At 39.0% G+C, this 288,358-nt stretch overlaps 1 protein-coding gene across 1 annotated transcript; it reads left to right on the forward strand.

Moving 5' to 3' along the window:
• Nucleotides 1–17,438: 17,438 nt before the first annotated feature.
• Nucleotides 17,439–159,476, forward strand: LOC136864055 (ceramide-1-phosphate transfer protein). Its single transcript, XM_067140585.2, has 4 exons — nucleotides 17,439–17,739; nucleotides 87,176–87,387; nucleotides 141,898–142,073; nucleotides 159,071–159,476. Exons 1-4 carry the CDS (start codon nucleotides 17,597–17,599, stop codon nucleotides 159,197–159,199), a joined length of 660 nt encoding a protein of 219 aa, XP_066996686.1. The 5' UTR covers nucleotides 17,439–17,596; the 3' UTR covers nucleotides 159,200–159,476.
• The last annotated feature ends 128,882 nt before the right edge of the window (nucleotides 159,477–288,358 follow it).

A 288,358-nucleotide genomic window follows, 5' to 3' on the forward strand; every position in this document is an offset into this window, starting at 1 on the left:
AAAATTACCCAGGTCCTACCCTGAGGACTCCTGCAACTATTGTTTCCATCCTAGAATTATTACAATCCACTACAAGAGTTTGCAGTTGAAGAAAACTGCCTAAATCCAAATTGTTTATCGTATGATAAATTATTAAAAGAAAAGTACTCTGAAAGTTGTTTATACAAGTTTCAGTTATCTTACTTAAAATAGGTACAATAGTTATAGGACGATCATTAGCTGGATCTGATCGATTACCATTTTCTAAAATATGCACAACGTTATAAATGTTTAGACATTCTGGAAAGATCCCCTCGTCGATTAATATTTGATTAATGAGAAACGTTATTGGTATGACTATTGAGTTGATTATTCTTTACAAACGAGTGTTCGAAAATCCATAAATACCCTGACTGTTTGAAGGAATCAACTTATCTATAATATTCATCACCATATCAGGAAGTATCTCATGCCAGCTGAAACTGGAACTACTCAAGTGAGAGGGTAGTGTGAAATTATTAAATAAGTCGGAGAAGTCATTGTTCTTGTTAATACATGGATCACATCAGTTACTTTAGAAATATTAATGAAATAATTATTTAAGTTATTTGGGTCAATAATGATTGGGTGCTTGACCCTAGTCACAGTTATGCTTCTAATAACTGTCCATTATTGGAGGTAGAAATAAACCTATCATTTATAGCTAATTCTATTCTCTAATTTTATTCCTGTATTGTCTTTTGGAGTCCTTATATCTATTCTCGTCATCTATCTCATTGCTAGTCAATCACTCACTACTGATCTGTATTTAGGGCAGTCGCCCAAGTGGCAGAGTCTCTATTTGTTGTTTTCCTAGCTTTTCCTTAAATGATTGCAAAGCACTTTAAAATTTATTGGACATCCGCTTGGTAAGTTATTCCAATCCCTAATTCCCCTTCCTATAAACGAATACTTGCCCCAATTTGTCCTCTTGAGTTCCAAATTTATCTTCATATCGATATTTTTCCTACTTTTAAAGACACTACTCAAACGTCTACTAATGCCATTCCACGTTATATCTCCACTGACAGCTCGAAACATACCACTTAGTCGAACAGCTCGTCTCCTTTCTCCCAAGTCTTATCTATCATAAAGTATTAACAGCATGTTACGCATCACAACAAGTTCTGAAGTAAACCAGTTTCCTGGAACATATTTTGTCCCATGGTTCTAATTCTTAGACCTATAAACAACTCTTTCTGGGCAGTACACAGTAAGGTATGTTGTAAGTATTTTATTGAAATATTTAAATGCATAGTCTACATTAACACTTGCATGCAAATAGAACCAATCAATCGTATTTAAATTGTGGTAATGTAAACTTACTCTTTTCTCTGTTATTAGGCGTTTTGTGAATTTTATGTTTCATAGTATCATTGTATGTTGATTCAAGGTTTCATTCCACCCAAAATCCTGACTGATCAGAAAGTATATCCTGTTAAAGAAATCAAGAGTTGTAATAAGATTTATGTATATTTGTAAAAATGTTATCTAGGCAAGTCTTAATTCTTGTAGGCCTACAATGAACACTAATTATATTAATTAATATAATTACAACATTATAATTAATATAATTATAAACAATCTAATGCCATTGAGCGATGATTATTATGGTCATCGATTTATACGAACAATTAATCACTACATATTATTGTAACATCTTAATGTAATTCATTGCACTTACATTTTAAGCAATTTTAATGGTCAATATTTGTTTCAATAGACATAATATAATCTTATTGATTATTTTTAAATTGTTAAGGTTCGTATTTTATCAATGTCATATTAGACGTTTTTTCGCTATATATACCGGGATCAGGGCCCTGACCCACCATGGAGTAAGTCATTTCTAGCTGATGATGCTCACTAAGCATGAGCGAAACATGACCTAACTGTAATATCTATTAATGGTTTTATCCTAAATATAAAGGACTGTTGTGTATTGGAAAGGTGGTTTTTATTAATATAATAATTTCTTATTCTTATAATGAACACTATGTAAATTCTGTGACCTTAGCATATTAAGAAAGTCAGAGGATTCTCTTATATCCAGTAAATCAATTTACCAGGCGAGTTGGCCGTACGGTTAGGAGCGCGCATCTGTGAGCTCGCATCAGGGAGATAATGGGTTCGAACCCCACTGTCGGCAGCCCTGTAGATTGTTTTCCGTGGTTTCGCATTTTCACACCAGGCAAATGCTTGAGCTGTACCTTAATTCAGGCCACGGCCGCTTCCTTCCCATTCCTAGGCCTTTCCTGTCCCATCGCCGCCATAAGACCTATCTGTGTCGGTGCGACGTAAAGCAACTAGCAAAAAAAATCAATTTTCAATTCCCCAGCAATAGCTATATTATACTTAAACTTATCTTCTATAAGTTCTACTTACAATACCGTTTATGTTATTACCCCAATGACCGTCATTCCTTATATTAACAACTAAGTAGGCACTTACAGTGATCGCCATAAGGAATTTTCACCTTGTCAACACACAATCTGACTTTTAACCCAGTTTTTCATCATTCCATTGCCTGCTGTCCATTTCAGAACTTTGTCGGTGTGCTTTTGCAGTTGCTCACAATCTTGTAACTTATTTACTACTCTGTCATAAGCAGTCAATGATTTTGTTATTGATTCTGAGATCTCATATTTATCGGCAATTACGTGTTCTGTCTTAAATGCTAAAATTGTTAGCGCAAACTTAGAAACGGGTCAAAGTTTAATTGCATTCCATTAAGCCTGCATGTTTTATTAAACACTCAGGATCGATTGCAGAAACGATGACTAGTTTTAAGCCTTAGACAACGTCTACCTAAACATCGTCTAAGTTCCGCACGGTCTTCCATTGTATAAACAATGTTCAGCCGATGTTTTAATTAGACATCCTTTAAAGTTAAAATATTGGTTCGAAAATGGAATAGAAGTATATTGCATGTTACTCTTTGTTTGTCGCAACCAATGAAACTCGTCGATGCGTGCGCCAAACGCTAGTCAGCTGTTATCTAATCGTGGCTAAGCATGAGCATGAATTGCACACCGATAAGAATATCGCTTTCGGTGGAAATTAAACCTTATAATAATACCGACAGTAAAGCGACACGCCACCGTACGAGGAAGTGTAGCTTTGATTATAATGTTGTTACGGTGAGTGTAATCTAAATTTGAATATGCAAACAGTGTTTGGGATCCTCACCAAGAATACCTAATAAAAGAAATAGATAGTGTGCAGAAGAAAGCAGCAAGATTTGTAACAGGGGATTTCAGGAGAAAGAGAATTGTATCAGAAATGTTAACGGAACTTGGATGGGAAACTTTAAGTAAGAGAAGGGAACTAGACTTATAGGATTATATAGAGCCTATACAGGAAAAGAAGCATGGGGAGATATCCGTGGGAGGCTTCAGTTGGAAAATAATTATATCGGCAGGACTGACCACAAATATAAAATAAGAAAGAATTTTAGCAGAAGCGATTGGGATCAATTTTCATTCATTGGAAAGGGTGCGAATGAGTGGAACAGTTTACCAGGGGTAGTGTTTGATCCTTTTCAAAAATCTGTACAGATATTCAAGAAGAGAATAAACAGGAACAGAGAAAATAAATGAACTGTTAGAGGGCATTTGACCAGTGCAGGTTAATGTAAATAAAAAATGTGTGAATAAATTAATTCTATCCCCTGGTCTAAGGAGTTTGGACAGCCAAAGTGGGGGACTATCTGTAGGGGTAAAGTACAGTGGGGACTTAGAGGGCCCTGGGACCGCTACGGTAGCTGTGAAGGCCCTTCAGGAACTCTGAAAAGTGGTGGCAAAAGGGGCTCTGGTTAAGACGCAGCAGATCGTTATGCTACTTAGGTTCCAGAATGAGTAAAAAAAGTAAACAAATGCAATGTAAATTTTAATCTTATACCAGTTGTATAGTATCATTTAAAGTAATTCAACATACTGCATATCAGTTGACTATATTTGTAAGTAGTACAGGAGATATTATAAGTATAATTTTGTAAACAATATAAATTTATTAAGGATGAGCTGTGTGTTTAATAGAAAAAATTGTTAGCGTAAATTGTATAATATTGTATTATAGGAAAATTTTTTTCTTGTTAATTTAATATTTAGTCCTTGACAATAATCTGTTTTAGTACACTATTTGCCACCGAGGTAGACACCTCATTTGCAAATAAAGAGATTTTGATTTTGATTTGATTTTGGAATAACTTCGGCGAAGGGAAGATGAATCAAGAGTACCGTGCAACCGAATGAGTTGTACGGGCCATATAGATGTAGCTTGCATTCTGGAGATCATAGGTTCGAAACTCATCAGCAGCAGCCCTGGAGATTCTTTTCCGTACTTAACCTATTTTTATACCAGGAAAATACTAGTGTGTTAGTATGGGCACGGCTCTTCTTCTCCACTCTTTGCCATTTCCTATCTCATAGGTGCCGAAAACTTATCTAAATTACGGAGCGGTTATATAAACAAAAGAAACAATTTAGTTGTCACTATTATATATGCTCACTTGGCGGTAAATATAATATACTATCCCTCCCGCTTGATGTCTTTGACAACCCTCTGAAGATGGGAACAGGTAATTGTGATATGTAGCCGAAGTGACTGATATTTCCATGGGAATTATCCCATGTATAATAAAATATTGAAACGGGAATGACCTGCGAGCATTCGCGTTCATGTATTTCTTCAGAGGAACTCGCTAACATCCGGCTTTATGCATTCAAAACGAGCGCCGAGTGTGCAGGCATTGTGGGAGACAGCGTGCAAACAAGCACTGCTCCAGACTGCCAGCCAAGGCCAAGTGACGCCACACCGAAGGTTCTCTCCTGTTCTATGGCATTTCATCACGAACAGAAAGTTAAATCATAATTTCGAGAACGTCACCTTGTAGGCCTGGACAATAAATGCTGCTAACCAAAATTTCATTAGAATTGGCGGAAGAATGGCCGAGATATAAATTTTTTAAGATGCCCACATTTACAGTCACGCCGTCCAACCTTCGGCAATAAAAGGGAGTCGGTAGCCTTGAGTGAATCCGTGTGTCACTGGATGTGTTAGTGTGTGTGTGCGAGCAAGCACATCGTCGTGAACCAGTCGCCACGCTATGTGATACGGTTCGTTACTCTATCCGGCTGAGGACCGGGGCTCGAAAGTACGTAATACTAGTGTTGAAAGTCTTCTCTGTGGACTCTAACTTCGCGTGTAAGCGAAAGCTTATTCTCGTTAATATCAATCTGTCGAGCAGTGTAACTTCATGTCATTTGTGAATTGTGTAATTGAAGAGACTGTACATTTTGAAGCTGTGCTTAAAGGACTTAGGACATAAAGACTGTGCTTTAGTTGTTTCCTCTATAAGAGACTGTGTTAGGCTGTTTCGTAAGAATTGTGCCCTAGTGACAGAACAATTCTTTTATGGACAGTGTCACTTTATATCGTAAAGAACAGTGCCTAATTTTCTTTCAAAGACTGTGTCAATCACTCCGCGTGAAAACAGTGTTAACATTGGATAAAACTGTGCCAATCTTCATTTCATTCAAAGACTGTGTCAATCCATTTACTTTCATAAAACTGTGCCGATATTTCCTTTCAAGGACAGTGCTGATACGTGGAATACGGTACCTTTATTTCTTTTCGAGGGACTATGTCAATTCCCCTCATAAAGACTGTCTAAATTTACGTATAATATTGTGCCTCAGTTATAACCTTACCTCTGAGAAGTTACGTAATTTTGTTAAGACTGAGTCGTAACAGAACTTGGTTCCCTTTCACAAGACTATCATAAACTGTTTCTTTCTGTTTTCGCAGAAGCTTTAATTTATTTCTACGTGTGTGTGTGTGCTAGGACATTGCATGTACTCATTGCAAACAGTGCAGAGACTGTGTCCAAAGAACTTAGTTTCTTTTGAGATTGAGTGAAGCGCTAAAATATCGCATCTCAGAAAGTTCCAGATGATTTTCATTACTTATTATTTCAAGTTCGATAGTGCCTATTGCATTATTCTCACAGAACTGTGACTCTGAAATCATCTTTTTTTCAAAAGTGCATCCAACACCATTTACAGTGGAACCTATTCGACCATTAAAAGTGTCTCGCCTTAATTCGCTGTGCAGTGCGGTAGAGAAGTGTCGTATCAGATTCCATTGACATTCTGTGGGAAAGTTCTACATTTCTCTGTTCCTTTCATAGGACTTTGTGGAATTTAAAACTTAACAACTATTCCACGCCGCACTATCATCAGACGACCGCCCCAGGTTCGAGTCTCCGTCAACATCAAGAGCTGACAACAGCCGTGGGTCAACTCCGACAACGTGGGACGACTTCGACGACGCGGGAAGACGCCGACGACGGGAGACGACGCCTCCTCCACATCTTCAAGGGCATTCTAACTATTCGTCTGTAAAAGGTGATATGATTTCTATGCATTTTGTGAATAAACTGAAAGTTCCACTTTAAATATGAACTTATTTCACTACCCTTCTCTCATACTCTCTAAAGCATGAACTGTACACACCTTGGCGTTATTCATGCTCTCCGCAAAACTGAAGTACGGGCGTTCCCGTTTCAATATATCGGTTGCCAAGAATGGTAATCAAGTTGAGAGTTACCGGACTGTCCCTTTGTCAGTCTCAAGATACAAGATTCTTAAAAAGCGAAATTGAATTTTAAGCTTTACCTCCCCGCAGATTTCAAATGAATTGCTGTGATTTCGCAGCAGACGACCCACAGAGAGGCCGTCGGATTAACATTTATACCTGGAATCGTCTCAACAAGATAATAACGTACAAATTATATGTTTCATGGTACATAAACTCTGATTGTGATTCACTCCCCACATTTGAGGTTAAACAGTATTCTTGGGAGTTTTTAAACATGGCCACTTGAACATCGGTTTTAGACAGTGTCTGAGACATAAACAACGTCTCTGCAATGCGGCAACCTTACTTAGACACTGTTTAGCCGTAGACATCGTCTAAACAGAGTTTCTGCAATCGGCAGTCTGTCTTTATAATAAAGATTGATACATCGCAGGTGGAGGTAAATCTGGCAATGCAGCGTACCTCGCAGTTTCTGCTTTCGCCACACAAAAGTCTGACTCAACCTCTCAGGGGTCCAACTATAGCAACTTGTACCGGTACCTTCGTTTGTAATTCAAAGAACTAAGATCCCTTGCAATACTGCCCTGGTAAGCACAGAAGTGATACCTACATTTGGGTTGGACTGGAGTAAATCAAGGTTATATTTTCAATCATTGTCGTAGATTATGTATTTGTTAAAATAAACCAAAGTAGCATCTCTCTAATGGTATGATTCGCGATGAATTACTTTTTAAAGCTTAACATGGGGTAAGAGAAAATTTTCCTGCAAATATCAGATAAATCTTAATAGTTATGAAAACCGCTTAAGTTTGCTAAGCTGTTTTACTGTATCTGCACTCAACTAGGCTTCAATCAATCAATCAATCAATCAGTCAATCAATCAATCAATCAATCAATCAATCAATCAATACTGTATCAATCAAATATTGTATCTGCTCAGATACCATGAACCTGCTTACTAATTTGTAGATATTTGCTTTACGGCTTAGTAAACTATGAAAAGTTCAGTCGTTCTTATTGTACCTTTTTAATGTATCAACAATGTTGTTTGGTTAATCCAAGTTGTATGGAGTTAAAAACGAAATGAATATTAACCAACTGTGACTTACCTCGCAAATTAATTCATGAAATCTTACAGAAAATAATCAGAATTACAGAATATGAAGGATTTTGTAACATATGACTAAAATTGCATTTTAATAAGGATTTGTTGAAATTATAGGCCGATCTTGGACGATCGATACAATTAAAAGACAAAAACTAAAAATTATATATTTTCATATCACATTTTAGCAGTAGTACAGTAGCTCATATTGAAGGAAATGACAGTTTAAATCATGTAGTAGGCCAAGTTTTGATCTTGGTAAGAAAAAATATAAAAAACGCACTGATTTGTTACAAATTTGCATCATAACGTTACGAACTTCCTTTAAACAAATAAATGTGAAGTGTTTCTCTGACACTTATTCGTCATTGTCATCACTCGCATCACCTTTGTTTTCATTAGCACTTAAAGGATGTAAATGCCAAAACTCTAATCTATTAGCAGGAACAACAGATGATTTTCCGTTCAATAACTGAAGTAAAGATCCTTTCCTCTGAGTAAAAATTCCTCTGGGTGGTTCTTGCTTTCCGGGTACAGGAATCTTCCCAGTTTTAATTATTTTCAGTTGGAGAAAATCTAATGTCTTCCAAACCTCATGTTAGTCCTTTTTTATAAAAGATGTAGATTGCCACGTTCTGCTTGGATTGCAACAAAGTTGTGGAGATATGGTCGTTCAGATGAACTGTTTTTATCTTCTTCAGCGATATGAGACTTTTCTATTTATAAAAGTCCACAAGCTGCATCGGGAGCACTGTAACCCTTGTAGAAGCCATTGAGGTGGCTTCTTGAAAGTCAGTGAAATCGTAGGCTTTGGACTGTTTGTTCGTTTTCATCGACTTTTGAACACTATGGTGGAATGAATCTGCCGACATAAATGTATGCCCAGGCTCAAAATATCTTACCTCAATCACATCGGCATGATGAGGCTTGAGTTTATGATATAAATAAAAATGTGAATAATGTCCAGTTTTCATTTTGTCCTGCACAATTTTTCATCCACAACACAATTTTTTAACATCGCGTGCTTCACTAGAAGGCAGGAATTTGAAAAATGAACTCACGACGTCTTCTTGTTTCCTGCCCCTTATACCTTCATACCAGACGACAGCGACGACTCTAGATTTACTTTTTGTACCCACAAGTACGAACGTCTCATTATATACAGATAAACGTGTTGGAAAAACAACATTTTAAAACATTTCCAACCTTGGGAGCATTATTACCTTTTGCATATCAACGCTGTACACAATTTCATCATTTGAAGGTTCTCTGTTCTTATTTTCTTGGTATAGCTCTCTTGCCATGGATGCCCTATGAATGTGTGTTTTCCATGCCTGACTGATTTGGCAGTTGTCATCAGGTTCTTCAGAAGAGTGCGGGTGCTGTTTACAACGTTCACAGAATTCGCACTCCTCATGAGCCAGATTAACAAATGAAATATTCATTTTATCTACTTCTCGTCTGTATACATCATACGAGCACACAAATTCAAGGTTCCGTTCTGTTTTTTGAAATCACCATACATTGAGGTAATAGTCAAGTCACCGGGCAAATACAATCTATTAGGTGCATTCTCTAGACGATAATGCGATAATGAATGTTTGAATTTGATGTGTTTCTATCAAATATTATTATGAGCAGTTTTTTTCCATATCTTCCATTAAATTCATTCATCATTACTGTTCAAGTGAACACTAGGTCTATGAAGATAATCTGAACAAGAAAAATTACTAAAGGTATTGAACCCAAGCCAGAGTAATGGTGCAGGTTTAATCCATAAAAGCAAACTTTTTGACGTTATTATATCGTAAATATTTCAGAGGAATTGTGTGAATTTTCTGGATAGATCTATTCTACACTCAAACCCTCACTATATGTGCTCAACCAACAGACATCACTAATATCTAATATATATATATATAAAATATATTCCCATTGAGCCTTACCTGTAATGATGATCTGAGATATATTCAGGTGTCTCCTCTGCCCCATGTCCCTCCTTAGCAAGAACTTGGTCTTTATGAAGAGGGGTATTGGCAGGTACTGATGATACGGTTTCAGCAGTAAGCTGACACTCCGTAAATAGAGGAAACATTTGTATTAGTAACATGTAATATGTATGCTAATGTACATTACACAGATACGAGATAATCTCTTGATTCACAAGCAATTTTTATTTTGATGGTATTCAATCAACTAATTTAAAGGTACAGTTCCTAAGTTCCCAAGACCAATTATGGTAAATATATAGAATATTTCTGTGACGTTATATACAAGTAATAAAGTTTTTACTTACACACTACTTCTTTGAACAAAGCTATGTGATGATTTATTTTATGCAAAATAAGATTCATTAATTTTAAGTAAATATACCGAACTGTACACTCAGAATGCAGCAGTAGGCCAATCAACCATGTCATTATTAAAATCAGTGAATATACTACAGTATTAGTAATATCATGTGTTCCAGTTCATTAGATAGTAGTGAGTGGCATATCGAATGTTTTAAACTATCGGTAGACTACCGATTGTGAAGCGTGATCGATAGTTTTCATTCGGTTTGAAATCTGTTATAAAGTAGTAATATACGTTTTGTACTGCGGTAGTACCAAATAAAGCAGAGACAATACGCGACACTCAGCGAGATATCGACGGACAGCTATTAGAGCTCTCTCTAGCGGGTAGACCTGAGAACTACTGATTCTGTCGTAAGAGCACGTGTATTTGTGTGTGACGTTTTTGGTGTTATTTATGCGTTTTCGGTGAGCTGACATAATTAAATAAAAGCGTGTGTCATTCCTTGATATCTCCTCTCAACATGCGGGAAAGGTATGTGCTGTGTTTAGTTGCAGTAACTATGAAGCAGAGAAGAATGCGCGGTCTTTCTTTCGCTTCCCTCGTCACAAGAAAATGTAAGTAATATTGTGTTTGCATGTATATTCTTCCAGTGACAAAGAGATTTTTATAGTACTTCGTAATCTTCTGACCCGCTCGACCCATATTTTAACTGGCTTAAAGTATAATACGCATATTTTATTGTATAGTGCAGCAGTTAAACTTCAATACCGATGTGTTGTTGTAGGTGTGATCTGTGGGTTTTGAAATGTCACAGATGTGATTTGGATAAGGTGTAGAAGAAAGAAGAGACGTTACGCTTGTATAAGAATTATAAGATCTGTTCAGATCATTTCCAGGCCAGCGACTTTAGAAATCCTCGACTATACAGCCAAGGGTATGTTACATTTTTACTCTAAGTGGACGTAAATATTCCTCAAAGCATCACTATCGACAACATTTTCATACTTTTCTTTCTTTTATCCCTCTTCTCAGATTAAAGCCGGGATTTTATAGATTTTCTTTCTGTTAGTAGGCTTCATGTTAAGAGTAAAATTGTCCAGCTTTTAAATGTTAATTCATTGCATCATGTGTGTAAGGAATGTGCCGATATTTTTATTGACAAGTGTCTTAAGGTGATGATACAATGTTTTTTAAATGAGAAAAAAGACAAATCTAACCGTAAAAGTTCAGGCAGGAATGCTAAAGCAAAAAAGTAATGCATAAATGAAAGATCAACCCATTTCACAGCAGTCCATTTCACATCTTGTTTATATGTCTAATTTCAGTCTTTAAATAATAACCTTTTAAATAATTTTTCATTTATCCAGAATTGCTTTAGAAACTTCGAAGTCAATATCTCAATAATACTTTCTTTCTAGACGTAATTTATTTATCCATTTTCGTATATGCATTTCCATTGATATTTGAATTTAGAACAACTTTTTAGGTCAAGTCACTAGGACCGCCGCCGTCGAATTGTCTCCCATTGAAACAAGGCTAAATCCGTAAGTGTCGCGTATTGCCTCTACTGTATTTGGTAGTACTAGTATCTAGTAATGAGCCATTTTCGAGTAACTAACGAAATGTGGATAGTTGTATTATATTGCCGCTTTTTATAGAGTGTTTGTTTTGTTGATAGTGATATAAGCGGAAATACTGAGACTAGTAACAACCGTTACACAATCTTCGTGTGAAGTAATTTGAAACCGGAATGCGTTGGGTCTATGAAATAAGATAAAATATCCCGATTAAAGTAATTGTGATCATTGTTTCATTTTATAAAACGCATTTGTGTGTCCCTAACTACAAGTTAATGTAAGATCGTCTGTTCATAAAATAACATATGTTAGGTAAAATCAGACGAAGTTTAGGCCTACATCTTATCGTAACGACAACCCACATTCAGGTAATGTGAATACAGCAAACTAAACTAAATGAAAGACAACATATTTTCATAGGACCAAGTAATAGTGCATATATTCATTTAAAATAATTCCATTCATTTATAATGTTCAATCATTCGGGGTGCACAATAATAAAATTGCATTTATCATTATACAAACTTGGTAATGAAATGAAATGGCGTACCGGTATGACTTTTAGTGCCGGGAGTGTCCGAGGAAAAGTTCGGCTCGCCGGATGCAGGTCTTTTAATTTGACACCTGTAGGCGACCTGCGCGTCATGATGAGGATAGAATGATGATGAAGATGACACATACACCCAGCCCCCGTGCCAGGGAAATTAACCAATTATGGCTAAAATTTCCAACCCTGTCGGGAATCGAACCCGGGACCCCTGTGACAAAAGACCAACACGCTAACCATTTAGCCATGGAGCCGGACATACAACTTTTCATTCATTTACAATTAATGACTGACTTCACTCCATAACGAAGGAGGGGGCCGATTTCAGAGCCCACTAGTGGAAACAATTGGAATTTTTGATCCGAATGCAAACGGAAACAATCGGTTGTGACGGTAGTTGTCGACTATCGAATAATTCGGTAGTTTTCATTCGATATTCCCATCACTATTAGATAGTAGTCTAAACTAGGTTATGTTATGACCACCGCCGTCTCAATTTCTATATACTGCCTGCTCTATGCTATGCGGTTAACATGCTTCTGAGCGTGAGCTCTTAGTATCACGAACCTCCGCTAGGGGCGCCAGCTAACGCACCCAACTTATCTCCGTACCCACGTTCTTGTGTTCTAGTGCGTTTACATCGAGCATTTATGTGTGTGTCTGTGGTTGTAAAATGATTAATTGTTGTGTTCCTCTCTGTATATCAAAGCAGGAAATCCAAATTCTTCAGGTGTGAGGATTCCTGTTATCCCTCCAAGTAAAGAACTTTGGGAAAATTGGCTTAAGTCTATATCAAGGCAAGGATCAATCAAGGGTAAGCAATGAATTCCATCCGACTATTCTCGTGTTTGTAGCCTGAATTTTAGAGATGGAGCTAAAAGATAAAACTAAAAGAAAATATATTGAAGACAGAGAGCGTGCCTAGACGGTCTTCGAATTATCCCCATTACCTTCAAACCAGAAAAATAGCTCCACGAAAGACCAGACAACGACAAGATATTTCTTCGGAAGAAATCTGTGATAAAACAAGCTCTTCAACCGCAGGAAATACATTGGATGACGGGTACGAAATTCATTTGAACAACGATGTATTAATCCAACTCAATAGTCCAACGAGTAAGAATGACAGCAGTGATCAGAAAATTAGACATTAGAGGCTCCGATCAAGAATTCTGAGACTGCGATAACAGCTGATGAGTAACCATAATGAAGTTAAAAGACTACAGAGACAATTCGAAGACAGCCCAGAAATTGATCGTCTGAATAAAGCAAAGGAAGCAGCCAAATGTAAAGGAGAAACGACCGTTTTTAAAAATTAAATTAATAATTTTCGCAAGACAAAACCCGGGCAATCAGAACAAATCAGGCGGTACTATGTGGCGTAGGGAATAGTATCCCAAACTGTTACGAATATGGCAGGACTCCTGGTCTAGTATCAGCTCCGTCACGATGTACTCTGGACAGTTTGCCTAAATGGAAAATGTTGATAGTGTTTGTCAGGATTTCCCAGTTAGTGAAGGAAAGACTTAGAGCTGAATATAAAACTCTCAGACCAACAGAGAGGAGTGTAACAGTGATCGCCGATTAAATGGCTGATTAGGTACGGCTCCTCTACGACCGAACCAGCGACAAGTTCGTTTGCTTGGTCAATGTTGAAGGTGTATGCGGTACATATATTGTAAAATCTCCTGCTCTCACGAATAAACTGTTGTGTTTTCTTGTGTAATCCGACTTCTCTAGTCCTGCTGCCTACTTCATCGTTAAAGGTTTAGAAGTCTCCGATCTATCCCTTTTAGTTCAGAAATGATTACTGTAATCAGGGGCGTATATAAGGGGGGGGGCCAGGGGGCTTGGACCCCCCGAAAAAATGTATAAGTCTTGAAGAACCGGACCAAAATGATGGGAATTTTCGATCGTTGTTGAGATACCGAGCCAACAGTGGAGATAATATTCTTAAAGACCAATTAACGACTAGTGGTGGGAAGACAATGTACACAAGTTCTTTCATTCAAAACGAACTTATTAACACATTCGGTCACTTAATGCAATCAAAATGTTAGAAAGTCTGTTTTTATTCGATTTTAGGAGATGAAACCACTGACATCAGCCAAATCAAACAGATTTCTCTCTGTGTGCGTTATGTAGAGGAACAAACTTTCAAAATCAGAGAAGATTTTCTGTCATTCGTCCCCGTTTATGACATCACTGGAGCTGGTTTGGCCGACACAATATTGGAGACCTTGTCAACATTAAGGCTTGACCTAAACAAAATGAGAGACCAAGGGTACGATGGTGCTGCCACGATGAGCGGGCAATTCGGGCTACCGTTGGCCCTGTATACACATTGTTCTTCACACACTCTAAATGTATGTTTGTCAGATGCGAAAAAAGTACCGTCTGTAAGAAACTGTATGGGTGTCATAAAAGAAGTCTGTGGATTCTTTCATACATCAGCCAAAAGAAACGAAATATTAAAATCAATGATTTCTGAATGTTGTCCAGAACAAAAGAAACAGAAACTTATTTCATTATGCGAAACCCGATGGGTAGAAAGGCACGACTCTGTTTTGAACTGGATGCTATCAACCATGCATAACTTATCTGAGCAGTTTCAAAACAACAATATAGATCTTCCACAGGCCTTGACTAACGTCATGAGTGTCTTCCACATTCGCTGCTAAACTTGACATTAAAGAAGAGATTCCAAGAATTTGCTGCCTTCAAACAGCAAGTAGCAACGTCCCTTACACCACAGAAGAAGAATACTATTGAGTAGCTGTTTATGTGCCGTACCTGGACGATTTTTGTAACTCACTAAAAGAACGCTTTGAATCTCACAAAGGAAATAGTTGCATCCTTACAAAACATCCTTCCACAATTGTGTATCGTAACAGATTTCGGTTCACTGGAGGCTGCTTTTAGTTTCTACGAAGAAGATCTGTCACATAAAGAGATTGTGCAAAGTGAGTTTATGTTGTGGAAAGAAAGGTGGAGTCAGGAAAATCCTTCAAATCTTCCCAAAATGGCTGTAAGTTCTCTAGAAAAATGTGATAAGACTTTCTTCCCCAACATTTATACCCTTCTCAAATTACTCTGCGTTCTTCCTGTTTCTATCGCAACCGTAGAAAGAACTTTCTCTAGCCTAAGGAAACTGAAGACTTACTTAAGGAACAGAACATCTGAAAGTAGGCTTAACGGGCTTGCTTTACTCTCTATCCACAGAGACATTATAGTTAGTGACGAAGACGTTCTTGAAAAGTTTGCAAGTGTACCAAGAAACCTGGACTTCGTTTTTTTTTTGTTTTTTGTTTTGCTAGGGGCTTTACGTCGCACCGACACGGATAGGTCTTATGGCGACGATAGTACTTCGTTTTGTAACCATTGGTGTACTGTATGTATGTATGTATGTATGTATGTATGTATGTATGTATGTATGTATGTATGTATGTATGTATGTATGTATGTATGTATGTATGTATGTATGTATGTATGTATGTATGTATGTATGTATGTATGTATGTATGTATCAGCCCAAATCAATGTTTCCTTTTTCCTTTCTAAAGTGTTTGAAATCGTCTGACCTCTTAAAATTACTTAACCTAACCTTACATCAATCTTAGCCCCCCCCCAAATATATTCTATATTCGCCACTGACTGTAATGCTTTTCGGCAAAACAATCCAGATTGTGTGCATTTCTATTCACCAGCAGATAAAATATTTACAATGGTTGAATGATGATTTCATCGAGTACCTACGTTAAAATAATTCGGATGGAATCAAAACGTGAAAAACTGAAGTGTCTGACTAATGAGACGGCAGATGCTGTCTCGCTAACTGTGAAATCTATAGTGGAATGTGTGTCTTATCTGTTACAAAAACGGTTATTTTGATGTTCTGACTAGATGATTTTCTGGAGACGCAATAGAAGCTCTATTTATTTCAGTGAGATTGGGTGGTGGATTTAATGACATGACGAACGCATTATGTGCCGTAAAACGCATCCTGAAATCTGGTTATGAACAAATGGTCAGCGAATTAGTGATGGAAATTTTTTGCGTCCACTGATGGTAAATAACAGTAAGAAAAGGACTGAAAAGGTGCTCCGTTGCTCGTGTCGAGAAAATTCTGAAATGTTTATGTACCATGCAGCAGTGGGCAGCGGTGGGATGATCCTAATATATTTACTGTAACTGGTAAGATTTTATATATTTTACGTTTCTATATCTTAAGCCAAGCTCAAATGTGAAATGTATGTTTCTGTATGTGCATTATCTTTTCAGTTAGTAACATGTTAAGGATTATTTTTCATTTTATATTGGCTTTACGGACGAACTCTCATTTAACCAACGTGTGCCCTGGGTGCGGTAAGTGCTGCCATCTGCAATGTCGCTGTAAACGCATTTCTCGCGGCACAGAGCAGACAGTATATAGAGATTGAGACGGCGGAGGTTATGACCGATATTATTTGGCTCTGGAAGTATTCACTTACCCTGGTCTCCTGAACCATGTGCATTATATTTTTCATCACATAGCTTCTGTATGAGTTGACTTCCACATGTACTTTTCTGTTTGAGTTTCGCAATCACCGACAACTTAATATGTTTCGAATTCACAAGCATAACCGAAGAAACATACTGTTTGCCGTCAATAAATAGTATGCCAAGGCATTTTAGCTATCTACACTTTACTAGACCGAAACAAAAGACACGCCTTTTTTTTTTTTTTTTTTTTTTTTTTGTATCTCCACATTGCTAAGCCATTGTATGCTATCTACACTTCACTAAATCAAAACAACGTATCTACTATAAATACAATGAAATCGTTTAGTAAACTGCACATACAATGAAATGGCCTAGCAATTCAAGTCCGAGACGTAGTTACGGTAGACAAATAAGCATTTTGTTTTTCAAATAAACACTTATATACGGTATTTTGAACTGGTAACAGACTCAGGTGCAGAGGAATAAATAAAACATGTATCTCATTTTCGACAAAAATGTCAGTTACCCTTTCAGTGGTTAGCAGAGCAGTGTAAGTCATGTTTTAGCAAAAATAATCTGGAACTGTTGTAAAAGATGGACTTTATGTCTCAAAGAAGAAAGGAATTGAGAGTATATAGTCAATTAAATCTGAAGTAAATATTTTAAATACAATTCTCAAATACTGGATTGAAAAGAGACAGTGAATTTCGTTCAACAAAATAGTGACCGAGGTTACCAGATTATCTTTATCGTTGTTAGGCTGTTATCGTGGTTATCGTTATCAGAGAGAAAGAGAGAAAACCTCAAGGAGTGTATATTAACTCAGACTTTGTTGACGTTTTGTCTAGTGTGTTGGTGTGGAACGGTGGAAGAGGTTATGACATTTGAGCATATGGAAAGCTAGTTTACGTGTTGGATCTGTTTCGTGTTATCTGTACCCATAATACTAAAAATACAGTTTGTTTTAGCATGGCTGGTTCATCTTTGGAAGAAAGACCAACTGATGGTTTCTTTAATTTGGAAGTGGTCCATGATGCGTTTGTCAAGTCACTATCTGTTGATGGAGATGTGGATATGGATAATTATTTGGTAGCTTACAGAGAGTTGTATAAGTAAGTACAGCAAACAGTTATCATGCAGTTTCTTATTGTCATATGTGTTTAATTGATAATTGAATTAATCACGGTCAGTGAACTTGGAGGTGGGGAGGGAGGGATCATATTTATTCCTATTAATGATCAACGACACTCAATTTTCCTCCTTAGTTTTTGCTTAATATATGACTTAACATTTATACTCTAATGAACTGTTACAATCATTCTTCACTTATCACTCTGTTGGGTTGTTGCTATTTTTGTAGGCCATATAAGTCTATGCTTAATTTGGACAGTGACCAGGTTCATCTTTTGTTTCCTTTCTTCTGCGAAGTTTTAGAGAGTAATTTGGAACAAAAGAGCAGGAATGTTACACCCTACTCCGACTAATTACACACCAGGATTGTACAGACTTGGCCATCTGGATTAAAAGCTTCTCGCGGTAATCAGTAATGCTGGCAACAGAAATGTACTCTCTGGCTCACAATCTGGCCTATCTATAATGGGCATGTCACACTGGAAATACATATTTATGCCTATGTGCCACTTCGCTCATTGAAGTCAGTTTTTCTCATCTCAGTGCATATTGAATACCCAGTATTTCCTTCATATTCTACTCTTGTCTTTGATACCTTATTAAGACCACAATATTTGCAACTTACTAGTAAATTATATTTAGCAAAAAAAGTTAGCTAAGGATAACATGCTAACAAACATAATTCGCAGACAGAAATTTAGGGAAATTGGAAGGGTATGTATAGGTACTTTCAACGAGAAAGAGGTTCCAGGAAGGACATTCCAGGGATCATTAATGAACAAGGGGAGTGTATCTTATATATTTATTTATTTTTCTTCTTTCAAGTGGCAAAGTTAGGGCACATGGCCCTCTCTTACACTTAACCACATTTACAGTACTTTTCTGGAGATATATTACCTTATAATTTAGTTGAATTATGTTTTGCCTAACGAGCTCGGCAGCTGCAGTCGCTTAAGTTCGGCCACTATCCAATGCTCGGGAGATAGTGGGTTCGAACCCCACTGTTGGCAGCCCTAAAGATGGTTTTCCATAGTTTCCTTTTTTTTTTTTTTTTTTTTTTTTTGCTAGTTGCCTTACGTCGCACCGACACAGGTCTTATGGCGACGATGGGACAGGGAAGGGCTAGGAGTGGGAAGGAAGTGGCCGCAGCCTTAATTAAGGTACCGCCCCAGCATTTGCCTGGTGTGAAAATGGGAAACCACAGAAAACCATCTTCAGGGCTGCCGACAGTGGAGTTTGAACCTGCTATCTCCCGATTACTGGATACTGGCTGCATTTAAGCGACTGCAGCTATCGAGCTCGGTGGTTTCCCATTTTCACACCAGGTAAATGGTGGGGCTGTACCTTAATTATTAAGGCCATGGCCACTTCCTTCCCACTCTGAGCCCTTCCCCATCCCATCGTTGCTATAAGACCCATCTGTGTCGGTGCAACATACAGCAACTTGTAAAAACAATATATGTTGACACCCATGCTATCACTCTCACTCACATTTGAAAAGGAACCAGTTTGAAATAACATTGCTCAAACACACACACACGTTACACACTCAAAATAAATGCACGTATTACACAACTATCAACTAGGTCTACATATACCAGCGAAACACAGTCTCACCATTCACACACTCAGCTGTACAGGGCACACCTTGGCCGGAAGCTTTCCACAGGTAATCTTGGCAAGATTTCTTGAATTCAGTTAATGAGTCACTTAACTTACTTCCTTAACTTAAAGAAGGTAAAGTATTCAGTCAGCAGTATGTAAACATAGTTGGTTAATGTGCAGGTAGAAGAGGTTACTACTACTTGGAAAGTACTGAAATTTACTGTTGAATGTAAAGACATTTACAAAAAAGTACAAAATTTGAAGGACCGGGTGAGTTGCCTGTGTGGTTAGGGTGGCGCAGCTGTGAGCTTGCATTTGGGAGGTAGTGGGTTCGAACCCCACTGTCGGCAGCCCTGAAGATGGTTTTCCGTGGTTTCTCATTGTCACACCAGGCAAATGGTGGGGCAGTACCTTAATTAAGCCTCTTCGTTCCCACTCCTAGCCCCTTCCTATCGCATAATCGTCATAAGACCTATCTGTATCAGTGCGTCGTAAAGCAAACTAAAAAAAAAAAAAAAAAAAAAAAAAAAGCTGAAGGCTAGAAAGGCAGCTGGGATTGATAAGATTTCTGGGGATGTACTAAAGACGACATGTTTGCGAAATTACTAACGGGTTTGATGGCAGTTCGACATTCAGAAAGCTTATTCCAGTGAGACTCCAGCAAGGTATAAATTAGCAGATATTTTAGAATTAGGAGGTCAAATGGACTGTGTCACTATTAACCTATCGAAGGTTTTTGATAGGGTAGCTCATGGGAGACTAATAACGAAAATAAGGGATGTTATACTAGACAAAATAGTGGTTGAATGGGTGGCTAAATTTCTAAATTATCTGATCCTGTTACAATTAAGAGGGGGTTCCTGCAAGCGAGTATTGTTGGACCTTTATCAATCAATCACTACTGATCTGCATTTAGGGCAGTCGCCCAGGTGGCAGATTCCCTATCTGTTGTTTTCCTAGCCTTTTCTTAAATGATTGCAAAGAAATTGAAAATTTATTGAACATCTCGCTTTATAAGTTATTCCAACCCCTAACTCCCCTTCCTATAAACAAAATTTGCTCCAATTTGTCCTCTTGAATTCCAACTTTATCCTCATATTGTGGTCTGTCCTACTGTAAAAGATACCACTCAAACTTATTCGTCTACTAATGTGATGGACAGTTTTCTGGAAAAATAGTTTGTATTGTTTTTAGTGCATTTTCAGACATTTTGTAAAGGACATGGGTTCATCCATTTTACATTATTAGACAGTAATAATGATGTATCTTAATCAGTTACAAGACGTTATGGCTGAAGAAGTCTTAAATTAGACTAAACATGTACCGAAGAATGTATAATATATTTTAATATTGAATGTGTTGTCACTTGTAAAGTGGGTGGACCATTAAACCTAATACTAGTTCTTAATCAAGCTGTATCAGTATGGATCTATATGATGGAGTTTGTAAATTGCAATACTAATATCATTCCATGCCATCTCTCCACTGACAGCTCGAAAAATAACACTTATTACAAGTTATTACAAGTTATAAATCTCAATCCACCAATATCAACCATTAAAAAGATGCAATAGGAAACAGCATATGTCACAACTACCTTGAGAAGTCCCCTCTTCAAACCCACACAGCAACAGGCAGCAGGATTTTACATAATTTAATCACCATAAAGCAACATTTAGACAATGGATCATGCAATATCTTATAAAAACGCTATTAAATTTTATTCCCAAGGTAACATTCAGGTCCATGAAGATTCCAGTGAGACCACGCACATTGGATATTACAGATTAAATAACCTAAACCAACCAATGTCATTACAAGTTTTTTAAAGCACATCATTATTTTTTTATTGTCAGATGTATAATAATTTTAAACTCCTTTTTAGACATAGCAAATGTATATCAAGCTAAATGTTTTTATGTATGGTACTTGTTAACATAATTCACTAGTCATAATTATCCACATCAGCCAGATGATTCTACAGAAAAAACACACACACACACAAAATTGTTAAAACAATTCATGTCACTTAAACCATTTTAAGTATTTTATTATTAAGCAAAATCCAGTATCCTGGCTATTTTGATCTTAGGTAGTAGGTACAGCGGTTGAAGATGCCTAAACAATTAGGCGAAACATGTCCCACTTATGACAGTAATAAAATTGATAAAGATTGTTGATTGTGACAATCGCAAACAGTCCACCAGCATGAATTTGCAAATGTCAAAACCTGGAGTTCTGCACAGTTTCGTATGCAGTCCATTTGTCCACATGTTTTCAACACATTACCATTGCCTTTGTAACGGGTATTACCACCTCTAGCCGCAGTTCCAGTTGTGATTCGATCACGCGTGCTCAGGATGCAATCTTGAAAGTTATCTTGTCTTATGAGCTCTCATTCTGCCTGGAGCGCTGCGTGAAGTTGAGGCAGTGTGTCAGGGGATCGACTCCTAGCATGTCTCCCAACTATATCCCAGACATGCTCTTATTGGGTTTAGGTCAGGACTACGAGCAGGCCATACCATGTGCTCAATTCCGAGTTCATCCAGGTACTCACATACACATATGGCAACATGTGAGTGAGCATTATCATGCATCACGATAAAGTTCTCCTCGATGACAGGTGAAAAAGGCACCACATGATCCACTAAAATCTCCTCGATGTATCGCTGGGCTGTCAGACTTCAGTTCTCAATGAACACAAGTTCCGTGCATGCATAAGTTGTAATCCAAGCCCAGGTCATCACAGAGCCTCCATTGAACGGTGTCCTTGCAGAGAAAGTACAGGGTGAATAACGTTCCCTGGACCCTCTCCATACTCTGTCCCTTCCATCCAGTGTCCTCAAGCAGAATGTGGACTCAGCCGTGAAAAGTACTGAGCTCCACTGCTCAACAGTCCAGTTTCGATGGGCATTCGTGAATTGCATCTGAGAGGCACGATGCTCATGTGTAAGCAGAGGTCCTGTGGCGGGCCTCTTGGACTTTAAATCTGCTTCATACAACCTCCTCCTTACTATCCTTTCGCTGATGTCAGTGTCCTGTACTTGCTGCAAACGATTTCTGGCCTCCACAGCTGTGATGTGTCGATCACGAAGAACTTACATTATTGCGCTCAGTAGTGCTTCTCCTATGACCAGTACTGGGCCTCCTGGTGTAGATATTGTCCTCTCTGTACCTTTTATCAGTTCTGTGCATGTTAGAACAAGACATGCCTATAACGTCTGCTACATAGAGTATACTGTACTGTACCCATCCTCCACTAATGCTACGGGCCTTGTTGCATTTTCAGGTGAAAGAGCCATTATGATCTGACTTGGAAGCGAGACTAACTGTTGTAGACAAGCCGTAATGTCCACAAAAATAAGTGGCATGAGAATTCACGGCAGTAAACCTTAAGACAGCGGTTTGTGGTTATTCTCAGTGTCAAAAGGTGGGACACAGCAGTATTGGTTTTGTGATTGTCTCAATCAGTAATGTTTATCTATCATTGGGCTGAAACTTCTCAGAAGGGCTAATTAACTTACGATACATTGCCTTAACATTTAATTTATACAAGGTTTCAAATGGACTAACATTAAATTTTGTCTGAAATCTGTAGTGTTTTGCTTTTTTTTTTTTTTTTGCTGGTGAGTGTATATAAATGATATGAGTAAGAAACTGGAATCATGGGTAAGGCTTTTTGCAGATGATGTTATACTGTGTAGGGTAGTAAGTTAAATAAGTTAACGGGATTATGAGTGATTACAAGGAATTTTCATTTCTATTTGTGCTTAGTAGGGCTAATAACCTATTGTAATCAGGATACATCAGAACGTAATTTAAGAATTATTGTAGTGTATTATAGTAACTTATTAGAAATTAGAGTGCTTATTCTATTATTTTGAGTAGTCTCGCTAATTTCAAACTTTAATTGTAATTTCCTTTTCTGTTTGTGCTTAGTAATGACGAGTTGTAATTAGAATACCTTTGATCGTAGTTAAAAATTATTGTAGTGTATTTAGTATCTGAACGTATTTAAAAATTATTGTAGTGTATTATAGTATCTTATTAGAAAATAGTGTGTTTATTCTATTACTGTGAAATATTTGTGTAGTAAAGTATCTGTGGTATCTGTAGTAAATCTCTTACTAGAATTCAGTTTTAGTAATTAGGGTAGACTTAACTGCAGTTTAGAATTGCGTAATTATTGTGTATTATTCTCTGTTTCCAGCAATTACCATAACAGCAATTTTCATCCTGTTAGGGTGTTGTAGGAATAAAAATCATACAACTAAGTAGTATTGTAGTGTAGTAGTAGCCTATATAAATTACCTTATTGTCGTGTGATCTTTGTGAACTATCCTAGACAATATTTCTTTCCCTTCATTTTTATTTGCACAGAATAAGCTATCTTATTTTTCGTTTTTTTTTTTTTTTTCATTATTCAGTAAAGAATGGCTAAGGAGTGCAAGTGTAGAAACTGTGGGTGTGGCCAGGCATTAAGGAGTATGAGGGAGGAGTTTGAGGGAGATAATTAGGATTCTCTCAGAGGGCAGGACGGAAAGTAGGCCTCCCTCAAACAATGTACCGGTACAGGATACAGTAGGTGTAAAAGAGGGATGGGAAGGAAAGGGGAATTGTAGAAGACAGGTGGTCTAATGTTTTAAGGGGAAGGAGATTGCAGGCTAAGGGCTCCATTCAGGATCAGAATTCAGGACAGGTGTCTGTGACAAATCGGTATGAGTCACTGCAGGTAGAACAACTGAGGGAAGATAAGGAACAGGGAATAGTTGCTGAGAAGTGTGGAAGTTTTTTTGCTATCTGTTTTACATCGCACTGACACAGATACGTCTTATGGCGACGATGGGAGAGGAAAGGCCTAGGAATGGGAAGGAAGCGGCCGTGTCCTTAATTAAGGTACAGCCCCAGCATTTGCCTGATGTGAAAATATGAAACCACGGAAAACCATCTTCAGGGCTGCCGACAGTGGGGTTAAACCCACTACCTCCTGGATGCGACTCACAGTTGCGCGCTCCTAACCTCACGGCCACCTCGCCCGGTAAGTGTGGAAGTACAAGAAAGGGAAAAGGTAGGAAAGGGAAATATGGAGTAGTGGGTAGGAAAAGACAGGTGGAACAGAGTGATGGGATGGAGGAAAGGGAGGAGGAAGTAGCTTCTGCAGCTGTCAGGAAAGATAGGACTGACCAGGAGGGGAGGGGATTAAATGAGGTGGGTAAGTTTGAGGCTCTGGTCATGGGGGATTCTATTGTTTGACATGTCGGGAAAGTGTGTGGAGGACAGAGTACCAGGGTAGAGTGTTATCCAGGAATTAGCTTAAGGCAGATGTTCAGGAAAGTAGAAGAGAAGGAGGAGGGAAAGGAGAAGGTGGTAGTGTTTCACGTTGGTACTAACAACGTAAGACAAGCAGGTATAAGTACCAACATAGTTGGGGATGTGTGGGACCTGGTAAATGCAGCACGGGTGAAGTTGAAGGAAGCGGAGATTGTTATTAGTGGAATACTGTCTAGGAGGGATACTGTCTGGAAGGTGATTGGGGATTTAAATGAGACTATGGAGTGGGTATGTGGAAAACTGGAAGTGAGAATTCTAGATCCTAATGGGTGGGTAGGAGATACGGATCTGTGCTCAGATGACCTTCACTTAAACCGCAGTGGTACATATAAGTTAGGAAATTTGTTTAGAAGGGTTATAGAAAGGTACATTCAGGAAAACGGGGTGGCCTAGGGAGCGGTGATAAAGGAACAGGGAACTGGAAATTAAGTAGGGATGACATAAAAATGTTAGTGCTCAACTGTAGAAGTATTGTAAAGAAAGGAATAGAATTAAGTAATTTAATAGATATATACTCACCAGATATTGTAATAGGAGTTGAATCATGGCTGAGAAATGATATAATGGATGCAGAAATTTTCTCACGGAATTGGAGTGTGTATCGTAGAGATAGGATAGGAATGGTAGGAGGGGGAGTATTCATTCTGGTGAAAGAAGAATTTGTAAGCTACGAAAAAGTTAAAGGCGACAAACATGAAATTCTAGGTGTAAGGCTCATTTCTAAAGATAATAGACAACATAATGTCTTTGGAGTGTACAGACCGGGAAAGGGTAGCACAGACACTGACTCAGAATTATTTGATAAGATAATCAGCTATGTGGGAAATGATAAGGAAAAGAACGTGATTGTAGTGGGTGAACTCAGTTTACCAAATATCGGTTGGGAAGGTCATGCGAATGACAGGAAGCATGACCAACAAATGGAAAATAAGTTAATATGGGAAGGATAGCTGCTTCAGAAAGTGATGGAACCAACTAGAGGGGAAAATATTCCGGATGTGGTGCTGGTAAAACCAGATGAGGTCTATAGAGAAATCGAAGTAATAGGTGGTATTAGTGATCACAAAGCTGTTTTTGTGGTAGTTAAAAATAAATGTGAAAAAGGGAAGGTATTAAAATTAGGACTATTAGGCAGTACCATATGGCTGATAAAACAGGCATGAGGGAGTTCTTGAAAAGTAACTATGATCGGTGGAAAATGGTAAAAAAAATGTAAACAAACTCTGTGATGGGTTTAAAGCAATTGTTGAGGAATGTAAAAATAGGTTTGTACCTTTTAAGGTGGTAAGGAATGGTGAAGACCCACCTTATTATAACAGAGAAGTAAGGGGACTAAGAAGGATGTGCAGGTTGGAAAGAAATACAGTTAGAAATGGCTGTGGAAGTAAAGAAAAATTGAAAAAACTTACTAGGAAACTGAATCTAGCAAAGAAGTCAGCGAAGGACATGATGGCAAGCATAATTGGCGGTCGTACAAATTTTAGTGAAAAATTGAAGAGTATATATAGGTATTTTAAGGCAGAAACAGGTTCCAAGAAGGATATTCCAGGAATAATTAATGAACAAGGGGAGTGTGTTTGCGAGGATCTTCAAAAGGCAGAAGTATTCAGTCAGCAGTATGTAAAGATTGTGGGTTACAAGGATAATGTCCAGATAGAGGAGGTGACTAATACTAAAGAAGTATTAACATTTACCTATGACAACAATGACATTTACAGTAAGCTACAAAAGTTGAAAACTAGAAAAGCAGCTGGAAGTGATAAGGTTTCGGGGGATATGCTGAAGACAATGGGTGGAAAGTATGAGAGACATAAAGCTGAAAATTACAGGCCAGTCAGTTTGACATGCATTGAATGTAAGCTTTGGGAAAGTATTCTTTCTGATTATATTAGGCATGTTTGCAAAATTAATAACTGGTTTGATAGAAGGCAGTTTGGGTTTAGGAAAGGTTATTCTGCTGAAGCTTGACTTGTAGGATTCCAACAAGGTATAGCAGATATCCTGGATTCGGGAGATCAATTGGACTGTATTGCGATTGACCTATCTAAGGCATTTGATAGGGTAGATCATGGGAGACTACTGGCAAAAATGAGTGCAATTGGACTTGACAAAAGAGTGACTGAATAGAAAATAGAACTCAGAGAAGTAGAGTAGGCAAAGCTTTATCTGTCCCTGTAATAATTAAGAGGGGAATTTCTCAAGGCAGTATTATTGGACCGTTATATTTTCTTATACAATCAATGATATGTGTAAAAAGGTGGAACCAGAGATAAGGATTTTTGCAGATGTTATTCTGTACAGAGTAATAAATAAGTTACAAGATTGTGAGCAACTGCAAAATGACCTTGATAATGTTGTGAGATGGACAGTAGGCAATGGTATGATGATAAACAAGGTTAAAACTCAGGTTGTGAGTTTCACCAATAGGAAAAGTCCTCTCAGTTTTAATTACTGTGTTGATGAGTTGAAAGTTCCCTTTGTGGATCATTGTAAGTATCTAGGTGTTAATATAAGGAAAGATATTCATTGGGGTAATCACATAAATATGAATAAACATAAGTTTGAATAAACGAAATGTGATGGTTTAACAGATATGTAGAGTCTATAACCTAATTTTTAGTATTGAATAGGTGGATCTTATTGCTTCCTTTTGTTATTATGTCAATTGTATGATGGTAAATGGAATTAAAAGTCAGAGTGCAATTTTCACCCAAGTGGAAATGTCCTCTCTGTTTAAATTACTGTGTTGATGGGGTGAAACTTCCTCACGGAGATTACTGGAAGTATCTAGGTGTTGAAAGGAAAGGAAAGGTTTTCATTGGCATAATCACATTAACAAGGTTATAAATAGAAGGTTACAGATCTCTTTGTACGGTTACAAAGGTATTTAGGGTTTGTATTAAAGACATAGGTATACAACTTAAAACTTAATTATGACCCTAATTAGAGTATGGTTGTGGTGTATGGAACTCTCTCCAGGATTACTTGATACGAGATGAGATACAAAGGAAAGCAGCATGATTTGTTCTGGGTGATTTCCGACAAAAGAGTAGTGTTACGAAAATGTTACAAAGTTTGGACTGGGAAGACTTGAGAGAAAGGAGACAAGCTGCTCAACTGAGGGGTATGTTCCGAGTTGTCAGTGGAGAGATGGCGTAGAATGGCATTAGTAAACCAGTAAGCTCAGTGGAGTTTTTAAAGGTAGGAAAGTTCATAATATGAAGCTAAAGTTGGTATTCATGAGGACAAATTGGGGCAAATATTAATTTGTGGGAAGAGAAATTAGGGATTGGAATAATATATCAAGGAAAAATTTCAATAAATTTCCAACTTCTTTGAAATAATTTAGGTAAACAATTGATAGGGATGCTGCCATATTGGCAACAGCCCTACATACAAATAATTGATTGATTGTCTGCTATTAAGAAGACAGGAAGCTTAGAGTGAAAATCAAGTGTTACGATGGCCTCTGCTGTTAATTTTTAGAAGAAAATATAAAATACTTTGTGGTTACAATGAACACTGGTAATGAAGTTCTGCAAACGTAGAAGAAAGACACTGTAAAAGAAAATCTCTCCTCCACATCAAGAGAATTACTGCACATTAAATTATGGTAGCATTTTGAATGGTCACAAGGTGCTTATTATTGTCAGAAACTTGGATTTCAATTTGTAAAATAAATCTAAGCGTATAAAATGGCACAGTTTAGACTGTCACTAACCAATTATTTTAACTAGTACACAAAATTCAACACATGCACATTCCACTGCATCATCTAATTCAAGGCTGTAAGTTAGACCTATGTATTGTATTGCTGATAATTGTGATCAGAGTCTTCCTTAGCTTTATTATTGATAAATAATTGTAATTATAATTTGATCCTATCCCAATCTGTTCCTGACCAAATATTTTTAATTGACATTTTCATTTTTTGTGTGGTATGGAATGAGTGAGTTTACAGCTTTGCATGAATTGTGGAGAGGAAAATAGCTAAGAAAGACATCTCTATATTTTCACACTAAATTACTCTTTCCTTGTAAAATTGAAAAACTTTAATTTGTGATTACATTCATACTGTAGTGTGATTGGCATGTGATCAGTACGTACTTACATAATATTTTCACACTTGTTTTAGTCCATGTAATATAGTTTTTTCTTATTTTAGAATAAGAAGAACAAATTCAAGGACATGACGGGATGATTGATCTGCTCTGTTTAAAATCCAGTCCAACAACAACAACAAAGCCCGACTTCATCTGGCCTGATGTAATCAATTACACAGTTAGATCCTGAGGAGTCATATAATTGAATGATAAATCAGTTTATCCTAGAAAGGGTTTTAACAATAACAAGACAAAGATTTTAAATCTGGTAGTGGGATAGTTAATTGTTTAATGAGCATACACTTAAGTGGAATACAACAGAACAAACAGTAACAAGAAACATTTTAACTTTGGCCGACTCTTCTAAGAAATCCATCTGAAGTTTTAATACATATTTTAAAGTGTTGTACGGCATAAGAAAAACCAGTTAAATTTTTATCAGTGTTTTATAGTGTTCCATTATGTTTTAATGTGTTCCATTACAACAAACATTATCAAGAAATGGTCACACTTGTTTTAGTCCATGTAATATAGTTTTTTCTTATTTTAGAATAAGAAGAACAAATTCAAGGACATGACGGGTTGAAGATGGTGTTATATATGATGATGTTTTATGTGAAACATGATAATGTTAGATCTTGGAAAATGTTGATGGAGAAATTACTGGTGAAGGGGATTTAGGCTCCCGAAACATGTATGAGTGTAACATTGTGAATTGTTGATATATTGACAGGGCGGACCAAACAATCGCATGTTGTATATTATATGAAACTAGTCAATGCGGACCAAATAAGGGACCGAAAATGGTCAAATTTGTCGAACCTAGATGTGATCAGTTGGCAAATTACAGTAGTATGAAAGCTTTCATTTCATTTCATTTCTGTGTGATCAAAGTGCCTTCCATTTTGGAATTTGAATTCTGACCCCTCTATCACAGTATATGTTGTGATACCTGATTATTTACAGTATGTTATAATGATTGTGGTTTAGCATTGTTGCCACTGTAAGGTAAAGCGTCCAGTTTTCACATAGCCTACATGCCAATTTCAGTTTTTAAACTCTTCTTTACTCATTTGCATTTGCATTCATTTTCTGTGCGTACATATGTATGTACACATATTTAGTGAGGTCCTGTATTTCCACATATTTAATTGCACATGCCACAATAACTATACAGCCAGCCCTATGGTGTAGGGGTAGCATGCCTAGCTCTTATCTGGAGGCCTCGAATTCAGTTCCCAGCCTGGTCAGGGCTTTTACCTTGATCTGTAGGCTGGTCTGAGGTCCATCCAGCCTACATGATTATAATTGTGGAAATATCTGATGGTGAGATGGTGGCCTTGATGTAGAAAGCCAAGAATAACAGCCGAGAGGATTTGTCATGCTGACTATGCACTACTATGCAATCTGAAGTCTTTTGGGCTGAGCAGCAATCATAGGTAAGGCTGAGGCTTTCAGGGCTGTAGTGCTATGGGTTTTTTAATATCACAATTGTACAATGAGGGAGACAAAACAGAGAAAGTATGGAGCCACTTCAAGAACATCATCCTCACAGCAGCAAAAATTCCTTAATGTACTAGAAGGCAATGGCATGGAGTTGCCTTAATCATCCTCAAATGCCATTAACCTCAGCTGGAATTGAAGACCAGAAGGACATTGACTGTCCAACCACTGAGGTCTAGGCATTTATTAATGAAATGATTGGATTGTAACTCAGAATGTGAATTTAAAATATCAGAATTTTTCAGACTATTACGAAAATCAACATTTTTCAAAACCAAATTAATTTTGGTAGGAAAAGACCCCAGAAGACTGAATGCATAGCATTTATCAAAACAAAATTAATTTTGGTAAAAAGAAGACCCCAGAAGACAGAATGCATAGCAGATGAATTCATGTTGATAGAGGTGGAACATTTCAAGCATTTTTGTCTGTGTAGCAAAGCTAATGCGATGAATTCTCATTTGTGATTTACTTTATTTTACATGAAGATAGTCTCTGCAGACGAGATTCTTATCATTGTTTAGGACTCAGATATACAGAAGGTGTTTTAAGGTGTTTAGGCCATGAAATAATTGATCTTGACTGAACTTGTACATATGGTTTGGTTTAGATTCTGATGTGTTATAGTTGAAGAGAAAATAATCTAAAAAATGACTCTGCTCTAGAGAGTTAGAGAAGCAGTGTAAGACCAAGTAGCCAACCATTAGATTTTGTACTTAACCGTGGGGATATTTACAGAAGAAGTAATGTTTTTATCTGTGAATAGAAGATGGCAGAGGTCTTTCATTCCCTTGCAGGGGTTTGCAGTTTAACACTGAAAGGCAGCACTAACAAAACTCTAAAAATTATAGCCTCATTAACACAGTCAGTTAGTTGTCATCCTTCTTTCCTCAAAGTTCAATTGTGGCTGAGCTCAATGACATGTGAGGTTGTTTAAATATGACAGCTCCACATCTTTGGGTTCAGGCACATTAAGGAACTCCAGAAGTACAAAAATCCAACAACCCAGTCTTTTAAAATCTATAGCAATTAAAGGGTTGTTAGATGACATCACAGGTACATAATAATTCATAGTGATATTCATGCAACATTTGGGGAACATCAGACAACATTTTGAACAATAGTCCAGAAAGACTGGGGGTCCTGGCTAATAGTTATTCAATTGAGGAAGCCAGATCATTGAGAGAGACTTTACTCATTGCAGCGTATCATATTTAAAAGCTATTTGACGTTAAACGTTAAATATTTGGGTGCTGTGTTAGACATCCTTAATGTACTGTCAACATCTTTCCCACGCTGCAGCTAAGATCAGAGCACAAAACATCGTTCTACAAATGGCTGCACTTGGCCTATTATACTCTATAGCTGAATATTGTGCACCAATTTGGCTTAACAGCAGTCATTTAAAGAAGATAGGCAGATGTCCACCTAAACCAGATAATGTGGCTCAAATAAAGAACCATTCAATCTACCCCCCGTCTACTAGCTACCTACACTGTGTGGTATCCCCCTCCACATCTCAGTAGGCAAAATGCTCCAGGTCAAGAATATAGAAAGACTAGCAAGATACCCGTGCTTCGCTACGGTATTATACTGAAATTTACAATTGAATGCTTATTGTTTTAGATATATAATCCGCTCAAATTCGCGATCTGACTCGTTTTCTGCGAGAATCCGCCAAGATTCGCGATCTGACTTGTTTTCTAATAGATTACGGCAAGTTTCCCCCCATTTTTCAATATTTCTTTCTAGCAATCGATTTTGTACTTCCCGAGCTAGGTCCAGGTATTCCACCTGGTCAGTTGGGTCCCTAAATCTTTGCCATATTTTCCTATAAGCATTTTTAATACGGATCAAATCGTTCAGGAGATCCGGCGTGGTGTCGTCTTGGGTGCCGTGGCAGTACTGAACCCGCGGCCGGACTGCATTCTTAGTCATTACCCGTCCAAGACCCGTTTCCAGTGCAGTCCGCACATTTGATGACGTTCCAGGACGTTATTATTATTATTATTATTATTATTATTATTATTATTATTATTATTATTATTATATATGTTCTGGACCCCACAGCAAGATGTAAGACCGCTACTTGGCGGTAAATTACATCTGCTGCCATTGTCGTTGAGAATGTGACCAGCACCATTGTCGCGCGTAGGCAAGTGTGCGGGATTTCTGGCGATACGAATGACATACTTCCGTGCATTATTGACCTTATTATAGAGGTGAACAATTGGACGGTCAGTCTCATTCCTATCGTTTATTTCAAATGTGCTTAAATTTTTATTTATATGCTAGGAGAATCTACTGTAATCTAAGAATGTTCTCCAAAGGAAAAGATGGCTCTTGAAAACAAACTCAGGAAGGATTAAAAATGATCGGTTTATGATCAGAATAAGTACATCGAAAATCTACAGTCTGTTTCCTGTCATTCGACTGGGTCAGGAATGGAATGAATAAAGCCCCCATCTACCGGCGACAATAGGAATTGTGCCGGCTGCCGAAACCTGTCGCACCACTCTTGGGGCAATGATTAATGAATGACAAATGAAATGAAATTATATTGGACAGTGTTGCTGGAATGAATGATGACAGGGAAAACCGGAGTATCCGGAGAAAAACCTGTCCTGCCTCCATTTTGTCCAGCACGAATGTCACATGGATAGACTGGGATTTGAACCACGGAACCCAGCTGTGAGAGGCCGGCGTGCTGCCGCCTGAGCAACGGAGGCTCCTTATAAATACATTATGAACAGTAAAATCATTTGTTCTCACCTCCATTTACACCGCGCCGCCGTTAAGATTTACCCCGCCCCCCAAAATAACTAAAAGAAGGCGTGTTTATTTATGATTAAAGGAGATTCCAAATACCAATGTTCACGTCTATTACCTTCAGTTTTGAGATAAGAATAATTCACATATTTTTTCACTTTCACACTCCTCCCCTCCCCCCTAAGTGAATTTTCCAGCAAAAAATACCTGTTTCCTTAATAGTAAAGGATCTTCTAAATACCAATTATCATGACTCTAACTTCTTCAATTTTGATTTATGTGTCCTCATGAAAAGAATTCAATTCCTTTTCACTCCCGCCCCCCAAGATGATCCCCTCCCTAAGAACGGGTTTTTCTTTGTTTTTAACGGAGAACCAAATACCAATTTTCACGTCTGTAGGCCCTAACAACTTCAGTTTTTATTAGATGTAAGTATTCTTATACAATTAAGTCAATTTTAAATTCTTTAGCTTCCCCACCCCCATTCATTGGATTTTCCGAGAATAGGTGTTTCTTAACTTTTAAAGCAGATTCCAAATATAAAATTTCACGTCTGTAACATCTTCATTTTTGAGATAACAGTAGCCTAATTAAAAGAATTCACCATTTTCCCCCCGTCCACCCAAGTGGTATTTCCGAAAACTAAAAGTAAATTAAAATTAAATTAAAAATAAAGAGATAAAAATACCATTTTTTCACTTCTGTAACATGTTAAGTTTTTTGAGATATACTGCATAAATTCTCATTTTAAAATTTCATCCCCTTTTTAGTTCCTCTTAAGAGGAGTTTCCAAAAACAAATCACCTATGTTTCTTTATATTTACAGGAGATTCCAAATACCACTTTTTACGTCTGCAACATTCTACATTTCTCAGATATTCTGTAGATGTAGTCTTTCAAAAAATTCACCCCATTTTGTCACCCCTGTTTAACCGCCATTAATTGGATTTTCTAAAAACAAAAAAATACGTGTTTCCTTATTTTTAAAGGAGATCCCGTGTACAAATTTTCAGTTCTGTAATATCTTCAGTTTCTGAGATATATGCATCCTCATTAAAGGCATTCAACCCATTATTCACCCTTTTAACCCCTCCTATTGGGATTTACAGAAAACAAAAAGGAAATAAGTGTTCCTTTATTTTTAAAGCAGATTCTAAATATCAATTTTTACATGTGCAAACTTTTAAAGTTTTGAGATGTAGATACACTCATTTTAAAAATCCAACCCCTTTTCAAACCCCCCCCCCCTCCCCCACTATTTGGATTTTCCAAAAGAAAAAACTGTTTCTTTATTTTTAAAGGAGATCCCAAATACCAATTTTCAGGTCTGTACTACCTTCAGTTTCTGAGATTTAAGTATCCTCATTAAAGGCATTCAACCCCTGTTTCACCCCTCATATTGGAATTTTCCAAAAACAAAAAATACATCTTTATTTTTAAAGGAGATTCTCAATACCAAATTTTACATCTGTAAACTTTTAAAGTTTTAAGATGTAGATACACTTATTTTAAAAATTCACGCCCCTTTTCACCCCTCATTATTTGGATTTTCCAAAAACGAAAAAATACCTGTTTCTTTATTTTTAAAGTATATTCCAAGTACCAATTTTCAGGTCTGTAATATCTTCAGGTTCTGAAATATAAGTAGCCTCATTAAAGGCATTCAACCGTTTTTCACCCTTTTCCACCCTTCCTACTGGGATTTTCAGAAAACAAAAAAATATGTGTTTCTTTATTTTTAAAGAGATTCTAAATACCAATTTTTACATCTATAAACTCTAAAACTTTTGAGATATAGATACACTCATTTTCAAAATTTACCCCCTTTTCACCCCCCTCCCCCATTAATTGGATTTTCCAAAAACAAAAAAAATACGTGTTTTTTTTATTTTTAAAGGAGATCTCAAACACCAATTTTCAGGTCTGTAATATCTTCAGTTTCTGAGATACAAGTACCGGTATCCTGATTAAAGGCATTCAACCCCTTTTTCACCCCTCCTATTGGGATTTTCTGAAAACAAAAAGTACGTATTTCCTTATTTTTAAAGAAGATTCTAAATACCAATTTTTACATCTGTACACTTTTAAAGTTTTGAGATATAGATACATTCATTTTAAAATTTCACCCCCCTTAGTGACGGAATATCCAAAAATCCTCTCTTAGCGAGCACCTACATCTTAATATGAATGTATCCCCAAAATTTCATTTCTTTATGTCCAGTAGTCTTGGCTCGCCGATGATAAATCAGTCAGTCAGGACAAGTTATTTTATTTATATATATATATATATATATATATATATATATATTGTCCAACCTCCAGTTGCCACCCTGTGCTGATTTTTTGAACCAGAAGATCTTAAAAGCATTTGTTAACTTTAAAAAACCTATATCCGAAGGACTCATTCAGTCAGTGAATGCCTTTAACTTCAAACAAAAATGGGAAAAGGAATGATCCAGCAAGGCACCTCTACAATGGCATCCTGTAGTATTCATGTAACAGTGAAAAACAGAATTATTCCAAATAATTTTAGCAAATTACGTTTAAAATAATTTTTCCTTATAATGAAGAATGTAGGCTATTCCAAATAATTTGAACTAAAAGTGTTTGATTCCCAGGACAATTCTATTATTTTTTACGAATAGCTCATTACTGTGGCAACTCATGGCTACAATACACTGCATGCTCTAACATGTAACATTTAAAAAAAAACGAAAAAAACAAAACAGAAGTTAAAGAAAAATTGATGCTCACCCTGTTGATGAAATTCATTCACTGATCTTTTGGCTTGGTTGATCACTCTGCTCTTGAAGTTGTCCGTACATCGAATCATTTTATTTTTGATAGGCAGCATAGTCTGTGCAGAAAAATGTTCTTCAGTCATGGTATTCCTTAAGAAGGATCCATTGAAGAGATGAATATCTCAGGTTCTGTAATTGTCACGGAAGTGGTTACAAAAATTCTTATGAATTTGTTAGTTTCCGCCTAAATTCTTGTACAAAGCAAATTTGTTTCAAATGTACAGCTCTTTCAAGTATTGAACATTTTGCCTACTGTACAAGACACCAAGCTCAGTTTTCAATCTGTTTCCATATAATAAACTGTAGTGTTGAACTACTGAATCAAGCACTTTGTCAGGAAATTTCTTTGAATGCAAAGCGTTCTCAATATGATTGAGTTGTTCTACCCTGTAGTGATCAAAATTCTGAAAGCAGTAGTGAGCCTCGTGTTTAATCTGCAATTATTTTCACAAGTTTGCATGTTTCATGCTAGTACCCAACCCAAGTTCTCTCTGACCCTAATTATTGCAGTAACAAGGTGCTGCACATTATTTTTTGCTTTCAGTGGATCGATCTGTCTGTAATTGCATTATTCTATTATACCCTGAAGGAAAGCCAAAAATAAAATCACCTTGCATATTTAGTCTTAGTCCTCTTGCTTCCTGAATGCTGATCTTTATTTGCAAGAAACTTTGAGTTAACGAGTCTTTCTGCATATACACAACATGGACTGTTCTCATTTTAAAATTCCAGTGGGTTGGTGCATCAGTAGGAACTCTCCTATTGACAGTTTCTTCTAGTGGTGCCACTTGCTGCAAATATCTGTTGAAAAACATACGAATACATGACAGAGTACCAAAAGACACTGTGGCGTTTGAATTTTGCAGTGTCGCATGTTCCATGACCAAATTTAATTGGTGAATGTAATAGTATACATACAACACATTTTTGCTAGGTGCTTTACCTCACACTGACACAGATAGGTCTTATGGCGACAGTGGGATAGGGAATGCCTAGGAATGGGAAGAAAGCTGCCTTAGCCTTAATTAAGGTACAACCCCTAGCATTTGCCTGGTGTGAAAATGGGAAACCACGGAAAACCATCTTCAGGGCTGCCGACAGTGGGATTCGAACCCACTATCTCTCGGATGCAAGCTCAAAGCTTCACAACTCTAACCACATGGCCAACTCGCCCGGTACGACACAATTGGGTGAGGCTTTATCTTTCCTTGAACCCTGCCCATCTGAACACTTATAATGGCTGCTCCATTATATGTTAATGGAATTAATTTATATGGGGTTTCTTTTACAATAGAAGCAGCCGGCCACATGGTGTAGGGGTAGCGTGCCTGCCTCATACCTGGAAGTCCCTGGTTCGATTCCTGGCCAGGTCAGGGATTTTTGCCTGGATCTGAGGGCTGGTTCGAGGTCTACTCAGTCTACATGATTACAGTCGAGAAACTGTCTGATGGTGAGATGGCAGCCCTGGTCTAGAAAGCCAAGAATAATGGCTGAGAGAACTCATCATGCTGACCACATGACACCTTGTAATATGCAGGCCTTTGGGCTGAGCAGCAGTCTCTTATTAGACCATTGCACTTTGGAGCTGTTGCGCCATGGGTTTGGTTTTACAATAGTATTTAATTCTTTAATGATGTGTGCTGGTATTGCATCAGAGGTGGGTCCATGTGAATTGAAAATTCCCATAAATCTTTCACACGGTTTATCCTCTTTTTCTTATGTGAAAACCATGACTACGTGAGCATGTTGTTCTATCGGCCATTGCTGTAACATATTTTGCTTTCGTCATTTAACAAATTCCTTCACGACTAACTTCTAACATACACTCTAGAAGTTCATTCTGTATAACCAATGCCTGTATTTTTTGGGCCTGTAGACCAGTTGACCATTGTCCAGGAGCATTTGATAGTCCTGACGTTTCACCGAAAACTTTGTTCGCCATTATCCAGGGTTCCGCTGTCTCCAACTGCTACGAAGCTCTTAATGGAATGGAGTGCCATCCTCTCTTCACTGCAGGCTTCTACAAGATCCCATGCAGCTGCGGCCAGGTGTACATAGAAACTACAAAACGCAGCATCGCCACCCAACTGAAGGAGCACAACAGACAAAGCCAGCTGGAACAAGCAAAGTGGTCATCAGTCGCTGAACACTCATTGCTAGCAGGCCATGACTTACAGTTCAGCAACACCGAAGTACTTTCAACTACTGTGTCTTATCATGCCTGGCTACAAAGGGAAGCCATTGAAATCATGAAGCACGCCAGTAGCTTCAAACGTAAGGAAGAATCTGAACGTGTTATATAAGTCTGGTTTCCAGTCCTGAAAACCTTAAATCCTAGAGGACACTGTGGCCACAGCAGGCCAGAAAATGCAATGGGCAATCAATTGCCTGTTTCTGCCAAGGTAGGTCGACCAAAACCAAGCTCCACATTGCTTCAATCCTGGCCAAAGAACAACCTATCAGCGACCGAACCCCCACCACGGTAGACCAATTAGCGACCCACCATAGCCTGCACTATCATTGGCCAAAGAACAGCCAGTCAGCCCCCCTCCCACCCACTATGGCAGACTAATAGGCGAGTTGCGCACCACAGCCTGCACTATATATTGAAGTGGAATTGTGACACCGTTCCAATCCTTTGAGAGCTTCGTAGCAGTCGAAGACAGCAAAATCCTCGATAATACCAAGCGCAATTTTCAGTGAAACGTCAGGACTATCGAATGCTCCTGGACAATGGCCTCTAAGCTTGAAAAGTACAGACATCGGTTATCAGGCTGGCCATGAAAGCCTCAACTGCTATATTCATTCTGTGTGTTTTCTGAAGTTCCTTTAAACATGTTGCTTTTTCACAGCACTGTCCATTTCACTCACACAGCCAACTAGTCCATGAAAAACTTGGGGATTTTCAGATTGGTCACTTTCTTTATGGCCTCATAATGCCTGTTCAAATACAATCTAGAATTCTTGAAAGAATGTATCTATTCTATTCCAGTTGTTGTTGTTTTTTTCTAGGTTTGCTTGGCAGGCATGACTTAACATAGTTGAAATGTTTGTTCTCCATGAAGTACCGTACTATGATTTATCACATTATAGATATGTTTTCTGTTACCCTCATGTTTTCTTATATATTCAGTCAAATGACCAGTGTAAGTGTACATGTCTGCATTTCCAAACTGTAAAAATGGAAAAAAAATGAGGCATTTCTAATGCTACAGTCACATGCCCAGCTATAATCATAGTAAAACTTTAATATTGAATGTTAGTGTATACCATATTGAATTTTAGTGTATACCATATTCACATTTCTCTTCATTATACAAATAATATTAGCATAATAACTCTGCAGCATATGAATAAATAAGAGTTAATGAGAGAAAACATACAAGAAAAGTAGGCAAGGCAATACAGGTAGTTATTGTCACTGAATTTGAAATATTACATGTCACTGCTTTACAAACAGCCTGTTTCATTGTTAAAACAAGTGTGTCAGCCTGTTGCTTCTGAGTGGAACCAGGGAGGGAAAGGAGGCTGCGATACGGGCTGTATAGTCATTGGCCCAGGCTTTGTATTTCTCAACATGGTATGTAAGACAGAAATAGGAAAGGACTGTCACATACACAAAAGACATTTCTAGCTGTGTGAGGGCAGAGCCTGGAGAAATAGAGGTTACTAACTCTGGTGTTTTCAGGTGATGTGAATTGCGATGTGACAAGAGAAGAATTCCAAAGTCCATAATATATAAAGACGTGGTATTCATACCCCTCAACCAGAAAAGTTTCTTGGCGGGTTGTAGTTCCGGAGCTCTTAACGAAACCTGTGGCTTTTTAACATGTGGAACATTAATGATTATTCATTTACATTTATTATTTGTTTGTTAAGTCAGCCTAAAGGCTGATTGGATTATCAACAGATCCACCTTCATCTACCATAGATAACATAGGTGTCATTGTGGAGGTGTACTGAGGAAATGAGTAGTGAAGTAGATTCCTGTTGCTACAACACTGTGCCAGATGGAGGTGTTACATATGACTTTGCCAAGCCCACTGAATTACATACACCAAACAACCACGTGAGCAACACTTTCACACACTTTGTAACAGGGACTGACTCTATAAGGAATGGCACTACATTGGAACCTCGATTCTCCGCTTTCGGAGGGACCACGAAAAAAAACGTACAACACGGGAAAACGACAATTTCGGGAATGAATGAACCATCAACAATTTGGCTGAACATTACAAAAATGAAATATGTATACTTATAATATTACAGACGCCCCTAAACTTAACCAAACTACAGCCCCAATGGGCCTTCCGCCTACCAAGCGACCGCCCTAGGTGCGAAGGCCTGCAGATTACGAGGTGATGCATGGTCAGTGTGACGAATCCTCTCGGTCGTTACTCCTGTCTGTCTCTAGACCGGGGTCGCCATATCACCATTGAGTAACTTTTCAATTAAAGATAAGCATAGAATGACTGAACCTGGAACCAGCCCTCATATCCAGGTAAAAATGCCTGACCTGGCCAGTAATCGAACCCGGGCCCTCCGCGTGAGAGGCAGGCAAGTTAGACGGTAGGGCTGGGTTCAGACGTTAATACCGGTACGCGACTTTAAAATCTCGAAACTTTACATTCAGTTTTACCGGGGAAACTTCGTCAGTTTCCTCTGAAAACTTCGTCAGATTCCTTTGAAAACTTCTTTCAGTTCAGCAACTTTGATCAGCCAAACTCTTCGAAAAATCTAATACCCATAACGCCAAACCAAACAACAATCGACCACAAGTAGTTTTTCATTCTCTAATCTCAGTAGCATAGCCAGGATTTCAGTTGGGGGGGGGGGGGGCGGCATTCATCCAGAATTTTATTTTGATAGGTGTCCAAACTTCCAGAATTTAGGTGGTGTAGAATACCTAAACAGGAAATGGGTGTCCATGGATCCAAGTAAGAGTGGCGGACTCCGGAAACTAATAGCATAGCGTATCGAAGAGGAAGTGCGACATCATCTCCGTTCGCCCGTAAAGGGCCCCATACACGCGCAGACTTCTGGAATACTTACCTGTACGGACTTGTCTCCAGGAGGTAAGTCGAAAGTACGCAGTTGCCCACACACGCTCAGACTATTTTACCGAGGAAGTTGAATACGACGCGCTCAGCTGTTTTCTGTTTAAGATTATGCGCTTCGGATGGTTGGAAAATGTAGGCGGATTGATATTAATTAGATAGTCGGTCTAGAAGATGAGTTGTTACTTGGACATAATGTAGCGCTCTGCACGAAGAAGACGCGCAAACAAGATGGCAGTTTCATATTTGTAGGTTACCATGTTTACATTTTCTGCCGCAACTCTGAGATAGCGCTTTCGTCGCAAAGTCTCCGGCTGAATTCAAGCAGCGCCAGAATGTCGGAGACTTGCCTGCAGACTTTTTGTCGGCAGACTTATCGGCCATACACACAGAGAAATGTCTGAAGAGACTGGTTTGCGCAGACTTATCTCCGACTAAGTCTGCGCGTGTATGGGGTCCTTAAGAGAGCTCAAGACGTTGGTGGGACACCCGCTTGGTGGCAGCACAGGCGATTGCGATGTCAACAGAGACCCTTGACCATTAGCCCGCGTTGTATTTGCCTTCAGATGTAGTAATTGTTATTGCTCATTATTGTCGCTGTCAGAGATGTTTCGACAGTTTGCATTATTAGTGTATTCACGATTGAGTTGTGTGAGAAGTGTTACGTTTTAAATACCTCGGTCTTTGTCGCAATTGTGCTATAAGGCAACGTATATCTACCCAAGTATATTTCTAAGGCAGTTAAGAAACGCAACTCCCCTACAAATAGGCAATCCACACGGAGATTTCTCTAATAAAAGCCCTGAACAGATCGTAAATATCAGTGATAGTGATCAACCTGTATGCTCAGTAGTTGAAGATAGCTCTAATGTCGCAGATGCTAGGAAAACAACTGCGCTATTAAAGAGGAGATTGAAGAATCAGAAACGTAATTTCATTAGAACGCAAAATCAACTCAATGTCGCTAAAGCTAAGATACATTTGCTTGAAAAATACATTTCTGATATAAAATCAAAGAGAAATTTCACTGAGTCAAAACAATTCGGTTCTCTCAGCAAAAAAACAGAAAATTATAGTCGATCAAGCGAAAAGTAAAAAAGGAATGAGATATAGTGATGAATTTCTTCTTGATGCACTTCTTTTAAAAATAAAGTCTCCCAAGGGTTATCGGCACTGTTTAAATCATGACTTGCTGCCGTTGCTTTCTGAATCCCACTTGAGAAATTTGGTGAAGGGCCTAAAATGTTCGCACGGCATAAATATGCATGCTACCGCTGCCATAGCAGATTTTTTAAATGGAAAGGGAGAACATGAACGCTTAGGGATGTTCATATTTGACGAGGTGAAGTTACGAGAAGAAATTCGCTTTAACTCGGAATCGTTGCAAGTGAATGGTTTTGTTGATTTGGGGAAATTTACTGAAGATAAAAGCAAGGGTCAGTTGGCAAATCATGCTCTAGTTTTTATGTTTGTTCCTTTTCTATATAACTGGATACAACCCATAGCGATATATGCTAGCCGGAACGCCACCCCTGGTGATATAATTGCAAACATTCTCATTCAAGTCATCATACAATTAAAGCAAGTAGGAGTCCGAATCATTGGTTTCACATCGGATGGTAAAGTTGTGGAAATGCTTAGGAATATCTGGTAACATAAAGAATCTGAAGTGTTATATTTCCAATCCAGCTGACTCCAACAGAAAATTATGGGCATTTTCAGACGCGCCACATATATTTAAATGCGTAAGAAATCATTTTCATGACAAAGGACAGGTTAGTTATAATGGCAATATTATTGATTATTCATTCTACAGAAAAGTTTACGAATGTGACTCGTCTCCTGAATTTTCCGGATTGAAAGTTTGCTACAAACTGACCTCTGCCCACTTGGATCCTAATTCGTTTCAGCGAATGAATGTAAGACTGGCATTTCAACTATTCAGTAGATGAGTCGCTAATGGTATAGCATTCTATCGGGGTATTAAAACACAGGGTTTAGAAGTCAGTAAACAAACGGAAATTTTCACAAGCGATTTAAACTGTCTGATTGACGCATTAAATTCGTCTATTCCCACTCAAGCACTGTATAAGGGATCACAGGCACATGAAACATTAATTAAATGGCAGAATGTTCTCAGAGATACTCAAAATTCATTCGCTTTACAAAGGACACTGGAGTCCTTAAGAGCTACCGTGGAAAGTACCTTAAAAGTGTCCACTATTATAGACTTTCTACATTTACACACGTTGCAGTCTATTTACGTACCGTACCGTCTAAACTTGCCTTATCGTCTGGCGGAAACTGTGAGTACAGAGCTGAATCCCCATTGACGTCTCTTGTTAATCAAATGCGCATTCTTGCAAGAGAAAAATCGAACCCGGGACCCTCTGAACCGAAGGCCTCAACACTGATCATTCAGCCAATGAGTCGGACTCTGGAAGCTAATATTAATATAGGCCTACATTATACATAAATTTCTTAATAAAAGTACGTTCGTTAAAACTCCTGGGGTGTCTGGACTCCTTGGACGACCCCCCCCTCTCCCCCATGGCTACCTCTGTTACTCCCATCCCAACATAACTGCAGCATTTTATATATTCTGAGTACAAGTGAAATGAATGCAAGAATAAACAGTTTCAGTAAAAGTGCAGTATTCGGGTTTAGAATAAATACGGTGATGTTATAATAATGGTCAAGTGATGAGCAATTAAGAAGTTACATTTTATACAAATAATGCGGCAAAGAAATACACACACACACACTTCAAATACAGGTTTCTCGCCCTTTTTGTCCATGGCTAGATGATGAAGCCAAGAGAATGATGGCTCACCGTGACTCGTTATTTCGACATTATAAACAAACCGTAGATGACACAAACTTCGAATCTTACCGCATCTTAAGAAATCGCACAAAACAGCTAATCAGAAATCTTAAAAATGTATATATTTCCGGAATTTAGCCAACAACTTAAATTCTAATCGCGCATGAGATCAACTTAGACCTCTGGGAATAGGAAAACATCAACAGGTCAAACAACTCCTGACAATCCACTTGACGAAATAAACGATTACTTTAATAGAATAAATATTCAGCCTACCCCAATTAACTTCACCGACTCACCGCCCTCCCCTCCAGCCAATCCACTAATCACATTTCACAGTGTAACAGAAAATCAGGTTAAAAAAGGCTTTGTAGTCAATTAAATCAAAGACTAAAGGAGTAGATGATATTCATATTACTTTTATACATAACATAATGGGTGCTCTCCTGTCTATACTTACGCACATACTGAACTACTGTTTACTAAACGGAACTTTCCCTCCTGTCTGTAAAACAGCCAATATTATACCGGTACCTAAGAGTTTACACACCGGGCGAGTTGGCCGTGCAGTTAGGAGCGCGCAGCTGTGAGCTCGCATCCGGGAGATAGTGGGTTCGAATCCCACTGTCGGCAGCCCTGAAGATGGTTTTCCGTGGTTTCCCATTCTCACACCAGGCAAATGCTGGGGCTGTACCTTAATTAAGGCCACGGCCGCTTCCTTCCCATTCCTAGGCCTTTCCTGTCCCATCGTCACCATATGACCTATCTGTGTCGGTGCGACGTAAAGCAAAAAAAAAGTTTACACCCACAATCACCCTCTGACTATCGTCCTATGTTCATACTCCCTGCGCTTTCTAAATTCTTTGAACGTTTAGTATACGAGCAATTTTTGAGATACGGTACCTAAATAAAAATGCTCTTTTAGTCCCTCTGCAATCAGGATTTAAGAAGGGTCAAAGTACCGCGACAGCACTTTTCAAGGTTACTAAAGACATTAGAAACGCTTTGGACAAACGACTGCTCACTATACTTATCCTTTTTGACTTCAGTAGCGCCTCTGACACTATAGTCAATCAATCAATACTGATCTGCATTTAGGGCAGTCGCCCAGGTGGCAGATTTCCTATCTGTTACTTTCCTAGCCTTTTCCTAAATGATTCCAAAGAAATTGGAAATTTATTGAATGTCTCCCTTGGTAAGTTATTCCAATCCCTAACTCCCCTTCCTATAAAAGAATATTTGCCCCAGTTTGTCCTCTTGAATTCCAACTTTATTGTGATCTTTCCTAATTTTATAAACGCCATTCAAACTTATTCGTCTACTAATGTCATCCCACGCCATCTCTCCGCTGACAGCTCGGAACATACCACTCATGATGTACATGTTGATTTCCATAGGGAATCTGAAATATTTGTTCCGAATGAGTAAATTTATAATACCAATAGAAATGGTCCGTTATTGGACATTATAAATTTTCCAGCTAACTCATTCGAGGTTGCCAGCGTTTCGCCCCTGTGTGATAATGGACCATTTATATTGGTATTACATACCACTTAGTCGAGCAGCTCTTCTTCTTTCTCTCAATTCTTCCCAACCCAAACTTTGCAACATTTTTGTAACGCTAGGGCCTACTCTTTTGTCGGAAATCACCCAGAACAAATCGAGCTGCTTTTCTTTGGATTTCTTCCAGTTCTTGAATCAGGTAATCCTGGTGAGGGTCCCATACACTGGAACCATACTCTAGTTGGAGTCTTACCAGAGACTTATATGCCATCTCCTTTACATCCTTACTACAACCCCTAAACACCCTCATAACCATGTGCAGAGATCTGTACCCTTTATTTACAATCCCATTTATGTGATTACCCCAATGAAGATCTTTCCTTATATTAACACCTAGATACTTACACTGATCCCCAAAAGAAACTTTCACCCCATCAACACAGTAATTAATACTGAGAGGACTTTTCCTATTTGGGAAACTCACAACCTGATTTTTAACCCCGTTTATCAACATACCATTGCCTGCTGTCCATCTCACAACATTTTCGAGGTTACGTTGCAGTTGCTCACAATCTTGTAACTTATTTATCACTCTATAGAGAATAACATCATCCGCAAAAAGCCTTACCTCCGATTCCACTCCTTTACTCATATCATTTATATATATAAGAAAACATAAAGGTCCGATAATACTGCCTTGAGAAATTCCCCTCTTAATTATTACAGGGTCAGATAAAGCTTCACCTACTCTAATTCTCTGAGATCTGTTTTCTAGAAATATAGCAACCCATTCAGTCACTCTTTTGTCTAGTCCAATTGCACTAATTTTTGGCAGTAGTCTCCCATGATCCACCCTATCAAATGCTTTAGACAGGTCAATCGCGATACAGTCCATTTGACCTCCAGAATCTAAGATATCTGCTATATCTTGCTGGAATCCTACAAGTTGAGCTTCAGTGGAATAACCTTTCCTAAAACCGAATTGCCTTCTATCGAACCAGTTATTAATTTCACAAACATGTCTAATATAATCACAAAGAATGCCTTCCCAAAGCTTACATACAATGCATGTCAAACTTACTGGCCTGTAATTTTCAGCTTTATGTCTATCACCCTTTCCTTTATACACAGGGGCTACTATAGCAACTCTCCATTCATCTGGTATAGCTCCTCTGACCAAACAATAATCAAATAAATACTTCAGATATGGTATTATATCCCAACCCATTGTCCTTGGTATATCCCCAGAAATCTGATCAATTCCAGCCGCTTTTCTAGTTTTCAACTTTTGTAACTTATTGTAAATGTCATTGTTATCATATGTAAATTTTATTACTTCTTTGGCCTTTGTCTCCTCTATCTCGACATTATCCTTGTAACCAACAATCTTTACATACTGCTGACTGAATACTTCTGCCTTTTGAAGATCCTCACATACACACTCCCCTTGTTCATTAATTATTTCTGGAAGGTCCTTCTTGGAACCTGTTTCTGCCTTAAAATACCTATACATACCCTTCCATTTTTCACTAAAATTTGAATGACTGCCAATTATGCTTGCCATCATGTTATCCTTAGCTGCCTTCTTTGCTAGATTCGATTTTCTAGTAAGTTCCTTCAATTTCTCCTTACTTCCACAGCCATTTCTAACTCTATTTCTTTCCAGTCTGCACCTCCTTCTTAGTCTCTTTATTTCTCTATTATAATAAGGTGGGTTTTCACCATTCCTTACCACCCTTAAAGGCACAAACCTGTTTTCGCATTCCTCTACAATTTCTTTAAACCCATCCCAGAGTCTGTTGACATTTTTATTTACCGTTTTCCACCGATCATAGTTACTTTTTAGAAACTGCCTCATGCCTACTTTATCAGCCACATGGTACTGCCTAATAGTCCTACTTTTAAGATCTTCCTTTCTATCACATTTATTTTTAACTACCACAAAAACAGCTTCATGATCACTAATACCATCTATTACTTCAGTTTCCCTATAGAGCTCATCTGGTTTTATCAGCACCACATCCAGGATATATTTCCCTCTAGTTGGTTCCATCACTTTCTGAATCAGCTGTCCTTCCCATATTAACTTATTTGCCATTTGTTGGTCATGCTTCCTGTCATTCGCATTTCCTTCCCAATTGACATCTGGCAAATTCAGATCTCCCGCTACAATCACATTTCTTTCCATGTCGTTTCCCACATAGCCGACTATCCTATCAAATAATTCCGAATCCGCGTCAGTGCTACCCTTTCCCGATCTGTACACTCCAAATATATCAAGTTGCGTGTTATCTTTATAAATGAGCCTTATACCTAGAATTTCATGTGTCTCATCTTTAACTTTTCATAGCTTACACATTCTTCTTTCACCAGAATGAACACTCCCCCTCCCACCATTCCTATCCTATCTCTACGATACACACTCCAGTGCCGTGAGAAAATTTCTGCATCCATTATATCATTTCTCAGCCATGATTCAACTCCTATTATAATATCTGGTAAATATATATCTATTAAATTACTTAGTTCTATTCCTTTCTTTACAATACTTCTACAGTTCAACATTAACAATTTTATGTCACCCCTACTTGATTTCCAGTTCCCTGTTCCCTTATCACCGCTCCCTAGGCCATCCCATTTCCCTGAATGTACCTCCCTATTACCCTTCCAAACAAATTTCCTAACTTATACGTACCACTGCGGTTTAAATGAAGGCCATCCAAGCGCAGATCCCTATCTCCTACCCACCCATTAGGATCTAGAAATTTCACTCCCAGTTTCCCACATACCCACTCCATAGTCTCATTTAAATCCCCAATCACCCTTAAGTCAGTATCCCTCCTACACAGTATTCCACTAATAACAATCTCCGCTTTCTTAAACTTCACCCGTGCTGCATTTACCAGATCCCACACATCTCCAACTATGCTGGTACTTATATCAGCTTGCCTTACGTTCGTACCAACGTGAAACACTACCACCTTCTCCTTCCCCTCCTCCCTCTCTTCTACTTTCCTCAACATCTGCCTCAACCTAATTTCTGGATAACATTCTACTCTAGTTCCCTTTCCTCCACACACTTTCCCCACGTGTCTAACAATGGAATCCCCCATGACCAGAGCCTCAACCCAACCCACCTCATTTGATACCCTCCCCTCCTGATCAGCCCTATCTTTCCTGATAGCTGCAGAAGATACTTCCTCCTTCCTTTTCTCCTTCCCATGACCCTGTCCACCTGTCTTTTCCTATCCTCTACTCTACATTTCCCTTTCCTACCTTTTCCCTTCCTCCTACTTCCACACATCTCAGCAACTGTTCCCTGTCCCTCATCTTCCCTAGTAATTCCGACTATGATAGGGTTAAGGTTTTTAGTTCTTATTTGAGTAACCGTCAACAGCGTTTGACAGTAAACGACAAGGCCTGTCAATGGAAAATGAAACTTAGTGTTGCCCCACAGGGCAGTATTTCAGGGCCCCTAAGTTTCTGTATTTGTATCAATGACATACCATCTGTGACAGGAAATAATACACACCACATTTATGCTGACGGTCTGCAAATATATCGACACTGCAAGACAAGATATTAACAATGACCTCCGACGTCTCAGTGTACATGCACAACAAAACGCTCTTATAAACTGCACAAAATCTCAAGGCAATCATAATTGGATCACGAAAATGACTGAGCTGCTCAAACAATGTCCCACCGAGCTCGATAGCTGCAGTCGCTTAAGTGCGGCCAGTATCCAGTATTCGGGAGATAATAGGTCCGAACCCCACTTTCGGCACCCCTGAAAATGGTTTTCCGTGGTTTCCCATTTTCACACCAGGCAAATGCTGGGGCTGTACCTTAATTGAGGCCACGTCCACTTCCTTCCCACTCCCAGCCCTTTCCTGTCCCATCGTCGCCATAAGACCTATCTGTGTCGGTGTGACGTAAAGCAACTAGCAAAAAAAACAATGTCGCAATCCCGCCCATCCTACTGAATGGTAACATTATTCCCTAAAGTAAAACGGGTAAAAATCTCGGCGTAATGCTGAATGAAACAGTTGATTGGTCTGATCACACGAAATAAATACGTAAAAAGATTTTTGGAGTTCTTCACCCTCTTAAACGGCAGAGGGATGCATTTCCATGTGAGCTACAGGCCAAACTAATACAGACACTCATTCTCCCTATTCTTGATTATTGTGACGTTGTTTTAGTTGACATGACGGGAGAAGAAACACTTAAAGTTCAAGGAGCACTGGATTCCCGCCTGCGATTTATTTACAATATCGGGTACGATGTTCATCACCTCATACTATCAGGCTTTCTCATGGCTGATGTCTGATAAACGTCGGCAGCTACACACTTTAACGATGGTGTTGAGAGTGGTAGCTGAAAGCCACCGCCGTCTCGATCCTCTTATACTGCCTGCTCTATGCCACTAGTTTAAACACAGGAAGGCGCGACTACCAATAGTTCTCCAAATCGCCGTAAGAGTGCAGCAGTAGACGCACAATCTTCGCTGTCAGTGTGGGTGTAGCACTGTATTATTGGTGCATGAATGTGTGTGAAAACCTGAGTTATTTTGTACAATGAGTAAACGTGTCTGGTCGCTTTCGTTCGTACAAGATGTATTTTGAATAGAACTGTGAAATGAATTAATTATGTTAGGTTTATAAATATTTCGAAAGTGATTTTAAGGTGTTGGTACTTGATTCTTTCCGTTCGTGCAAGGTATATTTTTCGTAGAACTGAAACTTCATATTCTTTCCCCGAAATATTCAACTGTTGTATACCATTTTGCCAATCTCGGCAAGGTTGTTCGCAGCCTGAAAATATACGACTCCATGAAATACCGTCTAGAAGAGAATTGAGAGAAAATCTGCTGTCGGCTTTATCTAGGCAAGGACCTAATGAAGGAAGTAATTGGATATCCTCAGATTACTCTCGCATCTGTGCCTTTACACCTTATTTCAGAATTTGATGGAGCCTCCGCGGCTCAGGCGGAAGACGCCGGCCTCTCACCGCTGGGTTCTATGGTTCAAATCCCGGTCACTCCATGTGAGATTTGTGCTGGACAAAGCGGAGACGGGACAGGTTTTTCTCCGGATACTCCGATTTTCCCTGTCATATTTAATTCCAGAAACACACTCGAATATCATTTCACTTCATCTGTCACTCATTAATCATTGCCCCGGAGGGGTGCGACAGGCTTCGCCAGCCGGCACAATTCCTATCCTCCCTGCTAGATGGGGGCTTCATCCATTCCATTCCTGGCCCGGTCGAATGACTGGAAAAAGGCTGCGGATTTTTTTCCAGAGGGTGATTAAAGCCGTGGAGGATAGTGGATTCCTTGTGATAAAAATTGTGACGGACAATCACAAAATGCCTTCATGTTTAGACATTTTGGACAACCTCAGATATCCAGACGATAATATTCCAATCAAACTAGAAACAGGAAATCAAATCCTAACTTTCGGGTACTAGGTTCGTGTTGTTGAAGAGAGGATGGAGTGTGACATTTGTGTCAGCAACATCTCACTGCCTAGAGCTTCGACACCTCTAAATGGAACTGATTACCGGTATGCATCAGGACAGAGGAGGAGTTTGATACCCAAAACCTAGTTTTGTTGCTCTGGTGAAGCATCTCCAGGAGTTCGTTTAAACTGATGTGCCCTATTGTCGAAGTCTTTCAAGCGTATGAGCGTAATACGAAGACTTGCGACGTCTTCCCTTTCAGAATACCGGGCGAGTTGGCCGTGCGGTTAGGAGCGAGCAGCTATGAGCTTGCATCCGAGAGATAGTGGTTTCGAACCCCACGGTCGGCAAGCCCGAAGTTGGTTTTCCGTGGTTTCCCATTTTCACACCAGGCAAATTCTGGGCTGTACCTTAATTAAGGCCACGGCCGCTTCCTTCCCATTCCTAGGCCTTTCCTATCCCATCATCGCCATTAGACCCACTTGTATCGGTGCGACGTAAAACAAATATTTTAAAAAACTTTGTTTTGTTACAGTGTGAGGTCAAAGAACATCAGCAAAATGTTAGTGATATTATCCTAGCCAAGTTCGTAAGACCTCTATTATTTCATATTGCGTTGGCAAGAACACAAAAAGTACGGTACCACTCCAAGCCTTCGTCCAGAAAAATCTTCAAATTGTGCATGAAGAGGCCAACTGCGACATCGTGCAGGTAATATTGCCGATATTTAATATTACTGATGTAATTTACAAGCTTCAGTGAACATATGACCATACTGCATAGTGTTTTGTAGGCTGTCGTCATTAGAATAAGTTTAGACCATTGTGCGTCCATGTCTGCCATCTAGCGGAGAAATTTTGTCGCAGCGTAGTTGCAAAAAGGCTCGCATAGAGCAGGCAGTATAGGAGGATCGAGACGGCGGTGCTGAAAGCAAATAGCTTAATATGATAATAGTGGAAACTCTCCTCACTTAGCACGCAGAGCAGCGGCGACAGCACTAACGCGCTATTCAAACACTACACATTTCGACTTCCAACCCAACGAAATACAGATTTTAAGACGTTTGCGTCGTTCTTGTAACATAATATAGGGAAGGAAAAAGGTTGATGTTGATCTGAATGAATCAGTGATAAGAATAAAACAAATGTATTATCAAATTAAAACATTAGATCGTCATGTTATGACTAGGACCTACAGTCTTCAAGAGCAAATTACATATGCAATATCTTTTTAAACTTGGTATTTTTACAGGCAATATTTTTCACTGTTGAGTCATTGGTTCTATTCACATATGCCTTTATAAGGAAATACTTGTCAGTCAGTAATTTTGCACAGCCGTTACATATGCCTACACTACATTCATTCAATGACAAAAATCTGTCAGTTAATTTTGTAGGGGTAGACCAAGGTATGAATATGACAAACAGATTAGAGCAGATGTAGGATGCAATAGCTACGTAGAAATGAAAAGGTTAGCACAGGATAGGGTGGCATGGAGAGCTGCATCAAACCAGTCTATGGACTGATGACTCAAACAACAACAATTTTCTTCTAATCCATCTGTGCTTTCTAACAAAAACTTACAAAAACTATCTTCAAATGCTCTTGATATTTTAGCACCTAACTTTCCCCCACAAATATTCGGAAACATCATTGTAAAATTGTCATACTTTTTCATTTCTATGTGCAAGTTGCCCATGCTATAATCATTATCATAAGATGACAATACATCCCTACACTCAGCATGGGGAAATTTGCTAGATGCCCAGCCCATGACATAAATGGTCTGCATTTTCCTGTATTATATCATGGTCATAATCAGTTACCTGATCGCTTAACTCACACTGTTGAGTGACATTAGCATCAAAATTGCACTTCATCACATCATTATGAGTCAGTAGAAAGTCTGCACCATCAGATTCACAATTGCTGTCATCAGAAGCACAGAGCAATTGATTTATCATAACACTCCTTATGGCACTGCGAAATTTTGTTGCATCTGGGGTTACATTGTTACCTCCTCTTGCTCTGATGATGGAAAAAATATTTTCAATGCAGTCCTGTGTGAGCCTCCTTGCTAGCAAATAATGAAAACCATGATCACTATATAATTCAGACCACAATAGTTTCAGTGCAGAATTATTGTCTATCCAACCCTGAATACAGAGAGGGTTGCTTTTGCGGTTATTCAAAACTTGGAGTTGTTTTAGACAATCACAAATTTCATCCAGCTTTTTCATATGCCCCGAGTCATTGCTTAAGGGTCTTCTGTACTCTTTAGGGCTACTGAGACTTTCAGACAAAGTATCACACATTTCTATAAACTCTGCAGTGTTTGCAGCACTTGATTGCAAAAAAATTGAATGACACATGAACTAGCATTCCAGAAGCTACAGAATGGCTGAGGACCGTGGTGGCTTAACATACCCTCATATTTGAAAGGGGGGGGGGGGGGAAGTGTGATACATTTCTTTGTTAACTTTGGGGCTAACCTTGGAATCATTTTTGAGTCCTTGTTGTAAAATTCTCTTATGTGAGACCAACTACATATTTTACCACTAGAAACAAAGTCATACTTTTTTCAGATTGTTTCTCACTGACTTAAGTGAGGTGGATCATGAAAAAAATTAATTTTCTCATCATTTACCTCAATGAATGGCTTCTCTGCAGTAACACCTAACAGTTTCCACACATTCTTATTATTACTTCCTTGAACACAACACAACTGCTTTAGGGACCAACCCTATTGCCTGAAGCACCAGCTCTTTGATGTAGTGTCCTGCCATAGCAGTGTTTGTTAGGAAGTACCGGTACCCAATTATTTGCTTATAATTGAGGTACAAACCTTTAATCATGAATACCATAGCCTGGTTACATTGTTGGCGCATGGGAGCAGTGATTGGCTGTACAGGAGTATCAACACCAAAATCTTCATAGCCCTCCAGCTGATCCTTCTGAGGATCATATAACAGTGACAACTTGATGGAAAGGCAAAACTTTTGTCAGTACTCGAATATCTTTGACCCTGAGCATTACGGTTCCCTTGATTTAGTTGAACATTTATAAAGTTCTGAGCAACACTGTTATCCACAACACTTTTCTCACAGTTACACTTTGACTGATTTTTCTGCATCACACACAATTTTCTTCTCAAACTTGCATTCACTGATCTGTACTTGGATAGCAACTTCTGAGAATTCCTATATTTTAACATTAAGTTTGAACAGCGTTTACCCAGTCTCTCTTCTGCAGGCATTTTATCATCTTCCTGGACTGCACTTTCTGTTGGTACCGGTAACTCATCTGAAATGTCTGGGTTAGATTCAAGCTCTTGTTTCCTTTTCTTCAGGCTACTCCTAAAGGTTTGTCTGTTTGACATTGTGGCATAACAGTGATAGCACTGCACCTGGCCAGATTGTGTAACAAACATAAAGATTTAATAATCAGGCATTCACTAGTGATAAAAGTTATAATGATGGAAAAATGCAATGTTTGTACTTCAAGCAAGTTCATACGCAAAACCAGAAGAAAATATTATATACCTACCCTTGGCTTAAGAGATTTTTGTTTCTGAAATACTTTTCTGAGAAGTGGTCCGAGCACACTACATAGCTTTTATTTAAATGTTCTGGTCCTTTGGTCCTCAGAATTTCGTCTAAATCTGCTCTTCTGCTCTTCACAACCCACTGAGTGCACCTAAAAATCGATTAAATGTATAGATTTAATCATAAATATACTTTAAAGAAAGTATGTTCTCAGAAATAGAAAAAAAATACAGACACGTAAAAACATTAACAGGTAGGCCTATACTCGCAGCAATTTGTTGTTAGGAAATCTGTAAAATGACTTGCGATCACTTTGTCTTCTGTAATTAAAACACCCATACATAGCACAAATAACTCCTCTTCCTGCCATTTCCAAAATCGTGATTGTACCGTGAATTATCACTGGCGAAACCTACAGAAGGTGCGGCCTCCATAGGGTCTGGACTTCCCGAGAATATAGCACAACCCAGAGGGCAAGAACACAGATAGCCGAGGAAATCAGGTTAACAAAGTTTATTAAACAAATAGGTAAACACCGAGAAAAGTAAAACAAAATTAAAATATTTAAACACCAACATCACTCAGGTTCCTCCGACACGTGCCCTATTGTAATTTACAGGGATCCAGCCCCTGTTCACAGTTCATGACTACAGAACAGTATAAAAGATAATTCTGGATAAGACTTATCGGTAAAGCGCCACCTCAGGTGGCTCAAGGAGGAGCGCAATTTCCCCTTAACATGACATACCATGATACATATATATATACCACTAAGGGCACCAGCGCCCAATAAGTTAAGTTGCAGTAAGACTGCAATAAACGATCCCAAGAGGTTCACACATACCTTACGATTTAGAGGCAACTCTGCTTTTATAACAACTTGAAACAACTCTAGCGCCTATTCAGTGGTTTACAATCAAATAATGTCCTCCCATCGTCTGTGATGAAGAGCGAGTTTTAAGTGCTTACCTCCCATACCCCCCAGCGGTCCGGGGTTCGAAGGCGGTGCGTGAGATGCTCAAGTCAGAGAGCGAGGCAAGAATGACACTTGCTCCCAGCCAGGCCGCACGGCCTGGCCAAGAGCAGCCGTGACGCGAGGCGACACGGTGTGTCTGCGTAAAGAGCTTGGCGCATCCGCAGGGGTACGGGAGGGAAGGCAGAGGGGAGGCAGCACAGGCCGGGCCGTTCCCAGGGCGGAAATACTTCCTTTACTCTGGGAGCATCTTTTAGGAATAATTTTATTATTATTATTTGCCCAAAGGGACAACAACGGGCGAAAAACACAATAATACACAAAAATTGAAAAGCATTAAAACAGGCACAATAAATAGTATAAGAGGGGAGAGAATATCAAATACATGGCTCAGATCTCCCCCCCTAAAGCACCAACCAGGGTGAGTAATAAATTTTCATCAATAAAATACTCTTGCAGTATAGTCCATTCCCTTGCTCATAGGCTAATAACTTAATAAAAATCTTGCCTTACAATTAATAAGCTATATAAATTACTTGGAGTACAATAGAAGAAATTCTTGTAGTATAATAGACGACAGTTCTTGTAGTATAATAGACGAAAGTTCTTGTCATATAATAGACGGAAGTTCTTGTCATGATATCCCGGGATGTAGACAAGTAACAGCTTCAGCTTAATTAGTTAATTAATAGCTTCACCAAGTGACATCTCAGTAAATTTCGAGACCAGACCGGCCTCACACACCATCACCAATACAACCAAAAATATCTTCTCAAACAGCTGGACAGTTCTCGTGGCAGACACACGCCACGTGACGAAAGGCAGTAGCGACCTGCACAAACTAGGTCAGCAGTAGGCTGGCAGTAGATAGTCCAACAAGAGCAAAGGTCGTAGGGCTCGGGAACTGGAGACGAGGCACACCAAGGCAGCCCACCCTGGGGCCCCTTCCCATGCAGGCACGGGCGAAGATAGTCACTCCAGTACACTGTAAAACAAATCAAGCGCCAGCAATTGTGTCGAATAGATGTCCAGCACATCGGGGAGATGCAAGTAAGAGATGGTTCGAAGAACCGGACCGGGGTATGGGAGTGATAAGGGAGAAACGGGACTCCGGGAGGACTCACATAATCATTAAACATACCACTAAAATTTTAAATCCAAAGAAAATAGCTCCTCTTTAGGCAGAACACGTGTCAAAGGAACCGGAGGGAAGGAAAACACAAGAATAGAATGAGCGCAAAAAAAAAAAAACAATACACATAGCAAAAAAATGCCACAAAACCTAGATAGCACTAGGCAGCCTTAACCTGGGACAAATGGACTCGGAACACTCTCTCCGTGTCCGGATCTTTCACCAACAGGGTCACTGGTGTCAAGAAATCAATAATTTCGCAGGGCCCGCGAAACCGAGGAGCGAGTTTCCCAGAAGGAACGAAATTCTTAACAAAGACCCTGTCACCGACGGCAAGATCGGTAGGACGGCGCCCCTTATCATAGCGCTCCCGTTTCTTCTCATATGAGACCTTCAGATTTTGCTTGGCCTTTCTCCAAACGGCCCTGATGTTAGGGGGATCGATCTTTTCAGGCAACAACTCATTTATATTCCACAAGTTGGTGAGCGGAGAGTTAGGAACAAAAGAAAACATGAGAGAATTAGGGGAAAATTTATGAGCCTCGTGTACCGCAGAATTGAAAGCAAATGCAAGCCAAGGCAACGACGTGTCCCACCTCAAAACATCGTCGTGGTGAAATGCAATGAGAGCAGACCGCAAATTTCGGTTAACCCTCTCGGCGTAAGAAGGTTGTGGGTAATAGGGGGATGTGGTAACATGAGAAATGGACAAGCTGAAACAAAATTTCTTAAACAGGTTCGATGTAAAGGCCTTGGCGTTGTCAGAGACCAAGTACTGGCAAGGACCAAAGGACGAAAATATAGACTTCAAACATCTAATAGTAGTCTCAGAAGTAGCTAGCCTCGTTGGAATCAACCAGGAAAAACGGGTAAACCCATCCACACAGACGAAGACAAACCTATTACCATCAGTCCTAGTTTTCGGCAAGGGACCTACATAATCGATATAGAGCCGCTGCATAGGGAGGGTAGCTTGGCTAGAAGACAGTAAGCCGACACGGGTGTTAGGAGAAGGCTTACTGAACGCACAAACCTTACATGCCTTAACAAGTTCCCGTACTTCAGCGTCCAACCCTTTCCAAATAAAATTTTCCCTAATCTTCTCCCTGGTCTTAAATACTCCTAGGTGGCCACCGAGAGGAGTTTCGTGAAAGTATTTAAAAATCATAGGCACCAGGACTGAGGGAATAACGACCTTCATTTTATGATCGTGACGGGCGGGACAACACAGTACGCCATTCCTTAACACATAAGGATCAATAATTTTCCCTTCCTTAAGATCTTGAACAATCGGTCCCAAAATAGGGTCCTCCACTTGAAACTTAGCAACGTCATGATACAGTAATGGGGTATCAGACAAGATAGCCCCCGCTAAGGGTAAGGACAAGGGAAGCTCAGAACTTGACGATTCGCCCTCCTGAGAAGGCTGATCCGAAAACATGCGACTAAGAGAGTAGGCGACTACGTTGTCCGAACCACGGATATGACGTACGCTGAACTGAAAAGCTGAAATCCTAATGGCCCAACGGGCCAGACGGCCGGTTTTCCTAGGTTTCCCTAAAACCCAACTCAAAGCCTGATTGTCGGTCTCGAGTTCGAACCTTTCATGCTCTAGGTAAATACGGAACTTTTCCAAAGCGAACAATACCGCCAATCCTTCTAGCTCGTATACAGAATACTTGGCTTCGACAGAAGACAAGGTCCTAGAAGCATATGCAATGGGACGTCTCCCCAATTCCGACTCCTGCAACAGGACGGCCGCAACGGCAGACGCCGACGCATCAGTCTGAACAATGAAAGGCTTGGAAAAGTCAGGCATAGCCAACACCGGAGCGTTAGATATGGCCAACTTTAAATCATCAAAGGCAGCTTGTTGGGAGGGCCCCCATTCAAATTTAACCCCTTTACGTCGGAGGGCGTTAAGAGGCCCTGCTCGATTGGCAAAATTTGGAATGAATTTTCGAAAAAAACTCACCATCCCAACGAAGCGAGCAACACCCTTAACATCCAGAGGAGGTTTGAACTGGCGAATGGCCTCGGTACGAGAATGATCAACAGAGACGCCATTGGATGACACGATATGTCCCAAGAAGGACATTTGGGGCTTGGCAAAGGATACCTTAGAAAGTTTGACCGTGAGACCAGCCTTGCGAAGACGGGACAACACTTCCCTCAAATGGCGGAGATGATCCTCAAAGGTTTCGGAAAAAATTACGACATCATCCAGGTAGTGATAAAGATAGTTGAACTTGATGTCAGAAAACAGTTGATCGAGCAGCCTAGTGAGGACAGCAGCGCCAGTGGAAATACCGAAAGGCAAACGGCAAAATTCGTAAAGATTCCAGTCCGTAGCGAAGGCTGTCAAGTGACGAGACTCTTCAGCTAACGGAATCTGGTAATACGCCTGATTTAAATCTAAAACTGTAAAATATCTAGCCTTCTTGAACCATGAGAAGCAAGAATGCAGATCAGGGAGAGGAACTGACTGCAAAACGACTTTCTTATTCAAAGCCCTATAGTCCAAAACAGGTCGATAACCACCTTGAGGCTTCGGGACTAGGAAGATGGGGGAGGAGTAGGCAGAAGTAGACGGGCGAATAATGCCCTGATCCAACATTTTATTGACTATCTCCTTTAACGCTTGCATTTTGGGAGGAGCCAAGCGATAGGGCGGTGACCTAACCGGAACCGAGTCCGTGACCTCGATCTTGTACTCTAAAAGATTCGTCATCCCCAATTCTTCGGTGAAAACGTCCGGGAAGTCATCACATATTTCCCTAATACTTTCAGCTTGATTCTCGGGCAAATGACTAAGGTCTAATGCCATTTGGTCCTGAGGAGGTGAGGCAACACATGAAGAAAAATAATTACACATAAATAAGGGTATCTTAGTAGCCTTGCAGAATTTAAACCAGCAGGAGCCCTCCTGCATATCCAACAGGAGCCCAGTATGGGCAATAAAATTAGAACCGAGGATTATAGGATATGGCAAATTTTTAGTTACATAAAAGGGAAATTTACAGGAAAAATTAGCCAGTCGAACTTCACACTTTACCACGCCGGAAACTTCCACTCTGGAAGAATTTGCAGCAACAAACGACAGAGATACAGGCAGTACATCAGAAAATTTACAAACAGAACTATTGAGAGCAAACCACTTCTCACTGACAAACGAGACTACGCTTCCGGAGTCCAAAAGGGCCGATACCGGTTCATTATTTATCTCTACCTTGACGAAAGGGGCTAATCCCTTTACCTCGGTGGATATGGCTAAACACTGATCAGGACACCCAAGAGAATATTCGCGGGAAGAAGGGCGAGCATAACCTGGTTCTACCGGCGCTAGATCTGGGAGGCCAACACTTCCCGCTTCCCGATCTAGTCAGCTAACATTTGGCTTACGCGAACACTGCCGCGCCACGTGGCCAGGAACCCCACACCTGAAACATACAACGCTAGAAGGCCTAGACTGAACCCTGGTGCCCGAACTGGCACCCGACCCCTGTGCGCCAGTAGAACGAGCAGGGCACTGATTTCGAAGATGATCGGAAGCCCCGCAACCAAAACATCTTTTTAATGGGGCAGGTTTATTAACCAACGAAGAACCAGAATTATCACAGGACAAGGAAGAAGTATTCTCAACTCGAAGTGAATCAGCATGCCGAAAACCCTCCGCAGACACAACCATCGCTTCCAACTCTTCAAAATTACGAGGCTGGGACGCGAAGCATAAACATGAACGGTATAAGGGAGAAATGCCCTCCACGATTGTAGCTACAATTTGCTCTTCAGTGAAATTCAGCGCAGAAACCTTGGCATAAAACTTGATATCCGAAATAAACTCCGATAGAGACTCATCCAGGCGCTGCACCCTGAAATAAAATTTCTGAACTAACGAATGAAGAGCCCTAGTAGGAATGAACTGAGCCAATAAGTGAGCATGAAACTGATGTAGTGAGGATTGACTCGAAATAGCATTTACTATTTTATTTGACAAAACCCCAACCGTATATGGATAAATAATCTGTAGAATTTGAGCATGCGTTAACCCAAAGACTAAGGCATGATCCAAAAATTCAACCAGAAACCGAAGAAAAGAAACCACATCGCTTGCCGAGTTTACTGAGTAACGAGGGACACCTTTCAACATCATATTAAAAGGATGAGGCATATTCGAAAAAGGTGAGCTCAAAGGTGGCACAGTTGATTGTTGATTCAACGGGCGACAATCAGCAGGAGCATTTAAATGAACAGACTGCCGCGGTGGAAGCGAAGCTCTCTCCTCGTCAAGCTCACAGCTACGAGACTGTTGATTCAACTCGCCATCCGCCTGGGCAGGTGGGGGAAGAACGAGCTTTGATTTAATGGAAAGCCCTGCTAACCAGGCCTCCACCTTCTCTAAAAGGTCAGCTGATGTTTCCTTTAATTCGAGAACCTGACCCGATATCTCTTCCTTCAATTCCAGGGAAAGGATATCTTCCACTCGTTGACAATAGTGATTTAATCTACCCTGTAGTCTCTTGAGTTGATGAGGAGAAGCCACGTCATTCTCCAGAAAATCCATGACAGATGCAATATTAGATAGGTTAGCCTGAATAAGGGACAGCGCGCTAGCGACCTCACCTTCAGTATAATGGGGTACCGTAATCGGTCTATTTAAGTTATTCCGTAACAAAATTTCATCGGCCTTGACGGTGCCTTTAGACTCTAAGTTACGTATCCCAAGTTCATACAGAAGCTCCTCCTTCCGCAGGGAACCCGGATAAGGTATGTCTCGAATGGACATGGTTGAATTGATATAAACCACACAACGACTAGAGAAATCCCGGAAACGGAAAGAATGTTACGGGCTCAAATTCCTCGGCTAATCGAAAACAAGTCCAGATCCAACGAACGCTCTGCTACCAGTTTTGTACCGTGAATTATCACTGGCGAAACCTACAGAAGGTGCGGCCTCCATAGGGTCTGGACTTCCCGAGAATATAGCACAACCCAGAGGGCAAGAACACAGATAGCCGAGGAAATCAGGTTAACAAAGTTTATTAAACAAATAGGTAAACACCGAGAAAAGTAAAACAAAATTAAAATATTTAAACACCAACATCACTCAGGTTCCTCCGACACGTGCCCTATTGTAATTTACAGGGATCCAGCCCCTGTTCACAGTTCATGACTACAGAACAGTATAAAAGATAATTCTGGATAAGACTTATCGGTAAAGCGCCACCTCAGGTGGCTCAAGGAGGAGCGCAATTTCCCCTTAACATGACATACCATGATACATATATATACCACTAAGGGCACCAGCGCCCAATAAGTTAAGTTGCAGTAAGACTGCAATAAACGATCCCAAGAGGTTCACACATACCTTACGATTTAGAGGCAACTCTGCTTTTATAACAACTTGAAACAACTCTAGCGCCTATTCAGTGGTTTACAATCAAATAATGTCCTCCCATCGTCTGTGATGAAGAGCGAGTTTTAAGTGCTTACCTCCCATACCCCCCAGCGGTCCGGGGTTCGAAGGCGGTGCGTGAGATGCTCAAGTCAGAGAGCGAGGCAAGAATGACACTTGCTCCCAGCCAGGCCGCACGGCCTGGCCAAGAGCAGCCGTGACGCGAGGCGACACGGTGTGTCTGCGTAAAGAGCTTGGCGCATCCGCAGGGGTACGGGAGGGAAGGCAGAGGGGAGGCAGCACAGGCCGGGCCGTTCCCAGGGCGGAAATACTTCCTTTACCCTGGGAGCATCTTTTAGGAATAATTTTATTATTATTATTTGCCCAAAGGGACAACAACGGGCGAAAAACACAATAATACACAAAAATTGAAAAGCATTAAAACAGGCACAATAAATAGTATAAGAGGGGAGAGAATATCAAATACATGGCTCAGTGATACATAACAAGCACAAAACTATCTGAAGTACGAATAAGACACTTCTGGCATACACAGCTGACAGCAGTAGCAAGAGTAGTTAGCCTCTCGAACCGCTAGATGGCACGCAGAAGCGGTGTCGCCAGTTTCTCGCGGGAGTTTCCACTATTATCATATTAAGCTATTTGCTGAAAGTCAGTCTAGATTCATCTTTTTATCATCATTTCACAACTTAAATACACGTCCTACACTCATTCTTTCTATTCCACTGCACCACACAAATAAAATTAATAGATCATTTGTGGTGACTGTCGCCTGCTCAGGTCAGGGAAACTAGCTTATTAAAAAAAATCTCGATTTAATGTCACCTGCTGAGGACAGCTGACTGATTGGTTGAAGAATGAATGTGTGCGTGCCTGAGGGTTAGTCATTTTAAGAGTTTTTATTATTGATTATTTTTAATATTAATTTAGTTAGTAATTCATTTAAATCTATTTTCAATTCTATTAACTAATGTAGTTTTAACTATTTTAAGTATGTCAGTATTTTATTTAAGATTCTGATTAGTGTGTGGTTAAGTGTACGAGGAGGCCTGGAGCCCTGACTTCGCCACTGTACAGAAGGCACTAATAAATAAATAAATAAATAAATAAATACATAAATGTAGAATGTAAAGCGTGTGGGTATTGATTTGTTAGTTGGTAAAGAAAAATACACGTCACAACATATGCTAGGTAGGGTTTACCTTGCCCTATTAGTTTTCCTCGCGGTTAGGGCCACGCAGCTGTCAGCTTGCATCCGGGAGATAGTGGATTCGAATCCCACTGTAGGCAGCCCCGATAATGGTTTCCCGTGGTTTCCCATTTTCACACCAAGCAAATGCTGGGGCTGTACCTTAATTAAGGCCACGGCCGCTTCATTCCCACTCCTAGGCTTTTCCTATCCCACCGTCGCCATAAGCCCTATCTGTGTCGGTGCGACGTAAAGCAAATTGTTAAATACTTTCCCTCACAAGCCTGGGTTCAGAATATAGTACCGTAGTATAAGGTTACAGTTTTGTGACGCTAATATTCGTATGTATAATTTTTATTAACGTGCCAGAAACCAACGACACGGAGCTGTTGCCATTTCAACACCGTTTTAAGGGCCACCGACCCAAACCGGGATTTGAATCTGCGAACTCCGACTCGGAAGGACAGCGACTCAACCAACTGAGCCACATGAAAAGGAGGCGTTTTTGATTGTTGTTAAAATAGATGCAGTTAGTATTTTTACAAAGGTTTTATGAGGAGCCTTTATTGCGTACGTTTTCCAACTGTCCTAAATGCACGAGACCGGACAGAAGAACTAGCTGGAAGCTAAAGCGCCTTGCAGGGGTGTCGCTTCCTTCTCTGTTCACTTTTCGAAACCGAACTGCATGGCGTAACAGCCCCGAAGGGCCATCGCCTACCAAGCGACCGCTGTTCAGCCCAGAGGCCTGCAGATTATGAGGTGTCGTGTGGTCAGCACGGCGAATCCTCTCCGCAGTTATTCTTGGCGTTCTAGACTGGGGCCGCCATCTCACCGTCAGGCTTCAGATAGCTCCTCAATTATAAACACGTGGGCTGAGTGTACCTTGAAACAGCCCTCAGAACCAGGTAAAAATCCCTGACCTGGTCGGGAATCGAACCCGGGGCCTCCGGTAAGAGGTAGGCACGCTACCCCTACACCGTGCGGCCGGCTGGTTACTTTTAGGTCTCCTTATTTTAGAATTTGACTTAAGGTATCCTGCATTCGATTCCCGGCACTGACAGAGTTAAGGAAGGCATGGGATGGGGAAGATACAGCCTTGTTTTTGGGTGCAGTAGAGTTGGCCTTGAGTCTCCCGTAATCGAAATATCTACGACCTGGAAGGTAGTCAGTCACCTTTACGGGGCGTAGTACCAAAGTGGTTCCTCTTTTTTTATATAAGAGGACAAATTAAATGAAGATTAACTTCCTCACAAACGAAGAACGATATTACCAATTTTACGAACAGTTTCAATAATGCAGCCAGTTTATGTTAAGAGTAGAGAAGCTATGATTGTACATGGTAACAATCAAAACCATCAATATCTACTGAAGATCCGTCACCGCACTCGGTAGGACCGGCTTTATTTTCATATCCACCGGGCGAGTTGGCCGTGTGGTTAGGGGCGCACAGCTGTTTGCTCGCATCCGGGAGATAGTGGGTTCAAACTCCACTGTCGGCAGCCCTAAAGATGGTTTTCCGTGGTTTCCACTTTTCACACCAGGCAAATGCTGTGGCTGTACCTTAATTAAGGCCACGGCCGCTTCCTTCCCACTCTTAGCCCTTTCCTTTCCTATCGTCGCCATACGTACCAACAACCCCTTCCAAGGAAAAGTTGTATCCACGCTACTGGCCTGGACTTATTTTGTGGGTACGCCACTGCATCCACTTACGATTTAAGGTACAAGGTAAGTCCGAAAGATGGTTGGATACTCAAAATGCGCCACCATAAATGATGCGGCCATGGCTAAAAAGTACAAAGAAAGGTAAGGAACGGGATCTAATGTTTTAAGTAGAATACATATCAATAGAACGTGGTTTCCCATTTTAAAAATGTTTCATGCATCGACTGCGATTCAAGCCTGGGCCGTCCTGATGAGAAGATAGAACCATTGGAACTGAGTTATCACGCCCGCCAATTACAAAATAGTTTTGATTGTGCCATTTGAGGTTCCAATCAGTTCCCCGGCATTTGACAAAATATATAGGCTTACCTATCGAACTTAGGCATGTATCCGCGATTGTCTTGCTACTGTTAGAATTTTAAAAAAACTTTTTCATAACTTACCGAGGATGCACAAGCTTTTGGCTTCTCAGTGACAAAACGGTCCCTCTTCACAAAAAAAAAAAAAAAAGTTACTTTACATATGCACAAAATGAGGAACTAAGTGCAGCTCACAATCCTGTCACAGTCTTCCCAACGCTGCAACTTGAACACAGCACATCTCTCAACCACGGTACAACCCGAGGATCCCTAGGACATTGTTGTTTCCGGGAACCGGTGTGCAAAAGCTGACACGATGTTGTAAGCTTGCAATTGTTTCTGGCCGTGGCCTCCGTTATCTCGGTGATCACGTTCCGGCCCCCTACTGAGTAATCCCTTGCTAATTGCCCCTTTCCTCATGTCTTGACATTCGTCAACACACGGTTACATTCCCAATACTGAGGCCTCTACAGGGAAATATCCCCGCGCATCACAATCCTAAGTGTTTTCCTTTCATTCAAGCAGTACAAATATGGATAATTATATATGGCCATATTGAGCCTTGCTAGTAGATTCTTTGTCGCTACGTTAATTTAACATTTCGGCGTAAGTTTTTAAGTTGTTCGTACCGTACGTAAAACAACGGCTGATCCTCTCTCTAGTTTCAGGAAACATTTTGGGGACCCGCTCCCCCCTGGCCCCCCTTCCCTTGGCTACGCCTGTGTCTAATCTAATAAAATAAAGCACATTAGATACAAAAGCGTCCAACATGATGGCAAAATCCTTTTTTTTTCTTCCATTGTAATTTGGTCACCGGTATACTGTTCCCAGTCAGTTTATGGAAATCTTGTACCGCGTAAATTAGGCCTACATCGACTTTTATAGGTTATGTTGAACTCGAGAATATGGTTTCAAAGTATCAATCCTCAAGTTCTCGAATGCATTATATTTAGTTCTGTCCGTCACTAGTCACTATCAAGTTGGAAAGAGAAAAAATATTATCACTTCCGAAATTACGATTATTCGCGACCTTGAGCTCAGCTAGAAAGCACACTCGCTGTACAAGTCGGTACGAGTGCGAAATGATACTAAGTTTTTAAATGTAACGTGCGCAAATAAAACGACTGTGGTTTTTATAACATTTTTTACACAAAAAACGTGAAATTCTCAGTCTTATATTAGGACGAAAACAGTAATAGGCAATCCCAAAACCTCCCATGGCTTTATGTATGTAAAGCGCAACATCTGTTCTGGTCTCGATAACGTAATCGTATACGATAATATTAAATACTAAATTTGTGTTACTTAAGAGGGAGCAGTTTCGATTCCTGCTTGAAAGCCCAGTGACTATACAGTGCCCTGAGGGAAACGTCGAAAACCTGTTGGGCGATAGACTCGGAAAAAGTAAAAAAATAAACATCTAAGCCCGGACATAATGTAGACGTTTTGCAAGTACGAACATTTGCCGAAACTCGTTCCGTCTTCAAATAGAGCTGTCGAAATGCGCTGTATCTCCTTTCAATTGTTGTTGGCACTCTCTGCTTTATGATTTCTGAGGATTCTCTAAATAATACTAGCCGAATGCGATGCTAAGATGACCCCTTATGCAAGTTCACCGCCGATCGCTTTTCCAGTACAGTATTTACTCAAATTACCGCAATGACAGGACGTCAACACCAAGACCCGTAAGTATGCCGTAGCCGTCCTTTCGTAAGATACATTTTCTTGAAAAACCCGTGATCGAGGTTTTAGCGTTGATGGGACTGAAATTTCTGGACGGTTGATCCGGGAAATCGTTTCTTTGAGGAACGGATAATGCGGGATTTTTACAACGTGATTTAATTAGGATGCTCGCGGGACCACGTAATTTGAAAGCATGATCCGAGAAAACGTAGTTTCCGGGAATGTATAATCGAGGTTATACTGTATTAGCATTGTTCATGCCTCAGTCACTTTCATATTTTCAGAGCCAAGGACGAGACAGAGACAGACAGACAGAAACATGAAAGTAAACAAACTTGTTCTAGCCCATATCAGAAGGCACAGTGCATTGTGCATAATCTTATCTCACCAACGATAGGTTAGTGTTGAACATTGTATGATATAGTATGCAATTTCTAAGTCCCAAAGTGTAAGCATGACTGAAAGGGAAAGAACTCTTTATTACAGAAATTTCTTGGTTAGTTAATAAATGGAGTCTTATCTGTACCTTGCCAATGAAAGTACGCACTTATTTATTATTTAGCATATGACAATGCAAAGCACATAAACATCGGAAATGAGCATTACTGTTAACATGGCTACCATAGAAAAACTGTTCATGATGGTCCAGCAGTCCTTACTGTTGATTGTCAAGGTTCTTCAGCCAGGCAGCTACATCATAGGTAAGATTAATAAAGTCTTGCCAGTTGTTTGGATGACATCTGTTAGGACACTCAAAGCTGGATAACTTATCGTTTCCACATTCATAGGCAGCATGTTGTTTCATACCTCATATACAGGTACTTGTTGACAGTAAATCAAGGATTCGTCTAACTCAGTATCCAAATATTTAGGATATTTTTTGTAGTCAAGCTATGTGCCATCAAACTGGACTGTAGGTTCCCTGTTTGCAAGCCGTTTACTCTGGTGAAAGCAGTATACTTTGCTTTTGCGAATTGCGTATATATATATATATTTGTAAAGCACAAGGTACAACTATACACTGAGCACATTTCACTTGTGCTGTCAACAGACTAATTAACAGATGTAAACTTTAATAATAAAATATAACATACAAAACAAATGAGTAACAAGATCAGGTACACAGCCTACCAATAACCGTCCATATCGAAAACCATGGCCAAGTTGTGAGCCTAAATGGTGGTATAACTACACGTCAACTTATTCTTAAGACATTATTAACACGCCTCTGCAATATACTTTTACTTGATTGCTATATCAAGCTCGTGTTCCCTATTAATGGTATTAAAGAAAGTCGGCAGGTGGATTGGAAAAGATCGTTGAAATGTTGTGTGCTGAGGGTGGGGAATGTGGAGAAGGTCTTTGACTCTGGTTGAGCGGGAAGGAACACTGAGAGAGAAGAGTGAAAGAAGGTATTCTGAGTGGTACTGCCCATTTAACCCTCTTGGAGCCAGGAGCCAATCTGATCGGCTGCTCACCATCAGCTGGAGGAGGCCAGAGCTCCGCCTCCACTCTACTACTGTAGGCCGTTTTTGGTGAAAATACATGTATTTTAAAATTCGCGTTTATCTACCAGTGTATGGCAAATACCGACAAGAAAGTTTCTACATATCGACTACATAGAATAAACAACTGATTTAAAGTGATATAAAGAATAAAAAAATGTTTTATTGTTGATATTATAGTTGTCGATAACGTTTATTTTTAGGAAGAGGAAAACATTTTTCCACTTTCTCTCTCAATATCTACTTTGAAAAAATCAATTACGATACAAAGGAATATACAAAATGATTAGAGTTCGTGGTTTATAGCATTTAAAAATCAGAGATTTAGCGTTTTGATTTTCAAATTTAGAGTTTTGTAGCAAATTGGTTAAAAATAGGCATAATTTGCTAAATTGCACACACAACAGTTGGGAGTAAAATCATACTGTTTAATCACACATTGCTCGTCATGCAGTATTGAATTCATTATGGAAAATAAGACAAACATCAACATAATACTGCAAGAAGTATTAACGCACACACAGGAATATGCTTATGTTCAAATTTACAAACACAATTTCAAAGTGAAAAATACTATTCTGAACGTATTTATTTATCAATTTAATGATGATTGAAGTACAACATGCCAATTGTTTAAAAGTGTCCTCCTTCATTTGAGACCGCCTATCAGTTACAATTATGTTTTACTTGCTAAAAAAAAACTCTACATCGACATTGTTCGTAGAGGCCCAAATGCACAGAAGTGCTGCCAAGGCAAAGGAAGGACTGCAAAACATTTTTTTCTTTTTCAAGTTTTTTATTGCAGAGTCGGCACATCAATATAGGCCATCTGTATCGCTGACATAAAAATGTCCCGATTTGTGACTTTCGGCATGCTGTTTGATCGCCACTTCGCTTCTGCCCATGGCTACCAGACAATAAAATAAATCGCTACCGAACTTTTAAACAGAACTACTACTTAAGACCAATGTCAAGAATAACCGACTATGATCAAGGGTCAACACACACAGAGAATGAACGTGGTGCTTGAAAGTGTATTTGCTGTTTGATTGATTGTTCTTTGCAGTGCTCTTTAGCCAGTGAAAGAAATTCCACACATTGAATTATTTAACCCTTTGGCCTACCATTACTAATGAAAGGAAATATTCCCTTACATACCATTTATTTTTTCGTCACTTTAACATAAATTTGATTAATCACATAGGCTACATAAGAATACACAAAGCAAAGTGAGCTTTTAGCTCGTCTATAGTAACAGGAAACCAATGTTTTTGTTCGTAAGTATTACTGGTTTCAAGGGAAGCAGATAAATTAGCAAGAAATGTAGAGCCGTAGGCATTGGTTTCCTTAGTAACGTGATCCCAGAACTGTGGGGTTAGAAATTCATTCCCTACGTCCATTTCTTTCGGATTATTACCCAACCCCCTCCTCACTATAGAGTGAATTTCAAAAACTGGTTTACATGTTACAGAAAGAGGCTTATTGTCAACAAGATCATAATTCCAAATATCATTTTACTAGACTTCTCACCGGACGAGTTGGCCGTGCGGTTAGGAGTGCGCAGCTGTGAGCTTGCATCCGGGAGATAGTGGGTTCGAACCCCACTGTCGGCAGCCCTGAAGATCGTTTTCCGTGGTTTCCCATTTTCACACCAGGCAAGTGCTGGGACTGTACTTCAATTAAGGCCACGGCCGCTTCCTTCCCATTCCTAGGCCTTTCCTATCCCATCGTCGCCGTAAGACCTATCTGTGTCGGTGCGACGTAAAGCAAGTAGCAAAAAAAAAAAAAAAATACTAAACTTCTCACTCGCTCTTGTTGCATTCTGGTTTTGTCACGTAGTTTCAATTAGCACTATCATCTCGGAACTGAAATCGGAATCACTTTCATCACTGTCATTTGAAGAAGAAGAAGAAGTAGTAGTATTTTCACTCTCCAGAGAATCATTTCCACTTTCAACATCATTATTTTCAAGCCAGTTACGAATAAATTCATCCATGCCGCGTTTGGATGCCGCCATGATTGTTTACAACGAGCGCCAAATGAGCTGCTTTTTATTTTCCGTATTTCAGCTCAGAGCTTAGCCTACAAGGAATACAAGGCCTGCCCAATAGCCACTCATAGCTGTCCGCCCTGTCGATGCTATATTTGCTGCTAGAGGCGCTGCAATTCAACCTCACATGAACACCTCGGTTGGCGGTATTTCTTCACGTTGTATGCTTACTGGTGACGTAGTAATTTTAAAATACGTCAATTATATTGCATTGGTGTACTGTTGCGTACCGTGTTGTAAACAAGGCTCTAGAAATAAAGTTCCTGGAACTAGTTTCCATGAATTCCCTTGCCACGAGCCAACTAGGGAAGTATGGATTAAAACAATAAGCAGACAAGGTATGTTCCAGTAAATATGTAGACCATGTGACGGCAAAAATTAGGTTACTTATTACTATTGCTCCTGTTCTGATGATAATATTAGACAAAGACAAAGACACCTCCTTACAGGCCACGAAGGCCTTTGGAGGAGTGGAAGGTAAAGGCTTCCACCATTGTTAACCGCGGCACGTGATGGGGTAGAGTGGTTAGCTCTACGCCCGGCCGCCTTTGCCCCCAGGAATTAACCTGGTACTCATTTTTGGTGTAGGCTGAGTGAACCTTAGGGCCATGTGCACCTCCGGAAGTGGAAATCTCGTTTCTTAAATTTTACGACTTCCTGACGGGGAATCGGACCCACGTAATTCCGGGCGAACCGAGCACGCCTTTACCGCCTCGGCCAGGCAGCCCCTGATGATAATATTATCTTCGATATAAAATCAGGCCCGAGAGACGGTGTCACCGTCTAGGAAGCCCGCCCCCCTCTTCAGGAGAGGAATGAAAATATTTAGAAGTTACATGATCTGTCAATATTAGCACATTATTTGGGAAGGTATACCGCTCATTAATTTCAATACACCCTGGTATTTCAGAGTTAAAACACAAATCAAACGTTATTTCTCACAAAAGATAATTATATTAAATTACACAGATATAATACAATCACAAACATCATATTTTACTTTCATCGAAGTCTCCTCCTTTGGATTTAATGACTGCCTCACAAACTCGAGGCATGCGGTCAATCAGTTTTTGTAGGTATCGTGAATCTATATGATTACACACATCGTTAACAATATTCCAGGGATGTTCCTTGCTGGATATATAAATTACCCTGATACGTCTGTCCACTTCATCCCAGACCATTTCAATGGGATTGCAATCGGGCCTTTGGGACGGCCATACCATACCTTTCAGTACTTTCTGTTTTTCCTTTGATGCAGTGTTGTTCGTATAGTATGCTTACCGATGTTTTGGGTCATTATCCTGTTGCAAGGTGAACCCTTTCCCTGTTAAGCGCAATCCACTTGGTACTGCATGATACTGAAGTATGCGGTGGTACTGCTTCTGATCCATACATCCTTCTATTTTCATGATGTCGCCAACTCTATATCCCGCAAAACATCCCCTAACCATAATAGAACCTCCGCCGTGTTTAACTATAGGTAGAACACACTGCTGGGATACCCTTTCCCCTACAAATCGGCGAACAAATATTCTCCTTCTGGTTCCATAAATCTCGAACTTCGATTAATCGTTGAGTAACACCTGCGTCCACTTTCCCGATGTCCAATTACGATGTTTTCTAGCCCATTCAATTCTCTTCTGTTTATTTATGGGCCTTAGAAGGGGTTTTCTTGCTATGACACATCCTTTCAAGCCTGCTTCAATCAGTCTCCTTTTTACTGTTGCAACATATATTTTTGTCGTATTGATTTCTACCAATTCTGCACGGATTTGGGGCGCTGTTTGGAATCTATTTCCCTTACTGTTAATTCTGATATATGTTTCATCACTTTTACTTGTTTTACGAGGTCGTTCTGGTCGTGATATGTCCTTATTGCTACCTGTTGTCTTCTGGCGGTGAAGGGTGTATTGCACTCTCCTATAGACGCACTACACTGTTTCGCGATTTGGCGAATAGATAAACCTGCTTGGCTAAGTGCTACAATTGCAGCACGTTTTTCTATGGATATCTCCACTCGTGGAGCCATACTAGCGATGTGCACACTTCAACTGTCACGAAGGAACTGACATGCAGGAACCACATGTTATGTATCGTAGCAATGTTTGACGTTCGCTGCAGATATCACATCACTACAGGGAACAACACAGGTGCACCAAATGAGGCGTCCGTCGGCAAATAGGTAAACAAACATATCCGATATGTACACAACGTTTATGTACACAACATTGGTGTCAATTATTTGGTGTATTGAAATTAATGAGCGGTGTCCGACTCGTTGGCTGAATGGTCAGCGTACTGGCCTTCGGTTCAGAGGGTCCCGGGTTCGATTCCCGGCCGGGTCGGGGATTTTAACCTTCATTGGTTAATTCCAGTGGCCCGGGGGCTGGGTGTTTGTGATGTCCTCAACATCCCTGCAACTCACACACCACACATAACACTATCCTCCACCACAATAACACGCAGTTTCCTACACATGGCAGATGCCGCCCACCCTCATCGGAGGGTCTGCCTTACAAGGGCTGCACTCGGCTAGAAATAGCCACACGAAATTATAATTATACTGAGCGGTAGTGTATAAACAATGCCAGACTCCTTGGGTGTCATGGCCATTGTATTTGGCACACATATTGGAGTAGGTACCCCAGAACTTGAAGGCTCCCTCATACTTTCATTATTTCCGTGGTATACTCTACATGAAACTCACACTGAGATTTTTTTTTTTTTTTTTTTTTTTTGCTATTTGCTTTACGTCACACCGACACAGATATGTCTTATGGCGACGATGGGAGGAAAGGTCTAGGAACTGGAAGGAAGCGACCGTGGCCTTAATTAAGGTACAGCCCCGGCATTTGCCTGGTGTGAAAATGTGAAACCACAGAAAACCATCTTCAGGGCTGCCGACAGTGGAGCTCGAACCCACTATCTCCCGATTACTGGATACTGGCCGCACTTAACATTGAGAATTGCCAGTGTCGAAAGTGTGATTTGAACCTTGGAATACAAGAAGAGTGCAGCTGCCTATTCTTATCACGGAGCGTAAGTTAATGTGCTCGTCTATGCAGGAGGAAGAGAAGAATAGTTGTGGAACGTAAAGTGACATAATATATAAGTAGTTCCTTTTTACCTTTCAGTTTTTCGCGAAAAATAACCAGAAAAGGAATAAATTGTCTCCTATAAGCTTCTAAATGGTTTTCTTCTTATTTTTCGGAACAAAATAAATGAAATGTATCTTTTCCAACTTTGCAACAGTTAGTTAGTGAACAAATCGCACACGAGGATGAACCGGCAGCAACGAATCCTGAGTTAGCATACAGTTGTTGCTAGTTGCTTTACGTCGCACCGACACAGATAGGTCTTATGGCGACGATGGGATAGGAAAGGGCTGAGAGTGGGAAGGAAGCGGCCGTGGCCTTAAGTAAGGAACAGTCCCAGCATTTGCCTGGTGTGAAAATGGGAAACCACGGAAAACTATCTTCAGGGCTGCCGAGAGTGGGGTTCAAACCCACTCTCCCGGATGCAAGCTAACAGCTACGCGCCCCTAATCGCACGGCCAACTCGCCCGGTAGCAAGAAATTTTCAAATACAACTGAAAAGCATCGAAAAGGAAGCCGAAGGAGCCCCATGCGTTTCTATGTCGAGTGCTGCAATGGCATATATTGGAGGGTATTTGGTAAGAGTTGTCGAAGACCACATGCCATGTCAAGAATTTGTTGATAAAATTAGTAGTAGAGTTCATCTGCACTAACGTCATTAGTAAAAATCAAAGACAGAGGTGGTCTCAGGTATCCAAGAACAAGTTTTGTTCCACTGCTGATGAAACTGGGGCAAGTAACGGACCAAATGATACCGATAACGCTGGGCAGTCCAAAAATAGCACAAACATGAACCGAAATACTGTTGCCACATGTTGCTAAAAATCCTATTCTACGGTGTGGGAAAAGTGATCATCCTGAGGAACTAAGCAGAATAATACTGCAGATGCTTCTGCGTCCCTCTGTCACTAACTACGCTAATAGCATGAGAGGCGAGTATCGCCGAGAATACTTCTTGAGAAGAAAAACAAGTTTTGAGAAGAAAATATGAAGGAAAATTGTTAAAGTCGTTCCTTTTCACTGAAAATCTACGGTGCGGTAGTAAAAATATCTAGTGCAGAACTTATATCCTTTTAAATGCCAGACATAAATTTCGACAGTTTTCTGTGTTATCTGAAATGAAAATCCACAGCTGAATATTGAATTCCCAGGTGTAAAAGGTGAACATTTATTATTTTCTACTTCATTCTGCTCAGTAACGTATATAATATACAGGAAGTATAGTGTAGAGGTAAATTTGTGCTGGTTTTAACCCCCGTTAGCAATGCTAGTGAGTGTTGATGTGAGGTGGTATACTAGCGCTGCAGTGGTCAAAACGCGCACTGCCAGGCGGACACACTTTCTGAAGAGAGCACTGCGAGTGAGCAGGCTTTGTATTCCTTGTAGGCCAAGCTCAGAGTTGCTATTTACACAGAGAAAATAGCTTCAGGTATCATCTGACACAAGACCATCTACAATAATTGTATCAGACCCAACGAGCTAGAATAACGTAGAGAGGCGGAAGCGCTGCCTGGGTGAAGCTAATAGAACGAAAGTCCGCCATGTTTCCTGTTGTCACACAAGCAAGGGGGCATGGCCTTTAAATGACGAAAAGTGTAGAAAATACGCATTTTAGAATCACTGGGGGAGAATTAAAGACCGTTGCCGATAGCTTGAAGCATTAAAGCGAATACCGCCACTTCATCATATTGCGGCACGAGGCCAACATCACGATTAGTTGATTGTAGGGTAGTTCGAAATCATCGCACAGTGACATACGAATAGGCCTCGGAATCGGAACAAAAGCGTTACCCTGCTTGGCTGTTGTGGTTAAGCGAAAATTAGAATAAAAACGATGGACATAAATATTTATGACAGGAAACCTTAAAATCATAGGGACCTATAATAGGTTACAACCTCATTCTGTTCATATTTTTAAAATTATTGCATCCTCATGAGTACTGTGTTCCTTTCTTAATCTGTTTACCCTCCCGGGTTGGTTTTTCCCACGGACTCAGCGACGATTGAATTCCCTGAAGAGGGAAGGAAACGGCCTTGGCGTTAAGTTCTGGAGGGTGAGACATTGGGTCGGGGGATACAAATGTGAGGGAGGGCTGCACCTGCTATGCTGAACAGGGGCCTTGTGGGGGGGGGAAGAAGGAAGCGGCCGTGGCCTTAAGTTAGGTACCATCCCGGCATTTGCCTGGATGAGAAGTGGGAAACCACGGAAAATCACTTCGAGCATGGCTGAGGTGGGAGTCGAGCCCACTCTACTCAGTTGGCCTCCCCAGGCTGATAGAATCCCGTTCCAGCCCTCGTGCCCCTTTTCAAATTTCGTGGCGGAGCCGGGAATCGAACCCGGGCTTCCAGGGGTGGCAGCTGCTCAAACCAGTACACCACAGAGGCGGCCCATGAATACTTTACCACAATAATCGTTTAGTGTAATTATTTATTATAATATAGGGGGGATAACATGTTTCTCCCATTACCATATCATACTGGGATTACTAGCTGAAAGGTAAGCTTGAAAGTTGTCCATTATGAAGTGAGACATAGTTTTAAAAACCAAGGCAACAGACATCTACAATAAAGGCTGTATACATTTCAAAAATAGCAGTAAAATACTGTATTTACCATACTTAGTGTACGTTTGAACGAAATATGTTTGTTTTTTGTGGTTACGTTTTCTCGGTTGTGGGCGCTCCATTTTCTTTATTTGTAAATGTGAATGAAAATTAAATAGGGCTGGAAATGTACAGAGCATAAGCAACTGAATTGAGTGGGATACCATTTATCTCTTTTCGCCCTCACAACGCATTTTTCCGTTAATTCCTTGTTCTTTAAACGAAATCCGAAACAAAATTCGACAAATAATTACCGTGGCTATCCGTACTTTCGCTAAGTAAACAATAAAATGGATTTAATTACAGACAGAAATTACAAAAAGAATCTCGGCTATAATTCAGTAATACTTGCTTAAAGTACCATATATCCTTGGTTTTATTACTCCGATTAGAACAACCATACGCTGAGCTTACGGCTGGCATTCTTGAAAGCGAGAATCGATGTTTTCACTTCTTAAAACTTAGGGAATTAAATTGGCATGCACGATCTCCCTGTCACCTCAACATATGCTCTCGCGCCAATTCGCTTTGTTTTGACAACCGTTAACATGGCAGGGAGCGCTGATGACAGGCTTACAGCCCCTCTATGTTATTCTAGCTCGTTGGCTTTATCACTTTTTATAACCTCACTTTTAAAATCCTCAAAAGGCATAGCAATTGAGAAATGAAGGGGTTAAAGGTATAGTGGTGTAAGTCACTTTATCATCGTTTTTAGGAAATGAGCATAATGCGAAAGGTATTGTAGTTAATTCAGTAGACAAGTTTTTGTGATGGTATTGTTTTAGAGGTACTACGTAGGTCCAAACTTAGGGATTAGGCTTGATTTGAAATTTTTTTTGCTCAAAAGTTGTACCTCACGCACTAACCAAAGTCACTTGCACCACTGTGCCTTACCAAAGCCTGTGACATACACCACTGTATGACCTAAAACCAAAGACTTACACCACTATGGACATCAACAAAATGATGTAAAGTTGACTTGCACTTCTCAAACACATTTTTATTGAACATTACACAAAGTATAAGAATAATACAAACAATTTAATTTTTTATCACGAATGGAGTCTTAATGTTTTTAACATGGCAATACGGATTCAGTCTATTTCATCAGGATATGTGGTTTCCACAATTTCCAGAGGTCCAACATCTACAAGCTCCTCACCTTCTTCAATAGTGGTTCGCAGGGAAACGAAGAATTCATGTTTCACTGGTGGAATGTATGGCAGAAGATCAAGCATATCTTTCTTTTTAGCCTCGGTAACAGGCCTTCCCCTTGGGTACAAAACATCTTGAGAAACGTTGGCCAGAGAATGTCGCCTACCGGGCTTTGCTGCCTTTAGATTTAGTTTAGAAAATGGGATATCCTCATTCACAGTTTCTTTGTAGAAGAGAGTGTAAGGTTGATCTTTCAAAATTCGTATCCATTGAATTTTCAACCAATTAACAGCAATGTTGTTCTCATTTTTCTTTCGTCGCGTGATACAACTTTCCAACTTTGCAACAGATTTGAAATCCTCTCGGCTCATTTTCGTCACCATGAATGGATTGTTCCTTCGGCACTTCATTATGATACTGTACCAGTCGTCTGCAGTATAAATGGACTTGTTCTTTGCGTACGATTCAATTGATCCAAATTCAGCGTCGTTGGGTAGAAAAGAGTGGCCACTTACCATAAATTTGTGATCGATAATTTCTGCATTGCTTTGAGGGCCCTGTATGTACTTCATGAGGTACAAGGAAAACTTAATATTACGGTTTTGGCCCGTGCATGCGTCACTGTACAACACTATGTGCCTAGCAGATGACGCTCTTGCTGCAAGATGTTTGACGATACAGGAACCAATCTCTTGAGACCCACGAGAAGCGATCGTTTCATCCCAGCAGAACATGAAGCCTAAACCTGTTCCAAGTTCATGGCAGCCAAGGTTATAACAATACATATTCCGCTTATAGTAAGCCACGGACGTCGTCAAAACAGGAAATGGCAAAGCCTTTTCGAGGTCGAATGTCAGACCATAGAAAGATTCGTCTTCCCGTGCTTTCACTTTGTCCCGATCTCTAGCCTCTCTCACCTTTTCGGCATTTCTGAGGTGTAATTCTTTTTCAGCCTTCAGCTTTGTAGATTCGTCTTCATCTTCACACACTTCAATCTTCTTGTCAAGCACATCGCATCTGGTGCACGTATCTTTAAGAGGCCGGTGGAAATGCAAGTTGAACTCATTGCTAAAGGTTCGACGGTAGATGGCTTCAGAAACAGGAATATCACCTTTTTCCGTGCACTTTTCTTTGTACAGTTCATACATTGTACGTACATTCATGTCAGGAGGAAGGTATTTCCTGTTAGGGTTCTCTGATCTACTGTAGTGCGATTGATACGATGGGAAAGATGCTATGTGGTCACGCACACCATTCATGGCAGCCTCCGGTGTTTTATTTTTGGGGGGATGGCGTCCTCGGCCATCACTTCCTGGTTGTTGACCCTCTCGTACTTTTTGTATTGCCCTTGTCATTCGCCCATCCGAAACTTGGAGTGTTTGTAAGAAAAAACGCTTGCACACAGTAACGCTATTGCCTCTGACTTGGAATCTGAAGCTGTTTGAAACAGACTTTGCATTTCTCGTTGCATTTCGTGGGCGTCTTACATTAGGTTTCTGTTGCACAATCAAACCACATAAAAATACGTTTTGTTCAGAAAAACTGCTTAGCTTCCAAAAGGTGTCGAAAATTTCTCGCCTCGCCACTTCAGGTACGTTCTCCACACACTTTTTTTTACATTTACAATCAAAGTTCTGATACAGCTTACCGGCCACTTCTTTTCCTCTAGAGGACACGTACGGGAGCCCTGAATACCGTGCTCGCTTTCGCTTTTGAGCTTTACTTTCGTGTTTTTGTCTTTTCCTCGTTCTCGGGTGAGCGTTTTCTCGATTCTCAGAAGTTCCAGCAGTAGGAAATTCGCTGGAATGGTTGCGCTGGCGTCCGCCGTCTACCTCTTCATCTCCTTCTGATTCTGAAACAACAAACATCTTGTTACACTTACTACCGAAATAAAAAACTGCAGGGGAAGCTTCGATTCAGCATTCAAAATTACGTGAAAAACGATACTCAACACGACCATTTTCAATAATCACAGAAAATTCACTAAAAACATCACTCTTCATGCATTTTTCTCCATTTTTCCTTTCTTTTTTTCCGAACCGATTACAAAGGTGTATTATTCAGGGAATAGTAGACCAAAAGGACCTAAGGCATAATCTAATGTAAGTACTTGCTAAAAACGTTGCAACAAAATAGGTTAGTAGGTGAGTAACTGAGAGGTTAGAAGGTGAATAGTACTTACCATCATCTGTTTCTGATGTGTTTTCTCCTTGTTCACGCTCCCATTCATCATTGGACTCCAGCTCATCCAACGGATCACTTAAACTTATTTCAGAATCCATCGTTTCTTTGAGTATTCACGCATGCATTCAACACTCGATGAACATCGCGGAACAATTACAACCACACTGGTGTAAGTCTGACTCACACCACTTCAGTTATCAGCAAAACAGATGATCCATTACCAGTCTAACTTGTGCTGCCATCTAACGACGAAATGAGTGAAGCTCTGACTTACTCCACTTTTTCTATGAACAGTTTTTTATTTCTACATCGCCTTTCTGTGCCTAAGTCAACTTCTACCGAAAATTGACTTACACCACTTTGACTTTAACCCCTTCAAATGTACTAGGATTGGCACCAACACAGAGTTTTAGCCTTATCCGGAAAAAGGAGCTCATCAAGTACACGGAACACATCCTCTCTATTGACAAATTTATCCTCGAATGTTTTAATGCACCGTAATAAATTACTTGTAACTACGAAATCGTCACGATGCATTAAGTACACTTGATCTGAATGCGACTTCATATGAATTACATCCAGGCATACAATACGATCGACACGTCCTAATATATCAAAATAGTTTTAAAACCATATTTCAAAAAACATGACTATACTAACGTTTTCTAATCAATCCAAACCAACAGAAAGAACTAAACAGATGCTTCGCACATGCTCATGTTTACATTTGAACAAACCGATCGGGCCGCCATTTTAGCTAATATCGAAAGCTGCATTAAGTTAAGTAATTTGAACGAGAGAAATAAGAACATAAAAAATAAAAATGTCACTAGTAAAAACAAGACAATTTTACTCACCGATAAAAAATTTGCGTGTGTGTATCGATGTATGGCAAGTATTGACAAGAAACTTTCTACATGCGGACAACATAGTATAAAAATAATTCTGAATTATTAAAAAAATTGTTCATATTATAGTTTTTGTTTCCCGCAAGAAGCTTTTCTCGTTTTCGGTTCTAGTGTCTGTTTGAAAAATATTTTACAATACACCAGAATATACGCAATTAAAAATCTATGGCACTAATGCCCTGATTTGCTTTGGTCTATCAAGAGACCGCTGCTAAGTTCGAAGACCTGCAGTTTACGAGGTGACGCATGGTCAGTGAGACGAATCCTGCCGGTCACTATTCTTGGTTTTCTAGACCGGCGTTTCCCTCTCTCCCTCAGATATCTCCTCAATTGCAATCACTTAGGCTCACTTAGGTTGAGTGCACCTTGAACCAGTCCTCAGGTCCAGGTAAAAATTATTGACCTGGCCAGGAATCGAACCCATGACCTCCGGGTGAGAGGCAGGCACGCTACACTTGGCCTACGGGGACGGGCATTTACGTAATGATAGAGAAAATTAATTGAAGTATGATATGGGTGGAGAATCAGACGGAGGGGCATGTTTAGGTCCTAGAAGTTCCATGAAGGAGACAGGAGATTGAGGAATTGTTGGGTACATTGGGAGAAATGTTCACAAAATGTTCTCCAGAGACATTATCATCATCTTCTTCGTTATCACTAGTTTCATCTACCACCATATTCACAGTAGCTTTAGTGCCATTAGAAACAAATAAATGTCTCTTCTTTGGCTGCGGTGATTCTGGGGACGTGTCCGGAATTTCGTCTATACTCTATGAACTAAATTCACTATCGCTATCTTATAAATCATCCGCGTTAACTTTGCATTGTTCTAAATACTGCATTAATTTATCGTCATCAATACCTGCTGAAAAAATATCACGTGAACCACTTGCCATTTTGCTGTCACAAATCCACTCACTGTAAGGAGCAATCTCGTACTGACCGGTTAGCGGTATTTGTAAACACAGGAAATTACTCTTGTGAAAGCTATAACACCCTCTTGGAACTGCCAAAGCAAAGTCAGGCACACAATAACTTGTAGCCCCTATACTATAGGTTGTCACAGAAGTATGCACGTCACTATAGGTTGCCTCAAAATTATATTACAAAACTTTAAGCCGGCCGATGTAATCGGCTCTGGCAATTTCGGACTGGATTTTTGAAGGTCGACCTGATTGGCTTTGGTAATTTAAAGGTTAGGTGCTCGCACTACCGCCTGGCTCGAAGAGGGCTAAGATTCCATGGAGGAAACTCAGGTCAGCTGCTTGTCCCCTAATGTGTAGTGGTGACACATTTATTGCCCTTACTACCTGTGGCATAGACTGATTTCTGAGCTTGGGGTTCCTGTTCCTTACAATTGCAGCTAAGAAGGACACTGCTCTGTCTAAATTGGTTAATATTGGAGGGAGAGGCTGTTGTCCGAATCAGAGAGTAACGGTAGTAATTCAAGAGAGGTTGAATGATCGTGAGGAAGACGTGGCGAAGAGCAGTGTGATCAGAAATTAGTGTGAAATGGTAGAGAATACCTAGTAATATCATAGTTTTGGTTGTATATGTTTGTATGTGGTCCTTGAATTGTAATTATACTTGTCGCACTGTTGCATAACTACAGTGATTGGCTTGTCGAGTAGGTAATAGGATCTCAGTACAGGAGATTTACGTAGGTTTATGGTCATATGACTGCATTTTTCTGGATTGGGAATAAGTTTCCAAGTACTACACCGCTTTGAGAGAACGTTAAGTGAGGACTATAGAAGAGCTGCATCTGCTGGATTCCTGATCTCGCTGAATATCTTGCATTCATCAGCAAAGATTAGGGTAATATGCTGTTTCATTGAGTTTGGAGGGCAGATCATCCATAAATAAGTAAAACTGCAAAGGATCAAGAGCACTGCCTTGTGGGACACCGGAGGTGACTGGTAACTACGAGGAGGATATGTCTGATATTATCATTCTCTGCCAACATTTATGTAGGAAGCCAGCAAAAAGGGTCAGAATATTGCCATGTATGTTAAATCATTCAGAGAGTTTATGGAGCAACAGAATGGTCAACAGAATCAAAAGCTTTTGAAATATCTATGTAGCAGATATCCAGCTGTGATTTAGCTGCAATGACATGTGATGCAAAACTATGCAGAGTGGCCAGGTTTGTTAGACAAAAGCCACCTGGTAGGAAACCCTGCTGGTTGGTTGAGATGTAGGGAGAGGTGAATGTAAGGGGATGTTGGTGTAAAATTTTTTCGAAGTGTGGGGAGAAAAGAAATTGGTTGGTGAGATGAAGCATTGAATTTGCTGCCTATGGTCTGACACTGTGGTTAGTCGGTTCGACTCCTGTTGGTAATGATGGCGTGTGGCCTCTGGAGAGGCCTGGTGCAGGTCTTTTGATTTGACACCTGTAGGCGACCTGCGCATCGTGATGAGGATGAAATGATGATGAAGACTGAACATACACCCAGTCCCCAAGCCAGGGGAATTAACCGATTATGGTTAAAATTCCCAACCCTGCCGGAAATCAAACCCGGGACCCCTGTGACCAAAGGCTAGTGCGCTAACCATTTAGCCATGGAACCGGACACTCCTGTTGGTGGAAAAATATTTCACCATCAGAATGTTGACTGGCAGGGTAGAAGAGGTGGTGGAATACAATTTCTACTAATCACATTACATGCCAAAAGCCTGGATTCATAAACCTCTCCATCTTGTTCATGTGGAGCGAGAGCATATGATGCTGTTGATGGTGATTTGTTCTTCAGGTGGAGACATTAAATCTTGAGCAGATATAATGATGTTATTGGACAGGAGTAACCTATGTGCCAACACCGGCTTTCACCCTTTCTCAGTCTCCTCCTCCTCCTCCTCCTCCTCACAGACATTTAGGTGACCATCATCATCATCATCCTAAACCATCTCCAGTTTCCCGGGTGTGGTATATGAGCCTCCTCCATCTCATCCTGTCCTTGTACCATTCTTCCTCCACCAACTTGTCCCAATCATGACCTCTCAGCATTACATCGCTCTTAACTAAATCTATCCATTTCCTTCGTGGCCTTCCCACGGGTCGTCTTCCTTCTACCTTTCTGTCAAATTCCTTCCTTGCAGTTCTGTTTACTGGCATCCTCTTCATGTGACCAAACCACTACAGTCTTGATATCTGAATCTTATTTAGGAGAGAATTGTCTATTCCTACTTCTTCTCTAATTTTCTCATTCCTAATCTTGTCTTTCCTGGTTTTCTGGATCATAGTGCGTAGGAATTTCATTTCAGCTGCCTGAAGTTTGGAATTATCTCTATTGGTCAGTGTTGTGGTTTCAAGACTGTATGTAAGAATTGGTGTATAATAGGACTTGTACAATGTCATTTTTGTTTTCATGGGTATTTGCTCATCCCACAGCAGGTGTCTTACCTGGTGGTAAAATTGTGCTGCCTTATTGATTCGATTGTTCACCTCATGTTTTGCTAGGTTGTCATTTGATATAACGCTACCCAAGTATTTGAAAACTGGAACGCTGTCCAGTTGAGCTTCATTTAACATGATTATTGGTTCTGCTCCTTCCCCATACACTTTCATCACCACCGTCTTGGTCTTGCTGATGTTTAAACCATATTTCTTAAACTCCTCATTCCAGCTTTGTATTCTCTCTCCCAATTCATCTTCTGAGTCACTCCAGATCGCAACATCATCTGCAAATGTGAAGGCTTTGATATCTCCGTGTTCTTTCCTTTTAATAGATTTCATTATTACATCCATTACAATAATAAATAGAAGTGGTGACAATGAGCTGCCCTGCTGCACTCCTCTCTTTGTTTCAAACCAGTCCGACAAACCACATCCTACTTGAATACAGCTTCTGTTCCCACTATACAACATTTTCACTTTGTCTATGAGGCTGTCTCGCACTTGAAGTTCTTTCATGCATTGCCAAATTCTTTCCCTTGGTACACTATCGTATGCTTTCTCAATGTCCAAAAATATTAGGAATAAAGGCTTGTTCTTCTCCCACTATTTTTCCATTAGCATCCTAATTGCAAATATAAGGTCTGTAGTTGACCTTCCTGGTCTGAAACCATACTGCTCTTCTTCCAAAATTGGTTCAACAATATCTCTGATTCTGGTCTCTATTATTTTTTCCAATATTTTCAGGACATGAGACAGTAGTGTGATACCACGGTAATTAGTACATTTTCGTCGGCTTCCTTTCTTGAATAGAGGTACAATGATGCCCATCTTCCAGTCCTCAGGAATAGTATTTTCCTCCCATATCTTGTTGAGCAGTCTATAGAGCCATTGGATTCCTGGAACTCCTGCTGCTTTCAGCATATCTGCACTTAGTTCATCTACGCCCACTGCCTTTCCTTTCTTCATGCTCTTGAGCGCATTTTCAACCTCAAGCCATGTAAATGGTGGTTCAGTTGTGGTTCCTCGACTTGGCTCTCCTCTATCCGTTGTTATGTTTTCTGTATCTCCATTCAGCAGCTTTTCGAAATAGATCTTGAGTTCTTGTTTAATTTCTCCCTCTTCTTGTGCCAGAGTTCCATCATCACGTTCTATTGCTTTTATGGTCTCTTGATCCCTTCTCTTGTTTTTCACTACTCTGTATAGCAATTTCATATTTCCTCTACTGTCCTTTTCCAGTTTGTCTGCAAACTCATTCCATTTCTTCTCTTTTTCTTCCCTTACAATGTTCTTTACAGCAAGTTTCTTGTTCCTGTATACTCCTTGAAGTCTTTGTATTTCTTGTTCATTTCGTTCTTGTCCCTGTTTTTGTTTCTCCTTGTCCAGTGCCTTCTTTATTTGGTTTCTTTCTTTCACCGCTGTTTTCACTCTATCATTCCACCATGGTGTCTCCTTTTTTCTTTTGATTGAACTTGTAACTCCACATAGGTTTTTGGCTTCTCCCACAAAGGTGTCCTTGAAGGCCTTCCATTCTTCATTAACGCTGGTTACTTCACACTTCGGCAAACTCTGTTGAATCCTTAGTTTGTATTCTTCCTTTATTTGGACTTCTTGCAACTTCCAAGTTTTAATCCTTGGTTTTTTCGTAATAAGTTTCTGCGTTTCATTTGTCTTATGTTTGAAGTCTACTACCAACAATCTGTGGTCACTGTCCTTGCTTTCACTAGGGATGACCTTTACATCTGTGATGTACCTGCCACCATCTTTATTTGTGATTACGTAGTCAATCAATGTTCTATACTGGCCATCCCAACTGTACCTTGTTATTCTGTGACTGTCTCTTTTTTTGAAGAATGTATTTTTGATTATAAGATCATTTCTTCTGCACAGATCTAATAGTTGTTCTCCTTCTGGGTTCCTTTGTCCAAATCCATGTGGACCAATGATGTTCTCGTACCCAAGTCTGTCTACCCCAACTTGCACATTTAGATCTCCAATAATAATAACATTTTCCTCATTAACTGTATCTTCCAGGTCTTGCCGAAATTTCTCTTTGTCTTCCTCACTGCAGCCTGTCTGTGGGGCATACACTTGTATGATGGTGTACTTAGTGTTCTCCAGTTTCATGGACATTTTAATGATTCTATCACTTTTGCAGATAACTTCAGCTGTAGCATCAGTCCTTTCGTTAATTAAGAATCCAACACCATTTTTCGCTACCTTCTCCTGTCCACTCCAGTATAATTTATAACCTCCACGAAGTGTCTTACTTCCAATTCCTTTCCATTTGGTCTCACTTAATCCAAATATTGATATTTTTCTTCTATCCATCATGTCTAGGAGCTCTTCTAACTTTCCAGTTAATGATAGAATGTTCATAGTTCCAATTCGGTATTTGGGTCTCTTTTTTATTTGGGGTTTCCTTTCAGAACATTGTATATCATCAGCCTTACGGTCATCATATTTTACAATTGTCTGAGAGGACGTGTCAGTCCGGTCTATAATATTCTTTCCGAGGCTCTTTTTCTTATTGAAAGCAACTATACTCAATACTCTCCTGCTGACTTGCTAGGCCTAACGCATAAGAGGATTTTCTTTCAGGGTTTACTCCCTTATCCTTTGAGGATGCCTTCCTCGTCCTACAAGGCAGTAGGTTCCATCTGTACACCCCAGAAGGATGGGTTGCCTCTTCCGCCATCTCCGCCGTACCGAAGTCCATCTTCTCCGCCGTAGATGCCGTTGAGGTCTTCACCCTTAACCCAGGGCAAGGGCCCTCCATATTTATGACCCCTGGAGAGAGGGTGTCCCAGTATTTTAAAACCCCCAGGAATTGGGCTACCTGTTGGTCCGCGGGTTGTATTGGTTATTTCAACCAGCCCTACATACTGTAGGGGCCCCCTATCCGCCACCTGGGGACGCGCTCTGTAGGGGTCAGGTTCCCCTGGTTACTTATTGGAAGTTAACCCCACCCACAAGGAGTAAGGTTATTTGCAGAGACATTTAGGTCACCAATGGGTGTCAAATAGAAAGATCTGCACCAGGCGAGCCAAACCTGTCCCCAGACATGTGCTAAGTAAATAAATAACATTTTGTTGAGAACTCCGTAGGGGTCATATCTTCCAGAAGCTTTCAATTTGCATATCACCACAAACCACCGGCAAAAATTCATTAATGCTTGTGATATTTTTTCTCTCCTTCTATTTTGAAGATTATAGTTAAAATGTTTGGTTACCGGTATATATAATCTAACAATTTAAACAAAAGCTATACCTCGTGACCAGGCAATTGTTCTATATTTTCTGAAAAGCTTCTTAATAATTTGCAGTAAAGTCTCTCCAAATTTCTTTCTATGTTTAGTTTATGTTGACTTGTTGGTTTTGATCTCTGTGGATCTTAATTCTTTACTTCTTAAGTGAAACATCTGTATAATGTATATACGGTACATAAATTATAGCTTGGCACAGAAATGGAAACTTACAGAATTGCTGAACCATAGTTCTTGGATATACTGTACACTAGTGCATTGATTTGTTGTTTAAATTTATCTATTTATAAATGGTCTTATTCAAATTATAATGAAGTATTTATCATTTTAGGTTCTTTCAGTTAATGGGTTCTGTCTTCGGTTTTGTTGGAAGTGATGTGAAAAGCAAAATTGAAATACTTGAAGAGTTCCGTAAAGGGAAAGACCAAGCACACTATGTCACATTCAGGACTATGATTACATATGAGAGGGACGCTGACCTGCTAAGAAAATCTGATTTTACGTCAGGATCTCGCACATTATTGCGACTGCATCGAGGTTTAGGTACATATACTTTATACTAAGTTTTGTAACTCCATTAATTGAATTTGAATTGCATTTTTATTTTGTTTGTACAGCCTGAAAATGTTCTGAATATTTTTATAATTAATTGTTAATTAAATCTGTACATTGAACAAAATACTGGTGCTGTCTCATGGACTATAGGGTAAAAAAAAAAAAAAAAAAAAAAAGCATTTGTGGCTTAAGCTTTTGTTTATGGACTGGACTGCTTCTAGTATTCATTACAGTTTTGTGCTTTTGGAGGCAGTGCATCATTCATTTGATAGGACATAATTACTTCTTTCCAGTTTTGATTGGTAATGTCAAGGATAAGCTATTGATGTGAATACAGTATGGTGTTTGCCAAAAGCGAGTGAGTTGGCCATGCGGTTAGGGGCGTGCAGCTGTGAGCTTGCAGTGGGTTTGAATCCCACTGTCAACAGCCCTGAAGATGGTTTTGTGTGGTTTCCCATTTTCACACCAGGCTGTACCTTAATTAAGGCCACGGCCGTTGTTTTCTCACTCCTAGCCCATTCCTATCCCATCATCACCATAAGACCTGTCCGTGTTGGTGCAACATAAAACAACTTGTGTAAAAAAAAAAAAGTGTTTGCCGCAATATTATCACATACATTCTAAGAGTTTATAAATACCTGAAGGAAACTGATAAAAATGAGAACGCAGGCTTTAGCACAAATATTTATTGACGTATTGTCATTATAGGTGGCAGAAAATCATGTCTGTCATTTTCTGGGTGGTTTAGTTTGTCTCATTTGGACTATTTATTGTTTAAGTTGTACAAAATAATACGACTTTACTGCTCTTCAACCACAAGGACCTCATACAATAATAGTTTATCAGATACTGAATTTTTAAGTCTCTGAATGAGGTTTCCATAAGATTGTAAAACTTCCTTACAAAATTGTGAAATATCTTGAGAATAGAAAGCACTGTGTAGCTCTAGAAATTTAGTAAATATCCTCAGTTACATCTGAAGTCCAGTAAATTTTTTAGTTGGCCACGCGGTTTGTGTCGTGTTTCTGCGAGCTTGGATTCAGGAAATGGCAGGTTCAAACCCCACCATTGGCAGCCTTGAAGATGGTTTTCCGTGATTTTCCATTTTTACATCAGGCGAATGCTGGGGCTGTGCCCTAATTAAGACCACCCAATCCTAGCTCTTTCCTATTCTATCATCATCAGCATAAGACCTGCCTGTATCAGTGTGATGTAAAGCAAATAGCAAGCAGTACTTTATTTATAACTGAAAGGTTTTTCAATGTGTCAAAACTAATGCAGGTTATATCTGAAGGTATAATTTAATTAAAAGAATGACATGTTTCATTGTTGAAATCACATATCAGATTTTATCAGTATTATTGGCATCAACAATTTTCACAGATCCCATGTGAGAAAATGAAATGCATGCTCCTTATAGCCATTTGTATGAACTTATTCCAACAACAAAGATCTATTAACCAGTATGTTTCTATGAATCTAGAAGGAATGAGATATAATCCTGATTATATTTTGAATATGAGAGAAGCATTTAGGTCACTGTACATCAAACATAAGCTATGCAACTCTTCTGATTTTTAAATGAATTATTCTTATGACCTACAGTATGATTAATCATTTAATATTCCAATTATCTTTGACCATCAGGTCCATGTATGTATGTATGTATGGTATTTAGAACTCTTTGACAACCTGAGATACTGTGTGTAATATTAATTATTTTGTATTGAGATTAGGGTTAAGTGTGCAAGAATTGGAGATAAGGTACTCCCCCTCAATTTCCTGTTGTGGGGAAACATTGAGAGGAAAATGCATTAAGGATAGATAAATGTTAAGGTCATTAAGTGATAAAAGATGAAGCGTGTTGGCTGTGTGTTACGGAGTTGTGTAGCTGTAAGCTTGCATTCAGGAGATAGTGGATTTAAACCCCACCATCGGCAGTCTGGAGATGGTTTTCCATGGTTACCCTTTTTCACATCAGGCAAATATTAGGGGTGCTTCTTTCCCAGCCCTAGCATTTTCCTATCTCATAGTTACCAAAACCCTATCCAAGTTAATGCAGCATTTAACCACTAGCAAAAATAAAATTATAAGGGTATGTTTATGCTGCAGCTTCGCTGCTCGCACATCGCCAAGCTTCGCTGCTCGATGTTAGGGGATGATGAAACAAACTAAAGGATCTCAATCGGTGCTTTTACCGTGGAGCTCGGCTCATAGCTGCACTGCTCGCTGCTATCTTCGCCACGTCGATGGTCTCAAACATGTTTGTTTTTCGAGCCTGGCACATCCTGTAACTTAGACTGTGATTGGTACTTTCAAGGTCATCTGCTCTCCCACTCTTCCTCTCTTCACACTCTATACAGATGTTCAGCGATCACTTGCTATCTGAACCTGTCTTCGAACGAAATGCGATTTTGGAACCAGCAGCATGAAGATCATCATAAGAGATTCGAAGGGGATAAATGGAATGACAAGATGAGGAACGGCCAGTGGACCTCGTTCTCCATTTTATGAGGGATAATGACCTGTTTTATCGAGTTTAAAAGTGAAGTTTCTATTTGTTTTTAATTTTTCTTTTATTGTTAGCTACTCTTTTATTCTATCGACTGTGTGTTCATCTGTTTTTGTGTTTTTTTTTTTTAAATTTGAATTAAATGTATGATTTTACTTCTATGTTGGTGCCTTATTCAATTTTATTAAATTTTACACTTTTTAATTTTAGGGGAAAATAAGGCATTAGGAATTAAACCCACTGATTATTTTAAATTCATAATAATTTTCCTCATTATCATTCTTCTAATCCTAGCCAGTGGGTTAATTATAACTTTTAATCCATTTCGTCTCATCTCGTACCATCAGGGGCCGATGGCATAGATGTTAGCCCACTTTAAACAAGCATCATCAAACTATGGAATGAATTGGCTAAAGAATGCGAAACGATTGTGTCAACTTTGTTTTTATTTTTATTCTAGCTATATAGGGGACTTCTATCATTACAAGCAGGTGATTTATACGAAGTACCTTGATTTTCATGGAAAGTTAGACAGTTTTTTTTTAACTGTAAGTACATTTTGTTTAGGAGACCTAACTAAAGTCAAAATGAGGTATGCCATAGTACACTGTTAAATTACAAAATGAAGCATTGGTAACTTTATTTTTCAATCAACTCCCGCAGTAGAAAAGCACTTTAAATCCAGGCGAGGCACTTTACACTTTTTATTACACATTCAATATACAAAATTATTTTAAGATGAACTCGCCAACAAAACTGTGACTCACTCGTTAAAAAACTCTGAATTTATTCCGCACTTCAAAAGCTTCAGCTGGAGCTGCATTGTTCCTCCTTGACGGGGTAGCTCTTGGAAGCACGCCTTTGTAGTCAAAGTGTTCAGCCCCTCTATATCTATAATCACATTACGCAAAATACAAACAGCCTTAACTATCAGTTCCACTGTTATGAAATTTTGACTACAACAGAGAGCTGCCAGCAGCGTGAGCAATGGTACTGTGTAGGGTAAAAGCTTCACGGCGAGCATCTTGGCTATAGTCGGCAGCGAGGTGCTAGGGCGAGCATTCATGTGCCAGGAGCGAAGCTGCAGCACAAACATACCCTAAAGGAAATGAAAAAGGGATTCCTTGTTCAGGTATTGCACGTCCGCAGCAACAGAGGATTTTTTAGAAATTTAGCGTCTGCTGCTAGAGAAGTGGTGAAAAAATGATATGCCTGAAGTTTATGTAGTTAAAACATTCTATCAGAATCAAGTCCTACAGAAAGTCGCAAGGGGAAGGCATTATCTGGGAAATTGACTTTGGGAGCAGACTTCATGTAGTGGTAGTGTACCCTCAGAACTTAAAATATTATGGTGCACTAACCTTTCAGTCTCATAATAGAATAAAATTTCCCAACGTATTTATAGTAGTTTACATACACTGATGGAAAGCAAAATCCCAAAACCAAGAAGACATTAAATTGGAGGAATGCTGTTTAGGCTAAGCAATTGTCTCTGTAACATATTTATTTGGTGAAAGTTTCCAGGATCAAGTATGCACGAGAAGACGTGGCATGCTGGTACATTATAAAACACTATAGTCCCCATGATTTTGAATGCAAGCATGCAAACATGCATGCAATGTGTTGTACAGGTGCCGTATGTCATTTTGTGGGATGGAGTTCCATGCCTGTTGCACTTTGTCAGTCAAATCAGCAACAGTTAATGCTGTTATTGGATGATGCTGGATTTGTCGTCCCATAATGTCCCATCCGTGCTCAGTGGGCGATGGGTCTGGTGATCTCGCATGCCAAGGTTACTGGTTGTCACTCCGTAGAGCACGTTGGGTGTCAGCAGCTGTATGAGGATGAGCGTTATCCTGTTAGACCCCCCACTGTCCCCCCTCCTGCTTGAATACTGGGAATGAATGGCAGCACAACCAGTTCAATCATCAGTCTGACATACAAATCCACTGACAAAGTTCTTGGGATAACAGCGAAAGTGTTTCTGTTGTCTAAAGAAATCGGTCCCCAGATCATAACTTCTAGTGTAGGTCCAGTGTGTCGATGTTGCAGGCAGCTTGATTCCAAGTGCTCACCTGGCCTCCCCCTTACCAGCCTATGGCCATCACTGGCATCAAGACAGATACGGCTGTCATCTGAGAACACTACAGATCTCCACTCCACCCTCCAGTGAACTCTGGCTTGACACTACTGAAGTTGCAGATGGCAGTGATTCAGAGTTAGTGGCATGAACGTTACAAGACAGCTGGCTAGGAGCTGTGTGACTCTGGTGCCAACTGAATCTTTAATGGCTGCTGCAGATGCCGTACGATCTGCCGCAGCCATGCTGCGAATACAGTGGTCTTTCCTCTGCTTAGTGGTCTGTGTGCAGCTGGAACCCAGTCTTCTTGAGACAGTGTTTTCTCATGACCATTGTTGCCAACACAGATGCACTATGGGGTACATTTCTGCCAAGTCTTTCTGCAATATTGCAGAAAGAACATTCACCTTCTTGTAGCCCTGTTACACAGCGCTGTTCAAACTCAGTAAGCTGCTGATACTTCCTTCCACAGGGGTCTCTTCCCGCATCGCGCTCACTTGTTTCTCTCCCTGTCCACCTTCTGCGTTACGTCATGTGGTATGAGACAGCGGTCGCCCGTCCTGCTGACACATATTACCACTACAGTCTAAAATGATCATACCTTCTGAACCATTCATGCAAATAATGTCCTCACAAGCTTATTGTAATCCTTATAAAATACTGGAGGAGGTAAAACAATTTATTTCGATGAGGAGTTCGAGGATAATATCGAAATATTTATTTAATCTTAAGGAGTTATGTAGAGTAGAACATAAAATCGCTTCTAGAGGGCAGCCGGTTGGAAATAGGTATGTGCCATCCTGGACTTTTTTGTAGAGGATTCTATGCTCTACATTTCGTACGCTTACACTTGGGGTCTATCGTTGATGGTTCACGCAGCGTAAGCCAAGAAAGCAAGTGACCGACCGACATTTTTATCTCTTTCTACGTATTTACTGAATATCGGATCACGGATATATAGTAATTTTATAGTGGTTCACTAGGTGAACAGTGTTCATGTTGTCAGTATCCGAAGTAGAACCACTGTACTGATTAAAATGCAGTCAACATATTATGGAAACGTGTGTGGCGCTATAAATTGTCGGCACGTAAAAGAACTCCCGTGGTACAAAATTACGGCACCTTGAGTCTCAGAAAACCGTAATGTTAGTGAGATGTAACACAAATAACATTATTATTATTTCGCATATTATAAAGACAATAACGACAACAACCATCATAGCCAGTTAGTTTGCTACTGTGATGGCATAACAATACTTCCTCATAAGCAATGCTTGGTTATTGAAACACTTTGTAATAAATTCTTGAATACCTCCATTATTACAGCTCGTACGGTAAAAAGGTGTCAGATATAAACGACTGAATGAAAATCATATTTTCTATAATTATTGTTATGTGCTAATAGCCGGGCTGAGTAGCAACTCAAATGGTAGATCGCTGGCCTTCTTAGCCCAACTTGGCAGGTTCAATCCTGTCTCAGTCCGGTAGTGAAGGTGCTTAAAAACATAGTTAGTGGGACGTAAAATCCAATAACATTATGTGCTAATAACTTATATTTCAGATTATATTTCAAAGCTCGTGAAATAATACAGTATCCGTGATCCGATATACAGTAAATACGAAGAAAGAGACAAAAATGTTGTGCGAGAAGAGACCTGTTACTGGATCTCGGTTATTTCAAAAGGGGGCCTCACACATCCCAGTCATGAGTGGTTAAAAAATATAGCCCAGTTCGAAATTTCATTTGGTGTGTTTCACGGTAAGACTGTATCCAGATGCAAAAAAGTGAAAACTCTTACTTCTATTATTAAGTCAAAATTTCCAGTATTCCATGACAAAATAATTTGTCTCTACGTAAGGACCAGGACATTTATTAGGATATGGCATTTAAATGCAAAGAGTAAGGAGCTAGCACTGAGAAAATATGCCAATAAGAAGGCTAAGCTTTGGGCTGGTTCATCATGTAATTAAGTCTCCTGACACGTACGTTTTAATAATTTAATATATTCCATAAAGATGTCGATATGATGCATATTTTCCTATGCCATTTAATCTAAATATTTACTTCATCAGGAAATAAATTAATTATTTTGAGTTGCATGGCAATATTTTATTTCTTATCGTATTATATGTCATGTATTTGATAGTTGATGTTCTACCTGCTCAGCATGTGACGAAATTTAACACATTTTCACGTTTTTAAATCTATTGGAAGTGCCGTTACTTATCGAATCGGACTAAACCAGACTATTATTTGATGAAATATTGAGAAGATGTTTCACAGGCATGAGAATTCACAGGCTTGCTGTACTGCGACTGTGTTCCTTACTCGCTATCGTTCATACCGCGTGACGTCAGAGCGCTCCAGCCAATGGAAGCTTCAACTGCCGGAGTAGTCTACCTTATATTCTAGTTACCTTGACTTCCTTCATTTCCTTAAAGGCATATTTGACTTACACCTAACTCAATCATCAACATCAGGTAATGACTAATGCTTACAAAGTACACAGTTTATATTTAAAGCAAACTTGCTTCGCAAGGTCATAGTAGCGCTGCTAGCATCACTCGTCGACTTCTGCGCAAATTTGATTAAGAGTCATTTTCTAGATGTGCAGACACTCCTCACAAATTTTGTTCATCTAGCACAACTCCTTCTTGGTGTTGGGATTTCATTTTTTTGGCAGAGACATTAGTGTTCTGGCTTCACAAGCATGATGTTTCTGATTTGATTCTCCAACCATGCATTTTTTCCTTTACCCAAATAATAATTTTATTCAGCATCCCCTTTTAAATAATATTTTTACATGTTCTTTTCTGAACTTGATAAATATTTTCCAGATATATTCTTAAATTGATGGTTCATGATGTGGGTTACTGTAGTCACGCCCTAGTTCATGGACCGTGGGTAACGGCTGAGTGGCATAGTAAGTGGTCCTGAGAGTCAGCATACCAGTTGCTGTCAAATGGGAGTGGGCATCTCTGACATATTGTGAGTCATGAGCCTCCTAGGGCTCAGGCGGTTAGGACTATACAATCCACTGGTGGTCCCTAACCCATTAGAGGAGAGATCCTCACTTGGACTATGTGTAAGTATGGTAGCATCCTGCTTCACGAAGTTACCGAGCTCAGTAAATTTTAAGCAAGTCTCGGACCTATGGGAGTAACGGAGTCCCACTCCCATTTCACAGGCAAGAGACTCCTTGGAAACAATTTGGCGAATGAAATGGAATTCTCACAGAGATGCCAACTATTACGATTCAGTCGTAATAATTACGAATTACCCATCACAACTACGCCTTTACGAATCACACACCACGAATTACGATTTTTTGTTGATTTTTAAATCTAAGTGTATGAAGTGTTCAAAAGGACACGCAAGGAATGTAATCACAGCTTGAATTCTCAGAATATTATTTTCAGATTTCTCAGTAATAATTTATTCCTCTTTCCTGTCCCTCGTTTAAGACTATTTCGAGTTTTCACGCGCCGAACGCAGTGTGTGCTTCCGGTACCGGAAAGTGGTATATCTTGCAGAATTGTTGTCTTTGTTCGTCACATGACCAGACTTCCATGCAAGTATGCGAGTTCTTTTGTATTTGTTTTTCTGGCAAAGTGGTAACAAACTCTGTTTCATTGTGGATGCTGTGTGCGTGACTGTTGAAGTATTTATTGCGATTTTGGTTGCCAAATGTACATATATTCCTCTTCTAGGATATATGCTCATCGTGTGTTAAAAAATGCACAAGGTTTGAAATAATGAAGCGATTTCTTGTGCAGGAAAATACATGTGGTGACGTTACCATGATTAGTGATGCTAGTAATAAACCAAAAATAGTTCAAAAATTTACGGAGGAATACTTGAAAGAATGGCCCTGTTTACTGCTTTCCTTAAAATCTCATTCACACGTGTTTTGTAGTGTGTGTTGCCACGATTTTTCAGTTGCAAATGGTGAGGAAGAACAGAGCCTCCGTGGCTCAGACGGCAGCACGCCGGCCTTTCACCACTGGGTTCCGTGGTTCAAATCCCAGTCACTCTATGTGAGATTTGCGCTGGACAAAGCGGAGGCAGGACAGGGTTTTCTCTGGGTACTCTTGTTTTCCCTGTCATATTTAATTTCAGCAACACTCTCTAATATCACTTCATTCCATCTGTCATTCATTAATCATTGCCCCAGAGGAGGGTGCAAGCTTCGGCAGCCGACACAATTCCTATCCTCGCCGCTAGATGGGGCTTAATTCATTCCATCCCTGACCCTTTCAAATGACTGGAAGCAGGCTGTGGATTTTCATTTTCATGGTGAGGAAGAACAAGACTGAGTTCTGTGCTAATATGTACACCGAACTGTAAAGTGCTCTGTTAGTGCAGAGGATGCACATGATATCAAAAGGAAAAGCATGTCACCAGTGCTTGTTTACCAAACAGCAACTACAAGCTGCTAGAGAGCAACGGCAGTACTCAACAAAAGAAATGATTCTTCAACCTCCATTCAGTTATGCACTGCAGATCACCTGTTACTTTAGCAGGTAAGAATCATGCACTCTTTATATGCCAGTCTTTGAATATCTGGTTGAATTGTATGTTGTTCATTGATTTTTCAATGATATGTAAGTTAATAAGATCTCGAAAAAAAAATTCTACGGTCGCCCCTCCCCCCACCCCGTGTCCGAACGGATGCATTACGAATTGCCTTTCTTGAAAGTTGGCATCTCTGGGGTAGCTATCGATATTAATGGGGTTTTTGGAAGAAAGAAAGTAGAACTGGCTGAGTCAGCAAGGAGGATACATCTGGATGTGCTTGGAGTAAAAGCTATTTGGGTAAGGGGAGATAATGAGAAAGAGATAGGAGACAAGTATACTTGATGGGTGTTAAAAAGAGAAGGGCAGAGTTTGGGGTAGGGCTCTTCAGGAATACTATTGCACGCAACATCGTTTCTGTTAGGCACGTAAATGAGCGAATGATGTGGGTAGATTCGGCAGTTGGAGGAATTAGGATGAGAATTGTCTCAGTGTATTCACCATGTGAGGGTGCAGATGAGATCGGTTCTGTTAGGCACGTAAATGAGCGAATGATGTGGGTAGATTTGGCAGTTGGAGGAATTAGGATGAGAATGGTCTCAGTGTATTCACCATGTGAGGGTGCAGATGAGGATGAAGTTGACAAATTTTATGAAGCATTGAATGACATCGTAGTCAGGGTCAACAGCAAGGATAGGATAGGGCTAATGGGTGATTTCAATGCGAAAGTTGGAAATAGACCTGAAGGATACAAAAGGGTGATTGGTAAATGCGGGAAAGATATGGAAGCTAATAGGAATGGGAAGCGTTTGCTGGACTTTTGTGCTAGTATGGGTTTAGCAGTTATGGATACATTTTTCACGTATAAGGCTATTCACCGCTACATATGGGAGGGTAGGGTACCAGATCCATAATAGACTATATCTTCACCAACTTCCAATTCAGAAAATCTGTTAGGAATGTACAGCTTTTCTGGGGATTTTTCAATGAAACAGACCACTATCTGATCTGTAGTGAACTAATTATATCCAGGCGTAGGATAGAGAAAGTAAAATCTGTCTGCATATGAATAAGGATAGAAAATCTCCAGGACGAGGAAATTAGACAGAAGTACATGGATAGGATTAGTGAGAAGTTCTGAACATCAGACAGTAAGCAGGTTCAGGATATAGAAAGAGAATGGCTGGCATATAGGGATGCTGTAGGAGAAACAGCAAGGGAATGCCTAGGAACAACTGTGTGTAAAGATGGGGAAAAGCAAACATCTTGGTGGAATGATGGAAGTGAGAGCAGCTTGTAAATGTAAAAAGAAGGCTTATCAGAAATGGCTCCAAACACGGGCTGATGGAGGCAGGGAATTGTACCTAGATGAAAGAAACAGAGCAAAACAAATAGTTGTTGAATCCAAAAAGAAGTCGTGGGAAGATTTTGGTAATAACCTGGAAAAGCTAGGTCAAGCAGCAGGGAAACCTTTCTGGACAGTAATAAAGAATCATAGGAAGGGAGGGAAGAAGGAAATAAACAGTGTTTTGAGCAATTCAGGTGAACTCATAATAGATCATAGGGAATCACTGGGCAGGTGGGGGGAATATTTTGAAAATCTGCTCAACGTAAAAAGAAATATTCCTGGTGGTTTCGCGAACATCCGAGCTCATGTGGAGGAGGAAAATTATGTTGGTGAAAGTACGCTTGAGAAAGTGGAAAGAATGGTAAATAAACTCTGTTGTCATAAAGTAGTAGGAATAGATGAAATTGGACCTGAAATAGTGAAGTACAGTGGGAAGGTAGGGATGAAATGGCTTCATAGAGTAATAAAATTAGCATGGAGTGTTGGTAAGGTGCCTTCAGATTGTACAAAAGCAGAAATTGCACCTATCTATAAGCAAGGGAACAGGAAGGATTGCAACAACTATCGAGGTATCTCATTGATTAGTATACCAGGCACTGGGCAAGTTGGCCGTGCGGTTAGGGCCGCGCAGCTGTGAGCTTGCATCTGAGAGATAGTGAGTTCACACCAGGCCAATGCTGGGGCTGTACCTTAATTAAGGTCATGGCCGCTTCTTTCCCATTCCTAGACCTTTCCTATCGTATCATTGCCATAAGACCTATCTGTGTCGGTACGATGTAAAGTCAGTTGTAAAAAATAAGTATACCAGGCAAAGTATTCGCTTTCACCTTAGAAGGGAGGGTGCGATCAGTGGTCATGAGGAAGTTGGATGAAAACCAGTGTGCTTTCAGACCACGGAGGGGCTGTCAGGATCACATTTTCAGTATGCGCCTAGTAATTGAAAAATGCTACGAGAGGAATAGACAGCTATGTTTGTGTTTCATAGATCTAGAAAAAGCCCATCACAGGATACTGAGGGAAAAGATGTTCGGCATACTAGGGGTCTATGGAATTAAATGTAGATTATTAAAGTCAACCATAGGCATTTATGTTGACAATTGGGCTGCAGTGAGAATTGATGATAGAATGACTTCTTGGTTCATGGTACTTGCAGGGGTTAGACAAGGCTTTGCATCGGTCTGTTTTCAGACCAACTTTGCTTTACGGGAGTGAAAGCTGGGTGGACTCAGGATATCATATTCATAAGTTAGAAGTAACAGACATGAAAGTAGTGAGAAAGATTGCTGGTACAAACAGGTGGGAACAGTGGTAGGAGGGTACTCGGAATGAGGAGATAAAGGCTACGTTAGGAATGATCTCGATGGATGAAGCTGTATGCATAAACCGGCTTTGGTGGTCGGGTCATGTGAGGCGAATGGAGGAGGATAGGTTGCCTAGGAGAATAATGAACTCTGTTATGGAGGGTAAGATAAGTCGAAGAAGACCAAGACGACGATGTTTAGACTCGGTTTCTTTTTCTTTTAAATCCGTTTATTAGGAAAGGGATATTTTTCTTCGCTTCATATCTCAAGTCGTTCTGTACTTCGGCTGGGAGAATCTGTATGGCTGTTTCGGTTTCTGCTAAAGTAAGGGGCAGATCCTTACTTTTGTTGGAGCTGTGCCAATTATAATTCGGGCCTTTACCTAATATTTGTAATTCTTGATCTGTGAAAACTGTTTCTAATAAGTTTTCGACTGGAGGTGGGTATCTGTTTTGATCAAAGGTTGGTTTAAACTGTAACTTATTCCCTTTTTTCAGATTATCCTCTTTCAGGTTCTCTAGTTTCTTGTTTAGTGTGTCTTATTTCTTTTCCATAAAGTGTCTACTTTATCCCTACTATGTTTAAGGAAGTAATCCCATTCTAGTGGTAAAAGGGTGGCTGAAGCTATGAGGTGTGCTATGTGTAATTCATGATTGAGAAATTGTTTCTTTTTGTACAGGAATTTTATCTCCATTTTTAACCAAGTTCGGTTAACCATTTTCTGTGTTGCTGATTGAAATTCTGAGTGTAATTTTTTCTTTTGAATCCGTTTTAGAAATTTAGGTATTAAGTTGTTTTTTAGACATTCTTTAAGAAATACTATATTTTTGCTTACTGTTGCTATTTTCACCTTTAGTCTTTATAGGTATTCGCGATATTTCCTGCCTGGTTAGTGTTCGTATTACAAACTATCCACTTCATTGCCGTATCGATAATGTAATCTAATCAATATAAGAAAATATTTCCACCTAATCGTTACCTTCCTTTTATTTTGCCTTTGGCAATTTATAAAATTATTAAGAATAAGTGGATACGTTTCAATTGCTTTGCGATCATCATTAGCTGCATACACAAAAGCTAGATAAAACAGCATAAAACAATCACATAGTTAAATCATTGTTGACTTTAAAAACTAATGTTAGTAAAGGACGTATGGGTTGGAGGGGGGTGGGAGTGGTAGTGTGCGCCGGGGGGGAGGGGGTGCTGTTACAAGGACATTAAATTTAAAATGAATTAAAAATACTATCTATGAGTATTTGGCCCCAAAGGCTTAATAAAATCACTTGTTTAAAAAATAAAAAATTGGTGGTGTGATCCTGAAGAATGTTTTTTGCTGAAATATGCTTCTTCTTTACTTGACTTCTAGTTTTCTTCCTCGTCACTTTGTACTGTACTTAAAAGGCTGATCCTCTTGTTTATCCTTTTCTAAGTGGAAGGGGTGTATCCAGTGTCGGTTGAATAAAGAATTGTATTCATAAACATATCAGGTTGGATAGCTTGTTGTACAGTCTGTAACCGGCAGAAAGAAATATGCGTCTATTAGTTAAAAATGCCTGCGGAAGTGGTTGTCTACGGAAATTGTTTAAAATAATGGAAATTGATTGAGAAATTTTGAACTTACCCCTGTCCGATTCACTTCCTTTACTTCCCGTAGTTACGGGTGTGGGTCTGATTCTACTGTCCTCGACCTTGTGTAATAGCAGTGTGATGTGGTCTGTATGCTAGCTTAGTTTGGAGGGGGGAGAGGAGGCGAGGAAGTGTTGTAATTTGTTATTTCTCAGGAGGAGGTGGCTTATGTCTGTGACGTAGGGCCCTCATGCTTGCTTGTTACAATTGCTGGGCGTATTTGATTCCTACCTAATAAATCCATGTATCTCAGTATATGTTCGTATAAGGGATTTCTTTGTTCATTCATCTCATTTAAGTTCTTGTCCTTATATATTAACTTAACCAGGAAAATTTTAATATTTTCTAAACTATTCATCAGTCTTCCTTTATTTATTCTATTAATAATTACAGGGTCTTGTTTGATATCTGTAAAACCGGGCGAGTTGGCCGTGCACGTAGAGGCGCGCGGCTGTGAGCTTGCATCCGGGAGATAGTAGATTCGAATCCCACTATCGGCAGCCCTGAAAATGGTTTTCCGTGGTTTCCCATTTTCACACCAGGCAAATGCTGGGGCTGTACCTTAATTAAGGCCACGGCCGCTTCCTTCCAACTCCTAGGCCTTTCCTATCCCATCGTCGCCATAAGACCTATCTGTGTCGGCACGACAAGATATCTGTAAATTTATGACCCATCTCCTTCATATGTGCTCCCATTGCGGAAATTTTTTTTATAAACAGTGCGGTTTACAATGGGTGGCCCAGTATCGGGCATCCTAGCTGATATTTACATGGACTCAATTGAACACACAAAAATAAAAACTAATATTAAAGGGATTTGCTTATGGTTGTGATACGTGGACGATACATTCGTAGTAATTGATAAGGATGTTACCAATAGTAGCGGGATTTTGGAAAATTAAAATAATATCGACCCTAAACTGAGTTTTACTAAGGAAGATGAAGACAAGGATTCCTTAAATATTTTAGACATAAAAGTTACATGAACCAATAAAACTTTCGAATTTCAAATATATAGAAAGCCTACACATTCTCCGTTAACTATAAATAATTCCTCATTACACCCTGGTTCCCAGAAACAAGCATCTTTTCATAGTTTAATTTACAGAGCACTAAGAATCCCTCTTCCCCTACTAACTTAAGGAATGAGTTAAACTACATAAGAAACCTAGCCAGACTTAATGGGTTTAAGGTCAAGATGGTAAACCGCTTAATTCATTAAATCAAAAACCTAAAAGAACTAAATACGCCACTTTCACATATAGTAGCCCAGTAGTCCACCAAATTGCGAATACTTTCAATAAATATAATATGAACATAGCCTTTAGAATGATTAACACAACTCAAAACATATTTTTTAATTATAATAAGATTAATTACGACAATAATAGATATTCAGGTTCAGGAGTTTACAGATTAACATGTTCTCTGTGTGGAAAATCATATGTTGGACAGACTGGACGAAGCTTTTATATAAGGTACATGGAACGTTTCAATGCAGAAAAACATAATTAATACTCAGCAATGAGCACCCACATGGAGGAAATTAGACACCGTTTCACTTTAATAGAAAAAGATCTCACAATAATCAGGAATACGGGCAAAGGTAAACTTTAGAATGAATTCGTGAGTATATACATTTTCTTGGACAAGACATATAATAAAGGTCGTAATCTTAATGATGACATGGAAGTCAGAAGTCCGCTACATATTTTAACGCTTAAGTTATTAAATACGGTCAATCCAAGCCACAGTAAAGTCCCTCAGATATTTAAATCCTTAGAATTAATAACTCCCTCTGTTTCGCTAAATACCGACGCCACACTTGCTCTTCCAAATAACGCCCCTCCTATACTGACAACAGCACGTGAAGTTCTGCCTACCCCCTCTTCCCCTCAGCATTCCCCAGCATAGTTTAATTTACAGAGCACTAAGAATCCCTCTTCCCCTACTACCTTAAGGAATGAGTTAAACTATGAGTCGAACTATACTGACAACAACACGTGAAGCTCCGCCTACCCCCTCTTCCCCTCAGCATTCCCCAGCACCTCTACTGTATCGATACAACACTAGAAGTAGGAACTTCAAGCAGACTAATGCTGCAGATACATTAGGACATACGTTACATCTGGAGAATGAGTAAGTACCCATTACTCAACAATTAGTTTTCAGTGATATACACTCGACCAAATTACCCGCCGTCAAGTTTGCTTTCTGTTTCGTTCCAGAATGACATCATTGTTTACTACGGATATCCACGTGTACATGAGGCATTTTCTGGTTACATGAAATTGTCATTTAGACCTACCCTCTTTTGTTGAATAATTTCAGCAGCATTTTCGACAAATGCTTCAATGTTTACTAGCACTTCTCAGCATACTACAATTTTTATCCAATATTCCAAGATGTCTTAATCTATACCGACTCCAATTCGACTACATATTTTCATCCTAATTTTAAATATTTGACTTCAACTTCACCAAATACTGTATCTTTTAATTGTACTATTCTTATTCTGTGAAGCCTTGGTTTTGATAATCTGTTCCCCAGGCGTGATATACACTGACTGAGCAAATGTCATAGGATAGCGGAGCACTGATGCGCAGGTGTGTTGTCTGTGCACCACACGCCCCCTGTGCCAGTGGCAGTTGTATAGGAGACTTTGTAAGCAGTGGTTGTGCATGGGACAGGTGTAACATGGAACGTCGTCGTGAGCTGACACCGTTCGAACGGGGTCTGGTGGTCGGTGCCCGACGGATGGTAAGTGCGATTTCGGAAGTGGTGCGGGAATTCGGCTTCACACGATCAACCGTGTCCAAGGTGTATCGTGAATGGTTGAATGTGGGTGTCACCGTCCACAACAGGTGAACGACTGGCCGTCCAGCCACCCTCGATGACCGTGACCGGCGACATCTGAGACGGATTGTCAGTAGTGACAGACGGGCAACCGTGCAACAAATCACGGCTCAGTTCAACACAGGCCATGCTAGACACGTCTCCCAGTGGACAGTTCGTAGGAACATGGGTTCTATGGGGTATGGGAGCCGGCGCCACACACGGGTGCCACTGTTAACCCAACGTCATCGAGCACGACGACGCGCATTTGTGGCCAGTCACCAGGGATGGACACTGGAACAATGGCGTAACGTGATATGGTCGGACGAATCATGATTTCAACTGCACCATGCCGATGGGAGGCACCGTGTATGGCGCAGACCACATGAAGTGATGGATCCCGCCTGCCTCGAAGGTGTGGTCCAGGGCGCTGGTGTCTCTGTTATGGTCTGGGGTGCATTTTCCTGGTATGGAATGGACTCCCTAGTTGTTCTGGAAGAGACTTTGGATGGTACGTGGTATGTTGAGCTGCTCGGAGACCCTCTCCACCCATTTTTGGCCTTCCATCGCCTAGACGGTTCTGCGGTGTTTCAAGATAACACGCCGCCACATCGCTCCCACGTCGCCCGGGAATGGTTCCAGGAACATGCAGTGGAGGTCAAACGACTGCCATGGCCACCCAGGAGCCCCGATATGAACCCTATCGAGCATATCTGGGATGTCCAGGAACGCAGGCTCCGTGCCATGGAGCCTGCACTCACGAACAGACCAGCATTGGCGGCCGCTCTGCAAACGATTTGGCATCAGCTGCGTCCAGAGGACTAAAAGGGACTTGTCGACTCATTTCCACGGCGTCTCAATGCAGTTCGCAGGGCCAGAGGAGGCCCCCCACACGCTATTAGGTGACTAACCCATGACATTTGCTAAGTCAGTGTATATTGTTCAAGTTTTTTATCAAAAAGATCCATTTCAGTGTCAGACATGAATTATTTAATAAATATAACGTGACACAATTACTTTTAGATGGATGTTTTAATTTCTTAAAGTGATTTTAATATGTGTACTTATTTTATTCAATATTCTTTGTGCTGTAATTATTATGCAATCATAGTATCAATACCATTAACTGTTCATCAATACGTTTTATGTAATTTGTTAAGATTCCTCAGACCAGTGTGTGTTATAAGATTGAACGAGGCTGATGATGCCCAATAAAAGTGGTCAAAACATGTACCTTTAAAATTCTGGTAATTTCTATGTGTATTTGACCACACAATAGTGGAATAAATTGTATTGAATAGGTGGTATTAAAACTACTCCTTGTGTAAACTTTGTGATTCATCATCGCCGAGCCAAAACTTCTGGACATAAAGTAATGAAATTTTGGGGATACATTTATATTAGGGTGTAGGTGCTCACTAAGGGAGGATTTTTGGATATTCTATCGCTAAAGGAATGAATGGGGGGGGGGAAAGAATTTTAAAAATGAGGATATTTGTATCTCAAAAACTTAACAGTTTACAGATGTAAAAATTGGTATTTGGAATCTCCTTTAAAAATAAAGAAACACGTATTTTTGTGTTTTTGGATAATCCGATGAATAGGGGGTGAACAGGAGAGAAAAACGGGGTGAATTTTTAAAAAGACTAAAATAATGTAATATTATATGTACTTTTGGGACATGTTTCAATTCTTTCACCTTCCCCCCCCCCCCTTCATTGTATTTTCTGAGATTATGTGTTTCTTTACTTTTAAAGCAGATTCCAAATATCAAATTTCACGTCTGTAACATTTTCATTTTTGAGATGTCAGTAGTCTAATTAAAATAATTCACCACCATTTTCAGTCACTTTTACCCCCTCCGCCCAAGTGGTATTTCGGAAAACTATAAATACACGTTTCTTGATTTTTAATAGAGATAAAAAATACCATTTTTCACTTCTGTAACATGTTAAGTTTTTTGAGATATACTGTAGAAATTCTCATTTTAAAATTTCACCCCCTTTTTAGTTCCCCTTAAGTGGAGTTTCCAAAAACAAATCACCTATGTTTCTTTACATTTACTGGAGATTCCAAACACCACTTATTACGTCTGTAACATTTTACATTTCTTAGGTATTCTGTAGATATAGTCTTTCAAAAAATTCACCCTAAATTTTCACTCCTGTTTAACCGCCATTAATTGGATTTTCCAAAAACAACAAAAACATGTGTTTCTTTATTTTTAAAGGAGATCCCATTACAAATTTTCATTTCTGTAATATCTTCAGTTTCTGAGATATATGTATCCTCATTAAAGGCATTCAACCCATTATTCACCCTATTGGCATTTACAGAAAACAAAAGAGACGTGTTCCTTTATTTTTAAAGGAGATTCTAAATATCAATTTTTACATGTGCAAACTTTTAAAGTTTTGAGATACAGACAGAGTCATTTTAAAAATCCACCCCATTTTCACCCCCCACTATTTGGATTTTCCAAAAGAAAAAAAAAGATTCTTTATTTTTAAAAGAGATCCCAAATACCAATTTTCAGGTCTGTAATATCTTCAGTTTCTGAGATATAAGTATCCTCATTAAAGGGATTCAAACCCTTTTTCACCCCTCCTATTGGGATTTTCCAAAAATAAAAAATACATGTTTCTTTATTTTTAAAGGAGATTCTTTTCAAGTTTTAAGATGTAGGTACACTCATTTTAAAAATTCACCCCCTTTTTCATCCCTCATATTTTGATTTTCCAAAAACAAACAAAATACCTCTTTCATTATTTTTAAAGTAGATCCCAAATGTCAATTTTCAGGTCTATAATATCTTCAGGTTCTGAAATATAAATAGCTTCATTAAAGGCATTCAACCCATTTTTCACCCTTTTCCACCCTTCCTATTGGAATTTTCCGAAAGCAAAAAAATACGCGTGTCTCTATTTTTAAAGGAGATTCTAAATACCAATTTTTACATCCATAAACTTTAATAGTTTTGAGATATAGATACACTCATTTTAAAAATTCACCCCCTTTTCACCCCCGCCCCATTAATTGGTTTTTCCAAAAACAAAAAATATGTATTTCTTTATTTTTAAAGGAGGTCCCAAACACCATTTTTCAGGTCTGTAATATCTTCAGGTTCTGAAATATAAGTATCCTCATTAAAGACATTCAACCCATTTTTCACCCGTTTTCACCCCTTCTATTGAGATTATCCGAAAACAAAAAAATGTGTGTTCCTTTATTTTTAATGAAGATTCTAAATACTAATTTTTACATCTGTAAACTTTCATAGTTTTGAGATGTAGATACACTCATTTTAAAAATTCATTCCCCCCCCCTTTTCACCCTCCCATTAATTGGATTTTCCAAAAAAAAATTGTTTCTTTATTTTTAAAAGAGATCAAAAGTACAAATTTTCAGGTCTGTAATATGTTCAGTTTCTGAGATATAAGTACCGGTATCCTGATTAAAGGCAATCAGCCACTTTTTCACCCTTTTCACCCCTCCTATTGGGATTTTCTGAAAACAAAAAAATACGTGTTTCCTTATTTTTAAAGAAGATTCTAAATACAAAGTTTTTTATCTGTAAACTTTTAAAGTTTTGAGATATAGATACACTTATTTTAAAATTTCACCCCCCTTTTCACCCCCTTAGCGACGGAATATCCAAAAATCCTGTCTTAGCGAGTACCTACATCTTAATATGAATGTATCCCCAAAATTTCATTTCTTTATGTCCAGTAGTTTTGGATCGGCGATGATGAATCAGTCAGTCAGTCAGTCAGTCAGTCAGTCAGTCAGTCAGTCAGGACAAGTTATTTTATATATATAGACTAGCAAGGTACCCATGCTTCGCTACGGTATCGTACTGAAATTTATAATTGAATGCTTAACGTTTTATATATAATCCGCCAAAATTCGTGATCTGACTCTTTTTCTGACAGAATCCGCCAAAATTCGTGATCTGACTCGTTTTCGGAGAGATTACGCCAAAATTCCTCACATTTTTCAATCTTTCTTTCCAGCAATCGATTTTGTACTTCTCGGGCTAGGTCCAGGTATTCCACCCGGTCAGTTGGGTCCCCAAAACCTTTGCCATCTTTTCCTATCAGCATTTTTAATATGGATCAAATCCTTGAGGAGATCCGGCGTGGTGTCGTCTTGGGTGCCTTGGTGGTACTGAACCCGCGGCCGGACTGCATTCGTAGTCATTACCCAGCCAGGACCCGTTTCCAGTGCGGTCCGAACATTTTGACGACGGCCTAGAACATTATTATTATTATTATTATTATTATTATTATTATTATTATTATTATTATTATTATTATTATTATGAGGGTGAGTGATATTATTTAATTTATGTTATTATTATTACTATTATTATTATTATTGCTGCTGTTGTTGGTGTTCTGGACCCCACAGCAAGATTCAAGACCGCTACTTGGAGGTAAATTACATCTGCTGCCATTGTCATTTCTGACAATCTGACCAGGCCCACTGTCGCGCGTAGGCAAGTGCGCATGATTCCTGGCGATACAAATGATATACTGCCATGCATTATTGACCTTATTGTTGAGGTGTAGAATTGCACGGTCAGTATCATTCCTATCGTTTATTTCAAATGCGTTAAATTTTTTTATTTATATGCCAGGAGAATCTACTGTAATCTAACTTTAAGTTCTCCAAAGGAATGGATGGCTCTTGAAAACGAATCCAGGAAAGATTAAAAATGATTGGTTTCAAATAATTACATTATGAACAGTAAAATTATTGGTCCCAACTCCTTTTTCACCCCTTTGCCGTTAACTTGATTTACACCCTCTCCCCCCCATGAAAAGGAAGGCATGTATTTTTATGTTTAAAGGAGATTCCAAATACCAGTGTTCACATCTGTTACATTCAGTTTTGAGATATAAGTATCCCCTTAAATAGAATTCACTTTCTTCACTTCCTTTCACACTCCTCCCCGTCTTAAGTGAATTTTCCAGCAAAGAAATACTTGTTTCCTTTTTTTTTTTTTTTTTTGCAAGTTGCTTTACGTCGCATTGACACAGATGGGTGCGACGATGGGACAGGAAAGCGCCAGGAGGGGGGAAAAAAGCGGCTGTGGCCTTAATTAAGGTACAGCCCCAAAATTTGCCTGGTATGAAAATGGGAAACCGCGGAAAACCATCTTCAGGGCTGCCGACAGTGGGGTTCGAACCTACTATCTCCCAAATACTGGACACTGGTCACACTTAAGTGACTGCAGTTATCGAGCTCGGTACTTGTTTCTTTAATAGTAAAGGATGTCCTAAATACCAGTTATCACGACTCTAACATCTTCAGTTCCGAATAAAAGGAATCCCGCTCCTCTTCAGCCCCACCCCCCAAAGATTTTTTCCCCCAAAAACATGTTTTTCTTTGTTTGTACAGGAGATCCAAGTACCAGTTTTTGCGTCTGTAACAACTTTAGTTTATATTAGCTGTAAGTATTGTCATACAATTAATTCAATTAATTTTTCAATTCTTTCACCCCCTCCCCCATTCATTCGATTTACCGAGAATATGTGTTTCTTTACTTTTAAAGCAGATTCCAAATACCAATTTTCACGTCTGCAAAATCTTTCGTCACCTGGCGAGTTGGCCATGTGTGTAGAGGCGCGCGGCTGTGAGCTTGCATCCGGGAGATAGTAGGTTCGAATCCCACTATCGGCAGCCCTGAAAATGGTTTTCCGTGGTTTCCCATTTTCACACCAGGCAAATGCTGGGGCTGTACCTTAATTAAGGCCATGGCCGCTTCCTTCCAACTCTTAGGCCTTTCCTATCCTATCATCGCCATAAGACCTATCTGTGTCGGTGCGACGTAAAGCCCCTAGCAAAAAAAAAAATCTTTCCTTTTTGAGATAATAGTATCTTCATACAAATAATTAAAATAATTTTTCAATTCCCCCCCTTTTAAGTGGATTTCCGAAAACAAAAATACGTATTTCTTTATTTTTAAAGGAGATTCCAAATACAAAATTTCACGTCTGTAACATCTTCAGTTTTTGAGATATCAGTATCCTAATTTAAATAATTCAACCCCATTTTCAGTCACTTTTACCCCGCCCCCCACCCAAGTGGTTTTACCGAAAACAAAAAAAAACAGGTTTCCTTATTTTCAATAGGGATAAAATATACAATTTTTCTTCTGTAACATGTTGAGTTTTTGATATATACTGCAGAAATGCTCATTTTAAAATTTCACACCCATTTTAGTTCCCTTTAAGTGGAGTTCCCAAAAACAAATCACCTATTTTTTTTACTTTTACAGGAGATTCCAAATACCAAATTTTACGTTTGTAACATTTTATGTTTCTGAGATATACTGTAGATATAGTCTTTCTAAAAATTCACCCCAATTTGTCACTCCTGTTTAACCCCCATTAATTGCATTTTCCAAAAACAAAAAATATATGTTTATTTTTAAAGGAGATCCCAAACACCAATTTTCGGTCTATAATATCTTCATTTTCTGAGATATAAGTGTCCTCATTAAAGGCATTCAACCCATTTTTCACCCTTTATCACCCCTCCTATTGGGATTTTCTGAAAAAAAAAAAAAAAGTGTTTCTTTATTTTTAAAGGAGATTCTAAATACCAGTTTTTACATCTGTAAAGTTTTGAGATATGGATACACTCATTTTAAAAATTCACCCCTCTTTTCATTCCCATTTATTGGATTTTCAAAAATCCAAAAAATATGTGTTTCTTCATGTTTAAAGAAGATCCCAAATACCCATTTTCAGGTCTGTAATAACTTCAGTTTCTGAGATATTTGTATCCTCATTAAAGGCCTTCAACCGCTGTTTCACCCTTTTTCACCCCTCCTATTGGGATTTTCCAAAAACAAAAAAATACGTCTTTCTTTATTTTTAAAGGAGATTGTAAATGTAAATCCCAAGTTTTACAGCGGTAAACTTTTAAAGGTTTGAGATACACGCATTTTAAAAATTCACCCCCCTTTTCACCCCCCTTAGCGACGGGATATCCAAAAATCTTACCTTAGCGAGCACCTACATTGTAATATAAATGTATCCTCAAAATTTCATTTCTTTATGTCCAGTAGTTTTGGCTCGGCGATGATGAGTCAGTTAGTCAGTCAGTCAGGACATTTTCCTTTATATATACAGATATAGATTGAAAGTTTACAACTAATACAGCATTGCAACCAAACAACTTGCCACAATACATAAATTAATAGGCCTATAAATATTACAGTGAAATCCAACCGTAGTTTTAAATCACAAAAATGAACAAACGAACTTACCATCTTCCATCTGTAGTGAAATTGGGATCCCCTGTGATTCACTGCTTCAGCCAGTAGGACTACAACGATTTTTCTTTGGGCATTGCCGCAGAGATTCTTCTTCTTCTTCTTCCTCTTCACCATAAATCACAACACGTTCTGAAGATGAAGAGTACACATACAACAGTTCACTTTGAGAGGGAGGTAGGGGATTTAGGTTGTGCAACATAGTTTGACGTTGATTGATTCCTGCATATGACTAGGAGGTTGGAGGTGTTGAAGGCTTCAAGGTCAAATTATTCCTTGTTTCACCTGATGGAAATTTCCCAAGCACTATTGCTGGTGACTTCTGAGAATTCCCGTTTTTGTTTGTGGGGTAAACAGATAATGAGAATCAAAAATATAATTCTTTCGAGCACACCAGCTACAATATAATGCATTGGAAGAAAATCGGCTTCTTTAAAATGAAGTCAAAAGGCATCAAATAGGCAAATTATACTCCAAATAGGGGAAAACCCCTGAAATAGGTATTTATAGGTACAATAAAACCAACAAAATCTAGCTAAAAAGACTCTAAAACGGATTTCTATCATAAAAGCCTACGTTTCTGAACACAGGAATAAAATAGGCAAATTTCCATCTCTACTTATTACATTTCTTTTCCATTGACCTGGTTTTCTTATATTTCTCACACATTCATTACTCTGAAATTCACTTTCGTCCATACTGCTCAACATACACAAATGTAGAAGATTCAACAATTCAGTACACCATTTATTCAGATAAAAGTTATTACCTGACAGCAAATACTAGTACATGTTTCGTCCACTTAGTGGACATCTTGAGCTAATACCTTCAGTACTAAACCATCTACACTGAATTATTAAAGAGGCCTATGGAATTAAATCTATGGAGAAACTAGTGCATGACTCATTAAAATCTAGAATGAAATGTCAAATTAAAATATGAATAGGAATTGCATCTATCAAGTCGTAAAACATCACACATATTACTCGCAGTCTAATCACTAAAGTCTTAATGTCTTGATGTATGTGAACCAAATTACGTATACATATAACAAAGTGCATAAAACGTTTAAAATTAAACATCCTCGTATGGCGGTTATCAGGCTTATGTTATGGTGAACTTTAACAGGGAACCGTTGAACCTCTGAATATTGAGATCTTGCTAATGACAACCACATGTAACACGTGTAACTTGTGGGGTCAAAATACAAAGAAAATATCTGAATTAAATTGAAGACTGAAGGGAAAGAGCTTAAACAGAAATCTGGAATTTAGGTGACAACTTACTCTCTGCTGGCCCTATTGGAAATTCTCAGGCTGGTCTGCATCCTTGTCATACGGCCAGTATCCAGTAATTGGGAGATAGTGGGTTCGAGCCCCACTGTCGGCAGCCCTGAAGATGGTTTTTGTGGTTTCCCATTTTCACACCAGGCAAATGCCGGGGCTGTACCTTAATTAAGGCCACGGCCTCTTCCTTCCAATTCCTAGGCCATCGTCGCCATAAGACATATCTGTGTCGGTGCGACGTAAAGCAAATAGCATCCTTGTTAGAATGTGACTAAGATTCCCCGTAGAGTTTATCTTTGGTCTAAATGAATAAAAATGTTCTTGAAAATATTGAGTAGTAAGCTTTTACTTCTGATATGTAAGGTCCTGTTCTAAAGATGAAAAGGAATGATTGAAATCCGTCATATGCAAACTGAAAATGAAAATTTATTATATTTTTTTTAGCATTAAGGTTGCTCCTGATATCTGATGCTAAAGCTTCTTCCAGTCTATCCCACGTAGTTTGCTTTGCATTGTGGGCATTCTAGTTCGTAGACTCCCAAGTTTGAAAATTTACTAACACCATTAACAGAATTGTTGTAGAAGATCAGGGAATTAGTGTTATTGGTCTTAAAGGCAATTGTGAAATTTCTTCGTTTGAACAAAATGGAGACTTGATAAATTTTATCATTATTATATGTAAAAGTGATGATTTTTTTCTTTCTCTTTTCATTCATTGAAGTGCTTGGTGAGCATACAGGGAATCTTGTTTTTCATTTTTTTCCCACTATTTTGTCTACCATGTTCTTTTTAAATCCAGTTTGAAGACCAAGTGCGTAAATGGTATTGATCTCATCCTTAATATAAATTTGGGAAAGGGGAATGTTGAAAGCTCTATGTGCCATACTGAACAAAAAAAAATCTTTTTTATGTGCTGCTGGGTGAAGAGAATCTTGTCTTATGGAGTTGGAGGTCTGTTGGAGGTCACTACCGCTCACCATTTTCCCGCTCATATCTAACCTTTACTGACATGACTTGAAAAAGCTTGAATGCTTCAATCAACAAAAACTTTGATCCATCCTTAGGGTTGAAAGGGAAGACCATGTCACCAACATTGCTGTTCTTGAAAAAGCACATGCCAAGGATATAGAATTGTCTGTCATTGGTCATCAGCTTAGATGGATTGGCCATGTCCATCAGATGAGTTATGCCAGATTCCCTCATGGATCCCTTATAAGGCACTACAAGGACCAGCTTAAGCACATTATGAATATGACAGGTCTCAATCCACAAACCTGGAACACGCTTGCTCAAGACTATTCAATTTGGCACCAGACTATTCCTGCTGCTGTCAATCTGTGTGAAGGGGGAACAATGCTGACGTGAAGAGGCCAGGAGACAAGCGTGAAAACTCTGAGCTGTACAACCACGGCCTCCTCCAACAATTCTTTGCAATCTGTGAGGACGCTTGTTCCATGCTAAGATTGGTCTGTTCAGTCTTCGAAAGTACATCCACAGACAGAGGAGAATTTATTGTATGAAGATACTTACTCGGAAACTAGTTAAGCTGCTGCCGCCGATAATGTTGTCTTCTCATTTGATGCCAATAGGAGTGACCTGTACCAGCGTTTATGTTCATCTCCCTTTCTTGCAAGTTATTATTGAATCCATAATTCAGTAAAATTATGTAGCATGCAATGTTCAAAAATATTTAGGGACAAACTTTAATTTGATTTGTTTCCTAACGCCTCTTGGTTTATCTTACGGGCCATGTATTAAAATATGGACTGGAAGTGTGACTCCCACCACATTTATAAATGATCCAGCTGCAGACTAACTTGCATCTCCATCCAGTAATGAATATTTTCTTTGTTAGTAAATCAATACTCTAATTTGGAAGCTCCTAGATATTCATGACAGCTGTACCTCTTCAGGCTGCTCTGATCTGCAGTATCCTACTTGTTTTCCAGACCTTCATTAATGTAATCTTGACATTATATAGGCTTTCATAATTGAGGTTGAAATTTGTATCCCTGATTTCTGAGTTAAACTGTCTGTTGGTGTTTGCTGTTAATATTGTCTACTTTTACAATACATTTGAGATATCCAGAGAGAATCATCAGACCTCTATTTACAGAGATAGGAGGTATACAAAATGTGACTAGAAAGGAACCAGATTGGTGTTCTAGAATTTATGCAAGAAATTTCATGACAGATATGTTATCACCATCAGTATAGTTACTCCATTCTAATTTTCCACACTGGTGCTAGCAGTGCATAAGTTTCACATGAGAGAGATCATTGATGAGGTCCATCTCTTTTACCTCTACTTTTACTGGATCTGCAGACTCAAACTATGATTTCTTTTATTGCAGACTTCATCTTTGGAAATACTGTGAAAGAATAGGTTCTAACATGGTGATCTTGTGCTTGACAGACATTGTGTTGGGTACTGTTGTATGTCTTGTTGAAGAATGCACAAATCCTTTTTTTCACATTTCACATTGTTGTCTTCTCATCCATTCACAAAAGGTTTTCAGAACCTCCTTTTAGTAGCCCTGTTATTGGTCTGATATTGAAGCGTCCCGAACAGTCTCTCAGATGTCAAAAAACAATTATCATTCTTACTTTGAAATTGGACTTGCTCATCTGTGCTTTCTTTTTTTCTTAGTGAACTGGACTCTTCCAATTCATTGATAAGTTTTTAGTTGCAGGATCATACTGAAAGAAAAAAAAACATTATTCATCACAAGTTCTTCAAAATCTTGAAAATTTTGGAATATTTTCAGTGCTTCCAAGCATGTCAGCACAAACAGTCTCTCCTATCTCATTTTAGGTTAGGAGTGAGGAGTCTCAGCACCAGTTTATTGTGCACTTTCTTTATATTAAAATATTCAGGTTAAATTCTGTCAAAAATTTCTTTAGGCTGTTAGATAATTCGTAAACTGCTGGAACACTCAAACAATGACTTTCTTACACACTTTCAACAAATTTTCAGTGTCAGCATATGTTTCTAACAAGGATGACCAGGCCACAAATTCTCTGATATCTTTGCTCCTCTTCTATGTTTTTTAAACTACTCATAAATTTCAGTTCAGAATAGACAATTTCTTAACTTTCATCAACAAATGTATGTTTCTGTTGTAGATTTCCCATTTTTATGGGGAATTTCACATTGTTCTTTTTTAGCATTTCATTTTGGCCGATAGAGACCAGGAACAGAGTCTGCCTAAAACAAAGGTTTCTGACAATCTTTTGGTCACACGTGTTTCACGTGTCCTGCTCACTGTTTCAAGAAAAAAAAAGGAGGATCCAATCTGGTTATTGTTTAGACACACTTTGTACATAGCATGCTTTCATCAGTTAAGAGTATTTTACAGAGGTGTAGACCAGATCAATCCTGAGGAAAAGAAACCTATTAAGTTGCCAGAATCCTAACACAATGAAGCCTATATATCATAGTATGAACTAATCATTGGAATTATCAATAGATAATGTTGCCATTATTTTAAACTGGAAAGCCAGGATATAAACATGCTTTAAATCTCTTAATTTGAAGCATGGTTAACAAGTTGTGGTGTTCAAACAAAACTAATGGCATTATCATAATTGGAGACATGAGGTGTTTAGGTGATGATATAATATAGTTCATTTGATTTTCAGCCTACTTGTTTTGTGTAACATGATGGTGAAGGAGAGGAAGTCATCGTGTGGTGCCTGCTATGGACAGGAATTTCTCAGGCCAGAATTTGTGAGTGGTTTCTTCTTTTTTTTTTTTTTTACTGTCGTTTTCCCTCTCCACTTCAAGTGTATGCTGGGATTGTGTAAGAGGGATGATGTTAGACTTCCAAAACTACTCCCTTTGTTATGGTTTGCCTAGCATAGAATAATTGAAATTATAAGTAGGGTGATGGAAGGGAAGTGTGTATGTAATGGCAAATTACTAATCTCTGCAATTCAACTAATCTGTTTAACTATAGTGTAGAGTTTCGGTACTTATATCTGGCACACAAAGTAAATATCAATAATTGTGGTGTCATCGTGCTTTGGTGTTTCTAGTAGCTTCATTAAAATAGAACTAAGTCTGCTGAATGTGTTATACATTACAGTAGTTACTGAAGCTACATATTTTTGTCTTATGTTCCTCTATGTTTGATGCTCATCTTCCATGTATTTCTCAGGGAAATGGGTGCTTTAGTAATGATTCCAAATACCGGGCAAGTTGGCTGTGCGGCTGTGAGCTTGCACCAGGGAGATAGTGGGCTCGAATCCCACTGTCGGCATCCCTGAAGATGGTTTTCCATTTTCACACCAGGCAAATGCTGGGGCTGTACCTTATTTTATTTTTTTTAATTTTTTTTGCTATTTTGCTTTACGTCGCACCAACACAGATAGGTCTTATGGCGACGATGGGATAGGAAGGGCCTTGGAATGGGAAGGAAGCGGCCACTGGCCGCCAGTGCAATGTAAAGCCAATAGCAAAAAAAAATGTATCCTAATCTTCTGCAGTCCTAATAGTGAGATTTCTTTCTAAGCTTTATGAAAGTACCTGTGTGACAAAGCATTTTTCAGTATATATGTGCTTGAGTTACATAATGTGTACTGATAGTTCAGAAAGGATGGCTTAAGAGTTTAAGATGCAACAGTATCGACTATTATACATTTCAGGTCTTTCAAAGAACTTCAGGTTTTCTCTTGTAATGAATCATTTTGGAATCATTGTATGGGGTATCATAATACCCAGCTCTGTGGCTAACTAATTAACGTTGATTCAAGGGGTCCTAGGTCTGATTACCATTTCCGGCCAGGTTAGGTATTTTAACCTTCATTGGTTAATTCCTCTAACATGAGGACTGGGAGTGTGTCGAAACTAGTTGATGAAGAAGGTTAATGGAATTTTCTGTCTTCCATTTCAGTGCATATATGAATCAATTTGAAGCATGTAGAAGTTTTCTCTGTATGATATGCTTGTAACATTAATATTTGCCATTATTTTTACTGTAAGGAAGCTCTAGAATGTCATGGCATATATAGATAGCAGATGTTCATAGTATTTACATTAGCGATGGCTTAACATGTACTACATATTTACACTTTTCTTATATAGTGGTGAAATAATCAAATAAGTTTGAAGCTCATTGTTTTTCTTATAATGATCCTAACATTGAGATCATCAGCCCCAATAGAAGAATACACTAACATGAGTTAATATCTGATACTTCTCACTAAACATAACTTGTTTACTCGTACAGGTTTTTTTATCACTCTTTCCAAAAACATATTGTTCGTATTGTGACTGATTGCCATTCCATTTACCATATTCTTACATGTTCAAGCGACTGTCAGCCTTGTTGCAGCCCCTTTGGTATTTCTTGAAAGGGATGACTAAGCCAGCTCGGGGAACCTCCCAGCCAGCCCAAAGACATGCCGGAGTCCTTCCTCTATTGTTCCCATTGTTGTCTAGTTTTTCCCTGCGATTTCTGGAAGGTACAATGGCAGTGTTCCATTTCCAGTTGAACCCTGAATATTCTAGTAGGCCATCATCGAGGTATAAATACAAGGCTGATGTGAGTGAGTGGTGGTTATGTCGGTAGTGTCCAGTGAGTAGCTGGACTGAAGACGGCATATGGGACAGAAGACTGTGTGCGTGCGTGCGTGCGTGCGTGCGTGCGTGCGTGCGTGCATGCGTGCATCTGTTGTGTGTTGTTTAATTGTTCACTGTGTTTGACTGTGTGAATTACTGGACTGTCACTAGAGTCAAATCAATGAACAGTCATCGTGTGTTGTGTGGTGAGTAGCCTTGTGTTCAAATGTAGCTGTCTGCATGCAGCTGCTGTGTGGGGTGACACGACGATGGAGAAGTGAAAGTTAAGTCAAGCCTGTGAATAGGATTAGAGCTTACTTCAGGTAAAGACTGTTTGGCTGTAGTCCTGCTCTGAGAGACTTGTAAATAAACAGCAATTAGTGACTGTGGTCATTCATGCTTGAATAGAATTGTGGTCATTCATGCTTGAATAGAATTGTGTGTATTTATTGGGTCATCCTGAAATAAATTGGGAGTAATAAATCAGACGCTATTTTATTTGTAACAAACAGGTGTCAGAAGTTAGAATGACCCCATGTGTGATACATCATTGTAATCAACGTGAATCGGCGGATCAGATACTGCAGGTTTCGACCACTGTCAGGAGCATTCTAAAACATGTGTATAGTTAATACACACACATAAATCTTTACATTTTTGTCTTTTGTTAATTACTGGATGCCAGCTGAGACCAGAGGCCACACGAAAATGGAGGCTCAGTTAAATGTGCTCTTCGATATGATGATGAAGATGGAAGAACATTGGAAGGAGTTGAAAGAAGATAGAAAGGAGATGCAGAAGATGATGGAGAGAAAGATGTAAGATGGCAAAAAGAAGACAGAAGGAGGCCAGAAAATATCTACGGAGAAAATAGAAGAAGGCTAGAAAAAGGTAGATGATGTACAGAGGGAGATCAAGGAGGGTCGCCACGAGATAAGGGATATTCTGCAGGCAGAAATAACAAAAGTAAAAGATGAAATTGTAGGAAAAATTAACACCGTAGAAGAAAAGGTTGACTAGAAAATAAACTCAGTTGACCAAAAGTTTAATGCTGTTTGCCAGGACCTGCAGCAAGAAGTCACCCAGCTATGCGGTAACGTACAAGATGGAACCTATGTGGAGGGACCATCGTCTGCAGCACAAAGTTCGACCAAGGTGACTCCACCAACGTTCGAAGAGAATCCACAAGACCATTACTCCAAGTGTCAAATGTTTGAACTTTTTAAATGTGTATACAGTATATTTGTATTTTGTGTATGTGTTTTGTAATCTTATGGAATTCAGCCCCATTTGATTTTAATGATACTGTGTCCTAATAATTTATGATGAATAGCTGAGGATGACTGCAAAGAACAGCTGAAACTAGTACTATTCAATGATATAAACTATGTATGGATTAGGTGGAAGAATACATTAAAATTTGTTAAAACGTAAGTCATATCCATCAGTACGGGTCTAGCACTGAAATTTATTGCATACATGATGATACTCTGGATATGATATTGGGGCCAAAGTGGTTCTCTATGTTGGATCTGAAGAGTGGCTACTGGCAAGTGGAGATTCATCCAGAAGACTGAGAGAAGACTAAATTTTTGGTTGGGTATGGTCGCTGGCAGTTTAGGGTAATGCCATTTGGGTTGAACAGTGTCCTTGCAACTTTCGAGAGGCTGATGGAGACTGTGCTGAGAGGACTGCACTGGAAGACATACCTGTTGTACCTGGATGATGTCTTTGTTCTGGGAAGCACCTGCAACAATCACCTGAAGAAATTGAGGGAGATTTTTGGAAAATTTAGAGCAGCCCAGCTGAATTTTAGCCCAAAGAAACACCATGTTTTAAGGAAGGAAGTACAGTACCTCGGACATATTATCTCAATGGATCGAGAGAAAATTATGATGGTGAGGGAGTGGCTACTACCTAAGGACAAGTCCCATCTTTGAATATTCCTGGCCCTCTGTACCTACTACCATTGATCGTCAGGGGATTTGCCAACATTGCCAAGCCTTGCCTTATGGATAATGACCAGTTGCTCATCTGGACAGAGGAATGCCAAAAAGCTTTTGACCACCTGAAGCACGCACTCTGTACAGCACCCTTATTGATATATCCCAGAGCTGGGGTGAAATTTGTGCTCAACATTGATGCCAGCGAATTTTGTATTGGGGGTGCCCTGTCTCAGGTTGTGGACAGCGAAGAGAGAGTAGTGGCATACTTCAGTAAGGCCCTCTCTAAACTGGAAGGAAATGACTGCATCACCCTGAAAGTGCTGCTGGGCATTGTGAAGACCATTGAGCATTTTCGTAAGTACCTGTATGGCCATGAGATCCTCATCAGGACTGACAATGCATACCTCAGGTGGCTTCTACATTTCAAGAACCCGGAAGGACAGCTCGCGCAATAGCTGGGGAGACTGGAGCAGTACAGCTGTGTGTTCAAACACTGCAAGGACCACGGACATTCCTACACCGATGTTCTCTCCCGAAGGCCTTGTCCAGAACACTGCAAGTTCTGCTGCAAGAGGGAGGGTGAATACGAAGTTCCCTGACGAAGGATCACTGTGGAATTCGAGGGAAGCTGGAGTCGCAACGCCTGGATTAATGAGCATGGGATGACAAGGACATTGGACTGTTGGCCGAGTAGAAGATTGTCCGTGTTCCGAGGTTTGGATGGGTAAAAGTCAGTAACCCCAGCCCCTAAACTAGGTCATACTGCTCGCGATGGGACCCACTGGTGAATTGCTAAAACGCATCTGTGGAAGTTGCAATGGAAAGACTCTCTGGAAACAGGTGGTTGTCCCACGCAGTATGGTGGCGGAAGTCCTGAAGGAAGTTCATGGTGGAGCTTCCGGAGGGCACCCCGGAATCAAGAAAACCTTGGAAAGAGTCCTAGAGAGGTTCTACTGAGAAGGTGTATATCGGACATGGAAGACTTATAATGGCGGCACACCCCTTGAGAGAGTGGCAATTGATGTGGCCGGACCATTCCCTACCAGTGACGCTGGAAATCGGTATATACTCATTGTTACTGACTAGTTCACAAAGTGGCTGAAGGCAACTACGATGGTTGAAACTCTCTTGAATGAGTTCATCAGCAGATACGTCATCTCATTAGAGCTGCATTCCGATCAGATACAGAACTTTGAGTCAGCAGTCTCCAAAGTCTGCGCCATTTGTTGGGTATCCGGAGACCAGGACCGCGGCTCTACATTCCCAGTGGGACGGAGTGGTGGAACAATTCAATAGGACGATTGAGTATCACCTGTGAATAGTCGTCAGCGAGGGACTGGAATCATCATCTTCCTGTTCCTCTATAGACGTAGCAATCTGCAGTGCATGAGGCCACTGGATGCACACCAGCAAGGACGTTGTTTAGGAGGAACTGCGCCTCCCATTGGATTTAGTGTTTGGCCGACTTGAGGATCATTTTGTCCCTACCGACCAGTACTGTATCGATCTGGCAAGGAAATTAGAGGATGTGCACGCCTCTGTCCGAAAGAGATTGAAAATGAGGAGCAATCGAAAAAAGGCACAATACAACAACTACCGGATATCATTAAGAAGACTTGATATGTCTAACCCCATAAGAAAGAGAGGCTTGTCTCCCAACCTCCAGTCAGCGTGGAAAGGCCTCTACTGTGGTATCGAGGATAAATTATGTCATTTATCACATACAACAGAGCTTGAGAAAGAAGATGAAAGTCGTGCAACTGGACCGATTGGTGCCTTACCGGGGAACAGCTGAAGAAAGTAACTGATTGGGATGATGAGCTCTCAAAGGGGACAGTATTACATGCTCAGGTGACCGTCAGCCTTGTCACAGCCTGTTTAGAATTTCCTGACCGGAATGACTAAGTCAGCTCTGGGAACCTCCCAGTCTGCCCCCAAGGACATGCCGCAGCCCTTTCTCTACCTTTCTCTTCATCTAGTTTCTCCACGCGATTTCTGGAAGGTACAACGGGAATGTTCCATCTCCAGCCGAGTCCTGAATATTCTAGTAGTCCATCACTGAGGTATAAATACAAGGCCGCTGTGTGTGTGAGTGGTGGTTGTGTCGGAGTGTCCAATGAGTAGCTGGACTGATGACGGCATATGGGACAAAAGACTGTGTACTACCTGAGAGTACTCTCTCTCTCTCTCTCTCTCTCTCTCTCTGTGTGTGCATGTGTGGTTTACGTGCGTGCGCACGTGGGGTGACATGACAATGGAGAAGTGAAGATTAAGGCAAGCCTGTGAATAGGATTAGAGCTTCCTTTATCTAAAGGCTGTTCGGCTGGAGTCCTGCTGCGAGAAGCTTGTAAATAGACAGCAATTAGTGAGTGTGGTCATTCATAGTTGAATAGAAGTGAGTGTGTGTGTGTGAGAGAGAGAGAGAGTATGTGTGTTATAAGGAATACATTTTCTACCATATAATTGTTTAGTCAGACATTACCATCAGATGATTGAGATTCGTCCCTTATTTCTTTGTCACTGTCTTCATACAGCGTGTCATCAAGCGCATTTGAGATCAAACATGTTTTTATATGTACGACTGACTATTTTTCAAGTAATGTTTGAAACAATGCTAGAATATCAAAAAAAAGCTTCAGTTAGTAGAATTGTTAGCAGAGTTTCTGCAGCAATAACATCCATGAGAAGATTACTTAGTATTTCCTTCGGTAGAAGAATATTGACACATTATTCACAACTTCTATGAAATATGCTGTTTTGCTGGTATTTTAGGTGCATTAATTAACACACTTGCAAGAATCCAATCTCTTGGAGGCAACAGAGCTGAAAGATGCTGCATTCAGAAGGGATATTTTTTTCTCTTAATGTTAAGTGTTGATCCTACCTTCCAAATCACTGAGTAGTTTTGGCCATGTTCTGTAAACGACAGTATAATATTTAGTAACTCCCGTATCTGAGCACTGTTTGAAGTGGAGACAAGTTACAAAGGGATCCTGAACAGCATGGGAATAATAATAATAATAATAATAATAATAATAATAATAATAATAATAATAATAATAATAATAATATTAATAATAATGGCGTATGGCCTCCAGAGAGGCCTGGTGTAGGTCTTTTTCTAGTAGACGGCCTATTAGGCGGACCTGCATGTCTGTGAAGATGAAGATGAGGGTCCTACCTAGGATGATTTCTAATGTTGAATACGCCACACACACCCAGCCCTCGAGCCATTGGAATTAACCGGTTAAAGTTAAAATCCCCGACCCGGCCGGGAATTGAACCTGGGACCCTCTGAACCAAAGACCAGTACGCTGACCATTCAGCCAACGAGTCGGACAGCATGGGAATGATGATGTCTGTAAAAGATGGTTTCCCATTCTTAGCTGCAGATTGTGATAAAATGTTCAGACAACCTGTTTGTGCTGTTTTCATGCAGTACGTGTTCCAACGTTATTCAAAGTCAAACAAAATTGCATCGGATCATGCTCAAAAACTGCTTGGTTCTGCCATTTCCTTCTAGATTTGCACTGTTCATAACTCTTGCAGGAGTTAATGTGTTAGCTATCATTTCTCAGGAAAAGTTTGAAGAAACTCAAAAATCTTAACATGTAAAATTTTTAATACACTATTAACTAAAAAAATTGTTAGTGTATATTTACGTCCTGAAGCCAGGCCTGAATCTACATAATGGTGAAAATTTATTTATGGTGGCCTTTGGCTTTATTCTTTAGAACTTTTTCCTACTGCATCGATAAAGGGTATTTTCTTCTTTACCAGCTGTGTTAACAATACTGACTCTATGCTGAGGGGCATTTTTGAACCAAGGAAAAATGTTGGCTTATATTCAGGTAAATATGGTAACATTCATCATTTTAAAAATTGGAGATCATTCTCGTCCTGCAAACCAGATATCCCTCATGATTGAAGAAATATGTTTCACAGAAGAATTTGTTTCTTGTAAATACATGGCAGTGGGTAAAATCATTTTAGATGTTGATTTTCTTGAATGTACTAAAAACCAACTCATTCTGTGTCTCAATCTGCCATCTGTTTCACAACATTCGTCGATCAGACTATTCGTTGGTGTTGATAGTGACTTTAACAACTGTGTTAATGACTTCTCTCTAACTCAGACAACTCAAGGCAATGATGCCACTTTGCCTTCAATTTTTGTTCATAGAAGAGGATTGCAGTTCGTCAAATGTTGCTTTTTACACCTGTAAATATTCAGTACTAGTGTCATAAATCTTTACAACACCTTCATGGAATAATTATTCTTTTATGTGACCACTTTCTTTTAAGGTGTTCAACAATTGTTTGGCTGATGATGGTATAATCTCTCACCTTTGCTTTCTCCAAGTTCAGAAAACAGTTCAGAAATAACTGTCATCATTAGCTTTGACCCTTTGGGGTCCAGTGTCGGACTCAGTCTGACATCGTTAATTTTCAGTTCTGGTCCTATGTCGGACCTAGTCCGACACAACTTCACGGTTATATATTTCGTATGCTGGAGCAGAAATGGCGCCGAGCTTTACGCAGTATACAGCCTTGGCATTTCTCTCTTGCCTACTGCCATCTGCTATTCATTCCTTTAAGCTGAATTAAGTTTTCTTTGGAGATAGTTCCTCACTGTCACTGCTGTGTTTACTTTCGTTATCAACATGGTGCCCACCAGCTGCGGCATGGATCCTAATGATATTTACAAACAGTTATGTGACAGTGGCGATATTGATGATGATTTGTTGACGGATTCTGATGGTGACATTAGCATTCCTGAATCTGAGAATGATATTTTGAGTGAGGAGGAGGAAATTGAGGTGGAGGATAGTGGCGAAAGTGGTGATGTAGGTGGTGACGAATGGAAAGTTAATGAAGAAGGTGACCGTGCTTTTTCCAAGTATTACCAGGCGAGTTGGCTGTGCGGTTAGGGTCACGCAGCTGTGAGCTTGCATCCAGGAGATAGTGGGTTCGAACCCCACTGTCGGCAGTCCTGAAGATGGTTTTCTGTGGTTTCCCATTTTCACACCAAGCAAATGATGGGGCTGTACCTTAATTAAGGCCATGGCCGCTTCCTTTCCACTCCTAGGCCTTTCCTGTCCTGTCGTCGCCATAAGACCTATCTGTGTCGGTGCAACGTAAAGCCACTAGCAAAAAAAAATATTTCCAAGTATTCACACAACAGTGCTATGGGATACATGCCTCATACTACAGGAAAGAAGCTGGTAACTCCTTTGGATTTCTTTTTGTTGTTGTTCCCGGTTTCATTGTTCTCCAAAGTATGTAAGGAAACTAACAGATATGTAAAAGAATGTATTACCAAACGTATACCGTTGCAGCAACATTCCATATGGTGGAATTGGGTCGATGTTACCTTCGCTGAAATGATGGTATTTCATGGTGTTCTGAATATGGCATGTACAAAAAGGAAAATTCTAAAAGAACATTTTTCAGACTTGTGGCTCTTACTTTCTGTAAGGACATTTTTTCTCGGAAACAATTTCTTTAGATATTCTGGGGCTTTCGTGCTTCACCCCCTCCACAATCAAGTTACAAGAACAATGGTTACAAGAACGAGTAAAGTTAGAAGTGTCTTAGAATGTGTAGGGAAGTCATTCTTGGAATGTTATAGGCCAAATCAGTATCTGTCAGTTGACGAAACAACTGTAAGTTTCAAGGGGCGTGTCCTTTTCAAAATGTATAATCCACAAAAACCAACAAAGTGGGGGATTAGGATATATGTTGCTGATGCATTGAATGGGTACGTTTTGTCCATGATTCCTTGCTTTGGCTCATTTACTACGCTAAATTTACATTTCCCTGGTTTGACATTTGACAGTAGAATAGTTTTACAGCTGGTGACAGATGTACTTCAAGTTACTCAAGCTGTAGGTTATCATTTGTTTACTGATCGATTTTGTACTAGTATGGAACTGGCAAGAGAACTGTTGAAAAAGAATATTCACCTAACTAGTACTGTGCTATTGAATTGGAAGGGACTACCACCTCAGCTGAAAGATAGGAAGACTAAATCTGAAGAAGCATAGAAGGAAGAAAAGTTCATGGTATTTTCGTGGAAAGACAAGTGCACTGTGTCAGTTCTTAGTACATGGCACAACCCAGCAATGGTGGAGGTAGTCAGACAAAACCGGAATGGGTAAGGAGAAGAAAGAATTTTGAAGCCTGTTGCCATTGTAGATTACACAGCCAAAATGGGAGGGGTCGATCATGCTGATCACTACTGCTCATCTTATGGTTTTGTAGTGAAAAGCCTGAAGTGGTAGAGGATATTGTACTTGTCGGTGTTGGAGGTAGCTTTGGTGAACAGTTTTCACCTATATAACTAGCAACAAAAGGCAGAAAATAAGCCCGAGGTGAATCACAAGACTTTCAGGGACCAAGTTAGTATGGGGCTTGTTGGGAATGTTAGGAACAAAAATGCCTGTAAGCGCGGCCGACGGAGCAGCTGTGATGAAGGATTTCGACTGAACGGGAAGCTACATATCACAGATGCTCGTGAGGACAAAAAGCAAGGACTGTGCCGTGTGTTCCGACAGGAAATCGAAAGGAGGCAGAAAGGAGACATCATTTTTTTGTGAGACTTGTCCAGGGAACCCAGGACTACACCTGAACAAATGTTTCCAGAAGTACCATACTTTGAAGAATATCTCTGATAATGTGGTTAACTTGACTGATAATAAATATATTTGCAGTTAATATTATTAATGTAAAAATTCAGCTTTTTACTTATGTGAGTACTTCCTTCCCATATTTGCCTAATGTCAAATTGGACCTGTGCAGGATGCAGGCGGAAAATCAATTGGACCCCAAAGGGTTAACAAATTCAGAGTCAGTATAATATAAAAGTTACATGTATCCAAATATTGGTATTGCTTTACTGTTCTGGTACTTACGTTTCCAATATTCAGGTTTTAATTTATGATTCAGAATCAGTGTGCTCAGACAGTTGGTATGGGACACATTAAGGAAAAACCAAGTTAACAGAGTGGAAGTGCAGATGATAAAAGCTATGTACAAAAATTGTGTTAGTAGTGTGGAGACTAGTATAGGAAAAACAAAATGGTTTAAAGTTGAAACTGGTCTCCGACAGGGAAGTGTACTATCTCCCATACTATTCATCATAGTCATGGATGAAATTCATAAGAACATTAAACAGAGATTGGAAAGACAGGCAACTAAAGCCATGTTGTTTGTAGATGATATAGTGATATGGGGTGAGGATGAAACGGAAGTGTAAAAACAAGTAGATATATCGAATCAAGAGATAGAAAAATTTGGGATGAAAGTAAGTGCAAAGAAAAGTAAAACAATAGTGATGACAGAAGGAAGGAAGGAAGGAAGGAAGGAAGGAAGGAAGGAAGGAAGGAAGAGGAAAGATAAAACTGAATGGTAAAATTCTGGAAGTGGTTAAAAGTTTCAAGTACTTGGGAAGTGTGATCACGTAAGATGGAAAGATAACCAAAGAAATTGGGAAAAGAATACAATAAGCAAACAGCTTCTACGAGAGTGTAAGGGGTATTTTGTGGAACCAAGATGTTCTGATGAATTGTTATAAAGTAATGTATTCAACCTATTATGAATCCATACTAACCTATGCAGCTGGATAGTGGACTACAACGAAACAAGAGGAGAGTAGAATACAGGCAGCGGAGATGAAATTCGTAAGAGGTATCAAGGGCAAGACCTGAAAGGATAGAATTAGAAATGAAGAGATAAGGAAAAGGACAGGAATCATGAAACTTCAAGACAGGATAAAAACAACAAAGCTAAAGTGCTATGGACATATGATGAGAATGGGAGAAGAGAAAGTGCCAAAAAGAGCTTTTTCAGAGAAGTTAACAGGAAAGAGACCCGGAAAGAGGTGGACAGATTCAGTGTGGCAGTGCATAGAGAAGAGTGGAGGAAAACCAGCAGATGTACTTAAAAAGGAGAAGAGTGGTGGAGAGACAGGCAGCGATGGAGGTCCTTAATTCACAACCTGACCCAGGAAGCTGGAAACGGGAAATGAAAATGATGATGATGTAGATTCAGAATAATCATAAGACACCAGAATTTAATATATCTGAATGGTCCCTGGTTAAGTTGATATCTCGCTATCTTATGTATGCCTAGGAGAAGGATATTTCATCACAAGAAAGCGCTGAGTTTTTCATCAAATAATATTAATTCCATCTCGCCTCATCCCCTACACTGTATCAGAATACGGGACTAAGGAGTAAATGACACAATACTAATGGTGATGAAATGTTACTCTAATGTTATTTACTATCATAAAAATTCTACCTTAAACATTGCTGTACATTCTTTACTTAGCCTGTAAGGTACTGTGACAGAAATTACAATTAGGCATTATTCTGTTATAGTGTAGAAATAACCTATCCTTTGCCATTCTTTTCACATTAGATTTTTTTTCAAAAATTAATTGCATCTAGCAAAACTGAGTATTAGAATATAATTTTATTATAGGTATATGTCAAGAGACAGAACAATAGTAATATTGAAAACAGTCATGAACCTACTTACAAAATACCAGAGGTTTAGATGTTTTTGGGCCTATCTTGTTGTGGTGTGTACTACAGGTTTTCAGCCTCTCTCCTCTGCATGAAAAAGGGATAGAAGAATTATGATCCAGAACCCAGATAGTTGTCTGTGGTGGTTGTTGCTGACTAAAGCTGATGTATGTTACTGCATGGATGCTGGTGTTTGATTACTTTATAATTTCCATAAAATATATTAGTTTTGATACATTTGAAAGTAGACTTATCTGATCTTACTAAATATCTTACTTGACTGAGCCAGTACCACTTCTTGTGTGTTACTTCTATCGTTATATTGCATGTTCATGTTGACTGCATTTTCGTTGGTCTAAGAATGAATTATTAGCAGTGGCAGAGCATGTGTGTAATTTTATGATTTGCATGAAAGGATTACAGGTGAGTTGGTTTACTTTTACTTTTCAAATCTGCGTGTATTGAAGGCATCAGAAATGGAACAAGTGAAGCAAGTACTGTAGTTGATTGTGTGAAGCTGACATCTATGAATTGGTGATATGACATTAGTGTCAGTTCGTTCTTACAGTGAGACAAGTCACAGAATCTGTAGAGTTGGGATCTAACATCGTTCAGGGCATAGTGAAAATTGAAAACACCAGAAAACCATCTTTTGAGCTGCCTATGGTGGGGTTCGTATCCGCCGTATCCCAAATGCAAGGTTACAGTTGTTTCCTGTCTGATGATCAGCTATGGTATAGGGTCTGATAAGCCAGCAGTGATGTTTATTGATACTGATACTGTGATTCAGGGGTCTCTGAGGGTTCATGTAGCAAAATCTGTATAAATTCATGATACTGTGTCTTGTGGAAGATGCTCTACCCGTATATAAAATGGGTTTGATTTCAATGCATGCTACTTTCTCATGTACTTCTTAGTTTTCCCAGATATCAAGCCACTTTTCTGGTGGTGATGCCACTGTGGTAAACTGGTACATCAAACAATAATTGAACACAGCTTTGCCATGATTTTGTCTCCGAGAATGACTCTGACCCTGCAATCAAGAACATAAATTCTCATTTCTCTCAGCCTGTGACAAATTTCATAGCTATTTATTTGGATACTGTTCTCAGTATGTATTGGTGTTATGATTGAACTTGTCAAGAAGGAAAGCTTGGCTACATACTTTGTGAGTGAGAATTACCTTCCCATTCCATGCCTCAATTCTGTGTGTTTACAAAATAGAATGTATGTCCTTTTTTTTGGGGACATTTCATTATCAGGTCTCACTTTATGCAGCCGAACTCACAGAACAGTAGACATTTAGTGCAGTTTCAAAACATGCCTAATCATGTCTAGCATGCAGTATTTTAAAACAACACTTGCTAATCATTCTTGTCTAAAATTTCAAACAAAGCATATATGATTTATATTTTATTGCATAATGCTTTCTTGCATAGCTGTAATTTACTCCTTGTGTAGAAGTAATAAACTTTTGCATTTACTGAAAATTAAATATTCATCCACATGGAAGATCATGATCCTACAGAAAGCGAGAATGGCACAACACAAAATAATCTTGCAAAGGAAGGAAGTTATGGACAAACTTTGACTTAAGTAAACTGAAAGTCATTAACCCTTCAGGTACGGTGCTGTTTAGCCAAACTTTGAGGAGAAGAAGAAATGTAATTACTCTTGTAGCTGAAGGAAGCTGCCAGTTCAACCAAGCAATTGCGATTGATTTGCATTTAGGACCACTGCCCAGGTGGCAAGATTCCTTATCAGTTGTTTACTAATTCCCCTCGTAAATTATTTCAAAGAAATTGAACATTAATCAAACATTGCCTTCAACAAATTATTGCAGTCCCTAATTTCTCTTCCTATAAATTAATATTTTCCCCAATTTGTCCTCTTGAATTCTAACTTTATATTCATATTATGGTCCTTCCTACCTTTAGCACTCTCACTACCAGACCATATTTATGTACATCTCCCCATAAACCAGGCATTTTCTGAATATTTAAATTTACTTTGTGTTGTAATTATGCTACAAACTGTAAGGAAACTTACATCATTATTTCGAAGGTCTATTCTTCTGTAATAACACACAAATAATTTTTTTAAACCACAATTAATTCCAAGAAATCTCAAATCTTAGGGAGATTTTTCAACCACGTAAATGTCATACACAAAGTCAACTAAAGGATCACTGATCATAAAATGGTATCATTTCACTTATTAATAATAATTTTTTTAAAGTTATTGGCTTTTCGTCCCACTAATTACTTTTTAAAGGTTTTTGTAGATACCGAGGTGCTGGAATTTAGTTTTGCAGGAGTTCTTTTATATGCCTGTAAATCTACCATCACAAGGCTGATTTATTTGAGCACCTTCAAATACCACTGGACTGATCCAGGACCGAACCTGCCAAGTTGGGGTCAGAAGGCCAACACCTCAACCGTCTGAACCACTCAGCCCGGCATTTCACTTATTATCACTTGTAACTTGAATAAAATATAATGAAATGAATAACGAAATTGGTGGCGACAATGGGTGCCATCTGAAAAATACTTGCAGAAATAAATAACTCAGTTGAGCATGAAGGAACTCATTCTCCCAAGGCGATGATCACAGGCTGGCGAGGTTCCAAGTTTGCTTCATTACCTTACCTGTTAATATTTAACGTTGAAACTGGATATGGGTAGCATGCCAGGTTTTCACTCCACCAAAACATGATTTGCCATAAGTTTAACTACGTGAATTGACTTACAAAACAAACCAAAACAGAACAAAATCACATCAGCAATCATCTGATGATACCAACTCGTCTTGCTGCTCAAACTCACAAATCCAAAATCAACAAACCACAAATGCACAAATAACCGCAATTTAGCTACACTCAGTTTTGATATACATATTTACACTTATTACATACCTCAAGATAATAGTCCGATAGGCACTGCCTGATACTACCAGAATTCCACTTTATCTAGTAAGGACAGGTTCGACGACCTTCCTTATGCTTGGATGCCCCTTATTTGCTAAGGTCGTCCCTAATATTAATTACACAAACACTTCCTCTTCAGACTGACATCTTGAGTCCTCCCAGCTTCCATTATTTACACAGGTTGGTCTGGTCCCTAGTGTCGCTTCAAGACACTGATTTGTAATGTGTATAATGCCCACCAGAATGCATTCGTGATGGCACTGTCCTGTTTTTGATACGTTGTTACCAGTCAACTACTGTGAGTCAGGCCATTAAGCATGATGTTCATGGAGGACTACGTACAGTATGTAGCATCCGCAATGCCTTGCAGATGCGTTAGACAGCCTATCCACCAGTTCACAACATTGGACAGAGGCTGCATTGTGGGACTGCATTAGGCTGGTTGGTCATGCAATTGCCAGGCATGTGGGCTATTCAGATGTCACAGTCACCCCATGTTGGACTTAATGGGTACATGAGGGCACCCAGTCATTTCATGCGGGTTTGGGTCGAGCAAGAAAAACCACTCTGAAGGAGGACCATGGTATGGTGTGCCAAGCATTGCGGGATCCCATAACTTCGGCACCCGCCATCCATGAACATGTACTGGAGATTCTGCAACATCCTTTGAGTTCCCGCACAGTGTCTTGACGGCTTGTATCCACTGGGTTGGGGTCCTACCACCCCATGCGTCGGTTGCCATTGACACCAGAAGACCAAAGCTTGCTTTTGGAGTGGTGCCTTGTCCGGGAGGCATGGACAGAGGACGACTGGTATCGCATCATGTTCAGTGATGAGTTGCGCTTCGCCATATCCTCCGATGACCATCGTGTGCGGGTTTGGCAGCATCGAGGACAGAGGGCAGATCCTGTCCATATTGTGCAGAGACACACAGGCGTAATCCCTGGCATCATGGTTTGGGGAGCCATAGGATGTGTGTTCAGGTCACCTCTAATAGTGCTTTGCAGACTTTGACGGCACAGCGATACATCACAGATATTCTGGGTCCACATGTCCTACTTCTTATGACACAGCACCCTGGAGAGTGTGCCAACAAGGTAATGTACGTGCACACACAGCACGTGTGTCTGTGGACTGCCTAGAGCATGTTCAGGTCCTCCCGTGGCCAGCAAGATCCCCAGACCTCTCCATCATTGAACACGTGTGGGATGACACTGGAGGGGGATTCCGTCCCAGTACCAACCTGCGGGATCTGGAGGGACAGCTGCAACAACTGTGGAAGAACTTGCCTGATTACTGGTTCCAAAGGCTGCTTGACACCATTCCGAACCATATAAGGGCATGCATTACGGCCGGGGGATGCGATACCCTATTGACCTGGCACCAACATTCCACCTGTAACTGCCAGCGGCCTTGTCTTTTTCATCCCATATTGTAATCGGTTCAATAAAGGCACATGGTCTTTCAGCATATGTAGTTTCATTCACCTTCAACCACTCCTTCTGGGTGCTTAACTTTCTTTGTCAGGCAATATACATAAATCACCTCCTTGGTTCACAGATGTATGTACTTAGCTTTCAACGCAAGACTTCAAAGTGATGATTTTGTTTGGATGAGACTGCTGTCCCTTTCTTAACCTCCTTTACATGAACAAAATAATACCATTACCATGGAATAAAGTTACCATGTATTATAACTACACGAGGTACAAAAGAAAAATCCCAGTCACCTCACTGTACTATGTGAATCTATTCAAATGACTTAATGCAGAATCAATGAATGACGAATGCCATTTTGAATCATTGAAAGAATGACCAAGCAATGAACACTTAACCTACTATTCCATCTAGCAATAATCAGATCTGTGCCAAATAACACATTAGCACCAGATGACACACACAGACCATTGTACACTGTACATTCTCCCAGAGAATGAATGACTGGGCGAGTTGGCCATGTGGTTAGGGGCGTGCAGCTGTGAGGTTGCATCCAAGAGATAGTGGGTTCGAATCCTACTGTCGGCAGCCCTGTAGATGGTTTTCCGTGGTTTCCCATTTTCACACCAGGAAATGCTGGGGCTGTACCTTAATTAAGGCCACGGCTGCTTCCTTCCCACTCCTAGCCCTTTCCTATCCCATCGTCGCCATAAGACCTGTCTGTATCAGTGCGATGTAAAGCCACTAGCAAAAAAAAAGGAGAATGAACGAGCAATGAATAACATGCAGCATCTTCCACAGAATAAACATGGAGAATGCTTATAATGACCTCATAATGAATACTGCTGTTTCCCCTATTCAATATTCCCTGACTACAAATTATTCTTGTAACACTATGTTCTTACATTTTAATTTAACAAACTCGCATGATATTCACTACTTTATATTACAAATTATTTTTTTGAAAATTTCCTAACCTAAAATCAGGGGATTATAGTTACAATGCCTCCCCTTGATTTGTGATAATTGACATTCTCACAATTGAGCAAATCAAAATATAATATGCATCTTTGATAGCTCAGACTTGTCAGTCAAATGAAAAATATATACAACACATTCCTTCCATTTCCTGTGACATACTGCCCATCATCTTACATAAGGTTTCAGGTTATGTACACTGACTGACAGAGCAAATGCAACACCAAGAAGGAGTGGTCAGAACTTTATGCCAATTGCAGGGTAGACTGACGTCACTGAGGTATGCTCATGATGTGAAATGCGCCGCTGTGCTGCGCACGTAGCGAACGATAAATGGGACACGGCGTTGGCGAATGGCCCACTTCGTACCGTGATTTCTCAGCCGACAGTCATTGTAGAACATGTTGTCATGTGCCACAGGACACGTGTATAGCTACGAATGCCAGGCCGCCGTCAACGGAGGCATTTCCAGCAGACAGACGACTTTACGAGGGGTATGGTGATCGGGCTGAGAAGGGCAGGTTGGTCGCTTCGTCAAATCGCAGCCGATACCCATAGGGATGTGTCCACGGTGCAGGGCCTGTGGCGAAGATGGTTGGCGCAGGGACATGTGGCACGTGTGAGGGGTCCAGGCGCAGCCCGAGTGACGTCAGCAAGCGAGGATCGGCGCATCCGCCGCCAAGCGGTGGCAGCCCCGCACGCCATGTCAACCGCCATTCTTCAGCATGTGCAAGACACCCTGGCTGTTCCAATATCGACCAGAACAATTTCCCGTCGATTGGTTGAAGGAGGCCTGCACTCGCGGCGTCCGCTCACAAGACTACCATTGACTCCACAGCATAGACGTGCACGCCTGGCATGGTGCCGGGCTAGAGCGACTTGGATGAGGGAATGGCGGAACGTCGTGTTCTCCGATGAGTCACGCTTCTGTTCTGTCAGTGATAGTCACCGCAGACGAGTGTGGCATCGGCGTGGAGAAAGATCAAATCCGGCAGTAACTGTGGAGTGCCCTACCGCTAGACAACGCGGCATCATGGTTTGGGGCGCTATTACGTATGATTCCACGTCACCTCTAGTGCGTATTCAAGGCACGTTAAATGCCCACCGCTATGTGCAGCATGTGCTGCGGCCATTGGCACTCCCGTACCTTCAGGGGCTGCCCAATGCTCTGTTTCAGCAGGATAATGCCCGCCCACACACTGCTCGCATCTCCCAACAGGCTCTACGAGGTGTACAGATGCTTCCGTGGCCAGCGTACTCTCCGGATCTCTCACCAATCGAACACGTGTGGGATCTCATTGGACGCCGTTTGCAAACTCTGCCCCAGCCTCGTACGGACGACCAACTGTGGCAAATGGTTGACAGAGAATGGAGAACCATCCCTCAGGACACCATCCGCACTCTTATCGACTCTGTACCTCGACGTGTTTCTGTGTGCATCGCCGCTCGCGGTGGTCCTACATCCTACTGAGTCGATGCCGTGCGCATTGTGTAACCTGCATATCGGTTTGAAATAAACATCAATTATTCGTCCGTGCCGTCTCTGTTTTTTCCCCAACTTTCATCCCTTTCGAACCACTCCTCCTTGGTGTTGCATTTGCTCTGTCAGTCAGTGTATGTTGTAGGTGCCAACCACTTCCCTCTGATCATTAACCAGGCGGTATGCACACTCACCTGTCTTGCTTTCAGTGACATATGGGTCTTCAATCAATCAATCAATCAATCAATCACTACTGATCTGCATTTAGGGCAGTCGCCCAGGTGGCAGATTCCCTATCTGTTGTTTCCCTAGCCTTTTCTTAAATGATTGCAAAGAAATTGGAAATTTTTTGAACATCTCCCTTGGTAAGTTATTCCAATCCCTAACTCCCCTTCCTATAAACAAATATTTGCCCCAATTTGTCCTCTTGAATTCCAACTTTATCTTCATATTGTGATCTTTCCTACTTTTAAAGACACCACCTAAACTTATTCGTCTACTGATGTCCTCCCACACCATCTCGCCATATCCCCTTCCTTCCGCTGCTGCTTTTCCCTGTTCTTCCCAGCTTCTCGAAGATTGCGTTTAGCCAACTCGATGACCACCTCCTTAGGTACTTCAGAAGAAATGGAGGAACACGTGAAGCAATCCTGACTTTAAGTCAGATCTTAGTGGATCAAATTAAGAAGAACAAGCCCACATACATGGCATTCATAGATCTAGAAAACTCATTCAATAATGTTGATTGGACCAAGCTATTTGAGATTCTGAAGGTGTCGTAAGTTATGATCTTCATTTCTGTGTTGACGTTTAATGTAGAGTTTGAGGGATGTTCCACCATTCAACACATTGCAGCAATTTATTAAATTATAAGAAGATGGGTTTTGACTCCCATGGAGTCATCATCAGTTCTTGGTAAAAATTAAATTAAGGGAAATCTGATAAGAATCATCATAACGAAAAATCCTTGCACCTATAGGTGGTTGCATGGAAATACATCATTGAGTTGATAGATATAACCTTGAAATGCAACATACACTTGGCAAGGAGAACTTGGAGCTTAGAAAGTTCCCAGTTCTGGCTCTAACAGTCTTGTGTTCATAGAATTTGGAACACTGGAATTACATGTACTGGATTGAAAATAATTACAAAACACAATAAGGACACTTATAATGGTGTGGAAAACTTGGCTCTCTAAGAGCATTCTGGATTTGACAGTCCTGTTTCTGTCTGAAAAAGATTGGATGAAATATACAATGAAGCAAAATGTATAAAGACATAGATCTAGTCTAAACTGTTGCGCGTTCATGTACACGGAACACTGGGAACACTGGGAACACTTGTATTGTTTGATTACACACTCATTCAAATGAAAACACTTATAACCGTATGAAATATTGGCGTTACTAGAACGTTCGCCCAGCTATTCAACCAGCTTAATTCTACTAATAAATTCATGTGTGGTGGTAATAGTCAACAAGTCTTTGTTTTCTGTTTTTATATTTTTTTTAAAAGGTTCACATATTCTGGTTGATTGTGACAAGACCGCTCGACAAGTCTATACCAAGTTGTGTAAACATACAACGATATTTTACTCGGATCCAAGAATATTAAGATGCCAAGTGTTTCGCATTGGTGTATAAACTTTCAATCAATTAATTTCAACTGCGTTAATGCATTAGTTTCCAGCAGACAGAAGCAGGACCAGCAGTTCTGATCTGTGTTCCACGAACACATGATAATTTTTTGTAACCAAAAACCAGAACTTTAAATACCAAGTAGTTTATCTTTAACATTCAATGTATATTTATTTCAATAGTTTAGTCAGGGGACGCAGGACAGTCAACCCATAAACGTTCTACTAACGCCAATATTTCATATGGTTATAAGTGTTTTCATTTGAACGAGTGTGTTATCAAACAATACAAGTGTTCTCAGTGTTCCGTGTACATGAACGCGCAACAGTTTAGACTAGATCTATGTCTTTATACATTTTGCTTCATTGTGTATTTCATCCAATCTTTTTCAGACGAACAGGACTGTCAAATCCAGAATGCTCTTAGAGAAACAAGTTTTCCACACCATTATAAGTGTCCTTATTGTGTTTTGTAATTATTTTTAATCCAGTACATGTAATTCCAGTGTTCCGAGTTCTATGAACACATGACTGTTAGAGCCAGAACTGGGAACTTTCTAAGCTCCAAGTTCTCCTTGCCAAGTGTATGTTGCATTTCAAGGTTATATCTATCAACTCAATGATGTATTTCCATGCAACCACCTATAGGTACAAGGATTTTTCGTTATGATGATCGTTATCAGATTTTCCTTAATTTAATTTTTACCAAGAACTGATGATGACTTCATGGGAGTCGAAACCGGCCTTCTTATAATTTAATAAATTGTTGCAACTTTACATTATTCTGAAGGTGATCGGGATCAGATACCGAGAATGAAGAATTATGTACAATCTATATGAAAATCAGTCTGCAGTGATAAGAATCAAGGGCTTTGAAAAAAGAAGCAGCAATCTAGAAAGGAGTGATGTAAGGCTACAGTTTGTCCCCCCTCCTTTTCAGTGTTTATATAGAACAGGCAATAAGGGAAAGCAAAGCAGAATTTGGAAAGGGAGTCAAATTCTAAGGGGAGGAAATCAAAGCCTAGAATTTGCCAATAATATTGTTATTTTAACTGAGACTGCAGGCGATCTGGAGAAATTGCTGAATGGTATGGATGGAGTCTTGAGTAAGGAGTACAAGATGAAAAATAAGTCCAAAACAAAAGTAATAGAGTGCAGTTGAACAAAGTCAGGTGATGCAGGTAATATTCGATTAGGAAATGAAGTCTTAAACTCATGCCTTACTTTGACAGAATGTTCTGTCCATTGAGTGAAAGGTACAGACATACTTTGACGGACACTTCTGTCCGCTTGCACGGACTACCTACAGACACGTATTTATGGTTACCAAGTCAGCAAGGTTTGTTCTATAAGTTTTAAAATGTAACCAACAGATGTCATCAGGAACTACCTGAACTTCATTTTTATATCATAAAAAATGGTAATTCATTGTGTGTTATTTGTAAACAAATATGGCAGTAGCTTGGAGTGAAGCAAATGGTGTTATTCGTGATTCGCTTGAGAATATTGATGTTGAGATTCACTTTGAAAGTGTGCGAAGTGAAAATAATTCACCTTCAAATGATGTTGATGAGGGTGAATCTGATTCTGGTTCTGAAGAGCTAGCGCCACTGGATAACTCAAGATTTACACAAGGAGGAACAACAACAACAACAACAACAACAACAACAACAACAACAACAACAACAACAACAACAACAACAACAACAACAACAACAACAACAACAACAACAACAACAACAACAACAACAACAACAACAACAACAACAACAACAACAACAACAACAACAACAACAACAACAACAACAACAACAACAACAACAACAACAACAACAACAAGAAGAAGAAGAAGAAGAAGAAGAAGAAGAAGAAGAAGAAGTAGGAACACCAGTAAAGGCTGAATTTGGGAACTTGAAGCTAATAAATTTACTGATGTAAGCCAGTTTGTGAAATTCACTCCATGGTAAAGAGGAGGTTAGAAGATAATCCAACAGAATAGTAAGTGGTCAATGAATTTCTAAACCCACAGTTCTGGGTTCATGTAAAAAAAAAAAAAATGCAGAGTGGTCCAACACAGGGTCTCTGCAAGGATACCTCATTAGAGTACCGGTACCTCAAATGAGAGGTTGCTTTGCATGTAGACACCTTTTTCTTTAGTGTTGCATACATGAGAGGACTTCTCCAAATCATAAATGTAGGATGACTGGGCGAGTTGGCAATGCGGTTAGGGGCTCGCAGCTTTGAGCTCACATCCGGGAGATGGTGGGTTCGAACCCCACTGTTAGCAGCCCTAAAGATGGTTTTCCTTGGTTTCCCATTTTCACACCAGACAAATGCTGGTGCTGTACCTTAATTAAGGCCACGGCCGCTTCCTTCCCATTCCTAGGCCTTTCCTGTCGCATTGTGGCCATAAGACCTATCTGTGTAGGTGCGATGTAAAGCAAATAGAAATAAAATGTAGGATGGAATGCAAAAAAAGTTGTTGATATGTAGCAATTGAGGCTTTCACGGCCGGTGTTACAAATCATGTTAGCGTTTTCCGGGCTTGTAGGCTGTAAAATGCTGACATGAGTTGTTTATATGTATGTAACATACGAGGACGGTTTGAAAAGTTCTCGGAATCATCGCTAGATGTCAGTGCTAGAACAACGAGGTTCCCGCGCAATAATCGCACATCCTTTGTGAGTGAACACGTGGTGCGTCAGTGCTCTAGCTGCAGGAATGTGGTAGTGACGACTTTTTGTTGTTTTTCCCGCGTAGTGATTTGTGATAATGGAAAAAACTGAGATTCGAGCAGTGATTAAATACTTTGTAAAGAAAGGTATGAAAGCAAAGGAAATTCATGCCGCCTTTCAGAACACACTGGGGGACTCTGCTTCTTCATTTTCAACTATTGACAAGTGGACCAGCGAGTTTAAATTTGGTCGGGAGAGCTTGGATGATGATCCGCGTAGTGGACGGTCAAAAAGTGTTACGACCCCAGAATTTATCCCAAAAGTGCATAAAATGGTCATGGAGGATCATCGACTGAAAGTGCGGGAGATTGCTGAAGCTGTAGGGATGTCTTCTGAATGGGTATATTATATTTTAACCGAAGAATTGGGTATGAAAAAATTATCCGCAAGATGGGTGCCGCGGCTCTTGACATTGGACAATAAACACACCAGATTGGAAATGTCCGAACAAAGTCTGGCCCGTTTTCAGTGCAACCAACAAGATTTTTTGCGCCGGTTTGTGACTACAGATGAAATTTGGGTCCACTACTATACCCCAGAGACAAAACAGCAGTCAAAGCAGTGGAAACATGCTGATTCACCACCACCAAAGAAAGCAAAGGCAGTGCGTTCGGCCAAAAAGGTCATGGCCTCAGTTTTCTGGGATGCAAAAGGCATTCTGCTGATAGATTTTCTTCCTACTGGCCAAACAATTACGGGGCAATACTATGCAAACCTCCTAGACCAACTACAGGAAATGATACGCGAAACAAGGCCTGGTTTGGCAAGGAAAAAGGTCATCTTTCATAAGGACAACGCTCCGCCGCACACATGTGTTATTGCCATGGCAAAACTTTATGAACTGGGGTACGAATTGTTGCCACATCCACCTTATTCACCTGATTTGGCACAGTCAGACTTTCATCTATTCCCCAAGCTGAAAATTTTCCTCGGTGGGCGGAGATTTTCTACAAGGGAAGAACTGACAGCCGAATTGGAGAGGTATTTTGCAGGCCTGGAGGAATCTCATTTTCGAGATGGGATCAAGGCATCGGAACATCGCTGGACCAAATGCATTAGTCTACAGGAAGACTATGTTGAAAAATAAAAGCAGTTCCACCGAGGTAAGATACTTAATTCTAGTAGATTCCGAGAACTTTTCAAACCATCTACGTACGTGTATATATTCGTCTGCATTTCCTTATAATAACTGAAACAATAAATAGTATGTAAGGGTACAATTTTTCCAAAAAATTGGTAGCCCAAATGGTTAAAGGAAGTAGATGAATATTGATACTTGGGTAGTAAAATAAGTAATAATGGCAGAACTAAGGAGGGCATAAAATGCAGACTAGCACAAGCAAGGAAGGCCTTTCTTAAGAAAAGAAATCTGCTCACTTCGAACATTGATATAGGAATTAGAAAGATGTTTTCGAAGACTTTCGTCTGGAGCATAACATTGTATGGAAGAGAAACATGGATGATAACTAGTTCGGAAAAAAAAGAGAATAGAAGCTTTTGAAATGTGGTGTTACAGAAGAATGGTGAAGGGGAGCTGGATAGATCGAATCACGAATGAAGAGATGCTGAATCAAATTGGTGAGAAGATAGGGATTTGGCTAAATTTGATGAGAAGAAGAGATGGAATGATAGGACACATCTTAAGATCTCCCGCATTCTACGAGATGGCGAGCAGTTAGCAGACTTCGTCATCCATTTTATGAGGGATAGTGGCCTGTTTTATCATTTTTATTTTATTTTTAACTGCATTTTATTCTGTTGATTCTTTTTTTTTTTTTGTGTTTTTATTTTTACCTTGAATAATAATAATAATAATTACACTTCAAGACAATGCCTTATTCTAGCTTAATCTATCTTTACTGATCAGAAAATAAGGTATTGCAAATTAGATCCACTGATTATTTTAAATTCGTAAGCATTTTCCATCTTCATGTGTTTTAAATTCTAGTCAGTGGTTACATTTTAAAATTTGAAGTATCATTACATTTCGTTCCACCTCGTACCATTAGGGGCCGATGACCTAGATGTTAGACCCCTTTAAACAACGATCATCATTATCATCACCACCACCACCTGTTCACAGAATGCAAACCAAGTATTTCCCCGGAAATATGGAAATATGCGACCAAATTATGTTCAGAGTGGTTACCAGACTAAACATAGGTTGCTTCATTAATTTTGAATCCCCATTTCACTTGCAATCAGTTGTAAGATGATAATTTGTTTCTAGATGAATATCAAATTTTTAATAAGGATTATACTGTATGTAAAAAATATGTATTTGATAAAACCAGTGAAGTAAACAAATGGGATGAACATGAGATGTAATAGATGAGGTATTCAACAGCTATGATCTGATACCGTATTTAATCTGTTGTGATGGCAGAGAGGTGAGGGTATTCAAGTCTTAAAACGCAGAGTTATAAGTGGTATTTACTGTATTGTTTTACATAATTAGTTTTAACTTGTTTTTCCACAGATTTTATTAGACTGTTCTTGGAAAGGGTAGGTGAACTCAAATGTGATGACAAAACCACAACTGTTTGTCAAGAAGCATACAATGAGACTTTGGCCAAATATCACCCTTGGATAATTCGCAAAGGAGCTATAGTTGCAATGTACTCCTTGCCCAACAGAAATGGATTGCTTCAAAAGGTAATAAAAATAAATTTGCACAGTATCCATTAAAATGCATAATGAAATGTTGTGAATAATATTATTATTTCTGTTATAAAATATCCATTTTGAAGAAATGGAAAGTTTTTGAAAGAAAAAAAAAAAAGAATTATATCCGTTCTAAGGCAACAAATTTGGGAAATTTATGGTATGGAGGTATATACTGTGTTCCAGCTCAAAGTTGATTAGTTTAGATATTGCCTAAACAAAGATCATACTTATTAATTGCTAGATTCCACATCCATTTGATATTGTATTCTGGAGTTAATTTTGTCAGTATTATGATAATTACAAGTATACGGAGGAGTGAAAATGCTACAAAATTTATCTCATTTTTTATGAATTGAACCTTTCAGAGTTAATCCATTGCCACTATATGTGAACAGATAGGGGTATAGAAATTGTTTGTTGATGACATTCTAACAGACAGAGCCCTAATTCGTGCTGTGTTGTCTTGTTCTAGATTGAGAAGCTTAATTATATTTAGCATTGAATATTTAATTTCACAAAATTAATATATTTCACTCCAAAAAACTAACATACTCAACTTGAAGTACTCCCTGTAGATACACCTTACATGCATTCAGATTCATATTATATAGATTCATAATGTGCCACAGATAGAAGAGGCAGAAAACAACCCTTACATGGTTATCAAGCTCAAACGACCAACATTTCCTCGGAATGTTCCCATGAACACGTGGTCGGCTCATTACACACAGGTTTTGACATTTAAGGACACGAGACCACGCATAATCAATGATAGCATCGAAAATGACGGACCATTAGATATGTTCAGCGCACAGGAGATACAGGAGGTACTCTTAAATTTGAAAAATAACAAAGCTCATGGGCTCATTTGAAGAGTTTGGCTCCTGTTCTCATTGAACCCCTTACTAGCCTATTCAACGAATGTGTTAAACAGGGAAGAATACCAGATTGATGGCGGACTTCAACAATAAAGACCCTTTATAAAGGGAAGGGAGACTTAAGCGACCCTAATTCATATCGAGGAGTAGCACTAGAAAGCACATTATTGAAGATATTGACTAAGCTGTTAACGCAAAGGCTGAATGCTTTAATAGATCAGTATCTCCCAGAAGAGCAATTTGGATTTAGGAAAAACCAGTCCACAATACAGGCTATAGAATGCCTTCAGAATGATATTCATGAAGCCTTTAGATTCACGAAGGGGAAGCTACATGTTATATTTGTGGATTATTCGAAAGCCTTTGATACAATTAGTCAAACACAAGTCATATTATCAAAGATTGAGGATCTCATAGGAAAAAATAATCCCATATTGCAACTAGTAAAAAACATTCTGGCAAAGAATGAGGTGCAAATAGACGATTCGATCACAATATCCAATCCAATAGACCAGACTACAGGTGATCCTTTAAGCCCTCTCCTTTTTAATGTTGCAACACATGATGTCATTCAGGCAATGAAGACAGAAAGCACAAACATTTATATGTACGCATATGACATGGTTTTAGTGTCCAGATCAATACCTGATCTGCAGTCGGCATTTGATCGACTCGTAGAGTGGGCTAAAATAAATGACCTTCATGTTAACAGAAGTAAAACGATGACTATGACCTTTAGGAAAGGAGGCAGACATGCAACAAGTGATGCGATATATTTGGATGGAGAACCATTGTCCAGTGTGAATAAAATTAAATACCTCGGAATAACACTGCATATACAAGGAACCAATTTCACAGCGCATATCAAATAGAGATTAACAGCAGCAGTGGTAGCTATTAATGACATCAATATAAAATATCCTTTCAGATAGCGTTGAAGTTATTCAGAGTGAAAATAGCACCTGTAGTAACCTACAGCATCTGTCAGTAAGAAACTTAAAGGATGTGGAGAAGATAAAAGCAACATTTTTAAAGAGAGCCCTATGTTTGTCGAAATTCACCTCTTCGAGACTGGCGTATGAGCTAACTAGGGAAATAATGTTTTTGGAGGAAATACGGGACAAATTCTCTCTCCCATCAACTCCAGCATACCAAAGTTTATTCCGCGAACATCAGAGGAAGAAATCAGAAATCTGGTTGGACTTCTACAGTACGGAAGCGATGATGAATGACAAATGAAAGGAAGCTAACTACGAGTTACGGTACGTATCAACAAGGCTTGCTGTGCATGGTTTTCACTTCAAACTATGCTCCATGACGAAGTATCACTCTCCAAATGAGGGATGCATGTGTGCTTTGTGCGGGAAGCAGTGTGATTGCTATCACATACTAAGGTGTGAAGGAAAGAAAATTCCTCTAATTAAGTTCTGCATTGAATGATTTTGTTTATTCTTTGTATATGGCAATTAGCTGCAATAAATATATTATTGTAATGTGCCACTTGGCACAGAAGTAAACACTGGCATATGAAACATCATAAATTACCTGGCAGTTGTTAATGGGTACTATGCCACATTGATACAGGGGCTTATTACCTTGATGTTTGGCCCCTTGAAACCACCACCACCATCATCATCATCGTCATTGACAACATTTAACATAAGATTAATATAAGTTACTAAAAACCAAATAACAAGAATAAAGCTACATTTGTTCCACAGACTACTAGCAATTGGAATGTTTAAAGTACCAATATCACATAACTTCTAATTTTTCCTTCAGTCTTATATAACTTTTAACTTTGCAAACATATTCACCAAATAGGACCTGGATTTCCCAAGAGGCTGACATTGGGGTTCCCAATTTTCCAACAAAGCCAAAAAAAGACCAGATTCCATGTAGAACAAGACGAAGGGACAGATATGGAGGTACTTTCCATGGGATTCTCATGGAAAATAAACTTCAATTGGTGTACCCTGTGCATGGTAAAGCTTGACAATAAACAGAACCATCTTTGGCCAACAAATAGATTCAATGCCAAACATTATGTCCATTAAGTCATCATACCAGAGGCTGATTGGCTCCTTATTATAATGCGTATCAAGTGGAAAGTATTTTGGCCCTGAGAGGTTGCTCAGAGTTGCCCAAGTAAGCAGGTATGTCATCTCATTATCCCACCCACTCAATTCTACTAGCAATTGGAATGTTTAAAGCACCAATATCACGTAACTTCTATTTTTTCTTCAGTCTTTTGAAACTAATTAAGAATAAGATAAATGTAGAAAATTTTCAATTTTTTACCTAATAACTTTTTATGAAAATGAAAACCTACAACATTTGCTCCAGTCATTGACCGGGTCAGGGAATGAATGAATGAATCATATGTAGGCTATTAGTACGATGGGTTCGCCACTCCCAAAGTGATTTATTAATGACTGATAAATGCAATGAAATGAGAATGGAGAGTGTTGCTGGAATGAAATATGACAGGGAAAACTGGAGTACCCGGAGAAAAACCTGTCCTGCCCCCGCTTTGTTCAGCACAAATCTCAAATGGAGTGACTGGGATTTGAACCACGGTATCCAGCGGTGAGAGGCCGACGCGCTGCCGTCTGAGCCACGGAGGCTCTAACTTTTTATGAATTGGTGTATATTATTAAGAAGTGTAAAAGTGCTGGTGAAGTCACGACAGGCCTAGCAAGTTGGTGATAGATATCAACTCTCTTCCAAAGTCATAAGGAACAATAAGCCGGATGGATGTAACAGACGAACCTGGTGAGGAAAAGGATTACGAATTGGAACACTGAATATACAAACATCAACTGGGAAAGTAGAAGAGGTTGTAGACATGATGGAAAGAAGAAAACTGGATGTATTAGGGCTGGCAGAGACTAAATGGAGGGGGGAATGTAAGAGAGAGCTGTGGAATGGATTTTGGTTCTACTGGATGGGAAATGATGAAGGAAAGTGAAATGGAGTAGGAGTGGTAGTAAGAAATGGATTGAAAGCGGAAGTAAAAGGGATAAGTGACAGGTTGAAAGTCAAAATAACAACTTGTGAAAATTTAAATTTATAATTCCACCTTTACAATACTGTAATTATCTTTATTGAAAAGACTACATTAGACTATACTCGTGATACATGTTTCGTCCTCTTATGGGAGATCTTCAGTCACACATACAAACATTGAAAATAAGGTGAGGACACGTTAAAATAAGTAAATAAAAGTCTTAGATCTTGTGATGCGGCGTGTTGACGTCTTGTCAATCTTTAACGTTAAAATAGTGCAGCATGAACATGAAGCATGAGGTCCAGTTAAAACACAGATTAAAATGTTGTTATATGCATAGAATTGCCCAATTATAAAACATAAGCGGCTGTGCGAATAAAACGACTTGTCTTTTAAGGTAGACAGCTCAAGTAAACATACATACATTATCATTATAGACTGTTATGCCTTTCAGCATTCAGTCTGCAAGCCTGTGTGAATTTACTAAACGTCGCCACAATCCTCGATTTGCAACTAGTGTTGTGGCCTCATTTAGTTCTATACCTCTTATCTTTAAATCGTTAGAAACTGAGTCTAACCATTGTCGCCTTGGTCTACCTCTACTTCTCTTACCCTCCATAGCAGAGTCCATTATTCTCCTAGGTAACCTATCCTCCTCCATTCGCCTAACATGACACCACCACCGAAGCCGGTTTATGCGTACAGCTTCATCCATCGAGTTCATTCCTAAATTAGCCTTTATCTCCTCATTCCGAGTACCTTCCTGCCATTGTTCCCACCTGTTTGTACCAGCAATCATTCTTACTACTTTCATGTCTGTTACTTCTAACATATGAATAAGATATCCTGAGTCCACCCAGCTTTCGCTCCCGTAAAGCAAAGTTGGTCTGAAAACAGACCGATGTAATGATAGTTTTGTCTGAGAGCTGACTTCCTTCTTACAGAATACTGTTGATCGCAACAGCGAGCTCACTGCATTAGCTTTACGACACCTTGATTCAATCTCACTTATTATATTACAATCCTGGGAGAACACACAACCTAAATACTTGAAATTATCGACTTGTTCTAGCTTTGTATCACCAATCTGGCATTCAATTCTGTTGAATTTCTTACTTACTGACATCAATTTAGTCCTCGAGAGGCTGATTTTCATACCATACACATTGCACCTATTTTTTAAGTTCCAAGATATTAGACTGCAGGCTTTCGGCACAATCTGCCATTAACACAAAGTCGTCAGCATTGGCCAGGCTGCTTACTACATTTCCACCTAACTGAATCCCTCCCTGCCATTTTATACCTTTCAGCAGATGATCCATGTAAACTACGAACAGCAAAGGTAAAAGATTACAGCCTTGTCTAACCCCTGTAAGTACCCTGAACCAAAAACTCATTCTACAATCAGTTCTCACCGAAGCCCAATTGTCAACATAAATGCCTTTGATTTTAATAATCTACCTTTAAATCCATAATCCCCCAGTATAGCGAACATCTTTTCCCTCAGTACCCTGTCATATGCTTTCTCTAGATCTACGAAACATAAACACAACTGCCTATTCCTCTCATAGCATTTTTCAGTTATCTGGCGCATACTGAAAATCTGATCCTGACAGCCTCTCTGTGGTCTGGAACCACACTGGTTTTCATCCAAATTCCTCTCAACGATTGATCGCACCCTCCCTTCCAAGATGCTATTGAATACTTTGCGTGGTATACTAATCAATGAGATACCTCGATAGTTGTTGCAATCCTTCCTGTTTCCTTGCTTATAGATAGGTACAATTACTGCTTTTGTCCAATCTGAAGGTACCTTACCAACACTCCATGCTAATCTTACTATTCTGTGAAGCCATTTCATCCCTGCCTTCCCACTATACTTCACCATTTCAGGTCTAATTTCATCTATTCCTACTGCTTTATGAAAATGGAGCTTATTTACCATCCTTTCCACTTCCTCAAACGTAATTTCACCAACATCATTTTCCTCCTCCTCATGAGCTGGGCTGTTCGCAACACCACCAGGTTGATTTCCTTTTACATTGAGATGATGTTCAAAATAATCCCTCCACCTCTCCAGTCATTCCCTGAATCTATTATGAGTCCACCTGCATTACTCAAAACACTGTTCATTTCCTCCCCCCCTCCTAAGATTCTGTATTACTGTCCAGAGAGGTTTCCCTGCTGCTTGACCTAGCCTTTCTAGGTTATTACCAAAATCTTCCCACGACTTCTTTTTGAATTCATCAACTATTTGTTTCGTTCTGTTTCTTTCATTTACGTACAAATCCCTGTCTGCCTCGGCCCTTGTTTGGAACCATTTCTGATAAGTCTTCTTTTTACATTTACAAGCTGCTCTCACTTCATCATTTCACCAAGATGTTCGCCTTTTCCCATCTTTACACACAGTTGTTCCTAGGCGTTCCCTTGCTGTTTCTACTACAGCATCCCTGTATGCCACCCATTTACTTTCTATATCCTGAACCTGCTTACTGTCTACTGTTCGAAACGTCTCACTAATCATATCCATGTACTTCTGTCTAATTTCATCGTCCTGGAGATTTTCTACCCTTATTCGTTTGCAGACAGATTTCACTTTCTCTACCCTAGGCCTAGATATACTTAGTTCACTACAGATCAGATAGTGGTCTGTATCATCGAAAAATCCCCGGAAAACTCGTACATTCCTAACAGATTGCCTGAATTCGAAGTCGGTTAAGATATAGTCTATTATGGATCTGGTACCCCTAGCCTCCCATATGTAGCGGTGAATAGCCTTATGCTTGAAGAATGTATTCGTAACTGCTAAACTAGCACAGAAATCCAGCAAACGCCTCCCTTTCCCATTAGCTTCCATATCTTCCCCATATCTACCAATCACCCTTTCGTATCCTTCAGTTCTATTCCCAACTCTCGCATTGAAATCGCCCATTAGCACTATTCTGTCATTGCAGTTGACCCTGACCATGATGTCACTCAATGCTTCATAAAACTTGTCAACTTCATCCCCATCTGCACCCTCACATGGTGAATACACAGAGACAATTCTAGTCCTAATTCCTCCAACTGTCAAATCCACCCACATCATTTGCTCATTTACGCGCCTAACAGAAACTATGTTGCATGCAATGGTATTCCTGATAAAGAGCCCTACCCCAGATTCTGCCCTTCCCTTTCTAATGCCCGTCAAGTACACTTTATAATCTCCTATCTCTTCCTCGTTATCTTCCCTTACCTGAATATCACTTACTCCTAGCACATCCAGATGCATCCTCTTTGCAGACTCAGCCAGTTCTACTTTCTTTCTTCCATAAACCCCATTAATATTGATAGCTCCCCATCGAATTCCATTTCGTTCGCCAAGTTGTTTCCAAGGAGTCCCTCGCCTGTCAAATGGGAGTGGGACTCCGTTACTCCCATAGGTCCGAGGCAGCTCAAGTAAAATCGTAAAATAATTTTAAAATTAACTGATACTTCACACTCCTTCACTCTTTTTGTGAGGATTAAATTACATGCTTCACTTAGACTTCCTGCAGTCAAATAGGCCTAGATTTACAGCCTGAATGTGTACAAAGCATTTTATCATCATGTACTTGCTTAAACTTACACTTACATTTTATTAACATCTTCCATTGCAGATTTTTGTTACCCAGTTTAATCTTGGATTTGGAAGTGTGAAACGGGATGTCTGCAGTGAATGCCTTCATTAAAAGTTAAATTGAAAGCATCCAGTAATTAAGAAAAGAAATTGTTCAATGAATTGTTCATAAGCATCGAGTCAAAGCCTTTTTTAAGCTTAATGAGATTCCAGGTGGCACTGTCACAGTGGATTTTGATCTGATGCAGAAGCAGCCACTTCCCAAAACCAACATTGGTGAGGCATATTATGCCAGGCAGATGTGGTATTATATTCTAGGGAAAGTGATTCTTGAAAAAAAAAAAAAAAAATCTCCACATACTACCCATTTCTATTGCTGGTTAGAATGTGAGGGAGGGAGAGGGCCCAATGAAATAAGTTCATGTCTGTGGGACTTTTTCTTAATGGTGCTGAAACCTTACTGTGACAAAAATAATATTTCAATCATTCGTGTGTTCTGTGACAGCTGCTCATCACAAAACAAGATCTATTGTAACCTTTTCTTGTTCTGCAGTATTGCCAATAATTTTAACTTCAAAGTAGAATGGTTCTTTCCTGTAGGAGGAGACTCTTACATGCCTGTAGATAGGGCTTTGGGCTGGTAGAGAAAAAGTTAAGGAAAAACGTGCAGATTCTGCTTCCTGAGGAATATGATGCTTTGTTTGCTCAAACTGGAACAGTTCATGTGTATAATGTAAATTTTCACTGGGTAAACTGGGAAGAACTGCCTAAAGACATTTATGACATCAGGGGAAAAAAAAAACTTAAGAATAAGTGAGGCAAAAACAATCACTCTAGAGCCAAGAAGTGGTCTGGTTGGATTGCATCCTTTTTATTCCCATGCACCATTCTGTGAACATAGAATCCTAAAAGAAGGTCTGAAATATGATAGCATTCCCACACAGCTTAACCACATTGAAAGTCAAAATCATATCAAGGCTGCAAAAAAAAATATGTACTCCAACTTTTCAGGGACAGGGGGTACAAGGTGGATGACTTCCCTTTTTACTCACATGTGTTAAATTTGCCAGATGATGACGTTGTTAATGATAATGATATTAGTGACACTGAAATATTTTATGATAGCACAGAGACCACAGAAGTATAGAAGAAAGGGTCTGGATTTTGGTTAAAATATTGACTAGTTAAATTTAATTTTGCACGGTTTTGTTGTCATATATTAGCAATTTCATTATTTCATTTTTAGTACTGAATAATATTATCCATTGTCTAGTTCACAAGTTATGTACTATATTCATGTTTTTTAGACACAAACTACAGTCATAATTCTTTAAGTTCAGTACTGATACTTTGCATTATTTTCATTGTTTTGTTCAATTTTATTTAATATTATTTATATAATCTATACCTTTACTGTAAATACCTTAAATCTAACTATTGTATAACTAAATACAGTCGGTTTTATCGAAGATTCTGATGACTGCAGTGAAATTTGTCTTTCAGGTGAAGGTATTTAGAGTTTTAGTGCCAAAAGTACCAAATCCATCATTTTCTTTGATTATTTCCTAAACCGCAAAAGCTTAAACAGAAATAATTTTTATAACAATGCATTTATTCTATCTGAACATAATAAAAGTACTCAAATGAATTTTCAGTTGAAATTTTACACTCTGAGCTTTTATCCTCGCTCCTGTAAAATATTACTTTTTGTATTTGGTACCATTTGGAAATAAGCTTCTCGTTTGTGGACGACTTGTTAGTCTGGGGAGAGAAGGAAGAGAGTATCCAGGTACAGTTAGATGTGTGGGAAGATGAGGTGGAACAATTTGGAATGAAATTTAATGCTAAAAAGAGCAAGATAGTGATCACAACTAGAAAGAAGGGGAGACCTACGAGAGGGGAGGGGAACAGCTTAGGAAAGGTAGAGAATTTCAAGTACCTGGGAAGTATCATAGAGGAAAGTAGAAGAAATTATAAGGAGCGTGGAAGCCAAGCAGGAGCGTTCCTGAAAAATGTCAGAAGCCTGGTTTGGAGAAAGGATATCCCTCAGAGAAGCAAAAAAGTGATTCACAGGACATACTATATACCTATTTTGACATATGCAGCTGAAACTTGGGTAATGAGGCAGAGAGCCGTGACTAGGATACAAGCAAATGAAATGAAATATCTGAGAAGCAGGATGGGAGCGACATGAATGGATGAGATGAGAAATGAGAAGGTTAGAACAAGATAGAGGCATCTAGACTTAGATGGTATGGACACATGAGGAGAATGGCAGGAAAGGCTACCGAGGAGGATGCACAAAATGGAGATAACAAGAAAATGACCAAGAGACAGGTGGATAAAAGGAGTGGAGGAGAGGACTATGCAAGAGTGATGAGGGAGAAGCGCTGGGAACACAAGAGGAGATGGAGAGGCTTATGTTCTAAGCAGACCTGACCATCAACAACTGTAGATGATGATGATGATGATGAAGAAGAAGAAGAACACTTCATAAAAATTTTATGTTCATCCTTCTAATAATTACTGAAATTAGAACTTATCTTAATGAAGTTCTCCTCTTGTGATTCCTATCCTCGGTAGTCCAGCTAGGAGTGCAATATGATGCAATGTGCCATCATTGGCGTTACACTAGCTGACTTGTTTACTGGTAACTTTCTGTTACGTCATGTTCAGGTGATGTCATTGGTTTTCACAGAACTGTATGTGTAGTCAGTTCTTCTTCTTATTATTATTGAAAGATGCTTGGGGTGATAAATAAACACATAATTGGTTGTGTTTTAATTCTACAGAGTGATTTATTTCACTACTAATACTAACATACTCATTATTTCACAGTTTGCGTTCTCAATCACTTACACACGAACACAGTCTCACTAGCTACACTGTTTACAAACTACAGTATTACACCAGTTCACAGTTACACACCACTCAGTTTGTCATGCACTGTCTGTCAACCACAAGCCTCAGCACTCGTTTTTCAATCGTACACTCAACAGTCATCAATCGAATACACGCTGTCACAGCGCTCACAGACTGCAGACAGAAACTGAACTCACAACACAGGCAAACACAAATTCATGTCACTCAACCGGAACACAACTCCAGCTGAACTTGCAGGCTGTACACACAGTACTCGGTACTCCATGGCAGTACACATACAGTACACAGTACTGCATGGCAGTACACACACAATAAACTGAACTGGACTCGGACTTAAACCCCTGTACTCTCGACAGTCAACTCCACAATAACGGTGACTGTGACTGGCTGCCTATCTGCCTTATATGGGCCGGGTGTAGCAGCCAAGAATAATCCAGTAGGCAGATTCACCTGGAAAATTCTCAATTAGAATACATTGGGCTAGAAACTCGGGTCCTTTCCAGGGAGCTGTAGAGACAATCAGCCTCCCACTCCTCGCTTCGTCCTCCTTCTTGAGTTGTGGGCCACATGGCAGGGGGGGGCCCAATAACCTAGCCTACCTGTGACGTCGCTCATGGGTGGGGCCAGACCAACTTGCTCCTCTTGCTTCAAAGCAGCATGGCAGCTGTCTCACGACATTGCCCCCTCCTTAAGGATGCTCGTCCCAAGCTGCTCCATGATACAGCACCAGACGATCCAGGTGGACAACCATCATCATCATCATCATCATCATCATCATCATCATCATCATCATCATAATCATCATCCTCTGGGGCCTGTGCACCTTTGTCGTCCACTGGCATAATTTATGTGATTGGCCAACATGTCCCAAGCTTGGTCGCGCTGACTATCTTCCGGTCCCACGACGTCGAATTTGGTGTTGGTACTGGCACACAGCTTCATGCTGGAAAGAGCGTCCTGGCCATGTAGAGTCTCTGTTCATCAGTCAGTAGTCCAGGTTTACCAGCATGCTGTCTCGTGGTAGAGGTCTCTCTAGCTGTGCGTCTCGTCACGCATCACCTTGCTGTAGATGGGCCTCGTCATTCAACACAGTTCTAACAAGTGATCCCATTGATGCTTCAGCATCTTGGCGGTGGCGTACATCCCTCTGCTGTTACCAGGGGAACCCTTGGTATGTCCTCACCCTTGATGGCTCGTATCCTCGGTGATGATACTGCGATCCTCCTTCGCTGCCTCCATCATCAGGGTTATTGCCAGTATCCCCCCCCAAAGTTTATGCTCCCTGCCAAACATCAACTCTTGATGGATCTCAGCATCGCAGAGCCCACGAATGAGGGTTTAAGCCGCCCCACACTGAATGTGATCCTGGGTTAGCCCGTCCTGAGCCATCTGGGCTAGTTGCTTCACCTCGGCAGCGAACTCCTGCAACGTTTCATTGGGATGGATCCTCTTCTGTTGCTGGACATGGTAGATAGCTGTCAACTTGTGGTCACTCTAGCATCCGTCAAGCACTCCCACCATCTTTTCATATGTGGCATCCTGCCCGAGGCTGTGTAGTACCTCCGCTGCTTGTCCATGTAGCTCACTGATCAGGTGAACAGCCCTTTCCTCCGATGACCATCCGTTGTGCTTGAACTCAAGATTCCACAACTTGGAGTATTTCCTTAAACTGCTCCTCACAGTTCGTTAACATCCTGCATGATGTCAGTTTTCAACTTCTCTTTAAGAGAATGCACTTCCTGTACTAACTTAACCTGTCCACTTTTGAGTTCACTCAATTCTGATCTTAGTTCTCTCTTAATTTCTTCCTGACTCAGTTTTTGTTCACACAAAGTTTACTTTATCATTATTAAATGAAAAGCGCACAATATGCAAAAACAGTTTTTGTACAGAGGGTCAACTATACTAATGCCATTCTTATTATTGAGGTTGTCCTCATTTTGCAGTTTTGTGCATGGTATCTTTCACAACGATCGTTGCACAGGTTACATATACAGTCTTCGTTCGGCTGGTGGAAGTTTTTGGTTTGGCAGAATCTGTGGTGAAATCCATGAGTGGCGTAATGTGTAATTACGTGCCGTAGCTCGTAATTTGCTTGCTTCCACTCTTCCGTCATTATGGCGTCCGTGGAATAGAAGTCAGACCAAATAGCATTTCGTTTCTTGTTTAAAGTTTGGCGTGCATTCTCGTAGGGCTTGGTGTTTGGTGGACAAAACTGTGTTTTGATATCGTCAATGAAGTAGTCCTCTTTGGTTAGAACATATGTTAACCTTGAAGGGGCTGACTTCCCAATGCCTAGAATTCTCTTGAGATATTGGGCCTTGACTTTTGTATTGTCATCAGGTCGCTGATTGCGAGTTTTTGCTATTGGTGATATGGCTGTCCTGAACAGTAGCATTGCTGTATCCAATGATATTTGTTGAGGTTGTTGAATGTTGTAGATGGCTTTTATTGCTGCGGCTGCTCTTTCTTTGACGTGGATATTGTAGGATGTTAGAGTAGTTTGGAGGGTGACTCCAAGGTACTTGAATTTCGGCACTACGTCTAGAGGTTTGTTGTGCATGGTTATTATATTTTTAGGTGCATGTTTTCCTCCTTTCCTAAAGGTCATTTGTTTAGTTTTGTTGTGGTTTATTTGCAAACCGTTTCTTTCTGCCCATGATGTGAGCCTATTGAGGACCTCTTGGAGCTCTTCTATGTTTTCTGAGCCTATTGCCATATTATCTGCGTAAAGTATAAGCAATGCTGAGGTATCTGTGATTATTTCTGTGATGTCTGCTGTCATGATGTTGAATAAAATTGGGCTGATTGGGTCACCTTGTTTGGGTTACGTTTTTGGATAGGGTTATGTTGTCTGATATTTGGACATAGTTATATTTGAGAATATTCGAGATTATGATTCCTATTGGATGTGTAACCCCTATTAGGTAATTGAGTTTCCGGACGAGTGTTGCTCTATCAACAAGGTCAAAAGCCTTACGATAGTCTACGAAGACTAAAAAATATTTCTTTCCTGGATGCCTCAGTGTATCTTGGACTTGTTCTATTAGGTATTTTACGGCATGTAGTGTGCTTCTTCCCTTTCGGAAGCCGAATTGATTTTCTGGTATCTGGGAGTCTATTTCTTCTGCAAGCCTGATTGTTAAGATTTTCATGAAGATTTTGAATGATGCATTTTCGAGGGCTCTACCTTGATATGAATCAGGATTGTCAGTTTCTCCTTTCTTAAACATCATTTTGATTGTTGACAATCTCCATTGCTCTGGAATTTCCCCAGTGTGCATGCATGTGTTGAATAGTTCTACCCAGTAGTCTAGCATGACAGGTAGAGATTCTTTCAGGTGTTCTGTGCAGATGCTGTCTGGGCCGGGGGCCTTTCCCTTTGTTGCTGCTGTTATTGTATTATATATTTCCTGCCTCGTTATGGGGATGTGATTTCCCGTCATTGTTACTGGAGTTAATTCAAAAGCTGTTGATCAATGTTGGAGGTTGAGAATGCTTTTGAAATGGTTTTCCCATGACTCCATTGAGATATTATTTGTTACTGAAGTTTTTGGTTTCCTAAGCACTAGGAATGGGTCATTTTGGGCGTTTGCAGCACGTCTCCTAGCGTCTTCCTCAATGTACTCCGTTCTTGTTTTCTTGATTAGTGATTTATATTTCCTTCTTTGTTCGGCATATTAGGCCAGGTGACTCAGGTTCGTTGTGTTCTTTGCTTGATGTAGTGCCAGGAGGGTCTTTTTCCGTTCATTGTAACAGTCTTTATTGAACCATGGTTGTGATCTCCTTACTTTCGTGTGAGTATGGCATGATTGAAGGGTTCTTGTACACATTTCCACTGCTTCAGTTAGTTCATGTCGTTGAACTAATAGCCTTGCTTTATCTATTTCATCACCGAGATGTCTTAGTTTCTCTGGATCTAATTTCCTGTTTATTTTCTTCCTTGGTTGTATTGGCAATTGATCTTTATGAGTGATTTCAAAGGCTGTCGAGATTGGTATATGTTTCCTAATCGGGGCTATGGCTGAAGTCCATAATGCTTTTTGACTGAATTTTTTAATATCTGTACCTCTGTAAAAGACTAAATCTATGGCGCTAGTTCCATTCGAGGCTATGTACGTTTTCATGTAGGGACTATTAACAAGGACATAGCCGGCTTCTTCCAGAGCCTCTTTAATCAGTTCTGTTCTGACGGTTGGTTTGTCTATTCTTGCATTTAGGTCGCCTGCGAAGATTACTCTATCATCTGTTTGCGTTTGTGACAAGGCCTCTGTTATTCTTTCAATTGTGTCCTCTGTTGACATATGTGGTTGAACATACATGCCAATGATTGATAGTAGGTTGGTCTTTACGGTAATTGTGTTTTCTTCTTTTATTATTTGTTTTATTTTCCCTAAGTTTGGTTTGAGAAAGATGGAGACCCCTCCTGATGGTTTTCCTGTGGTACAAAGTTTACTTTGAATTCACTAATGGATTGGTCCTGGTTCAATGTAAGCCCAATTTTAAGTTCGTCCTAGCTAGATTAAAGTTCATTCTTAAGCTCCTTAAGTTCATCTAAACTAGATTTAATTTTGCCTATGATGTTACTTTTGAGTTGCCATAGCTTATTGAGAATAATCTGGAACTGTTTGGCATCCATTTTACTACTCACTAGAAATTTGTATACTATGAAATACACTACCAGTTTAATTCCACTTCCGACACCAGTTGTAATGTGTTGGGGGTGGTAAATAAACACACAGCTGGTAGTGTTTTAATTCTACAAACTAAGATTTTATTTGGCTACTAGTATTTAAACACTAACAGACATACTAATTCACAGTTTGTGTTCTCAGTCACTAATATGCAAATACAGTTTACACTAGCTACACAGTTTACACTCACCAGTACTACACTGAACTGGCTGTATAAAGAACTCATGGGGGTATCGTAATTATTTTCATAATAGTGAAATTTTATTACGCAGAAAATTGATTAAATTTTCATAGAAATTGCATCGCATAATAAGAAATAACAGATACTGCACTTCAGTTAGGTTATACTGAATATCCTTGTAGGTATCCATATTATATTGCAACTTCATTAAGAATTGGTATCATAATGTTAATCATGCATGTTCTACAACTGAATATTATTCTTACAACATATTTCATTTATCATTTCTGATTTTTAAGAACCAAAAATTAAGATTTACATAGCTAAAGGTACGTTGAACAGGTTGGTTAGGTGATACGTTTACAGCCATCTTGTCAAATTGAGATTTTAAGTAATTTTAACGGTTTTGACCTGCATACAGTTAAGTAGCCTGTAAGTTTGTGCTATGTTGATTGCTGGTATACATTATGAATGAAAGACGAACAATGAGCGTGTGATGCAACGTGAATGAATTAAAAAGGTAGAGATACAAAATCGTAGCATTCATTGGTTAATTGAAAACTTCACACTTTTGCCCAACCAGCAGCGGTATTTCTTGTATTTGGAGGATAACTGGTTACATCAAATCGATATCCTGCTCAAACAATTGGATACATGTATGGAAAATGAATACCATATTGTCTTAAGAATAAAATAATGTAGTAAGATAAATACTTATCTTATAAAACAGGATGGTTTTCAATTATGTTGAAAAAATAAAGCTGAATATAAGCATATGGGCAAAATTTGAATTTGTTATACTGAAAGTTCAAAAATTGTTAAAATGAAATGTTTTAATACATACTAAATAGAGAAAGGGAAGGAGCCTGTAAATAATTTAATTCTCAATATTTCTTTATGTGGTACTATCATTTGTTATAGCAACATTATACTGTAGGCTACACACTTATCCAGTCCCACATGTATACAGTTACACACTATACAGTTTGTCATATTATGTCATGCACTGTCTGCCAACTACGAGCCTCAACACTCGTTCGTTGGTTGTATGCTCATCAGTTGAGTATATTTTTATATTTGAGAGAAATTTCACCTTTTCAATACGGTAGAATTTCTCTCAAATATTTGAAAAAGAAAAATACTGTATTTCTTGTTTTTGGTAGGGGTTTATGTGTTTCTGTAATTTTTATAGCCAGTCTACTTTGTTGGGAAGATGGTTTTTTTTCCACCACGATTTGTTTTATTACTTGTATTTCATTGTTAAAATCTAATTTGCTCAATACAAATAATAAAAACTTAGAAGAGTAATGGAGGAACAGAGGGAAGGAAGAGGAGACTGCCTAAGACCAAAACTGACCTTGGACAGACAAAAACTGATGTGGCAGAACTACAGCTCTCCACTGAGGATGCCCAGGACAGGGTGCTATGAAAATGTCACTCATGTTGCTGACCTCCCGTAAGGGACAAGACGCAGAAGAAGAAACTATTGACACTTGTTGTTCTTTCAAGGTAGTCTGTTGTATAAACTGTACCATTTGTTTGGTTGTCACTTCTCATCTGTATTGTGTATTATAATTTTCCAGATAACAATGTTGCTGTTCATGACTATAAATTGTGTTGAGTGATAAAATCTCCTTAAGGTATTAAATGCTTCAGGCTTCAGTTACCAGGGCATGAAGCAAAGTTAAAAAAATGTTTGTGTAACATTGTTGAAATTACTTCACACTCTTATTCTTTGTAGGTTTGTGGCAGCCCGGCTGAGATTGAGAAGGCAACACAGACACTCCCGAGGATGTTAGAAGCTACCAAAGAAGCATACCTTCGCACAGATAGTATATATACTGAATTTAACCTTCATGATTTACCATAATATTTTGTTGACTGTGTTAACATAAAATGCTATTTACTGTGATACAAGTTCAGTTTTTAAATGTATATTCATATTTGAGTGCTTATTACTGTGAAATGTTAATCAATTTTTGCTGTGTGCTATGACATGCAATAAGAGTGCAATTTTAATTCTGTACAAATTGAATGATTGCTAATGTGGTCTTAGAAACGTTCCTTTCTATGTCATATTTTGGTATGCTCATTTCTTGAGCAATGTGAGCAATGGCTTGAAATAAAATATGTACTTTGTCATTTTATTCCATGTTTCTCAGTGGTCTCTGCAGTGTCGACGATTGCCAGTAGCCATTCTTCTTCCTCAACTTAAATTTTTCCCGTAGGTGCAGTGTCCGCTGTTTGGATTGATGATTGCTATTTTAAGCAATCATACACAGTGTTTGGTTTCAGAGTAATCTTCATGTTTGCAGCGAGGGTCTTGCCACCGTTGTTTCGGCCTTCCACGTGGGCTCATACTGTTTACAGTGAAGTTGTATGCATCACTGGCGACTGTACCATTTGCTGCTCTCAGGATATGGCCATACCATCTCAGATGCCCTTCCCGCACCTTTTCTTGAATGGGAGCAACTCCCATCCTCCGTAGGATCGTGTTGTTGGTTATGTAATCAAAGAGTGAAACTCCAAGAGTCCACCATAATCTGCTCATCTCCATTGTGTATAGGGGGCACTTGGTGCTTTTGGTGACTGGCCAATTTTTGGCCCCATACAATGTTGTTAGACAATCTATAGTGCAGACACCTTTGATTTGAGGTGGACTGGCACACGTCTATCACACAGTACTCCTTTGACTCCACTCCATCTAAACCGTGCTGCATTTACTTTATACTTTGTGATCAATGCCACCATCACTTTGCAGGCAGAATTATAAACGTTGAAAGCAGTTAGTTTCCAGATACTCATTTAGATGCAGGCCAAATTAGTTTCGGTGTTCACTTCATGTTTGAACGCAGTCCTGTAGTTCCTCATCGGTTGTAGTTGTAAGTAGGATGTCATTGGCATTCAGTACAGTCACTCTTGCAAGTCATCTAAAATGGTATCCATAACAATTATGAAGAGCAACAGTGATGATGCTGGTCCATGATGTACTCTTGCTCTAACAGGGAAGCTCCCAGAGAGGCCAGCAGCACATTTCTGTCACTACCAAATGGATCGATTTGTATCAGGCATGCATTTTGACCCATTTTGAGAAAGTGGGAAAACACAAACAGATTATTTTTGCAGGTATCCCTTTGAGGAAAGTATAGAGCCATTAACTATGAGGTTATAAAATGCAGTCGACTAGCACTTCTTCTTCTTCTTCTTCTTCTTCTTCATTATTCATATTATTATTATTACCAAAAATGAAGATGCAGCAAGCATGATTATATTAGACATGCATAAAGTCTAATTTGAAGTTGAAGTTTGAAGTTTTTGTCATCTGCACTGATAAATACCATGATGGCATTGACAATGTAGCATGAAATTAATCAATTTAAGTCACACAAGAAAGAAATGCAAATTGGTTCAACATGATTTTAGTTAATCAAACCTGATTCATAATGCTGATTTATTTCCTCACACCTTACATTTTCATCTTTCCAAACCTTGGACTTTTGGAACTACAGGTTCTCTAATCTTGTCACTCTGTATTATGAACCAAATCGGTGGATAGACAGTATTTTCCTTGAGGTAGAATTTAATTTTAAAACGTAAAATAACAAACAAACCCCATGGCACTACAGCCCTTGAAGGGCCTTGGCCTACCAAGCGACTGCTGCTCAGCCCGAAGGCCTGCAGATTACGAGGTGTCGTGTGGTCAGCACAACGGATCCTCTCGGCCGTTATGCTTGCTTTCTAGACCGGGATTTAAAACATAACATATATATATAAAATAACATGTCCTGACTGACTGACTGACTCATCACCAAGCCAAAACTTCTGGACATAAAGTAATGAAATTTTGGGGATACATTTATATTAGGGTGCAGGTGCTCACTAAGGGAGGATTTTTAGATATTCCGTCGCTAAGGGAGTGAAAAGGGAGGGGGGGGTGAATTTTTAAAATGAGGATATATATATACAGTAGAGTCTCGATTATCCGACCTAAACGGGACCTGGAGTACGTCGGATCACCGAAAATGTCGGATAATACAGAACAACTTTGAGAATGAAGTGAAACAAACAGGAAGGCCATAATCTAGTACCAAAACAATGACATGTTTTACGGTACTCTATTTATAAAATTATCAATTCAATTGTACAGTGCATGCAGTATTGAACGAAAGCATTCCAAATGTCTTACGAAAAGAAACTTGTCAACAATGTCTGCTTGCCTGCTGATCCACGTTTACTTGCTGCGATATCGCACCATCGACGAAAAATCTACACCTCCGTTGCGCTTGCTTCCGTCTGTTGTTCAGCATAGGTTAAGGCCATTTCCAATGCACTTAATCATTCACTCTGAATCGTTTTCTCATTTTGCTCTGCAATGCCTCGTTCTTCTTTATCATCCTCTTTTTCATTAGCTTTCACAAAATCAATAATATCAGACTCAGTTAGTTCAAACAGTTGATCTTGTGCACACCACTTACTCACATCTTCAGTCGTAGCATCCGCACAGCCAGGAATGCAATGCAGTAAGGGCACAATATTTTCCATGTCTCCTTGTACCACCTCCTTTCGATGTTCAACCTCACTCAACAATTTGTTCTAAGACTTTGCTAATGTCGTTGTTTCATCTTCTTCCCAATACTGCGCTATCCAGTCGATTCGTTTCAACTTTTGTATCATGTTGCCATTTTCCATTTCATGTATCAGGGATGAAAGGATTTCCCGGCGATATTTCCTCTTCAGTGTTCCCAGCATAACTTGGTCCATTGGCTGGCATAAAGACGTCACGTTAAGAGGGAGGAACATGACTTTGATGTCTCCACTTCTAAGTTGCTCTTCATTTGGGTGTGATGCAGTGTTGTCTAGTAGAAGAAGAGCTTTTCTAGGGAGATTGTTCGAAGCTAGATATTTTTCTACATCTGGGAAAAACTGTGTAAAAATCCACTCTTTAAAGATATCAGCAGACATCCAGGCAGCCTTCTGATTCGTGTAATCGACTGGAAGAACATTAACAGAAATGTTTTTAGAGACCTTATGCTTCTTTGCTTTACCGATCATAAGCAATTATGCGTTTACATTCCCAGTAACATTACTACAGGAAAGAACAGTAACTATTTCCTTACTGCGCTTGTAGCCAGGTGCAGACGTCTCGGCTTCGGCTGCGAGAGTTTTTGATGGCAGCACCTTGAAATTTAGCCCAGTCTCATGACAATTAGAAATCTGAACACCGGTTAATCCTCCAGCAAGAATTATTTCCTGAAATTCCTTTTTAAATTTCACAACCTCATCAGATTTAGCTGACAGTTTTCTCTACAGCTATTAAGCTGCCTAATGCCGTACCGTTTTTTCCACCGATCATGCCACCCAGCACTAGCAGTAAAATTGGGGTCCCATTCATTAAACTCCTTCTGGAAATACACAGCCTTTTCATGCAGAATGGGGCCAGATATTGGCAGGCAATTTTCCCGGTGTTGAGTGAAACAAAGAAATAGTGCTCACCTACTTTTTCGCACTCACATTTTTTCATTGCTTTCTCTGCTCCGGTAGAGCACCACTTTTCAATTTCTTCCCTCTTTTTTTCCAGTCTCCCACTGTAACACGTCCAGCACCATAATCTGAAGCCACTTTTTAAAGAGTTTACCCTTTGTCCAGTCTCTTTAAAGGACTAAAATTGTCTTGCATAGAAACAATCACTTTCTTCCAAATACTCGCCATACTCACAGAGGATATGAAAACTATAACATCCGCATCCAACCAATACTACAATGAACAATGACTCAAACCTCACTGCACCTGTCCTTGAGGAAAAAACGGTCCTACCACCAGCGGTCAGGCCAGTGCTTGTCCCACGGTCGCACCTTCTACACCGGGTCTCCCTGAATTTAGTCTCCACCAAAAGTTCAAATTAAGTCTACCAGTGTCGGATAACACGGAATGTCGGATAAGCGAAGGTCGGATGAGCGAGACTCTACTGTATATCTCAAAAACTTAAAAGTTTACACACGTGAAAATTTGTATTTGGAATCTCCTTTAAAAATAAAGAAACACGCATTTTTTGGAGGAGGGGAATCAACTTAATGTGCTGGGTGAAAAAGGAGATGAAGTCCTTTTATGAGGATACTTAGATCTCAAAAACTAAAGATGTTAGAGGCATGAACATTTGTATTCTTTCCAAGTAAATAAACATGTGTTCTTTTGTCTTTGGGAAAATCCACTTAAGGGAGGTGAGTAATTCAAAAAATTAGTTGAATTCTTTGTATGAGGATACTTATATCTCAAAAACTAAAGATGTTAAAGATGTGAAAATTGCTATTTGGAATCTCCTTTAAAAATAAAGAAACACACACTTTTGGGGAGGGGGGAATCAACTTAACTGGTAGGAAGGGTGGGGGTGAAAAAGGAGTTGAATTACTTTTATAAGGATACTTATACCTCAAAACTGAAAATGTTACAGACGTGAAAATTAGAATTTGGAATCTCCTTTAAAAATAAAGAAAAACAGTTTTCTTTTTTCAGAAAATCGACGTAAGGGATATGGGGTGGAAAATAAGTAAATAAAGGGTTTATATATGTTTCTGGAATCTCCTTAAAAGTAATGAAACATGTATTTTTTGCCATTTCGGAAAATCCAGTTAAGGGGCTAGAAAGAATTTGAAAAGTGGGTTAATTTTTAAAATGAGTTCTGTTATATGTACATTATATGTCAAAAACTTAACATGTTAGAGACACGAAACTTGGTATTTGGAAAGTACTTTTAAAAAAATACAGGAACTGTTTCTCTCATGTACAGTTCTATGTCGCATGGTCGTCTTAGCCCCAAAAGGTAATACCACAAAAATGGTTTACAAAGATTTTCTGGGGTAAATTAAACTCACTTTTTGGGTGAGTTTTTATACTTTAGGAATTTTCAGATAATGTCTTAGTACAATGCCGAGGAACGATTACTTTGATCAAATTACGAAATATCACCCTTTCTCAAGACTTATGATAAAAAAGAAGATCCATTTCATTTTATTTTTGAACATTTTAAGTTAACCAGAATAGAACTGCCAAGTTAAAACACATTTAATTTAAATTTATATTTTCAATCTTGACCAACCTACAATCAACAATCAGTTCAAATCTCCACTTATTGTTGACGACATATCCTGTCAACAGACACGGTACGTCAAGAACATGATATGATATAGGGGTCACATAAACCCCGGTATGTAATCCTCTTTACCAAAAAGAAGATCCATTTTAGTTTTGGACATTTTCCAAATTAGATAGATTAGGACCAAAAAACTTAACTGTATTAACTTATGTTACCCGTCTTAAGAGTTCATTAATGTTAGTATATATTGGTATGTTTATATTGGTTAAAAGGGTCCCAAACCTTGACCTAAGGGTTGTATACAGGCTGAAGATGCCCAAAATAATGGGTGAAACATGTACCTGACCTAAATAAGTCTACATAAAATCATGTAGATAATAACCACATTAAACGTGGAAAGTATTGAATAGGTGGTTTTTTATTAAATTATCCTTGATATCTATGCCTAACGCGAGCGAAGCCGCGGGTAATTGCTAGTTGTAGATATAGTTATTGACAATATTCAGTCATATCATGTATAACTGCGATGTGGTGTGAAAATCTTTTTGATTTTTCCATATTTTGTAAAATTCCAAACAAAAGTTGTAGATACCCATTCAAAAGTTATGCAACATTTTAAACTTGGCTACCGAGCAATTGGCTGCGTAGTTTTGGTCCTGTAGCTGTCAGCTTGCATTTGGGAGATAGTGGGTTCAAACCCCACTGTATAAACCTCTACTCATTACCCTACCCACTTCCCATGGTAGATATGATTCCCTTTATGAAAACCATTATATACTAGACCAATGCTGATTATTCAGTGTCCCACTCCCTACTAAACCCACCGTTTCTTTAATAATTGTAACTAGAGGCGCGCGGCTGTGAGCTTGCATCCGGGAGATAGTAGGTTCGAATCCCACTATCGGCAGCCCTGAAGATGGTTTTCCGTGGTTTCCCATTTTCACACCAGGCAAATGCTGGGGCTGTACCTTAATTAAGGCCACGGCCGCTTCCTTCCAACTCCTAGGCCATTCCTATCCCATCGTCGCCATAAGACCTATCTGTGTCGGTGCGATGCAAAACCCCTAGCAAAAAAAAATAAAAATAAATAAAATAATTGTAACATTTGAAGTAGATTTAACTCATTTTGCACGTATGTGATTGACATCATAACAAGTACTAGAAGTGACCACCATCTGCATCTACGCAGGATCCCGGTGTATTATTTTTTGAAAAGTCTTCATCACTATGTCTGCTGTTACTACCTGAATATCTTTGGTGATGTGTGCTTTCAAGGCACCTATGGTTCTTGGTTTGTTTTGGCAAATCCTTCCTTTCAGATATCCTCTTAAAGAATAATCAAGCAACATCAGATCAAGCAAGTGTGCCCAGGCAGTTGGTATCGGACACATTAATGAAAAAAAAGTTAACAGCAAGCACAGTGGCCAGCCACTTTGAAATGATACAGTTGCCGGAATAGCACTGAATTTTGGCCATGGTGCCATGTGATGTGCGGAAAGTTGCTTCATCATGCTAGAAATATACGGTGGAGTTTCTCGTAGTTCATTTGGTTTGCAAAGATATTGAAGATATACATTTGTGTATCTGTTGTTATGGTTGTGGCAAAGATGCTGGAATAACTATGTGCCATGAGGACGTCTTACTCCTAACTTCAATTTTTCCTAAATCTAGAGTTTATCATGTACTTTTCACTTACCTGAATGTGAGAATTAATGATTCCCAGTAAGTGAAACTATGGCTTGTTTGAGAGCCACATATAATCCAGAATGCCTGAATTCAACTTATTATGAACCAATACTAACCTATGCAGCTGGATCGTGGACTTCAGCAAAACGAGAGGAGAGTAGAATACAGGCAGCAGAGATAAAATTCCTAAGAGGTATCGAGGGCAAGACCAGAAAGGATAGAATTAGAAATGAAGAGATAAGGAAAAGGACAGGAATCTTGAAACTTCAAGACCGGATAGAAATAACAAAGCTAAAGTGGTATGGCCATATGAGAAGGGGAGAAGAGAGAGTGCCAAAAAGAGCTTTTTCAGAGAAGTTAACAGGAAAGAGACCACGAGGAAGACCCCGAAAGAGGTGGACAGATTCAATGTGGGAGTGCATAGAGAAGAGGGGAGGAAAACCAGAAGATGTACTTAAAAAAGGAGAAGAGTGGAGGACAGACAGGCAGCGATGGAGGTCCTTGATTCACAACCCGACCTGGGAAGCTGGAAATGGGAAATGAAGATGATAATGATGATTACTAGTGCCAGGCATTTCTGCTGATTATCATGTGGGTAATCACCCTACTTGAAGAGCTATTGCATGATGCAATCTGTGATATTCATTCCAACTTCAAGAGAGAAAGCAGATATTCCAGCTTTCAGAAGGTATATTGCATGTCGTGCCATCTATGGACAGAAGGCTTGAACTACTTGCAGAAAGCTTACCTCTCAATAGACCACCTGCCAGGCGTCTTTGTATGAATGGTCACAGCAGGCGGCAAGGTATGCCAATGAGTTAATTTGTGGACTAGAGAGAAACAGTATGCATTAACTTTAGCGTTTTTTGCAGCACATCTGCAAGTGCTTCTGGATAATCCTGATTCTTGTGAAAGTCAGCGTAGTGACTTGTGAGATGCAGTCACATTTTGGATTGCTTCCTGCAACATTTACGCATGTCCTGCATAACCATCCAGTAATGTTCTCTTCTTTTCCACTTTCTTCAACTAGGCCCAAATACTGGAATTGCTCAGTGGTTGTCACTTACAAACTTCTCCAGATATTGCTGTTGACATGGTTTTATCAATTCTATTTTCAAATATGTGTGGACAATAAATATTTGCTCCTCCAGAGTGTACAGATACATTTTTCAACTACTGTGCATGTTATTCAGTTGTACAAGCACACTGTGAATGACTGTAATATGCTGAGACTCTCAGACAAATGATAGAACAAATACAGTAAAACCTCGTTCATTCAAAGTCGTTGGAACGCAAAAATTGGGCTTCAAATTACGTGATTTCGAATTAACCGCCAACACGTTCTTCAGAAATGCCAACCCTTGAGGCGTCACAATATATTGCAAGACCTGTTACTGCATGCAATTAAACTTGATTCACTGTTTAAAGCTCTCAAATGCCTTGGAAAAAACTATTTCCAAAATGTATCCAACAAAGTGCATTTACAGTATTTAAATAATACATTTGGATAACGCACCGGCAAACATAACCTCACGCAATGAAATCAAAAGAAGGAAAACATGATTCAAAGACGAGGAGAAATCTGTACTGGATCCTCTGTGCAAGTGCTCTATTCATTGGATTACTGTACTGTATGCATTTTAGATGCGTTGTGCTTGCTCAGAAAGTACCTGATGCCCTTAAAACATCGCGGCTTATCAAACTTTCCAATGACGAGGAGAGAAAGTCTCTCGCTTCTGTCCACATTACAACAACAGTACGGCGACTATACTTGTATGATTTCCCGCCATTGCACTTCTAAGACCCATTAATGCATGCAATCACTTTGATTCTCAGTTTAAACTTTTCAAAGGCCATGAAAAACACTATTTCAGAAATGTATCCAACAAGGTGCATTTACATTATTCAAAAACTGCACTTGTATAGAACAATGGCAAACATAACCTCACGCAACGAAAGGAAGAAAAATATGATTCAAAGACGAAGAAAAATTATGCTGGCTCTCCTGTGCAAATGCTTTATCTCTTGGCTTACTGTAATGTTTGCATTTTTAGATGCCATGTACTGGCAAGGAAAGTGCCCGACGCACTGAAAACATCGTGGATTTTCAAATTTTCCCTTTGACGGGGGAAGGAAGTCTCTCACTTCCGTGTGCACTGCATAGCAACACAGTACATTTCCCGGCTGGGTATTCTCTCCTTTAAAACCATAAGTCCGTTTGGCCGCAGCATTAAAAAAAATAAAACAAACAATGCATTTTCATCGGCATTGACAATAATTTTTGGTGCATACAAATTGATTATAGGCTATAAGTCACGCTTTTTCTCCAAATGTCGGCATCGCCAGTGTTCACAGCTTCTACGTCTCCACACACTGCCTGCTACGTGATATTGTAGCGTTCCTTAAAACGCTGAATACAAAATAATTACGATTCAGCTTGAACATAGCAGATATGAAGCACACTGTAGACACGCCTGAAGTAGGTGAAAGTGCGCAAAGTTACCCCTACACATTCCGGAAGACGCATTCTGTCATAAATAACACAATTAAACTTTTCAAAGGCCATGAAAAACGCATTCTGTCATGACGCGGAGAAATTTTTAATTTAAATTACGCTGTAAAATACTATTTTTTTTTCAAAATGTAAAGGCAGTTTCGAATTAAAAGTTTGAATTTCGGTAACGAGACCGACATTGTTCTCCGAATGACGAATTATCCGTATTTCGAATTAAACTATTTAAATAACATGCAAAACCGTACCTCATGTTTCGGGGAATGAGAGCTGCTTCGAATTAGACAAGATTTTGAATTAACTGATATTGAATTATCGAGGTTCTACTGTAATGGGATGAGCGAAGGGGTGCATCAGAAAGTTGACAGGCTGGTGAGAAATGCTGAGAACCTGCTACTCTGTGTTATAAAAAACTGGTGCCTCATTAGACACATTCCTATCCACTAGACCCCTCCAAGGACACAGCAGGTTGCTAAAATAAGATTTTGGGGAAGCTCTTTACATAATAATAACGATAAGACAGCAATCAGCTTCAGGGATCCTGCAATAAACAGAATTCAAGTGACTCATTTTTATAAAACTAAAATCAAATGACAATATTCACCTTGGAAAAGAGCAGCTGAAGAAAACAGTTTTGTAATAAAACTGGAACATCAAGAAGAAAAAAATATTTTTCAAATACTTTTTTAATAATAAACAACTTGGAAATATACACATCACAGTGAACAAAACTGGAAACTTAATAATTTTTAACATCTCTTCAAGTGAATAGAAATTATTTTAAAATAGGCCCATTCAATAATTTTAGAGACTATCTTTTTTTTTTTTTGCTATTTGTTTTACGTTGCACCGACACAGATAGGTCTTTTTTAAAAAATAGGTTAGGACATAAGTAGATCCATTTTCCCTTCCCATTTCACTGCCCCACTCACCCCTCCTCACTGATTTTAATATTTTTAATCTTTTTTAAATTCATATACTTTTTAAGCATAACAAGGTACTTTGTAAGATGTTTTCTGAGAAGTAGAAAAATTCTTTGTAATTTCACCACTGATCTCTATACATGGATGGCTGGTAGCTTGGGTAGCAGTAAGCCGAATAGAAGATGACTGGCGTAGTAAGATGGCCGCGAGCGCACGGTGCAGTAGACCACAAGGAGAGCACTTGCTTTGTTTATGCTCAGTTCAGTGAATCCAGGCCTCCTGATTGTAGTTCCACGGGTGTTCCGTGCTGTGTTATTGCAATACCCCACACATTTACAAAGGAATTAAGATGAAATACATCAATGAAAAATCACTAGTTTACATATTTCACTCGCTGAATTGAAACCACATGTTACTTCTACATGTTTGTAAAATATAAACAAAGAAGGGACCCATGCTTGTACTACTACGATTAACACAAATATGAATTCCTAAATGTAAATAATACAAATACATAATATATTTAAACTATCAAAGTATACATGTGTGGCAGATATAAATTGAGTACTATTTGGAAGAGGTACAACATTCTCTCCGTCAGTTCAAATTGCAATATTTCCTAACATAACGTAATTGTATTGATTACGTAGTAAACAAGTGACTGTCAGCATGCCGAAGTGTACTTCTACGGCAAATACACTGCGAAATACTTGAATATCCAGCGAAAAACACACAGTAAACTATCATTATGCCGTTACAGGAGGAGTGGGTGTGGTTCTGGGCTTTTAAATGTCCTGCAGCCTCATATTAAATGGCTTCTACAAGCTTTAAACAAGCCGGAATTACTAAAATAAAAACATTTTCTGAAAGAGGAAGAATAGGGCTATTTTTGTATGAATAAACAGAAAACCTGAGTTTTTGGCTCAAAATACGAAAAAGCATAATTAAGAAGCATAATTTCGTGGCATACAGGTATAAAATTGACTGCAGTGTTTCCAGAAACTGTTTTTCACTCCTATTGTATTACCGATCGCTAATTGCATGTATTCAGCACCTAAGTTAATATTTGTCGGCTGTTATTATACACTCATTTTTATTGCTATCCCGGAGATTTACTGACCTCGGAATGACTTGTCGGTGTTCCCAATGTCCTTATGCTTTGAGTGAACATGTCCCTATATTTTTAATTATTCCAATGCGCCATTAATTGCAATTTAAAATTGATTATATTATCATTGCTTCCCCATAAGGAGAGCTCTAAGATGGGTACACCAACATGGCGGACCACGCGCTCAGCTTGGTGTACTTTCTCCTGCAGCGGAGAGCTGCCATCAGCGATCCATGTATAGAGATCATTGAATTTCACCTATGCAATTGTTTCACCTGAAGATATTCCCAAGAAACGAAACATGTACTATAAATAATTAATTTGCTTAAAGCAAATATAAGTATAAAAGAGGTGGAAATTTACTTTTATTGATTTAACGTAAATAAAATTTGATACGGGAAATGAAGCTTATTTCTTGCAATAAGTGATATGTTCCGAGCTGTCAGTGGAGAGATGGCATGGAATGACATTAGTAGACGAATAAGTTTAAGTGGTGTTTTTAAAAGTAGGAAAGATCACAATATGAAGATAAAGTTGGAATTCAAGAGAGCAAATTGGGGCAAGTATTCTTTTATAGGTAGGGGAGTTAGGGATTGGAATAATTTACCAAGAGAGATGTTCAATAAATTTTCAAATTCTTTGCAAATCATTTAAGAAGAGGCTAGGAAAACAACAGATAGGGAATCTGCCACCTGGGCAACTGCCCTAAATACAGATTTGATTGATTTTCCTCATTGATTTCTGATTCTCATTTTTATTGTAATTCTGTATAGTGTGTAGCTGTAGGTAGTCTGTTTCTTTTAATTCAGCATACCGTGTATACACTGATCAGCCAGAACATTATGACCACCTACCTAATAGCCGGTATGTCCACCTTTGGCACCTTTTTTTTTCTTTTCAAAATGGCGCCCGGTAATGACGACGTAGTGTTTTATCCTCCCAGTAAATTAACCGTAAAATGTGACGAAAAGTGCGGAAAATGTCGAAGATTAGTGAAAAATGGAATGTTGTGTGATTCATGTGATCGATGGTGGCATTATAAGTGCGGAAATTGCCCTAGAGACGTAAAAACTAATGAAAATGTTGACTGGATTTGTGAGCAGTGTGTTCGGAATGTTGTAGTTGACGATGAAGCACCGAAAACAATCAATGAGGAATACAAAAGTGCATTAGAAATTATAAACATTTTACAAAAGGACAATGAGGCTCTTAAAGTTGAAAATTAAGAATTAAAAGAAAGACTGCGATCGCTAGAATTTGGGACTGACCATTCTTCGATTGATATACCGGTACCAGTAACAAACTCGAGCACGTAGTGTCAGGTAGTTCATGGATGGCCGGCTAAGAAGAAATCTACAACTGAATTTCCGGAAATAAACATCACAAATAGGTTTTCTGCCCTAAATAATTTAATTCTGGAAGAAAGTCATCACGCGCGTGAAACCAAATCATCGCGATCCGCTGCCGTTGCCGTGCTGAGGTTAAAATTTAGGCCTAGATTTCAGATTCAAGACCCAGTTAGGCCTAAATCAGCAAAGGTAGCTGTGTTTGGTGATAGCCAAGGAAGGGGAATTGCGGGAGTGATAAACGACGAGAATATAGCAGCAACCGGAGAAATTTATCCAGGAGCTTCTATCAGCAGTGTCCTGGAAAACGTAGAAGAAGCAACTAGGAACTTCGGGAGCGGTGATGCAGTGCTTATCATCAGTGGGACGAACGACGTAGCTCACGACGACGCCAAGAATGTAAGATCACAACTTACACATACACTAGGGAAGCTGACCCACACTAACGTCTTTGTAGTGAACGTGCCCCACAGGCATGATTTGAGTAGAGACTCGTGTGTGAACATTGAAGTGGACAAGGTCAATACAGATATTGTTAAAATTTGTAAACATTTTTGGAATACTCAGGTTATTGAATGCAGCAGTTTTGAGAGATACTGTTATAAAAAACATGGCCTCCATCTAAACAATTCAGGTAAACGAAAGATATCAAATATTGTTCTAGATTTTATTAATCTTAAGATATGTACTGTAAAACAGGCAACTCCCTTGAGTTATAATACTGACCAGGAAAACTAGTAGAAAGAGCCAGTTGTACTTCGAGCTGGCTCAGTCAACTAGAAAATGAAACTCAGGAAAGTAAGGAATTTCAAGTTAACCAATTGCAACAGTCAAGTTTTAGGGAGGAAGGGGGTCTGAGATTGCTCTTGGTAAACTGTCAAAGTGTAGTAAATAAACAATTAAAATTTGGTACATTGATGGAATCTTATGAGACTTATGTGGTGATAGGAGTGGAATCGTGGTTGAGAGAAGGGGTGGGTTATAGAGAAGTATTTCCAGAAGGGTACACAGTCTATCGTAGAGACCGAGGAGATAAAAAGGGAGGGGGGGTGTTTATTCTGGTGAAGGAAACTTATTGTTCACATGACTGGTTTATCGATGAAAGGGATGAAATATTAGGGATAAAATTAGTTTGTGATCATGGGCGCCCGCAAGGGGGGGGGGCAAGTTGATGTTCAATTGTTTAATATCATACCAGAATATTTCATAAACTAAACTTACTGACGGTCATCTAGCATCTGTTACATTCGCAAATTTCTGTAAAAAATTTAATGTTGCTGACGTTATATTGGTATTTATATTCAAGAAAATTGTTAATGTGCGCCCCCTTGGAAAAGATCCTGCGGGCGCCCATGTTTGTGATAATATGAAGGAGGTGGGAATTATAGGAACATACAGGCCTGAAAGGGAGGAAAAGACATGGAAATATTTGAGAAAATAATAGATTATAGTCATAAAAACAATAATAATGATAAGGTAATAATTGGGGGAGATCTAAACTTGCCTGAAGTTGAATGGAATGGAGCTGCAAGTGAAGCCCATGAACAGAAACTGGCAAATAAGTTAATTTGGGAGGGAGGATTTACATAAGTAGTACAAGAACCGACTCGTCTCAATAACTTACTAGATGTATTCTTGGTTAAACCATGGGAAATTGTTGATAAAACTGAGGTAATTGAAGGAATAGGAGACCATAAGGCTGTAATAATGGATGTAAGACTCGTACCAAAAAGGCTTAATAAGAGGGTTACACAAGACAAGAAATTGTACAGAAAAACTAAAGTTGATGAATTTGGGACTTACCTTAAATCACAATTCAGTTGTTGGATAAGTGAAGGGAGTAGGCTAAATTTAAAGGAATCATTTGTGAAGGAGAGAAGAGATTTGTACCTGTTAAGAAGGGTAAAATGACCTCAGACCCTGTTTATTATACAAAAATAAGAAAATTAAAAAGAAAATGTAGAATAGTAAACAGGAAAATCAAAGAGGGTATGGAGAGTAGAAAAACTAGAAAACAGCTAATGAGGAAACTGAATAGAGTGAAAAAGGAAGCAAAAGAGAATTATATGAATGGCATACTTCAATAGGGTAATGACCACAAAGGGAAATGGAAAAAGCTGTATTCATATATCAGGAATCAAAAAGGAAAAGGAATCCAAATTCCTACAATGGTGGGAGAAGGGGGTGAACACTATTTAACAGATACTGAAAAAGCAAACCTATTTAGTAGGGAATTCAGAGATTCAGTAGATGATTGTCAGGAGTTGGAAACCGAAACAGAAGATAGAGAGAGAGACAGAGGGAAACAAGAAGCTTCTCATTCACAAATGAAGATATTTTCAGAGAAATCCAACTGCTTCAGCAAGGAAAAGCAGCAGGAAGTGATCAAATTACTGGGGAGGTATTAAAGACAATGGAGTGGTACATAGTGCCTTATTTAAAATTTCTCTTTGACTGTGTCATGAATAATAGTGTAATATGAAAGGAATGGAAGGAATCTATAATAATACCAATTTATAAAGGAAAGGGTGATAAAAAGAAACACTGAACTACAGACCAATCAGCCTGACCAGTATAGTTTGTAAAATACTGGAGATTTTAATATCAAAGTACATCAAAGGGATATGTGATGATAAAAAATTGGTTCATGAGGAGCCAGTATGGATTTAGAAAGAAATTTTCTTGTGAGGCACAACTGGTGGGATTTCATCAGGACATATCAGATCAATTGGATTCAGGAGGTCAGTTAGATTGCATAGCCATAGATCTTTCCAAAGCCTTTCATAGAGTGGAACATGGAATATTATTAAAGAAATTGGAGCGAATAGGATTGGATGTAAGGGTTACACGTTGGATAAAAACATTTGTAAATTCAAGGGTTCAGAAAGTCAAAGTAGGAAAAAATATTTCACAGGAAGAGAAAGTTCGGAAGGGAATTGCACAGGGCAGTATAATCAGTCCGTTACTTTCCTTAATATACGCAAATGATTTAGGGAACAATATAACATCGAAAATAAGATTGTATGCAGGTGACATAATTGTTTATAGGGAAATAAATAACATTGAGGATTGTTCAGAATTACAAAGGGACCTTGAAAGTATCCAACGATGGGTTGAAGAAAATAATGTGAAGGTTAATGGAGGCAAATCAACCGTTACAACTTTTACAAACAGGAGCTTTAAATTGAATTTGAATATACTTTGGATGAGGTAGTTATCCCAAAAGATGGCAAGTGCAAATACTTAGGTGTGAGATTTGAAAGTAATTTGCACTGGAAGGGTCATGTTGATGACATTGTTGGGAAAGCATACAGATCGTTACATGTCATAATGAGGCTACTTAAAGGATGCAATAAAGAATTAAAAGAAAAAAGTTACTTAAGTATGTTTCGTCCATTATTGGAATATGCAAACATTGTTTGGGATCCTCACCAAGAATACCCAATAAAAGAAATAGTGTGCAGAGGAAAGCAGCAAGATTTGTAACAGGAGATTTCAGGAGAAAGAGTAGTGTATCAGAAATGTTAAAGGAACTTGGGTGGGAAACTTTAAGTAAGAGAAGGGAGAAAACTAGACTTATAGGATTATATAGGGCCTATACAAGGGAAGAAGCATGGGGAAATATCCGTGAGAGGCTTCAGTTGGAAAATAATTATATTGGCAGGACAGACCACAAATATAACATTAGAAGGAATTTTAGCAGAAGCGATTGGGGTGAATTTTCATTCATTGGGAAGGGTGTGAAGGAGTGGAACAGTTTACCAGGGGTAGTGTTTGATCCTTTTCCAAAATCTGTACAGATATTCAAGAAGAGAATAAACAGCAACAGAGAAAATAAATGAAATGTTAGAGGGCATTCGACCAGTGCAGGTTATTGTAAATAAAAAATTGTGTGTGAATAAATTAATTCCATCCCCTAGTCTAAGGTGTTTGGACAGCCAAAGTAGGGGACTGCCTGTAGGGGTGAAGTACAGTGGGGACCCCGAGGGCCCTGGGACCGCTACGGCAGCTGTGAAGGCCCTTCAGGAACTCTGAAAAGTGGTGGCAACAGGGGCTCTGGTTGAGACGCAGCAGGTCGTTATGCTACTTAGGTTCTAGAATGGGTAAAAAAAAAGAGTAAATAAATACAAGGTAAAGTTTAATCTTATACCAGTTGACTATATTTGTAAGTAGTACAGGAGACATTGTAAGTAGAGTTTTGTAAACAACATAAATTTATTAAGGATGAGCTGTGTGTTTAATAGAAAAAATTGTTAGCGTAAATTGTATAATATTGTATTATAGGAAAATTTTCTTCTCTTGTTAATTTGATATTTAGTGCTTGACAATAGTGTATTTTAGTGTACCATTTGCCACCGAGGTAGACACCTCATTTGCAAATAAAGAGATTTTTATTTGAAAACAGCAGCGGCACGTCTTTGCATAGAAGCAGTGAGGCCTTGGTAGGTCGCTGGAGGAAGTTGGCACCACATCTGCACACACAAATCACCTAATTCCCATAAATTCTGGGGAGAGGGGCAATGAGCTCTGATGCCATGTTCAATCACATCCCAGATGTGGCCAGCACATCAATTGCAACTCGCCACTCTGTTCCTCAAACCACTCCATAATACTCTTGGCCTTGTGACATAGCGCATTATCTTGTTGAAAAATGCCACTGCCGTTAGGAAACATGATCGTCATGAGGAGGTGTACGTAGTCTGCAACCAGTGTACGATACTTCTCGGCCGTCATGGTGCCATGCACGAGCTCCTCTGAACCCATGGATGCCCACATGAATATTCCCCAGAGCATAATTGAGCTGCCACCAATTTGTCTCCGTCCCACAGTACAGGTGTCAAGGAGCTATTCCTCTGTAAGGCAACGGATCCTCACCTTCCCATTGGCATGATGAAGAAGGTATCGGGATTCATCAGACCATGCAACGCTCTGCCACTGTACCAACGTCCAGTGACGATAGTCACGTACCCATTACAGTCGTAGTTGCCGATGTTGTGGTATTAACATTGGCACATGCAATAGGTATGTTCTGTGCACTGTGTGTTCACACACACTTGTACTCTGCCCAGCATTAAAGTCTGATGTTAGTTCTGCCACAGTTTGCCGTCTGTCCTGTTTTACCAGTCTGCCAAGGCTACAACGTCCGACATCTGTAAGAGGGGTGGCCGCCCAACCCCACGATGTTTGGACGTGGTTTCACCTTGGTTTTGCCACTTGTTGAGGACACTCACCACAGCACTCCTCGAACATCCGACAAGTCGTGTCGTTTACGAAATGCTCGTGCCAAGCCTCCAGGCCATCACAATCTGCCCTCGATCAAACTCGGATAGATCGCACGCCTTCCCCATTCTACACACGGAAAGCATGCTCAGTGATACTACATGCAGCGTGCATGTGTCTGATTAGCAGTCATCCTCGTTAGGTGACACTGATATCGCCTGGATGGGTTTATATCGATAGTAGATAGGTGGTCATAATGTTCTGGCTGATCAGTGTGAATATTGTATTTTCTGGTTAGAAGGAAGAGTGGGCTTAATGGCCTTAATCTTACCAGACAAAATATATCTATTCTAAAAAGTTCATATTTTCTTGTTAGGAACAGGCGCGGTGGCGCGTAAGTTAGTCGTTATATTACGTATTATATTTCTGTAATTTATAATAAATGAGAAATTAATTTTAATTCAACCTATTCAATACAGTACGAGATGTTAACATATTAGTTAAACATCGTTAAAAATCATTGAGACATGTTTCGCCCTTTCTGTGGGGCATCATCAGTCATATCAAATACCTCAAACTTTTACCAGACGTCTGGTTAAAATTATAAAAATATGTTACCTGAGTGAATACATTAAAAAACATTTACAAGATCTTATCATTAATAAAATATCAAAATTAATTAAACAATGTTACACTAGTGAACACGTTGGTGATTTTTCACTTGACACAAGGCCATCCTATGTACAGTATTGACAATAAATGTAGTTAAAGTCTTATTTGGTGTTAAGTTCAAAGACAGTTTAAAATTTTTGTACAAATGTTGAGAATGAATGCAGAATACATACAATTGCAATTTACTGTAACGCGTATTTATATTGTCAAATAATTAGGAAAAAACATTCCAAATTTGTATTAATTTTCATAAAGATTACTCCGGACCTCAATATTACGGTCTTGGCGCAGTCTGATCCGAAATGTCTTCAAGGTGTGAAATTTTTTAAATTTTTTAAAATGTGATTTATGATCAGCTCATGTAAGAATGTTGCATTACGTCGTAATTCAACTTGGATGTTTATATTGACTAATTATATTTTAGACTCAAACAAATAGTTCGTCTAAGTATCCTTGGGCTAATCACCTCCGTTAGACACACTTAATGAAGACGGAGTGCCTAGTGCATGTAAACAACAGTGATATTTGATTCAAAACGAACCATGTTGAAAACAGTAAAAATAATGACTGAATGAGGGCAGTTGAAATGTCGTTAGATCTTCCCAATTGACTGATGTTTTTATGTTTCTTCGTGTGTGTATGTTGTTGAAGTATGGGGTTCCAGTTTTATTGGTTGAATGGGCGACAGTCAAAAACGCTGTCTGATGTAATTAATGTTGAGCTGTCTTACGTATGTGAAAATCTGAAAGGAAGGATAAATCCTTAATTAGTTGAGTGAAAAGACGGGAAAAGAGAAAGATTGAATGCTTTGGAGAATTGAGACTGTTAAGTTAAGAAAACTTACCTTAAGTATTTTTGGGCTGTTACCTTATTGTTAAGAGGTTTTTGAAGCACTGGTGTCACTAACGCCTTACTCCTCGTATTGTACGTGTGACATCTTGGTGGAGGGGAGTGGGCCTGAGAAGGAGGGGCTGTTGGCCTGTGATTGGCGCATGGGAAGGAGTTGTGTGTATTGGAGGGAGAACAGGGGGGTGATAAGTTGAACGGCTTAGTGGGGGTGCTTGAAGAGGTTGTTTTGAGGACGTCAACTAATCTTTTGTCTTTCAGATTTAACTTGTTGAACGAAATTATTAATTGTTCATAAAGAGGGCTTCGGTTGTCTATTAGATCATTTAAGTTTTTATTACTATTGTATTTTTGGTCCAAGAAAATGTACAAATTTTTGAACTCGGTCATGAGTCTGCCTTTATCTAGTCTTTTTAAAATTTGGAGATCTTGTTCGATTGTGGTGAAACTTTGTCCTGTGTGCTTCATATGGATGCTCATTGCTGAGTGTTCGTTGTGTTTTCGGGCATTAAAATGTTCTGCATATCTGGTTGTGAAGCTTCCTCCGGTTTGACCGATGTATGAACTATTGCACTCAGCGCATTTCAGTCTGTAAATGCCGGAACCCGAAAATTGATTGCTGTCCAAGTTTATCTTGTGGTTGAAGAATAACTTTTGATTTGAATTTTGGGTCTTAAAGGCTATCTTAATATCATGTTTCCTTAAAGGGGTAGCGATTTGATGTATGATGAGATTAGTATAGGTAAAGGTTGCGTACTTTGATTTGGATTTTTTTCCATTGGGGAGAGGTTTGTGGTCATTTTCAATCTCACTTTATTGATTATTTTATGTATGATTGAGGGATTGTGTCCGTTGAAAATAGCTATTTCTTTTATGGTATTTATTTCTTTTTTCAAGTTGGCGGTTGACGTGGGAATTTTTAGCGCCCTGTACACTAAGCTGTAAAATGAAGCTTGTTTGTGTGACTGTGGGTGAAGAGAATTTTGTTTTATGGTTGTAGGAGTGAACGAAGGTTTTCTGTAAATTTGAAAATCGAAATTGTTTAAGGTCCTAGTAATTGTAATGTCGAGAAAATTGATTAAATTATTGTCCTCGTCCTCTTTGGTGAACTTGATGCAGTTGTCTAGGTTATTTAAGTAGGTTAGTATGTCTTCACTATTGTTGCAATTTTTATCTATTATTGCTAATGTGTCATCGACATAGCGTAGCCAAAGACACAATCCGTTAATGCTATTTGTTATTTTACTATTTTCGAGATTATCCATGTAAATTTCGGTGAGTATTCCCGAGATGGGATCTCCCATGGCTAAACCTTCTTCTTTGTATATCTTATTGTTGAAAGTGAAATAATTATTATGAAGAACGAAATTTAGCAATTTTAAGCATTCTTCTATTTCTATAAAACTTAAGGTGCTGTGTTTGGTAAGATTATTTCGTATGATTTCTATAGTTTCCTTAGCGGGGATGTTCGAATACATGTTGGTAATGTCGAAAGAACACATTATGTGGTTAGGTTGTAAATTAAATATATTTAAGGTTTTGCATAGTTCTGTTGAGTTTTTTATAGGGTGTTTGTTGTGGAATGTGAAATGTTTATTGAGAAATTTCTGGAGGAATTGTGAAGTTTTGTACGTTGGACTATTTCGGCTATTTTTGATGGGTCGAATGGGAACGCCCTTTTTATGTATTTTTGGCAATGATCTGACGGTGGGTAATTTGGGATTCATGTTGATGAGTTTTTTATATTCGTGTTCGTTAAATAAGAAAGGTGAGTTTTTAAGGAGTGTTTTTAGACTACGTTGAGTTTTTAAGATAGGATCTTTAGAGATTATTGCGCCAGGACCGTAATATTGAGGTCCGGAGTAATCTTTATGGAAATTAATACAAATTTAGAATGTTTTTTCCACATTATTTTACAATGTAAATACGCATTACAGTAAATTGCAATTGTATGTATTCTGCATTCATTCTCAACATTTGTACATAAATTTTAAACTGTCTTTGAACTTAGCACCAAATAAGACTTTAACTACTTTTATTGTCAATACTGTACATAGGATGGCCTTGTGTCGAGTGAAAAATCACCAACGTGTTCACTAGTGTAACATTGTTTAATTAATTTTGATATTATATTAATGATAAGATCTTGTAAATGTTTTTTAATGTATTCACTCAGGTAACATATTTTTATAAATTTTAACGAGACGTCTGGTAAAATTTTGAGGTATTTGATATGACTGATGATGCCCCACAGAAGGGGCGAAACATGTCTCAACGATTTTTAACGATGTTAACATCTCGTACTGTATTGAATAGGTTGATTAAAATAAATTTCTCATTTGTTATAAATTAAGATACTTTCAATATGGAAAAAATGATTTTCATTACTTGTAATTATATTTCTGTTTTGAAGATGGACGCCAGGAAATAAGCAAATGAAATTAAACTGGCATAATCCAACAGCCAAATACTTTGCATAACAGACTTATGAGAATTCGAAAATTTTGGAAACATCACTTAAGCTTATAGTCTGTGACAAAATAGTAGCTTCCACTTCTTGTTAACCAGTGTATGTCATTCAGGACAAATTCCCCTTCACATAAAAGGTTTAGGGAATGTTATTCCAGTGAGGCTTAACACGCAGGATGCCAACAAGATATAGCAGACATTTTAGATCCAGGAGGTCAAATGGACTGTATCGCTAATGATCCATCCAAGACTTTTGAAATGGCAGATCATGGGAGTATGCTGATGAAAATGAGGGCTACTGGTTTACACAAAAGAGCAACTGAATAAGTGGCCAAATTTTTAGAAAATACAACCTGTGACAATAAAGTTTGGTGAATGACGTCAGAACGGTCGATCCGGCAACACTGGCGACACACAACGCTGCACCTGCGTAGCAGCAGGTTTTGACCACCTGCTCCCAACGTTGTTCAGTTGAGTATCATGTGTGTGCTGTGTAAGACCTGTTTGACACAGTGTGTGTTTATTGCGTTGGTTCTGAACTGCAAACAGGAACGTGGAACAACCAAAAGATCCATGTACAGTTTTGTTTTAAGCTTGGCAAGACACCAAAAGAAATGCATGCGATGCTGTTACGTGTTTATGAAGATCAAACACTGTCCTTGAAGTGTGTGTACGAGTGCTTCTGCCCATTTTTGAGGAGGCCGGGAAAGTGTTTCTGACAACCCCCGTAGCGGAAGACCGGCGACTGCCGTCAGTGACAAAAACATTGAGAAAGTGAGGACATTAATCACGAACGATCGGCGTTTAACTCTGCGCATGATAGCGGATGAACTGCAGATTAACCGTGAATCCATGCGACAAATCATTACCCAGAAGTTAGGGAAAAAGAAAACATGTTCTCGTCTTGTGCCACATCATTTGACTGACGATCAGAAGCAGGCACGTTTAGAGGCTTCACAGGATTTTGTCGAAACGGCGGATGCGACGCCAAATTTCTTGAACTGTATTGTCACTGAAGATGAAACCTGGTGTCTCAGGTACGACCCTGAAATGAAACGGCAAAGTATGGAATGGCATTCTCCGGGATCCTCTCATCGGAAAAAGGTCAGAGCCGAAAAGTCATGCATCAAAATGATGCTCATCACCTTTTTCCATAGTCAAGGCATTGTCCACAAGGAATTTCTACCTGAGGAAACGACGTTGAATGCTGCACGGTACATTGAAATTTTGACCCATTTCATGAAACATCTATGCAGGGTACGACCCCAGTATGCACAACAAGGTTCATGGTTTCTTGTCTATGACAACGCTCGCCCACACACAGCCAATATCGTCAAATAGATCATGGCAAATAAGGGGGTGGTGCAACTTGAACATCCCCCATACTTGCCAGATCTCAATCCTCCAGACTTCTTCCTTTTCCCACGACTCAAACTCGCTTTGAAAGGAAAGAGATTTGACAATATTCCTGACTTCCAACGAAATGTGATGAGGCTTTTGAACACCATCCAAAAAGAAGCCTTCTTGCAAAGTTTCCAGGACATATATCACTGACTTCAGCAGTGCATAGTTATGGGAGGGGACTATTTCGAAGGAGAGTAAGGCCACTGTCGTGCATTGTTCACCTATGTTGATAGTACAGGACTATTCAGCGAACTTTACTGTCACAGGTTGTAGAACTTGGAGAATTAGAGTATGTGAAGCATTTGGTGATATGCATAAAAGTGAAGTACTTACTCGGAGTTCCTACTCGCTAGCAGAAGAGGGGAAACACTCCACTGATAAACAGTATGCATAATGTCTCGCTGCGCTGCACGAGTCTTTACTCAATGTTACAAGTGTGAAGTGACTCTCGTTGACACACAGCTTCTGGGAATTGAGGCGCAGTGAGGTAGGTCACGGTTTCCCGAATAATTTAAGTGTTAGTTACTATGGAGGAGGATGGTACTGAATTTCAAGCAGGTGTCGTCTAGTCTATGTACTTGCTTGTTGTTGCTTGCTTGTTGTTTCAAGGGGCCTAACATCGAAGGTCATCGGCCCAGTCTATGTACTGAAGTCAACTCATTCTATTTTCGTAATCTGAGCTACCAGATATTCGATCCAAAGAAAAGCAGCAGCATTGCAGGTGATCATCCAGGAAACAAAAAGTAAATTTCGAATTAATTTACTAAATGCTCATGCCGAGCCTCCAGGCCACCACAATCTGCTCTCGGTCAAACTCGGATAGATCGCGCGCCTTCCCCATTCTACACACGGACAACACGCTCACTGTTACTATGTTTCCCTTTCCATGGGATGTCTACAAGAATTCAAAATGTGAACAACAGAATTAAAGCACAAACTGACTTGAAAGGAACAGGAAACAAACCAGTCCACCTAAAACTGCAGGAAAAGAATTACTGGATATAATGGGGAGTGACTCAATTTCATCAATAAACAGACTGAAAGTTAAGAAAAAATGTCATGAAACAATAAATAATACTACTAAAATTAATATATTTATAATTACTGTACAACATGAATTATAATTGCATTAGTGAATATTTCTAATAATATTGCAGAAGGAAAAATCTGCAGTGGTGGCTTCTTGATAAACACATGATCCAGGTACATCTGTAAGTCTTCCACCACAACCACCCCTAGAATCTGTTGTAATGCACCTACAACACACCCAGGGAAGAAAGTTGAACAGGAGGGAGGGGAAAAAGAAAAAAGAAAAGCAGGTGCAGAAATATCATTTGCAGAATTGCAAAAACGAGTGCTAATAAAATAGTTGAGAGTTTTGAAATAAAAGAAGAGAAATTAATTGTGGGAAATGGAGAAAAGCGAGCAGAGAAAACTTTAGTGACAAAATATTAAATGTATTCAAATAACATTCAAATCTGTATTTACGTTATTTTTCAAATTAATTTACTTTGTGTTTCCCTTTCCATGTGAAGGTCCTATGGTCCTGGCAGATTTTATTTTTAGCAGTAGATTAAACAGGTGGAATTCTGTTCCGTACTCCACTTTCTTCCATGTCAGTATAAGTAAAAATGTAGCTAGTTTTCTGGACAGGAGTTGTTAGTTTTAAATGTGATAGCATTAATTGTAACAAAGTGTAAATCACTAAAAACCAACGTATTTCAGGAAACACATTTTTCAGTAATTATTTTCTCCTGCTCACTTTAAAAATAAAAAGGAAAGATTTGTTGTATTATGACCCAAACATAGAATGAAGTACTCTTAAGCCCTGGCATGAAAAATACTTTCAGTCACTTGTTTGAAGGCCATAATTGTATGTATAACAAAATACTTTAAAGCGCAGGACTAATATAGGGTTAAAAATTAGATGACTGATCTACGTATTATAATTAATAAAATATTATTAAAAGGAACACGTTCAGCAAGTACTTAAGTAAGATTACAATCCACAAACCTACTACGCTGGCGTAGCAGGGGGGAGAGGTGATACTCCCACGTGGTGCATCCCAGGTGGCGGATAGGGGGGTCCTAACCGGCTTGCCGGCGGACTTGAGGCAAATAAAATACCTCTCGCGGACCAAACACACTACCCCCTGCGGGTGGGGGACGCACATGTAGAATACACCCACGGTATCCCCTGCCTGTCGTGAGAGGCGACTAAAAGGGGCGACCAAGGGATGATTGAAATAGAACCATGAAACTACTTTTGATTCATACCATCATGTGGGGAACACCATGGGTTGCCTGTACTTGCGAGTAGTACCACTATATTAGGTACAAAATAGGTTTGTGATTCGTAGCAGAAGAGGGGGTTCTCCTGTGGGTTTCCAGTACCCGTGTGAGCAACACCGCGGATCTGGGCGTTGCCTGTGAGTTGTACCACTATATGAGCGACACCGTAGGTCTGCGTTGCCTGTGATTAGTACCCACTATGTGAGGAACACCACGGGAATACCGGTACCCGTGACTAGTACACTTAGTTTAAATTTAAACCTAAGAATTTCATTTTTTGTCCGTATTGAACTGAGAAGGATGATAGGAAAAACTTAAAACGGTCCACCTTTTCAATACAAAAAGTTATATTTTATTTATAACATGTATTTGTACTTGGAACTAGTTTCGACGCTGTGTTTGCGTCATCATCAGCCAAAATGGGAAACAGGCAAGCATGTAGGCATTTATGTTACACAAGGCGTTACATTAAACAATACACATCTTACAAGGAGATAAAAACAGGGACGAATATAGGAAACAAATGAATCGTTGAGAAAACAAAAGTTATACAAATTAAAAATAACCTTAACCACACATCTTGCAGTGCGAAAGTGTTCTTCTTGAATGATTCCTGAATGTAAAACACACGCGCACACATTTCTGAGGAGCCAGCAGGCAGGACAAAGTAAAGTGAAACCTGAAGAGTTCTTCTGAGAAGAGTTCATCATTTTTCTATGTTCCGACTAACTAATGAAGTCTCCCTTGAGTTCCTGATAAACATATACAACAGGAAATTCTCCTTCACTCTCCATGCCTGGAAGGCATCCTGGAAGGCCTTTTCCGGAATGTCTTTTAGAGCCGATGTAACATGCGCCTGGATTCTTTCAACGGTCCACCTTTTCAATACAAAACGCACGCGCACACACTTCTAAAGAGCCAGCAGGCAGGAAAAAGTAAGGTGAAACCTTGAGAGTTCTTCTGAGAAGAGTTCATCATTCTTTCTATGATCTGACTAACTAATGAAGTCTCCCTTGAGTTCCTGATAAACATACACAACAGGAAAATTAAACAATACACATCTTACAAGGAGATAAAAAACAGGGAAAGTTATACATATTAAAAATAACCTTAACCACATATCTTGTAGTGCGAAAATATTCGTCTTGAATGATTCCTGAATACAAAACACACGCGCATACATTTCTGAAGAGCCAGGAGGCAGGAAAAAGTAAAGTGAAACCTTAAGAGTTCTTCTGAGAAGAGTTCATCATTTTTTCTATGTTCCGACTAACTAATGAAGTCTCCCTTGAGTTCCTGATAAACATACACAACAGGAAATTCTTCTTCACTCTCAACAATAGCTATAAAGATCAACGGTAAATTTCATTTTAAATATTGTGTAGAGACGTGAAAGCATGATCTTGAATATAATATAACTCCTTCATTTAACCCAATTTTTTACACAAGGTGTTATATTAAACAATCCACATCTTACGAGGAGATAAAAACAGGGACGAATGTAGAAACAAATGCATTTTTGAGAAAGCAAAAATTATACATATTAAAAATAAGCTTAACCACACAACTTGCAGGGCAAACAGGACGCAGCTTTAAAATCAGATATGCAGAACATGTCAATGCCATAAAACACAACCGTTTTTCCGCGGTCGGCCTACATATAAAAGAATTTAAGCACAACTTTACTGAAATAAATCAAGATCTTGAAGTATTAGATATTCTAAACAAAGGTTCTTTCCTAGACGTCACTGAAAACCTCTATATTCATTTAGACCAATATTTCAATCCCAACCTAAACTTAAATGATATCTCAGAGAAACCAAAGATCCTATTCGACTTTCTCATTGAAATTTTCAAAAACATGAATATCCCGAAAAACAGATCTGTCTTTCAAATCATGCATAATACTTTGTCACGCCACACACTTTCACCACATCACCCTCCATACTTCCCCCCCTTCCACCCCTCCTCCCCTACCGCCCCTCCCCTCTCCCCTCCTAATCCAACAACGGCCGCTGCCCAGACCTAAACTATCCAACACGCTCTGTTCCCCTTCATCTCGCGCCATAGCTTTACCGCCTTATGTCCCGCAATAATCATCATAGAAACCTGCCCCCACCCTACACATAACGCTGCAACAATACACCACCAATACTGGCACAGTCAACCTCCAAACTCTCAACAATGTATTCCTTAATACCTATTTTATATTCTTGTCAAGCTGAATACCGGACCTATGAAGATTACAAGATTAATTTGTGCAGCTACAGAATGGTTGTTAATGAAGCTATGTAATATAGAGAGAAACTTTCAAAGGTGGTTAAATGAAGAAGTTATATCATGTTCAAGATCCTGCTTCCACATCTCTGCACAGTATTTAAAATACAATTTACCGTTGCTCTTTTATAGCTATTGTTGAGAGTTAAAGAGAATTTCCTGTTGTGTATGTTTATCAGGAACTCAAGGGAGGCTTCTTTAGTTAGTTGGAACATAGAAAGAATGATGAACTCTTCTCAGAAGAACTCTTAAGGTTTCACCTTACCTTTTCCTGCCTGCTGGCTCTTTAGAAAGTGTGTGCGTGCATCTTGTATTCAGGATTCATTCAAGGCAAATATTTTCGCACTGCAAGTTGTGTGGTTAAGCTTATTTTTAATATGTATAATTTTTGCTTTCTCAAAAATGCATTTGTTTCTACATTCGTCCCTGTTTTTATCTCCTCGTAAGATGTGGATTGTTTAATATAACACCTTGTGTAAAAAAAAAAAAAAAAAAAAAAAAAAAAATTGGGTTAAATGAAGGAGTTATATTATATTCAAGATCATGCTTTCACGTCTCTACACAATATTTAAAATGAAATTTACCGTTGATCTTTATAGCTATTGTTGAGAGTGAAGAAGAATTTCCTGTTGTGTATGTTTATCAGGAACTCAAGGGAGACTTCATTAGTTAGTCGGAACATAGAAAAAATGATGAACTCTTCTCAGAAGAACTCTTAAGGTTTCACTTTACTTTTTCCTGCCTCCTGGCTCTTCAGAAATGTATGCGCGTGTGTTTTGTATTCAGGAATCATTCAAGACGAATATTTTCGCACTACAAGATATGTGGTTAAGGTTATTTTTAATATGTATAACTTTCCCTGTTTTTTATCTCCTTGTAAGATGTGTATTGTTTAATTTTCCTGTTGTGTATGTTTATCAGGAACTCAAGGGAGACTTCATTAGTTAGTCAGATCATAGAAAGAATGATGAACTCTTCTCAGAAGAACTCTCAAGGTTTCACCTTACTTTTTCCTGCCTGCTGGCTCTTTAGAAGTGTGTGCGCGTGCGTTTTGTATTGAAAAGGTGGACCGTTGAAAGAATCCAGGCGCATGTTACATCGGCTCTAAAAGACATTCCGGAAAAGGCCTTCCAGGATGCCTTCCAGGCATGGAGAGTGAAGGAGAATTTCCTGTTGTATATGTTTATCAGGAACTCAAGGGAGACTTCATTAGTTAGTCGGAACATAGAAAAATGATGAACTCTTCTCAGAAGAACTCTTCAGGTTTCACTTTACTTTGTCCTGCCTGCTGGCTCCTCAGAAATGTGTGCGCGTGTGTTTTACATTCAGGAATCATTCAAGAAGAACACTTTCGCACTGCAAGATGTGTGGTTAAGGTTATTTTTAATTTGTATAACTTTTGTTTTCTCAACGATTCATTTGTTTCCTATATTCGTCCCTGTTTTTATCTCCTTGTAAGATGTGTATTGTTTAATGTAACGCCTTGTGTAACATAAATGCCTACATGCTTGCCTGTTTCCCATTTTGGCTGATGATGACGCAAACACAGCGTCGAAACTAGTTCCAAGTACAAATACATGTTATAAATAAAATATAACTTTTTGTATTGAAAAGGTGGACCGTTTTAAGTTTTTCCTAGTACACTTAGGTGAGGAATCGCATCGGTTTGTGTTGGCTATGAGCGGCGCCGTTGTGTGAGAAGCACCATAGGTCTGCGTTACCTGTACGAAGTACAATACTTGTGAGTAGTACCATCTTGTGTGGAAAACTGTGAGTCTTCGCTACTTTTTATTAGTACCCCAACATGACATATACCATGGTTCTACTTTACTCGCGACATGTACCATTCTGAGGGGCCTTAGACCTGGATTTTGGACCCCATTAGACATCAAGCATCCTCGATTCAGGATTGTGCTTTATAAATGGTCTCTTGGTCAGTAATACTATTATATATGACTTTTTTTGAGTTGGATCCACTGTTTTTTGTTTGTTTGTTTTTTGTTTCTTTTTTTGGGGGGGGGGGTCATGTCTATCCATTCATTCTTCACGACATTTTTTAAAAATTTTGGTCAGGGGATTTTTTGAACTTTTTGTTGTCATTTCATTTCATACCATTAGGGGCCGATGACCTCGATGTTAGGCCCCTTTAAACAACAAGCATCATCATCATCAAGATTACAATCCTTGTAGTAGCCTTACCATTTCATCCCTTCTATGTTGTTCTCCCTCTCGTATATCCGCCCATCATCAACTGGTAGGAGTTCTTCATCTGCATTCACAATTTTGAGAATTTCGTGATCTTCGTCCCGGAGATATTTTGCTACATAGTGCAGAATGAAAACCACTAAAATAACTAATGGTACTTTCTCTATGTCTATCGTATGTTATTCTGAAGTACTGGAAAGCGTTGTTTTATCTGCCCAAAACATCTCTCTCTCTGTTATCACTCTCTCTTTTGTTATACACTTATTGTAGGGCGTTTGTTCTGCGGTTTCAGGATTTCGGTATGGGGTCATAAGTCATGGTGCATCCCCAAGAAAGGTATGTCCAAGCTCGATATCTGCTGTCGCTTAATTGCGGCCAGTATCCAGTATTCGGGAGATAGTGGGTTCGAGCCCCACTGTCGGCAGCCCTGAAGATGGTTGTCCGTGGTTTTCCATTTTCACACCAGGCAAATGCTGGGGCTGTACCTAATTAAGGCCACGGCTGCTTCCTTCCCACTCCTAGTTCCTTCCTGTCCCATCGTCGCCATAAGACATGTCTGTGTCGGTGCGACGTTAAGCAAAACAAAAAACAAAAAAAGAAGGGCATGTGCACGATTGCTTGTCATTTGCAAACATCAAAGCTTCACCAGATTCAGGAATTGTGCACTGAACCAGGCCAAGTGATGTCCACACTAGTAAACTCTTCACTCGCATTGCAAGCGGTTTGCAGATTTATGCTGGGTACCCTTTTCCTATTAATATATTCATCACCATGCTTATGTGGCTTTTTTATATATAAGATAATGTGTACAGCCAACAGCCCCCATAGCATGAGGAAAATTATACCTTTCTTGCCTCTGAATTTTGGCAGCTTGAATTGTCACTGGAAACTTTATACAGAAATTAACTTTCGCTTCAATCACAATCGAACCTTTGGAAATTGTACGGAATACTGTACTTCGACTAACACCTATGTCTTCAGCCACGCCACTCCGAAAACCAGGATCGCCAACGTAGTGCAAAAAAACTCATCTTTTCTTCATTGCCAAGAGCACCACCTCTTGTTTCGTCATTTTCATCCAGAAAACACTGCGCCATCCAATGCATGTTTTTCTTTTCAAACTATAAAGTTCTTTATAATTAAGGGTATCAGAATCTCAGCGAGGTTTATATGTCTTCCTTCTTCCTGGAACATCCATATAACACTCCATTACTGCGTATGTAGCCCTTATAATTCCTTGTGAGTCAACTGCAGAGGTAACTAGCTGATTTCTGAGTATAAACTATCGCCACTCGATTTTATGCATACCACTCTGGAGCAAGCAGTCCCGGAAATGAGTGTCTACTTGCCCCTGCTCCACTGGATGACGTCACACACTGTGTGTGGACTTCTCACTCGTTCTTCTGCATGCGACTGCGTGTTAAAACTCCAAAAACGCGAGTGGAAAGTACTTACTCGTCTTCGTGCATATCGCCCATTATCTCATCATGTAGTGATTATGGGGGGAGGGGGGCGTTGTATATAAATTATATGAGTAAAGAACTGGAATAACAGATAAGGTTTTTTGAGGATGATGATATGCTGTATGGGGACGTCGTCGGCCAATACTCATATCTGAGTTTTTGTTTCATTCCTGCAGGTCTGTAATCCTTAGTCCACAAAATGGAGTAATATGTTAGTTACAGGATTGTTAGTGACAGGTAAAAGACCTTGACAATATTGTGAAATGGATAACAGGCAATGATATGATGGTAAAGGGGGTGAAAAGTCAGTTTGTATGTTTTACCTGTCATTTTTAATTACTGTGTTGTTGGGATGAAAGTACCTCATGAGGATCACTGTAAGTACCTAGGTGTTAATGGAAGGAAATACCTTTGTTGGGTAATGACATTAACGAGGTTGTAAATAAAAGTTAAAAATTATCTTCATATGGATATGAGAGTAGTAGTAGTAGTTGTAGTAAGGATGTGAAGGAGGAGACACATAACTCACTGGCAAGTCCAGTGTCCCTTCAGCAGCTCTTGAGAGCAGTTTCTGTTGAGGGAAGGCAGTGACTATGGATGGAGCAGGGAGGGGGAGAGGGGAGCTTGTGTATTACTAGCCACAGCTGAATTATTGTCCTGCTGCTTGAAGTATGTTCTAATTATTTCATCAATAAGTACATTTATTTTTTTCTGAAATTTCATGAGTTTGTCAGTGGGATTATTTCTTTGATTGAGAGCAGTATAAATATTTTCATAAATATTGAGAAGACTGCCTTTATTTTCTATATGTGTAATGACAACATCTTGGCAATAATCAGCCACGTGAATACTAATGGCACAATATCCATTATGTTTTCAGCATTAATATGTTTGTGATTACGGGTAACAAAACTTCTTCCAGTCAGGTCTCACACTGAGAACACCGGCCAATAGACTCCAGAATTCAAAAGATTATTATTATTATTATTATTATTATTATTATTATTATTATTATTATTATTATTACTATGTGTTGTGAAATAAACAGAATTCGTGTCACTTGTCCTGAAGTCCGACTCGTTGGCTGAATGGTCAGCGTACTGGCCTTCGGTTCGGAGGGTCCCGGGTTCGATTCCCGGCCGGGCCGGGGATTTTAACCTTCGTTGGTTAATTCCAGTGGCCTGTGTGTTTGTGCTGTCCCCACCATCCCTGCAACTCACACACCACACATAACACTATACTCCACAACACATGGCAGATGCCGCCCACCCTCATCGGAGGGTCTGCCTTACAAGGGCTGCACCCGGCTAGAAATAGCCACACGAAATTTAAAAAAACTTGTCCTGAAAGCTATATTCCGATTCTCGTTCTTAAATGAATAGGTAATCAGATAAATAATATTCTTAATCTTATTATTATTATTATTATTATTATTATTATTATTATTATTATTATTATAAGCCTCCGTGGCTCAGGTGGCAGTGCGCCAGCCTCTCACCGCTGAGTTCCGTGGTTCAAATCCTGGTCACTCCACGCGAGATTTGTGCTGGACAAACCGGAAGCCCGGACAGGTTTTTCTCCGGGCACTCTGGTTTTCCCCGTCATCATTCATTCCAGCAACACTCTCCAATATCATTTCATTTCATCCATCAGTCATTAATCATTGCCCCAGAGGAGTGCGACAGGCTTCGGCAGCTGGCACAATTCCAGTTCTCGCTGCTAGATGGGGCTTCATTCCTTCCATTTCTTGACCCGGTCATATGACTGGAAACAGGCTGTGGATTTTTATTATTATTATTATATGTAAAAGTGAAACATTGTTTCTTTACCTTGGATTCTGTAACAAACGTGGTGGTGGCTTATTTTTTATTTTAATAAAAATTATGTCAACAAAAGTTCTTCTGTAACCATTATTAATTGCTATTGTGAAAAAAATGAAAACCTACAACCTGTTTTCCAGTCTTTGACCGGGTCAGGGATGTAATGAATGAACCATATATAGGCTATTATTACAATGGGGTCGCCACTCCCAAGGTGATTTATTAATGACTGATAAATGCTAAGAAATGATAATGGAAAGTATTGCTGGAATGAAAGTTGACAGGAAAAACCGGTGTACCCGGAGAAAAACCTGTCCCGCCTCCGCTTTGTCCAGCACAAATCTCACATGGAGTGACCGGGATTTGAACCACGGAATCCAGCGGTGTGAGGCCGACGCGCTGCCGTCTGAGCCACAGAGGCTCTCAATTGCTATTGTATGAATGGTATTAATTTCTTTTTAAAAGCTTTTCCAAGTTAAGGGGATATTAAAAGCTCTATAAACCAAATTAAAATGGTAGCCTTTTTATGAGCCCCTTGATGAAGGGAATCCTGTTTAATAACGTTTAATGTTTGAGTTGGCTTCCAAAAGATTCTGAACAAGTGATTGTTCTTTTTTACCATAATTTGTTCTTTTTTACCATAATTTTACGATCAAGGTAGTTTCGTGGTCTATTGGCTTCTGATTCCGATGTAAATTTAATAAAATGCTCTAAGGAATTGAGTTATTCCTATACCATTATACTGTTAGTGACCTGCTGATCAGTGATGGCAAAATATATCATCAACGTATCTAATCCAATGAAAAATTTCTTTGTGATTGTTCATAATTTTAATCTTTTCCAAATTATCAACATAAATTCTAGCCAAACTTCCAGAGGCCGGTGCACCCAATGGTAACCCCTTTTGTTAATACATGAAATTATTGAAAGAAATATAATACATTCAGGTACATTCAAGGAAATGGGGTGGCATAGGGAATGGTGATAAGGGTACAGGGAACTGGAAGTCAAGTAGGGATGACATAAAAATTTTAGTGCTCAACTGTAGGAGTATTGTAAAGAAAGGAATAGAATTAAGTAAATTAATAGATATATACTTTACAAAAGAAAATATTTATAAAATCCTCCTATCAATACAAGTCAAGTCATCTGTTAGATGAAGCAAAGTCTATACATGTTTCAGCCTAATCTCAAGGCCATCTTCAGTAGTAAAACAATGAATTACATAATATACAAACAAATTAAAAATCGTAATGATGTGAAGTGACAGTGATCATGATTAGTGAGTTAAAAACACATTGAGGTACAAAGTCCTCTCGTCTACTAGATCTTGCTGACTGTTAAATAAAAACACTATGCTGAGGAGTGTAGTGAGACCGTCAATACTACGAATAAAACGTGTATAACATCTGTAATGAGAAAAAAGGAATATATGAGTGGATGAAGAACAAGTTAAAAATGATGTACGAAAAGAAAACTCATATGACTTACTTGTAACTAAAAGTTGTCGTCTCGAATGGAGATGACCTTGTCGGTCTCAAGTCACATTGACAACGAAGCCTGTGTGTGGCTTACTGTGTATCTGTGTCGATGTGGTTGGGAGGGATAATGGAGGGGGAGGGGCAGGGAGGGAGGGACGTTGTAATTCGCGGAAGGAGGGTGTTGATGGAAGGGCGGGTCTTGTTCTAGAATGTCGGTAGTGAAACTCTTTTTTAGTAATGAACTGTTCGCAGATGAGCGAGACAAAGGTTTCCAATAAAATATCTTTCTTTTCGTTGATTTCATTTAAGTTATAGACAGGATTGTTATATTGGTCGATATCTATATATATATTCTCTAGTATATTAAGTAAGGGACCTTTCTGTTCGTAATGCAGGATCTTTAAATCTTGATCAATTGTTGTGTATTTATGATTTCTCTCACTACAATGTTCGCTCATGGCTGAGTAGCGATTATACTTCAGGGCATTAAGATGTTCGGAGTATCTTACATTGAAACTGCGGCCTGTTTGCCCAATATACGTTGAAAGACATGATTGGCATTTTAATTTGTATATTCCAGAGTTAGAAAATTTTTTGCTGTTGACAGTATGAGAATTAAAAAACATTTTTGTATTGGTGTGAACGGTCTTGAAAGCTACTTTTAACTTGTGTTTTTTAAAGATGTTTGAAATAGGATATATATTATTATTATTAAAGGTAAATGTGGTGAACTTCTCTTTATGGGAAGATTGTTTTTCTAAGGTGGTCTTGGGTTTATTTCTAAATTTATTGAGAATTTAACAGTTTTACAGGTTATTAATAAAGGTACTTTGCTTGACATCACTGAGAGCTGTTTCATTCACCTGGATCAATACTTTAATGCTGGTTTGAATCTCAATGATATTTCTGGGAAACCAAGTGTATTGTTCGATTTTTTGACAGCGTTTTTCAGACTCAGAAAAGCTTCCAATAGCAAATCAGTTTTTCAAAGCATACAGAAAACGTTCTCACGCCACGCCCTCTCGCCACGTCGCCCTGCGTAATTCTCCTCCCTCTTCCCTTCATTACCATTGGCTCTGGGCCCCTCCTACTCCTTCTCAGTACCTCCCTTCTTCTGCTTCCCCCTCCCTTCCCCTCCAGCGCGGGTGCATTGGTCACTGTGTCTTGCGGCTCTCAGTGTCTTCTCTAACGTCTAAAAACACACATAATATATGCTGCCAGAGGCGAGTCTCTTATACACGTTAATTCTTACAACAAGATCTTTTAAAAAGCCTTTCTTGACATTCTTTTCTTTCTTTTTATTTGCTTCAGGTCCCAATTTGAACCGAGGACATCGTTCAGTACCCTGGAAACACGGTGTCTGCCATTTTTCATTTAAAAAATACACATACATACATACATTATCATTATAGACTGTTATGCCTTTCAGCATTCAGTCTGCAAGCCTCTGTGAATTTACTAAACATCGCCACAATCCTCGATTTGCAACTAGTGTTGTGGCCTCATTTAGTTCTATACCTCTTATCTTTAAATCGTTAGAAACCGAGACTAACCATCGTCGTCTTGGTCTACCTCTACTTCTTTTACCCTCCATAGCAGAGTCTATTATTCTCCTAGGTAACCTATCCTCCTCCATTCGCCTCACATGACCCCACCACCAAAGCCGGTTTATGCGTACAGCTTCATCCATCGAGTTCATTCCTAAATTAGCCTTTATCTCCTCATTCAGAGTACCCTCCTGCCATTGTTCCCACCCGTTTGTCCCAGCAATCATTCTTGCTACTTTCATGTCTGTTACTTCTAACTTATGAATAAGGTATCCTGAGTCCACCCAGCTTTCGCTCCCGTAAAGCAAAGTTGGTCTGTAAACAGACCATTGTAAAGATAGTTTCGTTCGGAAGCTGACATCCTTCTTAGAGAATACTGTTGATCGCAGCTGCGAGCTCACTGCATTAGCTTTAGGACACCTTGATTCAATCTCACTTATTATATTACCATCCTGGGAGAACACACAACCTAAATACTTGAAATTATCGACCTGTTCTAGCTTTGTATCACCGATCTGACATTTAATTCTGTTGAATTTCTTACCTACTGACATCAATTTAGTCTTCGAGAGGCTAATTTTCATACCATACTCATTGCACCTATTTTCTAGTTCCAAGATATTAGACTGCAGGCTTTCGGCACAGTCTGCCATTAAGACCAAGTCATCAGCATAGGCCAAACTGCTTACTACATTTCCACCTAACTAAATCCCTCCCTGCCATTTTATACCTTTCAGCAGATGATCCATGTAAACTACGAACAGCAAAGGTGAAAGATTACAGCCTTGTCTAACCCCTGTAAGTACCCTGAACCAAGAACTCATTCTACCATCAATTCTCACTGAAGCCCAATTGTCAACATAAATGCCTTTGATTGCTTTTAATAATCTGCCTTTAATTCCGTAGTCCCCCAGTATGGCGAACATCTTTTCCCTCGGTACCCTGTCATATGCTTTCTCTAGATCTACAAAACAAACACAACTGCCTATTCCTCTCGTAGCATTTTTCAATTACCTGGCGCATACTGAAAATCTGATCCTGACAGCCTCTCTGTGGTCTGAAACCACACTGGTTTTCATCCAGCTTCCTCTCAACGACTGATTGCACCCTCCCTTCCAAGATGCCAGTGAATACTTTGCCTGGTATACTAATCAATGAGATACCTCGATAGTTGTTTCAATCCTTCCTGTTCCCTTGCTTATAGATAGGTGCAATTACTGCTTTTGCCCAATCTGAAGGTACCTTACCAACACTCCATGCTAATTTTACTACTCTATGAAGCCATTTCATCCCTGCCTTTCCACTATACTTCACCATTTCAGGTCTAATTTAATCTATTCCTGCTGCCTTATGACAATGGAGTTTATTTACCATCCTTTCCACTTCCTCAAGCATAATTTCACCAACATCATTTTCCTCCTCCCCATGAGCTTGGCTGTTCACAACACCACCAGGATGATTTTCTTTTACATTGAGAAGTTGTTAATTTCCTTTTTCCCTCCCTTCCTAAGATTCTTTATTACTGTCCAGAAAGGTTTCCCTGCTGCTTGACCTAGCCTTTCCAGGTTGTTACCAAAATTTTCCCAGGACTTCTTTTTGGATTCAACAACTATTTGTTTCGCTCTGTTTCTTTCATCTACGTACAACTCCCTGTCTGCCTCGGCCCTTGTTTGGAGCCATTTCTGATAAGCCTTCTTTTTACGTTTACAAGCTGCTCTCACTTCATCATTCCACCAAGATGTTCGCCTTTTCCCATCTTTACACACAGTTGTTCCTAGGCATTCCCTTGCTGTTTCTACTACAGCATCCCTGTATGCCACCCATTCACTTACTATATCCTGAACCTGCTTACTGTCTACTGTTCGAAACTTCTCACTAATCATATCCATGTACTTCCATCTAATATTCTCGTCCTGGAGATTTTCTACCCTTATTCGTTTTCAGACAGATTTCACATTCTCTACTCTAGGCCTAGAGATACTTAGTTCACTACAGATCAGATAGTGGTCTGTATCATCGAAAAATCCCCGGAAAACTCGTACATTCCTAACAGATTTCCTGAATTCGAAGTCTGATAAGATATAGTCTATTATGGATCTGGTACCCCTAGCCTCCCATGTGTAGGGGTGAATAGCCTTATGCTTGAAGAATGTATTCGTAACAGCTAAACCCATACTAGCACAGAAGTCCAGCAAACGCTTCCCATTCCCATTAGCTTCCATATCTTCCCCACATGTACCAATCACCCTTTCTTATCCTTCAGTTCTATTCCCAACTCTCGCATTGAAATCGCCCATTAGCACTATTCTATCCTTGCTGTTGACCCTGACCACGATGTCACTCAATGCTTCAGAAAACTTGTCAACTTCATCCTCATCCGCACCCTCACATGGTGAATACATGGACACAATTCTAGTCCTAATTCTTCCAAATGACAAATCTACCCACATCATTCGCTCATTTACGTGCCTAACAGAAACTATGTTCCGTGCAATCGTATTCCTGATAAAGAGCCCTACCCCAGACTGCCCTTCCCTTTCTAACACCCATCAAGTACACTTTATAATCTCCTATATCTTCCTCGTTATCTCCCCTTAACCGAATATCACTTACTCCTAGCACATCCAGATGCATCATCTTTGCTGACTCAGCCAGTTCTACTTTCTTTCTTCCATAAGCCCCATTAATATTGATAGCTCCCCATCAAATTCCATTTCGTTCGCCAAGTTTTTTCCAAGGAGTCCCTCGCCTGTCAAATGGGAGTGGGACTCCGTTATTCCCATAGGTCCGAGGCTTGCTTAAAATGTTCTGAGCTCAGTAGATTCATGAAGCAGGATGCTACCCTACTTGCACATAGTCCAAGTGAGGATCTCTCCTCTAATGGGTTATGGACCACCGGTGTATTGTATAGTCCTAGCCGCCTGAGCACAAGGAGGGCCAGGACTCAGAATATGTCCGAGATGCCCACTCCCATTCCATAGCAACTGGTATCCCGACTCTCAGGACCACTTACTAGGCCACTCAGCCGTTGCCCATGGTTCACGAACTAGGACGTGACTACAGTAACTCACAAACATGAACCATTAAGAAAGAAAAAAAAAAAGAAAAAATCTTGTTATTTAATACTTAGCAGACTGAATCCAGCCACGTTCTTTAAGAGAAGACCTATGTTTTATTACGCAAAACACTGTCTGAAGTTCTCTCATGTTCTTTTTTTAGTACTAGAAGTTGTTACGTTTTTTGACTGGTTACGTTATTTTAACAACAGCCATTTTTAACCAATAGAAATATGGTTTCTTAATTTTTGCACCTGTTACTCCAATACTCAGTGGATTTTCAGCAAGAAAACCTTTTATACATATGTTCTTACAAAATAAGAAAATATGCTCTTGGACTTTTATGATAGTGAAACATTGGTTTTTGTCCTTGGCTCAATTTAATCTGCTTGCACATGGTTTAATGTTTTTAGATTCAGAGGACTTTTGTCAAGAGGATGTATATTCATAGTTTTAAGACAGTTGGTGCTATCTTTTAGGTTTAGGTCATAAGTTTATGTTTACGGATCTTGTTTTTTAATTATGTCTTGCTAGTTTTGTAAAATTTGTGTATACTTTATGCATTGTTTTTTGTAAGCTTGGCATTGTATATTTTTTCTTATTTTTGGCTGATGATGCACACCAGCATCGAAACCGGTACTAAGAATAATAAAATGTTATAATTTATCTTATAACATTGTAGGGTATTGAATAGGTGGACCTCTCTTGTTTCCATCAGTTCCTGGACACAACAATGTCCCAGGGACCCTGGTATAGGGTGGTCGCCATTGTCGGGTTGTGCCGCAGTTGAGAGATGGTGCTATATTTAAGTTGCAGTGTTGGGAAGACTGACAGGATTGAGAGCTGCACGATAGTTCCTCATTTTGTGCCATGTTAATTACTTTTTTGAAGATGGACTGTTTTGTCATAATGATGCCAAAACTATGTACATCCTCAGTAAGTTATGAAAAAGTTTTTATGTTCTAACAGTAGCACTATCATGTAGTATCAAGACATGATCGTGGATGCGTGCTTAAGTTCTACAGGTAGGCCTGTCTGTTTTGTCAAATGCCCAGGGACTTTTTGTAACCTTAAACAGCATTATCAAATGTGCATGTAACTATTTTGTAATTGGCAGGCATAATAGCTCATTTCCAGTGGTTCTATATAATCATAAAGACAGCCGATGCTTGAATCGCAGTTGATGCATGCAAAATTTTGATGATCATGAAATGAAATGGCGTATGGCTTTTAGTGCCAGGAGTGTCCGAGGACAAGTTTGGCTCGCCAGGTGCAGGTCTTTTGATATGACTCCCGTAGGCGACCTGTGTGTCTTGATGAGTGTGAAATTATGATGAAGACACACATACACCCAGTCCCCGTGCCAGCAAAATTAAACAGTGATGGTTAAAATTCTTGACCCTGCTGGGAATTGAACCCGGGACTCCTGTGTGCCAAAGGCCAGCACGCTAACCATTTAGCCATGGAGCCGGATCTTGATGATGATGATGATGATGATGATGATAATGCTTGTTGTTTTAAGGGGCCTAACACCTAGGTCATTGGCCCCTAATAGTACGAAATGAGACGAAATGTAATGACAGAAGTCCAAAATCCTCCACTGACCAGAATTCAAAACATGAGGACGAAGAATGAATGGATGGATATAAATTCAAAACAATCAGTGGATCCGACCCACAGTGCCTCACATTCACAGAAACTGACGTAAAACAATAGTATTACTGACCAAGGGACTGCTTCTAAAGCACAATACTGAATCAATAATGCTTGCAGTTTAAAGGGGTCCAAAATCCAAGTCATCGGCCCCTCATAATAGTACTTATCGCTAGGAAAGTAGAACCATGGTATTTGTCATGGTGCGGTACTAATCAAAAGTAGCGTAGACTCGTGATATTCCACACTTTATGGTAGTACTCACAGGTAATGAAATTTGCACATGTAATACAGACCTATGGTGTTTTGCACATAGTGTCGCTATTTACAGGCAACGCTAACCTATGGTGTTCATCACATAAGTGTACTAACCACAGGGACTTGTACTATCCCGTGGTGTTCCTCATATAGTGGGTACTAATCATAGGCAAGCCAGAACCATGGTGTCGCTCATATAGAGGTACTAATCACAGGTACTGTAAAAGCCGACAGTGCACTCTAAGTGGGGGGCTGACCGCACGGTGCTCCTGCGTGCTGCTAATCACAAACCTATTTGGTACCTAACATAGTGGTACTACGCGCAAGTAAGAGTGACCCATGGTGTTCCCCGCATAGTGGTACTAATCACAAGGATTTTCATGGTTCTAATACAATCAACCCTTGGTTGCCCCTTTTAGTTGCCGCTTATGACAGGCAGGGGATACTGTGGGTGTATTCTTCGCCTGCATCCCCCACCCACAGGGGGATGCAAAATTTTTAAATGGAAAGTCACTTTCTATTGTATCGGATTCTACATAAAACCATAGATCCCACTGTTAATGATTATAAGATTAAAAATCCCATGAACCCTGAGCTTGCTTAGTTTTCTTTAGTACTTCTGAACCATAACCGCATCATTTATGGTGGTGTATTTTGTGTATCCAACCATTCTTTGGGCTTACCTTGTTCCTTAAATGGTGAGTGGATACAGTGACGTACCTAGAAATAATATTCAGGGATTGGAGTATAAGACCAGGCCAACAGCGTGGATATGGCATTTCATTGGGAGGGGGATATGAAAAGAAAGCCGGTCCTACTGAGTGCGGTGACGGATCTTCAATATATATTGTTGATTTTGATTGTTACAATGTAATTATATCTCAGACAATCAATTTTTTTTTTTTTTTTAATTTTTTTTTTGCTAGTTGCTTTACGTCGCACCGACACAGATAGGTCTTATGGCGACGATGGGACAGGAAAGGCCTAGGAGTGGGAAGGAAACGGCCGTGGCCTTAATTAAGGTACAGCCCCAGCATTTGTCTGGTGTGAAAATGGGAAACCACGGAAAACCATTTTCAGGGCTGCCGATAGTGGGGTTCGAACCTACTATCTCCCGAATACTGGATACTGGCCGCACTTAAACGACTGCAGCTATCGAGCTCGGTCTCAGACAATCAAAATCATAGCTTCTCTACTGTTAACATAAGCAGGCTGCATTACTGAATCTGATCGTAAAATTAATAATATCGTTCTTTGTGAAGAAGTAGAATCTTAATTTAATTTGTCTTCTTAAAACAGGAACCACTTTGGTACTATGCCCCGTGACCTTTCAAGTCATAGACATGTAGATTACGGAAGACTCAAGAACAACTCTATTGCACCCACAAACAAGGCTATATCTTCCCCATCCCACGCCTTCCTTAACTCTGTCAGTGCCGGGAATCAAATGCAGGATGCCTTAATTCAAATTCAACAATAAGAAGACCTAAAAGTAAACAGAGAAGGAAGCGACATCCCAGCAAGGCTCCTTAGCTTCCAGCTAGGTCTTCCGTCCGGTCTCGTGCGTTTAGGACAGTTGAAAAATGTACGTCTTAATAAATGCTCCTCATAATACCTTTGTAAAATTAATAACTGTATGTATTTATAACAATAAGTACGAACGCCTCCTTTTCCTGTGGTTCAGTTGGTTGAGCCGCACTCCTTCTGGGTCCAAGTTCGCAGGTTCAAATCCCGGCTTGGATCGGTGGCCCTTAAAAGGGTGTTGTAATAGAAACAGATTTATGTCATTGGCTTGTAGCATGTTAAAAAATTCCTGCGGGACAAAATTCCGATGCTTCGGCATCTGTTAAGAACTAGTATTTGGGAAGGGAATAATAGATGAAGACAAGGGCGTATCCAGAGGTGGTGGGGGGAGTGTCCAAGGAGTCCAGACACCTCAGGAGTTTTAATGAATGTACTTTTATTAAGCATTTTATATATAATGTATATTACTATTAGCTTCCAGAATCTTGCATGTATGTACCATCCTTACTAGGAGCTAAAAACACTCATTTTCTTAGTAGATATTCCATACCACATAAACTCTCTGCAAGTCTGACATCCACCAAATAAAATTCTGGATGAAGACCTACCGTAATGCCCCTCCCCCCCAACTGAAATCCTGGCTACGCTACTATTTATGGATCTTTGGTAAGGCTCTTCAGGAGAATTGAGATGTGCAGCATCAAGTTTTGCATTTAAGATATATTTCTTCCAGTAAAGGGTGTTCTAAAGGAGGATGATATATGTACTACATTAACCTTTCAAATGCTGAGTTACCAGTTAATTGTTTGTTACCTCAGTGCTGAGTCTTTTTATTCGTATGTAAAATTTTTTTGTAGAAGCCTCAATTTTTTACTTATCAGTGATGTGATTACCTTAAAATGTTTATAAATGTCAGTTCTGTATAAATCTAAATGGAAATGGAAAATCCTACATTTAAATTCAATATTATTTTGAGAGAAAACAAAAGTACACTTTTGTGCCCATGCGTACATTATCTTTATACAAAATAAAGAGCCCAAAATAATATTATTTCTTAAAATCTGTAGGCAACTTTTACATGTAACTTCTTAGAAGTACACAAGTTGATATTTTAAAATACTTTCTAAACCTGGAATGTGGTGATAGTTCAATGTTTTGTAATGGTTGTTTGTGATACCAATTTGTTCAACAATCTGCACCAATGTCACTGGCACAAAAGTTTTTAAAATATCAATGATTTTCGGGTTGTCACCAAACACTACTTGGCTCTCAGAGTCTGTCACAGTTACTTGGAGAAAAGTAATCCGTCCAGCACAAAAATAGTGATAAAATAGCTTTTGAACTCACTGTGATTTTCTTTCGTTTAGAAGGAGGCTCTGTTTCTTTCTAACATACAATATTTTTGGTACTCTCTGTATCGCTCTCACTTTCAAAATTACTTAACAATTCATTAAAATCATCATCTCCATCATCACTTTCCGGTGTGTTAATAACTGAAAGATTCTTTGATCTGAAATAACATCGCTGCAAGAGCAACTAGTTTGTTGTTCCGCCATGTTTGTTTACATCACAGATGAACTCCACAGATGTCTACAAAAAGCTCTGTAAGTTACTTCCCGAAGGTATAATCTGTGATCAATTAGTTCTACATAATGCCCAACAGATAGCAGAATATGTTAGAGATCAAATTGGCACTCGAGAGTGAACCGGGAAACTAAAAAATATTGAAGTTCTCGCACACCGTCTATAGACGGGCATAGCAGTGCTGGACCGGCTGCGTCAGCCCGTCTACAGGCTGGCGTACCACTCATCGGGTTAATCAATATGACTCTGAATTCCATTTAAATTTAGTGGGTATCAAGTAGTATTGAAAAGGTGGACCAATACATCTCCTAAAACGTGTATTCTCTAACTCTGCAGCCTTGTTTAGTTCCATACCTTTTTATTTTTAAATCATTAGAAATCGAGTCGAATTGTTTTCTTCTTGGTTTCCCTCAACTTCTCTTACCCTACATGACCAAGCCCATTATTCTCCCAGATAACCTATCCTCCTCCAAAAGAACAGAGTTACAAACAAAAACAAAAAATGTTCCAGCTGGGCTGAGTGGCTCAGACGGTTGAGGCACTGGCCTCTGACCCCAACTTGGCAGGTTCGCTCCTGGCTCAGTCTGGTGGTATTCGAAGGTGCTCAAATACGTCAGTGTTGTGTCGGTAGATTTACTGGCACATAAAAGAACTCCTGCAGGACTAAATTCCGGCACCTCTGCAAGCCCTAAAAGTAGTTAGTGGAATGTAAATCAAATAACATTTATTATTATTATTATTATTATTATTATTATTATTATTATTATTATTATTATTATTATTATTATTAAAAATCTTGCATACTTGGGCTGTGAAGACATGAGAGTAAGGAGACAAGCTGCTCGACTAAGTGGTGTGTTCTTGAGCCATCAGTGGAGAGATGGTGTGGAATGACATTAGTTGATGAATAAGTTTGAATGGAATTTTTAAAACTAGGAAAGATCTGAAGATAAAGCTGGAATCAGGAATTGAAATTATTTACCAAGAGAAAAGAATTAAACAGCTGATAAGGATCTGCTCCCTGGGTGACAGCTCTAAATGCATATCAGTGGTGATGGAAAGTGTTTTTATCATGGAGTGCTATCAAACACAAACACTGATTTTTAAACAACACTGTACTAAGAAAACAATGTACATAAAATAAATATATTATCATTAGAAAGAGGATTGTGATGCTAAACTCTCACCGAAATCAATGAAGTGACTAATCAGTTGACACGGAATTTAGGCAAAAACCCTTTTCTTTTTTTCCCATAACTCACACACTTGGGATTGAGTATTGAGGTTTTGTTGTGGATAATTAGCTGTAAATAAAGGTATTTTATAATGCCCAAGAGTCTATTTTAAAGTTTGTAAAGTTTGTTTCGTTTCGTATTCTGTCATCTGTCTGTAATTACAGTATTTAACAGCCTGTACTGCTTACATTAAAAAATGGATAACAAACCCTTCCTCTTCCCACCATTGGGAAGTCCAGCAATGAGCAACACATTAGAGAAATACCTGAAGCCTACCTCTTGTCATTCTATCCAAAAATTCCAGCTTTCACCGAAAGAGCAATGGCACATCTCCTCCTCTACCAGAAAACAGTTCATCCCTTGACCTGCAAGCATTCAGAATCAGCTGAGTGCATAATTTAAACTGTTCGTTAAGGTAGAAAAACTATAAATTGTATTAACTTGAACTTTGTAATGCTAGAAATAAAATTCCCAAAAGCTTCATTAATGCATCTGTGGCTTAATGAATTTCCATATCACTCAATGGATGGCAGACTTTTTTTTCTTTCTCCCAAGTTTGCAATAAGGAGGTAAGTTCAACGTAAGCTCTCTCAAATTCGATACGTTAAAATCTGTCCAGTTTCTTGTAAATGGCCAAAATTCACATTGAATTTCTAAAACAATAACATTTCTCAAATACGGTGCCGTTATTTAAAACATTAATTCTTTTCAGGCATCTAATGACAAAAAAGGAGGGGAAGAAAATAGGCCTCCGCATGTGTCATTCACAGGGTGTTGTTTATAAAATCAAATGAAGATCGGAAACATACAGTGAAGCAGACGCTGTTGACATAGAATTTCAAGGCTTCATCTAGTGAAAGTGCATTTAAAGCTGATTTATGTTGTTCCATTACAGCAACCAATGCTGTATTTAAAACTTTTCAGAACACCCATTTCAGAATTTTCTACGAAAGTACTTCCACTAGTCATTCCAATCAGAGCTGTCACATCATAAGACTTTTTTGTAAGCTGCTATGAAAATGGTATCTCCAGGATCGAAGAGAATCTTGGAGTTTCTTCTCTATAGATCTCTGTCATAAAACAACAGACATCCCTGCGAGTTATATAGCCAACTTGATTAGTGGGCAAGAGATTTTAATCTACACCAAGCAGTTGACTAAAACTAACCAGGACATGTTGGCTTATTTTGTAATAAGTGGTCTAAAGAACCCTACTGAAAATTAAGAGCCAACAGCCTTGGCAAGTGTTGCTTCATACATGGCTCCTGCCGTACTTATACTGTACTTGAAGTGGTTTTAACATTACCTGTCCATGTGAACAGCCAGGCATATGGACTACCTCGAGCAGCATAACAAACCAGAATTAAATTTCCAAAAGTAAATAAACCTCTCTCTTCAATGAAGGAAGTGTTTGTGAAAGTTTGTGGCAAAAACCTTCAGACGTTCCTCTTCCTCCAGAATCTGTCCTCACTCGTTGGGGAACAAGGCTAGGGATGGTTAAGTACTTAAGTGGACATGTGAAAGAAATTACAGAAAGTAAGGAACCTTAGAGGATGATGCATTTAAGCCCATAGCGGATGTACCAGTACATATTCTCGTACAGTACAACCCCTGGGAAAGAAGAGAAGATTATCACACTATCTAAATTCGAGGAATCCATTTTGGTGAACTCGGGCGTCCAAATTACGGACATTTTAGTTCATTTATTTCAAGTTCAAAGTAAAGTAGAGTGAGTAAAGTTACAAATGATGTCCAAGTATGGGGTAAGTATCATAATTGATGTTACATTTGACACCAAATGTATGGCAAGTATATTTTATTATCATAATAAAATCTGTACCTGAGAGCTAAACCAATGTAACTCTTATTTTATTAATGTTACAGTAGAGGAAAAACACCAGTTGCAGAGCATTTTTGCTGTGTTGTGACTTAGGCAATGATATATATTTTGTGTAGTTTTCATCACTGAACATAATTTACACTTAAAATGATTATTTTATTGCCATAAAAATTAAATGACAGTGGACTTGCATTTATATGGCTCCAGGTTTATTTTGTTTGTTTGTAGTTACATTGTTACATATTAAAAAAACATTAAGTAAATACAATTTGGAATAACAACATCCAAGCATTCATACTTCACCTAACAACATAGAGTGACATGTAGCACACGTCATGCAGTAGCAGTCTGCTGCTCCACATTCATTGCACCGCATCTGCATTGTCATTCCATCTCTTGAGTTTCCTTCAAACTATGTCCAAGGTCTCTTCACAGCCATCTACATAAAGCTTCATTCTTTTGTTTCATATATCTATCAGTCCATTTTAAGGATTTTTCACCTTGTTATCGATGTGTAAAAGTAATTGACTATTCGCTCGGTAACGTTTCTGGCAGTGGCATCAGTAAACAAGGATAATTCTAGCGATGCTATACAAGTCATATTAAATGAATGTTTTAGTGATTATGAGGATAGTAGTGATAATTTTAGTGATTATTCCCATGACAGTGATGTTGATATTGCCGAATTAGACAGTCATGGGGCTGAAACGACACAGAAGAGATTGTTGTTCCCGAAACTATTCGTGCTAGATGTTGTACTGTTTTTACTGGGTGACATGGATAATTACGTAAGAAAGAAACAGTTTGTAATGTCTTTTCATCCCAAGGTTTAGTTCTAAATATCGTGTAACCAGTAAAATCTTTCAATTTGTTTGCTTTTTCATTTGATCTCGTCCAACTTAGTGTAACGGAAACAAATCACTACATTTAGTGGTAGATAAAGTCCCGAGGAATGTTATTTCCATTTCGATCTAGGGTAAGGGAATTGATTCCAATCAATGAAAATGAGATGTATGTTACCTTAGCCCTCTTCATATTGATGGGAATACAACGGAAACTAAATTTTAGGTCTTCTCGAAAAATTGTACCATTGTCACGCCCCTTATTTGATTCATATCATTAGACAAATTTGAATCATATGCAAATTACCTCACTTCAACGACAACGAAACTAATTTTATATAATAGGAATTAACTGAGGGATGTTCCACCATTCAACACAATATATAATATTTATTAATTGAAAACTGGTTTCGATTCCCTTGGAATCATCATCAGTTCACAGTAAATAAATAAATCAAAGGATCTTAACAATCGACATGAAATCTGCCTTTAAATATATTTACAATTGTTGACATGGGTTATATGACACTTACTTTTCTGGCGGCAGGTTAACGAGAGTGAGGAACAAGGGAACATCCACCTTTTATGATACTGTGCCATAAAACCAAGGCCATACCATCATTCAACTTTTACTTCAACAACAATAACAGCAACAGTTTCAACAACCAAGCAGATGTTACAAAACAATTGTATTAACATAGGCACTTTACAAGATTGTCAACTTTGATTCATGTTTTTACTCTCCATTGATGATTTAACTACGAATATTTAAATATTTTAACACATGTTTCTTATATCCACAGTAACAAATCAGAACCTCACAGTATTCCTCTACTACAAGTTTTTATGCATTATCTTAAAGCTCTGTTCAACATTGTACAAACGCACTGCAGTCATCTGTGACCTGGATCCTAGGACGTTCTGTAAATATTAATGTTTTTTATGTGGAACATCCTTCAATTAATTCCTATTATATAAGTTATACGTCAACACAAATGAAAATCATAACTTAATGAACGAAACTAAATACACTATATATATGGCGACCGAAAAGCTATTTCCAATATAATCAAAATTGGTTGGAATTAACAGAGACATGGTATCATAAAACAGTTTGGCGCACAGGTATGCTAGCCTTTAAATGCCCATGAAAGCTCCTCCTGTATCCAGTGAAGGCTAGATTTTTAAATGCTCCCGCTCAGACGGGTTAATAATGTTTTACATTCTGATGAACAGGACTCCCCCTTGATCTTCATCATTAGCCCTTGTGTGTGAACTATCATTATGAGGTAGATTTCTGTAGTAGAAATGATAATCCTCTGGAATCCACTGCATAAGTGTCATAAAATCTTTATATTTTAAATCAACTGACTTTTTAATTTTCTGTCTCAGTTGACGAATATTCAATGACAACTATGCTGGCTTCCGGATATTTTGTCACAAATAAACAGACTGAAATTCTCCTGTGAAAATTATTTTGAAAAATGGAATCTCGAACTCGTCCTTTCTTACTTACAAAGGTACCATTGAAAATATTTGAAAGATATCACATTCCAGAGTACCGCAGCGAAACACACGGACTCCGGCAGCCTAGCCTGTGCTGTGCCATTCTCTTCTGACGTGGTCGCTTACTGGTCCACAGCACTAGTCCTACTCAGCCCATCGTAGTCCACCACTACTTTCTCGCAATAACGTGTGTGCTGAGTAAAACAAAATGTTCATTTCACACTTCTACTCGGATCGCTCGCTATACGAATTCCTGTGCACTGATGACATATTTTAAATTAATCTAAATAACACAAAGCATATTCAAAGTGGTGGTGGTTATTATTTTAAGAGGAGGTACAACTGCGCAACCATCCTCTATTAATGCTAATCAGAGAGAGAAATGGAAGGGATCCGACACTTCAAAATATGAAGATAGCGGCCAATGAAAAGCAAGGGCCATAAAGGGCGTGAAAATGAAAGACTCCCTAGGCCTCGGATGCCCTAATACCATCGGGTCAGAAAAGAACAAGAGTTGACCTAGGGAGGCTGGCAGAAATAAGCTGAAGCAATGCCAGAACTCGGCTATGGGCCCCTTGGTTGCAATTCACACTCCCAAGTTAACCAAGTTAAGAATCGCTGGGGCTCCTTTTAGTTGCCTCTTGCAGCAGGCAGGTGATACCGTGGGTGTTATTTTACTGCCCTCGCCCACATAGGGTACATATTCAATGGGCCTCTCTCGCGTTTAACTGAAAATGAACTAAAATACAAACTAAAACGACATGAAAATTCTGAACATGGCTTTTACTTAGTTGATGTGCATAATTGGTGGAATTACTGTGAATAAAAAGAAGAGCATCAACATTGTCTGGGTGCAGAAGAGGTCATCATGCATTGAGAATAGAGTCCACTGATCTGAAATTTCTCTCTGAAGCTGAACTTGATGCTTGAATACATAGTACTTTCTTGGCGATCTGATGAAGTTTTGCCCATTTGTCCTGCAATAGGATGCTATATATTCTTCCACTGCACAATTTTGGTTTAAATATCTTTCTAGGTCATCTGTTGGACTAGGACCATCTTCAGCGTCAGCCCATGAAGCAAACCTCATTCATTACTTTGGCAGATTATGGCATAGTCGTGGAGTTTTATGACCCAGGAAGACTGGAATTTTCGTCATTCATGCACGCCTTGTTCAAATCATTCAGTACACAAAATGAAAGTCTTTTCCATCACTGTCAACTACATGTTTGAATACTGACCAAATACAACTTTTGATGTTCAGATTCAGTTCAGAAGTCTTGTATGGTCTTGTTTCTAGTTTTTCCCTTACTTCATGTTTCCTTGCCAAGGTTTCTTTTCTTCTGAAGCCACAGTCCACTTTCATTTCTGAAAACAGGATAGAGAGGGAAGTCAAATAGAAAACCACAGCAACCATGATCTTTTCCACTTGACCGTAATGTAAGGCACTCTGCTGACACGCAGTACAGCAGTCAGCCCATAGCACTACCTTACCGCCGTACTTGGCCCTGCATATGAATGACATAGCACTGCCCAGCTCGACCTGTGCGATGATGTCATGGGAAGTCTTCCAAATTCATACGCTTCACTTTGAAACACGTCTTGTTAAACTTTGAAAAGAAATTAATCCAGTCATTGCAGGTGAAGACTGTGCTAGGTGTCAGATGCTTCTTCACTCTATAATGCTGTGGTCCCTGTCAGCCTCTCAACCTCCGTATGAGTGTGACCTCTGAGAAGAAACTTATGGTTTACCTTTTTGAGAATGGGACTGCAGTTAAGAAGCCACAAGTACATTAACACATGGTAAGACTGCAGTTTTATCCAGTTCAGTTATCTGTCCATATAATCAGAACTTCTTTTCCACAATTCGCAATATTCTGCTTCACCCAGTTAAACAAAGAGGGGGCCATTTCATTGTGTCTCTGCCCTGCTGTCACTTCATCCCAAAGCATTCACCAAGACTCTTGAGAAGTAGAATCATCTGTTGCATAGTTCAATGTCCAGAGCTTCACTAACCCAATGGACTCTCATTTAAATGCGCCTGCAAGTCACACTGACTCAGATTTAAATCCCAGTTTGTGCAGCACAACGGAAAATATATTGTAAAAAGAGAACTGTACAAGATATTTACCTGAAATTTTGTCATTAGGTGAATGAATACATGTATGCCCTACTCACCTAAAATGATGTTTTTGTGTGATAGATTTCAAAGAAATCAGGGAGATGTAGTGGAATTTTGCACTTCTTGCACTGTCACGTTGTCTCACTTCTTTTCTTCTGCTTTGAGCACACAAAATATTGCTTCGAGGGATTGTTCTTCTTTTCAGTACTAGGGATATGCACGGGAAATGAGCTCAGTTTCTTGCTTGTAGCCTAAGAAGGGTTGCACTAGGTGAAGGTCGTCCCCTGACTTTGTAATCAGGCAGCTGCCTGGTCGCAAGTAACTGTGTCGCTGCGGCCACACAGAAGTTTGTGTAGTAGGGTTTCCTGCGCTCCGACTGGTGAGAAAGTACAGTTTGCTGCAAAGGAATTGAAAAGACAAATGTCTAGAAGATAGAAAAATATTTTTCTATACTCTACGACTGCTCGCCTCATGATGGGAAAGAGGGCAGTGACCTGGTCTTGTAAATCTACTCCCTTCACCCCACCTTGGTACTCAAGGGCCAGTTTTTTTTTTACTTCTTCCCGTGGCACTTGTCCGCGCTTTCTCCTGAGTTTTCCAGTTTATGTAATATTTGCTGTTCTGTTTTTTGAAGAAAGGAAATGAACACCTTTGTTATCCTTCCATTTGAGTCACAAAATGTTGTTGGACGACCACATTTGGTATTCATCTCTTTATAGTACATTAGATGAAATATCAGGTGGCATGTTTTTTCTGTTGGGCCTGACAGTTCCTACAATATTTGTTTGTTTTTCATGAACCCTTTTACAAAGGTCTGGAGACATGTACCAGTTGTCAAGGTACAGAGCGTAACCTTTGTTGAACAAATGTTCACACATGCTCATAACAACATTAATGCTCGCAGGTAAGGAAGGGTCAACCATATCATTTCCTGTATATATACGAAACGTGTTGCAGTAGCCTTTATTTGCATTGCAAATTTTATATATCTTTATGCCAAATTTGGCTCTCACACTGCAATTACATTGCATGCACGGCAGCCTCTCATTAAATTTAGTAAGGGATTCGTCTAGGCAATGTTTTATGACAATTCAAACAACAAAGAAAATGTGTCCGAGAAGTGCGAAATTATGGGCCTAATTTTCCTCAATTTGTCACTAGCATCACCTGAAATGTTATCAGTGAAGTGTACGAAACGAGAAATAAGGAGAAATCTTTCCCTGTTCATTGTTTCTGAAAAGACAGGAGTTTCAATACACCTATATGTACTCCAGTATAACTGGATACAAAGTTTCCGAACCTGGGACATCAGGATACACAAAGCAAAGTACTCCTTTGTCTCATCATCTATTTGCTTTTTCCTATTCTCATCTGTAAGTTGTTTCTGAACATAACTGCACTCGTGTTCATAAAAACCAGAACACCTTGAAAGACTACAGATAGGAAGTTCATATTCACAGAATATGTGCATTAGTATGTTCTAAAGAACATACGGTACATGTACATACAAGGCACACGGTACATGCAAATGATTAGCATTTGAACCATGTCAGCCCTCAGGTTCAAAGTCCGTGTCCATATCTCGGCGCACCACCACCGACTGGTAAACTGTGCCTGCTGCTCTCATCGCTATAAACCGAAGGTAATGGATCAGTGTGACTTGAGCAGATGCACAGGATGCCTCGCAGACGTATACAAGAACCATACCGTCAAATGAGTGAATTTGAAAGACTGTAAATTTTTGACATGAGAGAACGTGATGCATCCATCCAGAAAATTGCTGCTTGTGGGGTACGAAGTGTGTCGGCAGTGCAACGGGTATTTACAGAATGGTTCACAGAAGGCCGCAGAACACGACGAGATGGGTCGGGTCGCACCACACAGACCACACACCCTCCACCCTAGAAGATAGAGACCTCATCCGAATTGCATTGCAGGACAGATCTTCGTCCTCCTTGGTTCTGGTGCAACAGTAGACCAGTATAACACATCATACACTATCAGGAGTGGAAGTCTGTCGCTGTTTATTACGGTCTGGGTTACCAGCGCGTTGTCCACTTGTCCGCCTACCTTTAACTAATGTGCATAAACATGGTAGACTGTAGTGGTGTATGGAACGACGTCACTGGGGACAGGAATGGCAGCAGAGAGTGTTTTCAGACGAATCCAGATTCTGTTTGTTTGAAACTGATGGCCACATTTTGGTTCGCCTCAGGCAGGGGGAGAGGCATCACATTGACTGCATTGGCACAAGACATACAACGCCATCTCAAGGCCTTATGGTGTGGGGTGCTACTGGGTACAACCATAAATCACTGTTGGTGCGTGTCCAGGGCACTGTGACCAGTTTGACCTAAGTGAATGACATCCTGCAACCCGTAACCATACCCTTTCTGTGTGACACCCCAGATGCCATATTTCAGCAGGTCTTATGAAGACTGTGGGATAGGAAAGGGCTAGAAATGGGAACGTAGTGACCGTGGTCTTAATTAAGGTACAGGCCCAGCATTTGCCTGGTGTGAAAATGAGAAACCACGGAAAACCATCTTCACGGCTGCCAACAGTGGGGTTTGAACCCACTGTCTCCTGAATGCAAGCTTTTAGCTACGTGGCACAGATCACACGACCACTTGCTCAGTCATTTTTCCTTGCATCATGGTACTGTGCAGGCAAGATTTAAATCTTCTCAAGGCAGAAAGAGAATGTTCTAATGTACATTGAAAAATGGGTATAGCTAAAGCGATCTTTAGCAAACTTAACTATCTCTGGAATCAATTACCCTTTCTGAAGTTTTGGATGAAGCATATTAATAAAATAAAATATCCATATAACTGACTTGTGATTGAGATTAAAATAAACAAAAGTTTCTTAGTGGGCTCCTCAACCCCCCCTGTTGGTAATGTAGGGATAGAAACACCTCGGTATTGCTAGGGTTAAGAACTATGACAAAAAATTTGGGGGATGCTCGATCATGGTAGCATCCCAGAATCGGTGCCCCTGCTCCTCTGAATTAAATCAAATTAATACACTTAACTTAGCCGGCCCCGTGGTGTAGGGGTAGCGTGCCTGCCTCTTACCCGGAGGCCCCGAGTTTGATTCCCAGCCAGGTTAGGGATTTTTACCTGGACCTGAGGGCTAGTTCGAAGTCCACTCAGCCTACGTAATTAGAATTGAGGATCTATCTGATGGTGAAATGGCGGCCCCGGTCTAGAAAGGCGGGAATAACGGCCGAGAGGATTCGTCGTGCTGACCATATGACACCTCGTAATCTGCAGGCCTTCAGGCTGAGCAGCGGTCGCTTGGTAGGCCAAGGCCCTTCAAGGGCTGTAGTGCCATGGGGTGTGGGGGGTAATACACTTAACATTTTCCCTACACAAGTCCCTGGGTCTGCAGCAAGATACCGGTTGCATTTTTGCACAAGATGCAATAAACAGGTGTTTAGAATCCCATGATCTGTCTGCTCTCCAAAACTTATAATGGATTGTATTATGCATTGCTTCTGTGGTTAACTCCGTACATTTTATTCTGCCATTTTGCCAGGGAGTTTTAAGGACATCGACTTCATATCCTTCCCTGCATAGCTAATGCACTGTTCCCCACTTAGTTTTTGTTTGCGTGCATTCATTTTTCAGTTCCTTTAATTCCTAACACGTTTCCTTCTCTTCCACTCAGTTTTCTTCCCAATAAACTGAGCCCCCCTACTGAATCTGTGTTAGTGTAAGGAACTAATAATGCTGGGATAATGTACAGACTAGGATTTTTTTCTTTCACAAGTTAAAGGTGGAGTATTTTCAGCACCGAAGTCATTGCAACTAGTGTTTTCTTCACTTGACGTAGAACTGTCCGAGACATACAAAGCATCATCTTTATCTTCAGGTTCATCATATTTCTCCAACGGTGCTTCATGTTCTGTTACGGTAGCATCTGGGTTACAAGCAGGGATCTGTAGTAGGTTATCAAAATTGTAATCATCCTCACAGCTACTCAGCATATCCTCCCAGAATGGTTCCATGGCCTGAAAGGATAAGCACTTGTGAACAATGAACAACAGTGACATAAAACTAACACAAGTGGGGCTGTTACAGTATATTTTGGAGTAAAAATGGTTGGTCACTCGGTTAGTAAAACACTGATTCTTGGAAAGTACTGAAATGGTCGATTTCAGACGATTCTACATAACTGATTAAACACACAAAAGCAATTGTTGTGAGGCTGGAATTGTTTTTGTGTGTTTTATCAGTTTTGTCAACTAAGACAACTCTAAGATAGACTATTTTTAAACACTACAAAAAAGAAAAATAGATTTTTAATGACATTTCAATCGCAGCATTCACTTAGCAATATGTTTTTGTAATTTTATGTAAACCCACTGAGGATGACTCTATAGAGTTGAAACATGCATGGGTGAAAAATCTCCATCTTATTAGATGGTATCTTGTATTGAATAGGAGGATTACAATAAATTATCTTGTAGTAAGAGTTCATCTGTCAGTATGGAATGAAATTCATAACTTGTAATTACAATGTTTCACTAAAGAAATGAGAAGTAATTTTACAGACATGAATGATTTAATAGAATCAAGAAGAAAGTAGCGTTAATTATTATAAAGGACACCTTCCGCACATAGCCTATCTTAACATAATGGGGTACTTAGCTTCAAGCTGTTAGTTTCTAATACCGAGCTCGATAGCTGCAGTCGCTTAAGTGCGGCCAGTATCCAGTATTCGGAAGATAGTAAGTTCGAACCCCACTGTCGGCAGCTCTGAAAATGGTTTTCCGTGGTTTCCCATTTTCACACCAGGCAAATGCTGGGGCTGTACCTTAATTAAGGCCACGGCCGCTTCCTTCCCACTCCTAACCCTTCCCTGTCCCATCGTCGCCACAAGACCTATCTGTGTCAGTGCGACGTAAAGCAACTAGCAAAAAAAAAAAAAAAAAGTTTCTACAATGAACATTTCAAAGCTGTTAAGTCAATTGTAGAATAATTTCCTCACAAGTAATTTTTTTTTGTTGCTATTTGTTTTATGTCACACCGACACAGATAGGTCTTATGGCGACGATGGGGTAGGAAAGGCCTAGGAATGAGAAGGAAGCGGCCGTGGCCTTAGTTAAGGTACATCCCCAGCAATTGCCTGGTGTGAAAATGGGAAACCATGGAAAACCATCTTCAGGGCTCTGACAGTGGGGTTCGAACCCACTATCTCCCGGATGCAAGCTCACAGCTGCGCGCCCCTAACCGCATGGCCAACTCGCCCAGTCCTCACGAGTCAGCGAGCATCAGCACACGATTCTCGGAGTATCCCTACATTCTGGTTAACAGAGTGTATTCAGCGATATTGCATACACTCGGAGCAGTTTTACTTGGTCTGTGGAGAGCAATAAAAAACTTAGGGACCTTTAGCCTGGTGTCTCTAAAACCCGTGAAAGTAGTTACCGAGACATAAAACCAATAATGTTGTTGTTGTTGTTATTATTATTATTATTATTATTATTATTATTATTATTATTATTATTATTATTATTATTATCGGCCTTTCACTGCAAGAATCCATGGCAATTGTGGATCATGCTAAACTGAAACTTGGTAATACCATGGCAGGACAAATCGGTGTCAAGTGTTTCTACAAATCTCCATGAATTCTTGAAACAAACTCCAGGTAATTCAAATTATATGACTTCAAGATCATTTGTGGAGAACAAGAACCCCCCAGAAGATATTTTGCCCAGAAAGTTGTATCTTTTAAAATGTGCACCAGTGACTTCCCCAATGCTGAACAGTCCTTCTCAGCCTACAAGGAAATTTTATTGGATCAGCACCAAAACATAATGGTGGATGTACTTTGTGATACACTGCGCATCACGATTTTAAAAAAAGGTTGAGGAAATATATGTATAGATCAACCACCTATTCAATACACAATATTATAATCTAAAATGATTATTTATCAAACAAAAGTGAACATGTTTCGGTTCTTGGAGCCATCAACAGCACACAAACACTTAAATAAGATTAATAGCGTATAAACACATCATGATCTTGCTTTCAAATGAGGCAAACAGCTGGAAACTGCATATGATGATGATTATGAAGTGTTTGTGTGCTGAAGAAGGCACCAAGAGCCAAAACATGTCCACTTTTGTTTGATACATAATCTATTTTGATTATAATATTGTGTATTGATTAGGTAGTTAATCTATATATATTTCTGAAGTTATACAGTCAGTAAGGACCAATTGAGCATGTTTACTTGTAAAAAAAAAAAGGTACTGTATTAATTGTGTTATTTAATATTGCATAGGGTTTAAAGACAGATTCTTCATTAACTTTATTTAGTAACTAGCAAGATACCCATGCTTTGCTATGGTATTATACTGAAATTTATAATTGAGTGCTTTACGTTTTATATATAATCCGCCAAAATTTTCGATCTGACTCGTTTTCTGAGAGAATCCGCCAAAATTTGCTATCTGACTCGTTTTCTGGGAGATTACGGCAAAGTTCCTCCCATTTTTCAATCTTTCTTTCCAGCAATCGATTTCGTACTTCCCGGGCTACGTCCAGGTATTCCACCCGGTTATCTGGATCCCTAAATCTTTGCCATCTTTTCCTATAAGCATTTTTAATATGGAACAAATCCTTGAGGAGATCCGGCGTGGTGTCGTCTTGGGTGCCTTGGCGGTACTGAACCCGCGGCCGGAGTGCATTCGTAGTCATTACCCGTCCAGGATACATTTCCAGCGTGGGCCGCACATTTTGACGATGGTCCAAGACATTACTATTACTATTATTATTATTATTATTATTATTATTATTATTATTGTTCTGGACCCCACAGCAAGATGCAAGACGGCTACTTGGCGGTAAATTACATCTGCTGCCATTGTCATTGCTGAAAATGTGACCAGCACCATTGTCGCGATTAGGCAAGTGCGCGGGATTTCTGGCGATATGAATGCCATACTTCTGTGCATTACTGATCTTACTACAGAGATGAACAATTGCACGGTCAATATCATTCCTATCGTTTATTTCAAATATGTTTAAATTTTTATTTAAATGCCTGGAGAATCTACTGTAATCTAAGAACATTCTCCAAAGGAAAAGATGGCTCTTGAAAACGAACCCAGGAAAGATTAAAAATGATCGGTTTATGATCAGAATAAGTACATTGAAAATCCACAGCCTGTTTCCAGTCATTTGACTGGGTCAGGAATGGAATGAATAAAGCCCCCATCCAGCGGCAATGATAGGAATTGTGCCGGCTGCCGAGGCCTTTCGCACTCCTCTGGGGCAATGATTGATGAATGACAAATGAAATGAAATGATATTGGAGAGTGTTGCCGGAATGAATGATGACAGGGAAAACCAGAGTACCTGGAGAAAAACCTGTCCCGCCTCCGCTTTGTCCAGCACAAATCTCACATGGAGTGACCAGGATTTTGAACCACAGAACCCAGTGGTGAGAGCCGGCGCACTGCTGCGTGAGCCATGGAGGCTCCTTATAAGTACATTATGAACGGTAAAATTAATTGGTCTCACCTCTTTTTTTCACCCCACCGCCGTTAAGTTGATTTACCTCTTTCCCCCCCCCCCCCCAAAAGGAGGTGCATTTCATTTTGTTTAAAGGAGATTCCAAATACCAATTTTCAGGTCTGTAATATCTTCAGTTTCTGAGATATAATTATCCTCATTAAGGCATTCAACCATTTTTCACCCCACCTATTGGGATATTCCGAAAACAAAAAAATATGTGTTTCCTTATTTTTAAAGTAACTTTTAACGTTTTGAGATATAGATACACTCATTTTAAAATTTCATCCCCCTTTTCACCCCATTAACGACGGAATATCGAAAAATCCTCTCTTAGCGAGCACCTACATCTTAATATGTATATATCCCCAAAATTTCATTTCTTTATGTCCAGTAGTTTTGGCTCGGTGATGATGAATCAGTCAGTCAGTCAGTCAGTCAGTCAGTCAGGACAAGTTTCTTTATATATATAGATAGACTAGCAAGATACCCGTGCTTCGCTACGGTATTATACTGAAATTTATAATTGAATGCTTATTGTTTTAGATATATAATCCGCCGAAATTCGCGATCTGACTCGTTTTCTGCGAGATTCCGACAAAATTCGCGATCTGACTCGTTTTCTGACAGATTACGGCAGCGTTCCCCCCATTTTCAATCTTTTTTCCAGCAATCGATTTCGTACTTCCGGGCTAGGTCCAGGTATTCTACCCGGTCAGTTGGGTCTCTAAATCTTTGCCATCTTTTCCTATAAGCATTTTTAATATGGATCAAATCCTTCAAGAGATCCGGCGTGGTGTCGTCTTGGGTGCCTTTGCGGTACTGAACCCGCGGCCGGACTGCATTCTTAGTCATTACCCATCCAGGACCCGTTTCCAGCGCGGCCCGCACATTTGACAACGGTCCAGAACATTATTATTATTATTATTATTATTATTATTATTATTATTAGATAATCTGGACCCACTGCAAGACGCTACTTGGCGGTAAATTACATTTGCTGCCATTGACATTTTTGACAATGTGACCAGCACCATTGTCGCGCGTAGGCAAGTGTGCGGGATTTCTAGCGATACGAATGACATACTTCCGTGCATTATTGGCCTTATTATTTATAGAGGTGAACAATTTGACGGTCAATCTCATTCCTATCGTTTATTTCAAATGTGTTTATTTTTATTTATATGCCAGGAGAATCTACTGTAATTTAAGAACGTTCTCCGAAGGAAAATATGGCCGTTGAAAACGAACTCCAGGAAAGATCAAAAATGATCGGTTTATGATCAGAATATGTACATCGAAAATGTACAGCCTGTTTCCAATCATTCGACAGGGTCAGGAATGGAATGAATAAAGCCCCATCTAGCGGCGACAATAGGAATTATGCCGGCTGCCGAAGTACTCCTCTGGGGCAATGATCGATGAATGACAAATGAAATGAAATGTTGGACAGTGTTGCTGGAATGAATGATGACAGGAAAAACCAGAGTATCCGGAGAAAACACTGTCCCGCCTCCGTTTGTCCAGCACGAATATCACATGGAGTGACCGGGATTTGAACCACGGAACCCAGCTGTGAGAGGCCGGCGCGCTGCCGCCTAAGCAACGCAGGCTCCTTATAAGTACATTATGAACAGTAAAATCAATTGGTCTCACCTCCTTTTACACCCCACCGCCGTTAAGTTTATTTACCCCCCCCCCAAAAAAAAAAACCTAATAGAAGGCGTCTTTGTTTATGTTTAAAGGAGATTTCAAACACCAATGATCACGTCCATTACCTTCAGGTTTGAGATATAAGTATCCTCATAAAAATAAGTCACTTTTTTCAATTCCTTTCACACTCCACCCCTCTAAGTGAATTTTCCGGGGGAAAATATTTGTTTCCATAATAGTAAAGGATCTTTATAAATACCATTTATCACGATTCTAACTTTTTCAGTTTTTGATTTATGTGTCCTCATGAAAGGAATTCAACTCCTTTTCACTCCCGCCCCTTAAGATGGTTCCCCCCACCCACAAAACGCATCTTTCTTTGTTTTTAAAGGAGATCCAAACACCAATTTTCACGTCTGTAACAACTTTAGTTTTTATTAGATGTATCTATTCTCATACAATTAAGTCAATTAATTTTTCAATTCTTCCCCCCCCCCCCCCGCCCTTTTCACTGGATTTTCCGAGAATACTTCTTTCTTTACTTTTAAAGCAGATTCCAAATATCAAATTTCACGTCTGTAACGTCTTCATTTTTGAGATATCAGTAGCCTAATTAAAAGAATTCAACACCATTTTCAGTCACTTTTACCGCCCCCCTCCACCCAAGTGGTAATTCCGAAAACTAAGAATACACGTTTCTTTATTTTTAATAGAGATAAATAATACCATTTTTCACTTCTGTAACTTGTTAAGATTATTTTAGATATACTGTAGAATTCTCATTTTGAAATTTCACCCCTTTTCAGTTCCAATTAAGTGGAGTTTCCAAAAACAAATCACCTATGTTTCTTTATATTTCCAGGAGATTCCAAATACCCACTTTTTACGCCTGTAATATTTTATGTTTCTCAGATATTCTGTAGATATAGTCTTTCAAAAAATTCACCCCAGTTTGTCACTCCTGTTTAACAGCAATTAATTGGATTTTCCAAAAACAAAAATACGTGTTTCTTTATTTTTAAAGGAAATCTCATATACAAATTTTCAGTTCTGTAATATCTTCAGTTTCTGAAATATATGTATCCTCATTAAAGGCATTCAACCCATTATTCACCCCATTGGGATTTAGAGAAATCAAAAAAAATATGTGTTCCTTTACTTTTAAAGGAGATTCTAAATACCAATTTTTACATCTGTTAACTTTTAAAGTTTTGAGATATAGATACACTCGTTTAAAAAATTCACCCCCTTTTCACACCCCCCATTAATTGGATTTTCCAAAAACAAAAAATACGTATTTCTTTATTTTTAACGTAGATCCCAAATACCAATTTTCAGGTCTGTAATATCTTCAGGTTCTGAAATATAAGTAGCCTCATTAAAGGCATTCAACCCATTTTTGACCCTTTTCCACCCTTCCTATTGGGATTTTCCAAAAACAAAAAAAATACGTGCTCCTTTATTTTTAAAGGAAATTCTAAATACCAATTTTTACATCTATAAACTTTAAAAGTTTTGAGATATAGATGCACTCATTTTAAAAATTAACCCCCAATTCACCCCCATTCATTGGATTTTCCAAGAACCAAAAATACGTGTTTCTTTATTTTTAAAGGAGATCCCAAGCACCAATTTTCAGATCTGTAATATCTTCAGTTTCTGAGATATAAGTACCCTCATTAAAGGCATTCAACACCTTTTTCACCCCTCCTATTGGGATTTTCCGAAAACAAAAAATACGTGTTTCTTTATTTTTAATGAAGATTCTAAATACTAATTTTTACATCTGTAAACTTTAAAAGTTTTGAGATATAGATACATTCATTTTAAAATTTCACCCCCCTTTTCACCTTCCTATTAATTGGATTTTCCAAAAACAAAAAAAAATACGTGTTTCTTTATTTTTAAAAGAGATCAAAAGTACCAATTTTCAGGTCTGTAATATCTTCAGTTTCTGAGATATAAGTACCGGTATCCTGATTAAAGGCATTGAACCGCTTCTTCTTCACCCCTTTTCACCCCTCCTATTGGGATTTTCTGAAAACAAAAAAATACATGTTTCCTTATTTTTAAAGAAGATTCTAAATACCAAATTTTACATCTGTAAACTTTTAAAGTTTTGAGATATAGATACACTCATTTTAAAATTTCACCCCCCTTTTCACCCCCTTAGCGACGGAATATCCAAAAATCCTCTCTTAGCGAGCACCTACATCTTAATGTGAATATATCCCCAAAATTTAATTTCTTTATGTCCAGTAGTTTTGGCTCGGCGATGATGAATCAGTCAGTCAGTCAGTCAGTCAGTCAGGACAAGTTATTTTATATATATAGATAGATGTTTTATTTATTGTTTCCTTTCATTTTCAGAGCATGAGGGCAACAGGAAATCAGCTACAACAATAAAGTGTAATATACCCAATTATTTACATGCATAACTTTTGTTTTTAAATATTTTTATGTTTTTAATTTGATTATTTAATAAGCAACTACTCACTCTCAAAATTAGAAAATGATCTAAAGCAACCACCATAGTTTTGTTGTAAAATATGGACGTATTTAAAACAATTTTATTGTCTCATATCATAACCATAAATCACAATAAAAGGAATATTACATGTAATGAAAATCATTGCAAATCCATATTGAAAGTATGTTATAACAAATGTAAGAAGTTTATTTCACTTCCACCTATTCAATACAATTAAAAATGTTGACGTTTAGGTTAAAACATTATTGAATTAATGCTATGAAATATTTTATGAATATTACACTGATATTCACATTTTTATGTATATATTTCACACTTTGGTATTACATAAAAATCTGGGCCTTTCTGATCACTCATAAAGTTTAAACATGTACCTGCAGTTCTACCAGAGAAGATGCAGGGCTGGATTGTCTGTTGTCAGATACTTCTCCTTATTGAATAGCTTCACTCCCCTTTGCTCATAATGGATCCAAGGCCTTAAAAGCGAGCACAGCAATTTTATATTGCCAAAATCAGGACAGGGCCATTGTAATACATCCAGAATATTGATCCAAAGCTGTTTAAATATACAATACATTCAGTTCTGTCAGAGAAGAAGCAGGGCTGTGTTTCCTTCTGCCATTTACTTCATCCTTTGGATTAGGCTCATTTCCTTTCACAGCTAATGCTACTAATATATTCCCTCTATGTATATTCGTGATTTATAAGTAATGCTCTTCACAGCCTCAGTCTTTAAAAGAATCACTAATAATGCCTTTGTCATGAGCAAGATATGCACATTGTGACCCACGAGCAACTTGAACCAATTATTTGATTGTTTGCTTACAGCTGAAACAATGCACACGGACTTACGCTTATAGATCGCTAAAATATTTAGAACCATTCTGTAGTAACGTGACTTACATTTGGTTTGCTTGAAGATGCATTAGGACTTCTATCATTTTAAACTTGCCTATTTCCTTTGTAAATTAACTTTTGGACTTAATTGTATTTAGATCTAATGCAAGAGGCCATAGGAAGCTTGCTTTCAGAGTTTTCTCAGTTTCAACAACAACAACAAAAAACTTGACTTAGTCTAGCTCTCAGGTACAGATATTACAAATTCCTCCACAGAAAACCTACAAGAGGTGTTAAATAAAGTCATCTATTGTACAGGTATAGTGATAAATAACAACACTGTAAAGAAAAGAAAGTATTCAACTTGTATATGGAAACGTTCAAAGTGTGATGTGTTAGTTTAAAGTTCATTAAATAAATGTAGTACGTTGTTACATTAGTGCCATTCTGTGACAAATTATTAGTGCCTATTTTTCATTCTTTAGGACTTAGTAAGAAGCTATTTTAGGCACCTACAACACCACTTTTTAGATCCTAAAGTTCTGCTATCTACTTCCCAGTAAATTTTTCTTCCTGGCTTATTCTCCATTTTATTGGGGACAACCCATAGAGGAATTGGCTCAGTTTTACGACCAGATGCTCTTCGTGATGTCTTTTTTTCTTTCCCCTATTAGCTTTATGTCGCACCGACACAGATAGGTCTTTTGGCGATGATGGACAGGAAATTGCTAGGACTGGGAAGGAAGCAGTGGTGGCCTTAATTAAGGTACAGCCCCAGCATTTGCCTCGTGCAAAAATGGGAAACCACGGAAAACCATCTTCAGAGCTGCCAACAGTGGGGTTCGAATCCACTATCTCCTGAACACTGGATACTGGCCGCACTTAAGTGACTGCAGCTATGGAGCTCGGTCTTCCTGATGTCAACCCTATGTGGAGGGATATTATGTTTTTCCGTGGTGGTTGATAATTTACTGTGTCGTATGTAGATATGTATAAACACGTTCGCTCCCATGATCAACCATAGTCAATTGCATCAGAGTTTTCCAAACTCCCAAGGTGATTAGTGGATTGAAGGTAAAGGAATAACAAGAAATTTATCAGAATGAAGTTTTATGACTTTCTGAATGTGTCTGATAGATAAGAAGGTAACTCTTGAATCTTGAACTACTGCATCTGGTTTCTTTGTTGACAAGAATACAGGAAGTTTTTTCCTTTGACATTCTTAGAATGTTCAAGTGTCAGACTTGGATTCCTGTAACTATGGATGTAATGAAGAAATATTTAAGCTTGATGCTCATAAAAACAAAGCAGAAACAAATCCCATGGTGCTGCAGCCTTGTCCTGCCAAGTGACTGAGGCGATGCGTGTTCGGTGTGATGAATCCCCTCTTGGTTTTCTATATGGGGGCCGTTACCTTGCCATCAGATAACTCCTCCATTGTTCTCATGCGGAATGAGTGGGACCTCGAAGCAGCCCCCAGATCCAGGTAAAAATCCCTAACTTGGGTAAGGGGCAGCCTTGCTATCCCTAGACCATGGCACCAGATTTTATGTCCAATATTGGGATTAGTCAGAAACCTAATCTGAAGATGATATGTACTAAGGGTCCTGTTCTCAAAACCCCTACATTTCCTGCAGCAATGTCCCGAAAGTGATTTGAGATGATTCTCATGTTCCTACATTTCAATGACAGCAGTTTACACTATGCTGATTCCAGTGAGCTCCATACCTTTGAACTAATTCTGAAATTACAGTAGAATGTAGATCTCTAGCCTATAATGCATCAAAGTAACAATTTGACTTTTATTCATTGTGGGTTATTTTAAGTGTTTTTGCTTGTGCAATGGCCAAAAGATATAAATTTTATGATGATTGATTTGTATTGAACTGTGATCACAATAATAGTTGAATATTTTATTTTTAAGGTCCACCTTTTCAATACAAACTATGCAATGTTTAAATTACATTTCCGTTCAGGGACTAGTTTCGACCTAACTGTAGGTCATCATCAGCCATAAAGCAAATCACACAAATACACCGAATAAAATAAACAATGTACAGACACAATGGCCTTAGATTAAAACTGTATGCACAACCCATAGAATTCAAGTTAAGACTGGTTACATAAATACATTCTGTTAAAAGTTCAATCGATTTAAGACACAGTGAAGTGTCAATGACAATAAAATGATATGTACATACCATGTGTAACTGTTCAACCCCTCATCAAAACACTTGGGTTGATGAAAGTTATTATCTTGGGACACATGAATATCAAATAAACTATTTGTGGCTTGCCCGCAAATTGCCAAGCAAATAGAAACAATTAACATTCCATGGCTTCCCATTTCTCTATGTGATGTTTGGGCGCCAGGGTTACAGTTTTAAACAAAACTGTAAACCAAAATTTATATTTACTAGCATAGAGACTTATACTTAAATCACAGGGGTAGGATTTTAAATAATTAACCATTAAGTATCGCTTAAGAAAGAAAATTAACGCAATATAAAATACAAATGAATTTATTATACAAAAAAAATGAGATGAATCGGAAAAGTTTCCTTAAAGCGTGGAGGAATTTATAATTTACTTTACTGAATTTACTATTGCTTGCTTTATCTAATTGAAGCTCACTAATTGCAGCTTCCGTTGAAGTCAACTGGTTTCCGTGGTTACTCGTTCTCTTCTTCTCGATGTAGAATTTGCTCCATGGGCATCCTTCCTTCCTTCTCTGATGTAGTATGGGCTATCTGGACCAGCACTTCCTACTTGCCTAGTCTTTAAATTAGACATTGGCCCTATACTTATAAAAACTGATCAGCATTGATCGTATGAGGAGAAAATTCAGAGATATGAATTTTTCCATATTAGTAGAAATCTCAATCCAACTGAGCTATACTATTTATACAGTACAGACTTGTACCAAATTCCATAGACTTGAACTTAAACATAGTTCTTCGTCCAGAATATTTACTGAAAATAACACAAGCCGTAAGCTTGTTTCATCTCACGCAGATCCGATAACATTACCGCACCTAAGTACAGTATCGAAGCGACAACACATTGTACAAAAATAACTATGTCGCGGAGCGACCACACACTGTTTCAAAAATCAAATAACGTCGTTCAAAGTAGATGTTCACAGTAGAAGTAGTAGTGATGGAGTATCCGTCAGTATCTTGCTCCGCACTTGATAATATCACCGGGCTCCCCCACTCTTGGTAACAGCTTTATCTCAGATCTCTATATAACGAAACATCTGATTTGTAGATCGCATTATCATCTCCCCTTCTCTTCTTTCTTGTCGAGTCCAGTAGGCGTGGCGATGATGTACTCTAACCAGCTTGCAAGCCTCGCGCGCAGGTCGCTGTTTACTGCCTTCGCTAAACCCATGAGTCACGCAAAATCCCCAGCTTCAAGAATAACCCTCCATATACACAAATATGAGATGAAATGAAAAAAATATGTCTCAACATATTGACCGTATTTACAACATAATGAATTCCTATCCTACATAATATAATAATTTAAATAATAAAACGATGTTATCATATATACAATATGATTCCAAAAGGCCTTGATTACAAATGATTGACGTTGAATAAATATGTTATTACGAATAATTGCCGATGGCGGATAAACTTGATATCAAATGATATCGTGTAAAATTATATTATATTAAATTAGTAGGGTTGGAGAAGCCTGGACGGTTACATACGCCCTCCTGTTATTTACAGATATAACGTATATTAAAATAAAACACTACACAGAAACGGCTGATATATACATCATTACATCTTACAAACACTTAAACATACATAATCAGATCTTGTATCTCACTGTAGAGCATCTGTTTCAACGATACCAGATAACATTAGTAATACTTCCTGCCAATTTTCTTGCAAAAGTTTGTCAGCAACACTCATAATATTTACAACATAACAGGTAAATAACTCTACTCTACTCTAAATAACTTCACCATCAAAGTGTTCGGCAGTTCCAGGTTATCATAATATATACACCACACACACTCGTAATCACACGTGGCTTACCTCTCTTAGATGGCCGCAAGCAATTTCTTGTTTTCATTGCAAAAATATTACTACTTAGAAAATTATTGCATTAATTTCCTTCTGCAGTTTCAAAAAAAAAAATCCCAAGTTACTCATGGCTTCTACAATGGTGTCAGGTCTAGGTTCACAACCTATACATGAATTCACGTTTTCTAACTCAAGTACATTTAATGTTGTCAAAACAACATCGGGGAGACATTACACTTAATTCGCAGAAATATATCGTCTCAGAGAGCGAATATTATAAGTGCCCAACATGACACGATTACCATCTTTCAATCTGTATGCACAAGGACCAACCCGACAATGAATCTGGAATGGACCCTGATACAACAAAAAGAATTTCTTCGTCACCTTCTCTTCACTGGACAAGAGCCTTGGAACACGTAACAGAACAGAATCTCCTACCTGAAATTCGTCTGACACCTGACGTTTCTGCTGTTTGCTATGCTTCTCAGCCGCTTTAATCAAATTCTCTCTCGCTAATCTGACATATATCTTAGAGTCCCGCTGAGGTTCCTGTGTTATACCTAGTACTTTTGTTAGCTCATTCCTAGGATTGCTGCCAAAATGAACCTCTAATGGGGTGAATTGCATACTATCATGCTGAACCATGTTAATCCATTTCTCAATCAACGATAAAGAACCAACCCATGCAGTGTGCTTGTCATGAACTAAAGATCGAAACATCCTACCTAATTCCTTCATCGTGCGTTCACACATATTCCCTTGCGGATTCCTAATTGAGGAAAAAACATGTGTGATACCTAACTCTGTCATAACAGCCTTCCACTTCTCCGATGTAAATTGAGATCCGCTATCAGATAATAACCTCTTAGGCGTACCTATTCCTGAACATACTTGTCACTAATAATCTTACTGCAACTAAGACCTGTCGCTTTTCTCATCGGATACAATCTGACTAACTTGGAAAAAGCGTCAATCACCACAAAAACGTATTGATAGCCATATTTACCATGAACTACGGGTCCAAATAAGTCAATACAAACAAGATCACCAGTTTTCTCAGTAATGATCGCTTGCCTAGGTCCTTCGAGATACCTATTGGGAGCTTTACTCCGTTGACATAAATCACAAGAGGAAATAGTTTTCCTAATTTCCCTTCCCATCTTATCCCATACAAAACTTCTCTGAATCTCATACAACACTTTACTTGCACCAAAATGTCCCAACTCCTTATGAATGAACCAAATAAATTCCGTTCTCAAAGACTAGGTACACATATTCGCCAACGATCGTCACCACAATTCTTCGTTAAAAATTGATCAACCATTTTATAGGTGTGTCTACCTTTCTTCACACTTTCCTGATCTCCGTTCTCAAGTTCACTTATCACATCTTTACACTCATTATCCTGAGATTGTTCAAAACACATCTTCTTTAATCTGTTCAAAGCTTCCTTATTGTCTTTATGAAGACATGCACAGATTAAAATGCCTTCCTGGGTCTTAATAACACTACCTTCATTACACAAATCTCGGTCTCTGGATAGCAAATCGGCTAACACATTGTTCTTGCCTTCTGGGTGGTGTCTGATAGTTTGTGTGCTCTCGTGTACTGTTACTATTTCCTAACGCATCGAAACTTGCTAGCAATCTTTCCATTCCCTGAATAGACTCTATCTGTTGCATACAGCTAGCTTCGCGGATTTTGTTGGGAAAATGTCTGAGTAATAACTTCACAATATCTCTCTCCGCTGACATCCCATCTACATTTTTACAGATCATAACGTGGGCCAGAAAATATTCGGTCATAGAAACTCCCTCGTGTGGCCTAAATTTCCCAAAGACAATCCGTTCTCTTTCCCTGCTTTGTATAGCTTCACTCCAAAATTTCTCCGTGAAATATTTCTGGAATTCCACCATACTGGTCATGCTGCTCTTATATACCGCAAACCATGATTTCGTTTCCCCAATAAAAGCTTTACCAATTATTTCTAACGCTTCTTCCCATTCAATGATTCGTTCTTCTATTCGCTTTTCAAACCGTTTCTTAACAGTGTTTAAAAAATCTAAAGGGTTTGTCTGCCTCCCATTAAATTTAGGTAGTTCCGTTTCATATATGAAATTTGTACCATGGCACTGACTTCCTATATTACCTTGCTTTACTCTGATTTCTTTACGTATTTGTGCCTCCGACCTATCAATACGTTCATTTATTCTTTTCTCTCTAGTTTCTACGTCATTCGCAATGTGTTCCTGTCTTTCCTTGGTGGCCTTAATTTCAACAGCATATTCCTCTGCTTTCTTAAACTTTTCATTACATATTTTAGCATTAATCTCTACCTTACCACACAGATCATCGTATTGTTGTTGTACTTGTTCTCTAACTTTACCAACTTCTCCTACTTGTTCCTGAATTTTACAATTAATTGCTGTGATCTGCTGGTCTACTTCGCTCCTATGTTCAGTTAACTTACTTTCTACCACTTTCTCATGCTGGCTACGTCTCATCTCCTGTTCCGCTAACTGATTCTCAAAAAGTTTCTGCTGCTCTAGTGCTTCATCTAATCTATGATCTAAAGCATCCATTCTAGCATTTACTTCTCTGCTAATTTCGGTTTTCGTCTGTTCTATCTCCTTCCTGATTTCATTAGTTTCCTTCTTAATTTCATCTATCACTTTCGTTTCCTTCCTAATCTCATCCATTTCTTTCCTAATTTCATTCGTTTGTTCTCATATCCCTTGCATCATCACAAACAGTTGTTGAATATTCTTATCACTATTCGTATTACTTTCTTTCTCGCCCTCCATCCCATCCTAGCTACATCAGATTCTGTGCTATTTTCCATGTTCCCACCACTCTCTACCATTTTATCTACTTCAATGCTTTCATCTACAACATTCCTAGAATTCAGCGTCTCGCCTCCCTGTACTAAGTTTCCGCTACGTAATTTCATGTCCTTTTCACCTTGTGCAGCCATGATTCCCCCAAAATCACACATACAAATTATATGGACACTCACTTAACCCCCACAAACACAGACTCTACTTTTACTGCTTTCCTTCCACGAATACTTAACGGTTTTCGAGCCCCACGTTGGGCGCCAAATGTAACTGTTCAACCCCTCATCAAAACACTTGGGGAGATGAAAGTTATTATATTGGGATACATGAATATCAAATAAACTATTTGTGGCTTGCCCGCAAATTGCCATGCAAATAGAAACAATTAACATTCCATGGTTTCCAATTTCTCTATGTGATGTTTGGGCGCCAGGGTTACAGTTTTAAACAAAACTGTAAACCAAAATTTATATTTACTAGCATAGAGACTTATACTTAAATCACAGGGGTAGGATTTTAAATAATTAACCATTAAGTATCGCTTAAGAAAGAAAATTAACGCAATATAAAATACAAATGAATTTATTATACAAAAAAAATGAGATGAATAGGAAAAGTTTCCATAAAGCGTGGAGGAATTTATAATTTACTTTACTGAATTTACTATTGCTTGCTTTATCTAATTGAAGCTCACTAATTGCAGCTTCCGTTGAAGTCATCTGGTTTCCGTGGTTACTCGTTCTCTTCTTCTCGATGTAGAATTTGCTCCATGGGCATCCTTCCTTCCTTCTCTGATGTAGTATGGGCTATCTGGACTAGCACTTCCTACTTGCCTAGTCTTTAAATTAGACATTGGCCCTATACTTATAAAAACTGATCAGCGTTGATTGTATGAGGAGAAAATTCAGAGATATGAATTTTTCCATATTAGTAGGATTCTCAATCCAACTGAGCTATACTATTTATACAGTACAGACTTGTACCAAATTCCATAGACTTGAACTTAAACATAGTTCTTCATCCAGAATATTTACTGAAAATAACACAAGCCGTAAGCTTGTTTCGTCTCACGCAGATGCGATAATATTACCGCACCTAAGTACAGCATCGAAGCGACAACACATTGTACAAAAATAACTATGTCGCGGAGCGACCACACACTGTTTCAAAAATCAAATAACGTCGTTCAAAGTAGATGTTCACAGTAGAAGTAGTAGTGATGGAGTATCCGTCAGTATCTCGCTCCGCACTTGATAATATCACTGGGCTCCCCCACTCTTGGTAACAGCTTTATCTCAGATCTCTATATAACGAAACATCTGATTCGTAGATCGCATTATCATCTCCCCTTCTCTTCTTTCTTGTCGAGTCCAGTAAGCGTGGCGATGATGTACTCTGACCAGCTTGCAAGCCTCGCGCGCGGGTCGCTGTTTACTGCCTTCGCTAAACCCATGAGTCACGCAAAATCCCCAGCTTCAAAAATAACCCTCCGTATACACAAATATGAGATGAAATGAAAACAACTATGTCTCAACATATTGACCGTATTTACAACATAATGAATTCCTATCCTACATAATATAATAATTTAAATTAATAAAACTATGTTATCGTATATGATTCCAAAAGGCCTTGATTACAAATGATTGACATTGAATAAATATGTTATTACGAATAATTGCCGATGGCGGATAAACTTGATATCAAATGATATCGTGTAAAATTATATTATATTAAATTAGTAGGGCTGGAGAAGCCTGGACGGTTACACATGTATGCATCAAAGTAAGGCTCAAGAAATGCGTTGCAATATGTTAAAAAGTTGTTTTTGAATGTGATTCATCAAATGCTGGTTAAGATTGACACATAGAAATTCCATTAAATATATTGCATTCAGTTGAAAGTTCAATTGAGCCAAAGTCAAGCTGTCTTCTCAAGATGTTAAAAATATTTGAGTTATGTACACAAACACATATTCAATACACATGAATGCGATGCAATGCTTTTCTGTTTAAAGACTCTTGAATGCTGATGATTGTTGTGCATGGAGGTCTAAATATATTGGTAGTCTCTGGAAGGTGGTGGGATTTTGCAGTTCAGTGAAGACCGTAAAGTTGATCTGAATAAATAATAGCCAAGATTAGAAAGAGTTATGCTAGGGGGAAGAATATAAATAAATGACATACGTTGTATGGGAATCACGTTGTGCTGCAACGTGTGGAGCGAAGCTGGATGTGAGGCGTGACTGAGGAGTGGAGTGGATGAGGTTCTACAGAAGCCTTGAAGAGGTGGGGAGGAAGAGAGGGGAGAGTGGGGAAGGAAGGGGATCAAGGACCAAGCTCGATAGCTGCAGTCGCTTAAGTGCGGTCAGTATCCAGTAATCGGGAGATAATGGGTTCGAACCCCATTGTCGGCAGCCCTGAAGATGGTTTTCCGTGGTTTCCCATTTTCACACCAGGCAAATCCTGGGGCTGTACCTTAATTAAGGCTATGGTCGCTTCCTTCCCATTCCCTAGGCCTTTCCTGTCCCATCGTCGCCGTAAGACCTATCTGTGTCAGTGCGACGTAAAGCAAAAAAAAAAAAGAGGGGGGGAAGGGGACCAAGGCGGGGCTGAAGGATGTGGGAATACAGATGATTACAGAAGTAAGGTACCTTGAATAGAACGAAAAATCAGATTTTGATTATTTGATTTTGTGTTTCTGAAAATATGAATGAGCCAGTCATATAAAATATTTGGTTTTTCAAATTGTCATTCAGATTGTAATTTGGATTAAAATATTGGTCCAAATGTATGAAGCAGCTTTCTGTTATGTTAAGGAGGGGTCCTTTATTCATAACCTTGAGGATTTCCATATCCTGCTTAATGTCAGTAAACTTGTGATTGTAATCGTGCATGTGTTGTCCTACTGCTGAAAATTTATATTTCAGAGCATTCACATATTCTAAGTAACTTATGTTAAAACTCCTTCCAGTCTGTCCAACATATGAAAAATTATAGCTGTTGAATTTGATCCTGTATACTCCTGCTTTTGAAAAACTATTAAGTCTTATTAATAGATGTACAGTTATGTAAGATTGTTGCGTTATTATTAGTTTTAAAGGCTATTTTCATATTATGTTTTTTAAAAACATTAGTGACTTCATAAATTTCTTTATGGAATTTGAAGGTAGAAAATAAGGAAACATTGGGTTTTTCTTCTTTCGAAGTGGTTAAGGGGCAATATTTGTATCTATTGATTATTCTTTCAATGAAAAAACTATTGTTTCCATTAAGTTTTGCAATCATACGAATATTGATCAACTCTTTTTTGAGATCTCCTTTTGACATTGGTGCAGTAAAGGCTCAATAAACCATGTTAGAGTACGCCGCTCGTTTATGGATTTAGGGATGTGAAGAATCTTGACGAATTGTAGAAGCTGTTTGAGTAGGTTTTTGTCAAAATTTTGTATTTTAAGGAGCCTGAATGTCTAATGTTAGAAAAGTCTAAAAAATGTATTTTTCTTCATTTTCAGATTTGAGCGTAAATTTTATGTGTGGGTTAATGTTGTTGAGGTTAAAAAGAGTGGTAGCGGCGTTTGTTGTGTTCTCATCTATAATTACTTAAGTATCATCCACATAAAAAAGAATATTGTCGAAGTTATTGTTGCTATCAATTTTAGTATGTTCTAAAATATCTAAGTAAATCTCCACTAAGATACCCTAGGCTGGCGGTCCCATAGCCAAACCTTCTTGCTGATATATAACATTATCAAAAGTAAAATGGTTATTATTTATAACCAATTCCAGGACAGACATAATATCTTGTATTTCTAAAGTACTTAGATGGCTGTATTTGCTTAAAATGCTTTTTATGATAGGGTATAATTTAGACGTTTGTATACTAGAATACATATTTACAATGTCAAACGAATGAAGGGAACGGAGATGTAATGTAAACCTTGCATAGTTTGTATTGAAAAGGTGGACCTTAAAAATAAAATATTGAACTATTATTGTGTGCAATGGCCTCCAAAGAAGACAAACATTTAGAGTACATAATGCTTTTCCTGATGAGTCTTCAGATGATGAAATTGATATATTTGAAGAAGATATTTTACATTTTTCTCTTCTCAATAAATAATAACTTCAAATCAAATCAATAGAAAGTGTTTTAAAGTTACTAGCACGTGTTATGTTTGACGTCTAAATTTTAATTAACTGTTGCCAGTTCTTCTCTGCCAAACAACACATTTATTTGATGACCACTAGATGTTTGCATATTTTAACAAAACTGGCTAGTCCACAGGTAATGATGCATGCCTACTGGGCCACCACTGTAAGTGGGCCAGCAGTGTAATGCCAGTCTGATGCTGGGAGTGAATGTGTTACGACAATCACAAACACCCAGTCCTCAAGCCAGAAGAATTAACCATGTTGTTGTTTGAGTCATCAGTCCATAGACTGGTTTGATGCAGCTCTCCATGCCACCCTATCCTGTGCTAACCTTTTCATTTCTACGTAACTATTGCATCCTACATCTGCTCTAATCTGCTTGTCATATTCATACCTTGGTCTACCCCTACCGTTCTTACCACCTACACTTCCTTCAAAAACCAACTGCACAAGTCCTGACGAGATGTGTCCTATCATTCTATCTCTTCTTCTCGTCAAATTTAGCCAAATCGATCTCCTCTCATCAATTCGATTCAGTATCCCTTCATTCGTGATTCGATCTATCCATCTCACCTTCAGCATTCTTCTGTAACACCACATTTCAAAAGCTTCTATTCTCTTTCTTTCTGAGCTAGTTATCGTCCATGTTTCACTTCCATACAATGCCACGCTCCACACGAAAGTCTTCAAAAACATCTTTCTAATTCCGATATCAATGTTTGAAGTGAGCAAATTTCTTTTCTTAAGAAAGCTCTTCCTTGCTTGTGCTAGTCTGCATTTTATGTCCTCCTTACTTCTGCCATCGTTAGTTATTTTACTACCCAAGTAACAATATTCATCTACTTCCTTTAAGACTTCGTTTCCTAATCTAATATTTCCTATATCACCTGCCTTCGTTCGACTGCACTCCATTACTTTTGTTTTGGACTTATTTATTTTCATCTTGTACTCCTTACCCAAGACTTCATCCATAAGATTCAGCAACTTCTTGAGATCTTCTGCAGTCTCAGATAAAATAACAATATCATCGGCAAATCTCAAGGTTTTGATTTCCTCTCCTTCGACTGTGATTCCCTTTCCAAATTTCTCTTTGATTTCCTTTACTGCCTGTTCTATGTAAACATTGAAAAGGAGAGGGGACAAACTGCAGCCTTGCCTCACTCCTTTCTGGATTGCTGCTTCTTTTTCAAAGCCCTCGAATGTTATCACTGCAGACTGATTTTTATACAGATTGTAGATAATTCTTTGTTCTTGGTATCTGATCCCTATCATCTTCAGAATCATAAATAGCTTGGTCCAATCAACATTATCGAATGCATTTTCTAGATCTACGAATGCCATGTACGTGGGCTTGTCCTTCTTGATTCGATCCTCTAAGATCAGACGTAAAGTCAGGATTGCTTCACGTGTTCCTACATTTCTTCTGAAGCCAAATTGATCTTTTCCCAACTCAGCTTCAACTTGTTTTTCCATTCTTCTGTAAATAATACGTGTTAAAATTTTTACAGGCATGAGATACTAAACTAATGGTGTGGTAGTTTTCACACCTGTCAGCACCGGCTTTCTTGGGAATAGGTATAACAACATTCTGCCGATATCGGATGGGACTTCACCTGTCTCATACATCCTGCACACTAAATGAAATAACCTTGCCATGCTGGTTTCTCCTAAGGCAGTCAGTAATTCAGAGGGAATATCATCAATTCCAGGTGCCTTGTTCCTATTTAGGTCACTCACAGCTCTGTCAAACTCTGACCTCAAAATTGGGTCTCCCTTTTCATCAGCATCAACAGCCTCTTCATGTTCCAGAACCAAATTATCTACATTGTTACCTTGATACAACTGATGGATATGCTCCTGCCATTTTTTTCTGCTTTGTCTTCTTTCCCTAGAAGTGGCTTTTCATCTGAGCTCTTAATATTCATGCACCTAGATTTCCTTTCTCCAAAGGTTTCCTTGATTTTCCTGTAGGCAGCATCTACCTTTCCCAGGACCATACAGCCTTCGACATCCTTGCACTTCTCCTTCAGCCATTCTTCCTTAGCTACCTTGCACTTTCTATCCCCTTGATTCTTTAATCGCCTGTATTCTTTTCTGCCCTCTTCATTTCTAGCATTCTTGTATTTTTGTCGTTCATCAATCAGGTCTAGTATCTCCTGAGTTATCCACTGATTCTTAGTTGATCTTTTCTTCCTTCCTAACATTTCTTCAGCAGCCCTACTGACTTCATTTTTCATGACTCTCCACTCTTCCTCTATAGTGTTTCCTTCAGCCTTTTCATTTAGTCCCTGTGCAACATGTTCCTTGAAACAATCCCTCACACTCTTTTCTTTCAACCTGTCTAGAACCCATCTTTTTGCATTCTTTCCTTTCTTCAATTTCTTCAACTTCAGATGGCATTTCATGACCAACAAGTTGAGGTCAGAGTCCACGTCTGCTCCTGGGAAAGTTTTGCAATCCAACACCTGGTTCCTGAATCTCTGCCTAATCATAATGAAGTCTATTTGATACCTTCCTTGCCTCCAGGTCTCGTCCACGTATACAGCCGTTGTTTGTGGTGGTTGAACCAAGTATTGGTAAGGACTAAATTATGATCAGTGCAGAATTCAACCAGCTGACTTCCTCTTTCGTTCCTTTGTCCCAATCCAAATTCTCCTACTGTATTACCTTCTCTTCCTTGGCCTACCACTGCATTCCAGTCTCCCATCACAATTAGATTCTCGTCACCTTTTACATATTGTATTAAATCTTCTATCTCCTCATATATTCTTTCAATTTCTTCATCATCCGCTGAACTAGTAGTCATATAGACCTGCACTATTGTGGTGGGCATTGGTTTGGTGTCTATCTTGATGACAATAATTCTTTCACTATGCTGATCGTAGTAGCTTACCCGCTGCCCTATTTTCTCATTCATTATTAAACCAACCCCTGCATTTCCCCTGTTTGATTTCGTGTTGATAATTCGGTAGTCGCCTGACCAAAACTCCTGTTCTTCCTGCCAACGTACTTCACTTATACCAACTACATCTAACTTTAGCCTATCCATCTCCCTTTTCAGATTCTCTAACCTACCACAACGATTCAAACTTCTAACATTCCATGCTCCGACTCGCAGAATGTCAGTATCCATCTTCCTGATGATCGCCCCCTCTCGTGTAGTCCCCACCCGGAGATCCGAATGGGGGACTAGTTTACCTCCGGAATATTTTACCCGGGAGGAAGCCATCATCAGTACATCATTCATACAGAGAGAGTTGCATGTCCTCGGGAGGTAGTTACGGCTGTAGTTTCCCGTTGCTTTCAGCCGTGTAGCAGTATCAACACAGCTAAGCCATGTTGAGTATTATTACAAGGCCGTATCAGTCAACCATCTAGACTGCCGCCCTTGCAACTACCGAAAGGCTGCTACCCCCCTTTCGATGAACCATTCGTTAGTCTGGTCTCTCAACAGATACCCATCCGATATGATTGCACCTGCGGCTCGGCTATCTGCATCATCGGGACACGCAAGCCTCCCCACCACGGCAAGGTCACATGGTTCGCAGAGGAGGGAATTAACCATATAACAGTTAAAATCCTGGCTGAGAATTGAACCCAGGGCCCTCTGAACAGAAGGCCAGTATGCTGACCATTAAGCCGATCGGATGCAGCTCATCAATAATGAGAAAAATAAAATTATTGTGAAGGAAATCAAATTGAGTTGAATTATGTAGTTTGTTCTCAAAATATGATCAAAACTTTTCAACCACTAACTTCAAACATTTTACCCACATCCTGATTAAATACTAACACTACATTAGCATATTTCCACTCACATATTTAATCAGTTTTTCAGTTTAGTTGAACAGTGCACATAGGGAGGGCATGACGACTTTCACTCTTTGCGACACCAGGTATACTGTCTGGGCCTATCAGAGTGTGAAGTCATATTTTCCTTATGCTGATAGTCACTTTGTACACTTGACAAAGTAAATTGTAGACGGATGGAAGCAATGACCTTGCCAATGTATGTATAGTATTGGAGTGGAGTGATGGGCAATGCTCTCGCTCGAGACTGATGTCTCAGATCTTGAGATTGAATTTTCTGTGCTGCGATTTGTGTGGCGTTCTCAGCAACTATGAATGTAAGCTTGATAGTATATCATCAGCGGTTATTGTGTGAAATAACATTCTCATATGGAAATGAATATGCCAATAAATTTAGTCAAATACCTGCTGCTTGAGTTCAGAATCATTATTCATCTTATATGAACCATGAACAATGTTTAGAACTGATGACAAAATATTACAAAATTTGTAATACACAGTAGCAGAACCTTGATATATAATACAAAATAAAGCATCAAAACCAAACAAATTCTATACCCTGCAATCATGTAAATGTTTCAGTAAAAAAAATCAGCAAACTTTTGAGATCGGCCTTCTTTTCACTATTCCAATGCTGTTACTTATGCCTTATTTGCGAGTTGGACGTGCGGTTAGGGGCGCGCAGCTGTGAACTTGCATCCGGGAGATGGGTTTGAACCTCACTATCGGCAGCCCTGAAGATGGTTTTCCGTGGTTTCCCATTTTCACACCGGGGAAATGCTGGGGCTGTACCTTAATTAAGGCCACGGCCGCTTTCTTCCCACTCCTAGACCTATCCCATTGTCCCCGTAAGACCTATCTGTGTCGCTGCGTCGTAAAGCAAGTTGGAAAAATAAAGCCCTGTTTGCCTATGATGATGTTATTTTGTAGCATCAGCGAACCCAAAAGTCATGTACTATATATAAAGAATTAAGGCCAAACTAAGTGCTGTGCCATACCACGCTCGGTATAAAACACAAACAAATTACGAATATTATTAATTCCATACCACCATACCCGATTCTAGTTATGACTAAATTTATGTACGACATCTATAATCCAAGAGTTTTAAGACATAAATCACTGCCTTACTGGGTAAACTTGAATAAGAGTATTACAACCAACTGGTCTTATCTTGGGGAATATTATGAATGAAAGCATTATTTATTAGGCTGGGTTCATGGACCATATCACAAACAGTAGATTTGACTGCGAACAAGACATAAACATGCTTCATGCACTGCACGGTGAAAGCCAGACAGTATAGGAATCAATAACATTAATAATGATGTGATAATAATAATTTTGTGTGGCTTTTTCTAGCCGAGTGCTCCCTTTGTAAAGCAGACCCTCTGATGAGGGTGGGCGGCATCTGCCATGTGTAGGTAACTGCGTGTTATTGTGGTGGAGGATAGTGTTGTGTGTGGTGTGCGAGTTCCAGGGGTGTTGGGGGACAGCACAAACACCACTGAAGGTTAAAATCTATGACCCGGCCAGGAATCGAACCCAGAACCCTCTTAACCGAAGGCCAGAGCGCTGACCATTCAGCCAACGAGTCGGACAATGATGTGATAAAAGATGTTGGCAGGTAAATGTCTCACACACGAGACCAAATACCCATATTCTTTATGTTAGAATACAACAATAACACACATATGCTGTAAAATATGCCTTGTAATAGAAATAACTCGCTCATTAATTTAACTTGCAGCTTATTATGAAACTGTACCATATATGCTCCACAAATTTGCAATATTTGTGTGCGAGCAAACTGGTCTCTGGAATTAATAAATAACAACAGTAAATAATGAAAAAGAAAACCTACAACCTGTTTTCCAGTCATTGACCGGGTCAGGGATGTAATGAATGAAACATATATAGGCTGTTATTACATTGGGGTCGCCACTCCCAAGGTGATTTATTAATGAGTGATAGATGCTATGAAATGATAATGGAGAGTGTTGCTGGAATGAAAGATGACAGGGAAAACCGGAGTACCCAGAGAAAAACCTGTCCCGCCTCTGCTTTGTCCAGCACAAATCTCACATGGAGTCACCGGGATTTGAACCACGGTATCCAGCGGTGAGAGGCTGATGCGCTGCCGTCGGAGCCACGGAGGCTTAATAATAATAATAATAATAATAATAATAATAATAATAATAATAATAATAATAATGTGGGCCTCTTCATCAGAATGCAAATTAACTAGACGTCCTCAGCCGCATAATTCTTAAAAAAATATATATGTTTGCCTACAAGCTTCCTCTGCAACCTCTTTCCATGTTTTTTAATAAGGAAACCAATCTCTCTTCACTCAGAATTGATGTAGCAGGTATGGAGAGGTATTTCCTGGCTAAAACACACAATGGGGGATATTGGGTCTCATTGCCGTGCGAGTATTCTGGAGAATTCTCTGTACGTTGAACACAGATTTCTACAAAGTTACGCTGTATCTCCTCAGCAGCATTATGGCTTCTGTTTTTTGCTACTACATACGATGCCCATACCGGAAATACAGTACATCAGATGACGATGACTATGATGATGAACATTGCTCACAGGCTGAAGTATGTGATACACAACTTGATGTATAGGTCAGTATAGCGTACAATCTGTCGTCAAATAATCCACTGCGCTCGTCGCATGATGTGCATCCATGAATGGTAATGTTCTGAACCGAGGGTCGAGAATGGCCATGGTGGCAATTAGGAGATTGGTTTCAGAGCCACCTTGCTTTATAGTTTTAAGATTCCTGCTAATCGTACTTTTTGAGAAAGTAGAATGTCTTCAAACATGCTTCATTTGCCAGCCATAGATTGTCGTGTTTGATTTATTCATGAACTACAGTAGACGGCCAAAAGACGTGCTATGTACAACATATGAGCTACTGATGTGCAGTTTTCCTCCACCTTCTTCTGATAACTAGGCATTCATTCAACTATGCCCATAAATACTTTGTGATAAACTGTATGATTTAACACCTTCATCTTGTCATATGTAACAGGTAATGGAAAAATGAATAAGTGACAGCTTCTGAGAGCATTATTATCCTGACATGACATTAAACCATACAGGACTGAGCGAGCTGGCTGCGTGGTACAATCGCGGAAGGTGTTACGTGGCATCTCTTCAAAATAATCCCATGTCCAAGACTTACGTTGTGTAAAATTGCACATAATTACACACTGCACAGTCCTATGCTGAAGTACAAAATTACAACGTGAATACTCTATAACACTGTTAGGAGTTATTTCCTTCGTCACAATGTCGATAAAGACAAGCGCAGGTCAAATGGATATTGAATGTAGGGTCTGTCAAATTATGAGTGATAATGATGTATATAACAGTAGGCCTAGCTGTCAATTTCTGTCCTTACCCTGCTCATTTGTGTGCGTTATTGCTGCATACAATGCCAGAATGTGTATCCTTATTAAAAGAATTTCAATTTGTTTTTTGCAATTTGTTTTACGTCGCACCGACACAGATAGGTCTTATGGCGATGAAGGGATAGGAGAGGCCTAGGAGTGGGAAGGAGGCAACGGTGTCCTTAATTAAGGTACAGCCCCAGCATTTGCCTGGTGTGAAAATGGGAAACCATGGAAAACCATCTTCAGGTTGCCAATAGTGGGGTTCAAACCTACTATCTCCCGGATGCAAGCTCATAGCTGTGTGCCCCTAATCGCACAGCCAGCTCACCCGGTCCTTTATAATTATACCTACTGCGTCAATAATAGACTTTGGCAGAAACGAACGCCTTGGTCATTTGCTGACACGTATTTACAGTAGGGAGAAGGTGGACACTCGCATATTCAGCACAAACAACATTCAGCTCTGGTATCTGTAGGCCTACAACACACTGGTCACCATACAATGCGGGGACAACACACTCGAGATATCTCGACATTTCTTGTGAGAAACAGGTGCTCGCGCTAGTCTCGAGAAATCTCAAGATCTTGTCTCAGACTGTCCATCATTAGTAGAGTGCTGTCCGAGAACTTTCTGACCGAGCAAGTGGCTATGCGGTTTGGGTCACATAGCTGTCAGCTTGCGTTCAGGAGATGATAGGTTCAACACCCCACCCAAAAAAAAAAAAAAATTTGCAGGAGGAAAGAAGAAATTTTACTCAATGAGAATTTTAATTTTTCCTTTCTGTTTGAGATTCTATAAATTCAGAATTTCATTAAAAGCATTGTGCTCATTTACATGCCTTGGGACTACTTGAAAATTTCTTATACTATAAAACTGTATCTAATACTTTCAGTGTAAAAAGAGTCAGATGCCAAGTTATATTTCCTTGCCAGGAATCTCTAAATTTCTTGTTACTCCTACCCATTTTGTACATCACGAATAAGCTTTTATCGTAACATTGTAGTTGTTCTGCATGAAATACAAGAAACATCAGTCGCTCCATCACTACTTTCAAAATTGTCCCTTTTACTTCTTCAAAATAATGCAATGATTCTACTACTATTATATCAGAGTAATACCTGTATCTTTTGAAAGAAATGTGTCATATTCTAACATTCTCTATGAGCAACAGAAATGGAATACTGAAAAAAGCTGTGCACTTTTTATGTGAAAAACATGTATGCAATTATCTAGCTGTAAATACTTACAAGAATCAACATTATCCAAAGATAACATGATAGAACTACAGGGATACTAGCAAAATTTTCTAAACAGGGTTACAGGATAGAGGAAGTGAAATGTGTATGCAGACAGAGTAGTGGAGAATATCCAGGATGAGGAAATTAGATATGATAGATTTGATCAGTGAATAGTTCCAAAGAATAGATAGTAAGCAGTTTTAGAATATAGAAAGAGAATAGGTGGCATACAGGGATGCTGTAATAGAAACAGCAAGGGGATGTCTACGAATGGATGTATAAAAATGGGAACATGTTAACTTCTTTAGGGAATGACTGAGGTCAGGGCAGCTTGTTGTAAACACAAAAAGCAAGCATATCAAAAAATGGCTTCCAAACAAGAATGATATAGAAACAGAATTGCATGTAAATGAAAGAAACACATTGAAACAAATTATTGTTGAGTCCAAGAAGAAACCATGGGAAGATTTCAGTAATAAACTGGGAAGGTTTGGCAAGCAGCAAGGAAACCTTTCTGAGTAGTAATAAAGAATCATGGGAATGGAGGAAGAAAGGAAATGAATAGCGTTTTGGGTAAATCAGGTTGACTCATAGTAGATCCCAAGCAATCACTAGGCAGATGGAAGGAATATTTCAAAAAATCTTGTCAAAGGAAATCTTTCTATTAAAGTCATAAACAACCCCAAGTTGATGGAGAGGAGAACAATGGAGTGAAATTACGCTGAAGAATGGTAAATAAACTACAGTATCATAAAGCAGTAGGAACACAGATGAAATCAGACCTGAAATGGTGAAACATAGTGGGAAGTCAAGAATGTTAATGTTATTGGCTTTACATCCCACCAACTACTTTTAGAGTTTTTGGAGTTGCCAAGGTGCTGGAATTTAGTCCCACACGAGTTCTGTTGTGTGTCAGTAAATCTACCAACATGAGGCTGGCGTGTTTGAGCACCTTCAAATACCACCGGACTGAGCCAGGTTCGAACGTGCCAGGTTGAGGTCTGAAGGCCAGTGCCTCAACCCTCTGAGCCACTCAGCCTGGCAAGACAAGAATGGAATGACTTAATGGAGTAATAGGATTACCACAGAATGTAACACACCTTCTGACTAGATGAAAGAAATAGCTGAATGTATTCAAAAGCAAGAGAACAGAAAGGATTGCAGCAACTATCATTGGTATTTCATTGTTCAGTATACCAGGTCAGGTGTTCACTAGCAATTTGGAAAGGAGGATGCGATCAATGGTTGAAAATTCAATGAAATCCAGTATGGTTTCAGACCATACAGGGCCTGCCAGGACTACAGGATCTCTCATATAAACCCAGACCGAATGTAGGGTGTTTCTACTCTGCGCTGCAGCAGATGCAGAATGGGAGGCGCGTGCATAGTTCTTGACCTTGCAAGCAGCCTGCACGTTTTTGACCTGGCAAGCATCAGTTGCCAGTCTGAATCTCAGCTGTTAACATGGTGAGACAGTTACCTTTGCAACACCGTATTTTTGTATGTAAAAGTTCTGGTTCTATCTTAATGGTCATGTGAACAGTCACAACTCTCGCTATTGATGTGCAGAAAATCCTAATGGTGTTTATGAAGTTCCTCATTGTGATAGGAAGATTGGTGTTTGGTGTGCTGTTAGTGTACTACACAAAATTGGGCCTATTTTTTGAGACAACAGTAAATGCAGACAGGTACCAAGATGACATTTTGACGCCGTTCTTCCATCATTTAATGGAATAAGAATAATCGTGTGGGTGGTTTCAACAAGATTCAGCACCTGCTCATACAGCAGAAGATTCCCTTCTTACAATCTTGGAAGTGTTTGCAGACAGAGTGATCAGTGCTGGTCTATTTCCCCCTCGTTCTCCAGATCTAACAGTGTGAGATTTTTACTTGCAAGGTAAACTGGAAGAAAAAGTGCATCGAATGAATCCTAAAAAATTGGAGGAACTGAAAGAAAACATTACAAATGAAATCAAAAACATTACAGTGGCAGAACTCACTCGCAGCAGCCAGAATGTGGTTACTGGATACAATGCCTGTATAACCCAGGAAGGACCATACTTCCAGCATCTTTTATAAAGTAAGATTCCCCCCCCCCCCCCCGCTAGTTGTTTTACGTCGCACCGACACAGATAGGTCTTACGGCGACGATGGGACAGGAAAGGGCTAGGAGTGGGAAGGAAGCGGCCGTGGCCTTCATTAAGGTACAGCCCCAGCATTTGCCTGGTGTGAAAATGGGAAACCACAGAAAACCATTTTCAGGGCTGCCGACAGTGGGGTTCGAACCTACTATCTCCCGAATACTGGATACTGACCACACTTAAGCGACTGCAGCTATCGAGCTCGGTAAGTAAGATTTCACATAAGATTGAATACACACTTAAAGCAGGGCATTGCAGGTTATAAATTTCATTTCTTGTCATTATTGAAGATGTACTTGTGATACAAAATTATTATAATTTTATTATAGACCACCTATTCAATACATTATAAGCTAATATGGAATTACATCCTTATTAAATTGTTAACATGGTACATGTTTCACTCCTTTTAGTGAGCATCATCAGCCAAATAACATTTACTCAACGTTTAATAAGATCATGAACATATTCTATTGAGCTAAAAATATGCTTTACAAGCATGAGTGACAAGTCTTACTATATTTTACTGATCATGTAACAACTAAAAAGTTATGTCTTAATTTTAAACACAATTGTCTAAAATCTTGGTATTAACATTGACTTTTAAAACTTATAGATGAAACTCATCTATTAAATCTCTATTTAAAACCTTTGTATGAGATCTGGCTAACTGTATTGATTTGATATTCGTGAATTGTATAATTGTCCTTGAACCTTGATTGAATGTTTAACAATTATATGAAGCTAATAATATCCTGTATTGTAGACCTTTGTCTTATTCCCAATTTTACTGGAGTAACACTAGTGCAGTATGTATTGGTTAAAATCCAAATATTTGTCATTATGTCAGTCTTATTATTCTTAAAATGAACTTGTTAGTAAAATGAAAACATTCAATGTGAAGTGGAACTTGAATGAATATGTATAAGATTTCGAACTATAAGTCTGTAAACATTTTTAGTGAGAGAATTATCACTTATCCCTCCTGCTGTTGCATAATTGTCTAGTGTTACTCACAAATTCATGATAACTGCTTGTTCCTCCATTAATGCTCCTTGTATTATACGAGTGAATGTGAGTGAGCTTTCGTTTTGGCGGGGACTGGGAAGGGAAAGCGGAGGTTGGCGGTGCATTGATAGCTAATGTAGATGGAGAAGGAGACTGCCTAGGGGTAGTAATGGGAGGAGTTGAGTTTGTTTACATCAATGAGTTACTAACTTTTGTTGGATTAAAATAATTATAGAATTTATTTATATCAGACTTAAGTATATGTATTAATTTTGGAAATCGTTCTAAGAGGGTGTCCTTTAATTCAATTTCATCATTTAGGTTCTTATTGTATTGCTTATCTAAGTAAATGTATACTGTATATTTTCCCTTTTCTACCCTTCTTAAAATTCTTAAATCCCTCTCAATAGTTGTGAAACAGTGTCGAGTTTCTTGCATGGCTGCACTCATTGCGGAATGCTTCATGTGTTTTGCTGCATTGACATGTTCAAAATATCTTATAAGAAAGCTTCTGCCAGTCTGGCCAACATATGAATAATTGCACTGTGTACATGCAAGCCTATAGATACCTGATCCTTAATATTGATTGCTATTTATATTAACATTATTATGGTTGAAGAAAATATTTTGGTTCATGTTTTGGGTTTTGTTTTGTTTTGTTTTGAAGTTGACCAAAAAAAATAATTGAACAACGTAGAAGGACTACGCCTTTGGCTAAGATATGTGGATGACACATTTGTCATAACAGACAGTAAACTAAATAACACCGATAATATTCTGAATTTTTTAAATAGCTTAGACAACAACATAAAATTCACTAAAAAGGAAGAAAGCAACAACTCATTAAGTTTTCTAGATATCAGCAGTGTAAAGAGAGTACAAGACAAATTTGACTTTCAAATTTATAGAAAACCGACGTTTGCCCCAATAATGATTAAGAACGAATTACTCCACCCCAACTTTCACAAGCAACCTGCATTTTTAAGTTTGGTTTACAGAGCTCTAAAAATTCCACTTACAAACAATAAAGAAAATTTTATAAAGGAACTAGCACTCAATAATGGATATAAAATAGAGATGGTTAACAAGATCATTAACAAAGTGAAAATAAAACTGTCCACATATCTTATTAGAGATAATAATAAGAAATCCAAATTGCAACTTTTACATTCACTAACCCAGCCATATACCAGGTTACTAATACCATCCAAAAACAAGATGTTAATATCAACTTCAAAACCCAAAACACGAACCGAAATATTTTCTTCAACCATAATAATGTCAATATAAATAGCAATCAATATCAAGGATCAGGTATCTATAGGCTTGCGTGTACACAGTGCAATTATTCATATGTTGGCCAGACTGGCAGAAGTTTTCTTATATATTGTGTCAATGCAGCAAAACATAGGAAGCATTCTGTAATGAGTGCACACACGCAAGAAACTTGACACTGTTTCACAAATACTGAGAGGGATTTAAGAATTTTAAGAAGGGTAGAAAAGGGAAGAGTAATGACAGAATTGGAAAATATATACATTTACTTAAATCAGCAATACAATAAGAACCTAAATGATGAAATTGAATTAAAGAACCCCCTCTTAGAACAATTACCAAAATGAATACAAATACTTAAGTCTGATATAAATAAATTCTATAATAATTTTAATCCAACAAAAGTTAGTAACTCATTGACGCAAACAAACTCAACTCCTCCCCTTATTACCCCTAGGCAGTTCCCTCCTCCATCTACATCAGCTATCAATGCACTGCCTACCACCGCTTCCCCTTCCGACTCCCCACCAAAACACAAGCTCACTCACATTCACTCGTATAATACAAGGAGCACTAACGGAGCAACAAGCAGTTACCATGAAGTTGTGAGTAACGCTAGACAATTATGCAACAGCAGGAGGGATAAGTGATAATTGTATCACTAAAAATGTTTATACAGACTTAGTTCGAAATCTTATACATATTTTTTATTTACAGATATATCAACAACCTCAATTCAAAATCTGTGGTGTTCATTCAAGTTCCACTTCACATTGAATGTTTTCATTTTACTAACAAGTTCATTTTAAGAATAATAAGATTGATGAAATGACAAATATCTGGATTTAACCAATACATACTGCACTAGTGTTACTCTAGTAATGTTGGGAATAAGACAAAGGTCTACAATACAGGGTATTATTAGCTTCATAAAATCGTTAAATATACAATCAAGGTTCAAGGACAATTATACAATTCAAGAATATCGAATCAATACAGTTAGCCAGATCTCATACAAAGGTTTTAAATAGATGTTTAATAGATGAGTTTTGTCTATGAGTTTTAAAAGACAATGTTATACCAAGATTTTAGACGGTTGTGTTTAAGCTTAAGACATCACTTTTTAGTTGTTACATGATCAGTAAAATATAGTAAGACTTGTCACTCATGCTTGCAAAGCATATTTTTAGCTCAATAAAATATGTTCATGATCTTATTAAACGTTGAGTAAATGTTATTTGGCTGATGATGCTCACTAAAAGAAGCAAAACATGTACCATGTTAACAATTTAATAAGGATGTAATTCCATATTAGCTTATAATGTATTGAATAGGTGGTCTATAGTAAAATTATAATAATAAAGCAGGACAGCCGCACGTGACATGAGTTCGGCTGAGGCAGCTGCCATAGTGCAGAGTACACACACCATGCGTTTGGTCTGAGTTTATATGAGAGATCCTGTAGATTTTAAGCACGTGCCAAGTAATTGTAACATTTTGGGAAAGGAATAGACAGTTTTTATTCCACAGATCTAGAGAAGGCATACAATGAAGTATCAAGAGAAAAAATGTCAGCCGTATTGAGCTATTAAAGGATTAGAGATAGGTCATTAAAGGTAAACAAAAGTGTTCAAGTCGGCAATTGAGCCGCAGTGAGAATTGATGATGGAATGAGTTCTTTATTCAAGGTAGTTATGCGGGTTATGCAAGGCTGTAATCTTTCACCTTTGATAGATAGAGAGAGAGATTTATTAAAGAAATAAATCGTCCGTCCTCCAATGAGGGTGACCATTTGGATCCGGAATACAGTTTCAATTTCAATGGAGCTTAAAAATATCAAGAAATGAAGATTTAATCGTTGAAGCTGTTATCTTTTTTCCCGGGGTTAGTGGGGGAGAAATGTCAATCACGTTCTTAGGTACAGATGGAAGTGAATGATTTGCAGAGAGTCCCTCAGTATCTGTATTACTATTTTTTCTAACTCGCAGAATGGAACTTTCAAGTTTTGTACGAAGTTCGATGTCTGACTAGGGAGGGCGCCTCTTCCTCTGAATAGCAGGCCTCTGACAATCCACCGATCGATAGGTATTTTATACTTAGATGAAAGGTAAGGCAAGCATGGAATATAAATAGCTTGCTTTTCTAGGTCCACATCCCGAGCCTGATCCAGGTCCCTTTCAAAGCGAATGGTGGGATCTAAGACCATCGCTTTCATGTCCTCTCTGTTGATGGCTACGATGTCCGCCCTCCGATTAGAGTCATCGGTAGAGACGCAGTGAACCTCCTTGTGCACCTCCCATCCACGCTGTCTCAAACCTTGAGCAATCGACGATCTTACACGGTGGTGGCGGTGGTTGCGCATAAGTTCAGTGCTCCGGCAGAATCCCAGCACATGTCCAAGGGTTTCTGTCTCGTTGCAGCCATTTTGGTGGCAACGGGTTGTGTTGAATGACCTACCGGGAACCGACCTGACTGCGGTGAGGTTGCATGTCATCTTCACTGCATTCATGTATTCAGAGGAGGACAGAGGTGATTTATGAGTCAATCGGATCAATTACTGAAAGGTATAAAATGACAGGGAGGGATTATTTTAGGTGGAAGTGTAGTAAGAAGCCTATGCTGAGACTTGGTCTTAATGGCAGACTGTTGAAAGCCTGCAATCTAATATCTTGGAACGTGAGAAGAAGTGCAATGAGTAAGATATAAAAATGAGAATTTCTATACTGACAGGGGAACTGTCCATACTGTCATATTGAAATCGACAATGAAATTTGGTAGAGAGGACAAGGGGTCCATAAGAAAGCAATGTGCAAAAATTCAGTCCTTCATTTATTTTCAATGTTCTTCCCCACGGTTCAAGGACATGATTAAATATTCGTGGTTTGCAACCAATTATACAACAGAGACACCTCCCGAGTTCAACGTGCCTGCAAAATATTGCCTTCAAACAAGTAAAGGAAACTGTGAAGAACAATGTAGCCTCAAAGTGCATATTCGTTGTGCATGGTGCCAAAAATATTTGTGCTTTTATCGTGTGATTAACGTACCTCATTTATCTTTCACATTCGTTCCATAAAAATAAAGTGACCTTGGTGCGTGGCAGCCTGCCAGTTCGTTTTCTCTCTCTCCCTCTCTCCAGCACAACTGCAACTCCACTCCGCTGTGCGCCACATGAGCCAGCAAAAAGCAAGGGTTGTCCAGTAAGCTGCGAAATTTTGAAACCTTCCAGTTTGAAATGGCAATTAAATTTTTGTACATCACTATTTTATGGGTCTCCTCATGGTCTCTGCGAAATTTCATTGTCGATTTCGATATGACAGTATGGATAGTTCCCTTGTAAGAGGACTGAATGTCAGGTTGGAAATATAAAATTGGAACAGGTAGATCATTTCGAGTATTTAGGATGTGTATTCTTGGAAGATGGTAATGTAGGAAATGAAACTAAATGAAGGTGCAAAATGCTAATGCAGTGAACTCGCAGTTGTAATAAGTGGTATTCTGTAAGAAGGAAGTCGGCTCCGAAACAAAACTATCTTTACGCTGGCCTGTTTTCAGTCAGACTATGCTGTACGCGATTGAAAGCTGGGTGAACTTGGGGTATGTTATTCATAAGTTAGAAGTATCAGGTATGAAAGTAGTGAGAATGATTGCTGGTACAAACAAGTAGGAACAATGGCTGGAGGGTACTCAGAATGAGGAGGTAAAGGCTCAGTTAGGAAATAATTTTATAGATGAAGCTGAACACACAAACCAGCTTTGGTGGTTATCAAGTAATACTGAAATTTATAATAATTTATATTCAATTTGTTTTATGTCACCGACATACAGGTCTAATGGCGATGATGGGACCGAACAGGGCTGTGACTGGATACGAAACCACAGTGCTACTGGCTCAGTCATACTTAAATTAGTCAAGGGCCTATTATCGCAAGGTCTGTAGTAGGAGGAAAGGTCCTATGAAGATACTGTTATTCTTTAGACAACTCTACGATGTCTAAACAAAGAGTAAGGAAACTGTATAAAGGAGTCACAACCACCTGGCTGGCATACTCAGAATCAATAAATTTGACCATTTTTGGTCTTGTATTGATTAAGCTCATGAAATGAGTAATAATTATATACATTTACGAATTTTATAGTAAATATTGTCAGGGCGGACCCAACAACTAACCGTGGTATTTTTCATGAACTTCATCAATACGGACCAATCCAAGACCAAAAATAGTCAAATTTATTGAACCTGCCCTTCAAACCTGGTGGATTGTTACAAAGTGAACTACACCAAAATGCAATATAAGAGCCTCTCTTCTGCTCGTTGGAGTGTAGTCACACGTCATTTACACAAAGAAAGTACTTTCTCGTGCCAAATGCATAGAACTAAACTGTGAAGATGAGATCACAAAGCCATAACATTGTTACAGATCTTATGTCCCACTAACTACTTTTAAAGTTTTTGGAGACGTTGAGGTGCCAGAATTTAGTCCTGTAGTTCTTTTACGTGCCAGTAAATCTACCGACACGAGGCTGACGTATTTGAGCATCTTCAAATACCATTGGACTGAGTCAGGAAAGAACCTGCCAAGTTCGGGTTGTGAGCCACTCAGCCTAGCACACACACAAGATCTGTTGCAACTTGAAAATTCACAGTAAATTTGTGGCTCAATCTATTAATTTAGAAGTCTGTATCTGTTTCATGTCAGTGAGTAACCACAGATATTTTTTGCTGGATCCAATAATATAGTTTGGAGAACTCATATTATAGTGTTATGTGCACATGCAGCTGCCAGGCCTCTGGAAGTACCCTTCCGGTATTTGCTGGAAGGGATGAGTGAGCCAGGCTGAGAGCTCCCGGCTGGCCGGAGGGCATGGGACAGCCTCCTATTGTACTTTTTTTCTTACGTTCTCAGTGTATTTTCAGGAAGACATAACTAGAATGTTCCTATTCTGGATGCACCCCAAAGATACTAGAACTTCATGACCAGGTATATAAAAGCAGGTTTGCCGCTAATATGAATACTGTTGGTCGTAGTCAAGTTGTTAGTGGCGAGTTGTGTACTGTCGAGTGGTATGTGTTGAGTAGTTAAGCATGTGGTGCAGTTACATGAGTTGACTATGTAAGTTATCCGCCTTGTCTGGAGTCAAGCCATGTGTAGGGAAGTTGTGTCCTATGACAGTCATCGGACGTGAGTTCAAACCTTTCTGTATGGAGCTACTGCATGATGTGACTAGTACATGCGAAGCTAAGTGAAAGGTGAAACCTGTCATTTAGGATTACAGAAGGATTGCCCATTCCAGGTAAATTCCAGCCAGCTGGAAACCTGCTGTGAGGACCAGACTTTTGTAAATGGCCACTTAATTAGTGAAATGTTGCCATTAATTTTCAAGCATAACTGTGTATGTATGTACTGACTGGGTCATCCTAGACTAAATTAGTCTAATAAACCAGGCAGAGTTTTGTTCGTAACAAACGTGGTATGAGAAGTCAGTATACACCCCATGTGTAACATCATTGTAATCAGTGTGAATCAATTAGTGGCGTAACGTGAAATAAAGAAGGAGGCGCTATAGTTTAAACACTCTAGTTGTAGAAATAAATTGTGGAAGTGGCTATCCATGCTCTTTATCGAGTGGTTCTCCTATAAATTAAGTTTAAAGATGGGCAGTTATGCTTGATGATGACGCTCGTTGTTTAAAGGGGCTTAACATCGAAGGTCATCGGCCCGATGGGCAATTATATCAAATAACATTGCGCTTTCAACCTAACCTTTCTTGGGTCACTGAAATTTATGTTCTCATTCAATTTGACACACACACACATCATGAATGAAAACTTCCCGTCCTAGGTTCTGTACATATGCAATGATGAGCTGTATTTCATTATGGCAAGCATTTATATTCACTGCAGAAATTTAAACAAAGGGTCAATGTGAAAAAAGCATGCCTTGTGAATGCAAAACAGGAACAAAATTTCTGTTGTCATTCATGTACTTAATCAGACCTCTTGCACAATTTGTAGTGTAGTCCAAAGGGAGAATGTTCGTTGTTGATTATTGCGTTAAAAACTTGGTACAACTCATTGAAATATTTATAGTTACGATGGCCATTGAGTGGAAATTCCATCTTGTAGTGAGGGAAACCTGCACCACTTTTATCACTTGAGACCCATTCTTTAATCATATCTTGAATACAGTATTGGAAAATTATGTTTAGTTGTCTATAGTCTTGCTGGCTTGGACTGAAACATAACAACATTCTTGAATATGTGACTTAATTTTGTCCTTAAAACATAATTTATGATCTCCATAATTTAATTCTGAATCTCTGCTGAAGTACCTTTCAATATTGATGCAGACTATAAATAAATAAATAAATAAATAAATAAATAAATAAATAAATAAATAAATAAATAAATAAATAAATAAATAAATAAATAAATAAATAAATAAATAAATAAATAAATAAATAAATAAATAAATAAATAAATAAATAAATAAATAAATAAATAAATAAATAAATAAATAAATAAATAAATAAATAAATAAATAAATAAATAAATAAATAAATAAATAAATAAATAAATAAATAAATAAATAAATAAATAAATAAATAAATAAATAAATAAATAAATAAATAAATAAATAAATAAATAAATAAATAAATAAATAAATAAATAAATAAATAAATAAATAAATAAATAAATAAATAAATAAATAAATAAATAAATAAATAAATAAATAAATAAATAAATAAATAAATAAATAAATAAATAAATAAATAAATAAATAAATAAATAAATAAATAAATAAATAAATAAATAAATAAATAAATAAATAAATAAATAAATAAATAAATAAATAAATAAATAAATAAATAAATAAATAAATAAATAAATAAATAAATAAATAAATAAATAAATAAATAAATAAATAAATAAATAAATAAATAAATAAATAAATAAATAAATAAATAAATAAATAAATAAATAAATAAATAAATAAATAAATAAATAAATAAATAAATAAATAAATAAATAAATAAATAAATAAATAAATAAATAAATAAATAAATAAATAAATAAATAAATAAATAAATAAATAAATAAATAAATAAATAAATAAATAAATAAATAAATAAATAAATAAATAAATAAATAAATAAATAAATAAATAAATAAATAAATAAATAAATAAATAAATAAATAAATAAATAAATAAATAAATAAATAAATAAATAAATAAATAAATAAATAAATAAATAAATAAATAAATAAATAAATAAATAAATAAATAAATAAATAAATAAATAAATAAATAAATAAATAAATAAATAAATAAATAAATAAATAAATAAATAAATAAATAAATAAATAAATAAATAAATAAATAAATAAATAAATAAATAAATAAATAAATAAATAAATAAATAAATAAATAAATAAATAAATAAATAAATAAATAAATAAATAAATAAATAAATAAATAAATAAATAAATAAATAAATAAATAAATAAATAAATAAATAAATAAATAAATAAATAAATAAATAAATAAATAAATAAATAAATAAATAAATAAATAAATAAATAAATAAATAAATAAATAAATAAATAAATAAATAAATAAATAAATAAATAAATAAATAAATAAATAAATAAATAAATAAATAAATAAATAAATAAATAAATAAATAAATAAATAAATAAATAAATAAATAAATAAATAAATAAATAAATAAATAAATAAATAAATAAATAAATAAATAAATAAATAAATAAATAAATAAATAAATAAATAAATAAATAAATAAATAAATAAATAAATAAATAAATAAATAAATAAATAAATAAATAAATAAATAAATAAATAAATAAATAATAAATAAATAAATAAATAAATAAATAAATAAATAAATAAATAAATAAATAAATAAATAAATAAATAAATAAATAAATAAATAAATAAATAAATAAATAAATAAATAAATAAATAAATAAATAAATAAATAAATAAATAAATAAATAAATATTATTATTATTATTATTATTATTATTATTATTATTATTATTATTTGCTTTACGTCCCGCTAATTACTTTTACTGTTTTTGGATGTGCTGGAATTTTGTCCCGCAGGAGTTCTTTTCCATGCCAGTAAATCTACCGACATGAGGCCGAGGTATTTGAGCACCTTTAAATACCACCGGACTGAGCCAGCATAAAACCTGCCAAGTTTGGATCAGAAGGCCAGTGCCTCAACCGTCTGAGCCACTCAGCCTGGCCTGTAAATGGTCTCAAATGACCAAATCATTCTGAGCAACTAAATTTAAAAGTTCTAAATAATTGCCCCTGTTATTTGATTCGTATCTTCTCTGGAGCCACTTAATGGTAATTCTTGTTTGTACAAATATGATTGTTTGAAATCCAAGAACCTGTCTGCTTAATGTTACATGTTCATTATGCATTATTGTCTGAAGACGTGCAGTTTCTGAAAAAACATGAACAATCTGATGTGTTCCGAAAAGCTGAAATTTCTCTTTATTTAACAAATGTACCTTTGATTCGTGATGTTTGACTGTGTTTTAATAAAGTTACTTAAATCAGATATGCCTTGGGCACACAGCTCTAAATCTTTCTCACTGAACATGAAGCAAATATACGAACACATTTTGTTTGTTTTACAACTACTCATCTGCCAGGAGAACCTCTCATACTACAAAGATTGAAATTGGCACATTTACTTTGTGTTAAGCTCCTTAATATTTAATTTTGGAATACGTCCTTTTGCCTTCAACTCACATTGTTCTTCGCAAGTGTAATTTGATACAGAGTTTGGCGGTAAGATGTTCTACAAACCTAATTTTTCAGGTATGTCCGTCATTGTTACAAAATAAATAACACATACTACACTTCACAAAGGAAATCCAAACATGCCGAAACTCTTAACACAGTAGCGCAGCAACACCATAGTCAGAACACAGCCAGACTACTCGTGTACCGTACGCTAGTGTATGGATAACCAGCATGTGAGGGGCTTGCGGGAGTAAGAGGTGCAGGCAGTTGGTGGATGAGGAGTTTGTAGTTGCAAGTGGGGAAGTCATCCTAGCCATATCACATGCAGGCAGCAAACCACTAGCACTTCCTAGCTGTTGTTTCCGAATGTATGGACTGGCCTGTATACCTTGTGTTGCTTGTATGGGTAATTATTGCTGGCCAGCACTATGTTCTATGGAAAAACTCTACTAAATGGCTATAAAAAGTAGCTGACCTGCGTTAAAGTTACTATAAAACAATTAAACACACAAAAACAACAGGGACACTCAGCGTACGAGCATCTCTTGAACCAATGCCTCTAATAAGACTAATAGTTTTTCAAAATCAGAAGTATAAAAGATAAAATGCAACAGCTGTAATTTTTCTTATATTGGGCAAATTGGAAGGAGCTTTAACATAAGATACTTGGAACATGTCAATGCCCTAAAATACAATAAATTTTCAGCAGTAGGACAACACATGCACGATTACAATCACAAGTTTACTGACATTAAGCAGGATATGGAAATCCTCAAAGTTATGAATAAAGGACCCCTCCTTAACATAGCAGAAAACTGCTTTATACATTTGGACCAATATTTTAATCCAAATTACAATCTTAATGACATTTCTGAAAAACCGAATATTCTATCTGACTTGCTCATTCATATTTTCAGAAACACAAAATCAAATAGTCAAGGTCCGATTTTTCGTTCTATTTACAGTACTTAGGCAATCGTCTGCATTCACAAATCCCGTAGCCTCACCTTGACCCCCCTCCTCTTTCTTTCCGTTTCACTTCCTTCCTCTCTCCTCTCTTCCTCCCCGCACCTCCTTCTCAAGGCTTCGTTAAAACCTCACCCATTCCACCACTCATTCACACTTCAATTCCAGCTTCGCTCAACTTGTTGCAACACGAGATGATTCCCATACGGCATATGTCATTTAAGTATATTCTTCCCCCTAACATAACTCTTTCTATCTTAGCTGTCATTTAACCAGGTCAACTGTACAGTCTGGATTGAACTGCGAAATCCAACCGCCTTTAATTACTATTATGTATTAAGACCTCCATGCGCAACAATCATCATCTTTCAAGATTCTTATAACATGCATCGCATTCATGTATACTGAATATATGAATATCTTGAGAGGACAGGGTGACTTCAGCTCAGTTGAACTTTGAATAGAAAGCATCATATTTAAGGAGCCAGCCTTTATTGAACTTCTTCGCATCATCCTTGACCAGCAATTTAAGGATCTCTATCATAAACAACTTTTTAATGCACCAGATTTTTATGAATCTGTATCAAAGAGCAACTTTTTAACGTAGTGCAGTGCATCTCTTGTACCTAACCTTAATTTCTTACATGGTATGTATATTTCATTTTTAATGTAATTAACACCGCACTGTGGCTTAAATTGCTTGAACCGAGTTCGATAGCTGCAGTCGCTTTAAGTGCGGTCAGTAACCAGTATTCGGGAGATAGTAGGTTCGAATCCGACTGTCGGCAGCCCTGAAGATGGTTTTCTGTGGTTTCCCATTTTCACACCAGGCAAATGCTGGGACTGTACCTTAATTAAGGCCACGACCACTTCCTTCCCAGTCCTAGCCCTTTCCTGTCCCATCATCGCCATAAGACATATCTGTGTCGGTGCAACGTAAAGCCAATAGAAAAAAAAAAATTGCTTGAATTTTCAATTGACTTATTTTATGCAACCAGTTTTAACTTCAATTCTATGAGTTGCGCATACAGTTTTTAAGACCTTTGTGTCTATACATAGTTTATTTTCTTCGATGTATTTGTGTTGATTTGCTTTAAGGCTGATGATGACCTACAGTTAGGTAGAAACTAGTCCCTGAACGTAAATGTAATGTAAAACATTGTACAGTTTGTATTGAAAAGGTGGACCTTAATAATACAATATTTAAATACTATTGTTCTGGATTCAACAGACCAGATACTACAGGTTTCGATCACCACTGGCAGCATTCCAGAACATGTATTTATAGCGAGTACACACACATAAATCGTTAGGCTCCCTCTTGTGGTCATTTTGTCCATGTCAACTAAGACCAGAAGCTACATGGAAATGGAGGGTCAGTTAAGTGTGCTCCTGGAGATGATGATGACGACGATTATTATTATTATTATTATTATTATTATTATTATTATTATTATTATTAATAAAAGACTTTTCCACATCTATCAAAAGTTATCAACCTTAAGTGGAGCAAGCTCTGATTTACAATCACGGTCGTTAGCCGCAGAGGATATTTATTCAGCTGCCACTAACATGTGAAACCGTCGTGCCCTTTATTGCCTCAAGATGTTGATTTTCTGGCTGTAGTTTTATGGCTTTAAGCCAACCAAGTTTTTGCAGAGATGTGGAAATATCCCGGCAGTGCAACTAAGACATCCCTCCATATGATATTACAGAAGATTTGGATATCAGAAAAATTCCCAGAACAGTGGACAACAGCTATAATTAATTCAGTTCAAAAGGTATTTCCATCCTTGACTGCATGTATAAGATTTTCTCTAAGATAGTACATAATCTGATTAAAGAACAACATGATCAAGAGTTAGGTGAATACCAGGGAGGCTTCAGACCTTGGAGAAGCTGCTCTGAACAAATAATAACTTTGAAGTAGTCATGGCATATTACATAAAATGAAACAAGCCCCTTTCAATGACATTCATAAATTTCAAGAAAGCTTACGACTCCATCCACAAACCATCATTATTAAAAATTTTATGACATTTTGGTCTTCACCCAAAGCTAATCAAACTGATTGAACTTACTCTAACTAGTACAATTTCTAAAATTAAGTTGAGAGGAGAACTTTCTGAACTATTCTTGGTAACAACTAGTTTAAGACAGGGTGACGGATTGTCACCTCTTCTTTTTAACTATGTACTGGGGGCACGTTATGAGGAAATGGTACAAGAACTTGAAAAATATAAAAATTGGAACCTAGAAGGATAACATACATTTGAACTGTCTAGGATTTGCTGATGATCTAGCTCTTCTGGCCAATGATATTCAGGAAACAAAACAACAACTTTACAGGAAATAGCTCAAAATAAGGTTTAAAAATTTAATTTGAAAAAACAGAAATTATGCTAACTCAACTTCGGCTTGCAAACAAAATTAAGCTGGGAGACCAAGAAATAAAAATTGTAGAAAAATTTAATTATTTAGGTGAAATAATTACATACAACCTGAACGAGAAACCAGCATGGCAAAATAGAATAGATAAACTGGTTACAGCACAGCATGTTACCAAGAAAACATATAATAAAAAGTGCCTCTCAATAGCAACCAAATTCAAACACTACAAAACAGTCACCCAGCCACAAATTACATATGCATGTGAAACATTATTCAAAATAAGAAACACAGTTGCAATAGATAGAGTACTCAAGTTAGAAAGAAGAACAGTGAGAAAAATGATCAAGTAAACAGAGTCTGGAGACCAGCTTCCAATGAGACAGTTTATAAATAGAACCTGTGACTAGCACAATGAAAAAGAAATGATTATCATTCCTGGGGCATCTAATATGGTCTCCAGAAAATAGAATCAGTAGAAAAATAATAGAAAAATTATGGAAGAGTAAGAATAATATTAGATGGATCACAGAACTTAAAGAAGACATGAGAGAGTTGCATATTGTAGAAGATTAAAATACAAAACAAATACACTCAAAATACCGAAAGATAAAAACACTAGACTACAGAAAAAAATCAACAAGCAGAAAATAAGAAGAGTGATTCCAGAAGCAGAAAGAAAATTATGTTCAGAAAGGATGAAACAGTACTGGGCTGCCAAAAAGAAGAAAAACGTCCATAAACCTGACTAAGTAGTCCTATGTTGGCTAAAAAATTAATTTAAAAAAATTGAGGAGGTGAGCAAAAGCCAGAATATCATGGAAGAAAGCCAAGGGTGATAGAGAAGAGGGTGGAAGAATGCCATAAGATAATGGGGAAAATAGAAGAAAGCCAGAAGATAGGCCAGAAGAAAGTCAGAAAAGGTTAGAAAAAAGCCAGAACATGATGGAGGAAAGCCAGAAGACCATGCAGAAGAAGGTGGAGGTGAAGATGGAAGATCAGAAGAAGGAGGAAGATGGACAGAGAAAAATCGAGAAGGGTTTCCACAAGATACAGCACATTCTGCAGGTTGAAGCTCTGACCCGAAGATCTTGTCCAGAAGACTACAAGTTCTGCTCCAAGAGGGAGGGTGAACATGATGTTTCCTGCCGAAGTACCACCACAGAGTCCGAGGGAAACTGGAACTGTGACGCTTGGATGGAATTGTTATCTTCCCCTATTTCTCTTGGCATACCAGTCTGCATTGCATGAGGCCTTGGGATGCACATCAACAAGGATGCTGTTTGGAAGAGAGCTGCACAACCCACTGGATTTAACGTTTGGCTGACCTGAGGATCATCCTACCCCAACCAACCAGTACTGCTTGGGTCTGAGGAAGAAACTGGAGGATGTACACGCTGCTGTCCGAAAGAGATTGAGGATAGAAAGTGACCACAATATGACCAACGAGTGGATGCTACCAGGTATCATAAGAACAACCTAGTGTGGCCGTATAATCCTGTAAGGAAGGGAGGCTTGTCTCCTAAACTCTAGAAGAGGTAGGAAGGCCCTTACAGTGTTCTGAAGAGAATAAATAACTTAATCTATGGCATATAACAGAGCCCATGATGTAAGATGAAAGCGGTGCATGTGAGCCGATTGGTGCCTTACTGAGGAACAGCTGAAAAAGATGACTGGTCAGGGCGATCAGCTCTCGAAGGGATGCAATGTTGTGTACTAACGCGACTGTGCACCTGCCAACTTTTAGAAATCAAAAATAGGAAGATTTTTGAATTCTTAGATTTCATCGTGTATACTGCGCCACGATCTCGATGAAAAAAAAGGACAACATAAAAGGCATCCATATCTACAGTTACAAGGCAAATTGACCATTACATTTAAAATCTTATACTAAGAAAACATAAAAATGGTTACAAGAAACTGTAGCAAACATGGAACAAAATGCATAATAGTTTCCTTTATTTATAACATCAAAATTCAAATTTATAGGCATCTCAGAACACATGGAGATAATGTGTGTTATGTTTTGTGGCCATAATGTGAAGAGAAAATACCAGAAACTGTCACTGACACAACTCTCTGAAATATATTCAACTCATTAAAATTATGAACTAAGAATGAACACAAATGCACTGAAATACACAAAACTACTGCATACAAAACAGATCACAAAATGTCTCATATATTATTAACACACGACTTCAGTTGGGGGAAAAGCATAGAACCATGAAGAAAAGAAAAGATAAACCACACGTGTCCTACAACTCCAATGAAACTATGCACAGAAACTAAGTTAACAGCACACAAACCACACAATAAGAAACTCAATCTTTTGTCCCGATTAACGGAGTCACTAGTGTGCGCTAGCCTCTCTTGCTTGCAGGACGATTGCCGTCATGAATTCTCAGCTGTAAAACACACACGATGCTGTAGCAAGTGAGAAACGCGATACACGAAGGCGGCAGATGATACACTCACCAAATACAGCATCAAATAAATACACCTGAAAATGAGGTTGCGTAAATTACACAAGCGCACAATCATTTATCCTAGGGGAAGAGTATTGACCATACTGGAGGTTATATTGCTCCAACATAGGAATAAGTAAAAATAAATTGGAAAATCAGAAGAATAGTTTAAAAAACGGGAAGTTTCTGGGTAAATCGGAAGGGTTGGCAGGTATGCGACTGCCAGCCCTCTGAAAGTCCCTTCTGGCATTTTCTTGAAGGGATGACCGAGTCATGCTGCCAAGCTCTCGGCTGGTCTGAGGGCATGTGATGGCTTTTTCTATTATGCTTCTTGTCAGCTGTCTCGCTGGACTTTCTGGAATACAATTAAGTAATATAAACATTGGCACAAACCACATTTCTTTGTTAGAACTGGTTTTCAAAAATTACGTTCCATCATCAGTAACAAATTATTTCTTTAAATTAGGTTAATGCATGACTGAAAATAGTAGGACTGGTTGGACATGCGATATGTTATTGTGAGTCCACTGTGTATTATATTGTGCTTTGCATTCAGTTTATAATATTTCCAGCAATTGAGTGATGTAATAATTTTTTAAGATCTTCCTTTTCTGGGCTAGATTTCCAAATTTTCCCCAAGATTTAGTTCTAATCCATAATTACCTTTAAACATTATCTCAATGTCTTTTAAATTCCATTAAAATTATTATTATTATTATTATTATTATTATTATTATTATTAGTCTATTATGAAAGGGTTCTGAAAATATTTTGTAGTGAATGGCCTTGAAATATTCTGAATATCTCTAAGGTAATATCCAGCCAGTCCTTCCTATATAAATTTTATTACAATTGCTCCTTTATATTATACAGATCCTTTTTCTTTTGTTATATATATGAGAGTTATCAATTTTCTGCAATTTCTTGTTGTTGGTTCTAAAACCTACATATATATTACTATATATATATACTAGAAATTCTGTAAATTTCATTTCTGAAATACTGTATTGTGACCGTCAGGCCACAAATGAGTGAACAGGTGTTGGTGCGGCTTGTGTCTGCTTGTCGGCGAGATGGGGTGCGCGCGACCTTGGCAGGGGCGAGAACGAGTTTTTTTGTGCAGAGAGCGGCCGACTGGCTAACGGGATAAAAATAAAAAAATGAAGGTTGGTGACTGGAAGAAGGAGGCCAGCGCGTGTCACCTATAAATTGCGAGGAATGACATGAATGAAATATTTGTAATATCTTTGGTGGCGACGTGCATAATCACGGAAGGCTCAGGGACTAAAGTAAAATAAACTGGATAAAAGAATAGCACATTTGGAGGATATAAATTAAAAACTGAAATTTTGGAATAATTTGCACGACCTTGTGGCTAAGATGGTGATGAAGTTGTAGATTCGTACAGGAGAAGAATTTAGCCCCTCAATTGACTTTACTTCCGTGTATGTGCACCAGACATGACATTTAAGTCATGTGATACGAATACTCGCTCTCACACACCCTCTGGCGTGTCTTGGATTATCACCTTCAGTCGCTCAGCGTGGAACGTCACTTCACTCCTGTGCTCTACACGTCTGAAAATTGGATATAATTTGGAACAGTGCTGTGATCAGACGTCGAATGTGCAGACATTAATCCCTTAAAGTACGTGTCATTTCTAAAATACTGTTACGTGTGTGCTTGGAGCCTACTCTAAAATATTTTGTGTAAGTTTCAGCATTCTTACGAGTGGACGCGGAAGACGTGGACGTGAATAAATTCCAGAAGAGGACGGAATCTCACATCATGGATTATCAGTGCTTCACCATGAGGTTCTAAACCTTTGACCATCGTTGGCGGCGCCGGGATGCAGATTCTTTCTTCCTGGCATGGCTGATTGAGAACCCAGACTTCCAGACATGAAGATTCATCTATAAGTTAAGTCGATTACGTCTCATTTATATCTGTTCTATGTAGTTTTGTTCTATTCTTTCTTTTTCTTCGTAAGCTATTTTGACACTTTTTTATGGCAGTTTATTTGCTCGAATACGTCATGAAACTGACACATGTGATTATTTAATGACCATGTGGCCATGAATTTGACAGTGAGGGTTCTGATAGAGTTATCCATGTGTTATCGACACCATCTTTGCTTATTGAGTAAATTTCGTCACGAATATGAATTAGTTTATGTTTGATGGATTTAATGGCAGGATATTTCGTCCGTATTTTCTATATTTTTCATTGTATCGGAACTTCTACTTGTACCTCGTGTCTGAGACAACGTGTCATCGGGATATTGAGTCCGAATTCTATGTGCGAATTTAATGTGAACATGTGCATCGGAAGCATGTGATAATTAATTGGATGTAATTAATCATCGAGACACTTTTAAGTGGATATTATGTATTTGTAGGACGATGGTAGGTCCTGATATTTCACGGCTATATATTTGAGATTAAGACGCGACAGGTTAAAGTCGTCATTGTGGTACATTGTACGTATAGAGTTTATGGAATAATTGGCATGAATCTTCGCGATACTGAGCTTTTCACATGTTTATGGATTATTCGCGATAAATGCAGTGTAGCCTAATATTAGTGTCTTCAGATGAAGAAAATGGAAGTCCATGTTTATTGATGTACTTTTAATTCGTGGGAATATCCCAAATTTTCTCAAGTAATCCAGTAATTTCAATCTCAAGGTACAGATGAATGTTCGAGAAGGCCTTAGGTCTAAAGAACAAGTCTTCGACGAAATATCTAAATAATGTCTGATTCATGATTATACCAGCTCATTCGTTGATGTAATTTCTACTCTCATGTGATAACTCAATCTTGCTGTAACTCAATAAATTTGTTAATAGGAGAGTAAAACGGTTGATCGACACTCGTCGACATGTACATAGTGTAGATATTTTCTTCTTAGTACTCACAGTCTTCTTACCAATTTCCGTCGTTAGCTGTAGAAGTAGTGATTTATTAGTATTTAGAGGGTTATTTTTTTATGTGTTCTATTCTGAAACATGTGACACTGATATTATCGATTGATAGTGGACAGGATCTCCACATGGATGGTATTATCCCCATTTATTTACGTTTGCAAGCCCGAGAGGCGTTTTATTTAGTTTAATCATTGGTCAAATACTTAACGTTCAATACAAATTCTCACGAAAGGAGATGTGAGATGACGTGAACAGGTATATCCGACGTCTCGGATTAACTTAGAGAAAACCAAGGCAAATTCAACTTTTCATTTTATCGTTAAGATAACGACTGTAAATTTTATTATTTTGTCATAAGTGTTAACTTTTTGAATCTTGGTTATTTCTTTACTAAATTCGTTCTTACAATTATTGCATTTTTTCCAGATTATCGATGAAGGCTTGGCCCAGACCTCATTTTTCTGAATGAAAATTTTCAATTCAACTTTAAACAAATAACTTAATAACTTTAAAGACGATAAAAAAAAATTTTTACAATGTAAATACTCTGTTAGAATGTCAGGGAAACAACTGCCGTGTACCATCCCATTTGTGTGTGCCTAGGTTTGTTACATCAAGAGCCAGATAAAATTCCTTAACGTAACGATCATAATCATAATCATAGATTTCAGGATGGCCAATACTGCATTTAATTGAATAAAAGTGTCATATTTGTTTTCTACTTGGAACGCACTCATTTGATGAACCCTATGAAAATCCTGCCACACTCATTTATTTTATAAGCCTACAGCCACCGAACTGAGCACCCCTGGGGTGTCTCGTGTTCGATGACTGACTAGGACGGGCACATCTTAGTGGCTTTTCCCATCCGTGGGGCTCGATTTGTGGCTTAAAAATGTGGCTTAATCCATCGTGGAACTTGATTAATTGCTTCTCCACGTGGTTTAAATTGACTTGCTCAAATTATTAATTATTCACGGTTCGGCGGGTTCATTTCAGATTTAATGCCATCCCAGTTAGGTAGAATTCTAACAGAGTACGCGGAATTTTCAGAGTATTTCACTTAAGATTATGTGTTTCACATGGAAAAATGAGGGTTAGGAATTTTCTTCGTGAAACTTGAATTTGCCTTGTCACAATCAACATGTCTGGGGGGAAAGTTTCTGCATTTCGGCGTTTGCTGACACAGGTCACTTTATGAATAATAGAATGGATCTCGAGGAGATTAGGAGGTTATTAGAGACTCTGACAGTAGAGAATAAAGAGGAATTTAGGAAGATGCAGGAAGAGAGTAGGAGAGCACAGGAGGAGAATAAAGAGGAATTTAGAAAAATACAGGAAGAGAGTAGGAGAGCACAGGAAGAGAATAGGAGAGCACAAGACGAGAATAAGGAGGAATTCAGAAAAATACAGGAAGAGAATAAGAGAGCACAGGACGAGAATAGGAAAATTCAGGAAGATAGTAATGAACGGTTGAGTCAAAAAATGAACATTATGGGTGCTGCGATACAGGAAGAGGCGAAAAAGGGTCGTGACGAACTATATGCAAAACTGGAGGAAACTAGTTGTCGGATTGACAATATCGTGTTAGAGTGTAGGGAAAATCAGAAAAAAACCCTGGAACAAGTTGTTACTTTGACGAGCCAGATTAAAGAGGATAATAAGGTTATCACCGGGAAGGTCACCGCTCTTCAGAGTGACGTAGTCCTAGTCAGAAACAACATTGAATCAGTGAGGAAAGAGATAGATGTTATAAAGGTAGAGATTTCCACGGCACAAGAAGAGATGTCAGAACAAGTGAAAAATCTTAGAGGAGAGGTCACCGAAGACTTGAAGAAAATAAAAGAGAAGGTCGACGATGATCTCCGTTCCGTAAAGGACAGTATCTCAGTCAACCAAATGGAGATACAAGATATTTCACTCCAGTTCGATGATATCAAGAGCATGATTGACAAAGACAAGTCGGAAATACTCGAGCAAATTATTAATCTTGCCGGAGATGTCAAGTCCGGGAAACAGAAGATGGAGGAAAATATGGACGCCCTCCAAAAATTAGAAAAAGAAGTAGGATTCTTGAAGTTGCAGGATAGGAGCACTAGGGTCTTAGTGACATCATTAATGGACCGACAGAGTAATGTCGAAGAGGTCGTACAGGCTAAATCTACTGTAACAGAAGGAATATCGCCCATAGCTGAATCGTCTCAGAATATTACCCACATTGAACAACCTACAGTAAATCCCAGTACTACACCGGCACAAAGCGTACCTCAAATCATTAATTTTATCCGAATGAGCGAGGACAGGCCTAGAAAATTCAACAACTTAAACGGGGTCACGCCTAAAAATTTCATTAGGGACCTTGACGAATACATTCGTGAACAGAAGATCCCTACTGAAAAACATCTGCGAACAGCGGAGAAATTTTTAGAGGGAGACGTGCTCAACTGGTACCATGCTTTCCGTTATACGTTTGAAGACTATGAAAGTTTCAAGCGCTTATTCCTACAGAGATACTGGGGAGCGGATCTGCAACAAGCACTACGGTTGGATTTGTATTCACGAAAATATTCCACAGATGGGCAAACGCAGTACGCTAATTACTTCTGTAATCAAGTACGACGAATGAAAGACCTCGACACTCCACCATCTGAAAATGAGTTGGTCCAGGCGATAACAAAGCAGTTTCCTGTGGAAGTACAGCGCTTACTCATTGCTGCTAATGTTCAGACCGCCGTGCAGGCTGAGACTATTCTCAGACAGCTCGACCACACCATGAATGTCTCAACAGTACCGAAAACTCAAAGGAGCAATACTTATCAGGTCAACGTAATAGACATTCCGAAAAACCGGAATTCGCCTCCAATGCCTGAAAACGGAAATCAGAGTGGACCTAAAGAGTATAAAAACTATCCCAGAGCGTACGATCGTCGATGGGAAGAGAGAAGAATGAGACCCAGAGAGGACAGGATGGAAGATCCGAAGAACGTCCGAAGAAGGGGAAATTACAGGACACGGGATCGACCACAGGACTATAGACGGAATAGGCCTTATGATAGACCTAGATATTATTCAGATCGTAACTACCGGAATTTCAGAGATGAAATGGAGAACCGTCATCGAGAAAGCATGAGGTACATTGAAGAATTAAGGAAGGAAACTGAAAAAGGCTCAAAATGGAAGGACGCCATTCATAATCAAGACACCGATCCAGATGTGACAGGAGCCGAAAGCTTAGAGTTACAACGACATAGGAATCAACAGCTGGAGGCTAGGGAGCTAAATCCTTCCGCGCCACAATACGCGCCGGAGGATCAAAGAAAAAAAAAAACGTCAATTTAAGACCGACTTTTTCACTCTCCTTTAACGATTTATTTTATATGAAGGAATGGACAGTTGCTCAAATAGATTCATGGTTCGTGAAACCGGAAGACCTAATCGAGGAAAAACAACCATGTCAACTTGATAAGTCTAAGGGGCTACCGATTATAGTCACCCGATTATATGGTCTCAGGGTGTACTCTCTTGTAGACACAGGCGCGTCCATTAGTATCATTTCTAAAGCTTTGTGTGAGGAACTGAAAAGCAAACATGCCATACTCACTATACCGGTCTCAAATGTTAAAGTAAAGGGAATAATTCCGGACAAAACCACTACATGCAAAGAACAGGTGTACATTGATCTCCAGCTAGGTGACACTGTATTTCCACACATATTTGTTGTCATGAACAAAATTAATTTTAATCTTATATTGGGAGCTGACTTTATGAAAGAGTACAATGCCATTATCAACATGCAAAAAAATGAAATTTATCTGTATAACGCAAATACAGTGGAACGAACGTCACTTCTGTCTGATCATCATGAGGTACTGAAAGCCAGGGAGATAGAGGCGGATCAAGACGAAGATAGCCCGGCTAGCTCAGTTGCTGAGGTAATTCACGAGGAAAACACTGAAATAGAACAAGGGTTTTTTACCTCACCGGAGAAAATGGCAGAGGATGAAACGAAGGAGGACTTCGTTAGCCTAGTAAGGAGAAAGGTCAGCGAAGCCAAATGTTCCAAGGAGAATCAGGGAAAATTACTCGAATTATTGACAAAATATGAGAGTGTTTTCAGCGACAAGCCGGGAAAGATCCCAAATTTCAAGTACTCACTCCTAGTCAATGACTGGACACCGTACAAACGTAAACCTTATCCTATCGCTGAGAAGTACTTCACGGAAGTGAAGAAAATTATTCAAGAAATGGAAGCTAATGGAATTATTCGAAAGGCTACCACTCCATTCGTTAATCCACTGGCCGTGGTTCGTAAACCGAACGGGTCCTTGAGATTGTGCCTCGACGCGCGTCTATTAAATGGGCGTATCATACCGGAACACAATCAAGTTACGCCCCTGAAAGACCTGATCCGACGATTTAAGGGTAGTTCGTACCTGACCGGAGTTGATATAGTTTCTTCATACCATCACATAGTGTTGGACGATAAATCACAACTATTAACAGGTTTCCTCTTTGACCAGCAAACCTACGTCTTCGTCAGACTTCCATTCGGAATCAAGACATCAGGATGTGTTTTGCTGAGGGCCTTAGATAGAAATCTCACAGATGAGGTGAAAGAACGGACTGTGAGGTACATGGATGATATCATTCTCCCAAGTAAAAGTATTGAAGAACATCTGGAACAGTTGGAGAAACTGTTGGTCAACTTGCAAGACGCTGGTTTTAAAATCAACTTGGAAAAGTCTAACTTTTGCCAACCTGAGATCTTATTTTTAGGTCACGTTGTGGACGGTACAGGGATAAGACCTAATCCTGCGAAGATTCAGGCCATTAGTAATTTTCCGCGGCCGCGACGGGTCAAACATGTAAGGCAATTCCTGGGCTTATGTGGATTTTTTTCGGAACATTGTCCTAACTATACTGGTACAGTAGCGCCACTACAAAAACTGCTACATAAAAACAACAGGTGGTGCTGGAACCACGAATGTGAGGAGGCCTTTAGAAAAATAAAATCGTTACTCAATGAAAGCATAAAGTTGGGTTACCCAGATTTTAATTCTAAATTCATAATCCAGACGGATGCATCCACAATAGGAATAGGAGCTGTTCTTTTCCAAGAAGATGTTACTAATCCTACGAATAAAGTGTACTTAGCTTTTTATAGTAGAAAACTACGGAGCCATGAACTGCACTATAACACTACTGAGCTAGAGATGCTGTCCATAGTTTGTGCTCTGCGACACTGGCAGAAAATTGTTTTCGGATACCCTGTGATATTGAGAACTGACCATAAGGCTTTAACCTTCATGTTGAAAACCACAATTGCAAACGAACGTGTTTCACGGTGGTCTCTCTTTGTTCAACAATTCGACATTGAATTCGAACACTGTCATGGACGAAATAATGTCATAGCTGACGCCCTGAGCCGGAATCCGGAAGAAAATAGCGCTTCTGTACAATATGTAGACCTAATAAACGAGGATCAAGAAATACTAAGAAGACTCGGATATCTTCGACAGGCGCAGAGACGAGACACCTTTACTCGTAAACTAATTGATTACTTTGAAAGGAAGCTGGTAGCTGGTGATCTAGACTATGAAGCTATCCACAAGTTGGCATCTCACTACTTGATGTTCAATAAACTGTTACATAAATATGTGGACGCGGACCACACGAAATTAAGAATTGTGGTTCCTGCAAAATTACAGAAGGGAATTATTTGGTTAACACACCGAACTACAGGTCATGCTGGGACAGATAAGGTGGTGGCTGCTATACAAGAAACATTCACATGGGCAAAGATGAGAGAGATGGTACGAGTAACAATCGGAACCTGCGACACGTGCCAACGTGTAAAGCCGAACAATCGCCTGCTAAAACAATATCCCATTCCGTTATTGCCTGAACAGCCCAAAAAGGTATTCGCAATCGACCTATTCGGACCACTTCCCAGGTCTACCCATGGAAACAAACATGTAGTAGTGACCATAGATGTCTTTTCTAAATTCTTGTCACTTTTCGCCATACAGAAGAGTAATACCAAGTCAATTTTGAGACGCATTACACGTAACGTGATACCTACGATGGGCAAACCAGAGTTCTTATTATCGGACCATGGTCCTCAGTTTACATCTCAGGAGTTCCAACAAGCCATGAGACAGCTTGATATCAAACACGTCTTAAATTCAATCAGATATCCAGCCGGTAACCCAGCCGAGCGGGTCATGCCCGAAATCGCTAAGTTTTGCAGAATATACTCTGGACAATGTCACTGGAACTGGATAAAAGTACTGCCTATTCTTATGGATTGCCATAACAATACCATTCATGAATCTACAGGCCAGATACCCGTTCTTATTCAACACGGGCAGTTTCCCTCTCGACCTTGGGAAAACATCGTACAATGTCCGCCTGACGTACAACCGACTCCAGCAAGGCGCATTGAAATAACAGCAGAGCACCTGCGTAAACAGGCTGACCGCAGATTACGCAGAGTTGCGAGGAAAAGATTTCACAGACCTTTACAAGTGAACGAACTGGTCTTAGTGAGAAAACCAATGGTCTCCAGCCCTACAGAACGATTTTACGGCAAGTTTGCTGACTTGTATACTGGACCATTTAAGGTTATAAGGTCGTATAACAACAACGCCTACCGAGTCCAAAGTCTCGATGGACGACAGGAATTTACATTCAATGCCTCGAACCTAAGACTCTACCGTAAAGCAGAAGAGTGAAGAAAGAAAAAAAAGAAAAGACCTAGGTCGGCTATCGAAGAAATACCAGTTTGTGCCGTGCAGAATGACTACCGTTCAGACAACTGATAGATGCCTGAAATTATAAATACCATGGAAAATTAAACAGTGAAGTGGACAGCATACGGACCACATTTTAAGGAATGAACACGATTTTAAAAATTTTTAACCTTGCTTAAAAATTTTTTGTCCCAGTAAGAGGTGGATGTGACCGTCAGGCCACAAATGAGTGAACAGGTGTTGGTGCGGCTTGTGTCTGCTTGTCGGCGAGATGGGGTGCGCGCGACCTTGGCAGGGGCGAGAACGAGTTTTTTTGTGCAGAGAGCGGCCGACTGGCTAACGGGATAAAAATAAAAAAATGAAGGTTGGTGACTGGAAGAAGGAGGCCAGCGCGTGTCACCTATAAATTGCGAGGAATGACATGAATGAAATATTTGTAATATCTTTGGTGGCGACGTGCATAATCACGGAAGGCTCAGGGACTAAAGTAAAATAAACTGGATAAAAGAATAGCACATTTGGAGGATATAAATTAAAAACTGAAATTTTGGAATAATTTGCACGACCTTGTGGCTAAGATGGTGATGAAGTTGTAGATTCGTACAGGAGAAGAATTTAGCCCCTCAATTGACTTTACTTCCGTGTATGTGCACCAGACATGACATTTAAGTCATGTGATACGAATACTCGCTCTCACACACCCTCTGGCGTGTCTTGGATTATCACCTTCAGTCGCTCAGCGTGGAACGTCACTTCACTCCTGTGCTCTACACGTCTGAAAATTGGATATAATTTGGAACAGTGCTGTGATCAGACGTCGAATGTGCAGACATTAATCCCTTAAAGTACGTGTCATTTCTAAAATACTGTTACGTGTGTGCTTGGAGCCTACTCTAAAATATTTTGTGTAAGTTTCAGCATTCTTACGAGTGGACGCGGAAGACGTGGACGTGAATAAATTCCAGAAGAGGACGGAATCTCACATCATGGATTATCAGTGCTTCACCATGAGGTTCTAAACCTTTGACCATCGTTGGCGGCGCCGGGATGCAGATTCTTTCTTCCTGGCATGGCTGATTGAGAACCCAGACTTCCAGACATGAAGATTCATCTATAAGTTAAGTCGATTACGTCTCATTTATATCTGTTCTATGTAGTTTTGTTCTATTCTTTCTTTTTCTTCGTAAGCTATTTTGACACTTTTTTATGGCAGTTTATTTGCTCGAATACGTCATGAAACTGACACATGTGATTATTTAATGACCATGTGGCCATGAATTTGACAGTGAGGGTTCTGATAGAGTTATCCATGTGTTATCGACACCATCTTTGCTTATTGAGTAAATTTCGTCACGAATATGAATTAGTTTATGTTTGATGGATTTAATGGCAGGATATTTCGTCCGTATTTTCTATATTTTTCATTGTATCGGAACTTCTACTTGTACCTCGTGTCTGAGACAACGTGTCATCGGGATATTGAGTCCGAATTCTATGTGCGAATTTAATGTGAACATGTGCATCGGAAGCATGTGATAATTAATTGGATGTAATTAATCATCGAGACACTTTTAAGTGGATATTATGTATTTGTAGGACGATGGTAGGTCCTGATATTTCACGGCTATATATTTGAGATTAAGACGCGACAGGTTAAAGTCGTCATTGTGGTACATTGTACGTATAGAGTTTATGGAATAATTGGCATGAATCTTCGCGATACTGAGCTTTTCACATGTTTATGGATTATTCGCGATAAATGCAGTGTAGCCTAATATTAGTGTCTTCAGATGAAGAAAATGGAAGTCCATGTTTATTGATGTACTTTTAATTCGTGGGAATATCCCAAATTTTCTCAAGTAATCCAGTAATTTCAATCTCAAGGTACAGATGAATGTTCGAGAAGGCCTTAGGTCTAAAGAACAAGTCTTCGACGAAATATCTAAATAATGTCTGATTCATGATTATACCAGCTCATTCGTTGATGTAATTTCTACTCTCATGTGATAACTCAATCTTGCTGTAACTCAATAAATTTGTTAATAGGAGAGTAAAACGGTTGATCGACACTCGTCGACATGTACATAGTGTAGATATTTTCTTCTTAGTACTCACAGTCTTCTTACCAATTTCCGTCGTTAGCTGTAGAAGTAGTGATTTATTAGTATTTAGAGGGTTATTTTTTTATGTGTTCTATTCTGAAACATGTGACACTGATATTATCGATTGATAGTGGACAGGATCTCCACATGGATGGTATTATCCCCATTTATTTACGTTTGCAAGCCCGAGAGGCGTTTTATTTAGTTTAATCATTGGTCAAATACTTAACGTTCAATACAAATTCTCACGAAAGGAGATGTGAGATGACGTGAACAGGTATATCCGACGTCTCGGATTAACTTAGAGAAAACCAAGGCAAATTCAACTTTTCATTTTATCGTTAAGATAACGACTGTAAATTTTATTATTTTGTCATAAGTGTTAACTTTTTGAATCTTGGTTATTTCTTTACTAAATTCGTTCTTACAATTATTGCATTTTTTCCAGATTATCGATGAAGGCTTGGCCCAGACCTCATTTTTCTGAATGAAAATTTTCAATTCAACTTTAAACAAATAACTTAATAACTTTAAAGACGATAAAAAAAAATTTTTACAATGTAAATACTCTGTTAGAATGTCAGGGAAACAACTGCCGTGTACCATCCCATTTGTGTGTGCCTAGGTTTGTTACATCAAGAGCCAGATAAAATTCCTTAACGTAACGATCATAATCATAATCATAGATTTCAGGATGGCCAATACTGCATTTAATTGAATAAAAGTGTCATATTTGTTTTCTACTTGGAACGCACTCATTTGATGAACCCTATGAAAATCCTGCCACACTCATTTATTTTATAAGCCTACAGCCACCGAACTGAGCACCCCTGGGGTGTCTCGTGTTCGATGACTGACTAGGACGGGCACATCTTGTCTATACATACTGTTTATTAATTTGCTCTGTTTTATATTTCTTTTTTCTTTTCTGTGTACCCATTTGTTTTTGCTACAAGTTTTAATAACTGTTTTGCTTTGTTTAATAATCCATTGGGATATTTAAAATTCTACTGACAAAACTATTGTATACAGTTTGCTTATGAGCTGCTGGATGATTAGAGATCACATTTATTATGGTGACAGATTGTGTTCGCACCACTTCCATTCTGTAATAAGGTTAAATCTAAAGACTTAATTTCTTTTCTTTTTTCCCCCACGATAAACTTAATATGTTCATCTAGTGAATATACACGATCCAAAAATATTTTGGGAGAAATGAGGTCTCCATTCAATAAAACTACCATATCGTCAACAGAATGAATAAAGAATGAATTAAAGGAATTATATGCAAAGAGAGAACATTTAAATGAAGAAGCATTTCATCTTCACTTATGTTTAACTAGCTGATGTACCCGTGCTTCGCTATGGAATTCTATGTTAGGTAGTGTACACGTTGTGAATAAGATTGTATTAAATTGCATAGTTCTTAACGTTACCCCAGAAACGTGATGGGGAAGTCACCATACATCTTTTCTCATGTGATGACTGGATTAGGGAACATTCGTTGTAATGGTAAGCCTTCTTGCCTACCATTAGTCACAACCAAGTTGGGGACTTTTCATTATAATGCCAGACACTCACTAAGGTAGCAGGTAGGGACCCTTTAAGGAGGCAGCCCTACCCAGGGAGTGGCGCCCCTGCCTCTGTGAGTCCCAGAGCACACTGACCCAGTGTGTAACATCTGGTAAGGGTCCCAGCTCAGGGTTATGAGTGAAGACCTCAACGACTTCTACAGTGGAGAAGGTGGACTTCAGTACGGTGGAGATGGCGGAAGAGGCAGCCCTGTATTCAGGGATTAATATGAGTACAACCTGCTGCCTTGTAGGTTGAGGTGACTGGACACCGAAGGCTAAGGGAGAAAACCCTGAAAGAAAATCTCCGTCTTTGTTAGGCTCAGCAGGTCAACAGAGGGATTACTGAAGAAGTTGCTTTCAAGAATAATACGAGCCTCGGATGTAGGAATTCACGACGACGACATCAGTTTGGTGCAAATGACGGTTTACAGCCCGATGTTACACCAGCTACACAAACCAAACCAAGACAAAGTATCAGAGTGGAAACATTAAATATCCTGACATTGACAAACAAAACTGAAGAGCTGGTCGACCTCATGGAAAGGAGGAAACTTCTGATCATGGGCCTGAGTGAAACAAAGTGGAAGAAAACTGGAAAAATGAATATCAGATTGGACTATAGTCTCTACTGGTCTGGAAATGAAGTAGAGTCTAAGAATGGAGTAGGATTTTTAATACATAAAGACATAGATGCTTGTAGTGAAGTTCAGTTTGTTAGTGAAAGGATAATTAAGTTATCTGTGAACTTAGGAGGGAAAAATTACAATGTGATCCAAGTCTATGCTCCACAGGTAGGATGCTCAAAAGAGGAAAAGGCCAACTTCGTTAATAACTTGGAAGAACACACTGAGTATGACAATCTAATTGTAATGGGTGATTTTAATTCACAAGTCGGCTCACAACGAACAGGATATGAATCCATACTGGGCCCTCATGGAATGGGAAACAGAAATGTAGAGGGAGAATATATGCTAGATCTATGCATGAGAAATCACCTGATAGTGAGTAACACTTGGTTCAAGAAAAGAGACTCCCATAAAATCACAAGATATAGCTGGGATGATAAAATAGGTACAGTAATAGATTATATTCTGATAGATCAAAATGTATGGAAAAATGTCAATGATGTTAAGGTCATTCCAAGTGAAGACCTTGGTGGAGACCATAGACTGTTGGTTGCAGTTATTGCAGAGAAAAGACCTCCCAAAGTCTGTAACAAGAGTCCCAAAAATAAAAACTTGGCGACTAACCTAGCCAAGTGTAAAGGAAGAATTCAGGGAAGGTGTCCGCAGGTTGTTGCCAAGAGAAGAACTGAAATTGGTAGATGAAGAATGGGATACTCTAAAGAAGGTTGTGGTTGGTACAGCAGAAAAAGTATGTGGACGACAGAGTCAAATATGAAAACCTAAAGAAACTGCCTGGTGAAATGATGATATTAAAAAAGGCTATCAATGACAGAAACCGTGCAAGAAGATCCTTATATCAAGCAAGAACGTGGAGAGATCAACATGAAATAGAAAAGAAGCTGTTACTTTATTGAAAGAAAAAATTACACGTCAAACAGTTGGTTGTAGCTGAAAAGCAGAAATGCAAGGAAGATCTGACTACCAAAATAACGCAGGATGGATATAAAAAAACTGTTATACAGTATTGTTAAGAATAGAAGAACTCAAAATGAATCTATCCAATCTGTAGAACTTCCTAATGGTGAGGTGACTCGGGATAAGACCAAAATATTACAGGAGTTCCAAAGGCACTTTGAAACTTTGCTGAACTGTTATGAAAATGTCACCCCATTAGACGACAAACCTTATGATTTTGGCAGCACAAATACCACTAATCTGACATGGTTGGAAGTAGTGACAGCAATATCTAAGCTGAAAAACAACACATCAACTGGATCAGATGAATTAAGTGTTGAGATGATCAAAGCACTAGGAGAGGTAGGACAACAATGGGTGTACAGGGTACTAAATAGAATCTGGAAAGAGAATGTAATACCCAATGACTGGAAGCAAGGAGTCATCATCCCATTGTTGAAAAAAGGTGATAGAAAGAAATGTACCAACTACAGAGGTATAACTCTGCTGTCACATGGCCTCAAAATCTACGAATCCATCCTTGAGAGCAGTATTAGAAAATATGTTGAACCTACACTTGAGGAGGAACAACATGGATTTAGACCTCATAGATCAACTATAGACCTCATTTTTGCCACCAGAATGCTCTATGAGAAGTATTGGGAGAAAGATAAAACACTTACTGTATAACTGTTTTTCTGGACATCGAGAAAGCATATGACCATGTACCACGCAGGCATATATGAGAATGTTTGAGACATAGGAAAGTGCCTGATGACATCATAGCACGAGTACAACGATTATATGATGAAACCAAGTGTTGTGTCCAGGTCCAGGATGGAAGGTCAGGTTGGTTTGAAATGAAGAGTGGAGTCCAGCAAGGAAGTTGTCTTTCACCACTTCTCTTCATAATCATAATGGATGGAGTTTTAAAAGCAGTTAAGAGAAAGGATCCAACAACTAATGCCCTGGTTTTTACTGATGATGTAATGGTATGGGGTGAGACAGAAGCGGAAGTACAAACTAGACTAGATCTCTGGCATGAAGCTTTTACAACCTTTGGTCTCAAAATCAGCAAAACTAAGACAGTTGGCTTGGTGATGAATAGAAACTCTCCAACTGTTCATCTAAGAATTGGAGATGAGGAGATGGATATTGTAGACAACTTCCAGTAGTATTCTGTCATCAGACAATACCATACATCAAGAGATTAGTAACAGAATACAGAAAGCTCCCAAATTCTATTACGCTGTACGTCAAATACTTTGGGATGAAACATTTCCATTAGTTTCCAAGATCAGCTTGTAGAAAATATATCTAGTACCTATACTGACGTATGGCCTGAAAGCATCAACACTTACTGGACCAACAAAGAATCGTCTTCAGGCAACAGAAATGAAGTTTCTCCGTTCTTGTCTACAAAAAACAAAAATGGATAAAATAAGGAATGTGGATATCCGACAACAGCTTGGATTGGAAAGAAGCTTGCTGGAGACTCTAGAAGTTAAGAGATTGCCATGGTATGGTCACATGAAAAGAATGAACTCTCACAGGACTCCTCAAACATACTTTGATCACAATGTTCCTGGGAAGAGACCAAGAGGAAGACCTCGTGATGTTTGGGAAAAACAGATAATGAATGACCTTGAAATTAGAGATGCGAACTGGTGTCGCATATATGAGCAGCATCTGTGGATGGATAGAACAAACTGGAGGAGGCTCGTACACAACCGCACCCGGCTTGTTGGAGCAAAGAAATGATGATGACACTCACTATCCACCTGCCTTTTTACATCCTCAGAAAGACTGTCTTGATGATGCTTGTTGTTTTAAGGAGCCTAACATCAAAGGTCATCGGCCCCAGAAAGACTGTCTTAGTGGTTTTCTCAACTGAAATCAACATAGGTCATTACAATGACACCAGTAGGAATGTTGCGATTAAAGACAATGCTATCATTTGAAATAATCAAATGAAAAACCACACATTTTCTCACTTTTAACAAATAGTACTATGCTGCTGATCTAACAGTCCAAAGTTCCAGAACTGGAACGACCAGGCCGCAGACAGCTGTGAACACTCCTCTGCCATTATCCTGTTAAGTGTGCACACTACTCATTCCAATCAGCACCTTAGAGTAGGAATCGAATAGCTGGAATACTATGATGACCAGTGTGTTACGGACCAGCAGTATCAGAAAATGTATGAACCAGAGGAATGGCATGCTAAAGAAGAAAGTAATCTAACTTCCCAGATATTTCCCGCCAATATTCAGACAGGATGTTATACTTAGTACACAGCAGTAATCCCATATATTGGAGATGATTGGCAGCAGAAGAGACAAAGAACATCACAGGCAATGGTCAATATAATGTTATTGTTGATCAATTTTATGAGCCTTCGATATTGTAGGCCTTCATATTTAGTTTTCTTCCGACTGAAATACCACTCTTATCGTAGTCTGTATGGTTAAACTGAATAAAACATAAATGATCAGAAATTGTATTCTCTATAACATTTGTTATGTAGTAGTTTTTGATAGGACCAATAACAAGTATTTTAAAATTAAATTTCAGCCGCCATCCCCTAAACTACCATTTCATCCAAGGTGAATAAAATTATTATAGCCTAGACTGTAGTTTCTTATTCCCTGACTCTACATACCGATTTTCATTACATTCTGTTTACCCATTTTTTTCGTGGCTCGGCGTTGATATGAAGTTAGCAACAAAAATACAAATTCATTAATATCTCCGTTAACATAGTCGGTATGCTAAAAATGTATAAGAGATAAATGATCGGACAGACAGACAGACAGACAGAGATGGACCGGGAGCACGGTACTGTATACGCTGGGAAGTGGGCATCGTAGGTCAAGTGTCGCAGTAGCTCACATGGCAGCGAGTGGGGAGATATGTGTTTATGGACAGTAGTGATGGGCAACGCTCTCGCTCGAGACTGACATCGCTGATCTCGAGACCGATCCTCCTGTAGTGCACGCTGTGCGACGTACCAGTAACTACAATACGACTGTAAACGTGTGAGCCAATACATTTTGTCAAGAGCTTGGAAAAGAACTGCATGTTCAACTATGAACCCCTTAATACCATTAACGAAAGTGAAAATCGAATGTCAGTATCTTATACTGTTCACGGCTCATTTGAGGTAGACATCTTAGCTGAATAACCCTGCATAATTTGTTAATAACTGTAGATAGGATGTACACCATCTTGGATACTAGAGGCGTGCATTATTCGAACGCGAGACGGGGAAGATGTGCTTTGCAACGTATGCAACCTCTATTACACATGAGTGGAACGTGTAATCTAAAATGCAGGGGTGATGGACAACGTTCTCGAGACCGATTCTCGTATGCTGCGAGCTGTGCGACTCGACGCCCCAGTAACTACGAGTGTAAGCTTGATAGTTATCATCAGCAGTTCTCATATGGAAACGTGTGTGACGATACATTTTGTCAAAAGAATAGGAAAGCACTGCATCTTGAACTATGAGCTCCTTAATACCATTAACTAAACTGAAGACAGAATGCCAGTATCTTAAACTGTTCACGAGTTATTTCAGGTGGACTTCTTAGCTGACTAACCGGTATAATTTGTTAATAACTATTATTAGGATGTAAACCTACCTGGATGCCTCACACTCGTTGTCGGCAGGGTAGCTTCTTGTGATTCAGATCGGGCCGGAGGTGTTCTGTGACTATTCCTCTTCATTTATACCGTATTATGTGTTTTTAAGTGTCGGATCATCCCAGAAGTATTTCTGCCGGCGTATTTTACTTCTTTGGAATAATAAACAACACAGCGGGCTGTGCTATGTGGCATCTCTTCAAAATAACTGACATCCACGACTTCCGCTGCATTTCGGACATCGTCTTCAAGTTGTCGCGTACAACTAGACACAATTACACATTGCACTGTCATTTTTAATGACATTTGTTCGGGGCGTTGACCTAAAGAGATTTTTTGCCCCTACTTGCACCATGTGATATGAACCTGCGTGTAATTGGATGGAGGAAGTGTAGAGTGCTGAATGTGAGGAAAGGAGCGTTAAGGACGACACAAACACCCAGTTCCCAGGCTAGGGATATTAATCATTTACAATCAAAAAGCCCTTACCCAGCCGGGAATCGAACCCGGGGCCGCCGGGTGACAGGCGGACGCGTTGCCCTCTACACCACGGGGCCGGAATGCGCTGTCATACACCGAAGTACCTAATTATTATTATTATTAACAAATGCATCGCAAATGGGAAATATCCGGGTGGCAATGGTCACTTACAGTAATAATAATAATAATGTTATTGGCTTTACGTCCCACTAACTACTTTTACGGTTTTCGGAGACTCCGAGGTGCTGGAATTTAGTCCCGCAGAAGTTCTTTTACGTGTCAGTAAATCTACCGACAGGAGGCTGACGTATTTGAGCACCTTCAAATACCACCGGAGTAGCCAGGATCGAACTTGCCAAGCTGGGGACAGAAGGCCAGCGCCTCAACCGTCTGAGTCACTCAGCCTGGCACTTACAGTAGTGTAATAATAACCAGCATAGTGATGTAGGCAAGTCTTCCTTCGTAAACAGGACCATAAGGGATTGGAATAATTTACCTGCAGCAGTCTTTGATAGATTATCTTCCGGTATCAAATCGTTTAAGATGATGATTAGGCTAGTGCTAGTGTAAAATAAAAAGTAGAAGCTGTAAACGACGAACACTAAATTTGTGATTTTCTGCTGGATTTAGATGTTAAACTAGTAGTATTTCTTATATTTTCTCTCCATTGAACTTCTTGTTGTACTCTTGCTGTAGTTGTTGGGTAGTTATGTTTCAACTTCAATATCACTTGTAGTGTTAAGCTAGTAGGAAGTTCAACCTATAATATTGTAAGCCATAGTGTAAAGTAATGGAAATACTTAAGTTGTGTGTGAATTTATGTATAATGATGCTGGATTTAGAAAGTTAAACTAGTAGTATTTCTTGCCATATTTTCTTTCGTTGTTGTCGTTATAGTTGTAGGGTAATGATGGTTTAACTTCACTTTATTATCACTTGTAATGTTAAGCTAGTAGAAAGTTCAACCTATAGTATTGTAAGCGGTAGTGTTAAGCACTGGAAATTCTGAATTTGTTTATGATGGTGCTGGATTTAGAATGTTAAATTAGTAGTACTTCTTGTAATATTTTCTTTCCATGGAATTGCTAAATACAGAATTTGTTTATGATGATGCTGGATTTAGAATGTTAAATTAGTAGGACTTCTTGCAATATTTCCTTTCCATGGAATTGCTTGTTGTACTCTTGTTGTTGGGCAATTATGCTAACTTTACATATGACGCGAATACTCCATAACATTGTAAGGAATTATTTCCTTCGTCACCAAAATATCAGTAAACACAAGCAGTGGTCATATGTTATTGAATGTGGGGTCTGATAACGATGTACACCTATCTGTCGAAAAAATTGGAGCAAACTGAAGCATTTTAATTACACATTCCACTCCTGTGTAATGGTGGTTGCATATGCAGCAAAGCGCATCTTACCTCGTCTCGAGTTCGAATAATTCACGCCTCTGGTATCCAGGTACGTGTACCTACAGAAGCCGTCAGGTTCTGTACTTAAACCACTCAATCGTGTACCTACCAGTGCATACAATGGCAGAATGCGTATCCTTTATAATTATGTTATACTGCGTCGAAATAGACCTCGGTAGAAATGAATGCCCTAGTCGCTTGTTGACACGTATTTACGAAATGGAGAAGGCCCGTGGCTGGCTATTCGCATACTCGGCACACACAACATTCAGCTCCGAGTACCTGCTCGAGTACACGCTGCTCGCCGCACAACGCGGGGACGCCGCTCTCGAGATCTTTCGAAATTTCTCGCGAGAAAGTGTCTGCGCTAGTCTCGAGAAATCCCGAGAAATCTCGAGACCTAGTCTCAGACTGCCCATCACTAATGGACAGTGCTTGATGTAGGAGGTTCGAATCCCACATAAGAATTTTTTTTAACAGCCCGTTGCCTGGGATGTGGTAAGGTTGCATACTTGGTAGATTCCAAGGACTGATTTGTTTATTTGACCCTGTCAAAAACCGTATGTATCGTTGCATTGGGTATGGTGCTGGGTTGGACGAGGATGTGGAGATGATGGTCTGCGGCCAGTATCGGCTGGGAAGTGGGCGCCGTAGGTCAAGTGTCGCAGTAGCTTACATGGCTAGCGCGCGGTAGGATGTGTGATAGTTGACAGTGCTCGAGGGTTAGAAGGTTCAAGTCCCATGGAAGTATATTTTGTTAAGCCATTTGCCTGGGATGTGGCAAGGTTTTATACTTCATGCCGGTCTTTTTCACACACTGATTTGTTTATTCGGCGCTGAAAAATGCCGTTGGTATGCAGCTGGGTTGGTATAGGCTGGGAACTTCTTACAAAATTGTACAAAACTATTTTAATCCTCCTAGTCCATACTATATATTTTTTACGTCCAATTAAGACCAATCTTCACACATAAATAGACATGTTTCGACCCAGCATTGGGTCATCTTCAGTAAGACATGTATGATGCATTAAAAACATAGAAAACACACAACTGAAATGTTAGTTAAGTTTTTTTAAAAGGCTTGATGAAAGTTAAAAAACTGTGAAATGTTGATCTTCAAAACAGTCTTGAGCTGGAAGTCTTTCTGTTTCAGTGCTTTTTATTGTCTTTTGGTGTGGTTCAACTGGTATCTGTATGCTGTTGGCTTAGTTTTTGTGTTCCGACATGGGCTGGAAGTTGAACCGTCTGATTTTAGTCTGTAAAATGGATAATATAAATCAAATTAAGGTCGAAAAGTGGTGACTAACAGGAACAACATTTAGATTAACTTATGAAGAACGAAAATTAACTTACGTTACGTGGCCCGCTTGTATCACCCTTGTTCTCTGATTATGGAGTCCAGCTCTCGACTGACTTGCTCCTGCAGTCGAGACTAAAGACGTTGCTGCAAGGAAGTGGAGTGGGGGAATGGGGCAGGGCATGCGGGAGAATGGTAGTGTGTCTATTATCAATCAAATCAGTTGCTACTGATCTGCATTTGCAGAATAATGGGACCGGTGACTGAAACTGAGTGCGAAATAGTGAGTTCTTATGTTCCTGTTTTTTACTACAAATGATCTGAATAAAAGTTTCCCATATTAGGTTCTTTTCTTTTTCATTTGTCTCATTTAAGTTGATGGCTGAGTTCTTATACTGATCCGTACTGATGTAAAAATTCTCTAAAATGTTGAGTAGTGAACCTTTTTGTTCACATTGTAGATTTTTAGATCTTGATCTATTGTAGTATAACTGTGATTATAGTCTTTGTGAAGGTTACTCATGGCAGAGAAATGATTATATTTTAAAGCGTTGCGATGTTATGTATATCTTATGAGGAAGTTTCTACCAGTTTGTCCGACGTAACTTGACCCGCATTCCTGACATTCCAGTTTATATATCCCAGAATTTGTGCATTTATTGCTAGTATTTACTGTGTGAGAGTTAAATAATATTTCTTCATTAGTGTTGCTGGTTTTGAAAGCAATTTTTAGGTTCTGTTTCCTTAGGACGTTGGTGATTATGTGTACATTATTATTGCCAAATGTGAATGTGGCATATTTTTCTTTAGTTTTTGACTCTTTTGTTAAAGTAGTTGTTGGCTTGTTAGTATGTTTATTAATTAGCTTATTTATAAATTTTGTACTGAATCCGTTGTTCAAAGCTATTTCTAGGATGGTCTTGATTTCTTTTTTTTTCAAATTTTTCTTTGAGAGCGGGAGTTTTAAAGCTCTTTCTAACATGCTATTGTAGGCAGCTTTTTTTGTGAGCTTCAGGATGTATTGAATTTTGTTTAATGGTGTTAGCAGTGTATGTTGGTTTCCGGTAAATGTTAAATGCCATATGATTATTCTTATGACGTGATCGTGTTATGTCTAAATAATTAAGCGAGTTATTGTTCTCCATTTCCAAGGTGAATTTAATATTCTGATCTAAACTGTGCGGGTCAAGTTACGTCGGACAAACTGGTAGAAACTTCCTCATAAGATATACATAACATCACAACACTTTAAAATATAATCGTTTCTCTGCCATGAGTAACCTTCACAAAGACTATAATCACAATTATACTACAATAAATCAAGATCTAGAAAATCTACAATGTGAACAAAAAGGTTCACTACTCAACATTTTTGAGAATTTTTACATCAGCATGGATCAATATAAGAACCCAGCCATCAACTTAAATGAGACAAATGGAAAAAAAGAACGTAATACGGGAAACTTTTATTCTGATCATTTGTAGTAAAAAACAGGAACATAAAAACTCACTATTATTACACTCAGTTTCAGTCACCGCCCCCATAATTCCATACACTCCCATTCTCCCACAAGCCCTGCCCTATTTCCCCACTCCACTTCCTTGCATCAAAATGTCTTGCGCCTCGACTGCGGGAGCAAGTCAGCCGAGAGCTGGACTCCATAATCAGAGAACACTGGTTGATACAGGGTCTTTATTTATGCTTCGCAAGGACTTTCTCGCTCAACCTTGGCTGCCAGTGACGGTTCAGTTGCCGGCTACCGCGTGTGCATATGTACAGCAGAATACGGTGCTCAAAATCATTATCATGCATTTTATTCACCATGTTTACAGTTTATATTCCAAATCACTATCATGCTTTATCATGCATTTTACTCACCATTTTTACAGTTTATACTGAAAATATTCCCCATGTGCTGTCAAACATAATCGGCATCTCCTAACTAAGTTTTCAGTTACTCTACCAAGTTCTTCAGCACTGATGGATGCAATTGCAGCTCTTATATTATCTTTAAGTGCATCTAGTGTGTGAGGGTTGTTCCTATAAACTACACTTTTTAACATTCCCCACAAATAATAATCACATGCCGTTAAATCTGGGCTACGAGGGGCCACAGATTTTTACTTATGATCCTCGTACCAAACACGCTTCAGTAAGGAGATAACGACCTTTACATCTATTCTTATTTTTTACTGAACCTGTACGTTTGAATATCTTGGCCAGTTGTTTTATTGTCCGATTGATAGGAATGGGTCTCCCTGGAAATTTCACTCAAAACTTTTGTCTTGTCCTAGCGCACAATTTTCTGCACTTAATGTAAATATTGTGCAGATATACACATTCACGTAACAAATATTTCACATACATTACAGCACTATACAGAATCACAATAATAAAACACTATACAATACGACATACAGTACACAGTAGCTTCATTGAACACCCTACTATCTCGGAGCTCAGACTTACTGCAGGAAGTGCCGGAAACCGCGCGCGCCAGCGGCCGGTAGCAGCCTATCATGAGCGGCCAAGGTTGAGTGAGAAAGTCCTTGCTAAGCATAAATAAAGACCCTGTACAACCGGGCCACATAACGCAAGTTAATTTTCATTCTTCATAACTTAATCTAAATGTTGTTCCTGTTAGTCACCACTTTTCAACCTTAATTCGATTTATATTATCCATTTTACAGACTAAAATCAGACGGTTCAACTTCAATAATGCTTATGTATATCAGCCCATGTCGGAAAACAAAATCTAAGCCAACAGTATACAGATACCAGTTGAACTACACCAAAGGACAACAAAAAGCATTGAAACAGAAAGACTTCCAGCTCAAGACTGTTTTAACGATCAACATTTCACATTTTTTAACTTTCATCAAGCCTTTTTAAAAACTTCTTAACTAACATTTAATTTTGTGTGTTTCCTATGTTTTTAATCATACATGCCTTGCTGAGGATGATACAATGCCAGGTCGAAGCAGGTCTATTTATGTGTGAACTTTTGTCTTCATTGGATGTAAAAAATATATAGCATTGACTAGGAGGATTAAAATAGTTTTGTACAATTTTGTAAGAAGTTCAACCATCAATACAGATTCAACAATGAGATTCATAGTCCGTAAAGAGGCTAGGAAACACGTGACAGGATTTCAGTTATCCACATCGTTTGACACAGCACCTGCTCGAACTGACAACCTCCATGGTTGATATAGAGCTGCGCGCATGTTGTAAGGACTGTCTGGCCCATTGCAACATTTCTGGTAAAACAGATCCACATACCTCTGTGATGAGCTGTCTAAGGTGACGAGGAATGGCCGGCTCCTGTGCATACACCAGTTGTTTTACATGGCCCCACAGAAAAAAATCAGGGGCATAAGATCGGGAGATCTGGGGGCCAGGGGACAGGTCCTCCCCTTCCTATCCATTTATCAGGATACATCGCATGGAGATGCATCCGGGTGACCACCGCCGCGTGCGGTGGAGCTCAGTCAGGCTGAAACCACATCCTGCAGCGGTCAAGAAGTGGCACATGTTCCAAAAACGGTGGTAATTCATCTTGGAGAAACCGCAGATAGCGTTGGCTGGTCAGATGGCCCTCAAAGAAATGGGGACCAATGAGGTGATCGCCCATGATTCCACATCATACATTCACGCCCCGCTGTAACTGAAAAGCTGCTTGTCGCACCCAGTGGGGATTATCCACACTCCAGTAATGCGTAATATGGCGATTAACGGTTCCATTTTTGTGGAATCATGCTTCGTCAGTAAATAAGAGAGTCGCTAGAAAAGCAGGATCAGTGTCTACATGCCGTAGGATCCATGAACAGAACGCCACCCAGGCATCAAAATCATGATCATGGAGCTCCTGGTGTAAGTACAGATCGTACGGGTAAAACCGGTGGGTATGCATTATCCGCATAACAGACGCTCGGCTGATGTTCGTCTCCTGTGCAATGGCCCATGTGCTAGTATGACGGTTACACTGGATAGCGCCAAACACAACCTCTTCGTTGTCAGCAGACGTCGCGGGATGATCTCAAACAGCCTTTGTCCTTCGCAGGGATGCAGTATCCCGCAGGCTTCTTTCCACACTCCGAAATGTCATGCCCATCGGTTGTCGTCTATCTGGATAGCGTTCTTGGTACAGGCGTTGTGCCTGGTATGCATTCTGTCTAGCTTCTCCATAGATAAGTAACATATCCACATACTCGTCGCTGGAATACACCTCAAGGCAGTG

Source organism: Anabrus simplex, chromosome 2 (assembly GCF_040414725.1).
Source record: "Anabrus simplex isolate iqAnaSimp1 chromosome 2, ASM4041472v1, whole genome shotgun sequence".
NCBI lineage: Eukaryota > Metazoa > Arthropoda > Insecta > Orthoptera > Tettigoniidae > Anabrus > Anabrus simplex.

Bases quoted from the DNA above. Each gene is read 5' to 3' on its own strand.
- LOC136864055 (XM_067140585.2), top strand. From the start codon at position 17,597: ATGGCTGGTTCATCTTTGGAAGAAAGACCAACTGATGGTTTCTTTAAT. The intron at 17,740-87,175 runs GTAAGTACAGCA...TTATCATTTTAG, and splicing joins GCTTACAGAGAGTTGTATAA to GTTCTTTCAGTTAATGGGTT. The intron at 87,388-141,897 runs GTACATATACTT...GTTTTTCCACAG, and splicing joins GCGACTGCATCGAGGTTTAG to ATTTTATTAGACTGTTCTTG.